The sequence below is a fragment of the Carcharodon carcharias genome, chromosome 10 (genome assembly GCF_017639515.1).
Source record: "Carcharodon carcharias isolate sCarCar2 chromosome 10, sCarCar2.pri, whole genome shotgun sequence".
NCBI lineage: Eukaryota > Metazoa > Chordata > Chondrichthyes > Lamniformes > Lamnidae > Carcharodon > Carcharodon carcharias.
In genome coordinates, this window is record NC_054476.1 from 39,086,157 (window position 1) to 39,374,514 (window position 288,358).

Genomic DNA, 288,358 nt, shown 5'->3' on the forward strand with positions numbered 1-288,358 from the left:
AGAGAGATTGATTTCCTGATCTGGGGAACCTAGACCACGGAGCAGTTATTTAGGACTGAGATGACAAATTTCTTCACTCAATTTGTTGTGACTGTTTGGAATTCTCTACCCCAGAGGATTATGGATGCCATTTCGTTGAATATATTTAAGGCTAAGATATACATATTTTTGTTCTCACAGGGAATTGAGGGATATGGGGAGTGGGCAGGAAAGGCAGAGCAGGCTTGAGGGGATGAATGGTCTACTGTTCCTATTTCTTATGAGCTTATGAAAATCTTGGCAATTTTTCAAGAATTTTCATTCCCGATCCATACCGGGAGCGAGATCATACACGTTGGAGGTTTGGGAGTGGAACTTAGTGGGTCAGAGATTGGCAATCTCTCCTCTCCAATTTCTGAGAAAGCTGCAGCTTTTTGCTGCTCTCGCTGGATTTGTGCTGTGATGAGGTTTGACTCCATGGAATCCCCATGTTTATCTCTGGCCTGGGGAGTTACAGGGCAGAATTTTCCATTCTGGAGACTAAGTCCGGTGGCGTGCGGGCAAGAAGGCGTGATTCCTGCTGGGTGGCAGGATGGGTGAATACGCACAATCTGCATTTCAGTTCATTAATTATGCACCTGCGAGGAGCTCGGTGAATCTCATCATGGGGTGAGCAGGAAGACACCTTCATCGGGGTCAAAGGTCCTGGCGCCATATTTAAATGGCAACTGGACACACATTCATTCTTTGCAGGCCAGGAGCTCCGCATTACTCACACGGAGTCCTTGCAGCTGCAGCTCATACTGGCGAAGCTGACAGATGTGAGCAAACACATCCCGGGACATATGAGGGCACCTCTGGCATTGCCTTTTGCTCATCCCTAGGTAAGAGCACTGCAAGTGATGCACCCATGGTTGGGCCAATGCTCGGCATTGTAGTGGTCCATGTTTGCCAGCTTCTTCTCGTGTGGAGGCCCCACTGCATCTTGCTGCACAGGTCCTTGCTTCTTATGGCCCTGTGCCAATCTGCAGTGGGCACTCCTTATCCTGGTCTGGATGAGAGCCATTACCAAGGCAGGGTTGCCTGCAGTGGATGCCTCAGTGGATGTGTGAACAAATTCAAGTGATGTATTAAGTGAGCATGTTCTTTACAGGTTTCCCTCCATCTCAAAGTCAACAGGCAAGTGCTAAGCCTGGCCTCTCTTAGACATGGCATCCCCACCCCCTCCAGGTAAAGGATATCCTGGAGAATTAGAGATGAGTAATCCTCCTGTTCGTACATGAATGCATATGGGGACGTTGTTCTTTTGACCAGGATAATGAGATCCATTTGCAAGCAACCTCAAGTGGACACTTTTCCTCTTGTCTCCACTATCCTCAAAACTCAATAGAGAGACCATTGCCTTGGCAACATAGAAAGACTAACCACATGATCCTTGTCAGTCATGACCATTCACTCAGGAGGATGGAGGTTTGGAGTTGCAAATTGGCTGCCCTCCACCAGCCGTGCCCCTTGGAGGCATTCTACCTCCCTCCCTTCCTGCATCCCTGCCTCTGACTACAGCCGATGGCAAATGACACAGAATGAAAGGCAGCTTCACACCTTGCTGGGGTTTCGATGCTATGGGAACAAACCTGCTGCGATGTGGAGCTTCACCATAGAGAGGGGAACACAACTGAGCATTGTTGAAATCCAGTTGCATCACAATTATTAGGGTGTCCCTTTAATTGGCGACATGTGCTGACCTTGAACTCCACCAACCTGAAAAGACCTTCCTCCCACCTCGAGGGATCTCACTGACTGACTAACTGCGTGGTCAAGATCAGATTGGAAAAATGTCGCGTGTCACTTTCCAAACTCACTCCACCACCTTCTACCCTCCCCCATCACCCGCCAACATCCCCCCCCCCATCATCATTCCTCTCCCCTCTGTCACCCTTGAACACCCCCTCCCCCAGGTCCCTGGACCCTATCACGATCCAGCTCCACATGCCATACCTCCCCTCAGAGCCAACACTTGTTATCACCCCCATGCCCAACCTGATCCCCCACTCCCATTACCTGAGCCACTGTCTTATTCCCCTCTATGAACTACCCAAACCTACCAGACTCTCACCCTGGACCTGCCACCCTACGCATCCCACTTCCTCCCCTGACTGTGACTGTTCCCTCCTATCACCTGTACCCTGTTTTCTGTCCAGGGCCCCACCATCAATGCCACCGATCCTGTCTTCTTTCCCCAGACACACTCACTCTTCCTTCCCAGGATGTTCTCCCCTCCACCCCTTCCCTTGATAGAGCTCCCCTTTACTGGGCACCCTCCCCACCCTTGCCCCATAAACCTGCCTCCTGCCTCCCCTGTCTAACCTTCACTCCTACCCCCCCTAACCCCCACTTCCAGCCTTCGCCTGCGTCCCTTGTCCAGCCTTGGCGCTGTTTTTGCCAATGGCACTCAATATGAGTGAAGTTATGCGCGGTCCCCAAGAAAGAGAAAGCAACATCCGTGGACCTCAAAGTCATTGATAAAGTGAAGCTTGACAGATGAAGGCCACTTATATACAGTCAGGAAACAGGCCGTTCTAATTATCCCCTGGTGGGGCACTTAATGTGGAGGGGGAACTAAATTCCGGCAAGTTTGCCTTTTAATGAGCATTCGTGAGATGCGAACAAATGCAAATGTGGTTCGCAACATAGATCAGTGGGAAACTCCATACGCTTTTAACCCACTCAAAGTCAGGAGAACACAGGAGCATGAGTAGGCCATTCAGCCCTTGGTGCTTGCTCCACCGCTCAATAAGATCAAGGCAGATCTGGTTGTGGTCTCAGCTCAACGTTCTTGTCTGCTCCCCATAACCCTTAACTCCCTTGCCTAACAAAAATCTTTCTAACTCAGCCTTGAATAAAATGAATGCCCCAGCCTCCATGACATTATGTCAAAGGGAATTTCACACTCCAACAATACTTTGGGAGAAAAAAATTCTCCTCATCTCTGTCTTAAAAGACAGTCCTCTTATTTTTGAACTATGCCCATAGTTTTAATCTTCCCCCGGAAGCAGAAAGAAATATCCTCCGGATATTCAACCTATCAAATCCCCTCAGGATCTTGTATGTTTCAATAAGATCACCTCGCATTCTTCTAAACTCCAAGGGATATAGGCCTAACCGGTTCTAAGTTCAAACTAATTTCCCCTGATGGGAAATGGATTTTTTCCATCACGCCAAATTTAGTGCCCCTGCTGGCCACAATTTCCACTGCTGGCAGGACCGGAAAATTCCACTCACAGGTTCTAGTTCTTGATCTCACACTTGCACACTGCTACTGTACTTGGTGTGAAGCTGCAACATTCAGAGTCTGTGCTGAGGAAGGAAGCTTTGCAATGATTGACAGACCAGCCATGAGGCTCTGCGCTGTTAGAGGCATTACAGGTTATGGTTCTCTTGCTGTATCTCTCTGTTTGTTCTCCATTGGGTTCACTCCCCAAACACTTTAAAGTGTTTCCAATCTATCTCCCGTTTGCAAGGTAGGAGTCAGTTAGTAACATTCCCTGAGCTTTGGTCTTCACAGCAGATAGGTCAATTTAAAGACAATTCATTGGTATGCTTGTCCCGGCTGACCCGGCTGAATTTAATCTCCGTTGATGGGTGTGAACTGCAGTGAGATTATAAAAGGATTTGATGCTGGATGTCAGTAACTCTGATGGGGAGTCTTGCTGTGTATTTAAGTAAGTAAACTGAGGAACTGCCTGTGGGACGTTACTGACATTTTGTACACATTTAAACATTCCAGGAGCAATTGGCAAATTGCTGTAAATGCGATTTAACAAAGAAAGGCTTAGCATGCTGGGAGTCTTCTCTAGAAAAGACAGCATGGAGGGTTGACCTGATAGAGGTCTTTATGGTCATGAAGGGGTTTGAAAGGGTAGACATAGAGAAGATGAAGCTTCTACTTGTAGAGGAGACCTAAAATAAGGGCAAAAATATAAGATATCACTAATTAATCCAATAGGGAATTCAGAAGAAACTTCTTTACACAGAGAGTGGTGAGAATCCCTGGTAAATTGTATAGGTGCATTTGTGGGGAAGCTAGATAACCACATTAAGAAGAAAGGAACAGAAGGACATGCTGATAGGTTTAGATGAAGTAGAGTGAGAGGAACTCATGTGGAATATAAACACCAGCATGGAGCAGTTGGACCGAGTGGCCTATTTCTGTGCTGTAGACTCTGTAAATTACTGGACTGAGCAGCAACTTCTAAAAGGATGTTGAAGTCTGAAATAACCAGACTCTTGGCAGAATAGACAAGTGGAAAAGGAGTAGTTTCTGAGATGACGGGCTCCCTCCCCCAGCTCTTGCTCAAGGTATTGAGTGCTACCTTGTGAATCTTAACAAGATGCAAAGACTTCCGTAGGGGAGAGCAAGGAGGTGGAAAGACAGATATTTTAATAAGGAACTGATGCCTTTTATCTGCATGGTGTGTTACTGCAAACATAGAGAGAGCTCAGACAAAAGACAAAGTTTCACCTGAATAAATGATATTGGGAGTTGGTCAGGCAATCCCTGATTGCGGTGAGTCTCTCAGTGAGTGTGAACAACATGACTAGGGTTTCTGTCCTGCCTGAAACACTGAAGATTTCTCTTCCCTGCAGGGTCACAAGCTGAGGGAGACACTGACCCCTGCTCTCAACTTGCTAACGGAGAGTGCCCGGGCACACCGAGAAACCAGGAAATTCCTCCGTATGCAGGTAAGATTCCCTTTGGACAGTAAATTCATGTTGGGGGTTGTGAGCATTGTGACCCTGCCATGCTCTGATCCTGCCATGACTCCACCACACTCTGATCCTGCTGTGCCCTGACCTTGCTGCACCCCGCCTTGACCCAGCCACAATCTAATCCCCTGTGCCCTGACCTCACTTGACTGTGACCTGCACTGTCATTTAGTGATGCTCCGAGACCAGAAGCCTCATAAAAAGACTCTATGTATGTCATTCAATGCAAAAGTTTCTACTGTGTTAGATGAATATGTGTGAATGTGTGTGCACGTGTGACATGTATGTGTGTGACCTGTGTTGTATGTGACCTTGCATGGAATGTGGTGCATGTGTATGTGTGGGCGTGTGTGTTATGCATTACATGTGTGTGTTTGCTGACTGATGCTGTTCCTTCTGGCTCGGTTGCTGACTGCAAGACCTGTGTGATTTTTGCTCTGGGCCTTTAACAGCTGGAATTGGCTTTGACACCCTCCAGGTTCTCCCTCCGCTTCGTGATGTACAAACACGACCTGAGGTGGGAAACTTACTCCGGAACAAACTTGTCCGACTGATGACTCATATCGACACAGATCTCAAGCACTGTGCTGCCGAGTTCCTCTTTGTCCTGTGTAAGGAAAGTGGTAAGAGTCACAGTGCTTCTGATTTTCCTCATGTACTTTCCTAGGCTGGTATACAAGAATAGAAGATTAAGCATGATCAAATTGAGGTGTTTAAGAAGATTAAAGTATTTGATCAGGCAGATAAAGGGAAACTATTCCCTCTGGTCGAGGGAGTCCAGACAAAGGGGACGTAACCTTAAAATTAGAGCCAGGCTCTTCAGAGGTGATGTTATGAAGCATTTCTTCACACAAAGGGTACTGGAAATCCGGAACTCTCGCCCCAAAAAGCTGTGAATAGCTGGGGGTCAATTAGAGCTTTCAAGTCTGAGATTGATAGATATTTCTTGGGTTATAGTATTATAGAATGGTTACAACACAGAGATTCAGCTCATTGTCTCTGTGCCAGCTCTCTATGAGAGCAAATCAGCTGGTCCCATTCCCCATACTGCTCCTATAGCCTTGCAATTCTTTTCCCTTTTGAAAGCCATGATTGGATTCTCAGACAGTGCATTCCAGATCCTAGCTGCTCGCTGTGTAACAATGTTTTTCCTCATGTCACCTTAGGTTTTTTGGCCATTCACCTTTGGTCGGTGTCCTCTGGATTGGTTTTTCCTTATCTACTCTGTCCAGACCCCTTAGAATTTTGAACACCTTTATCAAATTTCCTTTCAACTTTCTCTAAGGAGAACAGCACAGCTTCACCAACCTTTCCAATCGTAACTGAAGTCCCTTATCCCTGGATTCTTTCTTGTAAATTTTCCTGCCCACTCTCTAATGTCTTTTCATCCTTCCTGATGGGCAGTGCCCAGAATTGAACACAATACTCTAGTTAAGGCTGAACCAGTGATTTATTTCACCATAACTTACTTGCTTTTGTACTCTATGCCTTTATTTATTAACTGGTTTCTCAACCTGCTCTACCACCTTCAGTGATTTGTTCAATATACCCACAGGCTCCTCTGCTCTGGCATCCCCTTTAGATTGTTTTCTTTGTTTTATATTACTTCCTCTCATTTTTCTGAGCCAGAACTGCTCGCAACATCCTCTTTTATCCATTTCACTTAAGCTTAACTCAAATAGATGTTTGATATTTTTTCCTGTTTGAATTTGATTAAAAGGCTTCATGATGGTTTATTAATTAATTTGTTGTGCAAAGTGACTGTTGAACAGGTTGCCAGCCCGGAGGTCGATCTTCGACCTCTCTTGGGTCAGTGGCTGGATTGCATGTTTCCCTGGCTGACCTGTTTCCATGATAATGCTCAGGCTACTCCATCTGTCAGGCTAGCAGAGCTGGAGTGGGGAATGTCCACAGCCAGACAGCAGTGAGGTGTCTCCCAACTCACCTCATGTCTGAGTTCACTCTGCTTTATATTCTCATTTAGTGGCAAGGTTTGTTAAGTACACTGGCTATGGAAATGCAGCTGGGCTGCTTGCTGCCCGTGGACTGATGGGAGGCCGGACATCAGAGGGAATGTATTCCGAGGATGAAGACACTGACACCGAAGAATATAAAGAAGCCAAATCCAAGTGAGTCAATATTTATGCATTAACAATTTGCATTTATATAGCACCTGTAATGTAAAACATCCCAAGATGCTTCACAGGAGTGATTATCAGATAGAGTTTGACACCGAGTCACATATGAAGCTGTTAGAGACAGCTTGGTCAAAGAAGTAGTTTTAAGGAATGTCTTAAAGGAGGAGAGAGAGAAAACAATAGAGAGATATAGGGAGTGAATTCCAGAGCTTAGGGCCTAAGCAATTTGAGGCACAGCCAGTAATGATGAAGCGATTAAAATCAAGAATGCTTAAGAGCCAGAGGAATGCAGATGTCTCATAGGGTTATAAGAGCTGGAGAAGATTACAGAGATGGGGAGAGGCAGGATTATGATGGAATTTGAAAACAAGAATGAGAATTTTTAGTTTTCTTATGGTTTATTCTTCAGAACGTGAGTGGCATCAAACATACTGTGGGTGTGAAGGCTGGAAATAGCTCATTAAATTCATAAGCACAGGCCGAAAATACAACTGGATACTTAACTTAATTCCAAGACCCCCCTCCTACTCTATTTATCTGTCAATGCCCAGTGACCTGGGGTGTAAATTTCTATCAGAGGTTCAGATGTTTATTCCCACTAGGGTTGGGAATAAATGCCAGCCTTGCTGGAGAATGTTATTTGAGTTTCAGTGATTTAGTAAAGTGTGGAACTAAGACCTTAAATCTAAACAAGTAGAACAAAAGATATGATGGTGGACAAGCAACGAGAAACATTTAAAGAATTAATACACAATTTTCTAAAAATATAAATTCCTTTGAGGAACAAAAACCTCTCAGAAAAAGTTGTCTAACTTTGGCTAACAAGAGGAGTTAAAGGAAGAGGCTTATAATGTTGCTGCGAAGAATAATAAACCTGAGGATTGGAGGAATTTTAGAATTCAGCAAAGAATGACCAAGAGAAAAGAGAATATACGAGTAGACTAGCAAGAGACAGAAATGTTCATAGTCTGTTGTTATAGGTACGTAAATAGGAAAAAATTAATGAAAGCAAACTTGGCCCATTAGAGACAGACAGGTGAAATTATAATAGGGAATAATTAAGGAAATGGCAGAGGCATTAAACAAATAGTTTCTATCTATCTTCATGGTAGAAAACAGAAAAAGCACTAGAAAATAATGGGGAACTGAAAGTCTAGCGAGAATGAGGAACTTAAAGAAATCAGTATGAGAAATAATACTGGACTAAGTGGCACCTGATCCCCTGGTCTTGATGACCTGCATCCTAGGTTTAAAAAATATAGCTGCAGAGATATTGAAGGCAGTGGTTTGATCTTTCAGGAAGCCTTAAATTCTAGAACAGTTCCCTATGTTTGGAAGGTAGTAAACAACCCGCTATTTAAGAAAGGAGGAAAAGAGAAAATTGGAAACAATAGGCCAGTTAGCTAAAATCAGTAGAAGCCAAATGCTAGAATCTATTTTAGGGGTGTGATAATTGGGCAATTAGAAAATCATAATATGATTAAATAGAGTCAATATATATTTAGAAAAGGAAAAGCATGTTTGACAAATATGTTAGCTTTTTGAGGATGTAACTGATAGGATGGATAAGGGGAAACAAGTAGGTGTAGTCTAATTGGATTTTCAAAAAGCATTCAATAAGGTGCCGCACAAGATGTTATTACACAAAATGAGGACTCGTGGCATTAATGTTATACTTTAGCATGGTTTGCGGATTGGTTAATGAACGGAAAACAGAGTAGAAATAAATGGGTGATTTTCAGGGGTTGGCAGACTGTAACTAATGGGGTACCACAAGAATCTGTTCTTGGGCCCCAGCTATTTACAATCTGTATTAGTGACTTTGATGAGGGGACTGAGTGTAATGTATGCAAGTATACGAAGTTAGGTGGGTAAGTAAGCTGTGAGGAGGACAGAATGGGATATAGACATAAAAACAAAAAACTGCGGATGCTGGAAATCCAAAACAAAAACAGAATTACCTGGAAAAACTCAGCAGGCCTGGCAGCATCGGTGGAGAAGAAAAGAGTTGACGTTTCCAGTCCTCATGACCCTTCAACAGAACTGATTTTTCTTTACAAGGAGAGGGGTGAAATATAAGCTGGTTTAAGGTGGGATGAGGTGGGGGGGTGCTGGTTGGAGAAAAGTGGAGGGGGGTGGTGTTGTTGTAGGGACAAGCAAGCAGTGATAGGAGCAGATCATCAAAAGATGTCACAGACAAAAGAACACAGAGGTGTTGAAGTTGGTGATATTATCTAAACTAATGTGCTAATTAAGAATGGATGGTAGGGCATTCAAGGTATAGCTCTAGTGGGGGTGGGGGGGCATAAAAGATTTAAAAATAATGGAAATAGGTGGGAAAAGAAAAATCTATATAAATTATTGGAAAAAAACAAAAGGAAGGGGGAAGAAACAGAAAGGGGGTGGGGATGGAGGAGGGAGCTCAAGACCTAAAGTTGTTGAATTCAATATTCAGTCCGGAAGGCTATAAAGTGCCTAGTCGGAAGATGAGGTGCTGTTCCTCCAGTTTGCGTTGGGCTTCACTGGAACAATGCAGCAGGCCAAGGACAGACATGTGGGCAAGAGAGCAGGGTGGCGTGTTAAAATGGCAAGTGACAGGGAGATTTGGGTCATTCTTGCGGACAGACCGTATAGACATGTTGGGTGAATGGGCAGGAACATGTCAGATGGGGTTTAATATGGGGAAGTGTGAAGTTATCCACTTTAGTAGGAAAATATAAAAGCAATATTTTTTGAATGATGAGAGACTGAAATGTTGGTATTCAGAGGCACCTGGATATCCTTGCACATGATTCAGAGAAAGTTAACATGTAGGTACAGAGAACAATTAGGAAGACAAATAGTATGTTAGCTTTTATTACAAAGGGAGTGGAGTATAGGAATAAAGAAGTCTTATTGAAATTATATACAGCATTGGTAAGGCCACACTTGGAGTACAGTGTACAGTTTTGGTCTCCTTATCTAAGGAAGGAAATGTTTTGGGCCCATGACCAGTCAGTCTGATTGTGGCTCACCTGAAGTGAGCTACCGGGGCTGACAGCACCTCCAGTGTGTGATTTCCTCCCAAATCCTAGTGGGTTGTGGGGAGAAAGTCACTGAATTTTCCCCCTCATGAACTGTGTGTGTTTCAGCATCAACCCTGTGACGGGTCGAGTGGAGGAGAGAGCGGTGAATCCCATGGATGGAATGACAGACGAGCAGAAGGAATATGAAGCCATGAAACTGTTTAACATGTTCGACAAGCTCTCCAGGTAAGAGTGAAGAAGTACGGAACTTTAGAGCCACTTTGTCAGTCTGTCTGTGTTAATACTGCAGTCAATTTTACACAATTTAAATTAAACCCAGTCTTGGGATTAAAGTGCCCAATAACAGCAAAACCTACTGAAACCCAAAACAGAGAGAGACATGAGCAATAGAGTGGGTGGCAAATAGACTTTTTTTTAAGCTGTTCTGTACTTTTTAAAATCTGACCCACCCCTTCTCAGTATGATAAAAGTTCATTACTCCCTTAACAATAGAAATGAAAAGACATCAGATTCTTAACAGTTCCTAAATGAAGAAGTAGTGCCCAAAATTGGCCTGAGTGATATTAATGAGAAACGTGACACAAACTCTGAATAAAAGTTGCACAATCTGTTTGAATAGAATTCCAATCATCAACATGTTTCAAATAAACAGACTCTCTCTTCTTTAGAGAAGCCACAGAGGAATTTGATCCACGGAGTTAATATCATATAGTGAGACTTGAACTGATGATTTCTGGGTTGGTTTCATTCTGACCTTTGGCACTTACATTGAATGAAGCAATCAAAAGGTTCCTGTCTTCAAATCAGGTTTGTGGGGCTGCAACATGGAGGGGCTGTGATTCATTTCCAGCTGTCACTTTGCTGCTTTTAAGTTTCCTGATGTCAAATTATACCCTCCCCAGATTAGAATGTGAGAACATTAGAGAGCCTTGCTCCAGGTGGAGACTGTGCCCTGCCCGGGGTGGGAGGGGCCCCCGCGCCCAGGGTGAGAGGGGCCTCCCTACCCCTTCACCATGCTGGAGTGGGACCAAGGACATTGGCCTTTCCAGTGATCCTCACATCACACCAATTGCTGGTTTCCTGGGTTCTCCCCTCTCAAATGTTTTCCCTTTATGACCATCACTGTTTTATTAATGCTGTTTTGTTTGATGCACAGGGAGCAGATAATTCAGCCAATGGGAGTGACCCCGGATGGGAAACTAGCTCCTTTGGAAGAAATGATGCAGCACATAGTGGAAGTGCAAGAGACGTCAGATTCTGACTCTGATTCAGACTGAAACAGCCAAGTGCAAGGATGCCTGTGGAGGTGACTCAGTGCTCGATGAGTTTGTCACTGTTTATTTCCACACTGGTAGATACATGGAAGGTAGTTTAGTGTAGTCTGTTGTCCCAGTAAATGGTCTGGGGAGTCATGGACAGGCCTGAAGCCTAAGATATTTTGTTGGCAGAGTACTGAGGTGCCTCCAAATATCAATCCCCTTATAACAAACTGCTGAGGTGAGTCTTCCATTGGAGCAATAAAAATACACTATATATGGTGAATATTTATAATTGTTTTGTTAAAGGTGCAAGAACAAACATTGAGAAGTTATCTACATTGGGCAAAGAATAATTCCTGCTGGGCCCTCACCATTAGCATCAGAAACCTCTGCTGCCAGTGTAGTGAGCTATGGCAACACACACTAGAATTGTCTGTGACAGTGTGAGCCCTTCACTCTGGATCCGTTGTTAGCTCCTTCACTTGAATCCTGTGTGCGCCATTTGCTGTGAATCCAGTGCGGTCACTTTGCTGTCAATCCAGTGTGAGCCCCCTCACTGTCGATACAGTGCAATTCTCCAGCCGTCAATCCAGTGCGAGCCCCCAGCTGTTGATAGAGTGCGAACATGCTCACAGTTGATCCAGTGCGAGTCCCTTTGCTGCCAATCCAGTGCGAGCCCATTAGCTGCCGGTCCAGTGTGAGCTCTCTTGCTATTGATCCTGTGCGAACCCCCGCTATTGTTGATACAATGCAGGCCAATCCCAGGTCAATCCAATGTGAACTCACTCACTGTCAATCCAAAGTGAGCCCCTTAGCTGTCAATCTAGTGTGAACATGCTTGCAATCAATCCAGTTCAATCTCCCAGTTGTTGATCGAGTGCAAGTCCCCTAGCTCTCAATCCAGTCTGAGCACGCTCGCAGTCGATCCAGTGCAAGCCCACTAGCTGTTGATTTGGTGTGAACACCTTTGCTGACGATCCAGTGTGAATTCCCTCGCTGTTGATCCAGTGCGAGTCCTTTGCTGTCAATCCACTACAAGCCCAATGGCTGTCGATTCAGTGCAAACCCCTCACTGACAATCCAGTGTGAGCTCTCTTGCTGTTGATCAGGTGCGAGACACCAACCCCATCCCCCCTCCCCCCAACCACTGTTGATCCATTGCAAACCTCCCCCCGTTGATTCAGTGTAAGAGCCCCTGCTGTTGATCCAGTACAAGGCCACAAGGCCCTTGCGCTGTCGAGCCAGTGTGACCTCCCCCCTGCACTGTCAATCTGACGTGTACTGCTCGCTCCCAATCCGGTGCATATGCCCCTCAATCTAATTTGAGGCCCCTCACCATTGACCCACTGCAAGCTCCCTGCTGTCCATCCAGTCCGACCCCCTCACCATTGATGAATGAGCGCTGATCGCTAAGCTCTGAATGAGACAAGCCCATTGATTTCCTCTGCTTTATCCCTCCACTTCTCCCTGGACTATCCCCTTCCTCCCTCCCCCGTCAATGAGGAGAACAAACTTTCTCCAGTTCCAGGTCTCTTGAGCTGACATTACTCAGTTTATTGCATTTTTTAAATGAATCATTGCTCTTTATTGTGATGTTTGGGAAATGGGAGGATACTGAACTTGCTATGGCTGTCATCTGTGCTGTTGCAGAGCCTCTGGTGACACACGGACAGATGAAATCAACAGGCAGGGAGATCCCAACTGGTCCATCGAGTGGCCCCACAGTAGCTGAAACATAATGATTAAAAACTACCCCCCCGACCCCAGCACCAGCCCTCCCTCTTCCACCCCTGCCCATTGCCATTTAAAAACCTGGGTGAGGCAGAAGCAGTCAACGATTTAAAAAATTTAACACAAAAAAATATTCTGGAAAATTAATCTCCAGCCCCCTCAGGAGATGGAAATTCCGTTCAGGCAATCACAGGTACTGAGTGCTCATTATAAAAATACCTTCTGTCTGTCAGGAAGCAGTCCAACTCCATTATGAAGGCAGAGTCATTTGTGTCGTGAGCAAACTCAAATACATTAGTCCCTGTCCCTTTGCCTAAGTCATCCAGCACACTCTCTGGGGAAAGGATATTCAGTCTATTCTTAATCTTATACAGGTCAAACTCTCATCTCCTGGTCTTGCCCAATTTGTGAAACTGGAATAATCCATCAATGGGGATGCTATCCAGCCCTTTTCATTATTTAATCAACCTCCTTCAGGTCTATGTTGCTCTGGAATAAATAGCAAAACCCTTGCGCCTATCTGTCCGTCACCATCACGCTACCCCTGTACTAAGCATGTGACTCAGGTTGGATTAATAAACCTGTAACATTTCTCTGAGTAACTTCTCCAAGATCCACATAGATTTTTGTAAATGAAGACCTTTCCATTTTTGTATTTGATATTGGGATGCAGGGAGTTGGACATTAAGAGTCAACCACATTGCTGTGGGTCTGGAGTCACATATCAGACTCAGGGAGGGTAGGGACAGAAGGTTTTTCCCCCTAAAAGACATTAGTAAAGCAAATGGTTTTTTTAATGACAATCCAGCAAATTTATTTTTGAGTTCAGTTTCATAACTTTGTAAGAACATAAGAAATAGGAGCAGGAGTAGATCACATGGCCTGTCAAGCCTGCTCCGCCATTCAGTACAATCATGGCTGATCTTAGGCTTCAAATTCACTTTCCAATCCACTCCCCTAATTTTCTGAGAAACCAAAACCTGTCAATCTCAGAGCTAACTACACTTAATGCTAGAACATCCACATCCTCTGGGGTACAGAATTCCAAAGATTCACAGCCCTTTGTGTGAAGAATTTTCTCCTCATCTCAATCCTAAATGATCAGGTCCTTACCCTGAAACTGTGCCCCCTTGTTCTAGATTTACCAGCCAGTGGAAACAACCTCTCAGTTTCCACCCTGTCATACCTGTTCAGAATCTTGTATGTTTCAATGAGATCACCTCTTGTTCTTTTAAAATCAAGAATATAGATGCAGTTTACTCAGCGCCTTATCATAGGGCAACCCTCTCAGTCCAGGGACCAATTTAGTGAACCTTTACTGTACTGCCTCCAATGCAAGTCTATCCTTCCTCAAGTATGGAGACCAAAATTGCATTCAGTATTGCAGGTCTCACCAAAGATATGTACAATTATAACAAAACTTATTTATTGGTATACTCCAAACCCCTTACAATAAAGGCCAGTATCCCATTTGCCTTCTTGATTGCTTGCTAACTTTTTGCCTTCCATATACAAGTGCATCCAAGTTTCTCTGAACATCAACATTTACAATTTTTGTTCCTTTTTAAAAATATTTTGGTTTTCTATTCTTATGACCAAAGTGAATAACCTCACACCACATTATATTCCATCTGTCACCTTGTTGCTCATTCACATGTCTGTATCTCTTTGAAACCTCTTTATGTCCTCCTCACATCTTGCATTCCCATCTAGCTTTGTGTCGTGAGCAAACTCAAATACGTTAGTCCCTGTCCCTTTGCCTAAGTCATTAATATAGATTGTAAGTTGCAGAGGCCCCAGCATTGATCTTTATGGCACTCCACTGGTTGCAGCCTGCCAACTTGAAAATGCCCCACTTATGCCAACTCTCTGCTTCCTATTCATTAACCAAACCTCTATCCATGCTAATATATCACTCACAACTCCACAAGACCTCATCTTGTGTATTAACTTTTTATGTGGCACCTTGTCGCATGCTTTTGGAAATCCAAGTTTACCACATCTACTGATTTCCGTTTATCTACCCTACTGGTTTCATCCTCAAAAAACTCAAATGCATTTGTCAAACAGGAATTCTCTTTAGCTGATTTGTTCTAATCATGCTATGCTTTTCTAAGTCCATTGTTAAGGTTTCCTTAATAATAGATTCCAGCACTCCTCCAATTACTGATATCAAGCAAACTGGCCTGTCGTTCCCTGTTTTTTCTTGCCTTCCTTTCTTGAATAGCAGTGTTGCATTTACTAACTTCCAATCCACTAGGACCATTCCAAAATCTAGGGAATTTTGGAAAACCATAGCCAGCATCTCTATTGGTATGATGAGATTTGAACTCATGGCCTAAAAATTAATTCTGTAACCCCCCCAAGCTGTCACCATATAGATGATGGTGTTTATTGGGAGCACATGTGTTTTGATGTGAAATCCCAATTCTATCCTGATACAGTAGTGCTAGACGAAAGTTCACAGTGCTCCACAGGTTAAGTGGCCTATCCAGTCGCTGAGGGATGCTGAGATGAGGAACAGTGAGGGAAGACAATCTTTGATAGGCATGGAGTGCCTTTTAGCTGCAGGACTCACCCCTATTTCCATCATTGAGACAGAAGAAGCCACACAGCCCCACATGCAGCAGCACACTCCACACGCCCTCAGCCTCACAGGCAGCTGCTCACTCCACACACCCTCAACCTCACAGGCAACTGCTTATTCCACACACCCTCAGCCTCACAGGCAGCTGCTCACTCCACACACCCTCAGCCTCACAGGCAGCTGCTCACTTCACACGCCCTCAGCCTCACAGGCAGCTGCTTATTCCACACACCCTCAGCCTCACAGGCAGCTGCTCACTCCACACGCCCTCAACCTCACAGGCAGCTGCTCACTTCACACGCCCTCAGCCTCACAGGCAGCTGCTTATTCCACACACCCTCAGCCTCACAGGCAGCTGCTCACTCCACACGCCCTCAGCCTCACAGGCAGCTGCTCACTCCACACGCCCTCAACCTCACAGGCAGCTGCTTATTCCACACACCCTCAGCCTCTGAGATAGCTGCTCACTCCACATGCCCTCAGCCTCTGAGATAGCTGCTCACTCCACATGCCCTCAGCCTCATAGGCAGCTGCTCACTCCACAAACTCTCAGCCTCACAGGCAGCTGCTCACTCCACACACCCTCAGCCTCATAGGCAGCTGCTCACTCCACACACCCTCAGCCTCACAGGCAGCTGCTCACTCCACACACCCTCAGCCTCACAGGCAGCTGCTTATTCCACACACCCTCAGCCTCACAGGCAGCTGCTTATTCCACACACCCTCAGCCTCACAGGCAGCAGCGCACTCCACACACACAGCCTCACAGGCGCCTGCTTACTCCACACGCCCTCAGCCTCTGAGATAGCTGCTCACTCCACATGCCCTCAGCCTCACAGGCAGCTGCTCACTCCACACACCCTCAACCTCACAGCCAGCTGCTTATTCCACACACTCTCAGCCTCACAGGCAGCTGCTCACTCCACACACTCTCAGGCTCACAGGCAGCTGCTCACTCCACACACACAGCCTCACAGGCAGCTGCTCACTCCACACACTCTCAGCCTCACAGGCAGCTGCTCACTCCACACACTCAGCCTCACAGGCAGCTGCTCACTCCACACACTCAGCCTCACAGGCAGCTGCTCACTCCACACACTCTCAGCCTCACAGGCAGCTGCTTATTCCACACACTCTCAGCCTCACAGGCAGCTGCTCACTCCACACACTCAGCCTCACAGGCAGCTGCTCACAACAATCTTCAAAATTGAGTGAATAATGGCCAAAAGCTTGCTAATGACAGTGGGGACAGGAGGCTGGCAGGATGGACAGGCAGTGGGGCAGAAGCAGTTCAAGGTAGAAACATGGGAAATTAAAGTTTGGAAAGAAAATACACATTAAAATGTGAGGCTTTAAACAGAACAGTGTCCTTAGTGAGATGATACAGGTCAGTAAAAGGGCACCACAGGTAGGTAAAGCCAAGAAAAAGCAAATGGAATCTAAAAAGAGAGGATGTGGCAGTGAATCACAAAGCCCATCTCTGGTCCTGATGCAGACTACAAATTATTGAGGAAGTTGGAAATCTGAACTATAGACAGAAAATTCTGCAAATACTCTGCAATTAAGCAAAACCTCAGAGGACTGTCCTGTTGCACAGATGCTGCTTGACCTGCAGATTATTTCCAGCATTTTCTGTCTCTATACCTAGTCCTGGTGATTGGCTACTCTCATGAGTAATCTACTGGTTATTCTAAATGTAATAAATCAACAGGTTTAACATCAACTCACTTGCTAAGTGTTATTAACAGAAAATGGGACTGCTTCTGTGACAAGCGAAGGTTTATATCTGTTGGTTTCAAGATAGTTAGAATTGAATGTTTGTTATACCTGTGGATCATTACCATTTTTTACATATTTAGTGTCGTATTTCAAATCAACTGCCCAAAGGTTTAAAAAAAATTATTTTTATGTAAAGTTATTGCAGCATTAGATAATTTAACTTTAAAACTGATCCTCCCTGACCCCAACTGACCCTGAACATGAATCTAACCCTAACACTGACCCCAGCTGACCTATGAATCTGACATGTCTGACCATCTAATCCAGCTGACTCTGATCCCGAACCTGACCCTAATGTGGAGTCTCATCCAGTTTTGTTTGCTCTGATATGTTGTTTCCAGGAACACTTTTGATGAACTACAGAGGGCACATACATAACAGAAACATTTTTATCTGTCAGACTGTGAATTGTTCATGGGTTTGTTCCCCATTCAACGCAGAAAATAGAGGTTTGGATCAATTTTTAATATAATAAATAGAACAATGAAATGAGATCTGCCTCTGTTGTGTTCTTGCTTCTTATATGTACACGAGGTATTTATTTAAAGAATCTTAAGCACAAACATAGAAAATCTATGAAAGACTTGACTTTTATCATTTATGAAAGTGAAAAATGTACAAAACGATAATTGAGTGATTGGAGGTGGAAAGGAAACCCTGCACTTCCTGAGGAGGGTGGAGGCAGAAAGAGCCCTCAACTTCCCATGTTTTGGGAAGTGGGGATTCCTCCCCTTCCCCAAGTTGGTGAGAAATCCCCCACCTTCCTGGAGTTGGGGGAGAGACCCCCCCCAAACTTCCTGCAGTTGGGGGAGATACCACCCCCCCATCTTCCTGGAGTTGGGGGAGAGACCCCCCCCCCCCCCCCCCCCTTCCTGGAGTTGGGGGAGAGACCCCTAATTTTCCTTTGTTGGTGGGGGGGGTGGGGGGTGGGGTAAAGCAAAATATCTTCCCTTCCCGCATCTGAAAGGGGCAGGTCTCAGACTAGTCTGAGCGAGATGTAGATTGAGTGAGAAGTTAGAAATTTGGTTCAAGTGGGAATTCAGTGCAGAGGGGGCATAGAGATGCTCCTTTTGTTCAGCCTCCGGTGGTTAGTGGGTTTTGTTCCTTGTTTCCAAGTTGGGGGAGAGACATCTATATAAACTATTTACTAATTGGCTAATTAAATAAATATGGTTGGACAGAAATGGCAGGGTTAGTGGTGTGCCGTGACTGCAGCATGTGGGAATCTCTTGAATCCCAGACAACCACATCTGCAGAAAGTATCTGCAGCTTAAGCAACTTCGGCTCAAAGTTGCAGAGCTGGAATCTGAGGTGTATACATTATGGGGAATCAGGGATGGGGAGAGTTACCTGGACACTTTGTTCCAGAAGGCAACCACTCCCCTGAGATGGAACTTTAGAGTAGGTCAATGGTCAGGGACAGAAGGATGTGTCTGAGAGTCAGACACGTAAGTGGACCAGCATGTAGTGATGGAGGAGGTTCAATCCCTGACTTCGTCCAACAGGTGCTTGCTATCTGTGTGGATGAGAAGGACTGCAAGGCAGATGAATTGACTGACCATCATACCATGGTGAAGCATGCCATTCAAGTGGGGGGAGCGAAGAGGAATAGTGATAAGAAACAGTATAGTCGGGGATAGATACTGTTCTTTGCAGTCGAGAGTATAAGTCTAGATGTCTGTATTGCCTGCCTAGTGCCAGGATTTGGGATATCTGTTCAGGGCCAGAAAGCAATTTGCAGTGGAAGAGGGAGAATCCAGGTAAGTACCAACAGCAGAGGTAAAAGTAGGAAAAAGGTTCTGCATACAGAGTATGAGGTGCTAGGCACTAAATTAAAAAGTAGAACCTCAAAGGTAATAATCTCTAAATTATTACCTGAGCCATGTGCAAATTGGTTGAGGGTAAATAATATTAGAGATGTGAATGTGCGGCTCAAAGACTGGTGTGGGAGAAGTAGTTTCCAGTTCATGGAACACTGGAACCAGTTATGGGGAAAGTGGGGGCTGTACCTTTGGGACGGTCTACACCTGAACAATGCTGGGACCAGTTTTCTTGCAGGCTACATAACTAGAGAAGTAGAGAGGGTTTTAAACTAAATAGTGGGAGCAAGGGATCAAATTTTGGAAGATATGGAAAATCAAAGAGTAGAGACAAGGCAAGAGAGAAAGGTATTAATATGGGAAAGGATAAATAGACTGTGACAGGAAAGGATAGAGAGTACAAATCTAAGAGTAAATCAGCAGATAAAGCTAGAGGTTACAAAAATAATAAAAGGACAAAACTAAAGGCTCTGTATCTAAATGCGTAGCATCAAAACAAAACAGAAGAACAGATAGAGCAAAGAAAATAAGTATGATCTGAAGCCCTTAGAGATATGGCTGCAAGTGACATAGATTGGGACCTGAATATTGAAGGGTACATGACATTTAGGAAGGATAAGGAGCTAGGAACAAGTAAAACATTGGCTCTGTTAATTAATGGAAGGATGACCTAAGTTCAGGAAACAAGGATGTAGAAGTGGTTTGGGTAGAGATGAGAAATGATAAAGGCAAGAAGTCACATTTGGGAGTGGTATACAGACTCCCTGAATAGTAACTACACAGTAGGACAGAGTATAAAGGAAGAAATAATGGGAGCTTGTCAGAAAGGTACGTCATGGGGGATTTTAATCTAAATATAGACTGGGAAAATCAGACAGGCAAAGATAACCTAGATCAGGAATTCATAGACAAAAGAAACAGAAAATGCTGGAAAAACTCAGCAGGTCTAACAGCACCTGTGGAAAGAAAAACAGAGTTAACGTTTTGAGTCCTTATCATTCTTCTTCAGAGCTAAAGAGAAGTAAAGATGTGATGAAATTTATACTGTTTAAAGTGGGGTGGGGGGGGGGTGCTGTTGGAGCAGGTGAAGCTGAATAGAAGGTTAGTGACAGATGGGGGCAAAGAAGAGATTGCCAAAGATGTCATGAACAAAAGGACAAAGGGGTGTTAATGGTAATGCTACTAGCTAAAGGAGGTGCTGATAGTGGCATTAAGGTCAGAGCAGAATGTGGTAATAGCAAGACAAAGGTAAGCACTCTGGAAAGAACATGAACAAGTGACATATGGCCCTTATGGGGGTGGGGAGGGGGACGGTTGTAGGAAAAAAGATAGAAAATAGAATAAAAGGGGATAAAGTGATGAATGAAAATAAATAAAAATAAGTGGATAAAAATTTTTAAAATTGAAATGAATATTGGAAAAGGGAGATAAACTTCAGACAATGAACACTCTCCTCCATCCTCACCCCTTTTTCCGATATTCTTTTTTATTTTTTATCCTTATTTTTATTTATTTTCATTCATTGTTTTATCTTCACCTTTTATCCTATTTTCTATCTTCTTTCCCAGCACTGTCCCCTCCCCCCCCACCCCACCCCCATAAGGGCCATCTGTCACTTGTTCATATTATTCTTTTCACAGTGCTTACCTTTGTCCTGCTATTACCACGTTCTGCTCTATGACCTTAATGCCACCATCAGTACCTCCTTTAGCTAGTACCACTACCATTAGCACCCCTTTGTCCTTTTGTTCATGACACCTTTGACAATCTCTCCTTTGCCCCCATCTATCGCTGGCCTTCTATCCAGCTTCACCTGCTCCACACCCCCTTAAATAGTATAAATTTCATCACATTTTTACTTCTCTCTAGCTCTGAAGAAGAGTCATATGGACTCGAAACATTAACTCGTTTTCTCTCCACAGATGCTGTTAGACCTGTTCAGTTTTTCCAGCATTTTCTGATTGTTTCAGGTTTCCAGCATCTGCATTTCTTTGCTTTTATCTGAGGAATTCATAGGATGTTTTCAGGATAGTATCTTAGGACAGTGCAACCTGGCACCAAGCAGGCTATAGTAGACCTGATATTGTGCAATGACATAGCATTAATTAATGATCTCATAGTGCAGATGGCTCTGGGTAGCAGCTATCATAATATGACTGACTTTAATATTCAGTTTGAAGGAGAGAAAAATGGATCTAAGACTAATATTTTAAACTTAAATTAGGGCAATTATGTGGGCATGAAAACAGAGCTAGCAAAAGTGAACTGGCAATTTAGGTTAAGGGATAGGTCAATAGATGCATTGGCAGACATTTGAGGCAATATTCCAGAATACACAAAATAGATACATTCCAACAAGAAAGAAAAATTCCAAGGGGCGGACCCACCGCCCATGGCTAACTAAAAAAGTTAAAGATAGTATCAAACTTAAAGAAAAAGCATATAATTGCGCAAAGATGGGTGGCAGATCAGATGATTGGACAGAATATAAAAACAGCAAAGAATGACTAAAAGCTTAGTAAGGAGGGAAAAATTAGAGTACGAGAGAAAGCTAGCTAAAATATTTAAAAAGTAGTAAGAGTTTCTATAGCTATTTAAAAAAGGAGAGTTAACAAAGTCAGCATTGGTCCTATAGAAAGTGAGTCTGGGGAATTAATGGAAAATTAGAGATGACAGATGAATTGAATGGTATTTTGCATCAGTCTTCACTCTAGGGGATACAAGTCACAGCCCAGAAAGTAGCTGTAAATCAGGAAATGGAATGGAGGGAGGAACCCAAGAAAATTATAATCATCAGGGAAGTGGTACTGAACAAATTGTTGGAGCTGCAGACTGACAAGTCTCTGGATCCTGATGGACTTCATCCTAGGGTTTTAAAAGAAATGGCTAATGAGATAGTTGATGCGTTGGTTTTAATTTTCAAAAATTCCCTAGATTGAGATCCCTTTAGATTGGAAAATAGTGAATGCAACTCCTTTATTCAAAAAGGGAGACAGAAAGCAGGAAAATACGGGCCAATTAGCCTAACATCTGTCATTGGGAAAATGTTGGAATCTATTATGAATGACATTATAACAGGGCACTTGGAAAAATTCAGGGTAATCAGACTAAGTCAACATACTTTTGTGAAAGGGATATCATGTCTAACCAATTTATTGGAGTTCTTTGAAGAAGTAACATGAGTTGTGCTTAGATTTCCAGAAGGCATTTGATAAGGTGCCATATCAAAATTGCAGAAAATGAAAGCTCATGATACAGGGGGCAAGATATTGAATGGATAGGAGATTGGCAAGCTAACAGGAAACAGAGTAAACATAAATGGGTCATTTTCTGGTTGGCAATATGTAACAAGTGGTGTGCCACAGCAATTAATGCTGGGTCCTCAACTTTTTACAATTTCTATCAATGACTTGAATGAAAGGACGGAAGATTTGGTTGCTAAGTTTGCTGATAATACAAAAATAGGCTGGAAGGTAAGATGCGAAGAGCACATGAGGCTACAAAGGGATATAAATAGGTTGAGTGGGCAAAGATCTGGCAAATGGAGTATAATGTGGGAAAATGTGAAATTGTCCATTTTGGCAGGAAGAATAAAAAAGCTTATTATCTAAATGGTGAGAGATTGTAGAGCTCTGAGAATCAGAGGGATCTAGGTGTCCTAGTACACAAATCTCAAAAGGTTAATATGCAGAGACAGCAAGCAGTTAGGAAAGCTATAGAGTGTTATTTTTTATTGTGAAGGGAATTGAACACAAAAGTAGGGAGGTTATGCTTCAGTTATACAGGGCATTGGTGAGACCATATCTGGAATACTATGTACAGTAATGGTCTCCTTATTTAAGGAAGGATGTAAATGTGTTGGTAGCAGTTCAGAGAAGGTTTACTAGACTAATACCTGGAATGGGTGGATTGTCTTTTGAGGAAATGTTGGACAGGCTAGGCTTGTATCTGCTGGAGTTTAGAAGATAAGAGGTGACCTAATTGAAACATCTAAGATTCTGAGGGGATTTGACCGGGTGGATGTGAAAAGGATATTTCCTTTTGTGGGAGAATCTAGAACTAGGGGTCACTGTTTTAAAAATAAGGAATTGCCCATTTACGAAGATGAGGAGAATTTTTTTCTCCCGATGGGTCATGAGTCTTTGGAACTCTCTTCCTGAAAAAATGGTGGAAGCAGAGCCCTTGCATATTTTCAAGGCAGAGGTAGATAGATTCTTGATAAGCAGCGGGAGTGATGGGGGTGGTGAAAGGTTATTGGGGATAGGCAAGAATGTGGAGTTGTGGTTACAATCAGATCAGCCATGATGTTATTGAATGGTGGAGCAGGCTTGAGGGGCTGAGTGGCCTACTCCTGCTCCTAATGCGTATGTTTGTGTGTTGATCTTAACTTTTCACCATATCAACATCCTGGGGGTTACCATCGACCAGAACTGAACTGAACTAGACGTATAAATACTGTGGCTACAAGAGCAAGTCAGAGGCTAGGAATCCTGAGGTGAGTAACTCACCTCCTAACTCCCCAGAGCCTGTCCATCATATACAAGGCACAAGTCAGGAGTGTGATGGAACACAACCATTCACTACTCTCTGCTTTCTGTCTCCACTTGCCTGGATGAGTGCAGCCCCAACAACACTCAAGAAGCTTGACACCATCCAAGACAAAGCAGCCCACTTGATTGGCACTTCATCCACAAACATTCACTGCCTCCGCCGCCAACACACAGTGGCAGCAGTGTGTACCATCTACAAGATGCATTGCAGGAACTCACCAAGCCTCTTCAGATGGCACCTTCCACACTCAAAACCTCTACCATCTAGAAGGACAAGGGCAGCGGGCACAAGGGAACACCACCACCTGCAAGTTTTTTTACTGAGAAGCACTGATCAATAAAGTTGGTAAACAATAATGTAACAAACTACATTTCAGAGTTTTTGTGTCATCTGCAATGTTTGAAGTCATACCCTGTATACCCAAATCCAAGTGGTTCTATCAAATAGATATATATATATCAAAAAGAGCATTCATCCCAACATCGACTACTGGGAAAAAACACTATATATTTCTCTCCAGTCTGAAAGACAACCATTCACTACTTTCTGTCTTCTGTCTTGGCCAGTTCTTTATTCACATTGCCACTGCCCCTTTAATCCCATGAGCATTAACTTTGCTAACAAGACTATTATGTGATACTTTGTCAAATGCCTGTTGAATGTTCATATTCACAATACTGACTGGAATAGACTCATCCACCCTCTCAATCATGGATGCATTTAAGGGGAAGTTAGATAAACAGGTAAGGGAGAAAGGAATAGAAGGATATGCTAATAGGGTGAGATGAAGAGGGGTGGGAGAATGCTGTCACAAACCAGTTGGGCCAAATGGTCTGTTTCTGTACTGTACATAGAGTTCAATAATGGCATGTGTGAGGTCATTCGCTTTGTACCTGAGAAAGACAAATCAGAATAGTTCCTAAATAGCGAGAAGCTAGGAACCGTAGAGGAGCAGAGAGATTTAGGGATCCATGCACAGGAATCAGTAAAAACAAGTGGACGTTCATAAAAAGCGGTCAAAAAGGCTAAATTACAAAGGGATGGAAGCCCAGGTCAGACCTTATCTTGAATAACTATTCACATCTGGGGTAAACTACTTTCAGTTCTGGGCGCTCCACTTCTGGAAGGATATTAGCCTTGGAAGGGTATTAGCCTTGGAAGGGGTGCTGTGCAGATTCAGCAGAGTTAAATGTTGTCTTTGCAGAGACTAGGCTTGTGTTCCCTCGAGTTCAGTACATTGAGGGATAATCTCATTAAGGTGTTTAAAATGTTAAAAGCATTGAATAATGTTGTTACAGATAAACTATTTTCTTGGGGTCGGCGGGGGGGTGGGGGGGGCGGGGAGGTGGTGGTGGGTAGAAGGTAGGGGTTATGCCAGATTGGGGGGATTTACTTTAAAATTAGAGCTAGGCCATTCAGAGGTGATGTCAGGAATCATTTTTCACACAAGGCATAGTAGAAATCTGGGAAACTCCCTACCACAAAAAAATTGTTCAGGTCAGGCGTCAATTGCAAATTACAAGATTGAGACCAATAGACTTTTGTTGAGTAAGGTTATTGAAGGATATGGAGCAAAGGTAGGAACATTAAGTTACAGATCAACCATGAATTGGCAGAACAGGCTCGAGCGGCTGAAATGTTTCCTCCTTTTCCTATTTCCCTATGTGCAATCCTGTCCATGTCCTTGGGGATCCTTTGTAAACTCCAGGGAACCCTCAAACACTGCACACACCCAGACACTGCCTGTTAATACTGACATACTCCCAGAATCTGCTAACACATTGGCAGGGAACCCTATTAATACAGAACTACTTGTTAATGCTGACATACTCCCTGTAAATACTGACAGTCCCCCTGAAATCCTCGGATACTACTGACACACACCCATAGAGCCCCTGTTAATACTGACATTCCTTTGTGCACCAGTTAATACTGACACATTCCTATAAATACTGACACTCTCCCTGAAAGCCCCAGTAACTGCTGACACACTCCCAGGAAACCACTGTGAACACTGCACACACCCAGGGACTGCCTGTTAATACCGACACACACTCTGTAAATACTAACACTCTCCCCGGAATCCCTGGTAACTGCTGACACACTCTTGGGAAACCTCTGTAAACACTGCACATATCCAGGGACCGCCTGATAAAACTCGTACACACCCAGGCACTCCCTGTTAATACTGACACACTTCTGTGGATCCTCTGTACAGATACATGAAAATATGATATTAAACTAAGTTAGCATTGAGACTCTTCACAGAAAATGTTTATTATGAGAATGCAGGAACAATTTGTGGAAAGTCGTGTCTGGACAGACTAGAAACTTCCTGGAATCCCTCACAGAGCTGGGATGTAAAGTTTAAAACCTATTGATAAAGAGCTTGTCATCCCACTTTGGGAGGATGGGTCAGGTTCAAGCTATTCTGAGAACTACATCAGAAGTACGTCAGAAAATTAGTCCAATATCTCAAAATACATTCAAGTCATCATGACCTGATCAGATGGAATCTGATGGTTAATTTTACACATTTTGTTTTCATTTGCAATTTGATTTGAGGTTAAAATATGAGAGAAAGATCTGGGTCCCATGGAGTCACTTCATGCCTCACTGGTCTTGGCCTGAAACTTATAAACTGTTCAGCCAAGAATGAAGGGTTTCAGTCAAATCTCTGCTGCGTTTATGATGTGACAATTTCCAGATTTTTTTTGTGGAGACTTGCTGAATCTAGAAAGAAAATTGAGAAAAATAATTAAAATCTACCATTAAATATGAAGATTTTAGTATCTCACATGCCTACATGTCTCAGGTATCAATCTGCTTTGGAGGCAAGTCCATCATTAACCCGGAGCCTGAAATTTACCTGTCATTACAATTACCCTCTGAGTGACCTTGGCAATCTAACAACAGCTATAAAGATCTGGACCTGTCCCTTTGTTGGACCTTTCCACGTGTGCAGGCAAATATACTGAGCAAGAGAGTTAAAGTTACCCCCCCACCCCCCCAACCATATACACAAACTGAGCAAGAGTCTTTTTTTTGCAGATGATGCAAAATTTGGAAGTATTGCGAACAGTGAGGGGCATAGTGATAGACTTCAAGATAGTAGATTTCAAGAGGAAATAGAAGGCTGGTGGAATGGGCAGACAGGTGGTGGGTGAATTTAACGTAGAGGAGTGTGAAGTGACACATTTTGGAATGAAGATTGAGCAGAGGAAATATTAAATAAAGGGCAAAATTCTAAAGGTGGTGTGCAGGAGTGGAGAGACCTGGGGGTATATTGTAGACAAATTGTTGAAGATGGCAGGGCAGATTGAGAAACCGGTTAATAAGGCATATGGGATCCTGGGCTTCATCAATAGACGGATAGAGTACCAAAGCAAGGAAGTTATAGTGAACCTTTATAAAGCACTGCTGGGCCTCAACAGGAGTATTGTGACCAGTATTAACTGTATTTGCCCCATTAAAAGTATTTTCCCCTGTATCTGTACTTGCCCCATTATCACTACTCGTCCCATTAAAAGCTCTTGCACCATTATCTGTAATTGTCCCAGTATATGTACTTGCCCCATGATAAGTACTTGATCCATAGCTGTTGCCCTTGGCCAATAATTCAATAGAAAGTCTACTGATACCCAAGAGTTCCTGACATAAGAACAGGGGACTATTCAGCCCCTCGAGTCTGCTGCACCGTTCAAACTGATCATAGTTAATCTGTACCACAACTGCATTTACAACCCCTTACCTCCAAACCTTATTTGCCCCGGTGGGAGAGGGGCATCACCAACAGGGTTCATGACCCCTTATTCCAGTGAGAGCGAGCCAATATCATCTACAAAACCCAGATTGTAAATGTTTTCCAAAGAGTGGTGTGAAATCTAAAAATATTTTTTGTTTTTCCAAATTATGATTACTCACTCATAATAAAAGCTTCAAAATTCCAGGAATATTTTATTTCAAACATGTTGCGAGAGAATCTAGTTCACAGGACATCAGCTCACTTTGAACGCTCAATGTTATCCCTTTCCAACTGTGGAGACAAAACAAGACTATAAACAAAATCAATCAATGTCTGCATCCCGTGTTCTCTGTGCTCCATGTCCACCTGCACTTTCTGTCTGTCTGCACCCGATGTCCGTGTGTGCCCTTGTATTCGTCTGCACCTGATGTTTGTCTGCAGCCCGAGGTAGATGCCAGTGTTGTAGCTGTACTGGAACAACTTGGCTAGGAGCACAGCAAGCTCTGGAGCACAAGTCATCAGTACTATTGCCGGAATATTGTCAGGGTCCAGAGCTTTTGCACTATCCAGTGCCTTCAGCCATTTCTTGATAATAACTGGAGTGAATTAAATTGGTTGAAGACTGGCATCTATGATGCTGGGAACCTCCGGAGGAGGCCGAGATGGATCATCCACTTGGCACCTCTGGCTGAAAATTGTTGCAAATTCTTCAGCCTTATCTTTTGCACTGATGTGCTAGGCTTCCCCATCATTGAGGATGGGGATATTTTTGGAGCCTCCTCCTCCAGTGAGTTGTTTAATTGTCCACCACTGTTCACGACTGGATGTGGCAGGACTGCAGAGCTTAGATCTGATCTGTTGGTTGGGGGATTGCTTAGCTTTGTCTATCACTTGCTGCTAATGCTATTTGGCATGCAAGTACTGTGTTATAGCTTCACCAGGTTGACACTTCATTCTTAGGTATGCCTGATGCTGCTCCTGTCATGCCCTCCAGCACTCTTCATTGAACCAGGGTTGATCCCCTGGCTTGATGGTAGTGGTAGGGTGGAGGATATGCTGGGCCATGAGGTTACAGATTATGTTCGAGTACAATTCTGTTGCTGCTGATGCCCAGTCTTGAGTTGCTTGATCTGTTCGAAATCTAACCCATTTAGCACAGTGGTAGTGCCACGCAACATATCCTCAGTGTGAAGATGGGACTTCGTCTCTACAGTGACTGTGCGGTGGTCAATCCTACCAATATTGTCATGGACACATGCATCTGCAGCAGGCAGGTTGGTGAGGATGAGGTCAAGTATGTTTTTCCCTCTTGTTGATTCCCTCATCACCTGCCACAGACCCAGTCTAGCAGCTATGTCCTTTAGGTCTTGCTGCATTTGGACATGGACTGCTTCAGTATCTGAGGAGTTGCAAATGATGCTGAACATTGTGCAATCTTCAGCAAACATCCCCACTTCTGACCTTATGATGGAAGGTCAGTCATTGATGAAGCAGCTGAAGATGGTTGGGCCTAAGACACTACCCTGAGTAAATGGGTCAGATTCATTTTTGCGTCACCCTGAGGGGCCTCCTGCTCCCTCTGCCCCCTGGATGTGCCTCACTCTCCAGGATTGGACAATGGGTCTATGTCAGAGTTTATTATTGGACAATGGATATGTGCCACTGTTTGCGATTGGACAATGGATCTATCCTGCTGCTTATGATTGGACAATAAGTTTGTACCGCTTTTTGTGATTAGATAATAGGTCTGTATCACTTTGTGATTGGAAAATAAATCTGTACCACTGTTTATAATTGGACAATGGATACATACTGATGTCTGTGATTGGATAATGCGTAAGTACCACTGTTTGTGACTGGACAATGCGCTGGTACCTTTGCGTGCTCTCTGGCAAGCAGGTCGTTAATTTCCTCGTTCCATCCCAACATCTTGGAAAATTTCTTCACTCCCCTGATAATATCCCCCAGCTCCACAACATCATTGACCCTCAGTGGATTCCGAGTGACTGAGCCCACCAGATCCTGGTTGAAGAGGACTCGAGGCACAGATTTCCTCACCGTCTCTGACAAACTTGCAAACGGTTCCACCTGAAAGATTCTTACCAGTGTAAATGATCAACAAATCCAACCTGTTTCAATTATCACTCCCAGCTCCCTGCTAAACCCTCACTCAAAACCACTCACTCCTTACACCCTCAATCCTCATTCACACTTCTGATACATCACCCCTCCCCTCTGACCACCCCCATGCCTTAACCCACATCCCTGACCCTTCACCTCACACCGCTGACCCCTCCACACCTGATCCTGACCCTTCAGCCCTCATTAAAAGCACCCTCATCTTTCATCCCTACACCTCCAATCTCTTGCCCCTCCACCCATCCTCTTTCACCCCATGCCTTAAAAATAAACCTCCTGACACCTAGTCGTCCAATTTCAGCTTTAATAAAGAAAGGGCAATGGGGGATGACCAATGTGCTCCAAGAAGGCTGTTTTGCACTTTAAGTATGTCCAGGCTGTGAGCTCATTGTTGTTCAAGATTTCAGCTTTCCCTATGTCGACTGCATTTCCCAAACTTCAGGAAACCTGACAGCTTCAGGGGTTTTTCCCCTGCATCCATTGTCCCTGCCTGGAAACCCTTGCAAATGTCCCCCACTTCCTCATCAACCCCACCCACCCACAAGGCCTCCGATCTCCCAGCATTGAGGCCACTCTTCCCATCCACACCACCCCAGGACACGGGGCTTGATTGTGTCCCTCAGAATCAATCCCCATCACCTTCCTGAGATCACCCGGCCTATCGACTCTAACCCCCACAACTATTGACCTCTTCCCAATCAAACACTTTCCCCTTCCCCTCTACTGGGCATGTACCTTGTCCTTCGGCCTCCACCAACCGGTTCCCAAACCCAAGTGGAGACTGAGCCTGTCAATCAGGCTGAATTCCAGATGGGGAACCTCTCATGCAGCCTCTGGGGTTAAAATACCTGGTGGTTTCCGGTCAGTTAAAATCCAGTCCTGGTCATTGCTGTATGAAACAGATGAACATGCAGACAAACAGGCTCGTTCTTAGAGGTTGAGAACCATAGATCCCTGAGTCCAGCACCCAGGGCAGGTAAATGTGGAATAAAAACAGAAAATGCTGGAAAAACTCAGCCGGTAAATGTGGTTTGAATTCGAAAGGTGGGTAAACACTAATTATGACTGTGTGGGCTGAATGGCCTGTTTCTCTGTTGTAATTCCAATACGTTTCCGCAACTTGGCAACAGTGGGTCAAGGTTATATAAGGTTAGGGTGAAGGGGTTCAGGGACAGGAGGTATGGAGTAGGATCTGGGGTATAGGATGAAGGGGCAGGGAATAGAGTCAGAGGCCATGGGCAAATTACTGTAAATGCACAGTGACACAAGGTGCCTGCCCTGAGTCAGTCACGCAAGGGAAGAAATCCTCAACTGTGTTTGAGAACTAATTAACCAAGAGAGCCTTGACAGCCATATCTGCACTCACTTTCCAGCAAGGTCACTGGACAGGGACCTTCCTCCACCTCCTGGGATTTCAGCTGAGTCCAGCTCACTTACCACAGACCCCATCCTTCCGCAAATGTTAACAGACCCAGAGGCCCAAAGACATGCCCCCATCACCCTCGTCCTCAGTGACACCACTCCCCAACGGATTCCAGTTCAAACCCTTGCCCTCATTAACAAAATCCTTCAAGATCCCACCTGGAGTCTTGATCTGGATTTTGTGCTGAAGTCTCTGGCGTGGGACTTGAATTCATCTCCCAGAGCAGAGTGTGCTGTCCATTAAGCCATAGCTGATCAGTGAGAGCAGGACAGAGATTCTACATGAAAAAGGGTAATGTCACTTCACAGAAGAGGCAGGGGAAATTCTCAACTACCTTCCAACCCCAATCACAGCTAGTACTTGGTCAGTGTCAGGTCCAGTCATTGTCTGGTTAGCATTAGGTCAGTGCCCGGTCAGTGTTCAATCAGTGTTGGGTCTGTTTCATGCCAGCGTCTGGTCAGTGTCCGGTCACCATCTCGTCAGCATCAGGTCAGTTTCCGCTCAGTGTCCGGTCAATGTTGGGTCAATGTCAGATTTGCGTCTGGTCAAGATCCGGTCAATGTATGGTCAGCATCTGGTCAGTGTCAGCTCAGTGTATGGTGAACTTGCGGTTAGTGTCCAGTCCTTGTGACAGTGTTCAGTCATCTCGGGTCAGTGTCCAGTCAGTGTCTGGACAATGTCCGGTCATTGTGACTGAGCCTGTTCAGTGTCAATCCATGTCTGGTTAGTATCTCACCTCAAGTGATGTCCCCAGGATGATGAGCAGGTCTGCGGAAGGCAAGTCAATGATGTACCGGTGGAAGTTTGCTGGCAACTGTTCCCCAAAAAAGACAATGTCAGGTTTGATTACCCCAGAGCAGGAGGGGCAGTGAGGCACCTTCCTCTCCATGATATCTTCCTGCAACAAACCCCAGGGTAGAAAAAGGGTTAGGAACACATGGACATTCAGAACATCACAAAGTGCAGCCTCCTCGTCAGTCAGGTCAAACATCCCTCATCATCCTCCCATCTTGTTTCCCCTCCCCCTCTCCCATCATCCCCCTTACTCCATCACCCCCATACCTCTTATCCCTCACCCATCATGCGCCCCGCACTTATCCCCCTTACCCTACCACCCCAAAACCCCTCCCCCTCATACCTCAGCCATCACTCCGCAACCCCACATCTCCATATCCCATCATCCTTCATCTCCTATACCCAATCATCCCTCACCCTCTCCCCATCATACCCTTTAACCCCTCCTCTCACTTTCTTCCCCATTCCCCCATACCCCATTGTCCCTCACCTGATAATCCTCCATTTTCGACTCTCCCGTTTCCACCCCTCATTCTTTCCCAACCTTCCCCACGCCACCCAAAATCCCTCATTCGCCCCTTGCCCCTCTTCCTAACCTTCTTCCCTTCCTCTAATTCTTTCCCCAAAGCTCCACCCTCTCACTCAATTTGCCCCATCTCTGCTAATACCATCCATCTCCACTCACTCATCTTCCTACCTCTCCCTTCTCCTCCACCTCTTCCCTCATTCTCACCCTCCCTCTCGCTTTGCTCCTTTTGCACATTCTCTGGACCCCCAAGATCTCCTGTACTTTCAGGAAAATTGAAGTCAGTGGGAATCAGGGGAAAAACTCACCGTGGAGTCATACCTAACACAAAGAAAGATGGTTGTGGGTGTTGGAGGTCAATCATCTCAGTTCCAGGACATCACTGCAGGATTTCCTTAGGGTAATGTCCCAGGCCCAATCATCTTCAGCGATTCATCAATGAACATCTCCCCATTCCAAGGTCAGAAATTGGATGTTTGCTGATGATTGCATGGTGTTCAGTACAATTCGTGACTCCTCAGATGCTGAAGCAGTCCATGCCCACATGCAAGACTTGGACAACATTCAGGTTTGGGTTTATAGTGGCAAGTGCCAAGCAATGACCATCGCCAACAAGAGAGAATCTAACCTTTCCTGTTGACATTCAACAGCATTTTCACCACTGAATTCCCCCATTATCAAGATCCTAGGACCAAGAGGTTAACATCAACCAGAAACTGAAATGGACCAGACATATAAATATTGTGGCTACAAGAACTTGTCAGAGGTTTGAAATTCTGCTTCAAGTAATTCACCACCTGACTCCCCAAAGCATGTCCACTATCTACAAGGCACATGTCAGGAGTGTAATGGAATACTCTCTGCCTGGATAAGTGCAGCTCCAACAACACTCAGTAAGCTTGACACCAACCAGGAGAAAGCAGCCTGCTGGATTGGCACCCCATCCACCACCTTAAACATTCACTCCCTCCACCACCGATGCACAGTGATATCAGTGTGGACAATCTACAAGGTGCACTGCAGCAACTCACCAAGGCTCCTTCAACAGCACCTTTCAAATCCATGGCCTCTGTCACCTGGAAGGACAAGGACAGTAGGTGCATGGGAACACCACCACCTGCAAGTTCCTGTACCAGCTACACACCATCCTGTTTGAGACTATATCGCCGTGTTCCTTCACTGTCCCTGGTCAAAATCCTGGAACTCCTACACCACATGAACTGCAGGTTACTCACCGCCACCTTCTCAAATGTTATTAGGGATTGGTATTAAATGTTACTATTATTAAGTGGTATTAAATGTTGACCTTGCCAGCGACGCCCACAACCCATGAACAAACATTTATAAAAAAGGGAGAGAAAGCTCATGGAGAAAAGAGTGAAGTAATCTTAGCTCAACTGGTGAGGCTGACACCTGGAATGTATTCAGGAGGCTTGTAGGGGTAATTAGAGGGAGAATGATTCTCACACTGCCTGAGATGCTGGCCAGGAATTGAGAAACAGAGACTGAAATATCGATAAAGCTGATCCAGGGTTAAGTGTCTAGGGATGAGGGGCGGGGCTCCGCGGCCAATATGGGATGGGGTTCCGCGGCCGATACGGGATGGGGCTCCGTGGCCGATACGGGATGGGGCTCCGCGGCCGATACGGGATGGGGCTCCGCAGCCAGAGATTGGGCTCAGCAGCCGGGGGTGATTGGACTCAGTAGAATCATAGAAAGTTTATGGTACAGAAAGAGGCCACTTGGCCCATCATGTCAGCGCTGGCTGGGAAATGAGCAATGCAGCCTAATCTCACTTCCTAGCATTTGGTCTGTAGTCTTGCAGGTTATGGCACTTGAGGTGCATATCCAGACACCTTTTAAATGAGTTTTGGGTTTCTGCCTCCACTACCCTTCCAGGCAATGAGTTCTGGAGCCCCACGACCCTCTGGTTGAAAAATGTTTTCCTCATCTCCCCTCTAATCTTTCTACTGATCACTTTAAATCTGTGTCCCCTAGTCACTGACTCTATGCAGGGCCCTCACAATTTTGTACATCTCAATCAAATCTCCCCTCAGCTTCCTCAGTTCCAAGGAGAACAACGCCAGCCTATCCAATCTTTCCTCATAGCTGCAATTTTCCAGTCCTGGCAACATCCTTGTAAATCTCTTGCGCCCCCTCTCTAGTGCAAATTCATCCTTTCTGTAATGAGGTGACTAGATCTGCACATACTACTCAAGTTGTGGCCTAACTAATGTTCCAGTGTAACCTCCTTGTTCTTATATTCTATGACTTGGCTAATAAATTAAAGGATTCCATATGCCATCTTAACCACCTTATCAACTTGTCCTGTTACCTTCAAGGGTCTGTGGACATTCACTCCAAGGTCCCTCCCTTCCTCTACACCTCTCATCATCCTCCCATTGTGTATTCCTTTGCCTAGTTTGACCTCCCCAAATGTATCACCTCAGTTCCATTTGCCACTTTTCTGCCCACCTGACTGGTCCATTGATATCTTCCTGCAGTCTATAGCAATCCTCCTCACTGTCAACCGTGCGGCCAATTTTTGTGTCATCTGCAAACTTCTTGATCATTCCACCTACATTTATGTCCGAATCATTAATATATACCACAGAAAGGACTAAGCCCTGCAGAGCCCTACTGGAAACAGCCTTCCAGTCACAAAAATGCCCATAAACAATTACCGTTTGTTTTCTGCCTCTGAGCCAATTTTGTATCCAGCTTGCTACATTCCCCTGGATTCCATGGGCTTTTTATTTTTTTTAAAACCAGACTGCCATGTGGGACTTTGTCAAAAGCCTTGCTCCAATCCATATTGACCACATCAACTGCACTACCCTCATCAATCCTCCCTGCTACTTCCTCAAAAAAATCAAATTAGTCAGAATGACCTTCCCTTAATAAATCCAAGCTGACTGTCCTCGATTAATCCATGCCTTTTTAAGTGACAGTTTATCCTGTCCTCAGAATTGATTCCAATAATTTGCCCACTACTGAGGTCAGACTGGCTGACCTGTAATTATTCAGTCTATCCCTCACTCCCTTTTTAAACAAAGGTGTGACATTAACAAACCTCCAATCCTCTAGTACCACCTGTATCCAGTAAGGATTGGAAAATGATGGTCATATCCTCCGCAATTTCCTCCCTGGCTTCTTTTACCAACCTTGGGTAGATATCATCTGGCCCCGGTGACTTATCCACTTTCAATGATGCTAATCCCCTTAATACTCTCTCGCTCACTATGTTCATCACATCAATACTTCACACTTCTCCTCAACTTTTGTGAAGACATACGCAAATTATTCATTAGGAACCATACTCACATCTTCCATCTCCACACACAAGTTACCATTTTGGTCTTTTATGGGCCTTACTCTTTTCTTAGTTATCCTCTTATTCTTAATGTATTGTTAATACATCTTTAGGTTCTCCTTGATTTTGCTTGCCAATATTCTTTCATGCCCTCTCTTTGTTTTCTTAATTTCCTTTGAGTTCACTCATCCTCTTTTTATTGAGTTCTCGATGTCTGACATATGCTTTCCTTTTCTGCCTTATCTTATCTTGTAAGCTTCTTGACATCCAGGGGTCTCTAGATTTGGCCGTTCCACCCTTATCCTTCATGGAAACGTTTCCCTCGAATCTCCCATTTGAATGCCTCCCACGGATTTATCTTCAAGTAGCTATATTCAGTCCACTTTTGCTAAATCACTCTTCAGCTTAGTAAGATTCGCCTTGCACCAATTTAGAACGTTAACTCCTGCTCTATCTTTGTCCTTTTCCATAATTATGTTAAAAATAACTGAATTATGATCACTGCCACCAAAATGCTCTTCCTAATACTTCCTAATGCTCTGCCTAGTTTCATTTCCTAAAACTAAGTCCAGAACCACACACTCTCTTGTTGGTCTTGCTAAATACTGGTCAAAAAAGCTCTCCTGAATGCATCTTAAGAATCTTGTTCCCCCGTTCCTTTCACACTAAAACTATAACACTGGGGTAGTTAAAATCTCCTACTATTACTGCCCTATTGTTTTTGCAGTTCACAGAGATTTTCCTACAGATTCCCTCCATTATGTCCCTATGACTGTTTTGGGGTTCTATAGTACACTCCCAGTAATGTGACTGCCCCATTTTTGTTCCCAAACTCAATCCATAGGCCTCAGTATCCAAGGATTGGGCTCAGTGTCCGGGGTAGGGGGGTAGGTGTGGAGTGGAGTCCATGCCCAATGTCCAGGGATGGAGGTGGGGGGTGTCCGGGCCCAGTGTCTGAGGGGGGAGTCTGGACCGAGTATCTGGAGTGAGGGGGACACTGGGCCCTGTATCTGGGGGCTGTACATTACATCGGGCTCAGTAAAGTTCAGCTACTGCTGACTTACCCTCAGTTGTTCCCAGGAGAAGTTCTCCAGGCAGACAGTGCAGGTTGCTGTGGCAAATGTTCCATGAGCTTCCACTAGTTTCTCCGGTGGGATTCCAGCCACTGAAACACAGTTGGAGAGGGCGGTCAGTGACTGGATGATTAAAAGTCATAACATCCCCTCAATCCTTCTTGGGTTCCACATGTTTGGACTCTCCCGAGAACCCACTCAACAAACCACATAGTGAAATTGGACAGGAGACTATTAAACAATGAGGGGCATCACAACCAAATTCCTGTTCTCATTCCATAAACAAGCACAGAGCCTATGGATAGTGGTCAGCAAGGACTCTACAGACAGTGGTCAGCGGGGACTCGAGCAGTGGTCAGCACATTCAATAATAATTTTTGAAGGGGAATTGGATAAATACTCAAAGGGGAAAAAATTGCAGGACATTGGGGAAAGAGTGGGAGGAGTGAGATTAATTGGATAGGTCTTTCAAAGAGCCAGCAAAGGCACTGGGCTGAATGGTCTCTTTTTGTGCTGTATCATTCTATGATTCATTGATTTCCTATAGAACCAGCACAAGGATGAGACCTCCATCAAAATCACAAATATTTGCACACTCCCTCATTAGGGGCTCCTGGTTATTGCAAGAATGTAGGCACCAATTCATTCCAACATGGGCACCCCCATACTGCCCTGTGCCAGGAGGTGGTCATCCAACCCTTTCAGCCTGTTACACAGGAACAGGAGACGACTATTCAGCCCCTCGAATCAATTAAACATGATCAAGAGGAGGCCATTCAGCCCTTTGAGCCAAAGGAACAGGAGAAAGCCACTCAGTCCTCAGGGTTGACCTGTCATTCTATAAGATTTGCATCTCAACTACATTAATCCACCCTCGCTCCCTGATACACCTATGTATCAATCTCCACCTTGGAAGCTCTAATTGTGTCCAGCATCCACCACCATTTGAGCATTCCACAATTCCCCCAACACTTGAAAAACATCCTTCCTGATTTCACTCCTAAATTCCCGAGCTCTATTTCCTTATTTCACCAACAGTTAAAAGTTGCTTACTGCGTTCCAGGCCATCAATGTTCTGAGTGTACATTCGTAGCAGTAACTCTTTTTGGTGTAAAAATCTGACAAAGTAGTGAGTGAAGTTGGGTTTGCAGTTTCCAGGGTAGAGCTGCTTGGCCAGAGCAAAGAAAGGCTTTGGATTGTGGAAAAAGTAATTGATTTCAAAGATGGCTTCGGGGTATGGGATGTCATATTGCTGTAGATTATCATAGAGCCCACTGCCTGATGACCTGGATAGGAAACCACAGAAATTAATATTAAAAGTTAAACAATAAACTGGGATAATTTACACACAACTTGTCACTTTATCTACCTGGTTAGGATGTCAAATCAGAATCAACAATCTAAAACAACCATTTCCAAAGGTAAGGAGAAAGCCAGTCATTTGCTGCTGTTCTTTCTGACCCAAATCTTTGAAGGTGGCAGGACAAGTTGAGTAGGCTGTTAATAAAGCATATGGATCCCAAGTTTTATTAATACAGGCATTGAGTACAAAAGCAAGGAAATTATACTAAACCTTTTTAAACACTGGTTTGGCCTCAGCTGGAATATTTTCTGCAATTTTGGGCACCACACTTTCGGAAGGATGTCAAAAGCATGGACAGGGTGCAGAGGAGACATAGTAGAATAGAACCAGGGATGACAGGCTTCAGCTATGTGGAGAGACTGGAGAAGCTGGGACTGTTCTCCTTAGAACAGAGAATGTTAAGGGGAAATTTAACAGAAGTGTTCAAAATTAAAATGATTTCCATAGAGTAAATGTGGAGAAATTGTTTAACAGTGACAGGCAGGTCAGAATGCAGAGGACACAGATTTAAGGTGATTCACAAAAGAAGGGAGAAGAAAATTATTTTAAGCAGCGAGCTGTGGTGGTCTAGAATGTGCTGTCTGAAAGGGCAGTGGAAACAGATTCAACAATAACTTTTAAAAGGAAATTGGATAAAAATTTGAAGGGAAAAAAATGCAATGCTGTAGGGAAAGAGCACAGGGAGTGGGAGTAATCAGATAGCTCTTTCAAAGAGCTGGCAGACGATGGGCTGAATGGCTTTTTTTATGCATTGTACCATTCTATGATTCTCGATGATGTTTTGCAGGAGCTGGTGGAACCGGGTGACTGCAGATGATTCAACATAAACTCAGTGTAGAAAGATTTTCTAAACCTAATGTGATTACCATTCGTAACGCTGGATGTTACATTCCTATAATCTGTGAAAATAGACACAGAGTGAAAGGGTCACTCTGAATATTGGGTTAAGATCTCACAAAGGACTCAGTCTGTACTGAGACCAGATTCCAGTGCCTACTTGGTGGGACTGTCTGGAATGAGGATCAAACCCATCACCTATTGACTCAGAGTAGGAACAGCATCACTGAACAAAAGGCTTGCTCCAGAAACATTATGAGCAATGACCTCACTCCAGCCAGTACAGATTATCTGACTCTGACTGTTTAATAGGTGGATATCCATATATCGAATCAGGAAGCAGAAGACGTTCCATGAATCACAACTGTTTTATTGTTACCCTATAGTTCAGTACAAATAAGTTTCCAGTCTTCCCTTCTAGATTCTCTTCCTATCTAGGAGAAAACTCAACAACTGGGGAAAAACACAGCTCTTAAGTATAGGCTTCAATGAGCAACACCTGTTCTCAATTCAAATTGAAGCTTGGACTGGTTTACTCTTAAAGGGACCTGCATTTCTAACATTGTCACTGGCTTTAATAAGTCTTTCTGAGCTTCAGTCAAATTCAAATGATTCTATTTATAAACACTAATGGAGCTGTTCTTTTCTGTTTTATATTTCGCATCTACAACAGGGCAGGCCTGCCTGCTATTCAGCAATTAATGAGCAGTTTAATAATTAGATATTAATGGATTAACCAGCCCTGATAATAAAGGATGACATAAGGACATTGGTGTGAAAGGATCTTGGCTCAGAAAATCTGGAAGTAAAATCAGTATGGATGGAGATTAGGAACAGCAAGGATTAGAAAACGTCGCTGGGTGAAGTTTATAAGTCCCCTAACAGCAGTTATACCATTGGACAGAGAATTAAGTAAGAAATTATTGGACCGTGTGAAAAAGGCAATGCAATTGTTGTGGGGCACTTAACACTTCATGTAGACTGGATCAATCAAACTGACAAAGGTGATCTGGAAGATAAATTTGTTGAAAGCTTTTGTGACAGTTTCCAGGAGGAATATGTTGTGGAATCATCTACGGATATAGCTATTTTAGATCTAGTATTGTGCAATGAAGGAGGGCTAATTAGTAATGTCATAGAAAATATTCACTGAGAAATGGTGATCATAATATTATTGAATTCCACATTAAATTTGAAAATGACATACTCCAATCACAAACAAGAATCTTAAACTTTAACAAAGCCAATTATTGTAGGGGGGGGTGGAGAGAGAAGAGACCTGGCTAAGGTTAATTGGGTAAATAGATTAAAATATATGGTGGTAAATTAAGTATATGAAAAAAGTAATTAAAGTAAACATTAGTCCCTTAGAAGCAGAGACAGGAAAAATTATCATGGAGAATAAGGAAATGGCAGAGACATTGAACAAATATTTTGTGTCCATCTTCACTGAAAAAGACAAGTTACATATCAGAAATAGAGTGTAAACTAAAGGCTAACATTTAAAGAAACAATTCAAAATGTTCAACAAAAATACATTCCATTGAAAAACAAAAACTTAGTGAGAAAGATCTACCCTTGCCTTCCTAAGAATACTAAGGATAGTATCAGCTTAAAGGGGGAGGCTTATAATGTTGCAAAGAATAGTAATAAGTTTAAGGATTGGGAGCATTTTAAAAACCAGCAAAGGGTCCCCAAAAAATTGATAAAAAGGGAATAAATAAAATGAGAGCAAATTAACCAGGAATATGAGAGTTAGTAAGACTGTAAGAGTTTTAACAAGTATATAAAAAAAGAATTGCTAAAGTAAACATTGGTCTCTTAGAAGCAGAGATAAGAGAAATTATCATAGGGAATGAGGAAACAGTAGAAACATTGAACAAATATTTTGGGTGGAATTTTACGGCCCAGTCGTGGTGTGGAGTGCTGGGGTGGGACAGGGCGGGGCTGTAAAATGCACAAATCCAAAAGTCCATTGACTTGGCTTGGACCGGAAAATCCCACCAGTGGGAGGGGCTTTAAAATTCCCCCTATGTGTCTGTTTTCACAGAAGAAGTTACAAGTTACATATCAGAAATAGAGAGCAGCCTAGGGGCTAATAAGAGTGAGGAAATTAAAGTAATTAATAACAGCAGAGAACAAGTACTGAAGAAACTCAAGTGGCTAAAAGCTGACAAATCCCCAGAACCTGGCGACTTACATCCTAAGGTTCTAAATGATACGGCTGCAGAGGTGGTGGATGCACTAGCTATGATTTTCCAAAATTCCCTAAATTTTGCAACAGTCCCAGCAGATTGGAAGTTAGCAAATGCAACACCATTATTCAGGAAAGGAGGGAGAAAGAAAACAGGGAACTATAGGCTTGTTAGCCTTATACCAGTCATTGGGAAAGTGCTGGAATCTATTATTAAGGAAGTCTTAACAGCGTATTTAGAAAAGCATAGTATGGTTGGAACAAGTCAGCATGGTTTTAGGAAAGTGAAATCATGATTGACAATTTTATTAGAGTTTTTTGAGCATGTAACTAGTAGGGTACATAAAGGGTCATATACTTGGATTTCCAAAAGGCATTCGATAAGGTGCCACACTAAAGGTTAATACATAAGATTGGGGCTCCTAGAATTTGGGGGGGGGGGGGGGGGTGGGTGATATATCAGCATGGATCGAGGATTGGCTAATGAACAGGAAGCAGACTGCAGGCATAAATGGGGCATTTTCACTCATGGAATGCCACAAGTCTCAGTGCTGAGGCCTCAGTAATTCACAATCTATATTAATGAATTAGACAAAGAGAGAGAGAGTAATAGATCTAAGTTTGCTGATGATGCAAAACAGGTGGGAATGCAAGCTATGAGTAGGACACAAAGAACTTCAAAGAAATATAGACAGGTTAAGTGACCAAGCAACAAGGTGGCAAATGGAGTATAATGTGAAGATGTGTGAGGTTATTCACTTCAGTTGTAAGAATAGAAAAGCAGAATTTTTTTTTTAAAAAGGCGTGAAACTTGTAAATGCCGATGTTCAGAGAGACTTAGGTATACTCATACAAAGAACACAAAAAGTTAGCTTGCTGGTACAGCCATCAATTAGGAAAGCAACTGGCATGTTGGCCTTTATTGCAAGGAGATTGAAGTACATGGATAAAGAAGTCATGCTACGATTGTATAGGGCTTGAGTGAGCTGACATCTGGAATACTGTGCAGTTTTCATCTCCATATTTAAGGAAAGATATACTTGCATTGGAGGCAGTACAGTGAAGGTTCACTAAATTGGTCCCTGGGATGAGAGGGTTGTCCTACGATGAGAGGCTGAGTAAACTGGATCTATATTTTCTGCAGTTTAGAAGAATGAGAGGTGATTTCACTGAAACAAATAAGATTATTAAGGGATAAAAGCAAATAACTGCGGATGCTGGAAATCCAAAACAAAAATAAAAATACCTGGAAAAACTCAGCAGGTCTGACAGCATCTGCAGAGACGAACACAGTTAACGTTTTGAGTCCGTATGACTCTTCAACAGAACTAAGGAAAAATAGAAAAGAGGTGAAATATAAACTGGTTTGGGGGGGGGGGGGGGGGGGGGAGTGCGCAGGTATAGCTGGATAGAGGGTCAGTGATAGGTGGAGATTGCCAAAAGATGTCATAGACAAAAGGACAAAGAGATGTTGAAGGTGGTGATATTATCTAAGGAATGTGCTAATAGGTGACATTAAGGGTAGAAAGCAGGACGAGCAAGGTACAGATAGCCGTAATGGGGGTGGGGGGAAGGGATCGAAATAGGCTAAAAGGTAGAGATAAAACAATGGATCGAAATACATTTAAAAATAATGGAAATAGGTGGGGAAAAAATAGTCTTTATAAATTATTGGAAAAAAGGGGGATCGGAAAGGGGGTGGGGATGGAGGAGAGAGTTCATGATCTAAAATTGTTGAACTCAATATTCAGTCTGGAAGGCTGTAAAGTGCCTAGTCGGAAGATGAGATGCTGTTCCTCCAGTTTGCGTTGAGCGCTGGACCAAAATCATGATTATGAAGGGGCTTGACAGGGTAGGTACTGAGAGGCTGTTTCCCCTGGCTGGGGAATCTAGTACATGAGGGCACAGTCTCAGAATAAGGGGATGATCATTTAGGACGATGATGAGGAGAGATTTCGTCACCAAAAGAGTTGTGAATCTTTGGAATTTTCTATCCCAGAGAGTTGGGGATGCTTCATCCTATTTAAGGCTGAGATTGACAGATTTTAGGTCTCTCAGGGAATCAAGGGATTTGGGGAGTGGGCAGGAAAGTGGAATTGAAGCCCAAGATCAGCAAGTTCTAAATTGGGGAGGGTGGGAAGACAAATTTTACAAAGCTGAGAGGTGAAAATGGACTGGATACAGCTATTTGAAGGAAAAATTGTGTCAAATCAATGGGAGGCATTGAAAGGCGAGGTTCTACAGGCATAATGTAGACATGTCCCCACAAAGAAAAAGGGTGGTACTGGCAAATCCAGAGCCCCCAGGTTATCCAGAAGCATAGAGGCCAAGATAAAGCAGAAAAAGAAAGACTTAATACTGTAGAAAGCCTAGAGGAGTATACAAAGTACAAGAGTGAAGTAAATTTGGAAATTAGGAAGCCAAAAGGAGGTAAGAAAAAATATTGGCAGGTAAAATCAAAGAAAATCCTAAGATGTTTTAAAAGTACATTAAGAGCAAGAGAATACCTAAGGAAAAGGTAGGGCTTATCGGGGATATACATGGTAACTTATGCACTGATACTGAAGATGTGGGCAGGGTTCTCAATGAGTACTTTGTCTCTGTCTTCACTAAGGAGAGGGATGATGCAGCCATTTTAGTTAAAGAAGAAGTGTGAAATATTAGATACAATAAGCATAATGAAAGAGGAAGTACTGGAGGGACTGGCATCCTTGAAGGTGGATTGTATCCCAGGCTGTTGAAGGAAGCCAGGGAGGAAATGGCGGATGCTTCGAGGATCATTTTCCAATCCACGCTAGGTACAGGTGAGGTCCTAAAGGATTAGCGGTCTGAGAACATTGTACCGTTATTTAAAAAGGCTACAAGGGATAGGCCATAAAATTATAGACCAGTCAGTCTGACTTCGTTGATAGGCAAGTTATTAGAGACAATTCTAAGAGACAGGATAAACTGAAAAGATAAACAGGATAAATAGAAAGGCACGGATTGATCATAGAAACATAGAAAAATAGAAGCAGGGGTAGGTCATTCGGCCCTTCAAGCCTGCTCCGCCATTCAATATGATCATGGCTAACTCAATGCCTTACCCTGCTCTCTCCCCATATTTCCTGATGTCTTTAGAGTCTAGAAATCTATTTTCTTCTTAAATATATTGAATGAATTTGCCTCCACAGCTCTCTATGGTGGAGAATTCCACAGGTTCACCACCTTCTGAGTGAAGAAGTTTCTCCTCATCTGAGTCCTAAATGGCCTACCCCGTATCCTGAGACTATGACACATTGCTCTAGACCCCCCAACCAGAGGAAACATCACCCCTGCATCCAGTCTGTCCAGCCCTGTCAGAATTTTACATGTTTCAACGATATCCTCTCTCATTCTTCTAAACACCAGTGAATACAGGCCCAATCTCTCCTCATATGACAATCCTCAATCCTGCCATCCCAGGAATCAGTTTGGTGAACCTTCGCTGCACTCCCTCTATGGCAAGTATATCCTTTCTTAGGTAAGGAGACCAAAGCTGCATAAAATACTCCAGGTGTGGTCTCACCAATGCCCTGTATGGCTGCAGTAAGACATCCTTGTTCCTGTATTCAAGTCCTCTTGCAATGAGGGCCAATCTACCATTTGCCTTTTTAACTGCTTGCTGCACTGCATGCATGCTTTCAGTGACTGGTGTACAAGGATACAGGTGTACAGGTCCCTTTGTATATCAACCTTTCCCAGTCTATCACCATTTAAATAATACTCTGCCATTCTGTTTTTCCTACCAAAGTGGATAACTTCACACTTATCTACGTTATATTGATCAGGGATAGTCAGCATGACTTTGTTAGGGGAAAATCATGCCTTACTAACTTAATAGAATTTTTTGAGGAAGTAACAAGGAAGGATTAATGAGGGTAGTACAGTGGATGTTGTCTACATAGATTTCAGTAAGACATTTGACAAGGGCCAACATGGCATACTGGTCGGAAAAGTGAGATCTCATGGGGTACAGGGGAAGGTGGCAGGTTGGGTCCAAAATTGGCTCAGCGACAGGAAACAAAGGGTGATGGTCAATGGATGTTTTTGCAAATAGGAAATGGTTTCCAGTGGTGTTCCACAGGGCTCAGTGTTGGGGCCCTTGCTGTTTGTTGTATATCTTAATGATTTAGACTTAAATGTGGGAGGCACGATTGGGAAATTCGCAGAAGACACAAAAAAATTGGTCGTGCACTTGAGAGCAAAGAGGATAGCTATTGACTCCAGAATGATATCAATGACTTGGTTGAGTGACCAGAGAAATGGCAAATGGAATTCAATCCGGAAAAGTGTGAGATAATGCATCTGGGGAGAGCATACAGCAAGGGGATACTCAATAAATGGTAAGTTATTGAGATGGGTTGAGGAAGTGAGAGACCTTGAAGTGCTTGTCCACAGGTCCTTGAAGATGGCAGGACAGATGGACAAGGTGGTCAAGAAAGCATATGGAATGCTTTCTTTTGTTGGGTGAGGTATTGAATACAAAAACAGGGATGTAATGATGGAACTGTATAAATGCTGGTTAGGCCACAGTTGGAATTTTGTGTACAGTTTTGGTCACCACATTACAGGAAAGACATAATTGCTTTGGCGAGAGTGCAGAGGAGATTTACAAGAATGTTACCAGGGCATGAAAATTGCAGCTATGAGAAGAGATTGGATAGGTTAGGGTTGTTTTCCTTAGAACAGAGGAAGCTAAGGGGTGACCAAATTGAGGTGTACAAAATTATGAAGGGCCTAGATAGGGTAGACAGGAAATACTTGTTTCCCTGAGCTGAAGGGTCAATTACCAGGGGACATAGATTTAAGGTGATTGGTAGAGGGATTAGAGGGGACATGAGGAAAAACTTTTTCACCCACAGGGTGCTGGGTGTCTAGAATTCACTGCCTAAGTTGGCAGTTGAGGCTGAAATGCTCAACTCATTTAAAAAGGTACCTGGATCTGCATCTGAAGTGCTGTAACTTGCAAGGCTACTGACCAGGTGCTGGAAAGTAGGATTAAAATAAGCGGCCAGTTTCTTTTTTCTCTTTTGTGGCTGCCATAGACATAATGGACTTAATGGCCTCTTTCCTCACCATAACTTTTCTATGGTTCTATTAGCCATGATCCTATTGCATGGCGGAGCAGGCTTGATGAGTAGGATTGCCAATAGGTATTCCTGGAGGTTACATCACATGACTGTCCTCCATGCTCCAGCCATTAGCCAGCCAACACACCCATCCTTGAGAGGCACTGCCTTCCTACACCAATTGAAAAGCAAAACGACTCATTGCCCAATTGGATGATGCATGACTTGACTGTCAGCCAACCAGCCGTTTTTTCTTATTTTCAATATTTTAATATCTGATAAAGAGAAACGTGCAAAGAAAATGAGAATAAAAATCTTTAATATCCCGATGACTTTTCTCCAAGGTTGCACACAGCAGTGTCCTGGAGATTGATCTTCAATTCCTGGAGACTCCAGGCAACCCTATTGACATATGGTCTTCTCCTGCTATTTCATAGTTCTCGTGAACTAAAGACAGCTCCTTGCAGGCAACTGTTAATCAGATAATCAAACAGTGAAAATAGTCTAAGAATTGGAAACATTTCTTCCTATATTGCAAAATATTTAACTGGCAACCAGTCTTGGATCGTGTGAGAGACAGAGAGCGAGGGGGGAGAGCGAGCGGGCACGTATGTGAGGTGGGGAGCGAGCGGGTGCATGCGTGAGAGGGATAGAGATTGTGACAGGAAGACAGAAGGAAAGAATGTGTTTGAAAGGGAGAGAGGGTGTGAGGTGGGAAGAGGGTGAGAGAGAGTGTGTGAGGGACAGAGGGAGAGAGAAACAGTATGTGGGGAAGAGGGCTAGGTAGAGAGAGAGATTGTGACAGGTGTTACTCACAATCAGAGGTTGTGGTGGAAGAATTAATCCAGGCTGGTCTCTTGGTTAAAGCTGGTTTATTTCCAAGACAACTTCTCAGTATTACTAACTTCCTAGTAGCTGCCACACAAATTGTTTCAGCTGTACATTTTTATTCTATTTGGATGGGATAATTAATGCCCATCACCTGTTTAACTAACAACTGGTTTTAACAAGATGATTGCCATATTAAACAGATTCCCCTCTTTCCTTTTTAAATTAAAACTAAAAAAAACTTGGAACACTTTTTAAAAAACAAACAGAAGCAAATAATGTCACGTGTTTCCACGTCTATAATTCTCGAATTTCTTTTACCACATATTTATATACACAATTATAAAACAAAAACAATTCTTTTGTTGCATCATTATAGGACATGCCTCTTCCAACACATTTAATAATTTTTTTAGAGCAGGCACTTCCTTTTGTAAAACAATCTGATAGTTGGTGACTTGTGTCAACCCATTTTATCTTAGAGATCTCTTTTCTTTCTAACATCTCCTTTATGCTGGCTATATCTATTCGTAGTCTATTTTCCATGACAATTCGTGGAATGAATGTTGTCCCATAGAGACCAGTTATCAACGTAACATTCTATGGGCAAACTTTTCCCACATTGCCCCTTATATAATATTTCTGTCAACATGTTGGACAAGTAAACCCCCATATCTAATGCCTCTACTAAGGCTAACGTTTCAGCAGCTAAGGTGCTTTTCGCTACCCTTTTTATTTTCTTGGCCTCCCAAGCCAGTGGACAACATTTATCATTCTTTCCCACCAAGAATATGATGAACCCTGCTGTGCTAGGGTACCCATCTGGAAGATTGGCATGTGGAGCATCACTAAAAATGACCAACCTCATATCTTTTGGATCACCCAAGGCTGGAAACTTGAGTGTACATCTCTCAGAATTTAATTTTTTTAATGTTTTATTTGCTCTCAGAACTTGCTCAACGGTGGCATGTTTCATCATGGTACTCAGCTCCAACACATCATAACTAGCGTCAGGCCTAGTCTGAGTGCACAACCAGTTCAACTGCCTTAACATTTTCTAGTAAGATTGTTGATTCAATGTCACTCCTAACTTGCTCTGCTTAACGTCCAAACCTATGTATTTAAAGGCCCCAGAAGCCTGACTTACGACCTGGAATTCCTTCTTTTTCTTCTTGATTACCCAGTGTTCAAATTCTATAGATCCTCCCCACAGAGGATCGTCAATATGCATGTTAAAGTTCCCAGCTAGTTTCTCCTTATGGTACCAGTAGAACATCGCGGGGTCCGCCTTTAACTGAATGCAGCCTGTTTTCAACAGGACAGACCTCATGGAAAAATACCATATTCTTGATGCATCATTCAACCCATAAACACACTTGTTCAATTTCCACAGATTTCCTTCTACATTCCTGGCGTCTTTGGGTGGTTTCAAAAAAATTCCCTTTGAAACTTCTCCCCCTGTAAAAACGCAGACTTTACATCAATCGATTTGCACTCCCAGGAATAGGATGCCAAAATAGCTAAAAAAAAAATCTTCAAACTCACTTTCCTTGCAGTACGTGAGTCCACTCTGACATCCTGATCTCCTAGTCTCTCTTCAAAGCCTTGGGCTACTAATCTCGCTTTGGCCTTATACGTGCCATCTGGGAGTACCTTCTCTGTACAGATCCATCTGAGAGATAAAGCTGGCTGTCCTCTGTCAGGTATTTCAGAATGTACCGCAAATTCCTTCCAACTTTCTAACTCTTTCCATTTGGCTTCTTTTATCAGCTTACTTTCCAATTTATTAGTAGCTACTAGAATCTCTCTGTCAGAAGGACTTCTAACTTCTTTTGAGATTGCTAGCTTGCTCTCTAGTCCTCCTTGTTAAGCTACAGCCTCTATGACTTTCCTCTCCCTTTCTGGACTGCTACTATATGATTGTCCTCCCATGCGAACAGAACTCCGTTCGCAAATCCATGATCTTTTTCTAGGGTCACAACCACTTTCAGAACTCATACTGCGCTTTCTGGGTTTCCACATTTTACCTCGGTTTGCGAATCGATAGGTCTGGTCTCCTGTCCTTCATCCTGCACATTTAGCCAATGTTTGTATTCATTGGCCTTTCCTGCTCTCACGATGATGATGGCATCCCTGCACATCCCTTCTGGCATGTATGTTACCTTTGTTCCTACTTTGGGTAATTGCCCTTTTGGATGAATAGCTTTGTCCAGTACCTCAGTATTACTTTGTTCATTGTCAGTCAACCCTGTATCTGCTGTCGTCTGCTCCTCATAACTACCCAGTGTATGTGAAGTGCATGGTGCCTCCTCGCGTTCTCTGTCCTGTTCAGAACCTGTAAAGGTATCATCAGCACCAATTAACTGTGAAGAATGTACCCTAACAGTTTGATTACCGTGTTGCACAATTACTACTTTCCCATCACTCCCTATAACCTTGCCAGATCCTTTCCACTCTTTCTGGCCTTCCCTTTCATAATATACCATGTCTCCTTGTCTAAACTATACTACTGATGGTTTTATGTGGTGCCGTGGTGCCCGCCGAATTTTCTCTGAAACCTCAGCTTTAATGAAAGCTTTTCTGCCCGCAAGCAAGGCGTTCAGATGAGCAGAAAAAGTGGAGCTAATGTTATTCCCTTCCCGAGCGGGGGAGCTTCTGACAACACTAAAGGTAACTTTGTATTTCTTCCCTACACCAATTGATACGGACTGTACCCCCCAGCCATTTGCAGAGAGTTAATTCCGTGCACTGTCCCATGCTAGTGCCGTTTGCAGTTTACAATCTGGTTGATCAGCTAATATTTTATGTAACATGTCATCTATTACTGCATGGTTTCTTTCACAAAGACCATTACTAAACAGGCTCTCAGCTGCAGTGTGCCTAACAATGATGTTTAAATTTTCGCACATATCTCAAAATTTCTCATTGGCGAATTCCTCACCATTGTCAGCGAGGAACTTCGCTGGTGTTCCTAATCCTGTTCCTACCCATTTCTCCATGACCTTAGCGACAATCGTCCTTTTGTCTTTACTATAGATCACAGTGGATAGACTAAATCTGGTTGCTATATCTATGGAGTGTAGTAAAAAAAAACCCTATCCTTGTCCCAAACTTTCAAGTCCATTGACACTGCATCGTTAAACTCTCTCGCTAGTGGCAGCTCACAACAGGACGCAGTGGTGTCTTGCGATATTTAAGGCAAATTTCACACTGAGCAGTGATTTGTTCAATAAGATCATCTTTTCCTTTATCGACCACTCCCACATCTCAAAGCAGAGTCTTCGGTTTCTGTGGCGCTGGATGTGCAAACTGTCTATGTAATTTCCAAATGATCATCTTTTTGTCCACAAAACTCATTCTCAGCAGTTAACAAAACCTTCATGAATGTTATGATGAGAAATCTCTGGCTTTCTTAGTGGAAAGCAGTAATGGCCTGACTGAGTAAAATGGAGATCCACATTTTTCCCAAACACGACTGCTCTATCACTCTTTTGAAATGTGGCCCCCTATAGCCTGCTCTATACACTAAACTACTAGACCGGAAACCAGAGATTTATATCCCTACTTTAGGAACATAGGGACATAAGAGGCCATTCAGTCCCTTGAGCCTGTTCCACCATTCAATTAGATCATGTCTGATCTGTATCTTAACTCCATCTACCTGTCTTGGTTCTGTAATCCTCAATACCTTACCTAACAAAAATATATCACTCTTAGTTTTGGAATTTAGAATTGCTTCCAACCTCAAAAGCTTTTTGGGGACAGAGTTCCAGGTTTCCACCACCCTGTGTAAGATACAGAGTAACACTCCCTCTGCACTGTCCCATCAGAGGGGAAGGCAACGGATTTCTCTGGTTATTATCGTAGTGCGGTCCTTCACTCATACTAATCAGCATCATTAGCCTGTTACCGAGTAACATTACTGGTTGCTTATTAGCGCTCCTGGTTTTTACTTGTTGCTGCAATGTTCCCAATGATGCCTGGATAGAGGGGCAGGGATTACCTGAAATCAGGGATTCCGCTGGGTGTACTGATCCCTGCACCAGACATCACCACAATCCTGGAGCACTCCTTGTTCTGAATGAGCCTCGCGATGTCCTCCAGTGACTGCACTCTGTCATCACTTCCTTTCCCACTGAAGATATATCGGACAGAAGGTGTGGCTGATGGAAGATTCACACAACGGTTTCTGTAACGATAGATAAAGCATCCACAGAATGGGCTAGATACTCCCTTGAGCAGTTACAGATGTGAATTCCACTTATACCCAGACTTTCTGTGGGCTTTTGTTATGGCAACTTGCTGTCAGCCAGACAGCCAAACAGCACAGCACCATCTACAGTGCAAGTAACTGGGTGTCTCCACAACCAATCAGAATGCAGAATCGTTAAAGAGCAGCGCACAGTCTGAGCCAGGTTAGAATAGTCAATTCAATGTCATATCAACTTCACACCTTTCCACGTTGTTTGAATGCTGAGCCTCTCAGTGAGGTACAGGTGGCGTGAACCTTCTGGAGGAGCTGTGCAGCTGATGTAGCAACTTCCTGATTTCTGCATTTAACTGCGATTGTGTGGTCGCTGGAAATGCTGTTAGCATCACTGTTATTCCGATCACAATATCCGACCCTTCAGTATCAGACAGTGCAAATGCAACTCATGTATACATGCCTCATACCTTGAAGTCTTGCTATGTGCTTGTCTGCAGGTGCTGAGCCCGACCCGGATCCCAGTTTGGAAATTCCTGATGCAGCTGTGATTAAACTGTAACCATCGAGAAGCAAACAGACCTGGCTGGGTCCAGGCGAGACTGTGATACAATGCAAAACTCATGCTGTCAGCTGAAACAAAGACAGAATACGATTCAATTCTCATGTATCAGCCATGACTCAGCAGGTAGCACTCTCGCCTCTGAGTCAGAGATCATGAGTTCAACAACCGTTCCAGAGGCTTGAGCATAAAATTCAGAATGAAACTCCCAATGCAGCACTGAGGGAGGGGTACTGAAGGAGCGCTGCACTGTTGGAGGGGGAGTACCGAGGGAGCGCTGCACTGTTGGAGGGGGAGTACTGAGGGAGCGCTGCACTGTTGGAGGGGGAGTACTGAGGGAGCTCTGCACTATTGGAGGGGGAGTACTGAGGGAGCGCTGCACTGTTGGAGGGGGAGTCCTGAGGGAGCACTGCACTGTTGGAGAGTCAATACTGAGGCAGCACTGTACTGTCAGAAAGGCAATACTGAGGTAGCGCTGCAATGTGGGAGGGTCAGCAATAAGAGATTACTGCACTGTCACAGGTCAGTACTGAGGGAGCACTGCACTGTCAGAGGTGTCATCATTCATATGAGTTGATCTTGAAAGATGTAAAAGTGCAGTCGCAATTTGAATCTTCTACACTCGCTATTTCTGCCAGAGAAGTTGGGTTAAAGAAGTGTGAGCGCCGCTCAAATGAAGCAAAGAAGCAGGTGCGAAGTTGTTCTAAACCAATTCCATCCAATGCAATTTCTGATTTTGAAAATTTATGACAGGATCCCTCACCCGAAGAGACATTTACATCGAAAAGTTGCACTGATTATGCCACCTGGACCTCATGTGATTTTAACTCAAGGTTGCAGAAGATTCCACCCACTTTTGGATCTGCCAGGAAAACAATTGGGATTGTGCTCCATGAGGTGTATATTAAGGGGGTCACAGCAATTGATCAAAGAATCACAGGATTAGAATAAATTGTTCACAGGACTGATGGATCACAGAAGCACTGGAGCACAGGATCATGAAGCGCACAATCATTGAAAAACAGGATCAATGGGTCAATGTAAATGGGATTAATGGATCAATGGATTACACGATTGATGGATCATATGATGATGGATCACAGGGTTAATGAATCACAGATCAGTGAGTCACAAGGTCAAAGGATGACTGGATCACAGGATCAACTCTAGGATCACTGGATCACAGAATCAATGAATCACAGAATCAGTGTATCATTGTGTCAATAAATCACTGGATCAAAGGATTGGTAGGTCAATAATCTTTCAGGTTAAACCAATTAAAGGATTGGTAGGTCAATGGATCACATGCTCAGTGGACCATTGTATTAACAGATCACAGTATTAGTGGATTATATAGTGAATGGATCACAAGATTAATTGGATCATAGATCAATGGCTCCCAAGAGCATTTACTATTTTGTGTCCCAAATGAGACTTCAGGTTCATTATACTGCAGTCCGAGTGTCTGAATTGGTCAGGACTGATGACAAAAGCATCGTAACAACAAAAACTTATTTCACTTACATAGTTTCGTTAACACGAGCATTATCAAACAAAATCTGACACTAACCACATAAGGAGATATTAGGACAGGTGACCAAAAGATTGGTCAAAGGGGTAGGTTTTAAGGAGAGGTTGAGAGGGCTTTTGTCCCCTTTCCCGCTGCACTGATCCCTGGAAATAAATGCTCAAGGGTCCAAGAGAGAAGAAACTCATCCTCAGGTTCACAGTGGGTGAGAAGCAGAAATCGCTTCACATCAATGTTAGATGTGTAATATGATCTCAACCAGTCTCCCTAAACCTCTAAGATCATCACATCAGGAACTGAGCCACTGAGAAACTGCAGCCTGGAATTTCTGCTTTAGTGTAATCGAGTAGGGTTTTCACTCATTTGCATATCATGCCATCAGTTCACAAAGCCTGACTAACATGTTGCAGAATGACACCATCTTAAAAGTTTTTGGAGAGGAAAGCAAGGTTAAAGGTACAACAATTGATGCTAAGGATCTGGGGCTGAGGGTCAGTACTCTGACTACAGCGATTTGCAAAGGAGACATTGCACAAGACGCAAGTTTCAATTTCAGCCATCATAGGACCAGAAAGGGAAGCTAGGCAGTTGTATACATTCCTGCACCAAAACTCATGTGCCCATCTTTCCACCTTCATTGGCTCCCAGTCTGCCAAGGACTCAAATTCTGTTGAAGGGTCATGAGGACTCGAAAGGTCAACTGTGCTCTCCTCCGCCGATACTGCCAGACCTGCTGAGTTTTTCCAGGTATTTCTATTTCTGTTTTTGTCTCAAATTACAATTCTCATCTGGAATTTAAATTCCTCCATGACCTTCCCTCCAAACTCTCACTCCTCCACTGCTTTAACCCCTCTCAAATTTTCCAATCCTCTGACTTCAGCTTCTTGTGTATCCCCACATCTTTCCCCACCATTGCTGGCTGTGCCTTCAGCTATATATGACCCAACACTCTCGTATTCCCTCCCTGAACCGCTTGGCCTATCTCTCCTCCATTTAATAATTCCCTTAAAACCCACCTCTTTGACCAAACTACTTATCAGTCCTCATAAACTCTCTGTCTTGACTACCGTCCATTCCTATTTCCTATTTTTCTCTCACATACTTTAGAACGGTTTATTCAACATTGAACTCACGACATCAACGTATGCTGCTTTAGAATGTGTTTTGAATTTGGAACCAGCCAATACAATTGATCGCTCAGCGACCAGCGCTACTATGACACCCATTATGGAAATATAATAATAAGCATCGTTTTACAATAGAACTACCCATATATGTAGGATACAGAGCAGCTAATTTGTGCAAAGCAAGCTCCCACAAACATCAATGACGTAATAAAAATAAAAAACACTTGCATTTCAATAGCGCTTTTCATGACCTCAGGACATCTCAAAGTGCTTTACAGCCAATGAAGTACTTTTGAAGTGCAGTCTTGCAGTCTTCTTGTAATGTACGAAACATGGCTACCAATTTTGATACAGCAAGATTCCACAAACAACAAAGCGAAACCTGCCAGATAATCTATTTGTTTTTGTGATGTTGATTGTGGGTGTATACTGGCTGTAGCTATATACTTGATGTACAGATTTTTGTATATATACCCGGGTGTTTAAAACAGTGAGAGGGGAGCCGGGAGTTGCACAGTATAAAACAGTGAGAGGAAAGCGGGATTTTCAAAGTTTTAAACAGTGAGAGGAGAGCCGGGATTTTCAGTTTAAAACAGTGAGAGGAGAACGGGATTTTCACAGTTTAAAACAGTGGGGAGACAGCCGGGATTTTTACAGTTTAAAACAGTGAGAGGAGAGCCAGGAGTTTCACGGTTTAAAACAGTGAGAGGAGAGCCCGGATTTTTACAGTTTAAAAAAAGTGAGAGGAGAGCCGGGAGTTTCACGGTTTAAAACAGTGAGAGGAGAGCCCAGATTTTTACAGTTTAAAACAGTGAGAGGAGAGCCGGGAGTTTTGCAGTTTAAAACAGCGAGGGGAGAGCCGGGAGTTTTGCAGTTTAAAACAGCGAGGGGAGAGCCAGGAGCAACGGATAGCGGGCCTGCGCAAGAAGGGCAGTGGCGGCGGGAGATAAAAATCAGTGGCAGAGAGCCCCTTCAAACTGTGTCTACCTGTCAGAGCCAGAGTGTGACATCACAGGAAAGCAAGTTGATGATTGGTGGGTATCTCTACCGTGTCTTTATTGATTAGCCAAGTGGTTTAAATCAGGAGACGTTACTTACAGCTGAAGAGTACAGTTAAGAAATTCACTTTTAAAATATTTAACATCCAAATGAGTTAATTAAATAAAATAGAGATGGCTGGGCAGGCAATATGTTGAAGTTGTAGTATGTGGGAGCTGGTGGACATTGGTGCAATCCACAGTGACCACATCTGCAGCAAGTGTTGGCTGCTCGAGGAACTTCGGCTCAGAGTTGATAAGCTGGTGTCCGAGCTGCGGACACTGCGACACATCAGGGAGGGGGAAGAGTTACCTGGACACTGTGTTTCAGGGGACAGTCACATCCCTTAGATAATTTACATCAAATTTGGTCTATGGTAAGCGACAGGAGGGTGTGACTGCGAGTGAGGCAGGTATGGGGATCCAGAATTTAGCTTTGGAGGAGACTCAGCTGGTACCCTTGTCCAATAGGTACGAGGTTCTTGCTCCCGGTGTGGACGAGGGCACAGACTGCACAGAGGATGAGCAAACTGACCACAACGTTGTGGTACAGAACGCCATTCAAGTGGGGGAGAAAAGAGAAATGTAGTAGTAATAGGAGATTGCATAGTTAGGGGAATAGATACTGGTCTTTGCAGCAAAGACAGAGACTTTGAAGCTGTGTTGCCTACCTGATGCCAAAGTAAGGACATCTCTTCTGGTCTGGAGAGGAACTTGGAGTGGGAAGGGAAGGATCCAGTTGTCGTGGTTCACATAGGTACCAGCGACATAGATAGGATGAGGAAAGAGGTTCTGCTGAGGGACAACAAGCACCTTGGGGCTAACTTAAAAAGCAGAACCACAAAGGTAATAATCGCCAGATTGCTACTTGAGCCACATGCAAATTGACGTAGGGTAAATAAGATTAGAGAAGTAAATATGTGACTCAAAGATTGGTGTGGGAGAAGTGGGTTCCAATTCATGGGGCACTGACACCAGTACTGGCGAAGGAGAGAGCTGTTCCATTGTGACAGGCTTCATTTGAACCACGCTGGGATCAGTGTCCTGGCAAATCGTGGTAACTAGGGTTGTAAATAAGACTTTAAACTAATTATTTGGGGGGAGGGTTCAACTGAAGGGAAGTTTAAAAAATCAAAAAGAAACGAGAGAAGAGCTGCAGGGTAGTGAAGAGGCAAATGATAATCAAAGTGTGACAACAAGGGGCAGAAAATATAAGCAGAAGAGTGCATCAGAAATTAGAACCAGAATGAGTAATGACGGTAAAATGTTGAAGCTTAAGGTTCTTTATTTAAATGCACATAGCATTTGTAACAAGGTAGTTGATTTGACTGCACAAATGGAAATATACGGATATGACTTGATAGCTATTATAGAGACGTGGTTACAGAGTGACCAAGACTGGGAACTTAATATTCAAGGGTATTCGATGTTCTGGAAAAATAGGCAAAAAGGAAGAGGTGGGGTAGCTTTGCTAATAAAGGAAGGTATCAGTGCAGTGGTGAGTGCTGATTTAGGTGCCATAGAACGTGATGCGGCATTGGTTTGGGTAGAAATAAGGAATAGCAAGGGGAAGAAGTCATGGGTGGGAGTGGTTTATAGGCCCCCGAAGAGTTGCCTCACTGTAGGACAAAGTATAAGTTGGATTTTAATCGAGGTGTGTAATAAGGGCACTACAATTGTCATGGGTGATTTTAATCTGCATATTGACTGGACGAATCAAATTGACAAGGGTAACATGTAAAATGAATTTGTAGAGTGCATCAGGGAGTTTCTTAGAGCAATACATTATAGGACCTAACTGGGAACAGGCTAGTTTAGATCTAGTAATGTGTAATGAGGTAGGATTAATAAGAGATCTCGTAGTTAAGGATCCTCTGGGAGTAGCGATAATAACATGGTAGAATTTCAAATTCAGTTTAAAGGTGAGCAACTCGGGTCTCAAACCAGTGTCCTCAACTTAAATAAGGGCAATCACAATGGTATGAAGAAAGAGTGGTCTAAAGCGGGCTGGGAAAATAGACTATGGGGAAGGTTAGTGGTTGAGCAGTGGCAGACGTTTAAGCAGATATTTTATAATGCTCAGCAAAAATTTATCCCAGTCGAGAAGAAGGACTCAATGAGAAGGATGAACTACCCGTAGTTAACAAAGGCAGTCAAGGAGAGTATCCAGTCAAAACTAAAGCATGCAAAGTGGCGAAAACTAGTGGTAGGCCAGAGGATTGAGAATTTTTTTACGAGCCAGCAGCAGATCACTAAAAAACTAATAAAAAGGGAGAAAATTGATTCTGAAAGTAATTTGGCAAGAAATATAAAAACAAACAGCAAGTGCTTCTACGGGTATATAAAAAGAGAGTAGCTAAAGTGAGCATGGGACCCTTGGAGGATGCAACTGGAGAATTGATAATGGGGAACAGGGAAATGGCAAATAATTTAAACCAATATTTTGCATCAGTCTTCATGGTGGAGGAAACTATAAATATTCCAAAGATATCAGATAAGCAAGGAGCTAATGGGAGGAAAGATCCTGTGACAGTCTCTATCACGAGGGACAAAGTATTTGCCAAACTAATGGGACTAAAAGCAGACAAGTCACCAGGACCTGATGGCCTGCATCCAAGAGTTTTAAAAGGAAGTGGCTGCAGAGATAGTGGTCGAAATATTCCAGAACTCACTGGATTCTGGGACAGACCCAGAGGATTAGAAAACTGCTAATGTGATGCCCCTGTTCAAGAAGTGAGGGAGACAAAAAGCAAGAAACTATGGGCCAGCCAGCCTAACATCTGTAATTGGGAAAATGCTAGAGTCTATTATTAAGGAAGAAACAGCTGGACATTTAGAAAAGATTAATGCAATCAGAGTCAACATGGTTTATGAAAGGGAAATCATGTTTGACAAATTTGCTAGAGTTCTTTGAGGACATAACAAGCAGAGTTGATAAAGGGGAACTGGTAGATGTAGTGTATTTGGATTTCCAGAAGGCATTCAATAAGGTGCCACATAAAAGGTTGTTGCACAAGATAGGAGCTCACGGTACTAGGGGTAATGCATTAGCATGGATTAAAGATTGGTTAACATGCAGAAGACAGACAGTCGGATAAATGGGTCTTTTTCAGGTTAGAAAGATGTAACTAGTGGAGTGCCACAGGATCAATCCTAGGGCCGCAATTATTTACCATCTATATTAATGATTTCGAGGGGGGGTAGAGTGTAATGTATCCAAATTTGTTGATGATACAAAAATAGATGTTGTGATGAGGACATAAGGAATCTGCAAGGGAATATAGACAGGTTGAGTGAGTGGGTAAAAAACTTGGCAGATGAAGTTTAATGCAAGAAGTGTGAGGTCATGCACTTTGGTAGTAAAAATCAAAAGGCAGACTATTATTTAAATGGATAGAGACTCCAAAAAAGTGCAGCACAGAGCGATCTGATTGCTTTTGTGCACAAAACACCAAAAGTTAGCAAGCAGGTTCAGCATGTAATTAAAAAGGCAAACGGAATTTTGGCCTGTATTGCTAGGGTATTGGAGTTAAAAAATAGGGAAGTCTTGTTACAACTGTAAGTGTTGGTGAAGCCACACCTGGAGTACTGTGTACAGTTTTGGTCCCTGTACTTAAGAAAGGATCTACTGGCATTGGAGGCAGTTCAAAAGAGATTCACTAGGCTGATTCCTGGGATGAAGGGGTTGACTTAGCAAGAATGGCTAAACAGGTTAGACCTTCATCCATTAGTTTAGAAGAATGAGGGGTGATCTTATTGAAATGTACAAGATTCTGAGGGGGTTTGACAGGGTAGATGTTGAGAAGATGTTTTCACTATGGGGGGAATCTTGAACTAGGGGACATAGTTACAGAATAAGGGGGCACTCATTTAAAACTGAGATGCGAAGGGATTTCTCGCAGAAGGTAGTGAATGTCTGAAATTCTCTACCCGAGAGAGTTGTGGAGGCTAGATCATTGAAAGTATTTGAAGAGGAGGTAGATAGATTTTTGAAATATCAGGGAGTTGAGGGTTATGAGGAGCTGGCGCGAAAGAGGAGTTGAGGCCTGGGGCAGATCAGCCATGATTTTATTGAATGGTGGGGCAGGCTTGAAGGGCCAAATGGCCTACTCCTGCTCCTATTTCTTATGTTCTTAAGTTCTTATGTACAATCTGTTACTAATGGGATTCTGAGGGGATCAGTATTAGGGCCTCAACTATTTACAACCTCTATCAATGACTTGGATGGAGTATAATGTACCCAACTTTGCTGATAGTATAAAGCTAGATAGGATGGTAAGCTATGAGAAGTGTGTGAAGAGGCTGCAAAGGTATATGGGCAGGTTGGGTGAGTGGGCAGAAACATGGGAGGTAGAATACAAGTAAATGTAAAAAGAAAGAATATTGTTAAAAGATGCAAAACTACTAAATTAAATTAGTATTCAGAGGGGTATGGGTGGCCTTGTCCATATATCACAAAGATAACGTGCAGATACAGCAAGTAATTAGGAAGGCAAATGGAACGTTAACTTTTGTTATAATGGGATTGGATTGTAAGAGTAAACACATCTTATACAATTACACCTCCTTTGTGAGATCACACACTGGAGTACTGTGTGCAGGTCTCCTTACCTAAGGAAGGATATACTTAGATAAAAGCAAAATACTTTGGATACTGGAAATCTGAAACAAAAACAAAAATACCTGGAAAAACTCAGGTCTGACAGCATTTGCAAAGAAAAAATATTTGCATATTTCACCCCTTTCTTGGACTCACTCAAGTTCTGTCGAAGGGTCATGAGGACTCGAAATGTCAACTCTTTTCTTCTCCGCCGATGCTGCCAGACCAGCTGAGTTTTTCCAGGTAATTCTGTTTTTGTTTTGGATTTCCAGCATCCGCAGTTTTTTTTGTTTTTATATTTGCATAGAGGAATACAGTTGATGTTTCGAGTCTGTATGACTCTTCATCAGAACTAAGCAAATAGAGAAATGAGGTGAAATATAAGCTGGTAGAGTGGGGGCTGGGACAGGTGGAGCTGGATAGGGGGCCAGTGATTGGTAGAGGCAAAGAAGAGATATACTTACCTCAAAGGGAGGTTCACTAGATTAATTCTTGAGATGAAGGGAATGTCCTATAAGGAGAGATTGGATAGTCTAGGCTGATATTCCCTAAACTTTAGAAGAATGACAGCACATCTAATTGAAATACTGCATATAACATTTTTAAGACACTTGACAGGGTAGATGCTAAGAAGTTGTTTCTACTGGCTGGGGAATCTAGAACACAGGGTCAGAGTCTCAGGATAGGAGGTTGATTATATAGGACGGAGATGAGGAGACATTTCTTTTACTCAGAGGACTGTGAACCTTTGGAATTCACTATCCCAGAGAGCTTTGAATGCTTCATCATTGCGTATATTCAGGACGTAGGTCGATAGATTTTTGGATACTAAGGGATAAGGGAAATTGGAATTGAGGTGGAAATCAGCCATCTACCGAATGGCAGAGCAGGCTCCAGGGGCCGAATGGCCTACACCTGTTTTGGGTGGAGAGGGTTGTTGCCGGTATTTACCTCTTGCTACGTGCTACCTCTGGACTGCAGCTCGGCTCTGATGCAACTGTGTGAACCAGAGTTGTCCTCCCGTGCTGCCTTCCCTGATGAAATGGCTTCAGCTACCGTAACTTCCCAATGAGAAGCACCCCCCGGAACCAAACCCAACCACACTTCAATGTCACCAGGGTTGTCGACTTGTCAGCATTGCGTTGGAGGTTGCAGGAGTGGAAGATTAATCTCCAGGAGACTGCTGAGAGCAAAATGCAGAAAAAAATAAATCACAGGGACATTAACATAAATTATGCCTTTCTTTTCATTTTCTTGGGGGAATCTGTGCTTTTAGTTATAAAGCATCAGGCATGGGAATGTGTGCCTAACAGACCGGATGGGACGGTTTGAGGCAGGAAGTTTTGTGATGAAGCCTTGAGGAAAATGTCAGTGACTCTCAGGAAGGATGCTAAAGCAAGTTAGCTGCAATCAATGTTTTTTGAAGTTCAGTAACTGTTTTAAACAGTGACAAGGCCAGTCTGGATTTAAATTTTCACTTAAGTTTTAGTTACAGTAAAGTTATGGTACCTATTTCCAAGGGGTTGATCATTAGTTTATTTTGTTCCAGATGAGCATGAAGAAGGACTGCTGGGGCTCTGAGCACAGTTGAGGGAGGAGGCACACATAGGTAATGTTTCATTCCGTCAATAAATCTAGTATTAAGAAAAAAAAAACAAGGCCCAGTCTGACATACAGTCACTAAGGGAAAGGGCCTGGCTATCTGGTCTGGCATCACATTCACCCCCTCCGAGCGGAGAACGGGTGGTGACACTCCCAACCCCGAATCTGGGCCGGGAAAACTGGGCCCTTAATCCAGAAGGATTAGAGGGACGAGGGCAAGCCAGGGCCAGGAGAGTAAAAATAAGATCCCGAAGAGCTCGCACCCAATCAGCTGTTCCTGAAAGGACAGTCATTTCAAGGATGGGTCCGATTCCAAAAGGAGAGGGAAGTGCAGTGGTCTCTGTACCGGGTTGCTAGGGAGGGTATACCCAGTTAGGTCCCGGGAAGCTGGAGTGATCCTGGTGCTCGGGATTTTATATTCGGATATTTACAGTACCGGAAGTTACCTCCCTGCCCTGTGGAACTTCCGGGAGAAGCCGCGCGGACAGAGACCGGGAGTGAACCCGGAGCCGGCTGAGTCTGAGATTGAGCCGGAGTGACCGGGACTGAGGGCCAGGGATCGGACAGGCCGCAGCGTTCCTTTCACCCCAGGCTTCGGGCTACAGTAACCGGCACCATGCGGGACGTGAGCGGCTTCCTGCAGCAGCAGCAGAGCGGGGCCGGGGAGCTGGGCCCCGACTGGCAGCAAATGGAGGAGCTTTACAACAAGAAGTGAGAACCCGGAGCCGAGCGCGGCAGAGCCCACCCCCACCCCGCGTTCCCGCTGAGTCACCGCCCGGGCCCTCCGTCTAATCCAGGGCCTGTGTGTCTCTCTCTCAGGCCTCGCGGCCCTGACACCGGCTCAGGGACATCGAGAGGGTGATAGGCTGGGGGGGACCTGGGGGGATCTGGGGTGGCGGGGGGGGGGCGGGGTGGGGGTGCGGGTGGAGAGATCTGGGTGATGGAGTGGAGGGGGGGAGATCTGGGTGATGGAGGGGGGGGTGGAGGAGATCTGGGTGACGGGGGGGTGCTCCGAGGGTGGGAAGATCTGGGTGATGGGTGGGGGGCTCCGAAGGTGGGGAGATCTGGGTGATATGGGGGGGGGGGGCGAGGGTGGGGAGATCTGGGTGATATGGGGGGGGGTGGGGGGCGAGGGTGGGGAGATCTGGGTGATGGGGGGGCTCCGAGGATGGGAGATCTGGGTGATGGGGTTGGGGTCCAAAGGGATTTGGGTGATGAGGGTGGGTGGTGTGTGGGATATCTGGGGGTTGGACTGGGGGGGCTTTGGGTGATGTGATCCAGGGGATCTATGGGGTTGGGGGGGATTTGGGACACATCCACAGCAGTGAGGTGTTTAATTTAGTTAGTTTAGTTCCCTGGGGAAGGTGCTGGCTGCTCCTGATGTCTCCACTTCGTAATCCTGCTTTCTTTTTAACTACAGACTGTGGCACCAACTCACCGTCCGACTACAGAACTTTGTGCAAAACCCCTGCTTTGCTACAGGTGATGGCCTGATCAAGGTAGGTAATTTGGCCACATTATATCTTTCAATGCAAACAATTTAGTTTGCCTTTTCTACATTACATAATAAAACGTTTTCTTTTGCAGCTTTATGAGAATTTTATTAGTGAATTTGAACACAGGTAAGAAGTAAATTTTACTTATGCCTATAACTTAGAAAACGTACACTTGGAATTTAACAGCACCGAAGGAGGCAGTTCAGTCTTTGTATCAACTCTGTGCTAGGGCAATTCCATACTAATCACAGTCTGTGATGGTGCCTCTGTATATTCTCTTGCTTCAAGTACTTGTCCAGTTTTCCCATTGAGAAGCTTCACTTGTCTCTTCCTCATCCTCTTATGTGTCAAACCATTCTGTACCCCAGCAATCATTGTGAACCAATTTCTCAATCTCTTTTCACTGTCAAAACTTGTCACAATTTAAATGTTATTGAATTGCCTCTGACTTTCCCTGTTTCAGGGGAAGCAGTCCTAGTTTCTCCAGTCTGTCCTAACTTTAGTTTTCATCGCAGGTATCTTCCTAGTGAATCTATACGGTTTGCCCTCTGTGCTTTTAATCTGCTAGAGTCATAGAAACACTATGCGCAGAAAGAGACCATCGCCTCCATGCCTCGGTCTCATTCCCCTGCTCTATTCCCCTGCTCTATTCCCAAAGCCCTGCAAGTTTATTTCCCTCCTTTCGGAATCATTGATAGTTTCTATTTCCACTACTCTAGTAGGCAGTTGCCAGGTAAAAAGAAAATTCTTTCCCTCATTTCTCCCTGCCCACGTCTTTTGTTGAAAGCCTTAAATGAGTGCTGAATGCTATCTTGATGTCAAGGGCAGTCACTCTTAGCTCATCGAGTTCAATTCATCCTTCAATGTTTGAACCAAAACTGTAATGAGGTCAGGAGCTGAGTGGAACTGAAGATTGAGCAGGTTATTGCTGAGTAAGTGGCACTTGCTAGCACTGTCAATAACATCTTCCATCACTTTGATGGAATGGTAATTGGTCAGATTGGATTTGTCCTGCTTTTGTGGCAGGGCATACTTGGGCAATTGTCCACATTGTCAGCTAGATACCAGTGTTGTAACTACTGGAACAGCTTGGCTAGCGGCATGGCTAGTTCTGAAGCATAGGTCTTCAAAACTATTGCTGGAATGGTGTCAGTATCCAGTGCCTTCAGCCATTCTTGATATTGAATGGAGTGAATCGAATTGGCTGAAGAGTGGCATCTGTGGTGCTGGGACCTCAGGAGGAGGCTAAGATGGATCATTCATTCAGCATTTCTGGCTGATGATAGTTACAAATGCTTTTGTATGGATGTGCTGAGTTCTCCCTCATTAAGAATGAGAAATTTTGTGGAGCCAACTCCTCCGGCTCTTTAATTGTCCTCACCGTTCACAACTGGACTGCAGAGCTTTGATCAGACCTGTTGAGTGTGAGATCACTTAGCTTTGGAGGAACAGCTCCTCATTTACAGCATTCTAGACTTAACATTGAGTTCAATAACTTCAGACCGTGAACTCTCTCCTCCATCTCTACTCCTTTTTTAATCCAATGTTTAAAATTATTCTAATTTTAACTTTTATTGTTATTTATTTATTCAATTTTTAAAAATCCCTTTTCCCCAAGCCCAGGGCACGTTACTTGTTTCTATGTTGTGCTTTCACAGAGTGCTCAGCCTTGTTCTGCTGTTAACACATTCTGCTACTGTCAGCACTTTCTTTAGTCCTTACAATTAACATTAACACTCCTGTTATCTTGTGTCCATGATATCTTTGTCAATCTCTCCTATGTCTCACCTATCCCTGACATCCTATGTTGCTTCACCTGCGGCACCCCCCCCCCCCCGCCTCATTAAACAGTATAAAATCCATTACATTTCTACTTTTCTTTAGCTCTGAAGAAGAGTCATATGGACTCGAAACGTTAACTCTGTTTCTCCACAGATGCTGCCAGACCTGAGTTTTTCCAGCATTTTCTGTTTTTATTTTAGCTTTTTCTATCGCATGCTATTTCTGCTGTTTGACATGCACATAATCTGGTGTTGTAGCTTCAGATTGGTATCTATATTGAGGTATGCTTGATGCTGCTCCTGGCATACTCTCTTTCACTTCTCGTTGAATCAAGGTTGATACCCTGGCCTGATGGCAATGATAGAGGGAAGGATATTCCAGACCATGATGTTACAGATTGTGGTCAATACAATTTGGCTGCTGCTGATGGCCCACCTCATGGATGCCCAATTTTGAGCTACTTGATCAGTTCTGAAACTATCCCATTTAGCACAGTGATAGCGCCACAGTGCCTGATGGACAGTATGCTCAGTGTGAAGACGAGACTTTATCTTCACAAGGACTGTGCAATGGTCACTTCTACCAATACTGTAATGGAGAGATGCATCTGCAACAGACTGGTGACAACAAGGTTAAACAGGTTTTTCCCACTTACGGGTTCCCTCATAACCTGCTGCAGGCCCAGTCTGACAGATATGCCTTTCAGGACTGGGCTGGCTCAATCAATATTTGTGCTACCGAGCCATTCTTGCTGATAGGCATTGAAGTCCCCCACCCAGAGTACATTCTATGCCCTTGCCACCCTCAGTGCTTTTTCCAGGCAGGGTCCAATATGGAGGAGTACTGATTCCTCAGCTGGGGAGCAGGATGGTAGGTGGTAATCGGCAGAAGGTTTCCTAGCTCATGTTCGACTCGATGCCATGAAGGTTTAGGGGGTTTGGAGTCAATGTTGCAGACTTTGGGGCCAATTCGCTCCTGACTATAAAGCATTGTACCACCATCTCTGATGGGTCTGTTCTGACAGTTGGACAAGACATAACCAGGGTTGGTGGTAGAGGATTCTGGGGCAATGGCTGTCCAAGGTATGACTTGGTGAGCATGACTATGTCAGGCTGTTGTTTGACTCATCTGTGGTACAGCTCTCCAAATTTTGGCACATGTCTCTTGGTGTTAGTAAGGAGGATTTTACAGGGTTGACTGGGCAGGGTGTGCTGTTGTTTCTGGTGCCTAGGTCGATGCCGATTAGTCCATTCTGTTTTCCCCTTTGACCTTTCCTTTGAGATTTGGCACAACTGAGTGGCTTGCGACCACTTTGGAGGGCAGTTAAGAGTCAGCAACATTGCTTTGGGCCTGGAGTCACAAGCAAGCCAGACTGGGTGAGAGTGGCAGATTTCCTTCCCAAAATGACATTAGACAATCCAGTAGTTTCATGGTCATTATTTCTAAAACTAACTTTTTTTTCTAGATGTTTAATTAATTTAAATTCCACCTGCTGCCTTGGTAAGATTTGAACTCATGTCCCCTGAGCATTAGTCAGTTCCTCTAGATTACTGCATGTGTTGCCACTGTGCTTCTTCTTAATTTTGTTAACCAGCCTTTTTATATGTTGCTTTGTCAAATGCTTTGTTAAAATCCTTATAGTCATCATTGCTTTCCCTTCATGAACCTTCTGTTACTTCAGCAAAAAATTCGATTAGATTGGTCAAACACGATCTGTCTTTCTTTAATGAACTCAAACCTCTCCATTGCCTGTTAATGTTTTCTGATCTGAGTGCTGCATTTTCCTGCATTACATTCTCAAAAACTACTTCATTGGTTGTAAAGTTCTTTGTGACACCCTGAGCTTGTGAATGTGCTCAGACTCCTCAGAGGTATTTAACAGGAAATGGTGTTTCTACAGACAAAAAAACCTGACAAAATACAGAATGTCATGGCCTTGTGATTCCCAGTTGGAAAATCCATGATTTGTAGAGTGGGTGGAGGTGTGACTAGAAAAGGAAAAGCACATTTTGTTTAAATTTATGTTGCTACTTTAAATCAAAACTTCAGATTAAACCCTTTTACAATATATTGTTACAGGATTAACCCTCTGTCTCTTGTGGAGATTGTTCTACATGTTGTGCGACAAATGACAGGTGAGTCTGTAACTCCTGAGCATAGGAACAGGATGAGGCCATTCAGCTCCTCAAGCTTATTCTATAATTTAGCTAGATCATGGCCTATCTGACCACCAATTCTATCTTTCCCATATTGGCTCTATGTCCCTTGAAGCTCTTACCCAACACAAATCTATTGATCTCAACCTTGAAAGTTCCAGTTGACCCTCAGCATCAACAGATTTTTGGGAGAGTACAGTACTCACATTCCTATCTACCCCTGATAACCTTTGATTCTCTTGCCTAACAAGAATCTATCTACCACTGCCTTAAAAATATTCAATGACCCTGTTTTCACTGCCATCTGAGTCAGAGAGTTCCAAAGACTCACAACCCTCAGAGAAAAAAAATTCTCCTCATCTCTGTCCTAAACGGACGACCCCTAATTTTAAAACAGTGCCCCCTAGTTCTGGACTCCACCACATGATGAAACATCCTTTCTATGTCCACCTTGCCATTCAGGATTTTATATACTTCAATCAAGTCATCTCTCACTCTTCTAAACTCCAGTGGAAACAAGCCCAGCCTGTGTAACCTTTCCTCATAAGACAAGCCATTCATTCCAGCTCTCAATCTAGTAAACCTCCTCTGAACCACCTCCAATGCATTAACATCCTCCATAAGGAGACCAAAACTGCACACAGTATTTGAGATGTGGTCTCCTCAATTGTCTCTATAACCAAAGCGTAACATCCTTACTTTTATGTTCAATTTTTCTTGTAATAAAGGATAGCATTCCATTAACCGCCTTAATTACTTGCTGTACCTGCACGCTAACTTTTTGTGACTTATGCGCTCAAATACCTAGAATCCTCTGCACCTTGGAGTTCTGCAGCTGTTCTCTATTTAAGTAATACTCTGCTTTTTTAATTTTCCTGCCAAAGTGAACAACTTCACATTTTCCCACATTAAACTCCAGTGGAGGCTGGGTCATTGCATTTTTCATTACTGAGTTAGAGTTTTGATAGACAAGGAAGTCAAGGGTGATGAGGGGCGGACAGGGAAGTGGATTTGAGACCACAACCAGATCAGCCACGATCTTATCAAATGGCCTACTCCTGCTCATAAGTTCTCTGTTCCTAGGGAGCAGAGTTTGTAGTGGGGACCAAAGGTGATGGCTTCGGTCCTTCCAATGTTTATTTGGAGGAAATTTCTGCTCAACTAGTACTGGATATTTAAGAATTTCATGTTTCAAATGGTGAAATTAGCCAATCATGGATATGTTCAGTTGTTTGAAATCTTAGCTTTTATATTTATAATAAATCTGAGACTGGGCACCAAACGAATGACATAGGATGCTTGGATTAAAACCTTCAAACCAATTGCAGCTTGTGAGGTCCTTACTAATCACCTCTTTAACTATCACCACTGTTTGTTTCCACTCCTCTGGTTTAGTCGTCTTTGAATTTTCTAGAGCTGGAGCAGTTGGATATGTCCTAATTGATTTACACAGCGAAAAGAATGTCTGTAGATTAACAGGAGCAGGCGTTCAAGAGCCAAGGCTCAGACTGAGTTGGGGCTGACAGCAATTACTAGCTCAGGACTAGGAACACTGGGCCCAAACATATTATGGGATGTGAGGAGCGGGCACTCACTTTTTAGACAAGGAAATAACTTTAAATAGCTTGTTGCCCCCACTAAACTAGTGGAGGGGAATGAGTTAACCGTCTGCACCCTATTAAAGACAGTGAGGTCTTGAGGCCAGCCTTTGGGAGGGGATACTCTTTTGAGCAAACTAATTAGAACAAATTAGCAAAACAAGGACAAAAAAGGCAGGCCCTCAAAGGGATACTGCAAAAAGAAAGACAAAATCTTAAAGGAAACTTATAAAGTTCAAGTTAAAATGTGATTAAGGGGGTCAATAAAGCACCTCAATCCTCTGGTGCCTATCAGGCACGCAAGTATAAGACGTATATATTGGTCCTTATAAACTGTAATTAAGTTATTGATCAGTCTTCACGTATCCTTGATGATTGATATGCCTCATGTTTAATTGCAGATCCTAATGTGGCCCTAACATTTTTGGAAAAAACAAAAGAAAAGGTGAGTGCTTTGTGTTGTGTTACACTGGTTTTATTCATTTTAATTTCTTTATTCTATTTATTTTTCACATGCTTTCATTGATTTAGGTCAAATCCAGTGATGAGGCAGTAATTCTGTGCAAAACAGCTATTGGTGCTCTGAAATTAAATGTTGGAGATCTGCCAGTGACGAAGGTAAAGCATGATTTGCACTAAGAATCTTTGTTTTCATGTCTTTGTACAGAGAGCATTTCTGTATGCAGCGAGGTTAAATCACCATATTTCTGAAGTTGGAATTTCAACTTAATATATATGTAGACGGAACTGTGAAGCGGTACAATATGAGTAAGATACTAAATGTTGCGTTCAGCTGCGTAACCTAAGAACAAAAGAAATAGTAGCAGGAGTAGACCATGTGGCCCCTCGAGCTTGCTCCACCTTTTAATACAATCCTGGCTGATCATCAGCCTTAACTCCACTTTCTCACTGCTGTCAATACCCTGAAGGAGTTCGTGGGACATTTCATGGAACACTGTCATCAGTACTGGGGTAGGAAGGAACTGTTGGGCTCCACCTGAACTGGGCTGGGACCTGGCTCCTAGTGGAAAGGGTAAATAGGGTGGTCACAAAGACTTTAAACTAGTAAATTGAGGGGAGGGCTCAGTTGAAAACAGTATAAATAATAAATCAAAAACAAAAGGGAGGGGAAATGGAGCAATGGTCCAAAATTATGCTCTAGACGCTACAGGTAAAGGAAAAATTATAAGATGTAAAGTAATTAAAGCATGAAAGAGCAATTTTAACATAAAGTAAAACGTTAGAGCAAAATGACAAGCTTGGGTGTATGACCCAAATAAGTGTTCTTTATACAAACTCAGAGTATAAGCAACAAATTGAATGAATTGCAGGCATAAATTCAATTTGAACGGTATGGCATGGTAGCCGTTATAGCAACTCAGCGATGATCAGGACTAGGAACTAATGATACCAGATTATAAGATCTACAGGAAAGATAGGTAGAAGGGAAGCGTAGCCTTGGTGATTAAGGCTAAAATCACTTCAATGGTAAGAGAGGTTGCAATGACAGGCAAGTAGGCGTGGAGACTTTACGGGTAGAATTAAAAAAATAGAAAAACATTTAACCTTGTAATGGGATTGTGTATAGTCCTGATAGTAGCTTTGAAGTGGTAGATTGTATAAATTGAAGTTTGGACAAGCAGGTACCAAAGGCAGGGTGGTTTTAATGGGGGATTTTAAAGAAAATAGGATGAACATAGGAGTAGGCCTTTCGCCCCCCCCCCACCCCCGAGCTTGCTCTGCCATTCAATTAGAATGGCCCAATCTGTTACTTTCATATTGTTTGGGATAAGCAAACTAGCATATCAGAAACATGGTGATTTTTTTCATTAAAAAACGGAAAATGCTGTAAATACTCAGGTGAGGCAGCATCTATGCAGAGAGAGACAGCTAACATGTCAGATCTGTGACCTTTCATCAGAACTGGGAAAAGCCAGAAATGTAACAGGTTTTAAAAAAGTGAGAGTGGGGAGTGTAAGAAAAAACAAAAAAAGGTCTGTGATAGAGTGGAGGGCAGGACAAATTAAATACGAACACATGAACTAGGAGCAGAAGTAGGCCACTTGGGGCCTCAAGCCTGCTCCGCCATTCAACAAGATCATGGCTGATCAGATTGTACCCTTAACTGCGCATTCCTGCCAATCCCAAGAACATTTCATCCTCTTGCTTATCAAGAATCTATCTACGTCAGCCTTGAAAATATTCAAACACTCTGCACCACCTTTTAAGGAAGAATGTTCCAAAGACTCACTAAATCAGAGAAATAATTCCTCTTCATCCGTCTTAAATGGGGGACCCCCTTATTTTTCAACAGTGACTCCTTAGTTCTGGGTTTTCCCACAAACTGAAACATCCTTTCCACATCCACCCTTATAAGATCTTGAGGGGTCTTGAGTTTCAGTCAAGTCACCTCTTACTCTTCTAAACTCCAGCAGATACAAACCTAACCTTTCCTCATGAGACAACAGTCCCATTCTGGGTATTAGTCTAGTAATTTCTTCTGAAGTGCTTCCAATGCATTTACATTCTTAAATAAGGAAACCAATACTGTATACAGTACTCCAGAAGTGGTCTCACCAATGCCCTGTATAACTGAATAACCTTGTATTCAATTCCCCAGCAATAATATTCTATTAACTTGCTTAATTACCTGCTGCACCTGTATTCTCACCCTTTGACGTTCATACACTAGGACACTCAGATCCCCCTGCATCTTGGAGCTCTGCAATATCTCACCATTTTGATAATATGCCTTTTTTTATTCGTCTTGCCAAAATGGACAGTCTCTCGTTTTCCCACATTGTACTCCATTTGCCAGATCTTTGCCCACTCGCATAACCTAGCTATATCCATTTGTAGCCTCCTTATATCTTCTTCATAACTTACTTTCCTATTTTTGTATCATCAGATTTAGCAACTATATCTTTGATCCCTTCATCCAACTCGTTAATAGAAATTGTAAAAAGTTGAGGCCCTAGCACTGATCCCTGTGGCACACCACTCATTTCATCTTGCCAACCAGAAAATGACCAAATTATGCCTACTGTGCCCTGTTAGACAGCCAATCTTCTATCCATGCCAGTATGTTACCCCCTACACCATGAGCTTTTATTTTCCACAATAACCTTTGATGTGGCACCTTATCAAATGCCTTCTGGAAATCTAAACACAACACATCCACCAGTTCCCTTTATACACAGTACATGTTGCTTCTTCAAATAACTCCAATAAATGATTTCCTTCCCTGAAAACCATGTTGTCTCTGCCTGATTAGTTTGACTTTATATGAGTGCCCTGTTATATCACCTTTAATAATAGCTTCTAACATTTTCCCATATAAGCTAACTGGCCGGTAGCTTCCTGACTCTGTTCCTCCTCTTTCCTCATTTTTGGAATGTAGGAGTTCAACTCGCTATCTCCCAATTGAATGGAACCTTCTCTATATCTAGGAAACTTTAGAAAATTAAAACCAACGCATCAACTATCTCACTAGTTACCTATTTTAAGACCCTAGGACGAAATCCATCAGGATATGGGGACTTTTCAGCCCTCAGCTCCAACAATTTGCTCAGTACCACTACTCTGGTGATTGTAATTTCCTTGAGCTGCTCCCTCCCAGTTCCTAATTTACAGCTATTTCTGGGATGTTATTAGTATCCTCCATAGTGAGGACTGATGCAGAATGCCTATTCAATTCATCTGCCATCTCCTTATTTTCCGTTATTAATTCCCCACTTTCTATAGGACCAACACTCACTTTGTTAACTCTTTTGTTATTTAAATAGCTATAGAAACCCTTACTGTCTGTCTTTATATTTCTAGCTAGTTTTCTCTCGTACACTAATTTTTCACTCCTCATTAATCTCTTAGTCATTCTTTGCTGTTTTTTATATTCTGTCCAATCTTCTGGCCTGCCACCCATCCTTGCACAATTATATGTTTTTTTTTTAAGTTTGATACTACCTTTAATTTTTTTTTCAGTTAACCACAGATGGTGACAACTCCCCTTGGAATTTTCCTTTCTCATTGGAATGTATCTTATTCTGTGTATTCTGAAGTATTCCTTTAAATGTCTGCCACTGCATCTTTGTTGACCTGTCCCTTAACCAAATGTTCTAGTTCACTTTAGCTCTACTTTCATGCCCACATAATTGCCCTTATTTAAGTTTAAAATGCTAGCCTTATACCCACTCTTCTCCTCCTCAAGCTGAATGTAAAATTCAATCATATTATGATTGCTGCTACCTAGGGGCTATGAGGTAATTAATTAAGCCTATTGCATTGCACAGTATCTGGTCTAGTATAGCCTCTCTAGTTGTTTCCAGAACATACTTTTCTAAGGAACTATCCTGCAAACATTGTATGAATTCTTCATCTAGGTTGCCTTTGCCTATCTGATTCTTCCAGTCTTTATGTAGATTAAAATCCCCCATGATTATCGCCTTACCTTTCTGACAAGTTCCCATTGTTTGTTTCTTTACACTCTGTCCTACCTACCATATGGTTACTGTTAGAGGGCTTGTACACCACTCCCACAAGTGACTTCTTGCTTTTATCATTTCTCTTCTCCACCCAAACTGCTTCTACATCCTGGCTTCCTGAACTTAGACCATCCCTCCCTATTGTGCTAATACCATCACTAATTAACAGAGCCACCCCTCCACCTTTTCTTAACTTCTTGCCCTTCCTAAATATCATGTACCCTTCAATATTCAGGTCCCAATCTATGTCACCCTGTCGCCATGTCTTTATAATGGCTATCAGATCATACTTATATATTTCTATTTGAGCTATCAAATGATGAGAGGCCGAGTAAATTGGGCCTATACACTCTGGAGTGTAAAAGAATGAAAGGTGACCTCATTCAAACATAAAAGATTCTGAAGGGACTTGACAGGATAGGCACACAGGATGCTTCCCCTCGCTGGAGAATCTACAAAATGGGGTTAAAGTCTCAGGATAAGGGGCTGGCTGATCATTTAGGACTGAGATAAGGAGAAATTTATTAATTCAAAGGGCGGTGAATCTTTGGAATTATCTACGCCAGACAATTTGGATGCTCCATCTTTGAATATAGTTCAGGCTGAGGGAGACAGATTTTTGGTCTATGAAGGAATCAAGGGATATGGGGAGTGGGCTGAAAAATGGAGGTGAGGCTGGTGGTCAACTGTGATCATATTGAATGGCAGAGCAGGTTCAAGGGGTCACATGGCCTACTGCTACACCTATTTATTATGTTCTTAAATGACAGGAATTGGTGTTGTAAGGCCAAAGGGAGTGGTAATGGAATAAGTAAAATAAGTGTCTAAAGGAAGTGCGAATGGCAGAATGATGAACAGCTACTGAAAGCAAAAGCAAGACTAAAACCAAAACATGAGAAAGGAAACAAAACCGAAGTAGAGAGAGATTGCATTCTGAAATTGTTGAACTTGGTGTTAAGTCTGGAAAGCTGTAAGGTGCGAAAAACCAAACGATGAGGTGCAGTTCCTTGAGATTGCATTGGACCAAACACTATAGGAGGCAGAGGACAGTATGAGAGCAAGGTGGAGAACTAAAATGACAAATCATCAGAAATTCTAGTCCATACTTATAGACTGAACGGTTAGGTCGTGCAAAGCGGCCCTGAGCAGTGAATACAGTATGCTAAATTGAAAGTAGTGCACTTAAATTGCTTTTTCACCTGGAGGGATTGTTTGGGACCTTGTATGCTGAGGAGATAAAAGGTCAGGTGTTGCATCTCCTGCACTTGCATTGAAAGGTACTGTGAGAAAGGGAGGGGATGTTGGGGTGATTGCATAGTGGGCTAAGCTGTCACAGAGGGAATGGTCCCTTTGGCTCTTGTATTCGTCAAGTTTTTCTGCGCAGGTTTTCTGCAATAATATCTTAGAACCAATAGGGGGCAGGCAATATTAAATTTCATTGTGTATAATGAGCCAGATTTAGTGACAACCTAATGGTGTGTGAACATTTATTAAATAGCGATTACAATATGATCGAGTTCTGCATAGTGTTTGAATGGGAGAAACGTGGAACAGCCACTAAGGTTTGTTATGACCAATGCAATTGGTACAGCTGAGTTATTTAAACAACTGTCATAATCTATAATTTTAAGTGTTATGTTTGAGATGCGACTCAATTCAGGAATCAGACCATCAGTTCTCGAGGTTTTACATCAAACTACATGAAACATTTTATTAATTTACACAGGTCAAAATATATATACACATGGCTACAAATTACTACTATCATAACTTTTGACAAATTCCCAAACTAATCTCCATTAAGACAATAGCAACCCATAGACAACCAAACACCAAGCAAAGCATTTTCACCTTACGATTTCAAAATGAGGTTCTTGCACTTTGGATCCGATGGAGAGAGTTGGAGGCTTGCAGCTACCTCTGCTTTGCACACCCAAAAACTGCTGAAGTTGTACCTACCAGCCCCATTGAATGCTAATTCTCATTGTATCAACAACCTCTTTGAACTCTACCTTTTAACAATGAAACCCCTTTCGTAGCACCAATTTTATTAGTAATATAAACGTATTGCTTGGTAGCTGCTAGATAGGCATCAAATTTCCATCTCACTTCTTGAATGCTGTATATTCAAAAAATGCAAATGCATGCTGTCTCTCTTACATATCAAAACTAGTACCCTTCAAAGCACCCAGACTAGCTGGCTTTAATCCAATTAAGACACCCGCAGACTAAATCTCTATTTTAAAGGAAAAATATTTTCCAAAATATTCTATACATTAGCTTCATGACAGGATCTAGATTTAGGTAAGGCTTACTTCACTGCAATGGGGCAGACTCTATCCACCATAAACTGGGCCAATCTGTTAACATAGAAACTAGGAGCAGGAGTAGGCCATTTGGCCCCTCGAGCCTGCTCCACCATTCAATATGATCATGGCTGATCCTCTATCTCAACGCCATATTCCTGCTTTTTCTCCATACCCCTTGACGCCTCTAATATCCAAAAAAAATTATCAATTTCTTTCTTGAATATACTCAGTGAACCAGCCTCCAAAGCCTTCTGTGTAGAGACTTGCACAGGTTGACCACCCTCTGAGTGACAATCTTTTCCTCATCTCAGTACTAAATGGCCTGCCCTGTATCCTGAGACTGTGGCCCCTGGTTCTAGACTCCCTAACCAGGGGAAGCATCTTTCCAGCAACAAGTCTGCTAGCCCTTTTAGAATTTTATACATTTCAATCAAATCCTCTCTCATCCTTCTAAACTCTAGTGAATACAGGCCCAGTTGAACCAATCTCTCTTCATACGACAGTCCTGCCATCCCTGGTATCAGCCTAGTGAACCTTTGCTGCACTCCCACTATGGCAAGTATATCCTTCCTTAGGTAGGGAGACCAAAACTGCACGCAATATTCCAGATGTGGTCTCACCAAGGCACTGTATAACTGCGATAAGATGTCCCTACTTCTGAACTCAAATCCACTTGCAATGAGGGCTAACATACCATTTGCCTTCCTAATTGCTTGCTGCACCTGCCTATTTACTTTCATTGACTGGTGTACAAGGACACCCAGATCCCTTTGTACATCCACATTTCCCAATAAATCACCATGTAAATAATACTCTGCCTTTCTGTTTTTCACACTGAAGCGTATAATTTCACATTTATCCACGTTATACTGCATCTGCCATGTGTTTGCCCACACACACAACTTGTCTAATCCCCTGCAGCTTCTTTGCATCCTCCTCATAACCCTGCCCAGTTTTGTTCATCAGCAAATTTGGAAATATTGTATTTGGTTCCCTCATCCAAGTCATTTATATATCATGAATAGCTGGGTCCCAAGCACTGATCCCTGCGATACACCACTAGTCTGCCACCCTGAAAAAGACCCATTTATTCTCATTCTCTGTCTCCAGTCTGTTAACCAATTCTCAATCCATGCCAGTATATTACCCCCAATCCAGTGTGTTTTAATTTTGCCCACTGGCCTCTCATGTGGGACCTTATCAAAAGTCTTCTTGAAATCCAAATACCACATCCACTGGTTCTCCATTATCTACTCTACTATTTACATCCTCAAAAAACTCCAGTAGATTAGTTAAGCATGATTTCCCTTTCATAAACCCATGCTGACTTTGTCTAATCCTTTTAATGCTTTCCAAGTGTTCTGTTACCATGTCTTTTATAATAGACTGTAATATTTCCCCACTGCTGATGGTCTGTAATTCTCTGTTTTTTCTTTCCCTCCTTTTTTAAATAATAGGGTTACATTTGCTACCCTCCAATCTGTAGGAAATGCTCCAGAGTCTATAGAATTTTGGAAGATGACCACCAATACACCCAGTGTTTCCAGGGCCGCTTCCTTAAGTACGCTGGGATGTAGATTATCAGTTCCTGGGGATTTTTCAGCCTTTAACCCCATTAGTTTCTCTTGCACCATTTTTTTTTACTAATACTGATTTTCTTCAATTCTTCCCTCTCACTAGACCCTTGGTTCCCTAACATTTTTGGGAAATTATTTGTCCTTTTTTGTGATGACAGAACCAAAATATGTGTTCAATTCTTTTGCCATTTCTTTGTTCCCCGTTTCTGACAGTAAAGGACCTATGATTGTCTTCGCTAATCTTTTTCTCTTCACATATTTATAGAAGCTTTTACAGTCAGTTTTTATGTTCCTTGCAAGTTTAGTCTCTTACTCCATTTTCCCTTTCTTGACAATTTTTTGTCCACTTTTGCTGAATTCTAAATTGCTCCCAATCCTCAGGCTTGTTGCTTTTTCTGGCAATTTTATATGTCTCCACTTTAGATCTAATACTATCCCTAATTTCTTTTGCAAGCTATGATTGAGCTTCCTTTCCTGTTTTATTTTTTGCACCAGACAGGAATGAGTAATTGTTGTTATTCATGCATACATTCCTTAAATATTAGCCATTGCCTATCCACTGTCAACTCTTTTAGTAAGGTTCCCCAATCCGTCAGTGCCAACTCGCGCCTCATTGTTCCCTTTATTTAGATTCAGGACCCTAGTTTCGGATTCAACTTCCTAATGAACAATTCTGCCATTTTATGGTTCCTCTTCCCCAAGAGAACCTGCGCAAGATTGTTAATTAACCCTTTCTCATTGCACAATACCCAGCCTAGGATAGACTGCTGTCTGGTTGGTTCCTCAACTAAAAAGCCATCGCGTGTATGCTCCAGGAAATCCTCCTCCACAGTTATTGCTAGTTTGGTTTGTCCAATCTATATGTAGGTTAAAATCACCCATGATTATAGTTGTGCCCTAATTGCACATGTCTCTAATTTCCTGCTTAATGCCTTCCCTTGCACCTCCATTACTGTTTGGGGGCCTATAGATTACCCCCACCAATGTTTTCTGCCCCTTGGTGTTTCTTTTCTTTACCCAAACAGATTCCACATCATGATTTTCCGAGCCAGTATCCTTCCTCACTGTTGCATTGATTTCCTCCTTTACTAACAACACTACCCCACCTCCTTTCCCTATTTGTCTGTTCTTGCTAAATATTGAATACCCCTGGATGTTCAGTTCCCATCCTTGGTCACCCATAATTGTCTCCATTATTGCAACTATATCATAACTGTTTGAGACGACAAAAAATCAGTGAGAGGGGTTTGGAAAATAAAGCAATATGCTACAAGAACAGTTTATATCCCTGTGGGGCAGGAGCTCTACTTGCCAGGAAAGATATCCATGGAGAACTAAAGAGGTAAGAGGCAACATAAAACTAAAAGAAAACGCATACAAAAATGCCAAAAACAGTGCAGACCCTTGTGAAAAATATAAAGAACAGCAATGAGTGCCAAAACAGGTCATAAGAGCTACAAAATTCCTCAACTAAGAAGGGTGACAGTGGGGAAATCAGGTAATTAAAATTGGAAATTGCTTGAAGCAATAATTAAGGATAGGGTGACAATACTGTTTAAAGAGCCAGCATTGGTTTGTAAAGGGTAGGTCCTGGCTGACATATCTGAATGTTTTGACTGAAGTGTTGTATTGGGGAATGTCTATAGATCTTATTTATAAGAACTTCCAAAAGGCATTTGATAAAGTCCCTTGTAAGAGATTGTTAGCTAAAGTTGATTGCACAATATTTTCCTGGTCAGGAAATTGGCTGAATAGCCAAAGCAAAGGAAACAGAGTAGGGATACTGGGCAGGATGACTAACAAAATGAGACTGGTATCTGCACCATATTTATTAACGGCTTGGATGATGGGATAGAGAGCCACATAACCAGATTTGATGACAGAAGGATGGGTGGTATTGTAAGCAATGTAGATGGAAACATAAAGTTACAAAGGGATATTGATAAATTAAGTGAATTAACAAAACTGAAATTGTAATGTAGGCAAGTGTGAAGCCATCCACTATGGACATAAAAAGGAACATGATGCTTCTTAATTGAGGGAAAAGACAGGAACAGTAGGGGCTCAAAGAAACTTGGGGTTCCAGTTAAATAGATCATTACAATGTCATGAACAAGTACGGAAAATAATTGAGAAGACAAATGGAATGCTGCCCTTTGTATCCACTTCACAAGAGTACAAGGAGGGAAAGATCCTGCTTCAGCAACACAAAACCCTGATTAGACCACACCTGGAGAACTGTGAGCAGTTCTGGGTACTACACCTTAGGAAGGATATGTTTGCCTTGAATGGGGTGCAGTGTAGATTTATTAGAATGATGCCAGGACATCAAAGATTAAATTACACAAATTAGGGTTCTGTTTCTTGGAATTTAGAAGGCTAGGGGGGGATTCAAGATATTAAGGGGAACAACAGGGATTGATAGAAAAACTATTTTCACTGGTTAGGGTGTAAGACCAGGAGGCAGAATCTTCAAGGGGGAGGTGTTGGCATAGTGGTATTGTTGCTGTACTAATAAGCTGGAGACCCAGGATAATGCTCTGGGGACCCGGGTTTGAATCCCACCACAGCAAATGGTGGAATTTGAATTCAGTAAAAATCTGGAAATCAGGGCCTTGTCAACCCTGCATCCTCCTTACAAACATCTGGTGCCAAAATTGGGAGAGCTTTCTCATAGGCTCGTCAAGCAGCAGCCTGACAGTCATCCTCACAGAATCCTATCTTGTACATAAGGATCCAGCAGAGGTGGGCCAGTGGGACAGGACTCCGATCCCCATGAAGTCTCGTCATCAGGTCAAACATGGGCTGATTACCATGTACCACCTTCCCTCAGCCGATGAATCAGTGCTCCTCCACGCTGAGGGTGGCACAGAATGTACTCCATGTCAACCACCAAGTGCCTCGGTAGCACCAGTACTGACCAAGCTGGCTGAGTACTAAGGACATTGCTGCGAGTCTGGGTCTGCAGCAGGTGGTGAGGAAACGTACTTGAGCTCATCCTCACCAACCTGCCTGCTGCATGTGCATCTGTCCATGATAGTACCTGTAGGAGTGACCACCGAACAGTCGTTGTGGAGACGAACTCCCGCCTTCACATTGAGTATACCCTCCATTGTGTTGTGTGGCACTACCACTGTGCTAAATGGCATAGATTTCGAAAAGATCTAGCAATTCAAGGCTGGGCACCCATGAGGCACTGTGGGCCAATGCAGCAGCAGAATTGTGACTCGAACAGAATTTGTAACCTCATGGCCTGGGATTTCACCCACTTTGTCATTACCATCAAGCCAGGGGATCAACCCAGGGCATGCCAGGAGCAACACTAGGCATACCTAAAAATGAGGTATCAACTTGGTGGAGCTATAACAAGGACTACTTGCGTGCCAAACAGCATAAGCAGCAAGTGACAGACAGAGCGAAGCCATTCCAGAAGCAATGGGTTAGATTTAAGCTCTGCAGTCCTGCCACATTCAGTCGTGAATGATGGTGGACAATTAAACAACTCACTGGAGGAGGAAGCTCCACAAATATCCCCATCTTCAATGATGAGGGAGCGCAGCACAATAGTGCACAAGTAAGGCTACATTTGCTACAATCTTCAGCCAGAAGAGCCGAGTGGATGATCCATCTCCACCTCCTCTGGAGGTCCTCAGCATCACAGACGTCAGTCTTCACCCAATTCGATTTACTCCACGTGATATCAAGAAATGGCTGAAGACACTGTATAGTGCAATGGTTATGGGCCTTGACAATATTCCGAGAATAGCACTCAAGACTTTTACTCCAGAACTTGCCGTGCCCCTAGCCAAGCTGTTCCATACAACTGCAACATTGACATCTACCCAGCTATGTGGAAAATTGCCCAGGTATGTCCTGTGCACACAAAGGACAAATCCAACCAGGCTAATTAGTCTTCTCAATCATCAGTAAAGTGATGGAAGGGGTCATCAACAGTGGTTTCAAGCAACATTTGCTTCACAATAACCTGCTCACTGATGCCCAGCTTGGGTTTCGCCGAGCCACTCAGCTCCTGACCTCACTATAGCCTTGGTTCAAACATGGACAAAAGACCTGAACTCGCGAGGTGAGGTGAGAGTGACTGCCCTTGACAGCAAGGCAGCATTTGATCAAGGCAGCATCAAGGAGCCCTAGCAGAACTGGAGCCAATGGGAATCAGGGGGAAAACTCCACTGCTTGGAGTCATACCTAGCACAAAGGAAGATGGTTGTGGTTGTTGGAGGTCAGTCATCTCAGCTCCAGGACATCACTGCAGGAGTTCCTCAGGGTAATGTCCTTGGCCCACCCACCTTCAGCGGCTTCATCAATGACCTTCCTTCCATCATAAGGTTAGAACTGGGGATGTTCACACAATGTTCACCATTTGTGACTCCTCAGATACTGAAGCAGTTCATGTTCAAATGCAGCAAGACCTGGACAATATCCAGGCTTGGGCTGACAAGTGGCAAGTAATATTTGTGCCACACAAGTGCCAGGCAATGACCATCTCCAACAAGAGAGAATCTAATCATTGCCCCTTGATATTCAATGGCATCACCATCACTGAATCCCATACTATCAACACCCTGGGGATTACCATTAACCAGAAACTGAACTGGACTAGCCATATAAATACTCATCACCTGACTCCCCACTTGCCTGGTTGAGTGCAGCTCCCAAACACTTAAGAAGCTTCACACAGTCCAGGACAAAGCAGCCCGCTTGATTGGCACCATATCCACAAACATTCACGTCCTCCTCCACTGACGCAAAGTAGCAGCAGCGTGTATCATCGACAAGATGCAGTGCAGGAATTCACCAAGGCTTCTTAGACAGCACCTTCCAAACCCACAACCATTACCATCTAGAAGGGCAAGGGCAGCAGATAGATGGGAACACCATCACCTGGAAGTTTCCCTCCGAGTCACTCACCATCCTGACTTGGAAATATACCAGTGTTCCTTAACTGTCGCTGGGTGAAAATCCTGGAGCTCCCTTCCTAACAGCACTGTGGGTGTACCTACACCACATGGACTGCAGCAGTTCAAGAAGGCACCTCACCACCACCTTCTCATGGGTAACTAGGGGTGGGCAATTAATACTGGCCTTGCCAGCGAAGCCCACATCGCATGAATGAATAAAAAGAAATTTAGAGCCAGATCTTTCAGAAGTGAACCTGGGGGCAAAAGACTTCAGATAAAGGGTGGTATAAGGTGGAACTTTCTTCAGCAAAAAACAGTTGTTGCTAGATCAGTTAATTTTATATCTCAGATTGATAGATTTTTGTTATCAAAAGGAATTAATGGCCAGGGGGCAAAAGCATGTATATGGAGATAAGTCACAGATCAGCCATGATCTTTTGGAACAGTGTTGGCCAGACACGCACTTCTGGGAATTGAGGAATATCATGGGGGATCACCTCAGAGATACTAGTTATTGGTTGCACAGCATCCAGATCCTGGGCTTAGTGCCACATTCTGGAGAATATTATGAAACTAGAGCAGTGAAAATTTGTGCTCTTATTAATGACTTTATTGACCTGATGCATAAAGGCACCTGAGTTATAGATTAGAGGGGAGAGAGGAAGCTGTGTAGGATACCCATAGGTCAATGATCAGAAAGGACACCAGAGCAAATGGGGAATTTTACATAAGTCATCAAAGGTAATGTACATCAGTTCATCTCTATGCATATGAAGTATGTGTTAATATCTGGAATACAAAACAAAGCTACTGGTAGAGAAGTGTTTGATGTAAAATTTATCACTGAAAGTAAGTCTGAGAGAAATAATTCAGGAATTTCAGCAAAATGCAGACTGGGAGATGGGACTGGAGGGAAAGTTGGAAATGATTAATAGGATATTCTGGGAATGGTAGTGCAGTTGTTACCGGACTAGCAACTCTTGAGTTGGTGTTCGATGTCTTCCTGCCTCTGTCAGAAGTTGCAGGACTCGAACTCTGCTCCAGCCATTTCCTAGGAAGGGGAGGGGGAGACCTCAGACAATCTTTGGGCAGTGGAGACATAAGCTCCAACTCTGAATATGAGCAGGCAACCTGCTGAGTATGAGGTAAGTGTGTTTTATTTAGTGTTATTTTGTAGCATCTGCCAAAATTGGAGTACTGAGCTCTACGTCTTCCTGTTGTCAAAACTTAAATCTTAAATGAACAAAGCTGGCCAAATTTATTTCTTTATCATATCCCTATTCCTGTATGGTTTTAGTTCCAGGAAGGGTGTAATCGTGTTGAGAAGAATAACTTGATCTTTTGTCAATTTTCTTCCAGAAAACAATTGAGGAAGTAGATGAGATGCTGATGAACCTTCCTGGAGTGACATCCGTTCACGGACGCTTTTATGATCTGTCCAGCAAGTATTACCAGATAGTTGGAAATCACGCTTCTTACTATAAAGATGCCCTGCGTTTTTTGGGCTGCATTGATATCAAAGATTTGCCAGGTAACTAATAACATTAAAAATGCTTCTCAGCCAAGTCGTGCTTGGCCCTTTCCAGTATTTCTTACACAGATGTTTGTGCAACAAACAGCTTCAGCTACGTCTCTTCATTTCTTATTGCCCAATACAGTGACAGCCATCCAATTCCTTCTTGCTGTCACCTTTTTTTTTTGTAACTTGGAGTCCTGTGAATTCCATCTCTGCCTGTGTAATGGCACACTGAGAACTGGTTACATTTGTTCAGGTTCCCATTTAACATTCACAGAAAAATATATTTAAGTATCATATCTTTCTCTAGGGGGTCAGCTGGGACTCAGTAGGTAGCAATCCTGTCTCCAACCAGACTGTGATGAGTTCAAGTTCCACTTCAGAGTCAAGAGTGCATAATCCAGCCTGACACTCCAGGACAGTGCCGAGGGAGCACTGCGTCACCAGAAAGTCTATCCTTTGGACAAGGCATTGAACTAAGGTCTCAGTAATGATTGACCTTTATTTTAAATATTTAGAATGAGGAGAGGCCATTTGCTCATTGTGCCTGTACTGGGAAAAGCTTGGTAATTAGTATCACCCCCTACCCCCTCTGCTTTTCCAACTCCCTTTTGAAAATTGCTATTGAATCTACTTCCACTGCCCTTTCTGGCAGTGCATTCCAGATCACAACTTGCTGTATAAAAGATGTCCTCAATCTCATTTTTTATTCTTCTGTCAATCCCTTTTAATCGTGTCCTCTGGTTATTGACTCTACCACCACTAGAAACTGTTCCTCCATTTTTTCCTGTCAAAATCCTTCATGATTTTGTGTACACTGTTGCGAGTAGAAGAAACCCAGCTTCTCCATATTCAAAGCATAGATTTTAAATCTTTTCAGATTTTCAAGTATTCACAGTAGCCATCTCTGTTTCACTGTAAGGTACACTGGAGAAGCATTGGCCCTTTTTCCCTAATTGGTCATCATGAGCTTTTATTCTTATATCCTTGTCCCTAGTCTTGAGGGAAATTGAGTGAAATATTTAATTTCAATTTTAATATTTTATTTTCAAGAATTTCTTCCTGAATTGTTTCACTCCTCACATTGGCCTATTCCAAAGACCTGGGTCTTAGCCTGAGAAATAGTTTGAGGTTTTAGCTTCAGCTTTGCAGGTTTTATTCTGTGAAAGTGTTCTTACAGTTTTATGCCTTTGGGTTTAGAGGTTGTTTCAGCACCAAATACTTCACAGGGATGCAACACCTTCACCTTGTTGATTTGCCACATGATGTCATGTTGACTGGCTCAGGTTTTGATTTTGTATTTCTGATTCAGTTGCTGAGCATCAGGAGAGAGCTTTCACTCTTGGGTTGGCTGGGCTTTTAGGCGAAGGTGTTTACAACTTTGGAGAACTTGTGAGTATCTTTGTGATACTGAGTGTTTACTTGCTTGATTACTTTGTGAAATTGTACCTAATGCTGGGATCTTGCTGTCCCTTTCAGTTAATGCATCCTGTGCTGGAGTCTCTCCGGACCACAGATAAACAGTGGCTGATCGACACTTTGCACGCCTTCAACAGTGGCAATGTGGAGAAGTTTCAAGCTCTCAAGGCATCTTGGGGGCAGCAGGTAAATAGTCTGCTGGGAGGAGAGGAGAGCCAGGATTGGGTGGGGGGATAGTGTGGGACAGGGTGTAGGGATGGGTATGGGGTAGATGTGAGTGCAGGGAGAGACCGAGAAAGGGAGGCACATGGCGGAGCAGAGTGAGTGCGCGTAGGACAAGAGGGGAGAAAGCAAGTGAGGCAAGTTTTGGAGGGCAGAGAGAGAGTGGAACAAGGTTGGGGGCTGAGGGCAAGAGAGTGGGACAAGGTATTTGCGAATGGAAAATGGTTTCCAGTGGTGTTCCACAGGGCTCAGTGTTGGGGCCCCTGCTGTTTGTTGTACATATAAATGATTTAAACTTAAATATGAGAGGCATCATTGGGAAATTTGCAGATGACACAAAAATTGGCTGTGTAATTGATAGGGAAGAGGATAGCTGTTGACTCCAGAATGATATCAATGGTTTGGTTGAGTGGGTGGAGAAGTGGCAAATGGAATTCAATCTGGGAAAAGTCTGAGATAATGCATTTGGGATGGGCAAACAAAGCAAGGGAATACTCAATCAATGGGAAGTTATTGAGAAGGCTTGAAGTTGGACACCTTGGAGTACATGTCCACAGGTCCTTGAAGGTGGCAGGCCAGGTGGATAAGATGGTCAAGAAAGCATATGGAATGCTTTTTTTTTTATTGGGCGAGGTATTGAATACAAAAACAGGGATGTAATAATGGAACTGTATAAATGCTGGTTAGACCACAGCTGGAATTTTTTGTGCAGTTCTGGTTGTCACATTACATGAAGGATATAATTTGCTCTGGGGAGAGTGCAGACAAAATTTACAAGAATGTTGCCAGGGCTTGAAAATTGAAGCTATGAGGAGAAATTGGATAGTCTAGGGTTGTTTTCCTTAGAACAGAGGAGGCTAAGGGATGACCTAATTGAGGTGTACAAAATTATGAGGGGCCTAAATAAGGTAGACAGGAAAGACTTGGTTCTCCTAGCTGAGACGTCAGTTACTGGGGGCATAGATTTAAGGTGATTGGTAGAAGGATTAGAGGAGACATGAGAAAAAAAATTTCACCCAGGGGGTAGTGGACATCTGGAATTCACTGTCTAAGCTGGCAGTTGAGGCTGAAATGCTCAATTCATTTAAAAGGTACCTGGGTCTCCATCTGAAGTGCTGTAACCTGCAAGGCTGCGGACTAAGTGCTGGAAAGTGGGATTAATGAGCGACTAGTTTTCTTTTTCTCTTTTGGGGTGTGTAGGCATGATGGGCTGAATGGCCTCTGTCTGCACTGTAACTTTTCTATGGTTCTAAGTTTGGGAACTGAAGGCAAGAGAGTGGGACAAGTGGTTGACTTGGTTGGGGTGGGGTCAGTGATGTAGATGTCTAATTTTGTTTTGTCATGTAATTTCAGCCTGACCTGAGAGCCAATGAACTGCGGCTGATGCAGAAAATCCAACTCCTTTGCCTGATGGAGGTTTGTTGAATTTCCTGTCTCATGTTCTGAGCAATTTCTCATCATCCAACTCTCTCTCAAGAATTACAGTCGGCTCTACTGTCTTCTGCTAACTTCCTGCCTCATTGACTCTTCACTAGATTTTAACTAAACTCTTAAGTCTAGTCTGCCTCAAACTTCCAGCTGAAATGGGGTTCTTGCTGAGGTCTGTATGTATAAGCTGCATATTCACCCTGCTGCTTAGACCAATGCTTGCAGTTGGTGAAGTGTATCTCACAGCCTTAACTCTTTGTGAAGGAGTTTCTCCTGCTCCCTGCTCTCTCTATTTTGCATTTAATCTCATACATAAATTGCCCTTGAGTCCAACTTTGTTCCTTCTTTTATAAACAATTTTTAATCCAGTTTGCTATCTTCCCCTTAATGCCCTACCCCTTGATCTGCCATATTAATGCCCCATGTGGTACCTTGTCAAAAGCTTTCCTAAAGTCTGTGTACACCGCATCCACTGCACTTCTCCATTGATCATGTCTGATTCCTCCTGGAATTGGTCTCTTTTGGAATGCGGGTTGGCTGTTTCTAAACAATATTTTAGTCGCTGGGCTGGATCCTTTGAATTTCGGACCACTTCTTATTCATCTCATGAATTGCCAGTGTTTTTTTTCCCTTGCTTTAGATGACTTTCACCCGTCCAGCCAATCACCGGCAGCTGACGTTTAAGGAGATTTCTCAGATTGCAAAGGTTCCTGTTAGTGAGGTGAGCTCCTTTCATGTGACTACATTTGCGCTAACAGTTGCAACATTTAAAATATAGTATCTTGTAGAAAATCGCTGCCAAAATATAGGAAGTTCTGTTTGCAGATGCTTTGTGCGATGACTTCAATTATGTATTTTCCCCTCCCAAGTTCCAGCCCATTGAGACCCTTGAGATTCTCTTCCACCATCTCCCTTCACTTTCCCCAGCACAAGCATCACCCCACCTGCTCACTCCCCGTTTTTGTGATTTCTGATGTGTACAAGTGGCTCAGTGATCGGAATGCAGAGTAGCTTGAGCTTCCTTGTGTCCTGTGGAATAGTTACAGTTGCTGTTGTTGATCTGACAGGTGGAGCTTCTAGTGATGAAAGCACTTTCTGTAGGTCTGGTGAAGGGCAGCATCGATGAGGTGGATGAGCGCGTTCACATGACATGGGTTCAACCCCGAGTGTTGGATCTGCAGCAGGTAAACACTGAGCCTTAAGTTGGGGAATTTCTGTGGTTGTTGGAGAATGTTTCAGTAATTAGTAGGTGTGTGATCACTGAGTGATGGCATTTTCCAATCACTGATTCCTTGAAACAAGTAACTTGATTTCAGGTGAAAGGTTTTGCCATTACTAATCTTCTGACCTGAACTGCTTACTAATTGTACTATTTATTGTCTTTGCACTGTTAGTGCCATGATTGGCTATTAATACAAGCTCAGTGCATTAACCACTGCCTCTTGTTGTTGCAGATTAAAGGGATGAAAGAGAGGTTGGACTGCTGGTGCGAGGATGTGAAGAATGTGGCATTACTTGTGGAACATCAGGCACAGGATATCCTAACCTAACTGCTGTGCACTCTGGAGTAACTCGACTGGCTCTTTTTAAAATTAGTGATAGAAATTTCAGTGGCTCATTTTCAGAAATGAGCTGTATTTTAATGTCTTGGGACAGGGGGAGTGGCTTCACTTTCTGTACTTTCATATCACAAACAGTACTAGCTTCAAGTACACATGGTTTATATCGCTATCAAAGGAACGAAACTCTACGCTTCAAAGTGGTGTGGCCCTTGACTTTGCCCTTTTGCTCATTTAGCAGTTTGTCTCCCTGCACGTCAGGAACTTCTCATTAATTATAGCTAATTAAACTCGTCCAGATTCCTGTCTATACAAGACTGTCTGCCCACCGACTGCAAGCAGTCCCAGGAGTTGGTCTCACTGATTACTTCTCTTTTTAAATTGCAGTGTGCAAAGTGAGATCACAGAAATTGCAGAGGTTACACTTAAAGCTGATTGACAAACTGATCCTTGTAGTTAGCGAATACCTGAAGAAGTTTGATGACTGTTTTGATTCATGCAATCACGTCTGTGGGGAAGGTGGTTCCTCTTGCCTTCGCAGTCTCTCTCTGTGGTTGTGACTATCTTGATCTTTCCGGTATCCCCGTCACTCCGCACTGTAGCTGTCTGTATGCTTACACATAATGCCTTGTAACAGTTATGTTACTGAACCAGTAACCCAGAGACCTGATCTAATAATTGAGAGATCATGAGTTCAAATTCCATCAGGGAATTTGAATTCAGGTTTGAGAAATGTGATCTCTGTAAAAGTGACCATGATGTTGTCAGGTTGTCAAATCCCAACTGTTTCATTAACGTCCTTTAGGAAGCCTGCCATCTTTACCAGGCATAAGTCTAATACGTGACCCCAATCCCATGTCAACTCCTTGGCCTGTACAAGGGTCCTTTTAAGACAAGTGACAAATTCAGCTGTGTCAAACCTGCTGCTGCAATGGTTCAAGAAGGCCCACCACCACCACCACCACCACCACCACAAAGCAATTAGAGATGGTAAATAAATGCTGGCCTTACCAGCGGCATCCACATCCTGAGGATGAATAAAAATAACTGTCACTAGTGTTGTGATCTGCAGGAAGCGGAGTGTTTATCTGGGACTTGTATGCTGCCTAATCAAGTAGAGGCGCTGCAAATGGGTAAATTTCTCTGCAGTTCCACGTAATGGCTGTACTCCTGCCTGTCCCTTTTTTTAAAGCATTTTTTAGTTAGGATTAATGAAGTTATTTCTGAAATCACAGGACATGAGACATGACCATTTTACAAGAATATTTAAGATGGAATAAAAGTGTTTAAAAATGTCCACTTGTGTTTATTATTGGAAGAAACTACTCTTATTAATGTGTGGAATTCTCGATTTAAGCCACCTCTATTTGGGCAGATAGTTCTTTGCACTACTCATGATACGGGGCTGTGTTAGTTTGGAACACCAGATGTCCCCAGTACTCTGAGCTTGGTGATGTTTTCTTCTGGTTTGTAATATTCTCCCACAGTTTCAATATTCTGCTCCAATCCCACAAGTCTCGGTCAGACTTTTCCGCTGGTTCAAACCAGAAACATGTAGTGAAAATTCCAAAGATCACTGATTAACCATTGGATTAATAACATAAATCACACTCATTCTGCCTGTGAAAGTCAAGGTCTGATTTTCCAGATGATGTAGATGTGAGGCACAAACAGACACCAATACTTTTATAATAATCACCTAATTATTAATGGGAATTCCTAGCACTTTCCCAACAAGGTTCTCTGTTTTTGGAGATGCATTTTATCTCCTGGATTCTAATATAGTTTAGGAGGAGATAAATGATATGTGCTATTGTACAAGCAACCTCGATCCTGACTTGTGATTTCACAACCTTCCCTTGTTAAGAACTGCTGACACTTCTGCCTGTTCCTGACGGCTACAAGTACCAAGTGGATTGTAGAATTAACAGTTAGAAACCCTTGGTGATCCTTTCCTCCCCTTCACCTGCTCCCTGGGTGTTTGTCTCTTTTAATCAGTGCTTTTTGCTCATTCCTCATGTTTGACTCTGTCCCTGTTTTTCCAGACTTTTTTTCAACTTTTTCTCAGTTGCCCCCTCTGTTGCTGTGTATTTTACATGCTCTTTTCTGTGCTTTAGACTTGCTCGGTCTCTGTCTTCCTCTCTCTATCCTGTGTGCATGGCTGTCCCTGTGCACCGCATGTGCTCTGAGACCCTCCTTTCTCTTCCCCTGCCCTTGCTGTTCCTGTGTTTTGCAGTGTCAGCCCCACTCTCTCTCTTTTCCCCTTTTTCTCTCAACCTCTGCATGTTTTCCTCTCATATATCTCCCTCTCACTTTCAGCAGTGATCACTAAATGTTGTTCACAAGCAGTCCCAGCTGACTTAATGTTTTACTCCTTTATCCAGGTATTGAGTGTAAATGCTTGTGTTGTGTTCAGATAACAGCCCACAAAGTAAGGATTGAACACTGGCTCTTCCTGATCTGACTTGGCCACCTGTTTACAAACCCCAGCACCTGCTGCATTTAATCATTCAGACAGGAGACTGGAAAATGGAACAAATTCTTGAGTATATGGAGTCAAGAGCTGCTGCAGCATTGACATCATTTCTATTTATTGCTCAATGTATTATGTTTTATCTGCCTTGACCGCCCTCTGATCTTGTTTCTCTGTTTAGTTATTTTAAAGTCAGCATGCGACCTTTATGAAAAGCACAGTGACTTGTTCGATGTAGAAATCTCTTATGCAACTCCAGGATAAAGAATTCAGATTTAACTAAATATCCACTGCATATTGTATAGAGGGATTTTTTGGAAAACACTGAATAAGGTGCCCTAAAAGAAGGAGCAGGCTATCAGCCTGTAAATCCTTCCAATACACATGATGGCAGAGGGTAAGATCGGAAGAGTTACCTGGTCAGACATACTGCAGAAAACAACAGCATTACTTTGCCAAGTATAATCTTGAACCAATCCAATGGAACAACATGGTTGCCAACCCCTATCTGGGCATGGCACTTGGAGGATAGGAAGGGACTTGTTGACATAGTTTAAACTCTTGCCATTAAAGAGGGTATGGAAACATGAATAGGGATTTGATTAAATGGCAGAACACAGTTTAGTTGGCTGGAGAGATGTTGACAGTGGTGTTCCTAAGGGTTCTGTTTTAGAACTATTATTCTCAATATAGAAATGAACTGGACTTGGGTAAAGAGGGCATAATATCAGAATGTTCTGGTGGGAACTATGGTGAACTGTGAAAAGGGTTAAACTCAGTAGGACGTGACATGTTCATAGATTGGGCAGAGAAAGTTTAGATGAAATTGTAGATAAATGTCCAAGGATACATTTGGATGAAAGAATGAGGAAATTTACACCAAATGGTGAAACTTTAAAAGGAATAGAGGAGCACCGACACAGGTACAATAACCTTCAAAATGAGAGGACAAATTGATAAAGTTCTTTTTAAAAGAAAAAGCAGATGGTTTCTAGGTTTTATAAATAGCAGGCTAGATGGGGAATGTTAAACCAGTACAGGCCAGTAGTTAGGCTGCAGATATATTGTGCCATGTTTCAGCTGTCTTATCTAAGGAAGGATGCCAAAACCTTGGAGAGGGCGCAGGAGAGATTCACTGATGATCCCAGAATGAGAAGAGTCTGGAAACACATTATTTTCATGAGAGAAGATCTGTTGGAGGGGATTACAATTATGAAAATTATTAAAGTAAATTGGGGAGGAAAAAATACCTTTCCCTGGTCAGTTAATCAGAAACTCAAACAAGTTTATTGGCAAAATATCGAGATTAGGAGAATATTTTTCACTCGGGATTGCTGGGACATAGAATTTCTGACCAGTAACTGGGAAATAATAGCTGCTATAAGGAAAGGAGTTTGAAGTAGAACAAAATGAAAATTGAGAGGAAGGGTGTACAGAAAAGGCTGGCTCTGCTCAGAATAGCTATGTCACCTGGTCCAGTTGGCTTGCATCCCAGGTTGCTAAAGGAAGTGAGGGTGGAGATAGTAATATCCCAATCTTCCAATCTTTCCTAGTTGCAGGCAAGGTGCCAGAGGATTGGAAAATGGCAAATGTAACATCCTTTTTCAAGAGCAGCTGTGAGGACATGTAAGTAACTACAGGCTGGTTGGTTTAATATCAGTGGTGGGTAAGGTTTTAGAAACAATAATCAATGTAAAAAATCAGCGCACATTTGGATAGGTTTGAACTGATTAAGGAGAGACCTTATATATTTGTGAAAGGCAGATTATGCTTGACTAATTGAATATTTTGAATTAACAGAAGGTTGATGGGAAGGCAATGGATGTTGCCTGAATGGATGAAAAGTGATCAACAAGGTACAAAATAAAAAGCTGTTTAACAGAATTGAGGTCCATGGAATAGGAGGGTCAGCCTCCACTTGGATAAAGGAAAATTGGCTTAAGTAGAAAAAGCATTGAGTCAGGGTAAATGGTTTTTTAGATTGGAGGATAGTAGACACCTTGCCATTTTGACACTCCACCCTGCTCTCTTGCCCACATGTCTGTCCTTGGCTTGCTGCATTGTTCCAGTGAAGCTCAACGCAAACTGGAGGAACAGCACCTCATCTTCCAACTAGGCACTTTACAGCCTTCCAGACTGAATATTGAATTCAACAACTTTAGATCTTGAACTCCCTCCTCCATCCCCACCCCTTTCTGTTTCTTCCCCCTCCCTTTTGTTTTTTCCAATAATTTATATAGATTTTTCTTTTCCCACCTATTTCCATTATTTTTAAATCTATACCTTTTATGCCCTGTTAGTCTTATTTCACCCCACCCCCACTAGAGCTGTACCTTGCGTGTCCTGCCATCCATTCTTAATTAGCACATTCTTTTAGATAATATCACCACCTTCAACAACTCTTTGTTCTTTTGTCTGTGACATCTTTTGATTATCTGCTCCTATCACTGCTTGCTTGTCCCTACAACCCCCCCACCCCCCACTTCTCTCCCCCCACCCCCCCCACCTTAAACCAGCTTATATTTCACCCCTCTCCTATTTTTACTCAGTTCTGTTGAAGGGTCATGAGGACTCGAAACATCAACTTTGTTCTTCTCCACCGATGCTGCCAGACCGGCTGAGTTTTTCCAGGTAATTCTGTTTTTGTTTTGGATAGTAGACAATGGTGTTTCCCACCAAATTTCAAAAATTGCTGATGGGATTCCAAACTTGGAGTTGTGACAGACAGAGAGGATGATATCAATCGACTACAAGACATAGGCTACCAGAAAGGGCAGATATTGGCAAATGGAATTTAATGCAGAGATGTGTGAGTGATGCATTTTGACAGGATGGATAGGGAGAGGCACTAAAGACTTAATGGCAAAGTTCTAGAGTGTGCAGGGCTAAGGTGACTTCGGGATTCATACGCATAGATCTTTGAAGATGATAGGACACATGGAGAGAGTGATTAGCAAAGCATATGTGATCTTGAGCTTCATCAATAAAGGTTGGGAGTACAAAAGCAGGGAAGTTATGCTCAATCTTTAGAAGATCTGGTTGGTCACAATTAGAATATTGCATCTGGTTCTAGTCACCACTCTTTAGGAATGATGTGAGGGTCCTTGAGGGGGTGCAGAGGAGATTTACCAGAATATAGCTAATACCCCTCACTCATGGGACCAATGTTAGACTGGGGAAGTTGGGTTGTTCTCCTTGGAGCAAAGGAGATTGAGGGAGATTTTACAGAGGTATACAAGATTATTACATGCTTAGACAAGGTATACAAAGAAAAGCTGTTACCATTAGTTGACTGTACTAAGGGGTATAGATTTAAGGTTTTGGGCAAGAGATGTGAGGAAGAACTTTTTTTTATGCAGCGAGCGGTAATGACCAGGCACCCGCTACCCAGAAGAATGAAAGTGGAGATGATCAGTGATTTCAAAAGGAAATTAGATGGGCAGTTGAAAGAAATAAACTTGCTAACTATGCATATTGATTGGGGGAATGGGACTAACTGGATTGTTCTACAGAGAGGTGGCATGGACTCAATGGGCTGAATAGCCTCCTTCTGTAGTGTTCTGACTGACATATAAAGGTATGTGGAAAGGGTAGGGAAAAGGACATAATGTGGCAATGGGATGGGCCAAATGGCTGCCTTCTGTGCTATAAAATTTCAAATAAGGATTAAAGAATGGAAGAAGAGCCAGAAGCAAGGAAAAGGAGGGATGATTGAACATCATTCTGGTGTCTACAGTTAAAGAAAGGAAAATTGCCCTTACCTAGGGTAAGCTGTGTTACCCAGCTGTGTTATCAAACCTGTTTAAATACTCTGTAAAATTAGTTCAGAAATTCACTTAATGACTGCAATAATTCGAACAGTGGAATCTACCGACTAGGTTAAAACATTTTAATCAGTAAATTCAGCATAGCAACATTATAATGATGTTATGATGCCCATTATTTGGTAATGACTTGTGTTCAGAGCAAATATCTCTCTCAGGTCTTTGTAGGTTCTGGTCTGTGCTTGTACTCTTCCAGATGACACAGCATCCAACTGGAAGGTATCATTAATGAGGCTGTCAGGACAATGAAGCCTATGGTCTGCTCCTGTAATAGAAAATAACAGCTGGAATGAGGGTCACTCCCAACTAGAAAAAATAAACTAACAGCTGGAATGGGGTCACCCTGGGTGTTGGGTTGGAAAGAGGCAGGTTACACAGACCATTCGCAATTGGAAACAAGTTAATAGTTTAACTTTGAACCAGTGTCAACACTAGTTGACTGAGTGCATTAACTTTGCCCATACTGATCTAATCTCATTAAATTAATCCAAAAATGAACACAACTAGTTTTTAAAACTGCTCTCAGAAAGAATAGAAGTCAGGTTTAAACGGCCTACGTAGTATCTTTCCCACTTGTCCGTTTGCATTTCCAGTCTCTCACCCAGCCTAATTTTCTTCCTTTCCCCCAACGGCTCTCACCCTGCCCCCATTAACACCAAGATTCTTCATTGAAGAATATTTTCTGCCTCGAGTCAGGCGGCCAAACCCACAAAGGCGGAGGGGATGTCGGCCTTTCATTCAAGCCCTGGGACTTCAAGTCACCCTTACTTACTGCCCTCTGCCTCACTGCCCTTCCTACAGTACAGTACTGACCCTCCGATAGTGTAGCACTCCCATAGAACTGCACTGAGAGCACCAGCATAGATTTTTGTGTTTGGAAATTTGGAGACATCTGGATATGTTAGATATCACAACCTGCTGGCTCAGAGGAGAGAGAGTGGCACTTATTGAGCCACGGCTAGCATCAATATGAAGTTACCCATTAACCAGGGAGGTTCTGTACAGAATATGAACAGAGTAGTTTCCCATTAACTATTGGTAGAGTCTTAACTCGGCATTTCCTAAGCTAATACTTTACTCGTATCAATTTACCCAATAAACACCTTTTGGTGAAGTTCCAGAAAGCCTCTGTGAGGCTCTCCCTGATTTAGCAAATCCGGGCAGTTAGAGTCAGAGTGTCGGCTCAATTTACAATCCGATATCTGTCACACAATCTGCTCGGTTTCTACTCTAAGACTTCTCCTGTGATCTTCAATGTACTTTGAACCAACAAGTTATAAAACAAATCAATAACCTGTTCCCGAACTGTCCTGACGTTGTTTACACAAACTCTGGAATCGAAATCCACACTCAGTGAGCCACATTCACTGACCTTCACTCACTAATCCCTCACTCTGACCCGTAGCTCACTGACCGCCTCATTCACTGACCCCTCACGACCCTCACCCACTGACCTTCATTCACTGACCCCTCATCACTGTCCCTCACTGATCCCTCGCTGACCTTCACTGACGCCCTCACTCTGACCCTCAATTACTAACCTTCACTTACTGACCCCTCATTTACTGGCGCGTCAGTCACTGACTCCTTATTCACTGACCCCCCTCACTCTCTAACCCCTTACTCTGACCATTCACTCACTAGCCCCTCACTCACTGATCCTCACTATCTGAACCCCTCATTCTCTAACCCCTCACTCTGACCACTAACTCACTTTCCCCCCACTCTGACCCTTACTCACTGTCCCCTCACTCACTGACCCCTTACCCACTGACCCCTCACTTACTCACCCCTCGGTCTCTAACCCCCAACTCTGACCATTCAGTCACTGTCCCTTCACTCACTGACCCCATTCGCTCCATTCTCAGGGTGGGTGGTCATTCCCAGTGAGGATGGGTCATTCTCAATGAGGGTGGTCATTCCCAGTGAGAGTGGTTCATTCCCAGGAAGGATGGTCATTCCGAGTAAGGGTAGTCATCTCTATCCCCCACCATCTCTATCCCACTCTCTCCCCTGTTCTCGCTCACTGTCTGTATCCCTTGCTCCCCCTTTGCGCCCCCCCAGCCCCAACTTTCTGTTTCCCCCACACTGTGTGGGCTCCGGATCCCGGGTGTTTGCAGTCACTAACCGCCAATGTCAGTTTCTCCTTCGCGGGTTTGGATACGATCCTCGCCCTGGGAATGAGCTGCTGCCGACTTTCGGCGATCAAAAAGCGGAGCCCCCGGAACAAGGGACGACTCAGTTCCCGCATCTCCCTATAACGGCGAAGCGCTGCGGATCCAGCTGCAACCGAATGCCTTTGAGAAGCGGAGCCAGTTCACACCGAGTCTCTGGTTGCAGGCAACCAGTAGCAGCAGATAAAGCAACAGGACAACTGGGAGTGACCACCCACTGAGAATAAACATGACTGCATTTAGTCGCCTCACTGGAAATATACCCCCTTCCTGGGATAAAAACTGTCTCACTGGGAATAAACTCTATCCACTGAAAATAACCCCCTAGCTGAAAATAACACAATCGTTGGTTAAAAAAGCACTCACGAAGAATGGACAACCTGGGAATTAAACAACTCATTGGGAATATAAACTTCACTGGGAATGACTACGCACATTGGGAATAAACTCCATTCACGGGATGACTGTCGCTCACTGGGAATATCCCCTCCCTTACTGGGAATGACCATCCTGACTGGGAATGACCCCACCCTCATTGGGAATGACAGCCATCACTAGGAATGACCATCCCTCATTGCGAATGACCACCCTCACTAGGAATGACCGCCATCACTGGGAATAAACTCCATTCACTGGGAATGAACCGTCCCTTATTTTGAATGACTACTCACACTGCGAATGAACCACTCTAACTAGGAATGACCCCATCCACACTGGGAAAGACCTCTCCCTCACTGGGAATAAGCACCCTCACTGGGAATAAACACCCTCACTGTGAATGACCCCATCCTCACTGGGAATGACAGCCATCATTAAGAATGACCACCCTAACTGGGAGTAATCACCCTCACTGAGAATATGCCATGCACATTGGGGATGATCCCCTTCTCAATAAGAATGACCAGCCTCACTGGGAATGACCTCACCCTCATTGGGAATGACAGCTCCCTCACTGGGAATGCCATTTTCAGTGAGAATTATCTGTCCCTCACTAGGAATGACCATCATCACAGGGAATAAACTCCATTCACTGGGAATGACCATTCCCAGTGGGAATGATACCTCCCTCACTGGGAATGACCCCTCTTTCACTGTAAATGACCACCCACACTGAGAATAACCGACTTTAATTGGGAATGACCGCCCTGACTGGGAATGACCCCACCCACACTGAGAATGACCCCTCTCTCACTGTGAGTGACAGCCATCTACTGGGAATGACCAACCTCAGTGGGAATGACCACACTCACTGGGAATGACCATGCTCACTGGGAATGAGCCCTCCATGACTAGAAATGATCCATCCCTCACTGGGTTTGACTGCCCTCACTGGGAATGACCACTCTTATTGGGAATGACCACTTTCACTAGGAATGACTTTCCCTCACTGGGAATGACCCTCCCTCACTGGGAATGACCACCATCTCTGGGAATGACTACCCTCACTCAGAATGACCATCCTTACTGGGAATGAACCACTCTCACTGGGAATGACCACCCTCATTGAGAATAAACCACCCTAACTGGGAATAACCCTTTGCTCATTGGGAATGATTACTCTTACTAAAAATAAACTCCATTCACTGAGAATGACCCCTCCATCACTGGAAATTGCCCCTCCTTCACTGGGAATGACCCTTTCCTCACTGTGATTGATCCCACCCTCACTGGGAATGATCTACCCCTCACTGGGAATGACCAGCCTCACTGGGAATAAACTCCATTCACTGTGAATAACCCTTCCTTCACTGGAAATGACCACCTCACTGGGAATGATCCGTCCCTTCCTGGGAATAACCACCCTCACTGGGAATGAACACCCTCACTGGGAATGACAACCCTAACTGGGAATAACCATCCTCACTGGGAATTACCAGATTCACTGGAAATTATCCCTCTCTCATTGGGAGTGACCACTCTCACTGAGAATAAACCATCCTCATTGGGAATGACCACCCTCATTGGGCATGCTCACTCTCCCTGGGAAGAGACCCAGCCAAGAAAGTGGCAACGCAGGTGGATAAGGTAGTCAGGAAGGCATATGGCATGCTTGCGTTCATTGACAGGGGCATTGAGTATAAAAGCTGGGAAGTCGTGCTGCAGCTATATAGAACCTTGGTTAGGCCACACTTGAAATATTGTGTGCAATTCTGGTCGCCACATTACCAGAAGTATATGGAGGCATTGAAGAGGGTGCAGAGGAGGTTTACCAGGATGCTGCCTGGTCTGGAGGTTCTTAGCTGTGAGGAGAGGTTGGAGAAACTTGGTTTGTTCTCACTAGATCGACGGAGATTGAGGGGCGACTTGATAGAAGTTTACAAAATTATGAGTGGCATGGACAGAGTAGATAGTCAGAAGCTTTTTCCCAGGATGGAAGAGTCAATTACTAGGGGACATAGATTTAAGGTGAGAGGAGAAAACTATAGAGGAGATGTGCGGGGCAAGTTTTTTACACAGAGTGTGTCTGGAATTCGCTGCCAGAGGAGGTGGTGGAAGCAGGTACGATAGTGGTGTTTAAGAGGCAGCTTGACAAATACATGAATAGGATGGGAATAGAGGGATATGGACCCCGGAAGTGCAAAATGTTTTAGTTGACGGGCAACATAATTGGTGCAGGCTTGGAGGGCCGAAGGGCCTGTTCCTGTGCTGTAATTTTCTTTGTTCTTTGTTCTAACTGGAATAAACCTCTTGCTGAGATTAAAACCCCTCACTGGGAATATATATTCGCATATTGGGAAGAAACCGTCAACACTGGGAACAAACACACCCTCATTGGGTGTTCCCATAGTCCAACTGTGCTTTTCAGCCAATGAAGTACTTTAAAACAGTTACTGTTGTAATGTGGGAAATGTGGCAGTATATTTGTGCACAGCAAGATCCCAGAGAGGGCAACGAGATAAATTATTCATGTTTTACCATCATGTGACTTATCATGTGATTTAGCATTCCATCAATAATGTCCTTCTGACAGTGCGGTGATCTGCCAGTACAGCCATTCCAAAAGTGCAGCAGTCTCTCTGACAGTGCAGCAATCCTTCAGTAGTGCCTCTTCGACAGAGCAGCTTTCTCTCAATACTGCCCCACCCACAGTGCAGCACTCCCTCAGTATTGCACCTCCAAAAGTGAAATACTCCCTGTCTACAGCTTTCCTGAGGGTGCAGCACTCTCAGCACTGCCTCTCAGACAGTGCAGGGCTCCTTGTGGTGCTCCTGCTTACAGTGCAGCACCCACTTATTACTACCCCTGCAACAGGGCAGCACTCTCAGTACAGCATCTCTGACACTGCAGCACTCCTACAGTATTGCCTCTCTGAAAGTGCAGAAACACTTCAAAAATGCCCCTCTGGCAGTCCAGCACTCCATCAGGACTGCACCTCTGACTGCAATGCTCTCCCAGTACCTGCCCTCGGACAGTGCTGCACTCCCTCAGTATTGTCCCTGACAGTCCAATGCACCTTCAGTACTGACACTCTGACAGTGCAGTGCTCCCTCAGGACTGATCTGTTGACAGTGCAGCACCTGCTTGGTACTGACCCTCTGACAGTGTAACATTCCCACTGCATTGGGACTGCCAGTATCAACTTCGTGCTGAATACTTTGGTGGGGCTTTGAACCCATGATTTCTGATCCGGAAGTGAAGCTGATAGTCTCCCTTCAGTGAAGCAAGTACAGTTAAAAGCTACAAGCAAAAACCTTTATTCAAAATGTAGATGTTTTAATTTCACTGTACAATGCTACAAATCCGCAATCCCAGAATAAAATGCCCCAATTAAAATGGTTCACATTCAAATATTTCCACAGCTATAAAGTACCAATTAACCCCAAAAATTTGCTGTCCCCATTTATTCATGCATTGGTTGTTCCCTCCTCTGGGCCACCCAAGTGTGGACTCAGGCTAGAGGGCAGACCACTGCTGAACTTCACTCACCTCATGCATACATTCTTGCAAGGGGTGACTGAGAATAGTGAAGATCCCTTTGTCGCTGGTGTCATGCTGCAGCAGAATGTTTTAGTGTAAGAAACACCCTAATCCCTGGTTTAAACAAGCTAAAATAATATCTTTACCTAATTTAAATTGCAACATTGAACTTTGAGCTAAAATATAAACTGTATAATTCTGAAGTGTTGTGCATGTCTTGAACCCACTCTTGGTGACTGATGCCCATGCCGGTTCCGGAACCGAGTGCTCAGAGGTCGATTGTGCGATCAGTTGGGAGTAAATCAACTCCAAGCTCCTTCGCAAGAGAATTCTAAAAAATAGAATGTTAGTAATGGGGAAAGAAAGGGATTAAAGCAGCAGAACCACAATACTGGAGGTAAAAGCAAAATACTGCAGATGCTGGAAATCTAAAATAAAAACAGAAAATATTGGAACTCTGAAGAGTCATATGGACTCAAAATGTTAACTCTGTTTCTCTCTCTATAGATGCTGTCAGACCTGCTGAGTTTTTCCAGCATTTTCTCTTTTTATTCCACAATACTGGACTTTGTCTGAAGGATGAAATTGTGTCAAACATCAATTGATCAAAAATTCAACAGGTTAGTTATTGATTTGGTGCAGTTAAGGTCTGCTTGACCCTGTCACATGAAGGCCCTGTCACATGAAGGCCCTGTCACATGTGGGTCCTGTCACTTATGGGTTCTGTCACATGCGGGTCTGTCACACGCAGGATCTGTCACATATGGGCTCTGTCACATGCAGACCCTGTCACATGTTGGCCCCGTCACAATTGAGTCCTGTCACGTGCAGGTCTTGTCATTGATGATCCCCATCACACACCGGCCCCATCATACACAACCTCTATTATACACGGGACATGTCACACATGGGCCCAGCCACATAGGGACCCCATCACACACTATCTCCATCACACATGGGCTCTAACACACACCTGCCATTGTCACAGGTGGAGCCTGTCACACACAGGCCCAGTCACACGTGGGTCCCGTCCCACGCGGGTGTTGTCACATGGAGGCTCTGTCACAAATGTGCCCTGTCACACACCTTTCCAATCACATATGAGCCTTGTCACATATGTGCCCTGTAACACATGGGCCCTTTCACATGCAGGCCATAACACATGCTGGGCCTATCACACGTGGGCCCTGTCACATGTTGAACTCAGTCTATTACACCTGTAGTCCTTGTGCAGCCGACTCTTCAGCATTAGTTCATTTCTAATCTCTTGATGGCATGGCATTCTGGAACTTGAAGCTCTCTCTTATTTTTAATGATTTACATTTATTGCTAACAACTCTGCAATCTCTTTACTTTCGAGCTTCTCTTTGTTGTCCTACAGTCCTAAAAGCCAATGTCCCTCCCCCGCCACCATCCAGCCCACCCCAGCTCCCAGCTAAATTACCCCCCATCTTTCTAAGCTTTGGCACTTCAGCTTTTTACTGACTTGAGTGACAGAGCAGTTGAATTGTGGCTGGACTCTCACCATGTGATTGACAACATTGACATGATAGGGAATGGCACCGTAACGCTCACATTCTGCGATATGAAGGGCCTCTGGGTCTCCAGGGGTCAGCACAGGAAGGCCAGGTTCACTCTGTGAGGGTTTAAGCACATTGTACTGGTGAGCTTAATGTAAACTGAGACATAATCACCCAAAGCCCATACTCACATACCACACAGCAGGTTAAGACAGAGGACAGGATCAGTCAGTGAACACGATCAAGAGATACCAGCTGGTATCTGTCTGCCAATTACTAACACAACTCAGACAGCCAAACTTTGACAAGAATGTTACACCAGTGGATTTTGCTTCATCTAACAACATGATTGTGTTGTTTTAATATAACATTCCTTTGATATTTCCTAGTTTATTGTAAATCCATTAGTGACTAGTATGGAGTTATACCCAGATTCGTTCACCAGTTAATTGCAGTAGAAATTAAAAATCTGCAATCCACCATCAGGGACAGGGTGACTGAGATTTGAACATTCACATGCTGATCAGAATCAGCATGGACTTACATTGCCTGGCTTTTTCTGGTTAATCTTGTTGAGGTCACTAACATGGTGGATGGGATAATGGGCTGAATCATCCCAGATTTGCAATAAGTGCTGTGTTGGGTGGGTAAGATGCTTCCCCCACCACCACCTCCCCACCACCACCAGCTACAATGGTAGCTTCTCACCCTCCCAAGCCCACCACACTAATGATGCATTCCCGGGAAACGATTCGTCCGCCATGCCATCACCTTGCCGTTTCATCACACTGGGTCCTACATTTAAAGTGCAGCTGTGCACACATCTCTCAGTGCTTCCAGCCCAGGACTGCTGCAAATAAGACATGGCCCCAAGAGGCAAGAAGTCTGCAGCCCCCAAGTTTAGTGACACATCCCTCGAGCGCATTTTGGATGCTCTGGAGGATCGCCATGATGTCCTCTACCCCGCTCTGACCGCAAGAGGGGCAGCAACATTACCACTCCGGCTTGGTAGGCGAGGCAGTGGCAACCAGTGCCAATGGTGCACAGGAGAGGTTGGCCAACCAATGCAGACAGAGGATGAATGATCTTATCTGTGCCACCAGGGTAAGGCACGCATCTCATCACACACTCAAGCTCATCACACATTCACTGGCATTTTAATCACAGCCAGCTCAAGGGGCATCAGCACTCACTCTTTTGCACACACCCTCACACCTCCATCTGGCCTCATCCGTTCTTGAGACTACCTTCTCAGCCCTCACCATCTTGAGGCCACTTGCGCAGATCATCTTGTGCCCCCACACACACACCCTAGGATACACCACTTTCCCAGTACAGCCCTCACCCTGTAGCCTCTTCCCTTGCCTGAGGCCAATTCTCCCCCTTCCCCAAGCAAGCCCTAGCCCTGCAGCTGTACAAAGCCACCTCCACCTTATGGCTTTTCTGATAGGTAGAGATTCGCCCACGCGGCCACCTAAAAATGATGTGGTGCTGTCTGTAAAGCCTGGAGCTGATGACTGTAAGTGCTGCCCGAAGCAAGGTCACAAACAAACTTCGAAGTCTTGAGTGAAGTGCAGCTTGCTAGGTGCATGTGGCTTATGTGTAGTTGTGAAACGTGTCAACGTGCTATCACACCGACATGGGCGGATGATCCAGCGTGGGGGATGAGTCTAGTGTGCTAACCTTATAATGATATGCAAAGGTATTACAATGAGGTTCCTGACGTCTGATGGCAGGAAAGGCGGCCTGCCATCAATGGGCTGAGCGGGCAATTGCAAACTGGTTTCATGCCACCGAACATGCCCAAAACCAGCAGGCATGGAATAATCCGCCCAATGTCTCTGATGTTGTCTTCTGGAACTTTCAGAAGACATGTGGCAGGGTTTCACATGAGTGGTTCATAAAATGATAGAATGATGCAGTACAGAAGGAGGCCATTTGGCCCATTGTGGCTGTGCCAGCTCTATCCAATTAGCCCCCCCTCTCTTCTTACTTTTGAATTTATTTCCACTGCCCTTTCAGGCCGTGCATTCCAGATCACAATTCACCGTGTAAAAAAAATTTCATCATGCTGCCTCAGGTTCTTTTGCCAATCACTTTAAATCTGTGTCCTCTGGTTACTGACCCTCCTGCCACTGGAAAAGGAATAGGCCTGTATTCACTAGAGTTTAGAAGAATGAGAGGGAATCTCATTGAAGAGTATAAAATTCTGGCAGGGGTGGACAGACTGGTTGAAATGAGAATGTTTCCTCAGGCTGGAGGATCTAGAACAAGGCTTCACAGTCTGAGGGCACAGGGTAGTCCATTCAGGACTGAGATGAGGAGAAACCTCTTCACTCAGAGGGTGGGGAACATGTGGCGTTCTCTACCACAGAAGGCTATGGAGACCAAGTCACTGAATATACTTAATAAGGAAATAAATAGATTTCTAGACTCTAAAGGCATCAAGGGTAATGGGAAGAAAGCGGGAGTATGGTGTTGAGATAGAAGATCAGCCATGATCATATTGAATGGCAGAGCAGGCTTGAAGGGCCGAATAAGCTACTCCTGCTCCTACTTTCTATGTTTCTAACAAGAGGTTAGTCAATTTAACCTCGGTGGTAAGAAAGCTTTTAGAAATGATAATCCAGGACAAAACTAAAAGTCACTTGGACAAATTTGTATTAAATTTTAATATCAATATTGATATCTTTAATATTAAATATTAAAGAAAACCAGCAAGGATTTGTTAAAAGCCTATCTTGTTAATTTGCCTGAGATTTTTTAATGAGGTAACAGCAATCGTCGATGAGGATATTGCAGTTATATATGGATTTCCATAAGGCTTTTGCTAAATTGCCACATAACAGGCTTGTCAACAAAGTTGAAGCTCATGGAATAAAAGGAATAGTGGCAGCATGGATATAAAGTTGGCTGAGTGGCAGAAAACAGAGTAGTGGTGAATGTTTGTTTTCCAGACTGGAGGAAAATATACAGTGAGGGTTCCCCAGGGATCAATACTAGAAGCACTGCTTTCATTGATTTATACTTGGGTATGCAGGGCACAATTTCAAAATCTTCAGATGACACAAAACTTGGAAGCATTGTGAACTGTGAGGAGGATAGTGCTAGACTTTAAGTGGACATAGACAGACTGGTGGAACTGGCAGACACATGGCAGATGAAATTTAATGCAGAGAATTGTGAAGTGATACATTTTGGTAGGTGGAACGAGGAAAGGCAATAATAGAATTCTAAAGCAGGTAGAGGGACAGAGAGATCTGGTGATATATTTGCACAAATCATTGAAGGTGGCAGGGCAGGTTGAGCAGGCGGTTAAAAAGGCTTATGGGATCCTAGGCTTTATAAGTAGAGGCATAGTGTACAAAAGCAAGGCAGTTATAATGAACCTTTTTAAAACATTGGTTCGGTCTCAACTAGAGTATTTGTCCAATTCTGGGCACCACACTTTAGGAAGGATGTGAAGGCATGATAAAGGGTACAGAAAAGATTCACGAGAATGGTTTCAGGAATGAGGGACCTCAGTTATGTAGATAGATTGGAGAAGCCAGGGCTGTCCACCTTAGAGAAGAGGATGTTCAGAGGAGATTCGAAAGAGGTATTCAAAATTATGAGGGGTTTAGACAGAGTATATAGAGAAAAATTGTTCCTGTTGGCAGAAGTATCCAGAACTAGATGATGCTGATTTAATGTAGTTGTAATAGAACCAATGACAATATTAGGAAAAAACATTTTTACACAACAAGTGGCTAGGATCTGGAATTCTTTGCCTGAGAGTGTGGTGGAAGCAGATACAATCATGGCTTTCAAAAGGGTATTGGGTATTATCTGTAGAGAAAAAAACTGCAGGGCAATGGGGAAAGGGTGGAGAGTGGGACTAACTGAGTTGCAGAGAGTCAACATTGGCATGATGGGCTGAACGATTCTATAACAACGGAGCATAAAGTTAAAATCTGAGCCAGTCTGTTCAGAAGCAATGTCAAAAAGCACTGATATTCTGTTATTCCCACTGATAGTTAATCAGTAATACCTGTTGTTGGGTCTCCTGGACATGAAAATAAATCCAGAACTTTATTCTTATTGCTTCTTTTCAAAAAATGGATTTCCTGTTGAACCAACAAGACGACTGCTACAAGTCACATGACCACAGAGTTAGTCCTTTGTCTGGGAGCTACCTCCAGGAGTTATAAAAACAAATAGTGGTAATCTCACACCTCATTTTACAGGCCCCTTGTAATCACGAAAACCAGGAGACATGCACATTGAAACTCATTATGCTTGCACAGATGCTAACTGATTCATATGCCCCTCATCATATTTCTGACATTACAGCAGCGATTGCACTTCAAAAGTATTCACTGATTGTAAAGGACTTTGAGGACATCCTGAGGCCATGAAAAGCACTATATGAAAGCAAGTCTTTTAATGGCCATCAAACCCCAATGCCTGTGTGAATAAGGTGTGTCCTTTGTGATTCAGGGCTCCTACGAATGCAATGGAAGGGTTTCCTCTGGTCTATAATATCAGCCCCTCATGTGAGGACCTGGATTAAACAGTGATGGGAATTACCTGAGCCTTGGCTTCGGACTCGGGTGAGCAGGAGCTCTACCTGTGGATTTCTCAGTAATCCAAGAGTTAGTTTTCCTTGTACGTCAGACACTAAGTTGATGAAAAGAAAATCTTCTCTGATTTGCTGTCTGTTCTTGCTGCTTCTATCATTTCTGAGTGAGTGGGCAAATGCATGGCAGATGCAGCATAATGTGGATAAATGTGAGGTTATCAATTTTGGTAGCAAAAACAGAAAGGCAGATTATTATCTGAATGGCTATAAATTGAGAGAGGGGAATGTGCAACGAGACCTGGGTGTACTTGTACACCAGTCGCTGAAGGTAAGCATGCAGGTGCAGCAGGCGGTAAAGAAGGCAAATGGTATGTTGGCCTTCATAGCTAGAGGATTCAAGTACAGGAACAGGGATATCTTGCTACAATTGTACAGGGCCTTGGTGAGACCACACCTGGAATATTGTGTGCAGCTTTGGTCTCCTTATCTGAGGAATGATGTACTTGCTATAGAGGGAGTGCAGCGAAGGTTTACCCAACTGATTCCTGGGATGGCGGGTCTGACATATGAGGAGAGATTGCGTCGATTAGGATTATATTCACTGGAGTTCAGAAGAATTAGGGGGGAATCTCATAGAAACCTATAAAATTCTAACAGGACTAGACAGGGTAGATGCAGGAATGATGTTTCCGATGGTGGGGGAGTCCAGAACCAGGGGTCACAGTCTGAGGATATGGGGTAGACCATTTAGGACTGAGATGAGGAGAAACTTCTTCACCTAGAGAGTGGTGAGCCTGTGGAATTTGTTACCACAGAAAGTAGTTGAGACCAAAACATTGTATGTTTTCAAGAAGGAATTAGCTATTGCTTTTGGGGAGAAAGGGATCAAAGGGTATGGGGAGAAAGCGGGAGTGGGCTATTGAGTTGGATGATCAGCCATGATCATAATGAATGGCGGAGCAGGCTCGAAGGGCTGAATGGCCTACTCCTGCTCCTAGTTTCTATGTTTCTATATCACATCTGGGACTGTCCAGATCCATTTCAAAAGGGAACCAAAAGGACATAATTTGCATCTGATAAGCTCACCTTGCTAGGTGTAACTCATCTTGTAGCTCTGCCTAGATAATGGCTTCTTGACACCAGACTCTTCACTTTTTCAACAACTAACAAGTTTTCTTTTTATTTGTTCATGGGATGTGGGCATTGCTGGCTAAGCCAGCATTTATTTTATGGCCCATCCATAACTGCCCTTGTTCAGAGGGCATCTTAAGAGTCAACGACATTGCTGTCAGTCTGGAGTCACATGTAGGCCAGACCATGTAAGAATGACAGATATCTTTCCTGAAAGGACATTAGTGAACCAGATGGGTTTTTAGAAATAAAGAAAATAGGAGCAGGAGTAGCTCATTTGGCCGTTGAGCCTGCTCTACCATTCAATATGATCATGGCTGATCCTCTATCTCAACACCATACTCCCGCTCTCTCCCCATTCCTCTTGACGCCTTTAGAGTCCAGAAATCTATCCATTTCCCTCTTAAGTATATTCAGCAACTTGGCCTCCACAGCCCCCTGTGGTAGAGAATTCCACAGGTTCCCAACTCTCTGAGTGAAGAGGTTTCTTCTCATCTCAGTCCTAATGGCCTACCCTTTATCCTGAGATTGCGACCTCTAGACACCAGAGCCAGAGTAAATATCCTCCCTGCATCCAGTCTGTCCATCCCTGTCAGAATTTTACACGATTTAATGAGATTCCCTCTCATTGTAGTCAGCCCAATCTCTCCTCATACGATAATCCTACCATCCCAGGAATCAGTATGGTGAACCTTCGCTGCACTCCCTCTATGGTAAGTATATCTTTTCTTAGGTAAGGAGACCAAAAATGCACACAATACTGCAGGTGTGTCTCACAATGACCATGACCGTGCTGCAGTAAGACATCCTTGCTGCTGTACTCAAGTCCTCTTGCAATGAAGGCCAACACACCATTTGCCTTCTTAACTGCTTGTTGCACCTTCATGCTTGCTTTCAGTGATTGATGTACAAGGGCACCCAGGTCCCTTTGTACATCAACATTTCCCAATCTATTACCATTTAAATAATACCCTGCCATTCTGGTTTTCCTACTGAAGTGGATAACTTCTCATTTATCCACATTATATAGTATCTGCCATGTATTTTCCCACTCACTCAAACTGTCTAAACCACCTTGAAGACTCTTAACATCCTCCTCACTGCTCATGTTCCCACGAAGTTTCGTGCCATCAGAAAAAAGAATAGCTGGGGCCCAAGCACTGATTCCTGCGGTACCCCACTAGTCACCGCCTGCCACTCCAAAAAAGACCCATTTATTCCTACTCTCTATTTCCTGTCTGCTAACCAATTCTCAATCCATGCCAAAATATTACCATCAATCCCATGACTATAATTTTACACATTAACCTCTTATGTGGGTCTTTATCAAAAGCTTTCTGAAAATCCAAATACACCACATCCACTGGTTCTCCCTTATCTATTCTGCTAGTTACATCCTCAAAAAACTCCAGTAGATTTCTCAAATATAATTTCCCTTTCATATATCCATGTTGACATTATCTAATCCCATTGATATTTTCTAAGTGTCCTGCTATCACATCCTTTATAATAGTCTCTAGCATTTTCCCTCCTACTGATGTTAGGCTAACTGGTCTATAATTCATTGTTATGTCCCTCCCTCCTTTTTTTTAAATAGTGGGGTTACATTTGCCACCCTCCAATCTGCCAGAAATGTTCCAAAATCTACACAATTTTGGAAGATGACAACCAATGCATCCACTATTTCCATGGCTACCTCCTTTAGTATCCTGGGATGTAGATTATCAGGCAGTGGGGATTTATCACTTTTAGTCTCATTAATTTCTCCAGCACTATTGTTTTAGTAATACTAATTTCCTTCATTTCCTCCTTCTCACTAGACCCTTGGTACCCTAACATTTCTGGCAAGTTATTTGTGTCTTCCTCCATGAAGACAGAACTGAAGTAGTCGTTTAATTGCTCTGCCATTTCCTTGTCCTCTATTATAAATTCTCCTATTTTGGTCTGTAAGGGACCTACATTTGTCTTCACTAATCTTTTTCTTTTTACATATTTATAGAAGCTTTTAGTCTGCTTTTATGTTCCTTGCAAATTTAATCTCATACTCGATTTTTCCCCCTTAATCAATCTCAATTCTAAACTGCTCCAAATTCTCAGGCTTGCTACTTTTTCTAGCAACTTTATATGACTCCTCTTTAGATCTAATACTATCCTTAATTTCTTCTGTTAGCCATGGTTGGGCCGCTTTTCCTCTTGTGTTTTTGCACCAGAAAGGAATGTAAAGCAGTTGCAATGCATACACTTGTTCTTAAATATTAGCCACTGTCTATCCACCGTCAAGACTTTTAATGAAGTTCCCAATCTATCTTAGCCAACTAATGCCTCATGCTTTTGTAGTTTCCTTTGTTTAGATTTAGGACCCTAGTTTCAGATCCGACTACTTTATTTTTCATCCTAATGAAGAATTCTACCATGTTATGGTTACTGTTCCTTAAAGGACCCCACATAACAAGATTATTAATTAACCCCTTCTCATTGCAGAATATCAAATCTAGGATAGCCTGTTCCTGAGTCGGTTCCACAACATACTGGTCTAAAAAATCATATCTTACAAACTCTGGGAATTCATCCGCCACAGTATTATTGCTAATTTGGTTTGCCCAGTCTATATGTAGATTAAAGTCACCAATGATTACTGTTGCACCCTTGTTTCAGGCATCTCTAATTTCCTGTTTAATGCCATCGCTTAACTTATCACTACTGCTTGGAGGCCTATAGACAACTCCCACTAATGTTTTCTGCCTCTAGTTACTTCTTAGCTCCACCCAGACTGAATCTACATCTAGATTTTCTGAACCAAAAATCTCTCTCACTATCGTATTGATTTCATCCTTAACTAACAAGGCCATGCCACCTCCTTTTCCTTTTTGCCTGTAGGTTCTAAATATCGAGTACTCTTGGATATTCAGTTCCCAGCCTTGGTCACCCTGCAGCCATGTCTCTGTAATTGCAATCACATTTATATCTATTTGTGCTGTTAATTTGCCTACCTTATTGTGAATGCTCTGGGCATTCAGTTACAGTGCTTTTAGACTTGTCTCTTTAACATTCTTACATTTTTTTTGTACTATGGCCCTATTTGCTGCTAGCCCTTGTTTCCTCTGCCTTCCACTTTTGCTTTCTACTTTTCTGTCTTTCATTCCTATCTTTGTTTCCCTGTCTTGTGTCTGTCCGCTCAGGTTCCCATCCCCCTGGTAATCTAGTTTAAACCCTCCCCCACAATACTAGCAAATACCCCTGCGAGGATTTTGGTTCCAATCCTGCTGGGGTACAACCCGTCCAGCTTGTGCAGCTCCCATCTTCCCCAGAATTGGTCCCAGTGCCTCAGGAATCTAAACCTCTCCCTCCTACACCTTTTCTCCAGCCACGCATTCATCTCGTCTATTCTCCCATTCTTGATCTCGCTAGCACATGGAACTGGGAGTAATCCTGAGATTACTACCTTTGAGGTCCTGCTTTTTAATTTATTTCCTCTACATTCTGATTTCAGGACCTCATCCTTCTTTTTACCTATGTCATTGGTATCAATATAGAGCACGACCTCTGGCTGTTCATCCTCCCCCTCAGAAACGGATTTATGGTCATCATTAGATTTTTAATTCCGGATTTTTATTGAATTCAAATTCGAACCCAGGTACCCTGGGTCTCTGGATTACCAGCCAAATGAAATACCACTTTGCCACCGCCTCCTCCAGGGACATTAACAGTACTGAAATCAAAGCCAGTTCCAACCACTGGATAAACATCCCTTTTGAAGTCATTGTGGAGAAAGAGGGTCACATGACTTGAAGGGCCATTTTGAAATCTCTATATGCCTTTGAGAACTGAGAAATCCTCAGTCAGCTGTTTTAACATCAACTGGAAAGGACTCCAGCTGCCTGGCTGAGCAAGCAGTTGGTTACCAACTCTCAACTCAATGGAACCTGCTTGATTTTAAAAGCCTCTGATCAATGCCTGCCAAGTGTTCTAAGCATAGAAATCCCATCGTGTTGCAACATTGTTCGTTTCACGATTTTTGTATTGTTATCTCAAATCAGAAACTCATCAAATATGAACACCGCCATGAAGGAATTACCCTCTGGCCTTTGACTTCTCAGACTCTGGAAATCATGTGAACTAATATTCATTTCTGTGGTTCTTATACTGTAAAACTCCTTTTTTCTATCCCTCCCTGTACTGTGTGTGTGTGTGTGTGTGTGTGTGTGTGTGTCTGTTTGTGTGTGTGTGTGCTGTGGAATGGAAAGTTATGGATACTTGTTCCTCGGTTTTTTTGGATATGAAATAAACTAAACCTGAAACAAACTCTGAGTTAATCATAATGCGAGTTTGCTGTGGATTATTAGTAAAATGGATCGTGCAAACCAAAGGATTGGGAAACCATGCCACCACATACTTCACAATAATTCAAAACACTTTCTGCTTAGGGACAGGTGGTGCGAAGAAGTCAGTGCAGTTTGCCTATCTCTCTCCTGTCTGTAACACCGTCAATAGTTAATCAGTTATACTCACCTGTTCGAGTGTTCTGTGTATGTTAAGCAAGTCCGACAACCTCGCCTCAAAACCTGGAGCAAAGCAACCTGGATTTATGGCAAGGAAACACTGCCCCTGGAGGATAAGGAAAGTATAAGAGTTTGAGAATTAGTGACTGCAGCTGTTACTGAACTCTACAAATATCTATTCCTATTTTCAATGCAATTGCACAATAGGGCTTTGCATAAATATTTCAAAAGGCCCAGTGCACAGGGCAGGAGCAAAGAGCTCCAGAAGCATGCAGACACAAACACACAGACACGTGCGCACACTGGCACGCGCACACACAGACAAACACACACACAGATTTCCTGGAACTTGTTGCCCTCAAGGGTGGTGAAAGCAGAGATGAAGAATGATTTCAAAGGGAAATTGGCTGAGCACTTGAGTGAAATAAACTTACAAGGCTAAGGGTATTGAGTAGGGGAAGGGGACTGACCAGACCGCACTACAGAGAGTCAACTTGGGCTTGCTGGGCCGAATGACCTCCTTCTGTGCTGCAATGACTCTATGACACACACACACACACACACACACACACACACACTCATAGGCAGGCACACAGACTCACACACAGGCACAACATTCACAGGCAGACACAAACGCAGACACCCACACTCTCACACACTCACAGATACATGTACAGTTACAAAGAGCAGTCTGGTCTCTTGCTGTGCTCTAATAGTTAAATGTGTTCAAACTGTGCTCTTGTGTTCTGTCTGAAGTCACAACCCTGTCCTGGCCGGAACCTTTTGGTACCTTGCAAGATTGGACATAAGAGGCAGAATGTGCTCAGACTATTTCACTTTGCTGGTGTCAGCTTATAATGAAAGATTCCTTCACATTCCTACAGTTGGATCCCTGACACTGGTAACTCTGAGATATGACCATCATTTTCCAATCCTCTGTGGCTACTGGCATGGTGCCGGGGAACTGCCAATGTTGTCCAACTGTTTAAAAGCAGAGGAACGGATAGCCCAAGCAATTACGGGCCAGTCAGCCTAATCTGGTGGTGGGCAAACTATTGTAAAAAATTGAGAGGGACAGTTTAAATCGTCATTTAGAGAGGCACAGATTAATAAAGGACAGTCAGCATGGATGTGTTACATACGAATGTATGAACAAAGAGCAGGAGTAGGGCATTCGGCCTCTCGAGCCTGCTCTGCCATTTAATAAGATCATGGCTGATCTGATAGTAACCTCAAATCTGCAACCCAATACCACCAATAACCTATCACACCCTTGCTTACCAAGAATCTATCCACCTCTGCCTTAAAAATATTCTGCTCCAACGCCTTTTCAGGAAGAGACTTCCAAAGACTCACCACCCTCTGAGAGAAAAAAATTCGCCTGATCTCTGTTTTAAATGGGCGACCCTTATTTTTTAACAGTGACCCCTAGTTCTATATTCTCCCACAAGAGGAAACATCCTTTGCACATCCACCCTGTCAAGACCCCTCAGGATCTTATATGTTTCAATCAAGTCACCTCTTGCTCTTCTAAACTCCAGCGGATACAAGCATAGTCTGTCCAACCTTTCTTCATAATTCAACCCACCATTTCAGGTATTGGTCTGGTAAACCTTCACTGAACTGCTTCCAACGCATTTACATCCTTCCTTAAAAAGGTGACCAATACTGTACAGAGAACTCCAGGTATGATCTCACTAGTGCTCTGTATAATTGAAGCATAACCTTCCTGTTTCTGTATTCAATTCCCCTCGCAATAAATGATAACATTCTATTAGCTTTCCTAATTACTTGTTGTTAAGGGAAGGTCATGTCTAAATAACCTGACCACGGTTTTTCAGGTAAAAAGGAGGGTTGATGAGGGTAGCACGTTTGATTTAGCCAACAAGGATTTTAGTAAGGTTTTTGACAAGGTTCTTTGATGGACTGTTCAGTAATTAAATGCTCATGGATGAAGGGAGAGTGGGAAGTTGGATCCAAAATTGGCTCAGTGACAGAAAGCAAAGGTTAATGGTCTGTGAGTGTTTTTGTAACCAGAAGAGGATTGGTTAAGCACAGAATGGGCATAAATGGAGCAATTTCAAGTTGGAATAGTGGAGTGTTCAAGGATCAGTGCTGGGAATTTAGCTATTTACAATCCATATTAATGACAGAGATGAAGAGACAAAGAGTAATGCATCTATGTTTGCTGATGATACAAAGCTATGTTGAAAGATAAACTGTGGGGAGGACAGAGAGGCTGCAAGGAGATATAGGCAGGTTAACTGTGCAACAAGATAGAAGATGGAGTATAACGTGGGGAAGTGTGAAGTTATTCACTTTGTTCATAAAGATAGAAAATCAAAATAGTGTTTATGTTCAAAGAGACTTGGTGTGCTTGCATAAGGAACACAGAAAGTTAGTGTGCAAGTACAGCAAACAATTAGGGAGGCAAATGACATGTTGGCCTTTATTGCGAGGGGATTGAAGTACAGGAATAAAGAAATTCTGCTGCAATGGTACCTGGCTGTGAGACCACATCTGGAGTACCGTGTGCAGTTTTGAACTCCATGTTAAGGAAGCATTTGCTTGGATAGCGAAGGTTCACTTAATTGATCCTCGGGATGAAGGGGCTGTCCTGTGATGAGAGGCTGATTAACTTGGGCTTATATTCTCTGGAGTTTATAAGAATGAGAGGTGATCTCATTGAAATGTACAAGATTCTGAAGGGGCTTGACGGGGTGGATGCTGAGAGGTTGTTTCCACTAGTCGGGGAATCTAAAACACCGGGCACAGTCTCAGGGTAAGGGGCCGATCATTTAGGACTGAGATGAGGAGAAATTACTTCATTCAAAGGGCTGTGAATCTTTGGAATTCTCTACCTCAGAGGGTTGTGGATGCTCCATCGTTGAACACATTTAAGGCTGGGACAGAGAGATTTTTGATCTCTCAGGAAATCAAGGGATATGGGGAGTAAGCAGGAAAGTGGAGTTGAAACCTAAGATCAGTGATGATAATATTGAATGCGGAGCAGGCTCAATGGGCTATGTGGTCTACATCTGCTCTATTTCTTGTATTCTTGGAAAAATGTTTGCAATGGGATTCCACAGGGCTTGGTACTGGGCCCATTGTTTTTCATGGTATATACCAATGATTTAGACTTAGGTGTAGGAGGCATGATTAAGAGGTTTGTGATAATACAAAAATTGGCTGTGGGGTTGACAGTGAAGGAGAAAACTGTTTATTGCGGGGCAATATAAGGGTACTGGTCTGGTGGGCAGAAAAGTGGCAAATAGAATTCAATCCAGAGAAGTATGAGGTAATGCAATTGAAGATGGCAAACAGGAATGCATGATAAATGGTAAAGTACTGAGAAGTATAGAGGAACAGAGGAACCTTGGACAGGCGGATCAGGTGTTAAGAAGGCATTAGGGATTCTTTCCTTCATTAGCTGAGGCTTAGCATATTAGAGCAGTGAGGTTATTCTGGAACTGTATAAAACACTCATTAGATTGGAGCTAGACAACTGGGAACAGTTCTGGTCAATGCATCACTGCATTAGAGGATGTGTTCTCAACAGGGGAGATTTACGAGGATATTGCCAGGAACACAGAATTTTAACTGTAAGAAAAAATTGGATTGGCTGGCATTGGTTTCTTTGGAACAGAGCAGGATGAGGGGAGATTTAATTGAGGTGCATAAAATTATGAAGGTCTAGAAAGAGTGGGTAGGAAGGGCCTATTTAGCAGAGGGATTAATAACCAGGGGGCAAAGATTTAAACTAACTGGTCAAATGATTAAAGGGAAGTTGAAGAGTATCATTTTCACCCAGAAGGTGGTGGGGGTCTGGAACTCACTGCCTGAAAGGGTGATACAGGCAAAAACATGAAATACATGTAAAAAAAAACACTGGGATATGCACTTGAGAGGCTGTAACCTATAGGGTGAACAGAAATGTTAAAATGTAAATCATTCTGTAAAGTCATCCAGCCGCTGTGACAAATTAAAACCCAAATATTTGATGCAGGTGTAAATGACCAATAACAGATTTTCACAGAACAATTCCCACAGGGCAGGGAACCAGGGAAGGGGCCTAGTCCCAGAGGGAATCAGAGAGTCCATTCTCACTGGGCACCAGCTCAGAGTTGGAGACCAGCTCCGAAAGCTGGAATTGAGGTTAAAGATCCTAAAACTCTCCTTGGCAGATGTTAAACTGAGTGACTAGAATTCCTGTGGTTAACTCTGTCTACTGATCCTTTCTCATGTTTCTTTGTCTAAACTCTCAAAGACAGAGAGAGAGAGAGAGAGAGAGAGATCAGAAAGTAGGCATTCCCTGCTAATCCTGCTAGCCAGAGATGGAGAGGAGGCGTGAGATTGAGGGAGAGGGGAAGAGCAAGGGAGAGGGGGAGAGAGTGACAGAATGGTAGAGAACAAGGCCGGGATGAGAAAAAGGGAGGGGAAGAGAGCGAGAGGGGTAAGCGAGGGAAAGGGGAGAGAATGAGGGAGGAGAGAGAAAATGAGGGGGGAGGGAAAGCAAGTAAGGGGGAGAGAGAACGAAGGAGTGGGAGACTGAAGCGGGGGGAAGTGAGGGAAGAAGACAAGGAAGAGGGAGAGAGTGAGGCAGTGGGAGAGAAGGTGAGGAAGAGAGAGAGAGAGAGAAAGAGGAGTAGAGAGCAACAGAGAGTGAGGGAGATAGTGAGGGAGAGGGACAGAGAGTGAGAGAGGGGGAAAGAATGACAGAGGAGGAGTGACGGAGAGGGAGAGAGGGAAAGAATGAGGGAGAGTGAGGGTGAAGGAATTAGAAATTAATAACACTCAAAGTAAAAGTGGAAAACTAACTCACATGCGGCTTCCTTCAAACTTCTAAGTGATGTCAGGAGCCTGTTGAGGAAGAAGGAGGGACAGACGAGAATGAGAGGAAGAGAGTGAGGGAAGGGGTAGCGTAACAATGTTGATGACCTTTTCAAGTGATAAATTGGTTCTCCACCATGATGAACAGCACTTGGAGGAAGTAATAAGGGCACAGAATCCATTCTGGGTTGGAATGACTTGGTAATAACACCAATGACCCAAGTCCTGAATGTTCCAGACTGAGATTGTGGCAGATGGTGAGAGAACAAACGCAGGAAGACGACCTCCTTGTCACAAATTTGTTCATCTATGACAGCTTTAACAGAAGTGACCACTGCACAGTGTCTGTGAAGTCAAAACCTCATCTCCATCTTGATTGAGCTGGAGTAGGAGATGGAACAATGAATCCAGTTTGGAACAGGATGAGGGTATATTTGAAGTGAAGTCACTAAATGCAGCAACAGTGAGTCCTCACCAGATTGGCCACCTTGTCTGTGTCCTTCCAACGACGGATGTTTTTACTGTAATGAGCTCCTGCGAGTATGCCGCAAAGTACCTCCACCATCAGACTCAGTCCGTACCCCTTGTAACCACCTGAAAATACAACACAACGTTCAGCTCAAACATCAGTCAGCTAGTCACAGCGCTTAGCTAAACAACTGTCTTCCCTTCCCTCTCTCCTTCCCTTCCTCCTATTCTCCACCCATGCCTTTCTACCTTCACCTCTCCCTTCCCCCCTCCTGCTTTTAGCTCCTTGTCTCCAATCCCATGGATTCTCTTCCTTCCTCATCTCTTTTTCTCTTTTCTTCAGCTCCAACTGTCCCATTCCTTCCATCCACTCCCTCTCCTCCTTTTTTAAGTGGGACACTCCTTCAATGAGGTTACCAGCAGAAGCACACCCAACCTGTCATTGTTCACACCCAAACCCGTGTGAGTGTGGGTTGACTTAACTGACCAAATGAGGGGACAAGCCCAATCTCCAAAGGTCATTCCAACAGACTTCAGTATCATGAAATATGGAAAGACATATCAACAAGACATCCTACTTTATCCTGCTGCAAAGTATTTGTTTTCAATCAGTTGTAAATATTAGTTTGTGCACTGAATTGCTTCCCACATTCAAAACCATAAGTACAGTCCTCTCGTGATTGATTATAGCTTGACAAAGTTGTGGTCCCAGAATCCTAGCGTCGCCCATCTCTGGGTGTGTTCTGTTCCACAAGCAAATTGGACCCTCTGATGTGATAAATTGGTCCTCCACCATGATGAACAGCACCTGGAGGAACGATTAAGGGCACGGAGTCCACCCTGGGTGGGAATGGTTCAATAATAACATCAATGACCCAAGTCCTAAATGTTCCAGACTGAGATTGTGGCAGGTGGTGAGAACGAAAACAAGGAAGTAATTTGCTTGTCACAAACCTTGTCCATCTATGACAACTTTAGTAGAAGTGACCACTACACAGTGTTTGTGAAATCAAAACCTCATCTCTATCCTGAGAACATCCTCCATCCAAAAGGATTGATCCAACAGCTCAAAACTGGACATCCATGAGGCACTGTGGGGCATCAGCAACAGCAGAATTGTATTCCACAACAATCTGTAACCTCATAGCCCAGCATCTCTCTAACCCCCCATCACCAGTAAGCCCGGAAACCAATCCTAGTTCAATGGTGAATATTGAAGAAGCAGTAGTATGGCATAACTGAGAATGGGGTGTGAACTGTAACTAAACAGCAAAAGCAGCAGGCTAGAGACAGAGCAAAGCAATCCCAAAACCAACTGCTCAGAGCTAAACCCTGCAGCTCTATGACATCCAGTTGAGAATGATAATGGGCAACCACAAATCTAACTGGAGAAGGAACATCTCTATTCTCAACCACATTGGAACCCAGCAAGTGAGTTTAAGAGAAAGGATTACGAGACATGATTGAAAGTGTCTTCAGGTAAAGGTGTTGAGTGGATGGTCCTTCTCAGCATCCTTCCAAGATCTCATCATTACAGATGCCAATCTTCAGTCAATGCAGTTCACTCCATCTGATATTAGGAATGGTGCACCAGCCACAGTTAATGCTCTAGACCCTGACAACATTCCATCTGTACTGCTGATGACCTCTACTCAAGAGAAATTCACTCCCTGACATTGAATTTTTTAGTTCAGCTACAATATCTACCCAAGTATGTTCTATCAACGGACAACTGGGTAACTCAAACTAGGTCAATTTCCAGCTAATCAGTGTTGTAAGTGAATGGGGTGCCCCATAGGGAGAGTACCGTAACTAAGTGGTATATCTCGGGCCAAGATGCAAGGTGCAAACTGTGTCCAGTTCTGGTTAGACTCACCTTGAACACGATAGAACCATAGAAAAGTTACAGCACAGTAGGAGGCCATTTGGCGTATCTTGTCCATGCCAGCCCAAGGATACCCAGGTGCCCTTTCTAATCCCACCTTCCTGCACCTGGCCCATAGCCCTGCAGCTTACAGCACTTTAGGTGCAGATCCAGGTATTTTTTTTAAAAGAGTTTAAAGTTTCTGCCTCTACCACCAACTTGGGCAGCAAATTCCAAACACCCACTATCCTCTGCGTAAAAAAATTCTTCCTCATGTCCCCCCTACACCTTCTGCCACTTATCTTGAATCTATGTCCCCTGGTTCTAGAATTCTCCATCAAGGGAAACAATTTTATCCTGTCCACTCTATCTATTCTCCTCATAATTTTGTACACCTCAATCAAGTCACCTCTCAGCCTTCTTTGTTCTAAGGAGAAAAACCCCAACCTATCCAATCTCTCCTTGTAGCTACACTTTTCTAACCCTGGCAACATTCTTGTAAACCTCCTCTGCACCCTCCCCAGAGCTATTATGTCCTTCCTGTAATGTGGTGATCAGAACTGCACACAAAACTCCAGTTGTGGCTTCACCGGTGTTTTATACAATTCCAACATTATATCCTTACTTTTATATTCAATACCTCTGCCAATGAAGGAGAGCATTCCATATGCCTTCTTTACAACCTTGTCTACTTGAACTGTTGCCTTCAGGGACCTGTGTACTTGTATGCCAAGATCTCTCACTTCATCTACCCGTCTTAGTATATTCCCATTTATTTTGTAATCCCTGTAACTGTTTGACCTCCCTAAATGTATGACCTCACATTTCTTTATGTTAAAATCCATCTGCCACTTTACCGCCCACTCCACCAACCCATCCATATCATTTTGGAGATTATGGCTATCCTCTACACTATCCCCAACTTGGCCAATCTTTGTGTCATCTGCAAATTTCCCAATCGTGCCCCCCACATTCATGTCCAAATCGTTAATATATAATACAAACAGCAAGGGTCCCAACACCAAGTCCTGTGGAATACCACATGAGACAACTTTCCATTTGCAAGGACATCCATTGACCATTACCCTTTGTTTCCTGTTACAAAGCCAACCTTTTATCCAGTTTGCCACATTACCCTGAATCCCATGGGCTTTTACTTTCCTGACCAACCTGCCATGTGGGACCTTGTCAAATGCCTTGCTAAAATCCATATACACAACATCCACTGCACTACCTTCATCAACCCTTCTTATCACTTCCTCAAAGAATTCAATCAAATTTGTGAGGCAAGACCTTCCTTTAACAAATCCATGCTGACCATCCCTGACTAGTCCATGCCTTTTCACAAGACAGTTAATCCTACCTCTCAGGATTGATTCTACTAATTTGCTCACCACCGATGTAAGACTAACTGGCCTATAATTGCTTGGCATTTGCTATGTCCAGTTCTGGTCAGACTCACCTTGAACACTATATCCAGTCATGGTCAGACTCACCTTGAGCATTATGTCCAGTCATGGTCAGACTCAGCTTTAGCACTATGTCCAGTTCTGGTCACTAAACAGAGGGAAAATGTGCAAACACAGGAGGTAGAGCTTAGAGGAGGCATGAGTCTGGTCGCAAGGTCAGGGTTTGAACTATGGGGAAATGCTAGAGGCAGAATTGGTTTTTTGGAGCAGCAGCAAACCAGGTGACAGCAAATCAACAGAATGTTTTACACCTGCCTGAATCTTTTTCCCATTGTTTTTGATTTTTTGCATTAACCCCCTTGCACCCCAGCCAAGACTAATATCAAACTTTGGGATTTTTAGATAGGGAAAGAAGTGCCTGAGAGTTGATCCTATAGTGAGTAGTCACTCTCAGAGAGTGACTGAGACATGGAATGGATTAAGAATAGATCAAAGAGGAGCAAAGCTGATGTTATTGAAAAGACCATTGGGTGGTACAATGGCTGGGTTGGTAGTGGGTAGGATCTCTCTGGGTGCATGGATTCAGGTGGGTTGTGCAGCCTCCCTCATCAATATTGAACTTGTGCAAAAGACGTTTTGATTTAGATATCACTTACTTGTAGCCTCACTTCCTCCCAGAGGTACTAGCCCTCCACCCTTTAGAATCTGTTCTGGATCAGTGGTCTCTTTGCCACTGGAATCACACCCCCATCCTACTGGAACCTTCTCTTCACGTCTTTGCTGTACTTCTATCTAAAGAAACAGAGATGACATGGCTCAACAAGCAAGTTCCTGCAGATCAAAGGTATGCAACAACAACAATAATTTGCATTCACATAACAAATGGCACTTTAGAGTAGCGCAATCAAACAACATTTTGCATCAAGCCACATAAAAGGATATTAAGGCAGATAACCAAAAGCTTAGCTACAGAGGAAAGTTTTGAGGAACATTTTGAAGGAGGAAAGAAAGGTTTACGCAGCTAAAAGCATGGCCACCAATTGCGGAGTGATTAAAACTGGGGATGTGAAAGACGCCAGAGTTTGAGGACTTGAGAGATCTCAGAATGTTGCGGAGCTGAAGGAGATTACAGAGATAGGGAAGGGTAAGGTCATGGAGGGATTTGAAAACAAAGATGAGAATTTTAAAATTTAGGCTTTCCCAGACCAGGAGTTAATGTATGTCAGCACACACTAGGGTTGATGAGTGAACAGGGGTTTGTGTGAGTTAGGATACAGGCAGCCAAGTTTAGAATAGTCTGATGTTTCTAGAAGGTGAAAGGACAGCCAAATGTGCGCTAAAATAGTTGAGGCTGAAGGCAACAAAGATATGGATGAGGGTTTCAGCAACGATGAGCCTGAATGAATAGTTTAATCTATAAACCTAAAAGTAAAGAATGAAACTCTGCTGTACCTTTCCCAGAGCTACTGCAGATGTGGCCATGTCCAACACAAAGCTATCACCATCCAGGGCTGGAGCAGCAACACTGATAGGATTGGTCCCCAGAGTGGGCTGGAAAACAAGTAAATAACAGGAAAAAGGTACAATTTTAAAATGAGCGTAGGAACAGCAGGACCTGAGATGATTGTACACAAATCTTTGAAGGTGGCAGAACAAGTTTAAAAAAGTGAACAGGATCCTAGGCTTTATTAATGCAGACATAGAGTACAAAAGCAGGGAAGTTATGGTAAATCTTTATAAATCACTTGTTAGGCCTCAGCTGCAATATTGTGTTTAGTCTGAGCACCATATTTTCGGAAGAATGTTAAGGCCTTGGACTTCTATTATGCAGAGGGACTGGAGAAGCTGGGATTGTTCACCAGAGAGCAGAGGAGGTTACAGGAATATTTTATTGGAGTATGCAAAACAATAAAAAATTTTGATAAAGTAAATAAAGAGAAAACATTTTCACTCGCAGGAGGGTTGGTAACCAGGGGACCAAGATTTAAGGTAATTAATAAAAGAAATAGAGAGGAGATGAAGACAATTTTTTTTACGCAACTAGTAGTTATGATTTGAAATGCTCTGTGTGAAAAGGTGGTGGAAGCAGATTCAATAATAAATTTCAAGAGAATTGAATAAATATGGTGCTTGAAAAAGAAAAATATGCAAGGCCAGGGGGAAAGAGTTGTGGGAGTTATTGGAATAGAGCTAGTACATGCCAGATGGGCTGAATGGCTGTTTTTCAAGCTGTCAGATTCTATGAAGTGACCAGTACATGGCCAGTGCTGAACTGACCAGGATGCAGGCAAACACACAGCATCTGCAAAGTCTCCAGATGTCTAGGGTTGTGTGTCATCCTCTCCTGACTCCCATACTGGCTGCCCTCCAACTCTTTCCTAAGGGCATTTTTCAAGGATGATTGAGTGACAAGAAAATAACCCTGCCAGTAGGATGCCACCCATCCTATAGGACCTTCTGCTGCTGGAATCACTGGATATTCCTTGGCATGTGAGGCCTTGGCTGGTTTATGGGTTCACTAGCCTGGGTATAACTAATTCTAGTTATTACAATTGAGATTAACCAAATCCACAGGGTAAGTATCTTACCTGAGGTATTTTTGGTTTCCATGAATCAGTGCTCATTGGGCTGAATGTTTTTGAGACATGAACCAGCCGTCCCAGAGCTTGCAAAGGCCAAATTTTCAAAGCTTATTGTGAAGCTGAATTTGCTAAATCTGGTGATTCATAAGTTTGCACCAGATATAATAAATATGGAAGTAGCGAACTGTTGTGAAAACCCCACTGGTTCACTGATGTCTTTCAGGGAGATATCATGCCACACCTACCCATACAGGCCACTTGACTCCAGCCCCAGGCTACAACGTTGGCCCTCAATGCCCTCTGAAGAGTCCAAGTCCTGGCCAATAAAAGCAGCCTAACCAGTGACTGACCTCCACATCCAGACAAATAAAGGACTGCTGCCGCTTTCACACACTGAGGAAGCAAGCTGGCTACACAACTATGTAAAGCCTCCCATTAATCAATTCTCTGTAACTAAAGCTTCCTATTATAACCAATTCTCTGTAAGCAGATACTCTACCTCCTTTGCTCTTGTTGGCACTACAAATGGAGAGGTGTTTGTGCAAGTCATTCCCTGTTGAAAGTAAATACAAAAATTGTAATGAACTGTGAATCCAAAAGTGAAATTTCCAAATCATATTGTCGTGTACAAGTTACTCTACTTACAATGTAACCGCATTTTAGAGCTTGCATGGAATAAAATCCTGCAATACCATAGTGATTAGATCCTGTAATGACAACGAGACATAATAAAGCACCACACACTGTAAGGGATGTTCACAAACCCTCCCTACCATCTCAACAAAGAAAGTTATCAGGCAGTAAGTGATAAAGACCATGGAATAAACTCAGAGACCAGTACCAAGGGATTTAGATCATTGAGCCTCTATATTTGAAGTGTAGTCATTGCTGTAATGTAGAGAATGCAATAACAAATTTGCATACAAGATTCCAGTTATGAATAACTCGATATCTGATTTAGTGGCGTTGGTTAAGGGATAGATTTTTGTCACTGGACAGTGGGAAGAACTATCCTTCTCCCTGGTGTAGGATCTTTTATGCCATGTAAGAGGATAGTTGGGGCTTCAGTTTAAATTCTCATCCAAAAGGTGGCACCTCTGACAGTGCTGCACTCCCTCAGTACTGAACATTTAACAATGCAGCATTTCTCTGTACTGACCTCTGACAATGCAGTGGTCTTTCAGTACTGCCCACCCTACAGTGCAGTGCTCCCTCAGTAATGAATATGCAACAACACAGCAACCCCTCAGTACTCCCTCAGCACTGCCTCTCCAACAGTGCAGCACTTCTCAGTACTCCTCTTCCAATGATGCAACCCTCCCTTAGTTCTGACCCTCTGACAGTGCAGTATTCCCTCAGTACTGGCCCTCCAATAGTGCAGCACACCCTGAGTGCTGACCGTTTGACAGAGCAGCTCTTCCTCAGTACTTCTTCTCCAACAGTACTGTACTCCCTCAGTATTAGCCCTCCAAGAGTGCAGCACTCCCTCAGTACTACACCTCTAATAATGCAACACTCCCTTAGTACTGTCCCTCTGACAGTGCCACACTTCCTCAGTACTGAACATCCACTGTGCAGCTTTCCTCAGCACTGACCTTCCAATAAAGGAGTATTCTCTTAGTACTGCCCCTTCAACAGTGCTATGTTCCCTTAGTACTGCTCCATTGATAGTGCAATGTTCCCTCAGTACTGGCCCTCCGATAGGGCCGCACTCCCTCAGTACTGAACATCCAATGGTGCAGCATTCTCTCAATACTGCCCCCACCCCGACAAATCAGAGTTCCCTCAGCACTTTTCTCCTTAACAAAGCAACACTCCCTCAATACTGACCCTCCGACAATACAACACTCCTTCGGTACTGACCAGCCAACAGTACAGCATTCCCTCAATAATGACCTTCCAATTGTACAATGCTCTCTCAGTACTGGCTCACTGACATTGCAGTGTTTCCTCAGTACTGCACTGGGAGTGTCACTTCCAATAGTGTGCTTATATCTGTGAAGAGAAGCTGGAACCCACAATTAATTCCCAAGGGCAAGAGTGCTAGTCACAGAGCCACAGCTAACATTCTAAATACACAATGAATCTCTCCTCACCTGGCCTTTGGCTCTTTTGCCAATTGGCTTAAATCTGTGTCCTCTGGTTAGTGACCCTCTGCCAATGGAAAGTTTCTTCTTATTGACTCTTAAAAAAAAACCATCATGATTTTGGACACCTCTTTGAACCTTCCTTAACTTTTTATGCTCTAACTAGGACAATCCCAGCTTCTCTTGTTTCTCTACATAACTGAAGTTCCTCATCCCTGTTATCATTCTAGTAAATCTCCTCTGCTCCCTCTCCAAGGTCTTGGCATCCTTCCTAAAGTGTGATGCCCAGAATTGAACTCCAGCTGGGACCTAACCAGTAATTTATAAAGGTTTAACATAATTTCCTTGCTTTTGTACTCTTATCTCTGTTTATAAGCAAAGCGTCCTCCTTTTTAACCAATCTTCAATCAATCTTTCTAATCTCATCCACTATGATCAGCTGTCCGATTTCCTATCTATTTCCATTTCTCACTCCTGTGGGGATTTTTAATGTTGTCAGGACGATGTAAATGAAACTGTTGTCAGTGTGGTAAATGTTTCACACCGATTACTTTTGAAAAATGTAATTCAAACCTTGGTACAATTTCAAGGGATCATCTAGGACTCAACCACTGGAAGAGATGGGGCGGAACGTTCCAGTAGAGCCAGCGACGGGTTTTGTGGTGGGCAGGAGTGGAAAATTCGGAGTGAAGCCAAAAGTTGGATTACCACCAGCAGAAAAATGAGCCAGAATTTTGCCCTTGCCACTTTCATGGTGGGATGATGGCAGGTCTGCTTTCCTGCTCATCCATGTCGGGAACACCACTTGCATGCATTAGCATGTCGTGAACGCTCATTAAAAATGCAACTCGCCAGAATCACATTCCCCTTCCCAATTTCATGCCATGCCAGTGGGAAATTAGACTAGTATGCAGCTGTCCATCTTCACTTCACTTTTGACTTCGAGGTGGGTGCAACATTCAAAGTCTATGTACAACAGTGCTGCTCTGGCTCCTCAGCGATGCCAGTGTTAGCTAGACTGGCGGGGGTGTATGGTGGGGCTGCTCACGGTGGCTGCCTCGGGGACTGAGCTGGGCTGCTCACCTTGGCTTCCTCAATGGTTTACGTGCTGGCAGGACAGCATTGTGTGCTGTGAGTCTCAGGCAGAGACTAGCATGGTGACCAGTGTTTGGTGAGGGAGGGGCAGGGGGAGGGGGAGGGGGGGAATGGGGCTGCGGGATGGAGGGAGGTAATGGAAGATGACAGAGACATGAGGGTGAAGGGAGTTTGGGAGGGTTGGCGATAACAGAGACATGAGGGTGATGGGGGTTTGGTAGGGTTGGAGAGGGGGATGCTGGGAAAGACATATGGGTGAAGGAGGTTTGGTAGGGTTGGTTGGGGGGACGATGACAGGCAGAAGGAAGATTGGGGGTGGGGAAGCTGAAGCCCGACATGGAACAGTGGAACACAGACACAGAAGTGGGTGAATGGGGTTTGATTTGCATGAAGGGGAGGGGATCCATGCAGACATGATAGAACAAAATGGGGGGTGGGGGGGGGGGGGCGCGGGGATGTGGGGGTTGGGGGGGGGGTGGTGGTTGCGGAGGTTAGTGTCACATAAGAGACAAGGGTTGCGCAGTGACTCATGAATAGGGTGGCAGGGGAAGACTTGCATAAGACAGATGGGTTGCACAGAGACTCACAAAGCAGTGGGAGGAAGGGGAAACAGTCTTGTGTCATTCATTAAGGAACAAGAGAGCTGAGTGAAAGACAGTCATAATCCCTGGATTGAGGCCAAGAGGTCGAGATGAGAGATTAAAGGAAATCCAGGGCTCTGTTGACCTCGTAGTCAGGGAGAGAGATTAAAGACAGTTTTGGGACTCTGTGGGCTATACTACAGGGCTATGCGTGGCACACACATCGATTTCCTGCTCCAGGGAGGGACAAAGCCTGTGTGCTCAACAGGGATCAGGCACAGATTGATGTGCAGGGCATGGTCATAGTCTCATAGTTGGTGGTGATGGGGGTGTCTGGCTCAGTACTGGGCTGCAGATAAGATAGTCATGGTGTGGGGAGGCATCTGCAGCCTATAAATGGTGAAATGTAATAAAGGAGGGGTACTTGAAACTCTCCTGGGGGGGGGGTGGTGGGTGAGGTGGTTGGCCTCTGTATGTGACTGTCCATATGGCCTCAAGATGGGGAGGGGTGAGATCCACATGGGCGTGGAGACATCAACAGTCATGGGTTCAGGGGGGAGGGCAGGAATAACAATGACAACAGGTTTCAGAATTACAGGCTGGAGAATCACCCGAGGGGTTTCTACCTGCACATCTTGAGGATCCAGGAAGATCGGGACACCCGAGTTCTGACAGGGGGAGGGTCGAAACTGGTCCTAAGGTAGAAATGCAGTGTCACCATCTTGAGATCCTGAAGTTCTGACAGTTTAAAATCCAAACTGGAAAAGAATCTGCAAGGGAGGAGGCTGAGGCAGTGTGGGAGGAGCCCATGGCTGGGCCCAGGGGCCCTAACAGGGGGCACCGTCAAACTGTTTAGAGTAACAATATGGAAATGGTTCTGACCTGATAGAACTTAGGAAGAGTTTACTGAGAAGGTGTAATTGGAGCCACTGACATTTGGAGTGCTTTAACGTGAGACTGCAGGAGTCATTGGGTTCACAATCAAGTTGATCAATTGGAGCATTAATAGAGAGGAATGAGACTGGAAGATGCAGCCAACCATGAAGGAAGCACAGTTGCTGCATATCTGCAAGATGATCAATGAAAGTCTCTAACATGCTTTCTGCAATTGGCATGGCTAATGGGCCAAAGGTCATCCAGTCGTGGCAAAAGTGCAGATTAGGCATAATCACTATACCAGATCAGACATAGTAGGAATGCATTAGTTAAAGCTGAACATATCCTGGATGTGCTCAAGCCTCTTTCAACCTCTTGGGAATTAAGATGTCAAGTAGCTGGGGTGGCATCTTGGTCACCTAGATCTGTAAGGTAATACCTCAGCTAGAACGCTGGACTAGGGAAAGACAAGTAATGCAGACGCAGCTCTACGACATGACAGTCATTTTCTAGTAGCGATTGGGAGCTCTACAATAGTTGCCCATTACTCTTTGATCTGCTGGATCCTATCTGTCCACAAGGAGAGGGAGAATTGGATAATGGAGCTTGTGCTCAATGCTGTCTTCTTGATGGCAGTGATCCGATTGGGGAGGGGAAGAAGGGCCCGGCACCGCCGAGCACTCAATTTTTTTGCCAGCAGCTCGTTCCAGGAATCCTCAGGGTACCTATATGGCATCTCACAGTTCTCAACACATAAATGTAGCAATGAGCTGATAGACGCCCTCGACAGTAAGGCTCACCATTATGTAGAGTTCACACTGTACAGCTGGTGTGCAACCATCGGAAGCACATCATGCATATTTGTGCCAGGTACCCTGGGAGTTCCCATGACTCATATATCCTGAAGTACTCCCAGGTGCCTCAGATATTTGAGGGGCTGCGGTGCTTTACAGGGCTGGCTGCTTGGTGATAAGGGATACCCGCTGAAATGATGGCTCATGACACCTGTGTGTCATCCTCAAAATGCCTCGGAGGAAAGATTCAATGTGTCGCATGGTTCAACAAGATACATCATAGAGCAGACTGGCATCCTGAATATGTGCTTCTGATGCTTGGACCACTGAGGTGGGGTTCTGCTGTACTCTCTAGAGAGGGTGTCCTGCATCACTGTGGTTGTCGCGCCCTGCACAAACTGCCGCTTCAATGCAGAGATCACTTGCCAGAGGGAGACATGGAGGAGGAGGCTGAGAACTGGAAGGGCAGTGACCTGAAGAGGGCAATGAAGGAGATCTTCCACCTGAGGCTGTGATCGAAGCCACAAGATGCGGAAGCTGTGCCCATGACACATTCATAGCCACAAGGTTCCAAGAGGAGCAAGTGCAGGCCAGGGTACCCAAGCACATTTCTCCCATTCCTTAGTGATCTAAAAGGCCTTTACAACCACTGACATTGAGAGCAATGTCAGCACTGAGCCGTGGACCCCCAGTCCTCATGTTTACCTGACTTTAATCTTTGGAAAGGTCAGCAGCCAAAGCTGTGGAAAGTGAAAGGCAGCAGACCAGTGCAAAACCTGCATCAAGTGAACTTGGTATAGTCGTGGCCTCCTGAATGAGATACTTCTTGCTGCCATAGGGATGTGCACATGGCTGGAGAGACCATCATGGATGCAGGTCTTGTACTTTGGCACAAACAATGAAGACAGCTATTTGATGATGTGACATCAAGAGTGATAATTGTACAATCCAATTGATCATGCATAACTCCATGGTGTCTTTTAATGAATATCACTTCCTATTGCAATTTGCGGTCACTTTCAATAAAGAGGTTGACACATTAGATAAGGGACGAGTAACTAACATGAGTCAGCTAGACATCACATGAGTGTGAGGCTCACAAAGGGAGGCAATCACGGAGTGGGAGCTTGGGTCATCCTCAAAATAAGAGGCCACATAGATGCATATACACAATGCATTCAAATGATGAGACCATTGTCATGAACAGCAAATATATTTATGAATGTGCATGATATATACAGTGAGTGAACACCCATGACCCAAAAGTGATATCAAAATTTCTTAGTCTTTCTAACCCTAAAGCTATGTCTTGGTGGATCCCCGAAACCTGCAGCAGAGGTGGAGGCAGCCTGCTCACTGTTATGCCCTTTGTTTTTGATTACTTTGGCGGGTGTCTTCTGGAGGGCTGAGGCCTGGAGGGCCTTGGCCTGCTTTGGGTCTCCGGCTGTGAGGCTGATGCACCCTCCTTGGCCTGTGCAGCTGGAGGGGTTGGGGTTACAGGCAGAGGGGATTGGGATTGGCTGAACACTTGCAGAGTCACCTGATTGTATGGCCCTGGGATGTCCAGCTGCTGTTTCTCCCCACTGTGGGCGTCCGAGGCTGACTCCTTGAGGAGAAGGGGCACCTGGAGGGAGGTCGAGATGCCCAGTCCTGTACCTGGGGTAATCCAGGCAAAGAAGTTAATCCGAGTGCTCAATCATTCTGGCCATTGTCATCACCAAGGAAATTTACGTAATTATTGGCCCTGGCAAACAAACCATCAGTCACCTGCCTCATGCATTTGTGGGCTGTCAACTGGGAGATCCTGGATATGTCACCAGTAGGACTCTGGAAGGGTCTGGAGGAGAAGCTGTTGAGTGGAGCAGTCATTTTGACCTCCACTGCTAAGGCCTGATCTCCCAATCCAGCAGGGTTTTCCGCTAGGAGGTTGCAGATTTCGGTCATCACCTGACATGACAAGCACAGTCTGTGGAGGCACCGTTCTCCTGAGAAGTGAAGTAAGCTGAGCCTCTGTCTGTAAACCCTGTGATATTGATAATACTTCCTGCAATCTCAGGCCCTCTCTTGTGCATCTATCTCTCATGTACCTCTCTCCTGTGCACCTCTCTCTTGTGCTGAGGGTACTGCAGCATGTCATCGCTGCCATGGATGGTGATGGTTTCCTCTTCTGGTGTTCTGTCAAACACATCCAAGGTACCTCCTATCCTGATCACTTTGAAAACCACTAATGTAGAAAATACCTCCATCCACACAAGCACTCTCTGCCAAATATTTTCCGGTGGGAACTGAGAGAGCAGCAGCAATAAGTGAACATTTATTCAGATGGGACAATGAGAAATTTCAATATCCACTTGAACTGCTGTTCAATTTCGTCTCCATTCTCCTGGCCAGTTTCTGAAAGCTTGGGGCAGCCACCACAAATGTGCAATGAGGAAAGATCGCTGTCTAAGACCTTTCTGCCATAGTGCACTGAGGGACTGGGAATTGTATAGATCCCTCGGGCTGTACGACTCACAATGAATGTATACATTGAATACTAAATGGAATATAATTGTATTGAAGCACCTCTGAGTGCAATATGATATATGTCGATAACTACTGTACCATTGCACTGTCTGATTGTCCGTAATGACCATATTGAAATGACTGTAATATTCATTGATTGTATTGAAGCACCTCATAATCCATGTGTAAAAGTTGAATATGATTGCACTTTTTGTGATGGCCATTTAGAAATGTTTTGTAATGTTCTTTCAGATATTTCATGAATAAAGTACATTTTCCCAAAAAATAACTAAATAAGCTTAATGTTTCAACTCAAGAAGTGTCTGCAGATCAACTCTATCATTAACAGCACAACTCGGCCATCCTTCAACATCACCATTAAAATAATATTCTGCCATTCTGTTTTTCCTACTGAAATGGATAACTTCACACTTATCCACGTTATAATGCATCTGCTATGTATTTGCCAACTCACTCAACCTGTCTAAATCACCTTGAAAGCCTCTTAACACCATCCTTATTGCTCACATTCCCACCAAGTTTTGTGTATTCAGCAAACTTGGAAATATTATATTTGGTTCCCTCATCCAAACCATTGATATAGATTGTGAATAGCTGGGGCCTAAGCACTGATTCCTGCGGTACCCCACTAGTCAATGCCTGCCATTCCGAAAAAGACCCATTTATTCCTACTCTCTGTTTGCTGTCTGCTAACCAATTCTCAATCCATATTAATATATTACCCCCAATCCCATGTGCTTTAATTTTACACACTAACCTCTTGTGTGGGACTTTATCAAAAGCTTTCTGATATTTCAAATACACCACATCCACTGGTTCTCCCTATCTATTCTGCTAGTTACATCCTCAAAGAACTCCAATAGGTTTGTCAAACATGATTTCCCTTTCATAAATCCATGCTGACTTTGTCTAATCCCATTGATATTTTCTAAGTGTCCTGTTGTCACACCCTTTATAATAGACTCTAGCATTTTCCCTACTACTGAGTTTAGGCTAACTGGACTGTAATTTTTTCTCCCTCCTTTTTTAAATAGTGGGATTATATTTGCAACCCTCTAATCTGCTGGGACTGTTCCAGAATCTACAGAATTTTGGAAAATGAAAAACAACGCATCCACTTTTTCGTGGCCACCTCCTTTAGCACCCTAAGATGTAGATTATCAGTGCCTGGGGATTTATTGGCTTTCAGTTCCATTAATTTCTCCAGCACTATTGTTTTAGTAATACTAATTTCCTTCAATTCCTCCTTGTCACTGGACCCTTGGTTCCCTAGTGTTTCTGTGAAGTTATTTGTGTCTTCCTCCGTGAAGACAGAACTAAAGTGGTTGTTTAATTGCTCTGCCATTTCATTGTTTTCTATTATAAATTCTCCCGTTTCAGACTGTAAGGGACCTACATTTGTCTTCAGTAATCTTTTTCTTTTCACATACTTATAGAAGATTTTGCAGTCTGCTTTTAAGGTCCTTGCAAGCTTACTCTCATACTCTATTTTTCCCCTCTTAATCAATCTCTTGGTCCTCCTTTGCTGAATTCTAAACTGCTCCCAACCCTCAGGCTTGCCACCTTTTTCTAGCAGCCTTATATGACTCCTCTTTGGACCTAATATTACCCTTAATTTCTTTTGTTAGCCATGGTTGGGACACTTTTCCTCTTGTGTTTTTGCATCAGAAAGGAATGTATAACTCTTGCAATGTATACATTCGTCCCTTAAATATTAGCCACTGTCTTTTAATGAAGCTCCCCAATCTAGCTTAGCCAACTCATACCTTCATAGTTTCCAATAGACAACTCCCACTAATGTTTTCTGCCTCAAGTTGTTTCTTAGCTCCACCCAGATTGATTCTACATCTGTATTTTCAGATTCAATATCCTCTCTCATTATTACATTGATTTCATCCTTAACTAACAACACCATGCCACCTCCTTTTCCTTTTTACCTGTAGGTTCTAAATATCGAGTACTCTTGGTCACCCTGCAGCCATATCTCTGTAATTGCAATCATATCATACCCATTTACATCAATTTGCACTGTTAATTTGTCTACCTTGTTGCAAGTGCCTTTAGACTTGTCTTTTTAACATGTTTACATATTTCTTTTGCCCTATTTGCTGCTATTCCTTGTTTCTTCTGTCTTCCACTTCTGCTTTCTACTTTTCTGTCTTTCATTCCTAGTTTTGTTTCCCTCTCTTGTGTCTGTCCGCTCAGGTTCCCTAGTGTCAATCTAATTTAAAGCCTCCCCACAGTAGTAACAAATACTTCTGCGAGGATATTGGTCCCTTCCTGCTGGGGTGCAACCAGTCCAACTTTTACAGATCCCATCTTCCCCAGAAATGCCTCAGGAATCTAAATCTCTCCCTCCTACACCATCTCTCCAGCCACACATTCAGCTGGTCTATTCTCCTATTCCTGATCTCACTAACATATGGCACTGGGAGTAATCCTGAGATTACTATCTTTAAGGCCTTACTGTTTCATTTATTTCCTAGCTCTCTATATTTTGCTTTCAGGACCTCATCCCTCTTTTACCTATGCCATTGGTACTGATACGGACCACAACCTCTGGCTGTTCACCCTGCCCCTTCAGAATGTTCTGCAGCCGCTCAGTGACATCCTTGACCCTGGCACCAGGGTGGCAACATATCAACCTGGTGTCATGTCTGCGGCCGCAGAAACGTCTATCTGCTCCCCTTATGAAAGAAACAGCTATCACTATTGCTCTCCCAATCTCCCATGCAGCTGAGCTACTTGTGGTGCCATGGACTTGGCTCTTGCTGCATTCCCTGGAGAAATCAACTCCTCTAGCAGTTTCCAAAATGGAAAATCTGTTGGAGATGGAGTTGGAGCCAAGGGACTCCTGTGCTACCTGCCTAGCGCATTTACTCTGTCTGGCAGTCACCCATTCCCTTTCTGTCTGTGCACTCTTTACCTGCAGTATGACCACCTCACTGTACATGCTATCCTTGAAGATCTTATCCTTGCAGGTGCTCCACAATGACTCCAGGTGCAGCTCCAGCTCTGAAACATGGATTTCGAGTAACTGCATACTGGACACTGGAAATATCCCTGAGTTCCCACATTGCAGAGGGGGAGCATTCCACTTGGCCGAGCTGCCCTGACATGACGTACCCTTAAATTACTCCCCTTACTTTTACTTCATCTAGTTTAGAGAATATTAAGGACAAAACAAATACTTACCAGGTCCTACATACCAAGGCAGCTGCTCTTCTTACTGAGGAAAGGTAGAAAATGAAAGGATCACCTCCTTCCCTCTTCAGTGAACTCCCTCTCTCACCAAACTCCAATTGAAGCACTTTAATGTAGCCCAAAGCAGCACTCCAGTGCAGGCAGAAGCAGCACTGTAGATGGCTTGCTTTTGTGCTGTCTGAATCTAGCTTCTGAAAACCTGTTTAAGCCAGTTAACTAATTTACTAGCCGCAGCTGCAAGCAGAGCCTGTATTTTTTTTATTCATTCACGGGATGTGGGCTTTGCTGGCTGGGCCAGCAATTATTGCCCATCCCTAGTTGCCCTTGAGAAGGTGGTGGTGAGCTGCCTTCTTGAACCGCTGCAGTCCATGTGGTGTAGGTACACCCACAGCGCTGTTAGGAAGGCAGTTCCAGTGACAGTGAAGGAACGGCGATATATTTCCAAGCCAGGATGGTGAGTGACTTGGAGGGGAGCTTCCAAGTGGTGGTGTTACCATCTATATGCTGCCCTGTCCTTCTAGATGGTAGTGGTCATGGGTTTGGAAGGTGCTTTCTAAGGTGATGGTTCAGTGAGGATGACTATGTAGGCTGTTGCTTGACTAGTTTGTAAGGCAGCTCCCCCAATTTTGGCACTAGCCTCCAGATGTTAGCAAGGAGGACTTTGCAGAGTCGACAGGGCTGAGTTTGCTGTTGTTGTTTCCAGTGCCTAGGTTGATGCTGGGTGATCCACCTGGTTTCATTCCTTTTTTGAGACTTTGTAATGGTTTGATACAACTGAGTGATTTGCTAAGCCATTTCAGAGGGCATTTATGAGTGAGCCACATTGCTGTGGGTCTGGAGTCACATCTAGGTTAGACTAGGTAAGGACGGCAGGTTTCCTTCCCTAAAAGACATTAGTGAACCAGATGGGTTTTTACAACAATCGACAATGGTTTCATGGTCATCATTAAACTTTTAAATCCAGATTTTTATTGAATTCAAATTCCACCATCTGCCGTGGCTGGATTTGTACCCGGGTCCCCCAGAACATTACCCTGGGTCCCTGGATTACTGGTCCAGTGACAATACCACTATGTCATCACCTCCCCAGTTTTAAAGCTGGAATAACCCAAAGAGCAACTAAATTAAAGAAAGATTAGACTTTAGATAGAAATTAACATTTAAAAGTCCCTCACTCACCAGTCTCCAACTGAAGCACTCTAACGCTGCCTAAAGCAGCAGTCCAGTGCAGATAAAAGCAGCTCTGTTACTCTAGGGCTATGAGTGGGGATGGTTTGGGAGGCCCGCGTTTCTCCATTATTCCAAGACTGTGGGTTGGGGGTGTTTGGGGTGGGGACCATTTTTCTCTGTTACTCTAGGGCTGTGGGTGGGCAGTGTTTGGGGGACCATGTTGCTCCATTTCTCCCGGGCTGAATGGGGGAGGCCCAATGCGCCAGGTGAGTCTTTCACTGTCTACCACTTTGACTGTTTGTGTCATGAATGTTTCATGAATTCTGGAACATTCCTTTTCCTTTTTTAATCCACATTACTACCAACTCACCTTAAGAGCACTGAAATGTTATTTGTGTGACCTTGGACTAACTGCTCATCATCTGATGATAACTGGCTCAACACCCGATGATAATTGGCTCAGTCCCTTCAGCTCAAAGAGTAAAGAGGGATTAACAGGTCACATAACTAACTCTTACTGATCCTGGGATTCTAACTCACCGTAAGCTGCCACCAATCCGATTCCCACCTCTTTGGCTTTCTTAATAGCCAGATCCATGCAGAAATTGCCGACCACAGGCCCTATCAGGTTATTGCCATTTACCAATGCTGTAGCCACTGTTGACTTTTCAATAACAGGTTCTCCATCCTTGGCACAGATTCCAGTCTTCAAGTCATTCAAATACATATCTGCAAAAAGACAGACTGACTGTGAAAATCATATACCTGACCCTTACCCTGACCATAACTCCTGATTCAGACACCCAATCCTATCCTAACCCCAATACAATGCACACAAACCAACTGTGAGAATCATATCATTGATCCTAACCCTGACTTTAAACCCTGAACCCAACAGGCTTCCAATAATGTGCTTGTGTGAACAGATGAAGGTTTCTACAAACTGTCTGTGTTGAGGTGTTTCTCAGTAGGGCCACAACCCATTGCTGACTCCCCAGTTGGTGCCTCAAGCTGGGAGAAGTCAGTTTGCCCTGCTTTTTATAAATTGTTGAAGGGGAGAAAGAGGGCAGATCTGGAGAGCAATTCAAAGCAGATTCAAACCTTTCAACTGCTGTAGCCAGAAAAGAACTGGCTGAGAAACAGGAGTAACTCCCCAACATCCAGATCCCCAGTCTGATCTAACAGGTCACCCATTGTTCAGTATCTGCCAATCAGCTGCATGTGGTTAGTTCAAGAGGCATTAATTACTGTAGCAGGAAGCTAAGCTGGCTAGTGACTCATCAGAAGCTCTGTGTAAGCAGACAACTTTTTCAAACTGCACAGAGTGAGGGGATGCACTAAGGCGTAGTGTATAGTTGGGGATTTCGTTCATGTGGGAAATCGGTGCACAGGGGAAAGAAGTACTTCTTTTTCTTCCCTTTTCAGCCTCTAGTAGCTGTAGAAGACACAAGTTGCTTCTCAGGAATGGCGGGCAGCCTAGAGAACATGGTGAGAGTTTGAAGAGACAGGGGGGTGAATTTGTTGGTTCAGAGCATTCCAAAGAAAATCAAAGTAGGACATAACAGCAAAGAAGGTAAATTATTAATTGGTTGGTGAGAATTTTCTCTTATCAAAACTAGGGAATTTTAATCAGAGTAAATATAACATTAATTAAAATAATAAGAATAAGAACCTTCTGAAACTTGGGTTATTTATTAGTAAGGTTTTACTAGTAGTGGTAAATTTTACCGGCAATAGTAAAATTTATTAGTAGTACTGGGGGTTATTAATTATAAATTAACTAAGGAAAATAAATTAATTAACTCATAATAAAGATGGCAGGGCAACTAAACTATCTGGGAGCTTGTGGACACCAGTGTGATTCACAGCAAACACACCTGCAGTAAGAGAATGCTGTTCAAGGAGCTTTGGCGCCGAGCCAATGAGCAGTAGGCCGAGCTACAGACACTGTAATGCATCAGGAAAGGAGAAAGTTACCTGGACACTCTATTCGAGAAGGCAGTCACACCGGTAAGGATGGAGTCTTCTGATTTGGTCAATGGTCAGGGGTAGGAGGATGTTACTGTCAATGAAGCAGGTATGGGGATCAAGAAAGTAGAAGTGGGAGAGCCTCAGCCCTTGCAGTTATTCAACAGGTTTAAGGTTCTTGCAGCTTGTATGGATGAGAGTGCAGGACTGCAAGGTGGCTTAGCGAACAGACCATTGCATCATGATATAGGAAGCCGTTCAAATGGGGAGAATAAATAAGAATACTGTGGTATCAGTGGACAGTATAGCCAGGCAGATAGACACAGTCCTCTGTAGTTGAGAGCTAGAGTCCAGAAGGCTGTGTTGCCCGTCTGGTGCCAGAGTTTGGGACATCTGCTCTGGGCTGGAGAGGAATTTGCAGTGGGAAGGCGAGGATCTAGTTGTCGTGCTCCACGTGAGTACCAATGACATAGATAGGACTAGGAAAGGGTTCTGTTTAGAGATTATGAGCAGCTAGGGGCTAAATTAAAAAAAAAAACAAAACTCTGGATTATTACCTCAGCCACAAGCAAATTGCAGTAGGATAAATAAGATTAGAGAGATGAATGAGCGGCTCAAAGACTGGTGCCGGAGAAATGAGTTTCCATTCATGGCTCACTGACACCAGCACTGGGGTAAGTGAGAGCCATACCATTGGGATGGTCTTCAACTGAATCACGCTAGGACAAGTGTTCTGGCGAGTTATATAACTAGGGTGGTAGAAAGGATTTTAAACAGTGGGGGGAAGGAATCATGTTAGAGGAGATGTGGCAAAGGGTAACAGCAAGGTAATAGAGCAGGGTAGTTACGATTTGGGCAATGATAACCAGAATATGATAGAAAGGGATAGAGCATACAAATTTAGAAGTGAACCAGCAGATAAGACCAGAGATTGCAAAAACAGTAAAGTAGTAAAAGGCTCTGTATCTGAATGTGCATAGCATTCATAACAAAATGGATGAATTGTTGGCAATGACAGAAGTAAATATGTAAGACCTGATAGGCATTATGGCGACATAGTTGCAAGGGGACCAAGCCTGGGACCTCAATATTGAAGGTATTTAACATTTTGGAAAGACAGGAAGTTAGGAAAAGGTGTGGGGTAGCTCTGTTAATTAAGGATGACATTAGTAAAAGAAGTGAGAGATAACCTTAGCTTGAAAGAGCAAGATGTAGAATCAGTTTGGGTAGGGATAAAAAATAATATGTTACTTATAGGGGTAGTTTAAACGTTTCCTAACAGTAGTAATACTGTAGGATAAAGTATGCAGGAAGAAATGAATGGCGTGTGTAAGAAAAGTTCCGCAATAATCATAGGTGATATTAATCTACATGTAGATTAGACAAATCAGATTGGCAAAGGTAGCCTGGAAATTGAATTCATAGAGTATATTTGGGACAATTTCTTAGAGCAGTACATTTTAGTGCCAAATAGGGAGCAGGCTATTCTCAACCTGGTAATGTGCAAAGAGACAAGATTAATCATTGACCTCACAGTAGAGGAGCCTTTCGGTGACAGCAATCATAACATGATAGAACCTCATGTTCAGTTTGAAGGTGTGAAGTGTGGGTCTAAGACTAATGTTTTAAACTAAATAAAGGTATGAAGGCAGAGTTAGCTAAAGTGAACTGGGAAACTAAGTTTAAAGGTAAGACAGTAAAGATACAGTCACAGGCTTTTAAGGAGATTTTAATAACTCTCAGCAAAGATTTATCCAGTGAGAAAGAAAGACTCTTTAAGAAGGATGCATCATCCATGGCTAAACAAGGAAGCTAAGGATAGTATCAAATTGAAAGAAACTCTACAATTCTGCAAAGATTAGTGGCTGGTCAGAAGACTGCATAGAGTTTAAGAACTGTTGGCCAGGGGCTGCAGCCGAACTGCTGACACAGGCAAAAGCAACTTTTGACCTGAAGTAACCTGATTCCAACCACTGACCTGAGCTGGCTGGAACCAGTTTGAAGTAGCTGAGTTTCTTGGAAAACAAAGGAAATGTGATAAGACACAAGTCCTTATTTAGGAAAGGAGTAACGAGGTAATGCTACCTAAGTTCTTGGGACAGAGCCAATGAGAAGATGCCACAGACTAGGCAAGCAAGCCTAAACCAACGGGAAAGAGACAGCACAGCTTGAAGAGATAAGATTCAGTATAAGAATAGAGAATTTCGGGCATGGAGGCAGCAAGAACTCCAGAGACCAACCATTGCAGAAGTGGAAGAACCTACGTCAGCAACATAGAGATGCAAGAGAGAGAGAACAGCTCTCCTTTTTGGGTATTAGCTTTATATTCTGTGACCACTCAGGGAGTGTCAGAGAAACCTAGTGGGTGTGCGTTTAGATCCTAGTTTTGGGTATAAAATTGCATGTCTATATTTAACCAGACATATAAGCTATATGTAGATGATCTAACAACGTGAATAAAGTGAATTTAGAGTTAAGAGAGAATTGACTCTTCTCCTCTTTGTATTAAGCCAACAACCATTACCAGTGACCTCTGGCAACAGAATCAGCAAAGGAAGATTTTAAAAATAATAAAGAGGGAGAAATTAGAGTATGAGAAAGAGCTAGCTGCAAATATACAAACAGACAGTAGGAGTTTCTACAAGTATTTAAAAAGGAAGAGAGTAAATTAAGTGAGTGTTAGTCCTCTAGGGAGAGTCTGGGAAATTGATAGTGGAAAACAAGGAAATGTCGGAGAGTGGAACAGGCTGTTTCATGTCTGTCTTCACTGTAGAAGACTTAGAAAGCTTCCCAAAGATACCTGAAAATCAAGAGACGTTAGGCAGGGAGGAACATAAAACAATCACTATCACCAGGGAAAAGGTACGGGGAAAACTATTAGACCTAAAGGCTGACAAGTCCCCAGGACCAGATGGCCTGCATCCTAGGATTTTAAAATAAGTAGCTGTATATACAGCAAAGGCATCTTCCAAAATTCCTTAGAAAATCTTAATGCAATCAGACAGAGTCAACATGGTTTTGTGAAAAAGAAATCGTGTTAACTAATTTATTTGAGGTCTTTGAAAAAGAAACAAGCAAGGTGGATAATGGGGAACCTATGGATGTGTTGTACTTGGATTTCCAAAATGTTTTTGATAAGGTGCTCATCAAAGGTTAGTGCACAAAATAAGAGCTCAAGGTATAGGGGATAATATATTATCACAGATAAAGGACTGAGTAGCTAACAGGAAGCAGAGATTAAGGATAAAAGGGTCTTTTTCGGGTTGGCAAGCTGTAAATAGTGGAGTGCCACAGGGATCAATGCTGAGGCCTCAACTATTTTCAATTCACGTCAATGATTGGATGAAGGGACCGAATATATTATTGCTAAGTTTGCCGATGACATCAAGGTAGGTGGGAAAGTAAGTTGTCAAGGGGAGGTAAAAAGGAATATGCATAAGTTTAGTGAGTGGGCAAAAATTTGGCAGATGGAGTAGAATGTGGGAAAATGAGAACTTGTTCGCTTTAGCAGGAAGGATAGGAAAGTGGTATACTATTTAAATAGAGATGGCAGAACTCAATAACAGAATGACAATAAGTTAGCATACAGGTGAAGCAAGTGATTAGAAAGACAAATGGAATGTTGGTGTTTATTGCAAGAGGAATGGAATATAAAAGTAGGGAAGTTTTACTGCAGCTGTACAGGGTCTTTATGAGACCACATCAGGAGTACTGTGTACAATTTTTGTCTCCTTATTTGAAAAAAGGATATAATTGCACTAGAAGCAATTCAGAGAAGGTTCATTCGACTCATTCCTTGGATGAAGGACTTATAAAGAAAGGTTGAACAGGTTAGGCCTATAACGATTGGAGATTAGGTGATCATTTTGAAACATATAAGATCTTGAGGGGACTTGATTGGGTGGATACCGGGAAGATGTTTCCTCCTGTGGGAGGAACTAGAACTAGGAGACACAGTTTAAAAAAAATAAGGGGTCTCCCATTTCAAATAGAGGGAAGAATTTTGAGGTCAGCAGGCAAGTGCAGTCGGCGGTACCGGGAGCGGCTGGGAATCGGCCTGCCGCCTGTGATTGGCTCCCAACTATGATTTTATGTTGGCGGGCCAATTAAGACCCGCCTAGCATGAAACACGGTCGGGAAGGGCTGAGCACGGGCGGGGTCCTGTCAGCCGCTGGGTCCACTGGCGACCCAGCAGCCAGTTTAAAAACTCGGAAGGACAGCTGTTCCGTGTTGTCTTGATGGAGCCGAATACTGCTGGAGATACCAGGTGGGAGGGCAGGTCGGGTGGGCACTCATCCCCCCACCTTTCAGATGAGTGCCTCGCGGTCCTGCTGGAGGAGGTGGCTGCCAGGAGGGACACACTTGTCTCCAGAGATAGGAGGAGGAGGCCAGCGAACCTCACAAAATGGGCATGGGAGGAGGTGGCAGCGCTGGTGAGCAGCCATGACGTGGTGTGGCGCACAAGGGTACAGTGCCGGAAGTGGTTCAATGACCTGCTAAACTCAGGAAGGGTGAGTACCTTGTTGACATGGGTCAGTGTGCAGAAGTATTAAGAGCTGGCCATCCCTCCACGCACCTCAGGGGTGTTAGAGTCTGACTGCCAACTATCAATGACACCAGAGCTGGGCAAGGGGGTGAGCCCTGGCTGCTTGGACTGAGTGCCTTGCGGCTCAAGGGCCACGCTTTGGATGTGCCATGCGAGGTGTTCCTCAGCTGGAGTTGGCCAGGCTGCAATGGCACTGCAGGTAGAGAGTGGACTAATCAAATGCTCCTCTGTCCTTTCAGGAGAAGACAAGCCATAACCAAGCAGAGAGGTCACATACAGGCAGAGACCTACCCAACCTGCTGCTGCTCAGCAGATCCCAGCAGGATGCCGTAGAGCTCGGGAGCGGGCATGCTCCCTGTGCAACTGTGTGTGGAGGGCCTGGGGGTGCCAGGTGAAGGTAAGAGCGCAATGCACAGAGGTGAAAGTTTCGGATTTTGCAACCGTTCTAGTCTAGTCTCTTCATTGATGGGAACCTCAAACCTGGAGTCCCCATTGATCATTGAAAGACAATGGCAGCATGATGCAGATATCCATTGTCTCACCCAGGTGCCTGGCATGCCCAGCAACAGTGTGATGACTCTTAAACTAATGTCATGTCCTTGTTGTCCCTTTTAGTTTTGGCAGCATGCACTCACTGTCCGGATGTCCCCGACGCTGGAGGACCACCGGATTTCACTTGCGCCGGTGTCACACCCGCTCTCTGAAGCAGGCACCAGCGCAGATACCAGCACCATGATGGGCATTAGATTGATGACTAGAATGTCAGTGCATATTGGTGCCTCTGGAGTCGTCCATTAGGCGGAAGATGCTGGATGTCCAGCGGCACCAAAACGTAGCACTCGCAAACATAAGTTTAAGGCACCATGAGCATGAGAGGGACAGTTCATGGGTGATTTTCTGTTCATTTATGTTTGGTTTATACATCTGCTGGTGTGGACATGAACACCAGTAATTGTAATATCATAATGATTTCAATGTGATGATAACATTAAATTTGCTTTGGTTCTGATGGCCTATGTATTTTTTCTTTCTGGTGCAGGGTACGCCAGTATGTAATGCTAGACATGAGAGGCTGGATACTTTATTGCACAAGCATTGAGTGGACTTTGGGTGCAAATGAAAGGGCCGTTTCAGACATCCAGGATGGAGGTGGAAGATCTGGCATGAGGTTGAAGCTGATCTTTGGTAACCCACCTGAAGGAGCGTTGGATCAAGGCATCCCTGCCTCCCTGGAGGTAACCGAGGTCTGGCTCCATGCCCTCAGCGTTCTCCTCACCATGCTCCTCTTCTGACTCACCACTGGACTCATCATCTGTGGCCTGTGCAATTGCGTCAAAATCCTCTTCCTCCAGTGGGTTCCCCCCTTGCCAGTGCCAGATTGTGAAGAGCTCAGCATGCAACCACTATCAGTGACATGCACTCTGGGGGTATTGTAGTGCACCCCTGAATGGTCCAGGCATTGGAAGTGCATCTTGAGAAGACCTATGGTCCTCACTAACACCGCCTTTGTGGAGGCATGAGTCGTATTGTAATGCTTCTCCTCCTCTGTTCTTGGGTGGCGGAGAGATGTCATGAGCCACCTTTTCAATGAATAGCCCTTGTCACCTAGCAGCCATCCATCCAGTCAGGCTGGAGCACTGAAGAGCCTCGGCACCTGAGACTGTCTCAGGATGTAAGCGTCATGGGAGCTGCCAGGGTACAGAATCTGCAGAATCTGGGGTCACACGCTATCTGCGCGTTAATGGAGTAGAATCCCTTCCTGTTGACGAAGGCACCCGGCTGACTCGCTGGCATCTTGATGGCCACACGTATGCAGTCGATGGCACCCTGGACGCTGGGACACCCAACAATTGCTGAAAAGCCTCTGGCTTGCTCAGCCTGGCTGGCCTTGTCCTTACGGTAAAGAATAAAGGTCAGTTACCACCTGAACAGAGCTTCTGTCACCAGTTTGACGCAACTGTGGACAGCTGATTAGAAGGCTCCACAAAGATCCCCCAATGACTCCTGAAAAGAGCCAGACGCATAGAAGTTGAGGGTTGCTATCACCTTCAGAGCCATTGGCATGGGGCGTCCACCAACACAGTCGAAGTAATCTCAGGCCCAATCATCAGGCAAATGAAGGTCACTGTCTCCCTTGAGAGGTGGAGCCTCCTTCGGCATTGCACCTCTAACATATTGAGGTAACTGCATCACCGCCCGTAAACCCTGGCAGCAGGATAGTGGCGTCCTCTGCGGCTCCTTCTGCCTTGGACCTCCTGCTGGCCCTGCACCCTTTGTGCCTGTGCCTCTCCTCCCACAGGTCCCTCCCCTGGAAGCTGCATTGGGACACCTGGCCTCCTCTACCTTCTGCCCCTCTCTTCCTTCTCAGAAGAAGTGCCACATTGGAGACCACAATCCCCATTACCAGGGTAACAGAAGGCTGTCTGATACCTGGAAGGGTCCACACAATCTGAATCCTCTGAGGGCCTTGGAGACACCATGGAGATCTGAAATGAAGCCTGGAAATGTTAACAATGAAGCCCCGAACAGAGATGAGTCTGCCAAGTACCAGTAGGTCACCAGCAGCAAAATATGTACCAAACTCCCCACTACTGACACTGGCTATGCTGCTCATCCCTTTTATCCCATCAAGGATGAGTTTTCTTAAATTGTTGGCTGGCCCCCCTGCCCAGTTTGCCCATGTGACAAGCCCGAAATCACACGGGCAAGGAAAAATCAGTGTCAATTGACTTTTTAATGGCCTTAAGTGGCTTCTTAATTAATGGTGGGGGCAACTCCAGCACCCGCTCATGCCTGCTGACCGAGATATCACGCGAGTACACGATGATGCTGGGGTGCTTACCTGAAGTCATTGCGTGCTATTTTATGCCCATCTGGCCAGGTGTGCACCTGACTGTGGGATGTAAAATTCTGCCCAGAGCTTACGAGAATATTTTTTTCTTAGAGGTTGTTAATCTTTGGAAATCCTATTGTACAGAAAACAGTGAAGACTGAGACACTGAATTTATTCAAGGCTGAATTAAATAGATTTTTAATAGACAGGGGAGTCAAAGTTTGTGGCTGGGGCAGTGGGCATTGGCAGACTGGAAAGAGCAGCCATGATCATATTAAATGATGGAGCAGGCTTGAAGGGTTGAATGGCCTGAATCTGTTCCTAAGTCCTATATTCTGATGTTTCTATCCCTCATCCTCCAGATTTCACATCCTCCAGATCCCCAATGCCCAGATCCCTCATCCTCCAGATCCACTGTCCTTCATAACCATCGATCCCCATATCACTCATTCCCCCAGGCCCCCATCTTCATTCTCCAGATCCTTCATCGCCAGGACCCTCATTCCCCCAAATCCCTAACAACCCCCTCCCCAGATCTCCCATCCCCTAGATGTCCCATTCCTGATCACACATCCCTGGGATTCACTGTTCACTTCCTTTTACAGTGTTCAGTAAAGCTGAAGCTGCTTCTCAACAGTGTTTCATAAACCCTGGCATTTCTTTGGCAAAGAGGTATTAAATGTTCCATCTATTGATGTGATGAAGAGCTGGCCTCAACCCTACTGTTCCATCACTGCAGATCCACCCACCAAGCCTGTTGAGTCCGTGGCTGTAATGTCCTCGATAATCTCCCTCCACCAACACATCAGCCAGTGCTAGAGCATGGCCGCTCTTGGCTCCCGCTGCTTTCATACAGCATTCAATGAACTGGTGCATTTCCGAGCGAGCCACCAAGTACCTGAAACACATATCACATATTCAACTTTTGAAGTGAAAACATCAATCACATAGTGCCCACATCAACACTGAACCTGCTCACAATAATCAGGGCAGTAAATGAAGAGGGAGATAAAGTCTGAAGGATTAATGGGACAAAGGGACAGAGACTGAGGTACAGAGGGACTGAGAGAGAAACTGAGAGGATTGAAGGACAGAGAGACAGGAGCTGAGGGGCAAAAAGGCTGAGGGACTGAGACTAGGGACTGAGACTGAGGAGAGACTGAAATTAAGAGACAGAGACTGAGGGATGGAGAGTGAGGGACAAGGAGACAGAATGAAGGACAAAGATACTGAATGAGACTGAGGGACTGAGAGTGAAGGACAGAGACTGAGGGAGAGGGACTGAGGGACACAGATTGAGGAGCTGAGGGATAGAGACTGAGGGACAGGGACTAAGGAGAGGGGATAGAGAGATAAAGGGACTGAGACTGTGGCACTGATTGATAGGAGACAAAGGGACTGAGATTGAAGGGACTGAGATGCAGGGACTGAGAGAAAAAATGAAGGACAGAAACTGAGGGATAAGGTGACAGAGACTGAGGGACAAATAGACAGGGGGAGTGAGGGGCAGACTGAAGGACAGAAATTGAAGGACAAGGAGGCAAGGACTGAGAGACAAAGGGATAGAGGAACAGAGGGACTGATAACTGAGACTGAAGGACGAAGTGACAGAGGGACAGATAACTGAGACAGGGGGACAGAGGGACTGAGGGACAAGGGGACAGGTACCTGAGACAGGGAGACAGAGGGACAGATAACTGAGACAGGGGTACAGAGGGACTGAGGGACTGATAATTGATTGAGGCCAAAGGGACTGAGGGACTGATAACTGAGACTGAGGGACAGAGGGACTGATAACTGAGACTGTGGGACAAAGGGACTGAAGGACAAGGGACAGAGGGGTTGATCACTGACTCTGAGGGACAGTTGGACTGAGGGATAAAGGTGTTAAGGGACAGATAAATGAGACTGAGGGACAGAGGGACTGAAGGACAAAGGGACAGAGTGACTGATAACTGAGACTGAGAGACAGAGGGACTGAAGGACAAAGGGACAGAGGGATTGATAACTGAGACTGAGGGACAGAGGGACTGAGGGACTGATAACTGATTGAGGCCAAAGGGACTGAGGGACTGATAACTGAGACTGAGGGACAGAGGGACTGATAACTGAGACTGTGGGACAAAGGGACTGAAGGACAAGGGACAGAGGAGTTGATCACTGACTCTGAGGGACAGTTGGACTGAGGGATAAAGGTGTTAAGGGACAGATAAATGAGACTGAGGGACAGAGGGACTGAAGGACAAAGGGACAGAGTGACTGATAACTGAGACTGAGAGACAGAGGGACTGAAGGACAAAGGGACAGAGGGATTGATAACTGAGACTGAGGGACAGAGGGACTGAAAACTGAGACTGAGGAACTGAGGGACTGAGGGACAAAGGGACAGAGGGACAGAGGGAATGATAACTGAGACTGAGGGACAGAATGACTGAGGGACAGATGACAGATTGAGAGACGAAGGGACTGAGGGATTGATAACTGAGACTGAGGGACAGAGGACTGAGGGATAAAGGGACTGATAACTGAGACTGAGGAACTGAGGGACAGAGGGAATGATAACTGAGACTGAGGGACAAGGGGACTGAGGGACAGATAGCTGAGATTGAGAGACGAAGGGTCTGAGGGACTGATAACTGAGACTGAGGGACTGAGGGACAAAGGGACAGAGGGACTGAGGGACTGATAACTGAGACTGAGAGACAAAGGGACTGAGGGACAAAGGGACTGAGGGACAAAGGGACTGAGGGATTGATAACTGAGACTGAGGGACAGAATGACTGAGGGACAGATAACTGAGACTGTGGGACAAAGGGACTGAGGGATAAAGGGACCAAGGGACTGATAACTGAGACTGAGGAACTGAGGGACTGAGGGACTGAGGGACAAATGGACTGATAACTGAGACTGAGGGACATAGGACTGAGGGACAAATGGACTGAGGGACTGATAACTGAGACTGAGGGACAAAGGGACAGAGGGACAAAGGGACAGAGGGAATGATAACTGAGACTGAGGGACAGAGGGAATGAGGGACTGAGGGACATAGGCACTGATAAGAGACTGAGGGACAAAGGGACAGAGTGATTGATAACTGAGACTGAGGGAGAAATGGAGTGAGGGACTGATAACTGAGACTGAGGGACAGAGGGACTGAGGGACTGATAACTGAGACTGAGGGACAGAGGTAATGAAGCACAAAGGGACTGAAGGACTGCTAATTGAGACTGAGGGACAGAGGGACTGATAACTGAGACTGAGGGACAGAGGGACTGAGGGACAAAGGAACTGAGGGACTGATACCTGAGACTGAGGGACAAAGGGACTGAGGGACAAAGGGACTGAGGGACTGATAACTGAGACTGAGGGACAGAGGGACAAAGGGACAGAGGGACTGATACCTGAGCCTGAGGGACAGAATGACTGAGGGACAGAGGGACAAAGGGACAGAGGGACTGATACCTGAGCCTGAGGGACAGAATGACTGAGGGACAGATAACTGAGATTGAAGGACAAAGGGACTGAGGGACTGATAACTGAGACTGAGGGACAGAGGGACTGAGGGACAAAGGGACAGAGTGATTGATAACTGAGACTGAGGGACAGAGGGACTGAGGGATAAAGGGACTGAGGGACTGATAACTGAGACTGAGGGACAGAGGGACTGAGGGACAAAGGGACAGAGGGACTGATAACTGAGACTGAGTGACAGAGGGACAAAGGGACAGAGGGACAGAGGGACAGATTACTGAGCCTGAGGGACAGAATGACTGAGGGACAGATGACTGAGATTGAGAGACGAAGTGACTGAGGGAGTGATAATTGAGACTGAGGGACAAAGGGACTGAAGGATAAAGGGACAGAGGGACTGATAACTGACTCTGAGGGACAGTTGGACTGAGGGATAAAGGAGCTAAAGGACAGATAAATGAAACTGAGGGGCAGAGGGAACTGAGGGATAGATAACTGAGATTGAAGGACAAAGGGACTGAGGGACAGAGGGACTGAGGGACTGATAACTGAGATTGAAGGACAAAGGGACTGAGGGACTGAGGGACAGAGGGACTGAGGGACTGATAACTGAGATTGAAGGACAAAGGGACTGAGGGACTGAGGGACAGAGGCACTGATAACTGAGACTGAGGGACAGAGGGACTGAGGGACTGATAACTGAGACCGAGGGACAGAGGGACTGAGGGACAAAGGGACAGAGGGACTGAGGGACTGAGGGACTGATAACTGAGACTGAGGGACAGAGCGACTGAGGGACAAAGGGACAGAGGGACTGAGGAACTGATAACTGAGACTGAGGGACAGAGCGACTGAGGGACAAAGGGACAGAGGGACTGAGGAACTGATAACTGAGACTAAGGGACAGAGGGACTGACAGACTGAGGGACTGAGGGAGAGAGGAACTGATAACTGAGATTGACGGACAGTGGGACTGAGGGACAAAGGGACTGAGGGACTGATAACTGAGACTGAGGGACAGAGGGACTGAGGGACAAAGGAACTGAGGGACTGATAACTGAGACTGAGGGACAGAGGGACTGAGGGACAAAGGAACTGAGGGACTGATAACTGAGACTGAGGGACAGAGGGACTGAGGGACAAAGGAACTGAGGGACTGATAACTGAGACTGAGGGACAAAGGGACTGAGGGACAAAGGGACTGAGGGATTGATAACTGAGACTGAGGGACAGAGGGACTGAGGGACAAAGGAACTGAGGGACTGATAACTGAGACTGAGGGAGAAAGGGACTGAGGGACAAAGGGACAGAGGGACTGTTAACGGAGACTGAGGGAGAAAGGGACTGAGGGACTGATAACTGCGACTGAGGGACAAAGGGACTGAGGGACAAAGGGACAGAGGGAATGATAACTGAGACTGAGGGACAGAGGGACTGAGGGACAAAGGGACAGAGGGAATGATGACTGAGACCGAGGGACTGAGGGAAAACGGGCCAGAGGGACTGATAACTGAGACTGAGGGACAGAGGGACTGATAACTGAGACTGATGGACAGAGGGACAGAGGGACTGAGGGACAAAGGGACTGAGGGACAGATAACTGAGACTGAGTGACAGAGGGACAGATGGACAGAGTGACTGAGGGACGGATGGACTGATAACTGAGACTGAAGGGCAGCAGGTACTGAGGGACAGAGGGACTGAGTGACAGAGGGACTGATAATTGAGACTGAGGGACAGACGGACTGAGGGACTGAGGGACAGAGGGACTGATAATTGAGACTGAGGGACAGACGGACTGAGGGACCAAGCGACTGATAACTGAGACTGAGGGACAGGGGGACAGATGGACAAAGGGACTGAGGGACAGAGGGACTGATAATTGAGACTGAGGGACAGACGGACTGAGGGACAGAGGGACTGATATCTGAGACTGAGGGACAGAGGGAAAAAGGGACTGAGGGACAGATAACTGAGACTGAGTGACTGGGGACAGATGGACAAAGGGACTGAGGGACAGAGGGACTGATAACTGAGACTGAGGGACAGACGGACTGAGGGACCAAGTGACTGATAACTGAGGCTGAGGGACAGATGTACTGAGGGAGAAAGGAATAGACGGACAAATAACTGAGACTGAGGGACAGAGGGACAAAGGGACTGCGGGACAGATAATTGAGACTGAGGGACAGGGGGACAGATGGACAGAGGGACTGAGGGACAGAGGGACTGATAACTGAGACTGAAGGGCAGAAGGGACTGAGGGACAGAGGGACTGATAACTGAGACTGAGGGACAGAGGGAAAAAGGGACAGAGGGGCTGATGACTGAGACCGAGGGACTGAGGGAAAAAGGGACAGAGGGACTGATAACTGAGACTGAGGGAGAAAGGGACTGAGGGACAGAGGGACTGAGGGAAAAAGGGACTGATAACTGAGACTGAGGGGCAGAAGGGACTGAGGGACAAAGGGACAGATGGACAGAGGGACTGATAATTGAGACTGAGGGACAGACGGACTGAGGGACCAAGCGACTGATAACTGAGGCTGAGGGACAGATGTACTGAGGGAGAAAGGAATAGACGGACAAATAACTGAGACTGAGGGACAGAGGGACAAAGGGACTGCGGGACAGATAACTGAGACTGAGGGACAGAGGGACAAAGGGACCGAGGGACAGATAATTGAGACTGAGGGACAGAGGGACAGACGGACTGATAACTGAGACTGAGGGACAGAAGGCACTGACGGACAGAGGGACTGATAACTGAGATTGAGGGACAGACCTACTGAGGGACAAAGGGACTCATAACTGAGGCTGAGGGAGAGAGGGACTGAGGGGCAAAGGGACTGATAACTGAGGCTGAGGGACAGAGGAACTGATAACTGAGACTGAGGGAGAAAGGGATAGACGGACTGATAACTGAGACTAAGGGACAAAGGGACAGAGGGACCGATGGACTGAGGGACAAAGGGACTGAGGGACTGATAACTGAGACTGAGGGACAAAGGGATTGAGGGACAAAGGGACTGAGGGACAAAGGGACAGAGGGGCTGATGACTGAGACCGAGGGACTGAGGGAAAAAGGGACAGAGGGACTGATAACTGAGACTGAGGGAGAAAGGGACTGAGGGACAAAGGGACAGAGGGACTGTTAACTGAGACTGAGGGAGAAAGGGACTGAGGGACAAAGGGACTGAGGGAAAAAGGGACAGAGGGGCTGATGACTGAGACCGAGGGACTGAGGGAAAAAGGGACAGAGGGACTGATAACTGAGACTGAGGGAGAAAGGGACTGAGGGACAGAGGGACTGAGGGAAAAAGGGACTGATAACTGAGACTGAGGGGCAGAAGGGACTGAGGGACAAAGGGACAGATGGACAGAGGGACTGAGGGACGCATGGACTGATAACTGAGACTGAGGGCAGCAGGTACTGAGGGACAGAGGGACTGAGTGACAGAGGGACTGATAATTGAGACTGAGGGACAGACGGACTGAGGGACCAAGCGACTGATAACTGAGGCTGAGGGACAGATGTACTGAGGGAGAAAGGAATAGACGGACAAATAACTGAGACTGAGGGACAGAGGGACAAAGGGACTGCGGGACAGATAACTGAGACTGAGGGACAGAGGGACAAAGGGACCGAGGGACAGATAATTGAGACTGAGGGACAGAGGGACAGACGGACTGATAACTGAGACTGAGGGACAGAAGGCACTGACGGACAGAGGGACTGATAACTGAGATTGAGGGACAGACCTACTGAGGGACAAAGGGACTCATAACTGAGGCTGAGGGAGAGAGGGACTGAGGGGCAAAGGGACTGATAACTGAGGCTGAGGGACAGAGGAACTGAGGGAGAAAGAGATAGAGGGACTGATAACTAAGACTGAGGGACAGAGGGACTGATAACTGAGACTGAGGGAGAAAGGGATAGACGGACTGATAACTGAGACTAAGGGACAAAGGGACAGAGGGACCGATGGACTGAGGGACAAAGGGACTGAGGGACTGATAACTGAGACTGAGGGACAAAGGGATTGAGGGACAAAGGGACTGAGGGACAAAGGGACAGAGGATCTGATGACTGAGACCGAGGGACTGAGGGAAAAAGGGACAGAGGGACTGATAACTGAGACTGAGGGAGAAAGGGACTGAGGGACAAAGGGACAGAGGGACTGTTAACTGAGACTGAGGGAGAAAGGGACTGAGGGACAAAGGGACTGATAACTGAGACTGAGGGACAGAATGACTGAGGGACAGATAACTGAGACTGAGGGACAGAGGGACTGATAACTGAGACTGAGGGACAGAGTGACTGAAGGACAAAGGGACTGATAACTGAGACTGAGGTACAGAATGACTGAGGGACAGATAACTGAGACAGAGGGACAGAGGGACAGATTACTGAGCCTGAGGGACAGAATGACTGAGGGACAGATGACTGAGATTGAAGGACAAAGGGACTGAGGGACAGAGAGCTGAGATTGAGAGACGAAGGGACTGAGGGACTGATAACTGAGACTGAGGGACAAAGGGACAGAGGGACTGATAACTGAGACTGAGGGACAGAGGGACTGAAGGACAAAGGAACAGAGGGGTTGATAACTGAGACTGAGGGACAGAGGGACTGACAGACTGAGGGACAGAGGGACTGACAGACTGAGGGACTGAGGGAGAGTGGAACTGATAACTGAGATTGACGGACAGTGGGACTGAGGGACAAAGGGACAGAGGGACTGATAACTGAGACTGAGGGAGAAAGGGACTGAGGGACAAAGGGACTGATAACTGAGACTGAGGGACAAACGGATTGAGGGACAAAGGGACTGATAACTGAGACTGAGGGACAAACGGATTGAGGGACAAAGGGACTGATAACTGAGACTGAGGGACAAACGGATTGAGGGACAAAGGGACTGATAACTGAGATTGATGGACAAAGGGACTGAGGGACAGAGGGACGGATAACTGAGACTGAGGGAGAAAGGGACTGAGGGACAAAGGGACTGATAACTGAGACTGATGGACAAACGGACTGAGGGATAGATAACTGAGACTGAGGGACAAACGGATTGAGGGACAAAGGGACTGATAACTGAGACTGAGGGACAAACGGATTGAGGGACAAAGGGACTGATAACTGAGACTGAGGGACAAACGGATTGAGGGATAGATAACTGAGACTGAGAGACAAAGGGACTGATAACTGAGACTGATGGACAAACGGACTGAGGGATAGATAACTGAGACTGAGAGACAAATGGACTGAGGGACAAAGGGACTGATAACTGAGACTGAGGGGCAGAGGGACTGAGGGACAAAGGGACAGAGGGATAGATAACTGAGACTGAAGGATAAAGGGACTGAGAGACAGAGAGCTGAGATTGAGAGACAAAGGGACTGAGGAACAAAGGGAGAGAGGGACTGATAACTGAGACTGAGGGACAGAGGGACTGATAACTGAGACTGATGGACAGAGGGACTGATAACTGAGACTGAGGGACAGAGGGACTGATAACTGAGACTGAGGGAGAAAGGGACTGGGGGACAAAGGGACAGAGGGACTGATAACTGAGACTGAGGGATAAAGGGACTGAAGGACAAAGGGACAGAGGGATTGATAACTGACTCTGAGGGACAGTTGGACTGAGGGATAAAGGTGTTAAGGGACAGATAAATGAGACTGAGGGACAGAGGGACTGAAGGACAAAGGGACAGAATGACTGATAACTGAGACTGAGGGACCGAGGGACTGAGGGATAAAGGGACTGAGGGACTGATAACTGAGACTGAGTGACAAAGGGACTGATAACTAAGACTGAGGGACAGAGGGACAAAGGGACAGAGGGGCTGATAACTGAGACTGAGGGACAGAATGACTGAGGGACAGATGACTGAGATTGAGAGACAAAGGGACTGAGGGATTGATAACTGAGATTGAAGGACAAAGGGACTGAGCGACAAAGGGACAGAGGGACTGATAACTGAGACCGAGGGACAGAGGGACTGACAGACAGAGGGACTGAGGGACAGAGGGACTGATAACTGAGACTGAGAGACAAAGGGACTGAGGGACAAAGGGACTGATAACTGAGACTGAGGGGCAGAAGGGACTGAGGGACAAAGGGACAGAGGGACTGATAATTGAGACTGAGGGAAAGAGAGACTGAGTGAGAAAGGGACAGAGGGACTGGTAACTGAGACCGAGGGACTGAGGGACAAAGGGACAGAAGGACTGATAACTGAGACTGAGGGACAGAGTGACTGAGGGACAAAGGGACAGAGCGAATGATAACTGAGACCGAGGGACTGAGGGAAAAAGGGACAGAGGGACTGATAACTGAGACTGAGGGAGAAAGGGACTGAGGGACAAAGGGACAGAGGGACCGATAACTGAGACTCTGGGAGAGGGTCTGATAACAGAGACTGAGGGACAGAGGGACTGAGGGACAAAGGGACTGAGGGACTGATAACTGAGACTGAGGGACAAAAGGACTGAGGGATAAAGGGACTGATAACTGAGACTGAGGGACAGAGGGACTGAGGGACAAAGGGACTGAGGGATTGATAACTGAGACTGAGGGACAGAGGGACTGAGGGACAAAGGGACTGAGGGATTGATAACTGAGACTGAGGGACAAAAGGACTGAGGGATAAAGGGACTGATAACTGAGACTGAGGGACAGAGGGACTGAGGGACAAAGGGACTGAGGGGCAAAGGGACTGATAACTGAGACTGAGGGACAGACGGACTGAGGGAAAAAGGGACTGATAACTGAGATTGATGGACAAAGGGACTGAGGGATAGATAACTGAGATTGAGGGACAAAGGGACTGAAGGACAGAGGGACGGATAACTGAGACTGAGGGACAGAGGGACTGAGGGACAAAGGGACTGAGGGACAAAGGGACTGATAACTGAGACTGAGGGACAGACGGACTGAGGGACAAAGGGACTGATAACTGAGATTGATGGACAAAGGGACTGAGGGATAGATAACTGAGATTGAGGGGCAGAAGGGACTGAGGGACAAAGGGACAGTGGGACTGATAACTGAGACTCAGGGAGAAAGGGACTGAGGGACTGATAATTGAGACTGAGGGACAAAGGGCCAGAGGGACTGAGGCAGTGATAATTGAGACTGAGGGACAAAGGGACTGAGGGACTGAGGGACTGATAACTGAGACTGAGGAACAGAGGGACTGAGGGACAAAGGGATAGAGGGACTGATGACTGAGACCGAGGGACTGAGGGAAAAAGGGACAGAGGGACTGATAACTGAGACTGAGGGACAAAGGGACTGAGGGACAAAGGGACAGAGGGACTGAGGGACTGATAACTGAGACTGGGTTACAGGGGGACAGATGGACAAAGGGACTGAGGGACAAAGGGACTGAGGGACAGAGGGACTGATAACTGAGACTGAGGGACTGAGGGACAAAGGGATAGAGGGACTGATGACTGAGACCGAGGGACTGAGGGACAAAGGGACAGAGGGACTGATAACTGAGACTGAGGGGCAGAGGGACTGAGGGACTGATAACTGAGACCGAGGGACAAGCGAACAGAGGGACTGATAACTGAGACTGAGGGACAGAGGGACTGAGGGACAAAGGGACAGAGGGACTGATAACTGAGACGGAGGGGCAGAGGGACTGAGGGACTGATAACTGAGACCGAGGGACAAGCGAACAGAGGGACCGATAACTGAGACTGAGGGACAGGGGGACTGAGGGACAAAGGGACTGAGGGACAGATAACTGAGACTGAGTGACAGGGGGACAGATGGACAGATGGACTGAGGGACAAAGGGACTCATAACTGAGGCTGAGGGACAGAGGTACTGAGGGAGAAAGGGACTAATAACTGAGGCTGAGGGACAGAGGTACTGAGGGAGAAAGGGATAGATGGACAGATAATTGAGACTGAGGGACAGAGGGACTGATAACTGAGACTGAAGGGCAGAAGGGACTGAGGGACTGAGGGACTGATAACTGAGACTGAGGGACTGAGGGACAAAGGGACAGAGGGACTGATAACTGAGAGTGAGGGACAAAAGGACAGAGGGACTGAGGGACTGATAACTGAGAGTGAGGGACAAAGGGACAGAGGGACTGAGGGAGTGATAATTGAGACTGAGGGACAAAGGGACAGAGGGACTGAGGGACTGATAACTGAGAGTGAGGGACAAAGGGACAGAGGGACTGAGGGACTGATAACTGAGACTGAGGGACAGACGGACTGAGGGACCAAGCGACTGATAACTGAGGCTGAGGGACAGAGGTACTGAGGGAGAAAGGGATAGACGGACAGATAACTGAGACTGAGGGACAGAGGGACAAAGGGACCGAGGGACAGATAATTGAGACTGAGGGACAGGGGGACAGATGGACAGAGGGACTGAGGGACAGAGGGACTGATAACTGAGACTGAAGGGCAGAAGGGACTGAGGGACAGAGGGACTGATAACTGAGACTGAAGGACAGAGGGACTGATAACTGAGACTGAGGGACTGAGGGACAAAGGGACAGAGGGACTGATAACTGAGAGTGAGGGACAAAGGGACAGAGGGACTGAGGGACTGACAACTGAGACTGAGGAACAGAGGGACTGAGGGACAAAGGGATAGAGGGACTGATGACTGAGACCGAGGGACTGAGGGACAAAGGGACAGAGGGGCTGATGACTGAGACCGAGGGACTGAGGGAAAAAGGGACAGAGGGACTGATAACTGAGACTGAGGGAGAAAGGGACAGAGGGACTGATAACTGAGGCTGAGGGGCAGAGGGACTGAGGGACAAAGGGACTGAGGGACAAAGGGACTGATAACTGAGACTGAGGGGCAGAGGGACTGAGGGACAAAGGGACTGAGGGACAAAGGGACTGAGGGACTGATAACTGAGATTGAGGGGTAGAAGGGACTGAGGGACAAAGGGACAGAGGGACTGATAACTGAGACTGAGGGACAGAGGGACAAATGGACCGATAACTGAGACTGTGGGAGAGGGACTGAGGGACAGAGAGACAGAGGGACTGAGGGACAAAGGGACTGAGGGACAGAGGGACTGATAACTGAGACTGAGGGACAGAGGGACTGAGGGACCAAGCGACTGATAACTGAGGCTGAGGGACAGAGGTACTGAGGGAGAAAGGGATAGACGGACAGATAACTGAGACTGAGGGACAGAGGGACAAAGGGACTGAGGGACAGATAATTGAGACTGAGGGACAGGGGGACAGATGGACAGAGGGACTGAGGGACAGAGGGACTGATAACTGAGACTGAGGGACTGAGGGACAAAGGGACAGAGGGACTGATAACTGAGACCGAGGGACTGGGGGAAAAAGGGGCAGAGGGACTGATAACTGAGACTGAGGGGCAGAGGGACTGAGGGACAAAGGGACTGAGGGATTGATAACTGAGACTGAGGGGCAGAGGGACTGAGGGACAAAGGGACTGATAACTGAGACTGAGGGGCAGAGGGACAGAGGGACCGATAACTGAGACTGAGGGAGAAACGGACTGAGGGACTGATAACTGAGACTGAGGGACAGAGGGACTGAGGGACTGAGGGAGTGATAACTGAGACTGAGGGACAAAGGGACTGAGGGACTGAGGGACAGAGGGAGAAAGGGATAGAGGGACTGATAACTGGGACTGAGGCACTGAGGGACAGAGGGAATGAGGGAGAAAGGGATAGAGGGACTGATAACTGAGACTGAGAGACTGAGGGACAAAGGGACAGAGGGACTGAGGGACTGATAACTGAGAGTGAGGGACAAAGGGACTGAGGGAAAGAGGGACAGAGGGACTGAGGGAGAAAGGGATAGAGGGACTGATAACTGGGACTGAGGGACTGAGGGACAAAGGGACAGAGGGACTGAGGGACTGATAACTGAGACTGAGTGACAGGGGGACAGATGGACAAAGGGACTGAGGGACAGAGGGACTGATAACTGAGACTGAGGGACAGACGGACTGAGGGACCAAGCGACTGATAACTGAGGCTGAGGGACAGAGGTACTGAGGGAGAAAGGGATAGACGGACAGATAACTGAGACTGAGGGACAGAGGGACAAAGGGACCGAGGGACAGATAATTGAGACTGAGGGACAGGGGGACAGATGGACAGAGGGACTGAGGGACAGAGGGACTGATAACTGAGACTGAAGGGCAGAAGGCACTGAGGGACAGAGGGACTGATAACTGAGACTGAGGGACAGGTGGACTGAGGGACAAAGGGACTCATAACTGAGGCTGAGGGACAGAGGAACTGAGGGAGAAAGGGATAGAGGGACTGATAACTGAGACTGAAGGACTGATAACTGAGACTGAGAGACTGAGGGACAAAGGGACAGAGGGACTGAGGGACTGATAACTGAGACTGAGGGACAAAGGGACTGAGGGACAGAGGGACAGAGGGACAGAGGGACTGAGGGAGAAAGGGATAGAGGGACTGATAACTGTGACTGAGGCACTGAGGGACAGAGGGACTGAGGGAGAAAGGGATAGAGGGACTGATAACTGGGACTGAGAGACAAAAGGACAGTGGGACTGAGGGACTGAGGGACTGATAACTGAGAGTGAGGGACTGAGGGACAGAGGGAGAAAGGGATAGAGGGACTGAGGGACTGATGACTGAGACTGAGGGACAGAGGGACTGAGGGACAGAGGGACTGATGACTGAGACTGAGGGACAGAGGGACTGAGGGACAGAGGGACTGAGGGACAAAGGGATAGAGGGACTGATGACTGAGACCGAGGGACTGAGGGAAAAAGGGACAGAGGGACTGATAACTGAGACTGAGGGACAAAGGGACTGAGGGACAAAGGGACAGAGGGACTGAGGGACTGATGACTGAAACTGGGTTACAGGGGGACAGATGGACAAAGGGACTGAGGGACAAAGGGACTGAGGGACAGAGGGACTGATAACTGAGACTGAGGGACTGAGGGACAAAGGGATAGAGGGACTGATGACTGAGACCGAGGGACTGAGGGACAAAGGGACAGAGGGACTGATAACTGAGACTGAGGGGCAGAGGGACTGAGGGACTGATAACTGAGACCGAGGGACAAGCGAACAGAGGGACCGATAACTGAGACTGAGGGACAGAGGGACTGAGGGACAAAGGGACTGAGGGACAGAGGGACTGATAACTGAGACTGAGGGACTGAGGGACAAAGGGATAGAGGGACTGATGACTGAGACCGAGGGACTGAGGGACAAAGGGACAGAGGGACTGATAACTGAGACGGAGGGGCAGAGGGACTGAGGGACTGATAACTGAGACCGAGGGACAAGCGAACAGAGGGACCGATAACTGAGACTGAGGGACAGGGGGACTGAGGGACAAAGGGACTGAGGGACAGATAACTGAGACTGAGTGACAGGGGGACAGATGGACAGATGGACTGAGGGACAAAGGGACTCATAACTGAGGCTGAGGGACAGAGGTACTGAGGGAGAAAGGGACTAATAACTGAGGCTGAGGGACAGAGGTACTGAGGGAGAAAGGGATAGACGGACAGATAATTGAGACTGAGGGACAGAGGGACTGATAACTGAGACTGAAGGGCAGAAGGGACTGAGGGACTGATAACTGAGACTGAGGGACTGAGGGACAAAGGGACAGAGGGACTGATAACTGAGAGTGAGGGACAAAAGGACAGAGGGACTGAGGGACTGATGACTGAGAGTGAGGGACAAAGGGACAGAGGGACTGAGGGAGTGATAATTGAGACTGAGGGACAAAGGGACAGAGGGACTGAGGGACTGATAACTGAGAGTGAGGGACAAAGGGACAGAGGGACTGATAACTGAGAGTGAGGGACAAAGGGACAGAGGGACTGAGGGACTGATAACTGAGACTGAGGGACAGACGGACTGAGGGACCAAGCGACTGATAACTGAGGCTGAGGGACAGAGGTACTGAGGGAGAAAGGGATAGACGGACAGATAACTGAGACTGAGGGACAGAGGGACAAAGGGACCGAGGGACAGATAATTGAGACTGAGGGACAGGGGGACAGATGGACAGAGGGACTGAGGGACAGAGGGACTGATAACTGAGACTGAAGGGCAGAAGGGACTGAGGGACAGAGGGACTGATAACTGAGACTGAAGGACAGAGGGACTGATAACTGAGACTGAGGGACTGAGGGACAAAGGGACAGAGGGACTGATAACTGAGAGTGAGGGACAAAATGACAGAGGGACTGAGGGACTGATAACTGAGAGTGAGGGACAAAGGGACAGAGGGACTGAGGGACTGACAACTGAGACTGAGGAACAGAGGGACTGAGGGACAAAGGGATAGAGGGACTGATGACTGAGACCGAGGGACTGAGGGACAAAGGGACAGAGGGGCTGATGACTGAGACCGAGGGACTGAGGGAAAAAGGGACAGAGGGACTGATAACTGAGACTGAGGGAGAAAGGGACAGAGGGACTGATAACTGAGGCTGAGGGGCAGAGGGACTGAGGGACAAAGGGACTGAGGGACAAAGGGACTGATAACTGAGACTGAGGGGCAGAGGGACTGAGGGACAAAGGGACTGAGGGACAAAGGGACTGAGGGACTGATAACTGAGATTGAGGGGTAGAAGGGACTGAGGGACAAAGGGACAGAGGGACTGATAACTGAGACTGAGGGACAGAGGGACAAATGGACCGATAACTGAGACTGTGGGAGAGGGACTGAGGGACAGAGAGACAGAGGGACTGAGGGACAAAGGGACTGAGGGACAGAGGGACTGATAACTGAGACTGAGGGACAGAGGGACTGAGGGACCAAGCGACTGATAACTGAGGCTGAGGGACAGAGGTACTGAGGGAGAAAGGGATAGACGGACAGATAACTGAGACTGAGGGACAGAGGGACAAAGGGACTGAGGGACAGATAATTGAGACTGAGGGACAGGGGGACAGATGGACAGAGGGACTGAGGGACAGAGGGACTGATAACTGAGACTGAGGGACTGAGGGACAAAGGGACAGAGGGACTGATAACTGAGACCGAGGGACTGGGGGAAAAAGGGGCAGAGGGACTGATAACTGAGACTGAGGGGCAGAGGGACTGAGGGACAAAGGGACTGAGGGATTGATAACTGAGACTGAGGGGCAGAGGGACTGAGGGACAAAGGGACTGATAACTGAGACTGAGGGGCAGAGGGACAGAGGGACCGATAACTGAGACTGACGGAGAAATGGACTGAGGGACTGATAACTGAGACTGAGGGACAGAGGGACTGAGGGACTGAGGGAGTGATAACTGAGACTGAGGGACAAAGGGACTGAGGGACTGAGGGACAGAGGGAGAAAGGGATAGAGGGACTGATAACTGGGACTGAGGCACTGAGGGACAGAGGGAATGAGGGAGAAAGGGATAGAGGGACTGATAACTGAGACTGAGAGACTGAGGGACAAAGGGACAGAGGGACTGAGGGACTGATAACTGAGAGTGAGGGACAAAGGGACTGAGGGAAAGAGGGACAGAGGGACTGAGGGAGAAAGGGATAGAGGGACTGATAACTGGGACTGAGGGACTGAGGGACAAAGGGACAGAGGGACTGAGGGACTGATAACTGAGACTGAGTGACAGGGGGACAGATGGACAAAGGGACTGAGGGACAGAGGGACTGATAACTGAGGCTGAGGGACAGAGGGACTGATAACTGAGACTGAGGGACAGAGGTACTGAGGGAGAAAGGGATAGACGGACAGATAACTGAGACTGAGGGACAGAGGGACAAAGGGACCGAGGGACAGATAATTGAGACTGAGGGACAGGGGGACAGATGGACAGAGGGACTGAGGGACAGAGGGACTGATGACTGAGGCTGAGGGACAGAGAGACTGAGGGACTGAGGGACAGAGGGACTGATGACTGAGACTGAGGGACAGAGGGACTGAGGGAGAAAGGGATAGAGGGACTGAGGGACTGAGGGAGTGAGGGACAGAGGGACTGATGACTGAGACTGAGGGACAGAGGGACTGAGGGACTGAGGGACTGATGACTGAGACTGAGGGACAGATAATTGAGACTGAGGGACAGGGGGACAGATGGACAGAGGGACTGAGGGACAGAGGGACTGATGACTGAGACTGAGGGACAGAGGGACTGAGGGAGTGAGGGACAGAGGGACTGATGACTGAGACTGAGGGACAGAGGGACTGAGGGACTGAGGGACTGATGACTGAGACTGAGGGACAGATAATTGAGACTGAGGGACAGGGGGACAGATGGACAGAGGGACTGAGGGACAGAGGGACTGATGACTGAGACTGAGGGACAGAGGGACTGAGGGACTGAGGGACAGAGGGACTGATGACTGAGACTGAGGGACAGAGGGACTGAGGGAGAAAGGGATAGAGGGACTGAGGGACTGAGGGAGTGAGGGACAGAGGGACTGATGACTGAGACTGAGGGACAGAGGGACTGATGACTGAGACTGAGGGACAGAGGGACTGAGGGAGAAAGGGATAGAGGGACTGAGGGACTGAGGGACTGAGGGACAGAGGGACTGATGACTGAGACTGAGGGACAGAGGGACTGAGGGAGAAAGGGATAGAGGGACTGAGGGACTGATAACTGAGACTGAGGGACAGAGGGACTGAGGGACAGAGGGACTGATGACTGAGACTGAGGGACAGAGGGACTGAGGGAGAAAGGGATAGAGGGACAGATAACTGAGACTGAGGGACAGAGGGACAAAGGGACCGAGGGACAGATAATTGAGACTGAGGGACAGGGGGACAGATGGACAGAGGGACTGAGGGACAGAGGGACTGATGACTGAGGCTGAGGGACAGAGAGACTGAGGGACTGAGGGACAGAGGGACTGATGACTGAGACTGAGGGACAGAGGGACTGAGGGAGAAAGGGATAGAGGGACTGAGGGACTGAGGGAGTGAGGGACAGAGGGACTGATGACTGAGACTGAGGGACAGAGGGACTGAGGGACTGAGGGACTGATGACTGAGACTGAGGGACAGATAATTGAGACTGAGGGACAGGGGGACAGATGGACAGAGGGACTGAGGGACAGAGGGACTGATGACTGAGACTGAGGGACAGAGGGACTGAGGGAGTGAGGGACAGAGGGACTGATGACTGAGACTGAGGGACAGAGGGACTGAGGGACTGAGGGACTGATGACTGAGACTGAGGGACAGATAATTGAGACTGAGGGACAGGGGGACAGATGGACAGAGGGACTGAGGGACAGAGGGACTGATGACTGAGACTGAGGGACAGAGGGACTGAGGGACTGAGGGACAGAGGGACTGATGACTGAGACTGAGGGACAGAGGGACTGAGGGAGAAAGGGATAGAGGGACTGAGGGACTGAGGGAGTGAGGGACAGAGGGACTGATGACTGAGACTGAGGGACAGAGGGACTGATGACTGAGACTGAGGGACAGAGGGACTGAGGGAGAAAGGGATAGAGGGACTGAGGGACTGAGGGACTGAGGGACAGAGGGACTGATGACTGAGACTGAGGGACAGAGGGACTGAGGGAGAAAGGGATAGAGGGACTGAGGGACTGATAACTGAGACTGAGGGACAGAGGGACTGAGGGACAGAGGGACTGATGACTGAGACTGAGGGACAGAGGGACTGAGGGAGAAAGGGATAGAGGGACAGAGGGACTGATGACTGAGACTGAGGGTCGGAGATTTTGGGGTTTTAGTGTCTCCCTCTACCTGGCCATACCCCGCTGGGACCCTTCAGCTCTCGGTGACCGTCCTGCTCCCCACCCCCCGGGTCCCGAGATCGGGGTGATAGGGGTTCGGGGTTTTGGGGGTTCCGAAGCCGGTTGCCATGGGGATCCGCGGCCCGTGTGTTCACAGCGGGAACTCCGCCCTCAAGGACCAGGTTCGAACAGAATGTATACAATATATAGAATATATACAACATATACAATATGTACATAAAGGGTACAAAATAAAAATATATAAGATATGTAATCTACAAATATACATACACAATATGTACAATATACACAAGATATGATATATGTCTATTGACAATCCATTGTGCCTAAGATGATTCGAAGTCAGATGGTTGTTTGCAGATGGCAACATTTACAAAGTGGAGAATATAAACTATATATGGTATACACAGTATACATTATGTACATTGTATATCAAATAAATAATGTGCACAATATATACTATATATACAGTACATACAATTTACAACACATACATATAAACAATATACACTATACATAATATATCACACACAGTATATGCTGTATATAAAATATATAATACACACCATACTCACTATCTACACAATATATATAATATATACAGTATATAAAATACGCCCATTATTAAGGAAGTAGTAACAGGACATTTAGACAATCATAATACAATTAAGCAGAGTCAACACAGTTGTATGAAAGGGAAATCATGTTTGACTAACATTTAGAGTTCTTTGAGGATGTTACAAGCAGGGTGGATGAAGATGAACAAGGATATGTAGTTTACTTGGATTAAAGGATTTCAATAAAGCAACGCTTAAAAGGTTACTACACAAGAGCTCATGATGTTGGTGTTAACATATTAGCATGGATAAAGGATCAGCTAACTAACAGAAAACAGAGAGTCAGATAAATGGACCATTTTAAACTGCAACCAGGGGAAAAATTTTCCCCCGTTAGGGGGGGAAGTGCAAGAGCGGGCATGGGAGGAGCATTTCCGATTGGTGCCTCCGATCGGGGGTGCGCCGCCATTTTATGTGGGCGGGCTAATTAAGGCCCACTCAGCGTGACATCTGCCAGGAAGCGCTATGCGCTCTCTATGCAGGCGGGGTGGGGGGGGGGGGTGTTGGTGGAGGGGGACTCTCTCAGCCAGGAGTGCGCTCTTTCGTGCATGCGCGTGAAAGAGCACACTGATCTCCCTGAAGCTAAGTGCTGCCTCAGGGAGATCGGCTCCAAATTTAAAAATGTTAAAGAAACGATATCAAAATTTCCCTGACATGTCCCCTCATGTGACACTGTCACATGAGTTGGGACATGTCCATTACTTTTACTGAAACGTTTATTAGATATTTTAAAACCCTCATGGAACCTTATCTCGCCCATGGATGAGGTTTCATGCTTTTTCTTAAGCCCGCCAGGGCTCCCAGCCTGCCCACCAACCTGAAGGTTGGACGGGCAGGTCCATTAATGACGTTAAGTACTTTTTAAATGTCCTCAATAGGCCGCTGACAAATCGGCGGGCGCACAGTTGATTCAGCTGCGCCACCGCCGACCTGAAAATGGAAATGATGCAGGGTGACGTCGGGAGTTCCACCCAATGTCATCCTGCGTCATTTTACACGTCGGCGAGCGGGCCTCGCCCCCGCTCGCCGACCGGAAGATCTTCCCCCAGGATCAGTGCTGGGGCCTCAAATATTTACAATCCATATTAATGATCTGGGTGAAGGGACTTTCAGTAATATATTTGAGTTTTCTGATGATACAAATGAGATGGGAAAGCAAGTTGTCAGAAGGACACAAACAGTCTGCATAGGAATATTTGTACAGGTTAAGACAGTGGTTAAAAATTAGGCAGTTAGAGTACAATGTAGGAAAATATGGGCCAGGATTTTATGGCCCCTCCCTGTGGGATATTACAGTCCCGCCGAACTGAATGGAGATTTAAATGGCTCATCGCATCTGTCAGGGATACATATGCCACGATGGGGCTGTAAAATCCTGGCCAAGACATTGCTCACTTTGGCGGGAAGAATAGCAAAACAGAATACTATCTAAATGGAGAGAGACTACAGAATACTACAGGGGGGTCTGGGTGTCCTCATACATGAATCACAAAAAGCTAGCATGCAGGTTCAGCAATGAATTAGGAAGATAAATGGAATATTGGCCTTCACTACAAGGGGAATGGAGTATTTAAGTAGGGAAGTCTTGTTACAACTGTACAGGGCATAAAGTACTGTGTACAATTTTGGTCTCTTTATTTAAGAAGGTATATACTTGCATTCAAGACTATTCAGAGGTTCACTACATTGATTCCTGGGATGAAGAGGTTGTCTTATGAGGAAAAGTAGAGCAAATTGGGCCTTTATTCATTGGAGTTCAGCATGAGAGGTGACTTTATTGAAACATAAGATTCTGAGGTGGCTTGACAGGGTAGATTCTTAGATAATATTTGCCCTTGCGGGAATCTGGAATTGGGGAACATAGTTTCAGAATAAGTGACCTCCCATATAAGACAGAAAAGAGGAAGAATTTCTTCTCTCAGAGGGTCATTAATCTTTGGAATTCTCTACCCTATGTAGCAGTGGAGGTTGGGTTATTTGAAATATTTACGGCTGAGATATACAGGTGTTTGATCGATGAGGGAGTCAGGGTTATGCAGGGCAGGCAGGAAAGTAGAGTTGAGGCCACAATCAGATTAGCCATGATCTTTTTGAATGGTAGAGTAGTGTGAGGGGCACACTGTCCGACTCCTAATTTTTGTGTTCTTATGTCCAATGCATTCCTAGTTTGCCCCTTCCCATGTTCTGCCCTCTGTAAACATGAAATCATCTAAAACTCTTGCTTTCTGCACTCTTACTTGTACTAAGTCCAGCTCATCCATCACTTCTGTGTTTGCTCTTCAACATTGACTCCCAGTTAGGCAATGCCTCAATTTTAAAATTCTCAAATCTCTGTATGGCCTCCAGTTCTACAATCCTCCAATATTTCTGTGCACATCTAATTCTGGCCTCTTGAGCATTCCTGATTTTAATTTCTCTACTATTGGTGAACGTGCCTTCAGTTGTCAAGGTCCTAAACTGTGGAATTCCTTCGCTAAACCTCTCTGCCTACCCCTGACTCTCCTTTAACATATTCACAAAAACCTGTTGCTTTGATCAAACTTTTGACCACCTTCTTTCTCCTCATGTAGTTCAGTGATAAACTTTGTTTGATAATGCTCCTAAGTGAAGCACTTAGGAACGTTTTACTATACTAAAAGTGCTGTATGAATACAGGTTGTCATTGTTGAGAGTTGAGCTATGAGTGGTAAGTGGATTAGGGTATTGAGATATAGAGTGTGTGGGTATTGGGGTGAGAGGACATTGGGGTGGGGAATATTATGGTGAGGTTACTGGGTGAAGAGGTTGGGGTTTTGGGGTATGGGGTGAGAGAGTTGCGGTATTGGAGTTGGGATGAGGGCATTAGGGTATCAGGGTTTATGGTAAGTGGGTTGTGGTATTGAGGCAGCTTCTCCGTGGGATGTAGAGGAAATACTTGCAGAAATAAATGGCTGAAGGAGGAATGATTGTAAACAAATATGTTCATTACCACTTCCTGCTCACAAAGAAAGTTGGAATGTGAAGGTTTGTAACGTCAATGAACAATCACCAGAGAGCAGGAGATCCCTGAGAATTGATTAATTCATACTAACACACTTAAAAAAAGACAATGGGTATGAAGTAGCAGAGGCACTATTACATATTACAATATTAGATACATCCTAGGATTCTGAGGAAAGTAAAGATGAAAATTGCAGAGGAATTGGACGCAATCTTCCAATATTTCTTGGAGATAGGCATGGTGCCAGAAGATTGGAGAATTGCCTTTGTTTAAAAAAGTGAAAGAAAGATAAATGCAGCAAAAATACAGGTCTAAAAATAAAAACAAAAACAAAAAACTGCGGATGCTGGAAATCCAAAACAAAAACAGAATTACCTGGAACAAAAACAGAATTACCTGGAAAAATACAGGTCAGTCAGTTTAACATTAGTGGTGGCGAAGCTTTTAGAAATGATAATCCATGGGGAAATTAACCGCCAATTGGATAAGTATGGACTAATAAAGGAAAGTCAATGTGGATATGTTAAGGGAAAATCATGTTGGACTAGTTTGATGGATTTTTTGACAAGTTAACAGTGTGTTGATGAGGGTAGTGCAATGCATTTGATGTGTATATAGACTTTAAATCATTTTACATTTTAGGCTTGTTAGAAAAATTGAAACAAAAATTGAAATAAAAGGGGCTGTAACAGTATGGATGCAAAATTGGCTAAAGGGTAAAAAACAGAGAGCTGTAGTGAACGATCTGTTTTCAGATTGGAGGAAGGCATAGGCTGGTGTTCTCCAGGGGGAGAGTCTTTGGCTCGGTGAGCGGGGACGGGGCCTGTTCACCGAGGCATAAAATGAAACGGGGTGACGTCGGGTGTATGTCCCGATGTTACTGTACGCCATTTAGATTTGCAGTTCGGCGGGCGTGCAGCTGAGTCGGCTGCTCGCCCGCCTAGCTGTCAAAGGCCTATTAAGGCCATTTAACTAACAATTAAAATAGTTAACAGAGCTGCCCGTCCAACCTTAAGGTTGGTGGGCAGGCGAAGAGCCCAGGTGGCATTCACATTTTTCTTGGAACCTCATCCATGGGAGGGATGAGGTTTCATGAATGATTTTAAATTTTCTCAAAAATTTTTATTGAAATGAATGCATGTATCCCAGCTCATGTGACAGTTTCACAGGAGGGGACATGTCATAAAAATTTTTCAACACTTTATTGAACTGTTAACACTTAAAACTAATCTCCCTGAGGCACCTCTGTACCTCAGGGAAATTTCTCCCCCAATGGTGCAAAATTCTACCCCAGGAGTTGGTGAGAGGACCACTGCTAATTTCGATAAGTATTAATGACTTTGACTTGGAGGTACATGGCACAATTTCAAAATTTGTAAATGACACAAAACTCAAAAGTATTGTGAATTGTGAGGAAGAGAGTGATAGGGCCGGATTTTCACAGATTTGGAAAGATTTCTTGGACGGTTAAAAATGGAGGGCAGGACCCAGATGTGGAAATCACAGTATCTTTACAGTGCAGAAGGAAGCCATTTGGCTCATCAATTCTGCACTGACTCTCTGAAGGAGCATTCCAAATAGCACTCCCCTGCCTTAACCCCGTAACCTTGTACATTCTCTCTTTTCAGGTAGCAATCCAATTCCCTTTTGAATACCTCAGTCGAACCTACCTCCACCACCCTTTCAGGAAGTTTGTTCCAGATTCCAACCACCCTCTGGGTTAAAAAATATTTTCCTCACATCACATTTACTCCTTTTGCCAATTATCTTGAATATATGCCGTCTAATTGTTGATGTTCTCTCAAGTGGGAACAGTTTCTCACTATTTACTTTGTCCATACCCCTCAGGATCTTAAAACCTCTCTCAAGTCTCCTCTCAGCCTTCTTTTCTCTAAGGAAAACTGTCCCAGCCTCTCCAATCTATCCTCATAGCTATAGTTCTTCATTCCGGGAATCATCCTTGTGAATCTCCTCTGTACTCTCTCCAATGCCTTCATATCCTTCCTCAGGTATAGCACCTAGAACTGGATGCAGTACTCCAGATGAGGCCTAACTAGTGTCTTATACAAATTCAACATGACCTCCTTACTCTTGCACTCAATGCCTCTATTAATAAAACCTAAGATACTACATGCTTTATTAACTGCTCTCTCAAATGCCTTGCCATCTTCAATGACCTATGTATGTATACACTGAGGTCCCTCCGTTCCTGCACCTCCTTTAGAGGCTCTCCCTTTATTTTAGACTGTCTCACCATATATTTCCTGCCAAAACTAATCACCTCACACTTCTCTGCATTGAACTTCAGCTGCCACTTGTCTGCCCAATTCACCACGTATACAAAAGTGAATTGGGGAGAGGTAGCATTTGGAGGGAAAGAAAGGGAGGAATTTCTGAAAAGTGTTCAGGAGAAGTTCCTTGACCAGTATGTTCTCAGTTCAACTAGCAAGGAGGCATTGTTGGACATGGTGCTGGGAAATGAGGTGGGGCAAGTGGACCATGTGTCTGTGGGAGAACACTTGAGTAAGAGTGATCAATTAGCATAACTTCAGTCATAGGAAAGTTTGTTGAATGCTTAATCAAAGATTTAATAGAAATCTTCTAGAAACTGAAAATATGATAAAGGGTAATCAGCCTGAATTCTAAAGGGAAGATCATTCTTCACCAACTTTACTGAATTCTTTGAAGAACAGAAAGGGTTAATAAGGGTAATGTGGTGGATGTAATATATATTGGTTTCCAAAATGACTTTAATGAGGTGACTTTAGTGAGTAGATTCATGATTAAGATCAGAACATATGGAGTCTGGTAACAGGTAGCAGAATGGAGATCAAGCTGGCTACAAAACAGAAAACTTAAAGTAAGGGTTAAGCGTGGTTACTCAGATTGATAAATGTTGGGAAGTGGCATTCCAAAAGTTTGGTACTGGAACCACTGCTTTTCACCATTTACATAAACGATTTGAACTTAGGAATCAGAAGTACAATTTCAAAATTTGTGGATTACACCAAATTTGTAGATGTGTTTAATACAGAAGAGGACTGCAATAAAATACAGAAAGACATTAATAACCTTGTAGAATGGATATGTGTTTAGCAAATTAATTTCAAAAGACATAAGTGTAAGGCAGTAGTTTTTGGTAGGAGGAATATGGGGACCAAATTCTCCTTGGAAAATAAGAGGAACAGAAGGATCTGGGGTACAGATCATGAAAAGTAGTGGTGCATGTTAACAAGGCTATTGAAAAGTAGACCAAGCATTGGGTTTCATTTCTATTAGGATAGAATAAAAATTCTGAGAAGGTATGTTAAAGTTGTATTAAGCCTTGCTTGGACCATACTTGGAGTAATGTGCAAATTTCTGGTCTCCATATTAGAAAAAAGGATAAAGAGGCACAGGAGAAGATGTGAAAAGATTCACAACAATGATACCAGAACTGAAAGATTATACCTATCAGGAAAGGTTGAACAGGTTGGAGCATTTTTTTCCAGGGAAAAGAAGATTGAAAGGTGACGTGGTAGAGGCCTTTAGAATTATGAAAGGGCTCAATAGGGTATGGAAGATTTTTCCACTTGTTGGCAATGTCAAAACTAGGATCCATAATATAAGATAGTCACTACTAAATCCAAAAGGAAATTTAGGAAGAACCTGTTTGCACAGGGAGTGGTGATAGGAACTAACACAAGTTGTAGTTGATGTGAATAGCATAGATTTATTTAAGAGGAAAATAGATTAACACGTGAGGGAGAAAGGAAAAGAGAATATATTAATAGGGTGAGATGAAGCAGAGCATAAACAACTGCAGGGACCTGTTGTGTCAAATGGCCTGTTTCTGTGCTGTCGTTATAACCCAATTATACCCAGATCAGCTTCATATGATTGTGTTTTCCTTGGGAGCATTGCCAGTTGTCAGGCAGTTTTGGGTCATAGACCTGAACAGAATGTGGTGGCAATGGGGATAAGGAGGAAGTCTGTGGAGGACAGCCATGATGCTGACTGAGGCACCAGGGAGCAGGAGGTTGTCCAAAGAACAGCACAATAGAAATGTGGTAGGAATAGAGGCTTAGGGAACAGATAGCATCCTCTGCAGCCATGATTGAGAGTCCTGAAGGGTTTGGTGCGGAGGGTTTGGCTATTCACAAGTAGAGCTGACTAGTTAAAGATGAGAAAAAGGAGAGGCACGATTAGATTGCAAAAAGGGATATGAATAGGAAATTTCAAAGGAAATAAATGCTTGAAGGGAAATAATTGTTGGGCTATGGGGAAAGAGCAGATGAGTGGAACTAATTGAATGGCTCTTTCAAAAAGCTGGCACAAGCACAAGAGACTGAATGTTCTCCTTTATGCTGTATTATTCTATGATTCTATGATGATATAGTAGCCATTACTGAGACTTGGATACAAGATAGGCATGAATGGGAGCTTAATATTCCACAGTAATCTAGTTGAATATGTTGCCAAGGTCACCAACAAGGTAAATAGGGGAGTTCCTATTGCTGTTGTTTATAAAGACTTCCAGGTGGCAGGCACGCAGCAGATTATTAGCAAAGATTAAAGTGCATGAAATTGGAGGGAGGCTTTTGGCTTGAGTTGGTAATTCATTGGCTGATAGGAAATGGAGTGTGGGATAAAGAATAGGTACTCTGATTATCAAGATGCAAAAGCGGTGTTTCTCAGGGTCTATTCTCAGGGCTTTAGCTTTACATCACTTATATTAATGTCATAGATAAAGTAATAGAGATTCATATATCCAAGTCTGCAGAGACACTGGGAGCAAGAAGTGGCAAATGGATATTGATGGATCAAGTAAGTGGGTAGAGCCATGGAAGATGGAATTAAATGTGGGGAAATATGAAGTCATTTACTTTGGATCCAAGAAAGATAGATCAGAGTATTTTCAAAATAGTGATGAACTAGAAAAAGTGAAGGAATAGGGAGATCAAGTACACAAATCATTAAATGCTATTCAATGGATACCAAGACCTTTCATGGAATGTTAGCCTTTATCTCAAGGGCTGGAATACAAATGTCAGGGAGTTATACCTTGGTTATATGAAGCTGGTCAGATTCCATCTGGAGTATTATGTTCTGTTCTGGGCACGGCACCTCTGGAAGAATATATTGGCTTTTAAGGGAGTATAGTACAGATTTACCAGAGCTATACTGAGGCTTAAAGGGTTAAGAGACTAGTTACACAGACTTTTAACAGGATTTGATGTGAAATGTCAGAAGAACCTATTTCCTTTGTTGGGAGCAGACAAGGTGGCATCATAAAATTAGAACTTATCTGATCAGGGGTGATGTAAGGAAGAAATTCTTCACACAGAGGATAGTGGAAATCTGGAATGCTATCCCCCCAAAAGTTGCTGAGGCTTGGAGTCAATTGAAAATTTCAAAATTGAGATCGTTAGATCTTTGTTACCCAAGATTCTGGGATATGGAGCAAAAGCAGTGCGTTATTTTATTGAAAGGTGGAACTGACTTGAGCCTGACTGAGTCAACCTGGCTCCTATGTTTCTAATGCATTAAGTATGTAATAAAAGCAATAAAACCACAAAGGCTTTCTGCAATTAGTTTCATTCCATGCTCTTGTTGTTGCTTGTCCAACTCGTTCAGTGTGCTCCATTAGTTAAACCGGTCCCTGCTCCATTTCTCCAAATGCCTGATCCAAACCAATTTTAATAATCTTTACGATCCCACAAGGTCTAATATCACCCTCCTCCTCACTTCCCAGACACTTTAATATCCAACCCTGTCTAATCCCACTCTCTTCTCATTCCTTGTACCCTTTAATGCCCCATCTAGCCTAACCACTCTCTCCCTCACTCCCCGTCCACTTTAATGAACCACCCAGGGCTAGAGTTCAGTACATGGGTGATGGTCTTACTTGGATAGCCACAATTTGAGATGTTCCACTTGCAGAGCTAATGGCCACATTCTCCCTGGCCCATCCTCTAGTGGCTGAGGGCTGTCTAGATTTTCCATGAAAGGTTCAAACCTGCAACTTCTGAAGAAGAGTTATGCAGGCTCGAAACGTTAACTGTTTTTTTGTTCTCCACAGATGCTGTTAGACATGCTGAGTTTTTGCAGCATTATCTGTTTTTGCTACAGCTTCACCACTTGGGTCAGTGGTTGCACTTGGTAATTTTTGCAGTTAACCAGGGAATGCACTATTGAGAGGTGGGGTTCTCATCAGTTTGTAGGGTGCAGGGTGTGTTCCAGTAGGGTCTACAGGATTTCAGAAGAATGCATGCATTTTTTTGAGGTCCTGTGTCAATGGGAGTGCTTTGTTAGCTGTCAGCTGGTGGTGTTCTTTGAGGAGGATGTTTTCCCTGCTCCTTAAAATCTACCTCATTGACAATCTTTTGGCCATCTGACCTAATATTTCTTTATTTGGCTCAGTGTCATACTTTATTTTGTAATGCTCTTATGAAGCACAATGGAATGTTTTATTACATGAAATGTTCGATATAAAAATAAGTTGTTGTTATGTTCTGCCCAATGTTTATTCCTCAGCCTACATCACTAAAAATAGCTGCTTCAGCCAATATTCAAACGCTAATATAGGAGCTTGCTGTGCGAAGATTAGTTGCCACATTTCCTACATTACATTGGTTGCAAAACACTTTGGGAGGTTCTGAACTTGTGAAAGCCTCTATGGAAGGTTATATCTTTTCTTTCTCAGGTAATTTGAGATCAGTGCCAAAAAATGTGCTTTGATGTTTACGCCCACATTTCAAAAACAAATTTACAAACACCTCATTCTATTCATTTAAGAACACGCAAAAATACCTTTTTCAGACAAAAGCTGTGCTAGGACAGCTTGGCTAAAAGTGGGGCTAGCTCTGGAGTACAGATCTTCAATGCTACAGCTGGAATGTTATCAACCCTCCACAGCCTGTACTGTAACACTCAGGCACTTAATGCCAGGTGAAGTGAACAGGGTTGGGTGGAATTTGTGACTGTGGAACCTTGGGAGAAAGCCCATTGGGATCATTCAATCTACACTTGTAAACATCACAGCTTTGCCCCTTGCACACCAAACTTCAATTTGGCTGTGAATGGATTCCTCCTCCTCTCAGTTGCCTGCCTGTGCACCATTTTTCTCAACTGGATGTGATGCAGCTAAAGAGATTTGGCTGTGGGATTGCTTAGCTCTATCTACAGATTACTGATACAGATGTGTTATAAGTAAATTACTGCATTTTATTCAGTGGCATCAGCAGGGATTAGGCCAGCAGCAGGAATAAATCCTGACACAGAATTTCACATAGTCCAGCTATTAGAGAGGAGTCACAGCCTGAAAACAAATTCATGCTTTACAGATCAATCAAAAATTCAAAGTTCCAAATTTAGTTGTAACTTTGGATGCGTCTGAAATTCAAAATTATTTTAAGTTCTTTGCTGTTACTTTAGCAAAGTCTTCAGGATATGACACAATGATCATAAAACCTTATAGCACAGAAGGTAGCCATTTGGCCCATTGTTTCCTTGCTGACTCTTTGAAAGTCCCAACTCATTGCTCTTTCCCTATAACCCTGAGAGCCTGCCTGAAGATCTGGAGCCAATGGCTGTTGTGGAGCAGCTCAAGCTTATAAAAAATGTTAAACAGAAAATGTTGGAAATACTCAGCAGGTCAGACAACCATTTGCAGAGAGAGACACAGGTGTTTCTGGTCTTTATGAAAGGACATCGACCTGAAATGTCAACCTTGTTTGTTTCTCTCTCCACAGATGCTACCCGACATGTTGAGTATTTCCAGCTTTCTACGCTTTAGTTCAGTTTTGCAACTTGCTCACTGTGCCTTGCCTTGAAAACTTAGCTGCAACACCTTACTGCCGAGAGTTGATGATTCTCCACAGTGTCATGTGTAGGAGCTATTTGAGCAAAAACTCCAATTTACCTGCAGACATCTTCGTTAAAAACTTCATTTCAAAAGATAAAGCTTACCGCATGTTGATCTCTCAATTTAACGCCTGGCAATTGGAAACAGGTTTAATTAATGAAGTTGCAGTCTCTGAGCAAGTCACTAATTATTGCTGATAACATGTGACTTGTTGCTAAGGAGACAGCTCAGCTGCTCCTTCTGGGTAAAACCCATAGGTTTGTTTGATTCTTAAGTGGCAAGAATTGTCTTGAAACTTGCCTGGCAGCCTCTACCAGTTTAGAAATAAAATAAATCACAGGATGTTTTGATTCAAAATTTAGTTTGTATATTACAGCATTTCAGTCAAATCTGAAGTTACATGAAGAGCACCACAGGCCATTGCACAGGTGAGAGAAGGAAAACAGAACAGGGTAGTTAGTTTAGAAGGATTCACTGAAAATTTTATTGAAGCAACAAGAGAGCGAGAGTGTGAGGAGAAAGAGGTAAGAAGAGACTGAGGGAGAAAGCAAGTGATCAAGAGAATGAGAGCAGAGAAGTGAGAGAATGGAAGAGAGAAAGAGAGTGAGGAGAGAGAGGGAGAGAGAGAGAACAAGAAAACAGGAAGCAATAGAACAAGACAGAGTGAAAGAGCACAAGAAGAAAGAGCAAGAGATAGAGTGGTTAGAGAGACAGAACAATGATATCTAAAAATAAAGGAACAGGAAGGATGAATAAAAACAAATTAAATTACTAGTGTGATATACGGTTGCCATACGACGTATGATCCCTGTCGTTTAAGGGTCTGGCATATAAAGGGTTAATGTGGGACTGGATACAGTATTGCCCACAGTGTGATGTAAAGGGACACATGACCCGAGTCTAGAGGACAATCTTGTACTGGACAGAGATGTGTATAGAGGCAAGCATGGTGACTGCTTCTGGCTTAAACTTATACTGTATATATGTATATAGTTATAACTAGTTAATAAATATTGTTAAACTGTACAAGACTCAGAGCCTCTTCATGAGACCTACCAAACTACACACAATATTTTACAACATGGTGGCAGCTATCAGAACAACCCAGAAGCTCACAGAAGTTGGAAAAGAAATTTAGGACTTGAAGGAATAAAGGAGCAGCATTCTGACGTACCAAAAAGCACCAGAAGTGAAGACACAGAAGGAGATCGCAAGAGAAAAGCTGCAAAGCAGGTATGGAAGCAGAAAGCAGAAATAAAACTCCACACTGCAACAGAATACTCCATTGAACCCTGTGGAAGTCCGGCTTCAATACTCAAAGAGTGCAGTGTCAGAAGGCCTAGCAGGGTGAGCTAAAAAAACTTCAGTTCTTGGCTGGAATGAGTTTAAACAAACGACTTGGTGAGGGGAGCTTGCTCCAGTTGAAAAAAAATATGTAATTAAAAAATAACTGGCAGTTAAAAAACTCAGCAAAAGCTGGAAATTAAAGTTTTCACAATGAGAAAGTACTTAGATACTGCAGGGAAGACTCAAAAAAAGGTCGATCCAGGGATTCGCTGCTGAAAATTTATAGTACAGCAATGGCAACCGCCATTGCTACCTGCCAAAACTGTCAAGCACGGGAAACCTCATTGAGAAGAAGCAAAGTGGCAGCACCATCTTGGATTTCATAACAGCATTTAAAGGTATATATACTTTTAATTTTAAATGACTATGGATCAAAAATCTACCTCATCCAAGGCCCGGAGCAGTCACAAAATTGGGGACGTTGGAAAAAGAGATTCCTTAGATACATGACTGCTTCAGGTCTAGACAAGAGGGCAGAAGCTGAACAGTTAAACACATTGCTTTATTCGGTAGGTCCAATGGCCAATGATATAATAGCTAGACAAGGAATCAATGAATTCTTAGCAATATTTGACAACTTTTAAAAATCATTTGACACGTATTTTAATTTGAGTAGTAACAAGATCCTTGAAAGAGCAAAGTTTAACAAATGTGTCCAACAGCCAGAAGAACCTGTTGACTCCTTCTTTAATGAGCTATACAGAATGACTGAAGGCTGTGACTATGGTCACTTGAAATCAGAGCTAATCAGGGTCAGAATTGTTGTGGAGTGGCGGACGATGCACTCTCAGACATGCTTCAGGCTAAGGAACATTTGACCCTTGAAAAGGCCATTCAGATTGTCAAGCAATCTAAAATCTGTTTACAGCACAGATCCTCTTAAGAGGCGAAAGCAAGTCCCACTGCCCAGTTAGTAAAATAGCAGAGGAGCAGGGACACTCCAGGCCAAGGGAAGCAATGCCCATATTGACCATTAGAATGGGGGGGACCATGCCAGTGCTGTGGAGCCAAGCGACCCCATAGATGTGATCAATGTCCGGCAGTCTCAGCACAGTGTTTTAATTGCAACCACTTAGGACACTTTAGAAAGCTATGCAAAGTGAACACAGCCAGATGCACGGATGATCTCAAGATGATTCACGAGGTCAAGGTACCACACCAAGAGGGAACACAACCATACTACTTAGGTGAGGCCAAAGATCAGGGAGTTTCATTTTGGAACACAGGTAACTTGGTTAATGGTCAGCTCACAAACATTAAATTGGACACGAAGCCAGTGTTATGGTCCTCTCAGACAAGGAACCATGGCTGGTGACTCAATGGATGATGCCATCCACAACACAGCTGTACGGAGCAGGTGGCATCAAACTCCCAGTGAAAGGTAATTTGCAGGCAACACTCAGGTACAAAGACAAAAGAATACGAGAGATCTTGTTTGTCGTCTACAACCAAGAATGTTCCCTTTTAAACTGAAAAGCCTTTGTCAACCTCAACTTCCTACAGAAAATTGACAATGTTAACAAGCAAGGGCATGGTTCCAAATTTAAAAAGGAGTTCCTGAAACTTTTTACTCGCTTGGGGTGACTAAGGACCACATACAGAATTGTACTGAGGGAGGATGCTAAGCCTGTGTGGCTGTTCAAGCCATGAAAAATACCCCATCCACTCATGAAGCAAGTTGAGCAACAGCTGGACGAAATTACCAAAATGGGTGTCATCTCCCCTGTCATTCAGCCAACCGAATGGTGCTCCAGGATGGTCCCAATCCCAAAACTGAACGGATCCATCCATGTCTGTGTCGACTTGGCACATCTCAATAAAGCTGTGGCAAGAGAAGTCCATCCGATGTCCTCGGTGGACGACAGTCTGACCAAACTCTCTAAAAGCATAATGTTTTCAAAGCTCGACTCTAACACTCATGGGTCTGCTGCTCCCTCTGCGGTGACAGAGGACGAGGAGGGGCTCACAGGCAAAGGGAATTCAGAGGGGATGGACAACCTCTGAGATTCCTGAGTGGTTGATTCAGGGATGTCCAGCTGCCGCTCCTCCTCCCTTTGGGTGACCGAGGGCCCCGGCCTGACTCATTGAGGGGAAGGAACAGCTGAAGGGATGTCAAGGTGCCCCGTTTCCATCAGCAGGAGCTCACCCATGGCTTCCACAATGAAGTGCAGGTCTGTGTGCGTCTCCATGTTCTGCTGCACCAGGGTCTCCATGACATCTGCCATCCTCCTCATGAGGCATCCATTGGAGAGAAATTAAAGAAGACGACCAAACACCAGAATGACCACATCCAACACAACGTCTTCTTCATCAAGGTTTACCCACTACAACAGAGTCTTCTACTCCTCCAACTATTGTAAAGACAAGATTTGGAAGAATTTTAAAGCATCCAGACCAACTGAACCTGTAAACACAGAGACTTGAGGGAGGTAGAAGGCGTATATGAAGTAATGTAAATATGTTGGGTTAAGAGGAATGCATTGTAAATTCTTTTGATAAAGACTTATGGGAGATGCAGTATAAGGGTCTGGCATAGAAAGGGTTACGTGGTACTGAGTATAGTACCACCCACAGTGTGCTGTAAAGGAACACATGACCTGAGTCTAGAGTGAAATCTTGTACTGGTCACAAAGGTGTGTAGAGGCAAGCACGGACATAGCTCCTAGGCTAGACTTTATACTGTATATATGTATGTAGTTACAAGTAGTTAATAAACACCCAATGTTAAACTGCACAAGACTCAAAACCTCTTCATGATACCTCCTGAACCACACATATTTTGCCCTTGGCAGGGGCGCTCGGTGGGAGTGAGCGGGTGCGTCCGGGAAGCTGACTGCCGCCTGCAATTGGCACTGGACAGCAATTTAATGCTGGCAGGTCAATTAAGGCCTGCCCAGCTATGCGCTACCTGTGCAGGGGGGAAGAGCGAGCGGGACGAGCACAAACTTCACACATGCGCGCGTGCAAGCACTTCATAATGTCCCTGAGGCACAGTGCTGTCTCAGGGAGATGAAGAGATATGAAAAAAGTTTTAAAAATAAAATTGTAATGAAACATGTTCCCTCATGTGACTCTTTCATACAAGCAGGGACATGTTATTAATGAAAAATTAAAGCGTTCATTTTACTTTTATTTGCTTTTGGAAACCTCATCCCGCCTGTGGATGTGGTTTCCAAAAAAATGCAAAGGCCGCTTGGCCTTTTCGCCTGCCAGCCAACCGTTAGGTTGGACGGGCAGCGAAAACTTTGATTTAATTGAGTGCTTAACGGCCTTAACAGGCCTTTCAATTGTTGACGGGTGTGCTGCCGGCTCCGGTGCATGCCTGCTGACTGAACTATTGCGTGACTACACGTTGACATTGGCACAATCGGCCGACATTAACTCGCGTCATTTCACGCTCGAGCAGTTCGGGTACACGCCCACCTGCCGAGCGAAAATTTCTGCTCAACATCTTACACCAATCCCTGTCCTGTATGATGTGCAGTCCCTGTAAGATGCACAATCCCTCTGTGATGCACGGTCCCTGTATGCTGCGTAGTCCCTCTGGGTTGCATGGTTCCTGTCTTGTATGTTATGCAATTCTTGTGTGATGCATGGATCCTTATAGGATGCATTGTCCTGTATGATGCATGGCCCTTGTCCTGTACTATTTATGATATCTGTACATTTTATGACCCCAAAACTATACGTGGTCCCTGTCCTGCACAAGGCATGGCTCTTGTAAAATGCTCAGTCCCTGTATAATGTGTGGTCCTTGTCTTGTACAATGAATTTATGGTGCACTTCCTGTATGGTGCATGGTTAACATACAATGCATGGTCCCTGCATGTGCAAGGTTCCTGGTATGATGCACAGTCCCTGTATGTCTGTGAGAGAACCACGTGCACAGAAAGTGTTTCTGTTGCATGTGTTGCAGGTCAGCTTGTTGCAGCTGGAAGACCATTGCTGACATTTGTGGTGTTCTATTCCAGAAAACCAGGTGGTGAAGAATCAAACTGGAGCCTAGTCTTTGTACATTTTATAAACTTTTATTTACAGGGACACACATTACAAACAGGCACCTCCTCACCCAAAAATCACAATTTCAGTCTTTTCCTATACAGGATTACATGTGAATCTCCAGTTAATGCCCACCTTTTTATTTATTCGTTCATGGGATGTGGGCATCGCTGGCCAGGTAAGCATTTATTGCCCAAGCCTAGTTGCCCTTGAGAAGATGGTGGTGAGCCATCTTCTTGAACCCCTGCAGTCCATGTGGTGTAGGGACACCTACAGTGCTATTAGGAAAGGAGTTCCAGGATTTTGACCCAGCAGCAGTGAAGCAATCTTGATATAGTTCCAAGTCACGATGGTGTGTGGCTTGAAGGGGAATTTGCAGGTGGTGGTGTTCCCATACATCTGCTGCCCTTGTCTTCCTAGGTGTTGGAGGTCGTGGGTTTGGAAGGTGCTGTCGAAGGACCCTTTGTGAATTGCTGCAGTGCATCTTGTATATCACAGAATCACAGAATTGTTACGGCGCAGAAGGAGGCCCATCGTGTCTGCACCAGCTCTCCAAATGAGCATCAAGACTTAGTACCATTCTCCTGCTTTTTCTCTGTATCCTTTCTATTCAATATAATATTCAATTCAATGCAATATTCAAATAATCATTTATTGCCCTCTTGAAGGCCCCAGTTGAAACTGCTTCCACCAAACTTCCAGGCAGTGCATTCCAGACTCAAACCACTCGCTGTATGAAAAAGTTTCTTCTCACATCACATTTGCTTCTTTTGCAAATCACTTTAAATTTGTGCCCTCTCGTCCTTGAACCATTGACGAGCAGGAACAGTTTCTCCCTATCATGATTTTGAACACGTCTATCAAATCTCCTCTGAGCCTTCTCCTCTCCAAGGAGAACAGTCCCAACCTCCCCAATCTATCTTCACAACTCAAGTTTCTCATCCCTGAAACCATTCTTGTAAATCTCTTCTGCACTCTCTCCAATTCAATCACATCCTTCCTGTAGTGGCACCCAGAACTGTACACAATACTCCAACTGAGGTCTAACTAGTGTCTTATATAAGCTCAGCATAACCTCCCTGCTCTTGTACTCTATGCCCCTATTAATAAAGCCCAGGATACTGTATGCTTTATTAACTGCTTTCTCCACCTGTCCTACCACCTTCAGCAATCTATGCACATATACACTCAGGTCTCTCTGCTCCTGCATACCCTTAAGAATTGTACCCCTTAGTTTATATTCACAGAATCACTGAATCACAGTGGAGAAGAGGCCCTTCGGCCCATCGAGTCTGCACTGACACGTGAGAAACACCTGACCTACCTACCTAATCCCATTTACCAGTACTTGGCCCATAGCCTTGAATGTTATGACGTGCCAAGTGCTCATCCAATTATTTTTAAAGGATGTGAGGCAACCCACCTCCACCACCCTCCCAGGCAGTGCACTCCAGACTGTCACCACCCTCTGGGTAAAAAAGGTTTTCCTTACAACCCCCTTAAACCTCCTGCCCCTCACCTTGAACTTATGCCCCCTTGTGACTGACCCTTCAACTAAGGGGAACAGCTGCTCCCTATCCACCCTGTCCATGCCCCTCATATCTTGTACACCTCGATCAGGTCGCCCCTCAGTCTTCTCTGCTCCCACAAAAACAACCCAAGTCTACCCAACCTCTCTTCATAACTTAAATGTTTCATTCCAGGCAACATCCAGGTAAATCTCCTCTGCACCCCCTCCAGTGCAATCACATCCTTCCTATAATGTGGTGACCAGAACTGCACACAGTACTCCAGCTGTGGCCTCACCAAAGCTCTATACAACTCCAACATGACTTCCCTACATTTGTAATCTATGCCTCGATTGATAAAGGCAAGTGTCCCATATGCCTTTTTCACCACCCCACTAACATGCCCCTCCGCCTCCACAGATCTATGGAAACACACGCCAAGGTCCCTTTGTTCCTCAGAACTTCCTCGTACCAAGCTGTTCATTGAATACTTCCTTGTCAAATTACTCCCTCCAAAATGTATCACCTCACATTTTTCAGAGTTAAATTCCATCTGCCACTTATCTGCTCATTTGACCATCTTGTCTATATCTTCCTGTAGACCAAGACACTCAACCTCACTGTTAACCACCCAACCAATCTTTGTGTCATCCGCAAACTTACTAATCCTACCCCCCACATAGTCATCTATGTCGTTTATATAAATGACAAATAATAGAGAATCGAGCACAGATCCCTGTGGTACACCACTGGACATTGGCTTCCAGTCACTAAAGCATCCTTCTGTCATCACCCTCTGCCTCTTACAACTAAGCCAATTTTGAATCCACCTTATCAAATTACCCTGTATCTCATGTGCCTTTGCCTTCTTTATAAGTCTCCCATGTGGGACCTTGTCAAAGGCTTTGCTGAAATCCATATAAACTACATCAACTACACTATCCTCATCTACACCCTTGGTCACCTCCTCAAAAAATTCAGTTAAATTTGTTAGGCATCACCTCTCTCTGAAAAAGCCATGCTGACTATCCCTTGCCTCTCCAAGTGGAGATAGATACTCTCCTTCAGAAATTTCTCCAATAGTTTCCCTACCACTGACGTGAAACTCACTGGCCTGTAGTTCCCTGGCTTATCGCTACAACCCTTCTTAAATAGCGGAACCACATTAGCTGTTCTCCAGTCCTCTGGCACCTCCCCCGTGGCCAGACAGGAATTAAAAATTTGGGTCAGAGCCCCTGTGATCTCCTCCCTTACCTCCCTCAGCAGTCTGGGACCTGGAGATTTGTCCACTTTTAAGCCTTCCAACACCTCCAATACCTTGTTACTCCCTATATCAATTTGCTTAAGAACCTCGCAGTCTCCCTCCCCAAATTTGATACCTTCATCCTCATTCTCTTGGGTGAAGTAATTCATTCAACACTCTAGCGATGTCCTCTGGCTCCACCCATGGATTGCCCCCTTGGTCCCTTATGGACCCTACTCTTTCCCTGGTTATCCTCTTCCCATTAATATACTTATGGAATATCTTGGGACTTTCCCTACTTTTACCAGCCAGAGCTTTCTCCTATCCCATCTTTGCTCTCCTAATTGCTTTCTTAAGCTCCACCCTGCACTGTCTGTACTCCATTAATGCCTCCGCTGATTTGCTTCCTTTGTACCTGCTAAATGCCTCTCCTTTCCTTTTCATCATAGCCTGAACATCTCTGGCCATCCATGGTTCTCTGGGCTTGTTACTCCTTCCTATCACCCTAGAGGGAACATGTTGAGCCTGTACCCTCCCCATTTCCTTTTTGAATACCCCCACTGTTCCTCTGAAGATTTCCCCACAAGTAGCTGTTCCCAGTCTACCTTGGCCAGGTCCTGCCTTATTTTACTAAAATCCACTCTCCCCCAATCCAAAACATTTTTTTGCAACTTGTCTATCTCTTTGTCCATAACAAACTTAAACTGTACCATGTTGTGGTCACTATCACTAAAATGCTCGCCCACCACCACCTCAGCCACCTGTCCAGCTTCATTCCCCAGAATTAGGTTCATCACTGCACCGTCCCTTGTTGGTCCCTCTACATACTGACCTAAAAAGTTCTGTACACATTTCAAGAAATCCACTCCAACCAAGACCTTAACACTATGACAATCCCAATTAATGTTGGGATAGTTGAAATCACCTAATATACTTACCCTATTGTTATTGTTTTTACACACCTCCACAAATTGTGCACATATTTGCTCCTCAATTTCCCGCTGACTATCTGGGGATCTATAATAAACACCTAATAATGTGGTTGCGCCTTTTTTATTCCTAAGCTCTACCCACAAAGATTCATTCGATGCCCCCTCCAAGATATCATCTCTCCTTACTGCAGTAATGGACTCCTTAACTAATAATGCAACGCCTCCTCCTCTTTTAGCCCCACCCCTGTCTCGCCTGAAGATTCTATATCCCAGAATGTTGAGCTGCCAATCCTGCCCTTCCCTCAACCACGTCTCAGTGATGGCTACTATATCACAATTCCACATGTCAATCCTCACCCTTAACTCATCTGTTTTATCCCTAATACACCTGGCATTAAAGTAAAGGCCATCCAGTCTTTCCTTACTCTCTTGAAGCTTATTGCAGCTGTACTCCCTCTGACTTGGTTGTTTTACTGTATTATGATGTGTCCCTATTCTGCTAACATTCTGTATCCCCTCCCCCTGCTGAATTAGTTTAAACTCCTCCCAACAGCACTAGCAAACACGCCCGCAAGGATGTTAGTCCCACTCTGGTTCAGATGTAGACCGTCGCGTTTGTACAGGTCCCACCTTCCCCAGAACGGTCCCAGTGATCCAGGAATCTAAAACCCTCCCTATATGTTCTTCCTACCAAAATCACCTCACGCTTTTCTGTGTTAAACTTCAATTGCCACCTATCTGCCCACTCCACCAACTTGTCTGTCCTTTTGAAGCTCTATACTGTCTTCCACAGTTTACAATGCTTCCAAGTTCTGTTATCATACGCAAACTTTGAAATTGTCCCCTGCACACCAAGATCTAGATCATTAATGTATATCAGGAAAAGCAAGGGTCCCAATATCGACCCCTGCGTACACACGATTGCCACTGTGCATCAATGGTGGAGGGAGTAAATGTTTAAGGTGGTGAATCGGCCAATCGATTAGGCTGCTTTGTCTTGAATGGTGTTGATCTTCTTGAGTGCTGTTGGAGCTGCACTCATCCAGGCAAGTGGAGAGTATTCCATCACACTCCTGACTTGTGCCTTGTAGATAGTGGACAGGCTTTGGGGAGATGAGGAGTGTGCCCACATCCACCATTACTGTCAACAAGGGTGGCCACAGCAGAGACCAAGTGGTAGTATTGTGAAGACTTGGTTGGAACAGCAGAAACACTTTATCATCAGCGATGATCTGCTGATTACAAGCTGCTCTTGTAACCACAATATTTATATGGTTGGTCCAGTTCAGTCTCTGATCAATGGCAACCCCCAGGATTTTGATTGTGGGGGATTCAGCATTGGTAATGCTGTTGAATGTCAAGGGGAAATTACTAGATTCTCCCTTGTTGGAAATGGTCATTACCTGGCACTTACATGGAATGAATGTTATTTGTAATTAACTGAATGCAATTAAACACACACCATTCATTAACAATTAACATCTGGGGTTTTTAAAATGTTCACTCAAGGAGTTGGGTAGTCAGAGACAGAGAAAGGGAAGGAAGTGGGAAAATATCCATCATATTATAAAGGGGACAATGCACAGCTCCCCTGAGATTGTGGAATTGACAACCAAGTACTGACCAGGAGAGTAACTTGAAACGGCCTAGATAAGATCATCCCCACAGCAGTATAAAGCAGGTGGTTTGAAGAAGGAGAAATGGAGAATTGGATGCATAATAGGAGACTCATTACTCAGGGCTTGAACAGAGGTGCAACCAGTCCCATCCACTACCGCCCTCCTCTGCCTAGCTAAACTTGTTTACACGTTGAACAACTTCTCCTTTATCCCACTCACTACAACCAAGCGAAAGATGTTGCTATGGGAACCTGCAGAAGTCCTAGCTATGTCTGTTTTTTTGTGGGATATGTGGAACATTCTTTGATCTAGTCTTCAGGACCCCTCCCTCACCTCTTTCTCCAGTACGTTGATGACTCTAATGGTGCCGCTTCCTGCTCTCACCCTGAACTTTGCATCGGTTCCTGCCCCTCCCTCAACTTCTCATAAGTCCATCTCCATTGTAGGAGTTGCAAGGCACTATTTATTGTGCTGACTATAGATTCTTCTATTCTGAATATGAAGAGTAAAAGAGGGAATTGAGAGGGAGGGGGGGTGGGGGGGGGTTAACTAAGAGAGGAAGGATGAGAGGAACATTAAATTAAACCCCAAAACATTTTATAAACAAGTAAAATGTGATCAATTAGCTAGGAAAAAAGTTGGACCTATTTTAGGTGGAGGACATGGCTGAAAAATGGACTGACTGCTTTACAACTGTCTTCACAAAGGAAACAAACAATGTGAAGGTTAGAATAAAAGAGGAGAGGGAAGTTATGGACAGGATGATAATAGACAAATGATACCAAAAAGATAAGCAATAATGAACATAAGAAATAGGAGGAGCAGGCGATATGGCCCCTTGAAACTTCTCCGCATTTCAATAACATTACGGCTGACCTTTTACCTCAGCTCCACTTTCTTGCCAGATTCCCACATCCCTTGATTACCTGAGAGATTAAAAATCTGTCCATCTCACCCTTAAATATACTTAATGACGGATCATCCATAATCTTACTCAGAGTGGGAGGGAGCAGAAAGTGGACAGCAGGCAGTGGAAGGAAGCTGCGAGGAGAGGAGGAGGAAGCAGAAAGCCGAAAGCAGCTGGTAGCAGATGCACAATAATTACATCAGTGGTGGGAAAAAATACACATACACTGGTGGATGGAATGGGAGTTGAGCTCCTGTTCAGAGGCGGGAATTGCAATGATTTAGGCAACTGGAATTCATTGAAGATGTAATGAGCAGAGTGGATAAAGGGGAACTGGTGATGTAATGTATTTGGATTTCCAACAGCATTTAATAAACATAGAAACATAGAAAATAGGAGCAGGAGTAGGTCATTCGGCCCTTTGGGCCTGCTCTGCCATTCATTATGATCATGGTTGATCATCCAGCTCAATAGCCTGCTCCCGCTTTCTCCCCATACCCTTTGATCCCTTTTGCCTCAAGAGCTATATCTAACTCGTTCTTGAAAACATACAGTGTTTTGGCCTCAACTACTTACTGTGGTAGCGAATTCCACAGGCTCACCACTCCCTGGGTGAAGAAATTTCTCCTCATTCAGTTAAAGAGCTTATAAAAGGTCACTGCATGAGATAAGAGCTCATGGTTTTGTGGCTAATATATTAATATGGATAGAAGATTGACTAACTAACAGGAAACAAGTAGTTGGGATAAATAGGTCATTTTCAGGTTGACAAACTATAATTACTGGGCTGCCACAGGGATCAGTGCTGAGGCCTCAACTATTTACAATTTGTATTAATGGCTTGGATGAAGGGACAGAGTGTATTTGGAGCCAAGTTTGCTGATGATTCAAGTATAGGTAGGAAAGCAAGTTGTGAGGAGGACACAAAGGGCTGAATTTTCAGGCCTTGCTGGGATCAGGAACAGAGACAGATGGGCCACAGAAATACCAGGACTGGCTGGCATTCCAATGTCCTGACAGTTCCCCATGCTGGCCACATTCACCAGGGTGGGAGGGAGGGTGGTATTGTAAGTTTTAAGTTTCAGGAGTCACAGATGACCCAAAATAGGTGGTTGAGAACTCGTAATTGGCTTTAAGGTAGTTTATTAAGTTTATTTTTTTTGGAGGATGTGACCAAAGTATAATAATTTTCATAATATTTTTCTGGTTTATTGTGAAGTAGGTTTTTGGGTGTGCTTATAGTTGGGTCTGTCTGTGTGATTTAATTACATTTGGAGTCAAGTAGACTGCAAGCTTTAAATCATCAAAAGAAGATAGGTGCAGGAATGTGCTTGACATGCTAATGAGTAAATGTGGATGCTGGCTTAGCATGTAAGGTGTGAAGGGAATTTGCATTTTTAGATGAATGAGGGGATGTTGGATTTCAAAGGGATGTCAGTCTGTTTATAACTAGCCAGATAAGCAAGGCTAAAGAGTGTGTTTATTTTCCCCAAAGGTTCCTGACAATATTGGCAACTTTAAAGTTTTTATATTATGAGGAAGATATGGTTTCAAAGACTAATGGAACAGTAGAATATATTAAAAAGAGAGAAACATATATAAAGGAGATTGAAAAGCTATGTGGAAAAGGCCATGTAAGATCTAACAGAAGTGTGTGAAACAGCCTTCAAGAAGCCCCAGCCATTTGTGCATAAGTCTGCAATGTAAAGTAACTGAAGTTGAAGAAAACCCATTTGGAATCCCACTGTCAAGTGGATACTGTGTTAATTTGCTGGGTTTGTTTTAAATCTAAAATCTAGCTTGGACTGTTGCCTTAAAGGGGTTGTGTAACTGGAAGTCAGGTCAGTTAGGAATTTTAGGATTTATTATAATAGTAAGTAATTGTGGTCATATGTATGCACTTGGAATCTTTTATTTTGTTAATAAATATTTTAATTTAATTTTTTAAAAAATCTCTAAAGGTCTTGGTAGTCTCAGTGTATACATCTTCTCATAATAAATACAAATTGCAAAACTGTTGTGATAATGCAACCAAGTTTCCCTTGGGGATTTGGTCTGCCTGGCACACATCATCTGCCACATCATACCAGAGGATTAATGCATTTTATTCCATCTTAAATGTTAAAACAGTGCTTGCATTTCTGATAATGAATCAGCTCAATCATGCCAGTCCAACTTTATTGCAGGAGTGCTGCTAATTTTAAATTATTAGCACATAAGTCCATACAATTATAAGTCCATACAATTAAAGCAACATATTATGAATGGACTTAAAAGATTCTCCAGCTGTCCGTTCATTTGTTTTCACCTTTTGCGGATAATTCTTTTAAAGTATTCTTCCTAACCTTCAATCGTCCCAACCTAAATCCCTTACTTTTATTTTACTCCCTCTGACCAATTTAAAAAAAAAATTTCACAGGATGTGTTGTTACTGGCTAGGCCAGCATTTGTTGCCCATCCTTAATTACCCTTAAGAAGGTGGTGATGAGCCACCATATTGATTGTCTTAAATCAGTTTCTTTATATGGGATGTGTTGATTTCTTGATGATTTAAAAATGTTGTCTCATTCCAGTGGCCATATTAACCATTCCATGTCATGCTGACTGATTGTATATGTCTGAGACTCATTCTTCAGTGCACTTCACCATGCATTTTGGCATGTTAGTTGCTTCATATGTAACAAACAACACTCATATCAGAATCCAAATATCATGCTACACATGCTCCATGATACAAGCTTCTTGATTTTCAGATAATCTTCTCAAAATATCTATCTGAAGATCTTTGCTTATCTCTCCCTGCATTGTCCCAATGTCTCAGGTAGTGGCCAGATTATCAAATGCAATTTTCTTAAAAAGCTCATAGACAAGGACACAGGCATCTCCAAGATGAAGCTATTAACATCCTAGTCTCATCTACACTTTCTTTTCACTAGAATGTGCATCAATACCAGATTGATATATTCTATTGAATTACATCCAATGCAAGTTATTCCAATTCCCATTTGATGGTGTAGTTTTCCTGTATATATCTTTTATTCTAAATGGGGCATCCTGTTATTTACTATCCTATCTCATTCAGGAGCCCTGGAGAAACTTTACTGAACAATACAGGATTCCCATTATGTATTTAAAACAGAAATCAAACATTCCCATTTGACTCCAGGCATTAACATAGTTTGCTTGTTTGTTCTTTATCTTAGATGACATTTTATTTACTTAAAAGCAACCCACTATATTGTGTCTGACATTGTAAAACTATCCCAAATTCAAATCGCAGTGTTGTTGGGCTGACAGGGTTTTTTAGTGTTCAATTTATTTTTCTCCAAAAGAAACTTTATTTTTAGGAATCACTTAAATTGTTTTTTCCATAGCTTTCTTTTTTTAAAATTAAATTTGTTTATTCCCTTAAATTTCAGGCAATTTTCACTTTGAGTGCTAGAAATAGCAACTCATATCAATTTATTTTATCAATTCCAACTTCAGAAACAGTTATGCCTAGGCTTGGTGTTTTTAGGCGGTGCTTTTACATTAGGGACAGAAGTGCTAGCAATCAGTCTAGAGATAACTTCCACCATCTTTCATTCTCAAGCACTTTGTCTTGGAAGATAGCAAATGGCCTGAATGGTTAAGGCCAACTCTTTGAAAGGCAAAGCCTTCAATCTATATTTGTCATCATGCTGTGCATTAATTCTCAAAGCTGCTGGATTTCTTGCTGCAACATCAGTATTCATGTGGAACTAGAAAACATTGTCACCAAAATCGCATCAATAGGTGTGGAGAGGCAGTCGGGAGATTGAAAATAGCATGAGAGGAGAGGCAGTCTTACCTTCTGGGGCAAGAGGAGTCGGACCTGCGTGGGAGCACCCTTCCTGATCTGCTTGGTAGATTTGAAAGAAGTGTGAGAGTGACATCACAGGAAAGTCATGAGTTGATTTGTTCTCGAGCAGTTGCCGTTAGGGACTGTGTTTCAACCCCAGTAGTTTTGAAAAACATGAATTTCTAAACTAGCACAGGGAAAGTAAGAATTTATAGGCACAGGAGGGGGTGCTGATTTGTGAGTAAGGGCGAAGAATTTCTACTTTCTACTAATTTCCAGTTTATAGTTAATAGTACAAGAGTAAGATTAAAGTAAGTTAACGTAAGTAAAAGTAAATAAAGTGATTTAAAAGTTTAAGGTTAAGGCATGGCAGGACAGTTCAGCCAATTGAAAGCTCATCCTGTGGCGCGTGGGGAGTTGTGGATGTTTCTCGTGACACAGATGAGCCCATGTGCAGGAAGTGTCACTGGCTGCACAAGATTGAGCTCTGCATTTCAAAGCTTGCGCAGCGGCTGGAGTCACCGAGGTGCATCCGTGAGGCAGAGAACTATGTGGATAGCACGTTCAGAGAGGTGGTCATACCGTAAGTTAGGGACAAGCAGGAGGTAGGGAATGGGTGACCGCCAGGCAGTCCAAGAGAAACAGGCAGTTAGTGCAGGAGTCCCCAGAGGTCCCACTCACTAACCAGTTTTCCATTCCGGATATCGGTGAGGCGATGGATCCTTGGAGGAGTGCAGCAAAAGCCAAGCCCTTGGCACCCCAGTGGCCCAGCTGTACAGGAGGGAAGCAGAAGAGGGAAGGGCAGTAATGATAGATGACTCTTTAGTTGGGGAACAGATAGGTGTTTCTGCAGCCGTCAACGTGACTCCAGGATGGTTTGTTCCTTCTCTGGTGCTAGGGACAAGGAGGTAACAGAACGGCTGCAGGACGTTCTTGTGGGGGAGGGCAAATAACCAGAGGTCATGGTCCACATTGGTACTAACAACATAGGTAGGAAGAGGGATGTGATCCTGCAATCAAAATTTAGGGAGCTAGGTAGAAAATTAGCAAGCAGGACCTCAAATGTAGTAATCTCTGGATTACTCCCAGTGCCACATGCAAGTGAGTACAGAAATAGGAAGATAAGACAGATGAATGTGTGGCTGGAAAGGTGGTGCAGGAGGGAGGGTTTTAGACTCCTTGCACACTGGGGCTGGCTCTGGGGGAGATGGCACCTGTACAAGTCAGACGGGCTGCATCTGAACAGAGCTGGGACTGAATTCCTTGCGGTGCGTTTTGCTGGTGCTGTTGAGGTTGGTTTAAACTAACTCATTCGGGGTGTGGGAACCAGGAGAGAATATTAGAAAGTAAAACCAGGGTGCACGGAATGCTGGGAGAGGCAGATAGCACTAAAATAGAGAATAGCAAGGTAATAGATGGAGTTGGAGTAAGGGAGCAAGTAATGAAGCCTAAATCACGGTTATACTGCATATATGTGAGTGCATGGAGCATAGTTAATAAAATTGGGGAGTTACAGGCACAGATTACCCTTTGGGATTATGATGTTGTGGCAATAATGGAGACCTGGCTTAAGGAAGGACAGATCTGCGTGTTAAATATTCCTGGTTATAAGGTGTTCAGAAAAGATGGGAAAGGGAAAAAAGAAGGAAGGGTGACATTTTTGGTTAAGGAGAGTATTGCACTATTGGAGAAAGAGGATGTGTCAGAGGATTCAAGGACAGAATCCATTTGGGAGAACTAAGAATAAGAAGGGTGCAATTACATTGCTCGGTGTAATATATAGACCACCAGCTAGTGGGAAGGATATAGAGGAACAACGCAGCAAAATTACAGAGAAGTGTACACGTCATGGAGTAGTTATAAAGGGAGACTTTAATTACTTTTATATGGACTGGGATAGTGGCAGTGTAAGAGGCAGTGAGGGGCAAGCATTCCTAGATTGTGTTCAGGAGAATTTCCTACAGCAGCATGTGTCCAGTCCAACAAGAATGGAGGCATTGCTAGACCTGGTTCTTGGGAATGAGGTGGGCTAAGTAGATCAAGTGAGAGTGAGGGAATATTTAGGGGACAGTGATCATTGTATCATAAGGTTTAGGATGATGATAGAAAATGACTTTGGTCAATCCAGAGTAAGAATGGCGGAGAGCGGATTTCAATGGGGCAAGATTGGAGCTGAGCCGAAAAGACTGGAGCCAAAGGTTGGCGAGTAAAATGGCAGCTGAATAATGGGCTATCTTCAAAGAGGAGATGGTTCGGGCACAGTCAAGATATCTTCCTTCAAAAGGGAAGGGTAGGACAAACAAACCCAGAGCTCCCTGGATAACAAAGGAGGTAGAAATTAAGTTAAAGAAGAAAAAGTGTGCTTATGACAGATGTCAGGTAGCAAATACAACTGAGAACCAAACTGAATACAGGAGGTTCAGTGGGGATGTGAGGAAGCAAATATGAGAAGCATGGAGGGATAATGAAAAAAGACTGGCAGCTAACGTAAAAGGAAATCCCAAAGTATTCTATAAGCACATCAATAGTAAAAGGGTGGTAAAAGGAGTAGGGCCGATTAGGGACCAAGAAGGGGATTTACACATAGAGGCAAAAGGCATGGCTGAGATGTTGAATTAATACTTCGCATCTGTCTTTACCTACGAGGCAGATGCTGCCCAGGCCATGGTGACAGAGGAGGAAATTCAGTCACTAGAAGGGTTTAAAATTGATAAGGAGGAGGTAGTGGATAAGTTGTCCATACTTAAAGTTGATAAGGCACTGGGGCCAGATGAGATGCGTCCAAGAACATTGAAGGAAGTGAGAGTGGAAATTGCAGAGGCACTGGGAATAATCTTTCAATGTTCCTTAGATTCAGGGGAGGTGCCAGAGGACCAGAGAAATGCAAACATTAAGCCCTTGTTCAAAAAAGGTTGTAGAGATCTGCCCTGCAGTTACAGACCAGTAATTTTAACTTCGGTGGTAGGGTAACTTTTAGAAACAATTATCTGGGATAGAATTAATAGTCACATGGAAAAATGTGGATTGATTTGGAAGAGTGAGCATGGATTTGTTAAAGGAAAATCGTTCTAACTAACTTTTTGGAGTTTTTTGAAGAGGTAACATGGATGGTTGATGAGGGCAAGCCGGTGTATATGTGGTGTATATGGACTTCCATTAGGCATTTGATACAATGCCATACAACAGACTTGTGAGGAAAGTTATAGGTCATGGAATAAAAGGGACAGTAGCAACATGGATAAAAAAATTGACTGAGGGATAGGAAACAGAGTAATGGTTAATGGGTATTTTTCAGCTGGAAGAAGTTTGCAGTGGAGTTCCCCAGGGGTTGGTATTGGGATCCCTGCTTTTCCTGACATATATAAATGATCTAGAACTTGGTATGCAGGGGACCATTTCAATGTTTGTGGATGACACAAAACTTGGGAAAATTGTAAACTGTGTGGAGGACAGTGTAGAACTTCGAAAGGACATTGACGCATTGGTGAAGTGGGCAGATAGGTGGCAGATGAAGTTCAATGTGGAGAAGTGTGAGGTGATACACTTTGGTACAAAGAACATGGAGAGACAGTAGAAAATAAAGGATACTATTCTAAAGGGTGTGCAGGAGCAGAGAGACCTGGGTGTATATGTACATAAATCATTAAAGGTGGCAGGACAGGTAGAAAGTGCTGTTTCTAAGCTTCATTAATAGGGGAATAGAGTGTAAGAGCAGGGAGGTTATGATGAACTTACAGAGGACACTGGTTAGACCTCAGCTGGAGTATTGTGTACAGTTCTGGATGCCACATTATAGGAAGGATGTGAATGCATTAGAGAGAGTGCAGAAGAGGTTTGTGAGAATGGTTCCAGGGATGAGACACTTCAGTTATAAGGAAAGATTGGAGAAGTTGGGACTGTTCTCCTTGGAGAGGAGAAGGCTAAGAGGAGATTTGATAGAAGTTTTCAAAATCATGAGGGGTCAGGGCAGAGTAGATAGGGAGAAACTGTTCCTGCTCGTAAGTGGATCAAGAACCAGAGGGCACAGTTTTAAACTGTTTTGCAAAAGAAGCAAATGCAAGGTGAGAGAAAACTTTTTCAGACAGCGAGTAGTTATGGTTTGGAATGCACTGCCTAGAAGTGTTGGGGAGGCACATTCAGTTGAGGCATTCAAGAAGGGATTGGATGATTATTTAAATAAAAACTGTGTGTAAGGTTGCGGGGAAAAGGCAGGAGATTGGCACTAAGTCAAAGTGCTCAGAGAGCTGGTGCAGACATGATGGACTGAATGGCCTCCTTCTACCCCATAACAATTCTGTGATTTTGTGAATTAAAAAAAAACAAACAATCCATTGTGACTTTGGTTATGAGGACAATGGGTGAATTTGTCCAAACACATCTGTAAATTTAGAAACTTTAAATTTAATAATGTCCAATATATAAAGATACATTTAGCATTACAAAAGTTGTGTGATTAATTTTAAAAAAGCTTTCAGTTGAAAGGGTTAACTTTTCTTCTTGTTTTTCTGAGGGTTGGAACAAAACATTCTCAGATGCATGCAATTGTGTCACTATATATTTTTTTTCAAAACTTTCCTGATCAAAAAAAGAACCAGATGTCATTTTAAACAGTGTTTTTTCCCCCAAATTCTTGTTATATGCAACTTTGCACACTTAAACGGTAGAAAAGGGGACAGAATCTTTCCCATATCACTTTTATTTATCCTTTAAACCAATTTTCAAATTTTGATGTTTGCTGCTTAATCCCATATGAAAAAGGTCTTTAAGACAAGTACTTAATAAATTAGCTTAAAATCACTTATGAGTTCTCGCTTGCCTATTTTGGGTAATCAGTGACTCTCAGGGAATATGGACTTTTTAAATTCGTTCATGGGGTGTGCGCATCGCTCACTAGGACAGCATTCATTTCCCATCCCTAGTTGCCCTTGAGAAGGTGGTGGTGAGCTGCCTTCTTGAAGCACTGCAGTCCACGTGGTGTAAGTTCACCCACAGTGCTATGAGCGAGGGAGTTCCAGGATTTTGACCCAGTGACAGTGAAGGAACGGCGATATATTTCCAAGTCAGGATGTTGAGTGACTTGGAGGGAAATTGCAGGTAGTGGTGTTCCCTTCTGTTTGCTGCCCTTGTCCTTTTACATGGTAGTGGTTGTGGGTTTGGAAGGTGTTGCCTAAGGAAACTTGGTAAGTTCCTGCTGTGCATCTTGTAGATGGTGTAACTGTTGCCACTGTATGGAGGGAGCAAATGTTTGTGGATAGATTGCCAATCAAGTGGGCTGCTTTGTCCTGGATGGTGTCAAGCATCTTGAGTATTGTGGAGCTGCACTCATCCAGGCAAGTAGAGGGTATTCCATCACACTCCTGACTTGTGCCTTGTAGATGGTAGACAGGCTTTGGGAAGTCAGGAGGTGATTTACTCGCTGCAGGATTCCTAGCCTCTGACCTGTACTTGTAGTTATGGTATTTATATGGCTAGTCCAGTTCAGTTTCTGGTAAATGGTAACGCCTAGGATGTTGAAAGTGGGAGATTCAGCGATGGTAATGCCATTGAATGTCAAGGGGAGGTGGTTAGGTTCTCTCTTGTTGGAGATGATCATTGCCTGGCACTTGTGTGGCACAAATATTACCTGCCACTTGTCAGCCCAAACCTGGAAATTGTCCAGCTTTTGCTGCATATGGACATGGCCTGCTTCAGTATCTGAGGAGTTGCAAATAGTGCTGAACATTGTGCAATCATCAGTGAACATCCCCACTTTTGACCTTATGATGAAAGGAAGGTCACTGATGAAACAGCTGAAGATATTTGGACACTACCCTGAGGAAGTCCTGCAGTGATGTCCTGGAACTGAGATGATTGACTTCCGACAACCACAACCCTCTTCCTTTGTGCTAGGTATGACTCTGAACAGTGGAGAGCTTTCCCCCTGATTCCCATTGACCCCGGTTTTGCTAGGGGTTTTTGATGCCACACTTGGTAAAATTCTGCCTTAGTGTCAAGGGCAGTCACTCTCACCTCACTTCGGGAGTTCAGCTCTTTTGTCCATATTTGAACAAAGGTTGTAATGAGGTCAGGAGCCAAGTGATCTTGGCGGAACCCAAACTGAGAGTCAGTGAGCAGGTTATTGCTGAGTGAGTGCTGCTGGATAGCACTGTTGATGACCCCTTCCATCACTTTACTGATGATGAAGAATAGTCTGATGGGGCGGTAATTAGCTGGGTTGGATTTGTTCTGCTCTTTGTGTACAGGACGTATCTGGGCAATTTTCACATTGCCGGGAAGATGCCAGTGTTGCAAGAGCACGTCTCCTGATGTTGGTCTAGTCTCTTTTCCTGTGACTACTGAGTTCCTGTATCTGTAACCAGCTTTTTATGTCCTCCATCTTCTATGGGGTCTGCAAAAAGCTGCCTCTGCCTCTGGTACCTCCTCCTAGTGCTGTGGTCTACACCCAATCTCACCATATCTAAGTATGTGCAAGAACCCACTGAAGTGAGTGTACATTCACTGGTGGTCAATGAGCTTGTAAACTGTAATTGGATAATGGCATTTCTTCTGGTTGTCTGGGGACATGGTGGGAGAGGGTGTGTTTTGGTGGACATCTGCATCTGTAGAAGGCACAAGAAGAGATCGTGAGGGCTTTGGAGAGCAGAAGCACCACAGTGCTGAGGTTTCCCAAAGCAACTCAGTGTTCGGTGTGTTGTTGGATGGGGTGGAGTGCATGTATTAGACCCTGTAATCACCATCTCCATCATGAGTGCCCATTTCACCAGGACCAACTTCCTCATGGTCTAAGATCCTGACTATTTAAATTGATCTCTCCCCCATTGTTGTAAGGATCTGAAGGTAGGGTACTCAGCATCAGTTTGAACCTTCTGGGAATTAGATGCCGATTTCTCTTGAAATGACAAAAGGGACTAATATAAGGCTCTGCTGTGTTCTGTGGTCAATGGTAGTTGTTCTCATTCATTAGAAGCTGCATATTTCAGTGCTGGCAAGTCCTCAGCAGCACTATGGCTCTGAGCCATTCTGAGGTATTAGTTAAGTACCCTGGGCACACAACCACCCCATCGTCAAGAGCAGCATGTGCCCTGAGGTTTCTCAGCTGGTGTGTCTGCTAGAGGGTGAACACCCACTGGCCTTTCCTGAGGGGGTTGGGTTCCACTCACCTTAGCAGAGCAAGTAGAGTAATTGAATCACATACACTGAATCCAAATTCATTTTACAATGCTTCTAATGCTGACAGTGGCTGTGATTTCTACCCGGACCTGTTTTATCTGGGGATGTGGCTTCTTCCTATCACCCCTGGGAAGAGCACCTTCCCCTCTACCTTACAGCCTCCAGCATGACCTCTGGATTGCTATCAGAAAAGTGCAGACTGCCCTCCTCAGGGTTCCAGGGCTTTGGCTGCCCTGAGAAATCATGGGAAACAACAATCCAGGCCAAAGCTCACAGAGAATCTACTCTCCCCTCTTCCAGCTATGAAACAGCAGCCACAGTAATGCTGCCTTGAATGGTTGCCATGGTGAGTTTAAATTGGAACTGCACTTCAGTTGTCCAGCCTCTGTTCCCACTCCCCAATGTGAAAATCCAGCCTAAAAAGGCTGCAAGGAATATGTCACGAAAACATGCTTTATGTCAATAATGATTTTTAATCCATTGGCTGAAAATCTGAATTGAACTTTTTAAAAGCAGATACTAAAGCTGACTTGAGCTCGCAGCCAAAGATGGCTACCCAATTTGCATCACTGTACCTTCCACATTCCAATTCATTAATGTGGAAACTCAGGTCTACAAAGGCTGAAGGACAGTGACCAGGGGAATATGAGTGAACCACATATGCTGTCCCCATTAGCAAGGCATCAAAGCAGTCACCTGAGGTATTCAGCTGGTGGAGATGAACCATTAAACCTCATTGTTCGGACAATGGGACTCTACCTGAGAAGGGTTTCCCAGGCATGAGCTCATCAAGTTGCAATGGGAAGGCCGTAAGCCCAATCACTTGAACAACGGGACCCTAGCTGAGAGGGGGGAATTCCCAGACATCAACTGATGAAATGACAAGGGGAAATACACTAGAAATGACCATGTTTGAATCACGGGTGATGGCCGTGACAGGCCCACCCTTTGTGTGTTTGGGCTTCTGCTTTCTCTGATGTAAGAGGACAAGCGGCTGAGACTTGATGAGAGAAGACCTGAGTGGTGACCCTCTTTCTTCCCTCTGTCTCCAACCTATCTTGCAAGTTTTTGAATCCTCTTTTCTGACCGTGACCATCCATGGATGACCCTGCTGCAGACTGAGACTCCTTGAAGGAAATCAACATCAAACTACTGTCTCCAGAAGGACAGCCAAATCAGCAGGCTACACCCTTAAATCGCAACAACGAGGGAACTAGCAGGATCAACAAAATCCATCCTGAAGCCAAGCAAGTCATCAAACTATGGACCATATACCTCTTCCATTTCTTTGGATTCTAATTTGATTAATCTATGTGCGTGTGAATTTTGTGTGAGTGTGTGCAAAAGTCGGAGCGTATTTTATTATTTTACTTAGACCAGGTTAAGTACAATAAGGCTAACATCTTTCTTTGTTAAAGAAAACCTTGCTGATTGGTTCTTTTACAATCACAGTACATGAGCACTCACTGAATTGTCAAGTATATCCTTTTCACAAAAACCCTGTTACAGTCAAATGAGGAGTGGGAAAAAGAGGGGAACCATTTGATTCCTCCTCAACTGATCATAACAGATATAGACTGGTTAAGTGAATGGGCAAAAATTTGTATAATATTGTTTATAATATTATAAATGTATAATATTGGAAAATGTGAGCTTATCCACTTTAGTAGGGAGAATAGAAAAGCAAAATATTGTTTAACTGGAGAGAGGCTATAAAATGCCATGGTATAGGGGGATCTGGGTGTCCTTGTACCTGAATCACAAAATGTTAGCACAAAGGTAAAGCAAGTAACGAAGAATGGAAATGGAATGTTGGCCTTTATTGCAAGCAGGATGGAGTATAAAAGTAGGGAATGTAAACAGAAAACGCTGAAAAGACTCAGCAGATGTGGCTGCATTTGAGTACAGAAGGATAGAGTTAATGCTTCAGGTCTCAATTCTCTTTCTCTCCATATATGCAGTCAGACCCACTGATTACTTCCTGCATTTTCTGTTTATATGTCAATTTCTAGTCTCACAGTGTTTTGTTTATGCAATTGCTGCTGACTAGATTGGCCATCACTTATGCCTTAAATCCCATTTGTCTTCAATTTCTGGTCAATAAATTCAAGTAAGGCAACTGCAGGTCAGCATCAATTGTTGAATGACTATATTCTCATTACAGTCATCAGTTACGATGTCTGGGCCCCACAGGTTGAAAGCTTAGTTTTAATTCAAACCTTTGATAATGAGGCTTTTATTTTTCCATTCTCATTTTCTTATTGTTGCCCTTTTTTCTGTCTGATCCCCATTTCTGTTCCTATGCAGATATTGTTGCATTGTCTAAGCAGTAGAGGGAACTCTTATCTGATGAAGACTTTGCTAAACACTCCATCTGGAGTTGTAATACAATCACATGGCTACGAGCCAATCACTTTGCACGCACACTTTAAATGATTTTGTTTAAATTAAAACAAACAGGGAAAGCCTGAAAACCAGAAAAGGCTTGCTTGAAAACCTGTGTAAAGTTGCTGTTTTATAGAAGGACAAAATGGTGAGGAGTGTAGTGATTTTTTTATTGGTAACAAAGTGAGGTAACAAAATGATAGAGTTCAGGACTGCACAAAGTTAGAAAAGGCGAGTTAGAAACAATGTAAATGGTCACATGATAGTGGTTTACAACTGCACATTGCAATGTGAGGATTTTGTTTTCACAATCACGAGAATGCAGGGTGGCCCACGCTCTTAAAAAAATATTTGAACCTTACACCACTATAAGTTATCGCCCATTGGTGGCTGGGTGCTCTGCTTCCTCTTGGGCTTGGCCATCTTGTCTCCTTGTATTGTGGCTGCATTAAAAATTTGATGTTTGCACCTCAACACTGTTTGTATTGTGATTCAGTGTATGCGACAATGCGAAACTAAACACAGCCTACTGGCAGAGTTGGAACATTTTCACACGTCTCTCCAAAGTAAATTGGTGAGTTTATTTGGCACTTTTACTTGGATATTGACCAGCATATAATCCACAATATTACAGTATTGTAACAGTGGAAACTATGGCAGCCATGCACTGGCATTGAAGCAGTGGTGATTAGGAAAGATTGAGACATTGACATCAGAACCTAATTTACACTTTGACACTTGATCTCGATTTCATTCCTTCCTCGATGATGGTTTCATATGGGAGAAGGGAACTAAGGATAGCCCTCTCCGTGGATTCAGAGACGTAGAAGACGAAGGGACATCACCAAGACTCACTGCCCAATGAAAAGTTAACTTGTTAGAACTGATTCTAGGGCTGATATTGAATTACTGCCACATGATATCACACAGTTAAAGCATCTACTTCTCTCATATCAATATGGCAGGCCATCTGCCTACATTATGGTTTCCAAGCACTGATGCCCACCTTTTAGACCTGGCTGATTTCAGATTGCAATCAGATGAGAGGCATGAGGATTTGTGTAAACATTTGTTGGTTTTCTTTGAGGATAATCTCTTGCAGAAAGGTGGGCTCAGTCATAATGATCAAACTCTTGACGTCATCCTTACTGGAAAACATAGTGGTTCTAATTTACCTACAACTCATTCACCCTAGCCTATCACGTCTAGTGAAGCAAAGATATGACACTGAGTTCAGGTCACGCACCCTGCCAAACATCAATCCAGAAATTTCTCAAGCCTTGGATTTACTGTTAGATAAGAATCACACATTTGCTCGTGTTGCCGCTTCCTCCTTCCAGGAGCACCAGACCATTTCACCTTCGTCTAACAAGACCAGACTCCATAACTCTGTACCCTCACATACACATCAGGTGTCTTGCCCATTATGTAAGCAAGCGTCCGACCTGATAAGCATTTTCTCAGTAAATGCAATTCTTTACCAAATCAAGCCTGCAATTATATGGCTAAAGCTCGTAAGATAGCTGGTATCTTGGACAAACGTGATACTGAGAGCAGATGCTCATTCAGATGACGGGGATGAAGAACCTCCTGAATCATCATTGGAATCATCTGCACATATTTTGAGCACCATGCTGGTGAACATTGACAATGGAGCCACCAAGTTGGATCTGCGAATGTTCCTTCAGATTTTGCAAGGCACAATGCATCTGGCTATGAAGACCCCATGTGCCAAATCTGTTCCTTCATACACCAGAGCTCAGATTCAACTGTTCACTGAATATCTGTTGAAGACATTATCTCAGGCTCCATAAAACCCCCTTTCACCAGCAGGCCAGCATGGCTAGCTATCCAGTCTGAATGTCCCTTCCTTCATCACAAGTATGCCCACCTGCCCTTCAAAGAAGCTTACCAACATTTGTGGTGTCAAATGCCACCTCTAGGCTGCTCCCATTGCTTGAGATGGTTTGCTCATCATCCGGTGTGATGAACCCCTTCGGCCCTTCAGCAAATGCATTATCATTCCATGCGATGTTCTGGAAGGCCTTAACACTGCTCTCCAGCTATGTCTTAGTCATCTGTCATGTCATCAGTGAAATTGGTCACCCACCGATATCTCTATTTGCTTGACATGGAGGTTTCCATTAAATGGGTTATAGCTAACTGCCAGACAGGTGTTGCGCTCCGGATGATCCCACACGCTGTCATCCCCTAACCCTTGAGTGACTCTCTGGAGGTGATTTGTGTCTCATTTGCTGCTGATGTTATCAAGTGTGAGTGACAACTCATTTTGGTTGTACGAGAGTTGTCACTTTTTTACATGTCACTTGCATCGTTGGCGACGAAGGACACGACACCTTAAGGGATTCCCTCCTCCAGTTGTGCTTCGTCCACTGGATGGTCCCCTAGCTTTCATATGGACGGATCCTGTCCCTGGGTTTTCTGCCCTGTTAGGAGACAAGCTGTTTCAGGAGAACCACACTGCTATTTAGCTCGGGAGAGTGAAGAAGTCCAACAAGTAGAAGACAGTACAGGAATTGGAGGATGAGCTCTTACACCACAGATCACATGGAGACCCTGTCACATCTTTAGCCCTGTCCATCGCCAGTGCATGACTCATCTTTGTTCGCTGGGCCTTTTTGCTAGAGATTTGTAGACACAGAGAGACCAGTTCACCAATTTGCAGATTTCCCTGTCTGACAAAAAGGTTATTGAGACTTGACATCAACTCCATCAGGTCAATCATCGCACAGTCAGAAGTCCGAGGCTCCCCTTGCAGTGTAGCCAACACTCACTTCAGTTGATGTTGGTAATCTGGTCTACCTTCCCACCAATCACAACAAGCCACAGGCCTGCCAACGCTACTTGGTCACCTCCATCAATGACAGCTTGTGGAATGTTCGCAACTTTATCGATTGCCAGCTCGATAGCACAACTTACCAAGTCAAGAGATCAGAATGCTACAAGGTCCTTTCCTTTTGCACTGGCTCCGTGATCTGCTCCACTTCCGGCTATCATGGTGGATGCTTCTAGCCTGTCTAGCCTGTTCTTGTAAACGCTGACATATCGGCTGAGCTACCTAAGTGGTCCACAGCTCCAGTGGTGTCGGAAGTGTCAGCCTTTGGGTCTGCCATGCGTACTCCTGCAGAGGATCCCAGAGTTCTGTCTCAACCAGTGCCTTAGCTGACCCCCAATGTGGAGACACTGATATCTGACCATGGCCTTTGTCTCCTACTCCAGTATAGCAGCCCCCAGCCCAGGATCCTGATTCTGATTCTGATTCAGGCTTGTAACAATCCTGGCCAGCTGTCTACATGCACCATTAGCCCTGTTCCCCTGGTGCCTGTTTGAAGATGCTCCACTCTTCAGAGATGTTCCCCATCTAGCAAGTTTCATACTTCTGGATTGATGCTGGTCTTCGGGTGCTGGATAAACCCCAGTGGCTACAGGGTAGTTCACCCCTGCATTTCTGTGTCCAATTTGCACACCATTTGTTGCAATTTCTATTCATGTGTTTGGACTGTCTGTCTCAAAGACGTTTTTGTTCCTTACGCTTATGATGTTGCCTTTTGGCCACATACGTTCACTTATGAGTGCATTTTGATGCTAGGACATTGTTTACGTGTATTTATCTAAGTTGATTTTTTTGGGCATTTTACCACAAGATGTGATGTATAGGTGAGAGAGAAAGAGAGGGAGAGAGAGAGAGAGAGAGAGAAAGAGGTCATGCTCTCTGGTAGCTGGGAGCAGGGCCCAGGAGAAGGGAGTGCAGATGGTGCCAAACACTGGGACCCGGGGTATAGGGAGGGCTCAGGCTCAGTGCTTTAAACAGAGTTCTCAAGTTGTCCACACTGAACAGCAAGAGATGCAGACCTGAGAAACAGGCTTAAAAAAACACACGGATCAGGCTGAGAATTCTGAATTTTTTAAAGCTGGCCTGTCAATGTCAGGTCCATTTCACTGAGTTACTTCTCTGCTGTTTGCGACCTTTAGTCAGCATCGTGATTCTGAATTTTTTTAATAGTCCGTCAGAAAATACTGAAGATACCCGAAGGTCAGCAGTTGCAGCACAGCAACTGAGGGTGTTCTTGCTTGAAAATGGGAAGTGAAATCCCTGTAATTTTAGAACCAATTGGACGCTGTGAGTATGTTTGTGGGAATGGTAAGGGAGCATTGGAGGGGGGTTGGCGGAGGTTAGAGGGGGGTTTGGGGAGGTTAGAGGGGGTTTTGTGGGAGAGGTTGGGGCGGTTGGAAAACATGTTGGAGGGGATTGGGGAGGTTGGGGGGTTAGAGGGGGTTTTGTGGGGAGGTTGCAGGGGAGGTTGGAGGGGCAGTTGGAAGGGAGGTTGGGGGAATTTGTGGGAGGTTGAGAAGGAGGTTAGAGGAGTGTTGGGGGGAGGTTAGAGGGGTTTTGGGAGGCTGGGGGAAGTTTAGAAGGTGGGGTGGGGGGAGGTTGGAGGGAGGGATTAGGGGGAGGTTGACGGGGGTTTGGGGGGAGGTTAGCTACAGAGTTGAATTGTTTTGTAAATATAGATATTTTTTGTAGCCACTTTCCTCGCATAATTTGATTGCTCCGTGATTAATTGTATTTAGCAAATCAGCATTGGACAAATTTCATCCTTGCCACACTCACTCTGAAAATTGAATGCAGGTGTAATGAAAGAAAGACAAAACCTGCATTCATACCTCTTTCATGATGTCCTAAATCACTTTACAGCCGATTAAGTACTTAGGAGTTGCAGTCACAGGTATAACGTAAGCAGTGTTATCAAATCACAGAGCAGGCTAGAGGGACCGAATGGCCTACTCCTGCTCCTAATATGTATGTTCATGTATTCTGGATGAATGAAATGAACTAGGCTAGATGGTCTTTTGTCATTCATAATTATCTTGTGAACAGAGGATGGAATCATGGCTGAAGTTCCATTGATTTTGTGGCCAATGAAGGTTTACTGTGAGTGGGCTTTGAGGGGTGACGTTGCCAGCACAGGAGTGCATATTGGAGTCATAAGAACATAATAAATAGGAGCAGGAGTAGGCCATTCGGCCCCTCAACTCTGCCCCATCATTCAATAAGATCATGGTCGATTTGTCCCAGGCTTCAACTGTGAATAGTGAATCAGTAACCTCTTTTATACAGTACATGCTTCTCAAGAGTCTTTTCCATTGACATCACTCATCCTTTTGTCTACTTACCTATTATGACATTCTACCTTGTTGCTTCTTATGAGTTTTTTGAGGCATTGAATATTGTGATCAAGGTGTGTTGCATAATAGCGATTGAAAATATATTGTAGTGAGAAGCAACAATCAGCAGTCTTTAGGCTTTGTCGAGAAAACACAGAAACAACTGTGTGGCCTCTGGCCTCTTAAAAGTTATGCCGCATAGATACCTTAGGGCTTCTCACTGACAGTGAAGACCTATGTTGTTCAATCATTCCACTTTGTTGCTCAGGAGTAATTTGATCTTCCTACTCTGTGAGATTACTGATAAAATAGAACCCAATTGCACTACTTGTAATAAATAATTATATTGAATAATATCATGCACCCAAGTAGAAGAAAATCTTCTTTTACTTCTACAAAATGGAAAAGATCTTGTGCCATTTATCTGGGTTGCAAATATTCAGTCTTTCTCCTATATATGAATTTACTGCCACCATGTCCATATGGTTCAATGTGCAGAACATGTTAATGAAGGCTGAGGCAGTCACTGAAATCAGTGTCATCATCTACACAGTGTAATACATAACTAATGGGATATTTTCCTGTCAAATTAATAATATTGCACAATGCTGTTACACTAAAATTTATACTCTCTGGTTTGTTTGATAGTCACTGTGGAATCACCTATAAGGTGCACACAAACTAACCCTGCATTATATTGTTGCCACATATAGATCAGATGATATTTATAACCATATGCCAGCAATAGATGTTATCATTTAACTAGGACCTTTCCATGATTGTTTGGTGAATCTTGAAAGGGAAAAAAATTTCAAGCATGATTGAGAGGGAAATGGGAGGAATAAGGAGCCCAGAAACAGGAGAAGCACCTGAGCCCATGATTTTTCTCGCTGGCCCTGGTTGGGAGCCTAGGTTCCGTTGTGGGCATGGCCATCTTGTCTTCTTGTATCTTAATCCTGAACTTTATTTTTTTAATTTCTTAAAGAAAATCATGCTTTGCTTTCTCATAATTCTAAGTTGCGCATGATCAAGAATGAACTTTAAGCTGACTGTTAATAAAAAAGGACAGTTGATCATTTATGACATAATACTTAGTTATTTGGTGTTACTGTTGTTTGCATTAAAAGTTTGACGTTTTCACTTCAACACTGTTTGCATTGTGATTCAGTGTATGTGGCAATCTGAAAGTAAGTACAGTCCACTGGCATTTGGCAGAGCAAGAGATGCAAGTCACAATCTTCAGTATCAACAAGCTAGAGAAATGTCAGCCAAAATTTCCATAACAGTTCCTCCTCAACAATGAATTAATGTGTAAAAGACGCTTTGATTTTTATATGAAAAATACTGTGCAAATCAGCAAATGATACAGCACAGGAGGTCATTTGGCCCATCATGTATGTGCCAGCTCTTTGAAAGAACAATCAAATTAGTCCTACTCCCCTGCTCTTTCCCCATAGCCCTGCAAATTTCTCATTTTCAAGTGCTTATCCAATTCCCATTTTGAAAATTATTAAATCTGTTTCCTCTATCCTTTCAGGTGCTGCATTCTAGATCATAAAACATGCTGTGTGAAACAAATTCTTATTTTTTTTGCCAATTACCTATGGTTACCAACCCTTTTGCCAATGGAAACAGTTTCTCCTTATTTTCTCTAACAGAAACATCCATGATTTTGAAGATCCCAATCAAGTCTGGTAGTGACAGGACTAATGGTGTTCCGTGGGATTAGTGCACATGCCTTAACTTTTCCCCATTTCACTCAATGATTTAGGTAAAGGGATAGAGAACAAGTTAGGCAGCTAATTTGGGCATAATAAATCCCTACAAACAGCAATACATTAAGACCAAATAATCAGTTTCCTGTGATGTTAATTGAGGGATGTAATGCCAGAGATAACTCTCCTGCTCTTATAGAGTTGCAGAGTAATTATGGCACAGATTGGAGACCATTTGGTCCATCCAGTCTATGCTGACTCTCTGTAGAACAATCCAGTCAGTCCCATTCCCCACTCTTTCCCCCATTGCCCTGCAAGTTAATTTCCCTAAAATGGCCATCCTTTTGAAATCATTCAGGTCTCCACTCCACCACCCTTGTAGGCAGCAAGCTCCAGGTCATTATCACTCACTATGTGAATAAGTTCTTCCCCAGAACCCAGTATCTCTTACCCAAAACCTTAAATCTGTGTCCCCTACTCCTTCTACAATCAACTAATGGGAAAAACTTTTCTTTGTCTACCACGTCTAAACCTGTCAAACCTCTTATCAATTCTGCCCCAATTTCCTTTGCTGTAAGGAGAACAGCCCCAGCTTCTCCAATGTAACTTGATAGCTAAGTTCCTGCATCTGTGGAATGACTCTGATAAACCTCCTCTTTATCTTCTCAAGGACTCTCACATCCTCCTAAAATTATGGACACAACACTAGCTCTGGCCTGACCAGAGCATATGAAGGTTCAGCATAACTTCTCTGCTTTTGTACTCAATACCTGAATTTATGAAGCCCAAGAACCCACATGCTTTGTGTTGCAAAAATGTTTAATTTCACAATTCAAATGTTTTGGGATTGATTTTTTTTTAAAAGCAAGACAAATGGGAAAAAAACCTGGATTTGAGAAATTGATAAACACCCCTAAAATGATTACCATTAAAATGATGGTCCATGTTTATTTAAAGGGATTAGAGTTAGAGATATGAAACAATAAACTACAGGTGATCCTCTCAACTTCAGAATGGAGCCAGCAAATCTGGTAAGGTTAAAATTCATCAGATCAAGGAAAGGTTGGAAAGTAAATGGTAAACAAGGTCTCCATATACTTTTCAGATCAAGGGAGAGGTTTTGGAAGTTAAAGTTCATTAGTTTGTATCTCTATTTGGGACATCCCTGGATGCCACACTGCCATGGAGATTGGTTTCAGGGGAGGGTTCCTTTTGTGTTATATTCATTGAGGTTTCGCACAGACACAGACAGTTTTATGTCTGGAGCTGAAATAGCTTGGAAACAGGTAGAGAGAGATAGAAATCTGCCAGGAGCTGTAGATCACTAAGCAAGAAGGCAGTGAAGTACATGCTTGAGCTGGGCTTCAATCGTGAAGTGCTTAAGGAGAGTTAGAGTGTCGCCTGGCTGACTGTTAGTGGAAGGACTCCAAGAAATCTCATACCTTGGAGAATAGCAGGAACACCAAGGAGAATCAAAATGAATTCCTAACAGCTGTGCCATACCTTGGTTTAGTCCCAGAAGTGAAGGAACCCTCAAAAATCCTGTAAAGTATAGGGGATCCCTTGGGCAGAAGTAGAATGGGGAGTGACCTGTTGAGATTTTCAGGCTTAAGGAACAAATGTTTATGAAATAGTGTTAAGTTAGTAGTACTTGCTTTGCTAATTCTTGTACTGTGAAAGATTTTGGTTTAAAAACGTGAAACCTTGTGGCATAGTTCTTTCAGGTAACAACTAGGAGTTTGAATTTCTTTTTAAAAGTCAATGGTCTACCTCCCGATAATATTTACTCATTACTCACTTTATATGTCCTGCCAGCTTCAAAGATCTATATAACTGTTCCTGTATTCAGAACTGAGTCTACATTCCCTCCCACATCCCTTCTGCCAAAATGTATTACTCTACTCTGTATAAACTTCCATCAGCCACTTTTCTGCCCATTCTGCTAGCCTATATCCTGTTGGAGTTGAATGGTATCATCCTCATTGTTTCCCATACCTCCAAGTTTGATATCACTGACAAATGTTGAAATTTTACTGCATTCCAATATCCAAGTTATTTATAAAGATTAAAAAAAAGTAGTCCTTGTATTGACCCTTGAACACCACTGTCTACCGTCCTCCAGTCTGAAAAATAACCATTTACTATGACACTTTTCTGTCCTTAAGCCATTTATTTTCAATCAAAACTGACACTGGCCCTTTGATTCCATGAGCCTCAATTCTGTTAGCCAGCTTTTCATGCAGTATGTTGTCAAATGCTTTCTTAAAATCCCAATAGACAACATTCCTTGCATTCCCCTCAACTTTCTGTGCTACTTCTCAAAAATATTTAATTGGATTAGTCAAGCATGTTCTTTCTACCTTTTACAAATTTGTACTAATGCTCCTTACTTAATTCTCCAAGTGCCTGTTAATATTTTCCAAGTTTTTGAAACATTACCCATCACTGACACTAAACTGACCAGTCTGTAGTTACTAGAAATGTCCTTACTTCATTTCTTCAAAAGAACTTCTCCCAAATCTAGGGAAGACAGGAAGATTATTGGCACTCTTCTGCTATCTTTACTCTCACTTTGCTGAGCAACCTGGAATGCAAGCCAGCATATTATCACCCTTTTTGCCCCTATGATCCACCACCTTCTTGTTACTGGCATAACATTTACATACTAGGAGATTTTTGGGTTACCTTTTCTGTTAACTGTCATTCTGTTCTCATTCTCTCTTTGCTAGTTTTACTTATATTCCCATATCTCCTCAACTTAGAGTTTGACTTTGTTTTCACGAAGAATTCACCTGGATATGCATCATACAGCCTCTTTTATTTAATCATATTCTCCATCCAACTCAAAGGAACCCTAGCTCTGGCTCCTTTACCTTTCACCTTGTTGGAATGTTTGGAATGAAACATCTCTTCAAGGATCATCTATTATTCTGTTAGTCTCCTGCTAGTCCTCAGTTCCATTTCACCCTGAGATCCCTTATCAGCACATTGAGGTAAGCCCCCTTTTCCAATTTAAATGTCTACTTTAGATTCTTGTTTGTTTTTATTTATTACTAATCTAAGCCTTTTTAAAATGGTGATCACTCTTACCTGAATGTTCCCCCACAAACACTTGGTCACCTTTATTCCCCAGCACCCGATCCAGCAATGCCTCTTTCCTCACTGGAACCTACTGGCTAAGGAAGCTTTCCTGAACATATTTCAGAAATTCCTTCCCCAATCAATATTACAGTAATTGAACTCCCCTCATATCACTAGTTCTTATACATTTGATTTCCCTGCACATTTGCTCCTCTTATTTGGAGGCCTATAGAATACCATCTGTAATGTGATCATACCCTTTTGCTTCTCAACTCTAACCAAATGGATTCTGTCCTTGCCCCCTTAAGGGCATCACTCTTTTCAACACCACAATATCTTCCCTAATTAGTACTGCCATCCTACCTCCCTTATTCCCTAAGGACTTTGAATCCATAATTATTAAGCACAATATTCACCATTTTAAGCCACATTCCATTATAGCCACAGCATCATTTTCCCATGTGGCTATATGTCTTGTAGGTCACCAATTTTAATCACCACACTATTTACATACATGCATTGTAAGTGTCTATGTATTCTTCAATCTTCTTTTGTCTGCTTCTACCCAATATGGCACCAGTTTCTTCTCTAGGGCTGTCCAAAACATTGTGCTACTTATTCCTCCAAGTTCTATGGGATTCTGTCATCTCCCTGCCAATTTAGTATAAATCTTGCCCAAACACAAGGGTGAATTTGTTAGGCCCAGTATTGTTGAGGTGCAGCTTATTTGCATAGATGCCTGCTGCCCAGAACCGATCACAATGTACCAAGCATTTTAAATCCTTCCTCCTGCACTATACCTCAAGCCACACATTGATTCTCCCCAACTTATTTCGATTCTCATTAACATATGGTACTCAGATTACTACCTGGTGGTCCTACCTTTCAAATTTCACCCTAGCTGAAAATTTGACTACAGGATCTTAATACCTGCACTGTATTGTTGGCACTGACATGTACAACAACTTCTAGCTCACTCCCCCCTGTAGAATATTCTGCACCCTCCGCCATATCCTTTGCTCTGGCAACGGCAAGACTAGAAATTTCAGTCTCTTCCCCACCACCCCCCCCCAAACCAATGCACACACAGGTCACTTGTAATCTAGTCCCTTACCCTTTGTTGCCATGGTCTGGTCTGCACACCTTTAAGCAGTCATCAATCTCACTGGTCTCCAACACCCCAAAAGCTCCTGCACTTCCTGCATCTTTGATGGCCATCCACTATCCTGAACTCTGCCTAAGGAGATGCAACCTCCTGGAACACAGAAGCCAGGAAACACATCCTCCCTATGCTCCACAGTGACGTCTTTGAAATTGTGGGATGAGATTTTTGTATACTCAAGAGCACAAATGGGACCTCGATTTAACATTTAGTGGCAGTACTCAGTGTTGCACTCCCACAATGCTGCATTGGGAGCGTCAGTTTAGATTTTTGTGCTAAGTTCCCACTGGGACTTGGATCCACAACCTTCGACTCGGGTGAGCACAATGACCTGCTGAGCCTAGAATAAAGCCAGTGCTAAAAGGATTAAATCGAGGACAGATTGCATAGATGTGGGTTGCATTTCTTCACACATGAGGATTAAGAATCAATAATGATTTTTCTATCTATTGAGACTATTTCCTCTGGTTGGTCACTATGTGCTGGGGTTCTACCTGTCGCCGGTGTTGCAAAGGATGGGTCTGGCCACGCTGCCACGGAATGCTCCAAGTAGTTGGACCGTGCCATACCACTTGTCCCTCATGGAAAAATTTATGCAGAAAAACACCTTTGACTGCAAGTCCCTCAGGCAGTGGTCGGCACGTAACGTCTTAGAGGCCCTGTGGGGAAAGAAGAGGGTGGATCCTGCGGGATGGTTCCCCGAGCAGACTGTCAGTCATTTGGCAAAATGCCTCATTGCCAAGCACCTTGGCTGGTGGTGAGAAAGGCCGTCCCCGTCAGATCCTTTCAACACACCAGGAGTCTCACCCGCTCTGCACGTTGCCCTCGAGGTGGCTGTGGTGGGGAGGAGACCGTTGTTCACCTCCTTGTGGATTGTGCCTTTGCAAAGGAGGTCTGGAGAGAGATGCAATGGTTTTTGTCGAGGTTCATCCAAGCAGTTCTGTGACACAGGATTCTGTGCTCTACGGGCTGTTCCCAGGGACACACACAGAGACAAACATCAGCTGCAGCTGGAGGATCATCAACTCGGTGAAAGACGCTCTTTGGTCTGCCTGAAACTTGTTGGTCTTCCAGCGCAAAGAGTTGTCCCCGATCGAGTGTTGCAAAGTCCATTCCAAAGTCCAGGACTATGTGCTGAGGGATGCACTAAAGCTTGGGGCAGCTGCCGCAAAGGCGCTATGGGGAATGGTCACTGTCTAAGACCTTTCAGCCATAGTGCACCGAGGGGCTGGGAACTGTTGAGAGCCCCTTGGGCTGTACAACTCAAAATGAATGTATGCATTGAATACTAATTGTATTGAAGCACCTCAGTGCAACATGAAGTATGTTGATAACTCCAATACCAATGTCTGATTGTCCGTAATGACCATATTGAATTGATTGTAATATTCATTGATTGTATTGTTGCATCTCATTATCCATGTGTAAAAGTTGAATCTGATCGCATAGTTTGTGAAGGTGCTTTTGAAATGTTTTGTAACGTTCTTCCAGATATTTTATGAATAAAGTGTATTTTTTTTAAAAAAAATCCAGAATAAAGGGGGTGAACAATGGTCTTATCCCCACCATAGCCACCTTGAGGGCAATGTGTAGAAGGGATGGAAGGATCTGATGGGGACCAAGTGTTGCAGACTGGCACATTCCAAGGTCCATGACTACGTGCTGAGGGAACGCACTAAAGCTTGGGGCAGCTGCCGCAAAGGGGAAAGGTTGCTGTCTAAGACCTTTACAAAGGCACTGCATCTCTCTCCAGACCTTCTTTGCAAAGGACTGATCCTTTGTCCCATGCACCGTTAGGGCTGATGGCCTGAAGGTGCTGGGGATATGGTTTGGAGGGACCGGAGCACACGCTAGAAACTGGAAGGAGCGAGTGTCTATGCTGCAAAGAAAACTGGGCATATGGGAGCGACGCTCCCTCTCCATTGCAGGTAAGAACTTGTTCACCAGGTGTAAGGCACTCTCGCTGTACATGGCACAGGTCTGGCCCATTCCACAGTCCTGCGCAATGATGATCACCCAAGCCATCTTTCACTTTAGCTGGAGGTCGAAAACGGATCGTGTCCGCAGGGACGCAATGTATAAGCCTCTAGATAAGGGGGGGAAAAACCATGCCCAACATTGCCCTCATCCTGATGGCCACCTTTTTGTGCAGCTGCATCAAGCTGTGCTTAGACCCTTGGTATATAAACACCAAGTGTCACTGCGTGCCGAGGTTCTACCTGTCCCTGGTGTTGAAGGATGGGTCTGGCCACGCTGCCGCAGAATGCGCCAAGTAGTTGGACTATGCTGTACCACCTGTCCCTCGTGGAAAAATTTATGCAGAGCAACACCTTTGACCACAAGTCCATCAGGCAATGGCCAGCACGTAACTTCTTAAAGTCCCTGCAGGAAAAGGAGAGGGTGGATCCTGTTGGCTGGTTCACTGAGCAGATTGTCAAAGTCATTTGGCAGAATGCCTCATCGCCAGAACTTTCCAACAAGCACCAAGATGTAGCTTGGCTGGTGGTGAGTGAGTCAATGACCTGTCTGCCATAGTGCACTGAGGCGCTGGGAATTGTGTAGACGCCTTGGGCTGTATGACTCATAATGAACGTATACATTGAATACTAATTGTATTGAAGCACCTCAGAGTGCAACATACTGTATGTCGATAACTCTAATACCAATGCAGTGTCTGTAATGACCATATTGAAATGATTGTAATATTTATTGATAGTATTGAAGCACCTCATGACCCACGTGTGCAAGTTGGATCTGATTGTACTTTAGAAATGTTTTTTAATGTTCTTCCAGATATTTTGAATAAAGTACATTTTTCAAAAAATCCAGAATAAAGGAGCATAATCTTAAATTAGAGCTAGGCCATCCAGAGGTTATGTTAACAAAGGGTAGTGGGGAATTTGGAACTTGTCCCCTCAAAGCAGTTATGCTTGGGGGCCAATTGAAAACTTCAAAATTCCTATGCTAGGCAAGTACCAAGTGTAACAGAACAAAGACAGGCAAAATGGAGTTTTAATAGAGAACATTCATGATTAATTGAACTGGCTCAGTGGGCTGAATGACCTCTCTTAAAAATGCTGCATCTTGTAGATGCAAGGTTTCAGTGGGAATTTTTAAAAAAAGCACAAGTTTTATTGCACTATTTGTTGTATTTTATTGGAATACCTTAGAAGTATATTCTAATTTCTGTAAAGAATACAAGTTTTAGCCTCAATTATTTTTGAATGACATTATTCAAACATCACAAGGACAAAAAGGTCAATGATTGATTATGCATTACTTCGGGTGAGTCACTGTTCATCTTCTTAAGTGGAGCTCAGTCCTCAACGAGGGTGAATGCGGATCACCCCAGCAACCAACAGCCCAAACAGGATCACAAACACAAGGATAGATAGAAATGTTGCAGCTATATTCAGGGTTTTAGATGTTGAGCTGTAATGTTCAGCCCCATAATTATCTCCCACAACTTTACGATCTCTAGACTGCAAATGAATGAGAGAAAGAAAGAAAGGTGAAAATTTCCCAATGTTCTTTGGCCCCCAAGATTCAGCAACATCACCCACCATAGATACCAGTTCCAAAACACTTCAAATCACCACATCCTCCTCCCTCCACCCCCACCCACTAGCACACAGTATGCAGCACTTAAAAAAAAATGCAGTGCAGAAACTCATGAAGTCTTCTTCAACATGACTTTTCAAAACCATTTATCCTACCACCTTGGACAAGATCAGCAGATGCATAAGAACACTACCACCATCCGCAACTTCCCTCCAAGTCACACATCATCCTGACTTGGAATTATATCCCCTCCTTTCACTGTAATTGGGTCAAAATCCTGGAACTCCCTCCTCAGTAGCACTATGGGTGTATTGACACCAGTTGGACTGTAGCAGTTCACCACCATCTTCAAAGCAATAAGGAAGAAGTATTGGTCTTGCCAGCAACACTCATTACAAGGACAAGTTTAAAAAATTGATAGTGCATTGGTGCAACACTGGTTGCAGCCTGGTGAAGCTCAGTAATAGGGTGAATAACTGCTCTGAAGGTTCTGATCTTGTAGAGTGGTGATAGGGCTGCAGGTACTCTGTTACAGGGACCCATGACTGATTAGGAAGAACAGAAACAGGAGCTCAAGCCAGCCATACAGTCCCTTGATTCTGCTCCACCATTAAGGTCATGGCTGAACCTCTATGTCAACCCCACATTCCTCAATTCATTTAGTGCAGTGATTTGCAAACTATAGTCAGAGATGGCATGCCCACAAATTAACATGAAATTCAACCCAAGGGTAGGAGCAGAGTGCACCGGCCATATGTATAGAGTGGGTTGGCCATCTCACCCAGGAGGGAGCAGACAAGGATATACAGACTTTGCAGCAAGAAGCTGATATATATAAGCAGGCATCCATTTTTTCCCTAATTATTATTAAAACACTTCACATGCAAACCACCCTCCTTTCAAAAATCAAGTAATATATAGCATTTAGATGGCTAAAATGAGATTACCAACTCACTTGGAATTTATAGATTTCTTAATCAAATAATTGAGAACTTGTTACCTGAAAAATCTACCAACCTCAGTTATAGTCAATGGAGAATACACAACCTTCTAGGGTAGAAAATTCCAAACATTCTCAACCCTCTGAAGGAATTTCTCATCAGTCCTAAATGGCCAACCCTTTAATGTGGGACCATGATACCTAGTTTTAGACTTGAGTTGCAGAAACCAACCTCAGCATCTACTGTGTCAAGCCCTTAATTGCATATGTTTCAATGCAAGTCCTGAATTTTTATTTGAAGCACTGGAAAACAAAACTATTTCCATTTTACAAACACTGCCCAGGGCTTCCAGGTGAGCTGGTCAAGCTTCACACCACTCTCACCATATGGTATTGTCTCAAGAGTAACAGCCCCTTGTTCCAGGTACTTTCCCACTGTAGTTAGTTCTGTGGACCTGCTTCTTTCAAATCTGAGCAGATTGCAGCAGGCAAAAGGTCATTATTCTGACTAAGGGGAAGGGCTAGAAAGCTCTTGAAGGGTCAGGACAACACATCAAGCCTTGAAACTTTCCTAGGGAATATTTGATACAGGTGCTTAAAAAAGTGCTTGGTGCTAAATAAGAGATAGCTTCTCCAAACAAGGGGAATTTCAGATAATGAGAAGGGGAATTTCAGATAATGAGAAGCAATGTCTTTTTTTGCTTGAGGAAGGAGCCAGACAGTTCAAGTATCATACAATGATACAGCACAGAAGGTAGCCATTCAGCCCATGATAGCTGTGTTGACTCAATGGTTATCTAATTCCCTGATCTTTTCCAACAGTCTCAAAAATACTTTTTAGAGAACTGGTTAGACCCCAGTTGGGATACTGTGTCCAATTCTGTACACCTTTGCTGAAGTGTGGTGCCAAGGGTAGAGGGGATTTACTAGAATGGGACCAGAGATGAGCGTCTTCAGTTGTGTGGGGAGACTGGAGAAGCTGAGATTGTGCTTGGGCGGAAGATTGAAGGGAGAGTTAATAGGTGGTGTTCAAAATTCTGAATGGGTTGGCTAGAATGAATAAGGAGAGATAAATTAAAAAAGGTAACAGGCAAAAGTACCAGAAGGGAGACAAAAATCTTAAAACGCAACTTACAACCTAGAATGCACTGCAAAAACATTCAATAGTAACTTTCAAAACGGAGTTAACCTTAAAGGAAAAATTTGTTAGGGCTATGTGGAAAGGGGGTGGGGGCACGTGGTGGTGGTAGGGAGCAGTACTAATTGGATAGCTTTTACAGAGAGCCAGCACAGGCACGATAGACCGAACGGTCTCTCTTTCTGCGTTCATTATGTTATTATTCTTTGAGCTGTTTACATAAAAGATGTTAGTCAAGGGCAATGATCATTGATCCCAGTAAACACAGGTACGAGCGAAATCGGGGTCCAAGGCTAAAGACTATTCCCGCCCCACCCTCAATCTGCAGCTCTGCCTTAAACATACACCCAGTAAGCGTTTATACAGAATTCTTAGACTGCAGTCTCTCTCTGGCACAGAAAAGATAACTATAGCGATTTGATGTTTAGACCCCGATAGTTTTAAAAAAAGTTAAAAACTCACCTTCACTGAAAAAATCAAAGCCAAGAACCCAAGGCAACAGAAATTACAGTAAACGAAGTTGAAAAGAGACCAGAGTACGTGGTCTTTGACAGGCAGAGTACTGACTCCCACCGTGGTGCTGGGCACATTGACGACGTGGTGTGGTCCCTGGAAAACGTGGAGCCCGCTATCTGCGCTAGGCTGGTTCATTTTGTTCTCCATAGCAGATTATAGCTAACAGCCGCTAGCAAGAGGTGAAATAAGCAATGCGGACACCCTGCTTATTTATAAGGAGCCGCACAGGGGCGGGGACAAGAACTATGTAATCACAACAGCAATGAAACTGCTCATCCGAACCCGAGGTGTTATAAACGAGTATCGACCCTTCAGTCTTATATATCAAAAGGAAGTCATTCTGGGCGGGCCCAAATAATTTCCTTAAAATCATTAACTCTACAAAATTTCGCTCCAATGTCTGAAAACCAAATATTTTCTCACAGTCGTAGGAAGCGCAGTATCCACAGCTGTCCAGCACAAAGATTAAACAGGCAAATTAGTACAGGCCTATAGGAAAATCACACAATTAATTACCACTATCCCTAGACCTATTGCTACCACACAAACCCTCTGACCGCCAAACCCAACTTCTTTGTTCAGGGACAATCACACAGTTTCCAGTCCAATGAAATGAACTCCACCCCTGCAGGGAATCTTCCCTTCATCAGCAGGACTCCAGTGCCCACAATCCATTTCCCTGTAAACAGAGCCTGTGGCTGATTCCACAGGAATAGCACTTTGATACTGCTCTGCCATTCCATGGCTGATCTGTGACCTAACTCCATAAAGTCACCTTTGCCCCATATCCCTTTGGCTAACAGGATGATTAACCATAAGGGACCTATGGGATTGCTCTGCAGAGATTCAGCATGGTGTCAATGGACCCAATGAACGTCTTCTGTGCACTAATGAGCCTATGATGGCATAGGAGTAATGCTACAGAACAAGTAATAATACACTGGGGCATGGGCAGAATTTTGCCATTGGCGAGCAGGGGGCGGGGCCCGCTCGCTGATGCATAAAATGACACAGGATGACGTTGGGCAGAACCCCTGACGTCATGCCGGTCCATTTAAATTTTCAGGAAGGTGGGCCTGCAGCAAATTCAGCTGCAGCCCGCCGACCTGTCAATGGCCAATTGAGGCCATTGACAGGATCATTTGTACAAGTAAAGGACCTGCCCATCTAACCTCAAGGTTGACAGGCAGGCCAGGAGCCCCAGCGGCAAATAGAAAAAACATGAAACCTCATCCAGCGGCGGGTTTTAAAAATTTAAATAAAGTTATTAGGTAAATTATGAACATATCCCATCTCATGTGACATTGTCACATGAGGGGGACATGTTAGGGTTTTTTTTCTATTTTTAATATTTTTCAATGTGGAAGCGATCTCCATGAGGCTGCACTTAGCCTCAGGGAGATGTGTGCTCTTTTGTGCGCATGCACGAAAGAGCGTACTCTCACTTTTGAGGAATCCCCCACCCCCCCCCGCCCGCACAGGAAGCGCATAGTGCTTCCCGCTGGGCATCATGCTGGGTGGACCATAATTGGCTCGCCCACATAAAATGTTGGCGAGGACCACTTCTCTGGCGGGTATCTCCCTGCCCTCTGGAGATTGGGTCGGGCCCACCTGCCCAACAGGCAAAAAATTCTGCCCCATGAGTTCAAATCCCACTATTGCAACTGGTGGAATTTAAGTACATGGAATTAATAAATCTGGAGTTGAAAGCTAGTCTCAGTTATGGTGACTATGAAACTACTGGACTGTTATAAAAACCAAACTGGTTTACCAATGTCCTTCAGGTTAGGAAATCTGTCACCTTTACCCAGTCTGGCCTACATGTGATTTTAGACCCATGTGGTTGACTCTTAACTGCCCTCTGAAATGGCCACTAATTTGTATCAAACTGCTACAGAAAACTCAAAAAAAGAACACTACCGGACAAAGTACGCAGCATGAACCAAGGCACCAGAAATTACCTCAGCACACCCTGTCCAGTGAACAATACCCAGTCCTCCTCACTAACACGGGGGGGGGGGGCTGTCCACTCTTGATCATTGAGTCTGCACCGACATGTGAGAAACACGTGAGAAGTCAATGGGAATCAGGGAGAAAACTCATCATTGGCTGGAATCATACCTAGCATAAAAGAAAGATGGTTGTGTCTGTCAGAGGGCAATCATTTCAGCCTCAGGACATCACTGCCGGAGTTCCTATGGAACACAACCATCGTCAACCAATCTATCAATGACCTTACCTCCCTCATAAGATCAGAAGTGGGGATGTTTACTGATAATTACACAGTGTTCAGTACCATTCATGATTCCTCAGGTATTGAAGCAGTCCATGTACACTTGCAAAACCTGTAAAATATTCAGGCTTGGGCTAATAAGTGACAAGTAGCATTCATTTCATACAAGTGCCAGGCAATGACCATCTCCCCTTGACATTCAGCAGCATTATCACTGAATCCCCCACCATCAGCATCCTGGGGATTACCATCGACCAGAAACTTAATTGACCAGCCACATAAGACCATAAGACATAGGAGCCGAAATTATGCCAATCGGCCCATCGAGTCTGCTCCGCCATTCAATCATGGCTGATAAGTTTCTCAACACCATTCTCCCGCTTTCTTACCATAACCTTTGATCCCCATACCAATCAAGAACCTATCTATCTCGGTCTTAAATACACTCAATGACCTGGCCTCCACAGCCTTCAGTGGCAATGAATTCCATAGATTCACCACTCTCTGGCAAAAGAAGTTTCTCCTCATCTCTGTTCTAAAATGTCTTCCCTTTATTCTGAGGCTGTGCCCTCAGGTCCTAGTCTCTCCTACTAATGGAAACATCTTCCCCACGTCCACTCTATCCAGGCCTTTCAGTATTCTGTAAGTTTCAATCAGATCCCCTCTCATCCTTCTAAACTCCATCGAGTATAGACCCAGAGTCCTCAGAAGTTCCTCATATGTTAAGCCTTTCATTCCTGGGATCATTCTCGTGAACCTCCTCTGGAACCTCTCCAGGGCCAGCACATCCTTCCTGAGATACGGGCCCAAAATTGCTCATAATATTCTAAATGTGGTCTGACCAGAGCCTTATAAAGCTTCAGCAGCACTTGCTTTTATATTCTAGTCCTCTCAAAATAAATGCCAACATTGCATTTGCCTTCCTAACTACCGACTCAACCTGCAAGTTAACCTTAAGAGAATCCTGGACTAGGACTCCCAAGTCCCTTTGCACTCCAGATTTCTGAATTCTCTCCCCATTTAGAAAATAGTCTATGCCTCTATTCTTCCTACCAAAGTGTATGACCTCACACTGCCCCATGTTGTATTCCATCTGCCACTTCTTTGCCCATTCTCCTAACCTCTCTAAATCCTTCTGCAGCCTCCCTGCCTCCTCAATACTACCTGTCCCTCCACCTATCTTTGTATCATCTGCAAACTTAGCCAGAATGCCCTCAGTTCCTTCATCTAGATCATTAATGTATAAAGTGAAAAGTTGTGGTCCCAACACTGACCCTTGCGGAACTCCACTAGTCACCGGCTGCTATCCTGAGAAGGACCCCCTGATCCCCACTCTCTGCCTCCTGTCAGACAGCCAGTCTTCTATCCATGCTAGTACCTTGCCTCTAACACCATGGGCTGTTATCTTACTAAGCAGCCTTCTGTGCGGCACCTTGTCAAAGGCCTTCTGGAAATCCAAGTCGATAACATCCATTGGCTCTCCTTTGTTTAACCTGCTTGTTACCTCCTCAAAGAATTCTAACAGATTTGTCAGGCATGACCTCCCCTTGATGAAACCATGCTGACTATGCCCTATTTTACCATGCACTTCCAAGTTTTCTGAAATCTCATCCTTAATAATGGACTCCAAAATCTTACCAACGACAAAGGTCAGGCTAATCGGCCTGTAATTTCCCATCTTTTGCCTCACTCCCTTCTTAAACAGGGGAGTTACATTAGCAATTTTCCAGTCCTCTGGGATCCTCCCTGACTCCAGTGATTCCTGAAAGATCACCACTAACTCCTGCACTATCTCTTCAGCTATCTCCTTCAGAACTCTGCGATGTAATCCATTTGGTCCAGGCAATTTATTCACCTTCAGATCATTCAGTTTTCCTAGCACCTTCTCCTTGGTAATGGCCACATACTCACCTCTGCCCCCCCACTCTCTTGAACATTGGGGATGTTACTCATGTCTTCCACCGTGAAGACTGACGCAAAGTACCTATTCCGTTCCTCCGCCATTTCTTTGTTTCCCACTACTACTTCTCCAGTGTCATTTTCCAGTGGCCCAATGTCCACTTTTGCCTCTCTCTTACCCTTTCTATATCTAAAAAAACTCTTGCAATCTTCTTTTATATTACTAGCTAGTTTACCCTCATATTTAATCTTCTCCCTCCTTATTTCTTTTTTAGTTGTGCTCTATTGGTTTTTGTAGGCTTCCCAATCCCCTGGCTTCCCACTGCTCTTCGCCGTATTGTATGCTTTCTCTTTAGCTTTTATGCTGTCCCTGACTTCCCTTGTTAGCCATGGTTGCCTCGTCCTCCCTTTAGTATGCTTCTTCTTCCTAGGGATGAATTTTTGCTGTGTCTCCCAAATTACTCCCAGAAACTCCTGCCATTGCTGTTCCACTGTCTTTCCTGCTAGGCTCATCTCCCAGTCAATTCTGGCCAGCTCCTCCCTCATGCCTCTGTAGTTGCCTTTATTCAACTGTAATACCATTACATCTGATTCCAGCTTTTTCCTCTCAAATTGCAGGGTAAATTCTATCATATTATGGTCACTTCCTCCTAAGGGTTCCTTCATCTTAAGCTCCCTTATCAAATCTGCCTCATTACACATCACTAAATCTAGAATTGCCTGTTCCCTGGTGGGCTTCACCACAAGCTGCTCCAAAAAGCCATCTCATAGACATTCCACAAATTCCTTTTCTTGGGATCCACTACCAACCTGATTTTCCCAGTCTACCTGCATATTGAAATCCCCCATGATCACTGTAACCTTGCCTTTCTTACATGCCTTTTCTATCTCTTGGTGTTTCTTGTGCCCCACATCCTGACTACTGTTCGGAGGCCTGTACATAACTCCCATTATGGTTTTTTTACCGATGCGGTTCCTCAACCCTACCCACACAGATTCTACATCATCTGGCCCTACGTCATTTCTTGCTATCGATTTAATTTAATTTCTTACTAACAAAGCAACCCCACCCCCTCTGCCAACCTGCCTATCTTTTCAATAGGATGTATATCCTTGAATATTTAGCTCCCAGTCCTGATCGCCTTGCAGCCATGTCTCCGTGATGCCCACCACATCATACCTGCCAATTTCAATCTGCGCCACAAGCTCATTTACCTTATTTCGTATACTGCATGCATTCAGATACAACACCTTCAGTCCTGTATTTCCCGTCCCCCTTTCTCATTGTTGTCCTTTTATCTGATGTGCTTGAAGTTAGATTCCTAGCCCTTTCCAAACACTCTGTGTTCTGGAGACTTTAATAGCCTCTCATGGGCTCTCCTTTCTTTTCAGTTTTTTCATAATTTTCCATGAAGTTGAATCCACCCCCCCCACCAACCCCGCTGCGCCCCCCCCCCACCCCCCACCACATGCTAACCTGCTGCTTTGTTTCCCATTAGTCATTCTTATTGGAGTTTTACCCTTCTCTTCCCCCCCACTTTCTAGTTTAAAGTCCTGTTGACCACCCTAATTACCCTTTTCGCTAGAACATTGGTCCCAGATCGGTTCAGGTGGAGACCGTCCTAACGGTACAGATCCCTCCTGTTCCAATACTGATGCCAGTGCCCCATGAAATGGAATCCCTCTTTCCTGCGCCACTCCTTTAGCCACTTGTTTACTTCCCTTATTCTTATGTCCCTATGCCAATTTGCACGTGGCTCGGGTATTAAACTAGAGATTATAACCCTTGAGGACCCGTTCTTTAATTTAGTTCCTATTTCCTGATAATCCCCAAACAGGTCATCTTTCCTAGTCTTACCTATGTTATTTGTCCAAACATGGACCACAACAACTGGATCCTCCCCCTCCCTCTCCAATATCCTTCAAGCCGGTTAGAGATGTCCCTTACGCTGGCACCGAGCAGGCAACATACCATGCAGGACTCTTGATCCTGCTTACAAAGGACGCTATCAATTCCCCTAATTATAGAATCCCCTACAACTACCACTTGTCTTTTTGCTCCCCCCTCTTGAATGGCCTCCTGTGCCATGGTGCTGTGATCTGCTGGCTCATCCTCCCTACAGCCCTGTTCCTCATCCACACAGGGAGCAAGTACCTCGTACCTGTTGGACAAGGTCAAGAGCTGAGGCTCCACTGTTCCTGAACACAGGATTCCTCTACCTGCCTCATTTGCAGTCACACCCTGCTGATCCTGACCAATGACCGAATTTAAGTTACTTAATCTACTGGGTATGACTGCCTCCTGAAACAAAATTCTCCCCCTCCCGGATGTGCTGCAGCATCCAGAGCTCAGACTCCAGCTCATCAATTCTGAGCCGGAGTTCCTCCAGCAACCAACACTTGCTGCAGATGTCATCACTGTGGCTCGCAATGGGATCTGCCAGCTCCCACATCATACAGCTACAGGACATCACCTGCCCAGCCATCTCTACTTAGATAATTAATTTATTAATTATAATAAATATATGAAGTCAAAGACCTGTTAATTTGCAAGGATTATTGGAAGTGTTGGCTGCAGACAACAGGCATGTTGAGCAGACAAATGAAAGTAGATGGCTCATTATAATGTCCCTTTTTCTCTGCATGAGAAGAGGGCCCATAATGCCCAGCAGAGCGCAGTGACTGGAGGAGGAGCACCAAACCTTGCTATTTTAACTCCTTTGGAGGAGAAAGTTTTGGATCTGTCAAGCAATCAATCCTATAGAACCACTGGCCCTGGAGAAGCTGGTGGATGGGACGGGGGTGGTGGCATTCCAAGGCCCTAAAGCTCTCTCCTGGAAAGATTGTGCTGAAGTGGGGCGGGGTAGGGGGGTGGTGGAGGTGTGGTGGGAAGCAGGCAGGAAGGCAACATTGATGCTTGTGACTTTGGTGGCTCGCAGAATTTAGGGAGGAATGTGTGTCTGTGTTGAAGGGGCTGAGGTTTAAATTTTTCAGATGTGTATATGTGTGTGTGTGTGTGTTTGTGTGTGTGTGTGTTTAGGAAGTGTGTACCTGTGAACTCATCTCAAATGATGATGGTGCCCTTCGTAATCCGTGCTTTATTCCACCACAGGTGAAACATTGGCAGCTGTAGCCGCCAGTCCTGAGGGACCAATGTTGACCACCGAGAAGGAGGAGGAGGAGGAAGCCTCAGAAGGTGCATCATCACATCCTTGTGCAGCGCCTAGTAACAGCGCAGATAGACACACCCTGGTGGGTATGCATGATTCAGCCAAAAGAGATCCTCACACTGGTGCAAGCACATCACAGTTGCCAGACTAGCTGTTGTAAACTGAGATAGTGCAGACCTCTGGGACCCAGAGGAGTGCTGGAGGCAAGCTGAATGGTAAACCCTAGGCAGATGACGAGCCTCTGGAACCTTCTGTCAGGGCTGTCATGCCTGGAATAAGGCATGTCATATTCATAACTTTAAACATGGGTTGTACATATATGGAAACTTCTGGAGCTGCTGTTATGATCCCAGCTGAGGTTATCCCTGAAAAAGCTTGATCCCAGACCGGAACCAAGCTTGGTAGATCCTAATTTTAATTTGTTTGTTTAGATACATGGAGAGTAGCTACTGAACAGAGTCACAGGAGTCAACTGATGAACTTTTAACAGAAGAATAAAACATTTATTCAACAAGAATAAATGAACTATATTACAATGCTCTTTCACCCACAAATATACCTTTACAGATATATACAGATTTGTAAGGATAACACAGCCACAAAAGCTCTCTTATGCTGTAATGTTCACAGTAAGTACACAATCCATGTAAACAAATAGGCACCCTGTGGTCAGACACACCCCACCCTGAAACCAAGTGACAGATGCTGCCTCAATCAGATACTATGGATCTCTCCTCAACTCCCCCAAGATGCTTGTCATACTGTGAGCCAACCAGCCTTACAGAACTCCGTCTTTCACACAAGGGTTTCTAAATTCCACTCTCCAAGAACTCACTTTGGAATCTTCTCCCAAACCAATGCTTTCTTTCAGATGCCTTCCACAAGGGTTCACCTCCAGGTGAACTCTCCTTCTGAGGTTCCTCTCCCCTGCATCTCCACATGCATTCAAGCTGTCTTCCACACTGTCTCTCATTGACTCAGCTTTAACAGTACACCACTGCAGCACATGCCCATAGCAAAGAGTTACAGACCTTCAGCCATCTCTTTGGACCTTCTTGCCTCTTGCAAGTTGTTCTCGCTTTAAATCTGCTTTCTGCAGTTTTTATCTCTTTAAATCCAAAGCTTGGAAGCTTTCTCTCTGCCTCTCACTCTTAACTTCACTTAACAGGACCTTTTCCAGGTTCCTGTCCTTCCTTTTGACTAGAATGTCTTCTTGGGACTTTCTCCTGTTCCACTCTCCTGGGTTTTGGGGGTATTTTCTTTAGCTTGGGACTGGCTATCTGTTCCTTTTGTTCCAGTCTCACTGGGCCCCTACTTTCAAAACCAACTGAACTCGTATAGCTTCCAAAATCAAACTGCTGTTTCTCTTCTTCTGTGGGTTTGTCTGTGGAAGGGACCTGCCCCCCTAGGCCCCTGCTGATAGGCAACAGCACTGTTTTTTTCCTACTCTTCTTTACTTAGCTTACAGTCATAAAACTCATTAGAAATGCAAGCAACTTTTAAAGTGAAACTAAAACTCAATTTGACCTTTCTTAACACACAAATAAAGAAATACAAACCAAACTTAAACTTTAAAGCTAAAACTCATTCATAGCACCTAAAAATACCAATATAAATTATTTAAACCATCTCTGTTTCCTTTCCCTTTGGAGGAAAGAAAGCTTCACAACAATGAAGCTCTTTTTACAATGGCCTTACATCGACCTCACACAAGCTTAACATCATAAACCTCTAACAATAGCTTATTACTTGCTATATAAATATATTTTCCACATCGTTTCACAATTAGACATGTTATTATACAATTACAAAAACATACATAAACAAAGTCAATACATTGAACAAGATTAGCAGAATTTGCATATCATAGTATTATCATAAATCAATTCTTATCTTTACTTTCCCACTTATTCCCAGTCTTTAACACAGCACAGAATGTTTTATTTATGTCTACAGTAATCGTCCTTTTCTTCGCTGTAGGCGTAATTCCACCCTCAAGCTCATTTTCCAAACTCAAGTGTGGTAAATTCTCATTTCTACTCTGATCAAAATCTCTTTTTGCCATTTGAAGGATGTTATTGAGTTGCTTCTTACATTGATACCAAAAGGGTTTTGCGTTCCTGCTCGGTTTGATCTTTAAGCTTTTTATGTTTATTGTTTCTCTAGATCCCATTTTCGGCAGGTCTTTTCGACTTTGCTTTGAGCAGTGTCAATCGTCTTCTCCCTGTGGAATTTTATAGCATTGTTTTTGTCCCTACTCTTGTTTACCTAACTTAGCTTATAGTAAAAAACTTTCATTGGAAATGCAAGCACCTTTAAAGGTGAAGCTAAAACTCAAATTGACCTTTCTTAACACACCAATACAGAAATATAAATCAAACTTAAATTTTAAAGCTAAAATTCATTCCTAACTCCTAGAAATACCAATATAACTTACTCAGACTATCTCTATTTCCTTACATTGCCTTTATTTATTTAAAAATAGACCCTGATGAAATGTTAAGATAGCTGCCAAGGAAATGCAGTGACCGTTGCAACATCAACAGAGACTAAGAAGCTTCCATAAAGTTCTGAGTTGAATCATAATGGGTGGGGAATCTCCTACTTGAATGGACATGCCTAAACAACATTCCTTTGTCGAATTTATGTCCTCTATTGTTCAAAGCTTACTCCAAAACACAGGGTCAAAGGGCTCCTAGACTCTTTGTCTCCAGGTTTGCAATGTATCAAAGGAAAGCAGACAAGACCAATTATCCACAAGGTAAGTGTGAAAGATATGCCATCCGTTGACAAAGTGGCTGAAACTGGTTTTCTGGTACTGAAAGACCATGATCTACCTTCCATTGTAAATCAATGGCCATTTATCATTTCACGGAAACCGGTTCTCTGGTATTGACTTCCTTTATCCCAAAACCTAGAAGAGACCTGGGGCAGTCTGCAGAATAACACCAACAAGATAACAACTGCAGAGAAAGGCTGTGCCACCATTGCCTTTTAAGAACCAAGAGGCTTTTAAATAGCCTCCCAATCTGATTCCAAAGCTCCAAGTTTATCTGTAAAGAAATTGTCCTTCCTGATCAATAGCCATTAGTGCCTGTCTACATGACCTGCTGAACAGTCTTCTCTTTGAAGGAACCCTGCAGTTAATCCAGCTATTGAACTTACCTGAAATACAAGTCAAGAGTGGGAGAAAGCTTCCTTCTTCACTGGACTCTCAAAGACACACGAACTGTTAACTAATCTTTTGGTCTAATACTTGTAGAAGTGCATTATCTTCTTCAATTGTATATTTCTTGAGTGTGTGGCATATGACTGATGGTGTAGTGTTAGATCTTCCGGGATGAGTGTGTGAATAAATAATCCTCTTAGCGTAAACCAGCCTGCTGCTGGTACTTTTTAAAATGACCACACACTAAAGAGGGTTTAGAAACATCCATCTACCTTTTCAAAAATAAACCACACTGATTACAGACAGAAGGAAAGGGAATTGGGGCTTTTCAGTTTATTTTTCCTTCCTTGTCTGAAACAGAAATTGGGTGCTGCACCCAGAATTTGAATAAATTGGACTAAAAAAGGCCAAATCCAAAATTAGAAGAATAAATTGGAAGCTAAAATAGAAAGTTCAATAGCTGAAGTTGTTTATTTAGAACACATAACTGTAGCAGCAGATTTTGTGTGTTGACACTAGAAAGTAATATGGCTAGTGTCAATGCAAAATTGTTCAGAGACCAGGGGGACTTAATTTGGCAAAAAAATAGCCTCTCTAAATATAGAACTGTGAAAAGCCATAGATAAGCAGGTAGAACTTAATATGCAAAATAAAGCATAGAGACCCAAGGGTCTAAAGATGCTGGTCACGCATTTAGGCCACACTCCAGAGTTGGAACAGTAGAAGAAACAGAAGCTAAAACAGACCATGTTACCCTAGCCAAAATTTGCTTGGAAGAACAACAGTCAGAGGTACAATTTAATGTAATGGAAAAAGAGATGTCCAAGAAAAAAGGGAACTATCCAGCTGCAGATGGAATTGAAAGCACAGAAAGATATAGACCTGAGGCAGGTTGAGGAAACTAATGGTAATTTAAATTCCCTTCGCCCAGAAAAATGTTTTGAATTCTGAAGTGTTTGTGATTTGTATCTAAATTTGAAGAACAGATTGTGGAATCTTTCTTTACAACCTTTGAGAAACTGGCACCTCAATTACAGTGGCCAACAGAGTTTTAGACCTTCTTGATTCAAGGTCAGCTGTAGGGAAAAGCCCACAGGGTTTATTCCATGCCACCTCCTTAAAGGAATGCCAGTGACCATCAGACAAAGAGGGCTATTCTCAGTGCCTATGAACTCATGCCAGAGGCATACCACCAACAATTCTGGAATTACCATAAAAAGGCCACAAAAAACTCTGAGGTGCAGAGGGATCTGGGTGTCCTAGTGCATGAATCACAAAAGGCTAGTATGCAAGTGCAGCAAGTAATTAGGAAAGCTAATAGAATGTTATCAATTATTGCGAGGGGAATGAATACAAAAATAGGGAGGTTATGCTTCAGTAGTACAGAGCACTAATGAGACCACATTTGGAGTACTGTGTACAGCACTGGTCACCTTATTTAATGAAGGACGTAAATGCATTGGAAGCAGCTCAGAGATGGTTTACCAGACGAACATCTGGAATGGGTGGGTTGTCTTATGAGGAAAGGTTTGACAGTCTAGGCTTGTATCCACTGGCGCTTAGAAGAGTAAGAGGGATTGAAAAATATAAGATCCTGAGGGGTCTTGACAGGGTGGATGTGGAGAGGATGTTTCCTCTTGTGGAAGAATCTAGAACTAGGGGGTCATTGTTTAAAAATAAGGGGTCACCCATTTAAAACAGAGATGAGGCAAATATTTTTCACTCGGGGGTTGAGAGTCTTTGGAACTCTCTTCCTGAAAAGGTGATGGAAACAGAGTCTTTGAATATTTTTAAGGCACAGGTGGATATATCCTTGGTAAGCAAGGGGGTGATAGGTTATCGGTGGTCGGTGGGATGCAGATTGCATGTTACTATTAGATCAGTCATGATTTTATTAAATGGTGGAGCAGGCTCGAGGGGCTGAATGGCCTACTCCCTGCTCCTTGTTCGTATGTTCGTATGTAGATATTTTCGAGTTTGGGAGAATTAAACAGGTAGCTTTTGACCAGTGGGTCTGAGCCCTAAAAATTGATTGCAGTTACAAAGGCTTAGGAGAAATAGTACTGCTGGAGGAGTTTAAAAACTGACTCCCATACAGTCTCAAATCTCATATAGAGGAACGTGGGGTTTCCAGATTCAGACGTGCAGCTGTTATGGCTGATGATTACGATTTAATCCATAAACTTCTACATCAAAGAAAATTTGGGTCTGGGAGCTCTTACCAGCAAGGGAGAGGTAAAAAAAAGAGGTAGAGGGAACAGAAATACACCCCAGAGGGAAGGAAGATAAGGAAGACGGGGCAGATAGATCCTCAATTTTTAAAAGAAAGAACCTGGAAAGCAAACCAGCAGAACCACGGCCTGCTTGCTTCTAATGTGGCAAGCAAGGCCACATTAGAAAGAACCGCGGGTTCACTGAGAAACCAAGGGGGGAAGCTGTGGTCAGAACCTTGTCCATAACCTTGTAAGTACCCAGTCCAAACTCAGATGGAATGGGGGTAGGACAAAATTCCTACCAAGACTTCTTGAAAAAGAGACCATGACTGCTTTCTGCTTAAAATTCTTCCAGAAAACAAATAACCATTTTTTGAGATACAGGGTGTTTTCAAACACTATTATTGGCAGAGATTGCTGCTTTGCCACATGAAAGCAGAATAAACACCAGAGTATGATTAAAGTGTGAGTAAACTGGCACATGTTTAAAGGTTCTTGTTGTGAAAATTCACCTACGTAATAAGTCACCAGGGTGATTCTGAGCTTACTGCTGGGGGGAATAGACCCATTGTTGAGGAATTACTTGGTGAGGGGCCAGGCACTGTGTCCAGAAGGTCTGGGGAAATGGGAGAGATCCAAAAAAAATACTGTTCAGCTGCAGGAAGTTGAAGATGACTCTAACATCTTACAGGGGGCAATGGAGCCCACAAGGATTAGGGAAATGGAAGAAAAGTAAGAATTTTCCAGAGGCCAGGAGTGTCTTTTGAGGCAGATAGGGTCAGGATAGAAGCAGGAAGGTTAAAGGTGCCAAAACCAAGCAAATAGTGTTCAAAGAGGCCAAGGAAGGGCCTATGGAATTTAAAAAAGAATGAAGGAGCTGAACCAGAGGTCTGATTAGCAGACACTCAAAGCCACTGTTACCTTCAAAGCGACAGGCATAGGCGGCGACTAACACAATCAGAAGCTATCTCCCCAGCCAATATGCCACATAGTGATGTGGCTGTGTCCCTGAAGAGACCCATCTTCTAAGGCACTCGTGCTCTGACATCTGCAGGTATGTCACCCTTGGCCTGTATACTTTGTTGGCAGGACAGTGTTGTGTTCTGCCTCTGAGTGCCTGCTGCTGTTGCCTCCCTTGTGCAGACCAGGAAACTATCGTTGATTATTCTAAAAACCCATCTGGTTCACTAATGTCCTGTAGGGAGGGAAATCTTCCACCCTTACCTGGTTTGGCTACATATGATTCCAAACCCACAGTAGTGTGGTTATCTCTTTACTGCCTTGTGAATTGGCCTAGCAAGCCACTCAGTTCAAGGGCAATTAGGGATGTGCAACAAATGCTGGCCTTGTCAGTGGCACTCACACCCCATAAAAGGATTTAAAATAAACCCTGCTCAGCAGAAGTCCCTACTTCCTAGGTGCAGTGTACACCGGTTCCTGGCCAGCAGCCCTCCTCTGTCTCCTCCGGAATGCAATATGTTCATTGGGGACAGGGAGCTCTGTTTTTAGCACCCGTGTTATTGGTGATCCAGTGTCATCACGCCAAAATTTTCGTCAGAGCTGAGAGGGGGTTGGGGTGGGAGACAGCCCACCAGATTTGGCAACGTAAAATCTAAGGCATTGTCCCAGTGTGGGTGAGTCTCTCCATCCCAGTATGTGAGCCTCCCTGTCCCAGATTGAGTCTGACTGTCACAGTGTAAGTGTGGGCCTCACCTTTCCAGTGTAGGTGAGACTCACCATCCCATTGTGAAAAAGTCTCACTTTTCCAGTTTGAGTGAGCTTCCCTGTCCAAGCATGAGGAAATCTCATTGCCCCAGTGACAGTGAGTCTCATTGTGTCAGTGTGAGAGAGTCACTGTCTCAGTGTGAGTTTTATTGCCCTGCTCTGAGAGTGTCTCACTGTTCCACTGTCACATTGTCTTAGTCTGAGTGAGCCTCACTGTCCCAGTGTGACTGAGCCGCTATCCCAGTGTGAGTGAGCCCTAGTCTGATTGAACTGAGTCTCACTCAGTGTACAGGTGTCTCACTGTATCCCTGTGAGCGTGTCTCACTGTCCCAGTGTGAGTGAGCCTTATTTTCTCAGTGTGAGTGGCCACTTAAGTTCCGCCCAGCATGAAACCCATCTTCAGAATAGTCGGGAAGGACCAGGAAGGGTGGGGTTGGGGGGGGGGGGTGGGGGGGCGGTGGGGGGTGTGTGTGTGTGTGGTGGGGGCTGCCAGTTGGGCACCGGGTTGAATGGTGACCCAGCGGGCATCTTAAACCCGGCAAAGGCAGCTCTCTGAAGGCTGCCTGGGGAGAATCTTTAGAGCCAGTCCGGAGACTGGAACAATGGCCTCACCAGTGGCTGAAAATGTTAAGCGGATGGGCAAGTTGGATGGGCACTCGGCCCCCCCCATTTCTCAGCCAAGTGCCTCGTGGTCCTCATGGAGGAGGTCGGTGTCAGGCGGGACACTCTTGTACTCAGGAATGGCAGGAAGAGGCACCCTACCTGACCAAAAAAGCCTGGGAGGACGTGGCAGCTGCGGCCAGCGACCACGAGGTTGTGCGGCGCACATGGGTGCAGTGCTGCACAAGATTCAATGACCTGCTGTGCTTGGCAAGGGTGAGTACTGAGGTGGCATGGATCAGTGTGGGGAAACATTAAGGGCTGGCTTTCCTCTGGTGGAGCTCATGGGTGTTAGAGTCTGAGTGCCAACTGTTAATGATGCCAAAGCTGGCCAAGAGGGTGATCCCGGGCTGCTTGGCCTGAGTACCTTGCACCTGAAGGCTCATGACTTGGCTGTGCTCTCCAAGGTTCCTCAGCTGGGGTTGGCCAGGCTGCAGTGGCACTGCAGGTAGAGAGTGGACTAATCAATGCTCCTCTGTCCTTTCAGGAGAAGAGGAACCATAACACCATCGAGGGGTCACAGACAGGCTGAGGTCCCCCGAACCTCATAATCATGACGAGGTGTGAAATGGATGCTTTGGAGCTGGAGAGCCGCCACCCACCTCTGTCAGCTGGTCATGGAGAGGCAGGGGTCTCTGATGAAGGTAAGAGTGCAGTGCACAGAGGTGAGAGTATCAGATTGTGCAAACATTCTTGTGTAGTCTCATCATTAATGGGAACCTCAAACCTGGAGTCACCATTGACCATTGAAAGATGATGGCACCATGATACAGATCTCCATTGTCTCACCAGGGCGCCTGGTGTGCACAGTGCCATTGTGATGACTTAAACTAAGACACACTGTTCTTCTCCCTTAGATTCTCCAGCAGGACCCTGAAGAGCCACCCTTGATGCCAGAGGACCACGGGCCTTTAGATGCACCTGTGTCACATTACCTCTCTGCAACAGGCACCAGCACAGATACCAGCACCTCGCTGAGCGTTAGGTTGTTGGCTAGAACGTCAGTGCACAGGGGTGAGGGCACTTCACACTCGCTTGAGGAGCAGGTGGAGGCAGAGAATGTTCAGGGCACCAGCAGTTGGAGGGCTGCTGGAGACCAGGACCATGCTGAACCAAAGGCAGATGATGAATGGTCCATTAGATGGCAAATGCTGGATGCCCAGCTGGATGTGCGGGATAATCTGGTGGAGATCCATGAGGGTATGCATGCCATGGCCTATGGAGGAGTCTATGCAAAGCATGAACAGTGTGTTGACCCTTATCGCCAAGCGCACTGCCTCCTCCATTGAGAGAGTGGTGACACTCATGGAGAAGCATCCCCAGGGACAGAATCAAGGGCTCCTGGCATTGTACTCTGACCTGCAAGCCCTCACACAGGTAATGACCTCAGGTGATCAGTGTCAATGTAGGAGATGGATGAGGCACCCAGTATCCCAGCTAGGCGCCTGTCAATCAATGGTGAGCAGGGAGGTCCAGAGCAACCTCACATTGGCGCATGACTTGCTTGTCATCTCTGAGGGCTCCTCTCTGGGTGCTCTGGATGACGGCAGCAGCTCCTCCTCCTCTCTGTCAGTGATCGTGGCATCTGATGAGGCTGCGATGACTGGGGAGATGCCAGCCATGGCATTGGCCTGTCCTTCCCAGGTCACCAGCACAGGCTGCACTGGCCAGAGGATAACCGCCAAGGTCATCAAGGCCAACAGGATAGCACAGTCAGCTGACAACCTCCAATCCCGCTGCCAGCGAGGGGGGTTGGTAGTGAGGCAACAAGACGCAGCACTCGCAAACGTAAGTTTAAGGCACCATGAGCATAAGAGGGACTGTTCACGGGTGATCTTCTGTTCTGCCATGTTTTGTTAATATGTTTACTGGTGTGGCCATTAACACCATATACAGTTTTGTTCGTTTGATGTGAGTGTCAACATGATAAAAATTTTACTTTTGCCTTAATGTTTTGTCGGTGCAGGGCATGCCAATATCTAATGCTGGGTGTGACTGGCTCTAAACCTTATTGTACAGGCACTGAATGGACTTTGGGTTCAAAGCAAAGGGTTATTTCAAACATCCTGGCATGAGGTACAAGCAGATCTTTGGCAATCTAACTGAAGGAGCGTTGGTCAAGGCATCCTTGGTGTCCCTGCCTCCCTGAAGGACCCAGAGGTCTGCCTCCACACCCTCAGCATTCTCCTTACTGTGCTCCCCCTCTGACTCCCCATTGGATTCATCCTCTGTAGCCTGTGGAGCTAGCTCAAGATCATCTTCCTCCAGTGGGTCCCCCACTTGCCAGAGCCAGATTGTGGAGAGCGCAGCATGCAACCACTATCAGCGACATTCGCTCTGGTGGGTATTGAGTTCTCCCCCTGAACGGTCTAGGCATTGGAAGTGCACCTTCAGAAGACCTATGGTCCTCTCTATCACCGCCCTTGTGGAGGCATGACTCCTGTTACACTGCTGCTCTGCCTCAGTTCTTGGGTGGCGGAGAGGCGTCATGAGCCACCTTTTCAATGGATAGCCCTTGTCACCCAGCAGCCATTATCCAGTCAAGCTGGAGCCTCGGCACCTGTTAGTGTCTGAGGATATAAGCATCATGAGAGCTGCCAGAGTACCTTGCACAGATTTGCAGAATCTGTGTCTCGTGGCCACAAACTATCTGGACGTTCATCGATTGGAAGCTCTTCCTGTTGACAAAGGCACCCAGCTGACCCCATGATGGCCACATGTGTGCAGTCGGTTGCACTCTGGATGCGGGGGAACCCAGAAATCGCTGCAAACTCTCTGGCTCACTCAGCCTGACTGGTCTCGTCCATTCGGAAATGAATATGATGTCATTACCCAGCTGAACACAGCATCAGTCACCAGCTTGATGCAACTGTGGACAGCTGATTGGTGCACTCCGCAAAGATCTCTCACTGACCCCTGGAAAGAGCCAGAGGCATATAATTTGAGGGCCACTGTGACCTTCACAACTTCTGGCATGGGGTGTCCACCCACACATTTGGAGGTGACCTCAGGCCCAACTATCTGACAAATGGAGGTCACAATCTCCCTTGAGAGGTGGAGACTCCTTCAACATTGCACCTCGGACATTTTGAAATAACTACATCACTGCCTGTAAACCCTGGCAGCAAGATATTGGCGTCTTCTGTGGCCCTTGGCCCTTATGCCTTGGACTACCTGCGGGTCCTGAGCTTCTTGTGCCTGTGCCTCTCCTCCTACCAGTCACTCACTGGAAAGCTGCATAGGGATATCTGGCCTCCTCTCCCATCTGCCCTTTTCTCCTCAGAGGTGGTGCCACCAGCGGAGAGCACAATCCTCATTACCAGGGTACAGAAGGCTACCTGGTGCCTGGAAGGGTCCACATGGTCAAAATTCTCCAGGTGCCTTGGAGGCACCAGTGAGTCCTGAAATGAAGCCTAGAAATGCTAAGACTGAAGCTCACAACAGAGCTGAAGCTGAAACAAAAGCAGAATTACCTGGAAAAACTCAGCAGGTCTGGCAGCATTGGCGGAGAAGAAAAGAGTTGACGTTTCGAGTCCTCATGACCCTTCGACAGAACTGAACAGTCATGAGGACACGAAAAGTCAACTCTTTTCTTCTCCGCCGATGCTGCCAGACCTGCTGAGTTTTTCCAGGTAATTCTGTTTTTGTTTTGGATTTCCAGCATCCGCAGTTTTTTGTTTTTATCGCTTTATTAGAGCTGAAGCTGTTAAGTTCAAATAAGCAACCAACGGCAAACTACCTCCTAAACTCCTCACTACTCACAATGGCAATGCTGCTGACCCTTTTTATCCCGCTCTTGGATGAGGTTAAAAGGGGGCTGCAAACCTGCCTGTTTTGCCCGTTTTGCCCGTGTGACAAGTGAAAATCTCACAGGCAACGTAAAATTGTGAACAATTACCTTTTTAATGGCCTTAGGTGGCCTTTTAATTGTTGGCGGACGCAGCTATGACACGCGTGCGGGCCTGCCCGCCGACCTGAAGATTGCTCGCGCGCAGGATGACGTCGGGGCGCTCACCTGATGTCATCGCACAATATATCACGTCTGTTCGGGTTGGGTGCGCGTCCGCTTATGAGGCATAAAATTCTGCGCAGTGAGTCTTATTGTCTCAGTGTGAGTGAGTCTCACTCTCCCAGTGTGGGTGAGTCTTATTGTCTCAGTGTGAGTGAGTCTTATTGTCTCAGTGTGAGTGAGTCTCACTCTCCCAGTGTGGGTGAGTCTTATTGTCTCAGTGTGAGTGAGTCTTATTGTCTCAGTGTGAGTGAGTCTCACTCTCCCAGTGTGAGTGAGTCTTATTGTCTCAGTGTGAGTGAATCTCACTCTCCCAGTGTGGGTGAGTCTTATTGTCTCGGTGTGAGTGATTCTCACCCTCCCAGTGTGGGTGAGTCTTATTGTCTCGGTGTGAGTGAGTCTCACTCTCCCAGTGTGGGTGAGTCTTATTGTCTCGGTGTGAGTGAGTCTCACTCTCCCAGTGTGGGTGAGTCTTATTGTCTCGGTGTGAGTGAGTCTCACTCTCCCAGTGTGGGTGAGTCTTATTGTCTCGGTGTGAGTGAGTCTCACTCTCCCAGTGTGAGTGAGTCTTATTGTCTCAGTGTGAGTGAGTCTCAGTCTCCCAGTGTGGGTGAGTCTTATTGTCTCAGTGTGAGTGAGTCTCACTCTCCCAGTGTGAGTCTTATTGTCTCAGTATGAGTGAGTCTCACTCTCCCAGTGTGGGTGAGTTTTATTGTCTCAGTGTGAGTGAGTCTCACTCTCCAGGTGTGAGTGAGTACTATTGTCTCAGTGTGAGTGAGTCTTATTGGCTCAGTGTGAGTGAAACTCACTCTCCTAGTGTGGATGAGTCTTATTGTCTCAGTGTGAGTGAGTCTCACTCTCCCAGTGTGGGTGAGTCTTATTGTCTCAGTGAGAGTGAGTCTCACTCACACTGGGAGAGTGAGTCTTATTGTCTCGGTGTGAGTGAGTCTCACTCTCCCAGTGTGGGCGAGTCTTATTGTCTCAGTGTGAGTGAGTCTCACTCTCCCAGTGTGGGTGAGTCTTATTGTCTCAGTGTGAGTGAGTCTCACTCTCCCAGTGTGAGTCTTATTGTCTCAGTGTGAGTGAGTCTCACTCTCCCAGTGTGGGTGAGTCTTATTGTCTCAGTGTGAGTGAGTCTCACACTCCCAGTGTGGGTGAGTCTTATTGTCTCGGTGTGAGTGTGTCTCACTCTCCCACTGTGGGTGAGTCTTATTGTCTCAGTGTGAGTGGGTCTCACTCTCCCATTCTGAGTCTTATTATCTCAGTGTGAGTGAGTCTCACTCTCCCAGTGTGAGTGAGTCTTATTGTCTTAGTGTGAGTGAGTTTCACTCTCCCAGTGTGGGTGAGTCTTATTGTCTTGGTGTGAGTGAGTCTCACTCTCCCAGGCTGGGTGAGTCTTATTGTCTCAGTGTGAGTGAGTCTCACTCTCCCAGTGTGGGTGAGTCTTATTATCTCGGTGTGAGTGAGTCTCACTCTCCCAGTGTGAGTGAGTCTTATTGTCTCAGTGTGAATCTCAATGTCCCAGCGTGAATCTCACTGTCACAGCGTGAACGACCTCTCGATCCCAGTGGGAGCCCACACTGTTATTGAGCTGTCCTCCTACCCCTGTGAAATATCCATGATTAGTTTTTAATTATGGGGGTGTCTGTGGTGGCCTGGGCAATCCGTGGTGAGCTACCGAGTCCGGGGTTAGCCTGACAGAAGGATATAAATGCAACCGCCCTTAATTCTTTTGAGTGTCATTCAAAAGGCAGTCCTTGGAACAGGGTGAATTTAGATCTGACTGCTGTAGTTGTCTAATCCATGACTTCAGTCTGGAGGCAAATGTGGTCACCATCTCTTCCCCTGACAGCTAGTGGAAGCCATCTTCATCCTATCTTGGATTCTGGGGTAATTGAACAGAAAGGAAGGCAAACAATGGAAACTCCAGGAAGGAAATGTCTCTCTGATCCTCCTTGTTGATGAGGGTAGAGCCTGTGCTTGGAGCAGGGCGATGTTCTACTTGCACCAGGCCCCTCACAGACTGAACACAAGATTCTATGCTGGGTGGATATGCAGTATTTCCAGCTCCCAGCAGATGGCAATCCTCTCCCATGAACCAGGCTGAATAATTACCACAATGTTAATAGGATGAAAGGTGACTCCCTAAACTTTCATTTACATTCCTCTTTCAGTTGCTCCGCATTCACATATTTTCATTTCAGATTCCTAGCAGTCATACTTCATTTTTATTATTTAACTATTTTTGATATAATAGGGTTTAATTTCCTGCATTTGTGCACAGAGAAAATTAAATCCCAAAGTGAAAAAAACTGCCTAAATAATGTTGGTGAATGAGTCTTACTGTTCCAATATGAGACTAACTGTCCCAGTGCAAGTCTGAGCCTCACGGTCCCTGCGTGAGTCGCTGTATTCCACTTTGAGTCTCACGGTCCCAGTGTGAGTCTCACTCTCCCAATGTGAGCAAATCTCCCTCCCCCCAGTACACAAGTCTCTTTATTCAGCCCCCTTGGTTGGTTGCAACAAAGACTTTTCAAAATTTAATTTCCCTGTAAAATGCCTTTTTCAATCCAAATGTTTTTGCTTTTTAATAAGGAGCCAATCAAACCAGGTTTTCTCGAGTCTAAGAACGAGTAAGTTTATCAGTTACTAAACCTGAAAAAAAATCAAAAAAAGTCACAATGACACACACACAAAAACAGATCTCAGAAGTAAGAAAAGTTGGAGTCCAAGTAAAAGTTAAAAGAATATACAATTAAGTACTTTGCTTGTCCCTGAGGCATAGATTGTTGAACATCGCGGCTGTTTGAAGTTGACTGGTTTCCATGACATTGATACCCCTGAGGTGTAAAATTCTATGCAACATGTTAGGGCAGGTCTGCAGTGCTATCCATATAGGAACTTTCCAGAAAAGTGGTCAACTTACAATCTCAGACATCAGTGGTAGCCATCTTTGGTCAGTGTCATTTTCTTATATTTTTAAAAACACAGCTCCTCTTTAAACAGTTCATTATGTTTTTGTTTAGCTAGTTAAGCTGTAGGCAGATCTCACTTTGTCACAATTTCCTGTCATTGGACAGAATTTTCAGTTTGACGTGCGGGGGGGCGGGACTGTGTGTAAAATGATGTCGGGCGAGCGTCCCCATGCCACCATGCGCCATCGCGATATTTCGTTGGGCGGACGCACGATGAAGTCCGATGCGTGCCCACCATTAATTAATGGGCCAGTTAAGGCCCTTTAGTTGTCAATCGACAGCAATTTTTAGGCGCCCGAGTGATATTCGGGTTGGCGCATGGGGGCAACGGGCAGGCGGGTAAGAGACTGTTCTAAGTATCTCATCCACACCTCTGACTATATCACTCTGTGACTGAGCAATGTCGCAACAATAACAAATTAAACAATCATCAGTGCTATGGATGTTGGGAGGACATTGTGGATCTCACTGTTCGCCTCAAATACCTGGCCGTTCCACCCCAGCCTCATTGACACCAGTTGACTTGGGCACATGCCGCCTCTCCAGCTCAAGGGCCTCCTGCTCAAGTGTGCTTAACATGAGGATGTGAGACTAGCTGCCTCCAGTCATCGCATGCTCCGAGGCATTTATGAGCATTCTTCTCCTGAGAAAAAGAGAACAACATTCATTACGGCAAATTGCACATGGACTCTGCACGCGCACGCTGCACCCCAACCACAGTGGTCCATATCAGGCCTCCAGTGCCTCCTCTCCAAGATACTGCTGATCATTCGCACAAAGATAGTACGCCTGCTCCCAACACCTCAACGGCCACCTTGGACACATTCTGCATAAATCATTTTAGGAAACACACGGTCTTTGCTCCTATAGTAAGGATGTGCAACTACTTGCAGTGTCGAGGGCAGCAGATGGTTTTTTGCCACGACACCTTGAGGCTCCCCTTCCACCATCTCATCACTGTGAATAGGACATGTGCTGGAGTTCTGAGTATGTGCCTAACTGCACCTCCTGCAGGTTTCCCCCAGACTAGTCACGTGTGACTAAGAGCAACATATGGTGCAGGGGAGAACACATCTCCTCATGAACCACTCAGGCTGATCTAAGCATGGGCGCTATCTGCTTGCCCACCCAGTGAAGGAAAAATACCCTACATGATTCAATGCAGTCATGACAATAAGACTTGGCGGGGGCAGCCTCAAAGGCTAAGGTTACCTGCTGGGTTAAATGCCCAATGCCAACATGGTACTCACCCTGCCAGAGCGCAACAAATCGTTGAAGCGCTTATGGCACTGGATCTAGGTGCACTGCACCACATTGCGGGAGCTCACCACCTTCGCCACCTCCTCCCAGGCACGTTTGGTCATGTGGGGGGGGCCTCCTCCTTCCATCCTGGGGGACCAGCACCTCCTGCCATGCTGCCACCTCCTCGAGGAGGGCAACAAGGCATTCATCTGAAAAGTGAGGGGCACATTGGCCCCCCCGCTGGCCTACCCTGCAGCCTGCCCTGCTCCTGTGGCAGACCCTGCAGCCTGGCCTGCTCCTCTCCACTTCCCTCCAGCCTAGCCTACTCAGCCGACCCCCTGTGGTGCATCCTCGAACTGGACATTGTCACCAGCCTACAGGAGGCTGGCAGGCCTTTTAAACAGACTGCCAGGTCACCCTTGGACCCAGTGGTCTGTGCACGCCTGCCACTGCCCGCATACTCCTGCTATCCATGGGAGTCGGCAAATACACTGTGCGGGCCTTAATTGGCCCATCCACGTAAAATGGCAGCGCAGACCCGATCACGGGCACCGACCGGGTCTGCGCTCACCCGCGCCTGCACCTGCTCCCCCCCCCCACCTCCACCCCCCCCGCCACAATGGAAAATTCTGCCCATTGTGACAACCCAATCTGATGTACACATAAATTTCCATGTCTTTACATTGCAGCCTTTCCCAAAATTTCATTTTATATTCCTTATTCTATTTATGTGACAGTTTTACAAATTTGTACATTTACATGACTATTCCAAAACTGCGAAGCAGTAAATAATATCAAAGAAAGTAATTTAGCCTTGTCCGCTCTATTGATTATTGATTGTGTAAATTGCAGATAAAATCATCCTGTAACTATTACAATAACACAGTATTACATCAAGTGAGCCATTTTTTTCATTATAACATGCATTTCTTTTAGTGCATATCCTTTGAAAAGTGTAGAACCATGAAAATGTACATTCAGTGCCATAATATCCCTCTTTTCCATGTAAGATAAATCTGTAATTATAAATGCAGAATTTTTATTCATACTGATGCATAATATTCATTTTTGAAAGTTAATTGTTTGCGGGGTTGAGGAGTGCACACAGCAGAAGCCTAAGCCAGCTAATACTCTTGCACCAGCTCTGAGTAAAGTCCATCTTTAACTCTGGTGTAAAATGCCTAGAGTTGTGAATGGTCTCAACTCAGAAGCACAGCATTTTGACTTCCAAAACCATGCACAATTTTAACAGTTCATATTTGGCTGAAAAATTTCTTGCAACATTCTGCCAAGGTCTGCATTTCCAGGAAATGAGCTGAAATGAGTTTATCGCTAATGAATTTAAAGGCCTTTCTATTTTGCAAGATCACATAATTTCCAAGAAACCAGCTTGAAGCTCAGGCAACAGAAACTTCACAGAACAGCTTTGTTTACATCAGTCCCTAATTATTTAGATCCTTTTGTGGGATTTGAGGGTTGCTGGAAAGGCCAGCATTTGTTGCTTATCTTAATTTTTTTCAAAGAAATGTAGCATATTACAGATGCTCTGAGGAGTCTTGATCCAGTAATTTGTGGGCCAGTAGTACGGTTGTTCACTGGTGTGAGTTTCTGTCACTGGAATGGAACAGTCCATTTAGCCCATCAAGCCTGTAAACTGAAACAGAAGAAGAGCATTCAGCCCCTTGAACCTGTTACATGGGAACAAGAGGGGGTCATTCCTTTGGTCATTGATCCTTTGGGTATAATTGTTAACCGTTCCCTTTCTTCAGATTCTGTTCCCATGTTCCTCCTTCTGAAATCTGTTGTCTTCAACCTCCCTCAAGGTTGGTCAATAGAATTAATTGACAGATCAGCCACAGTCTAATGGAAGAACAGGCCGGAAGGACTGAGTGGCCTCCTGCTGTTCCTGTGTAACAAGCCCTAGGGGCTGAATGACCCCCTCTTGTTCCCACTTAACAGGCTCAAGGGGCTGAATGCTCTTCTTCTGTTTCAGTTTACGCGCTTGATGGGCTGAATGGACTGTTCCAATTTCTGTGTGAAAGGTTCAAAGGTTGAAGTTTTTAAAATTTTTTCATGGGATGTGAGCGTTGCTGGCTAAGCCAGCATTTGTTGCCCATCCCTAATTGCCCTTTGGAATGTGGTGATGAGCCACCTTCTTGAACCATTGCAGCCCATCTGATGCAGGTACACCAACAATGCTATTTGAGAGGGAGTTCCACAATTTTGATGCAGCAACAATGAAGGAATGGAATCATAGTTCCAAGTCAGGAGTGCTTTCCAGAATCTAGGGAATTTTGGAAAACTAAAACACCTGCATCTATTATCTCAGTAGCCACTTATTTTAAGGCCCTAGGATGAAGTCCATCAGGAGCTGGGGATTGTCAGTTCAAAATATTAGTCATAGACCAACTCTTCTCTCTCTCAAACTAAATGTGAAATTGAATCATATTATGATCACTGCTATTCAGGAGCTCCTTTGATGTGGGATTATTAATTAATTCTGCCATAGTACACATTACCAGGTTAGGAATAGCCTGCTCTGGTTGGCTCTAAAATGTGCTGCTCTAAGATATGGTCCCAAAAACACTCAATAAACTCATCTTTCAAGCTACCTTTGCCAATCTGATTTGTCTAACCAATATGTAGATTAAAATCACCCATGATTATCACCATCCTTTTCTCACGAGCTCCTATTATTTTTCCTGTGTGTCCTATCCTACAGTGTAATTACTGCTATGGGACGTATAAACTATTCCCACATCTGACTTCTTACCATTGCTATTCCTCATCTCCACCCAAACTGATTCCATAGCTTGATCTTTAGGACTAAGGCCATCTCTCACTGTTGCACTAATGTCATCCTTAATTAACAACACCACCTTTTCCTCACTCCCTGCCCTTCCAAAATGTCATGTACCCTTGAATATTCAGGTCCCAGCCTTTGTCACCTTGCAACAATCTCTCTGTGATGGCTATCAGATCAAACATATTTATTTCTATTTGAGCTAGCAATTCATCCATGTTGTTAGTAATGCTATGTTCATTCAGGTACAGTTCTTTAGTTCTGCCTTTTTACTATTTTTGCGACCTCTGGCCTTATCTGCTGGCCCACTTTTAAGTGTGTACACTCTGTCCCCTCCTGCCTTGCCCTGACGATCATTACCCTTATTGCTACTTTGCTGTCTTGCCTTGTCCTCTCCCTTTAATTTATCACATCTTGCCTCACTTGGTCTCTTGGCCCCCACTATTTAGTTAAAGCCCTCTCTACCATCCTAGTTATGCGACTTGCCAGAACATTTGCGTAATAACACTGTCACTGGACTGGTAATCCAGTGACCATGACAATGGTGGAGTTTTAATTAAATAAATTATCTGGAATTAAAAGTCTAGTGGTGACCGTGAAACCATGTCGATTGCTGTAAAAACCCATCTGGTTCACTAATGTCCTTTAGGGAGGGAAATCTGCCGTCCTTACCTGGCCCGGCCTACATGTGACTCCAGACCCACAGCAATGTAGTTGACATCTGAAATGGCCTAGCAAGCCACTCAGTTGTATCAAACTGTTAAAAATAAGGAGTAAGGAATGAAACCGGACGGACCACCTGTCATCGACCTGAGCACTGGAAATGACAATGGCAAACCCAATCCTGTTGACCTGCAAAGTCCTCCTTACTGATATCTGGAGGCTTGTGCCAAAATTGGGAGAACTGTCTCACAGACTGGTCAAGCAACAACCTGACATAATCATACTCACGGGATCATGCTTTACAGATCATTTCCCAGACACCACCATCACCTGGCGGTGAGTCCTGTCCCACCAGCACACCCACAGACCCAGCAGAAGTGGCAGCACAGTGGTATGTAGTTGCCCTGAGAGTCCTCAACATCAACTCCGGACACCATGACGCCCCATGGCATCAAATCAAACATGATTACCACATACCGTCACCCCCCTCAGCTAATGAATCAGCACTCCTCCATGTTGAACACCACTTGAAGGAAGCACTGAGCATGACAAAGGCACCGAATGTACTCTGGGTGGGGGACTTCAATGTTCATCACCGAGAGTTGCTCGGTAGCACCACTACTGACTGAATTGGCTGAGTCCTAAAGGACATAGCTGCTAGATTGGGTCTGTGGCAGGTGGTGAGGGAACCAACAAGAGGGAAAGCATACTTGACCTCATCCTCACCAACCTGCCTGCCGCAGACACATCTGTCCATGACTGTATTGGTAGGGGTGATCACCGCACATTTCTTGTGGAGATGATGTCCCGTCTTCACATTGAGGATACCCTCCGTTATGTAGTGTGGAACTACCACCTTGTTAATTGGGATAGATTTCAAACAGATCTAGCAACTCAAGACTGGGCAACCATGAGGTGCTGTGGGCCATCAGCAGCAGCAGAATTGCACTCAACCACAATCTGTAACCTCATGGCCTGGGATATCCCCCACTCTACTATTATTATTGAACCAGGGGGTCAACTCTGATTCAATGAAGAGTACAGGCGGGCATGCCAGGAGCAACACTAAGCATACCTAAAAATGAGGCTTTAACTTGGTGAAGCTACAATACAGGCCTATTTTGTGTGCCAAACAGCATAAGCAGCAAGAATAGACAGAGCTTAGTGATTCCACAACAAACAAATCAGATCTAAGCTCGGCAGTCCTGCCACATCCAGTCATGAATGGTGGTAGACAATTAAACAACTCACTGGAGGAAGCTCCACAAATATCCCAATCCTCTATGATGGGGGTATTATGACACAGCCGATGGTAATTCTGAGCTGTTCAAATCCCAGAGGGAAACTTGAAACAACCCATTTTGCAATTTGTATGTTTCGAGAAGCAGATTTTGAATTCAGTTGCAATAAGTCCACGAGTCTCAAGAGATTTTAATAAAACTAAATTAAACATTTATTAATACAAGGAAGATTGCAAGCACATACATATGTCTACAGAATTACTACTATAACAACTACAAAAATCCCCTAATTAATCAGATTCCTAGTTACACCTCTGTTAATGCAATAGTAAAACACATAGATATAAACAGACCCCTGGCAAAGAACACTCTGGACAGTCGCATTCAAGATGAGCTTCTTTCAGCTCTGGGTCCTTACAGACAGACTTGAGGCTTACAAACTGGAGGCTTTAGATCTTAGAGTCATAGAGTCACAGAGTTATTCAGCACAGAAACAGGCCCTTTAGCCCATTGTGTCCGTGCCGGCCATCAAGCACTAATTTATTCTAATCCCATTTTCCAGCACTTGGCCAGTAGCCCTGTACGCTATGGCATTTCAAGTGCTCATCTAAATACTTCTTAAATGTTGTGAGGGTTCCTGCCTCTACCACCCCCTCAGGCAGTGTGTTCCAAGTTCCAACCATCCTCTGGGTGAAAATATTTTTCCTCAAATCTCTTCTAAACCTCCTGTCCCTTACCTTAAATTTATGCCTTCTGGTTATTGGCTCCTCTGTTAAGGGGAAATGTTTCTTTCTATCTGCCCTATCTATGCCCCTCATAATTTTGTATATCTCTATCAGGTCCCCCCTCAGCCTTCTCTGCTCTAAGGAAAACAACCCTAGCCTATCTAATCTCTCTTCACAGCTGAAATGCTCCAGCCCAGGCAACATCCTGGCGAATCTCTTCTGCACCCTCTCCAGTGCAATCACATCCTTCCTATAATGTGGCAATCAAAACTGCACACTGTACTTCAACTGAGGCCTAACTAGCATTTTATACAGCTCCAACATAACCTCCCTGCTCTTATATTCTATGCCTCTACTAATAAAGGCATGTATCTCATATGCCTTCTTAACCACCTTACCTACCAGTGCTGTTGCCTTCAGGGATCTATGGACATGTACACCAAGGTCTCTCTGATCCTCTGTACTTCCTAGAGTCCTACCATTCATTGTGTATTCCCTTGTCATGTCAGTCCTCCCAAAATGCATCACCTCACACTTCTCAGGATTAAATTCCATTTGCTACTGTTTTGCCGATCTTAGAATCCCATTCCATTTTACAAACAGCCTTCTCTTCCTTTATACATATTTTCCTCTTTGAATGCAAGTTTTCATTGTGTCACTATTACTTTTGAATTTTACCTCTTCTAATAATAAGCCCCTTTCATAATACCCACTTTATTAGTAATCCTTTGGAAAAATAAACAAAAACACTGTTTCTGAGCTTCACCTAGTTAGGTATAATGTTTCACTAGGTGTAATGTTTCATTCCCTCTCTTTGAATCCAAGCTAGTTTGTTTAAAGAAACAATATAAATTTCCCCCCATGTATACTTAATTCACATTTCAAACCTACTTCTCTTCTCTACATCAAATCCTCCAGACCAGCTGGTTTTAATCCAATTAAGAAAAATACACACATACACACCATCTCCAACAAGAGGGAATCCAACCATTGCCCTTTGATGTTCAATGGCATTACCATCACTGAATCCCCCACTATTGACATCCTCGGGGTTACCATTGACCAGAAACTGAACTGGGCTAGCCATATATCTACCGTGGCTACACGAGCAGGTCAGAGACTAGGAATTGTGCAATGAGTAACACACCTCCTGGCTCCCCAAAACCTGTCCACTATTTACAAGGCACAAGTGTGATGGAATACTCCCCACTTGCTTGGATGAGTGCAGCTCCCAAAACACTCAAGAAGCTTGGCACCATCCAAGAAAAAGCAGCCCACTTGATTGGCACCACATCCACAAACATTCACTCCCTCCACCACTGACGCACAGTAGCAGCAGTGTGTACCATCTACAAGATGCATTGCAGGAATTCAGCAAGGCTCCTTTGATAGTACCTTCCAAACCCACAACCACTACCATCTAGAAGGACAAGGGCAGCAGATAGATGGGAACACCACCACTTGGAACTTCCCCTCCAAGTCACTCACCACCCTGACTTGGAAATATATTGCCGTTCCTGCACTGTCGTTGGGTCAAAATCCTGGAACTCCCTTCCTAACAGGGCTGTGGGTGTACCTACACCACATGGATTGCAGCAGTTCAAGAAGGCAGCACACCATCATCTTCTCAAGGGCAAATAGGGATAGGCAATAAATGTTGGCCTAGCCCACAGTGACGCCCACATCCCATGACAAATAAAAAGAACTTGAACCAGCACATCTCAGATGAAGACCCTCCCAAAAGTACAGCTCCCAGTTTCCCCAGTACTGGTGCCAGTGCCCCATGAATGAAAACCCACTTATCCCACAGTAATCTTTGAGCCACACATTCAACTCACTAATTTTATTTTCCCTATGCCAATCTGGTCGTGGCTCAGGTAATAATCCAGAGATTATTACCTTTGAGGCTCTGTTTTTTAATTTAACCCCTTGCTGCTCATTCTCCATAAGCAGAACTTATTTCCCAGTGCTATCTATCTATGTCATTGGCACCTATGTGGACCTTAACAACTGGATCTCCTGCTTCCACTGCAAGTTCCCCTCCAGCCCAGAGCAGTTGACCCAAACCCTGGCACTGGCAGGCAAAACAGCCTTCTGGACTCTTGCTCTCGGCTACAGAGAACTGTATGTATCTCCTTGACATTTTGCCCCCTACAACCACTATATTCCAATTTACTCCCCTTGCTTGAATGGCTTCCTGTACTATGGGGCTGTGGTCAATTTGCTCATCCATGCTATAGCGCCTGCTTTCGACCATACAAGCTGCAAGAACCTTGAACATGTTGGACAAGTGCAAAGGCTGACCCTCCTCCGCTTCTACCTTCTTGAACCCCTACCTGGCTCACTTGCAGTTACATCTTCCGGACCCTGACCATGGACCAAATCAGAAGACTCTAGCTCAAGGGGTGTAACTGCCTTCTGGAGTAGTGTCCAGGTAACTTTCCCCCTCCCTGATACATCAAAGCGTCTGTGCATTCGGCTCATTAATTTTGAGCTGAAGTTCTTTGAGCTGCAGACACTTACTACAGAGGTGTTTTGCCTTTAGTCACATGGGCATCTATGAGTACCCACATACTGCAGCTGCAACACATCACCTGCCATGCCAAATTTATATTTTTTAATTAACTAATTATTTAATATTTTACTAATTAAATTTTAATTAATGTCTCTATCCTGCCTTTGCTTATATTCTTATTATTTCATTTGGTGTTCTGTTTACCCCAATTAAAATTTCCTAGTTTAGAGAAAATAAATAGAAAATGTATTTTCTATAAATAGAAAACCAGTCAATCACCTACCTCCATCCATGTGATGTCACACCTCGACTTCTGTTTCTGAACCCGGGCTTTGACTGGCTCCTGTTTAACGTCTCTCTCCAGAAGTCTCGCTGTTTAACCTCTCTCTCCTGAAGTCTCACTGTTTAATCTCTCTTTTCCAAAGTCTCACTGTTTTAACCTCTCACTCCCAAAATCCTGCTGTTTTAACCACTCGGCCCCAAAGTCTCACTGTTTTTATCTCATCTATGATAACTCTCAGAAAGTTGATACTGGGGGATTCAGTAATGGTAATGCTTTTCAAAGTCAAGGGGGGATGGTTAGGTTCTCTCTTGTTGGAGATGGTCATTGTCTAGTGCTTGTGTGGTGTGAATGTTATTTGCCACTTATCGCCCCAAGCCTGAATGTTATCCAGGTCTTGCTGCATATGGACACAGACTGCTTCAGTATTTGAGGAGTCATGAATGGTGCTGATCATTGTGCAATTATCAGCAAACATCCCCACTTCTGATCTTATGGTGGAGGGAAGGTCATTGCTGAAGCAGTTGAAGATGGTTGGGCCGAGGGCACAACCCTGAGGAATACCTGCAGCAATATCCTGGGTCTAAGATGATTGATCTCCAACAGCCACAACCATCTTCCTTTGTGTTAGGTATGACTCCAACCAGTGGTGATATTCTCCACCATTCCCAGTGACTTTTTTTTAGAAAAGCATACTTTATTCATAAAATATCTGAAAGAACATTACAAAACATTTCAAAATGGCCATCAGAAAAAGTGCAATCATATTCAAGTTTTCCACTAGATCATGAGGCGCTTCAATACAATCAATGAACATTACAGACATTTCAACATGGTCATTACAAACAGTCAGACAGTGTAATAGCATTCAAGTTATCCACATAGATCATGCTGCATTCTGAGATGCTTCAATACAATTGTGACACATGTAGCATTTACTGCATTCATTCAATGTGAGTCATACAGCCCTAGGGGTCTATACAATTTCCAGCCCCTCAGTGCACTATGGCTGAAAGGTCTTAGACAGTGACCTTTCCCCATTGCACCTTTGCTTTAGTGCGTTCCTCAGCACGTCATCCTGGACCTTGGATTGTTCCAGTCTGCAACACTTGGCCGGGGACAACTCTTTGGACTGGAAGCCCAACAAGTTTCAGGCAGACCAAAGAGTATCTTCCACCGAATTGATGGTCCTCCAATTGCGGTTGATGTTTGTCTTGTTGTGTGTCCCTGGGAACAGCCCATAGAGCACAGAGTCCTGTGTCACAGAACTGCTTGGGATGAACGTCGACAAAAACCACTGCATCTCTCGTCAGACCTTCTTTGCAAAGGCACATTCCAAAAAGGAATTAAACAACGGACCCCTCCCCAACACAGCCACCTCGAGGGCAGTGTGCAAAGGGGGGTGAGGTTCCTGGCGTGTAGGCAGAATCTGCCTTTCTCATCACCAGCCAAGCTATGTCTTGGCGCTTGTTGCAAAATTCTGACGATGAGGCATTCTGCCAAATGACTTTGACAGTCTGCTCAGGGAACCATCCAACAGGATCCAGCATCTCCTTTTCCTGCAGGGCCTCTAGGATGTTACATGCTGACCACTGCCTGATGGACATGTGGTCAAAAGTGTTTCTCTGCGAATCTTTCCACAAGGGACAGGTGGTACGGCACGGTCCAATTACTTGGAGCGTTCCGCGGCATCGTGGCCAGACCCATCCTTCGCAACACTGGGGACAGGTAGAACCTCAGCATGTAGTGACACTTGGTGTTTGCATACCGAGGATCCAAGCACAGCTTGATGCAGCCGCACACAAAGGTGGCCATCAGTATGAGGGCGATATTGGACACGCTTTTTCCCTCTTTATCTAGATGCTTGTACATATTGTCCCTGCGAACACAATCCATTTTCGACTCCCAGATAAAGTGAAAGATGGCTCAGGTGATCACCACAGCACAGGAGTGAGAAATGGGCCAGACCTGGACCTGGTACAGCAATGGAGAGGGAGTATCACTCCCACATGCCTAGTTTTCTTTTTACCATAACCACCCACTCCTTCCAGTTTCTAATGCATGCCCTGTTCTCACCAAACCATATCCCAAGCACCTTCAGGCCTTATGAACTGGGATAAAGGATTGGTCAGCCCAATTCCCAAAGAACATGGCCTTGCTCTTGTCATGATTTACCTTGGCTCCTGAGGCAGATGCTGAACAGTCTGCACACCGGCAGTGGATCCGAGCAGAAGACAGTGACATTGTCCATGTACAGGGAGGCTTTGACCTGAGTGCTTCCACTGCCTGGGATCGTCACTCCTCTTATGCCTGGATCCTTCCTGATGGACTCAACAAAGTGTTCTATGCAACACACAAACAGGACAGGTGAGAGAGGGCAGCCCAGTTTGACTCCAGGCTTATTTGGAAAGCTTTCTGATTCCCACCCATTGATTGAAACTGCACTACTGATGTTAGTGTAGAGCAGTTGGATCCATTTGCAGATTCCCTCCCAAACTCCATTTTGGAGGAGAAGGTCAACAATGTAGGTGTGTGATACTCTGTCAGAAGCCTTCTCCTGATCCACGCTGATGAGGCAGGTGTCCACACCCCTGTCCTGCACAAAGACAATCGTATCTCTGAGTAGCACAAGGCTGTCAGAGATCTTCCTGTCGGGTATAGCGCAGGTCTGGTCAGGGTGGATCACCAATTCAAGAGCAGACTTGACCTGATTGGCGATGACCTTGGACAGAATCTTATAGACCACATTCAACAGTGAAATCGGTCGCCAATTTCTAATTTCCTCCCTTTCCCCCTTCCGCTTGTAGATGAGGGTGATGATGCCTTTCCTTATGGATTCTGACATGCTGCCGTCCAGAAGCATACTCTCGTACACTTCTAGCAGGTTTGGGCCAATCCAGTCCCACTGAGCCGAATACATCTCAGCTGGTAAGCCATCGCTTTCAGGAATCTTTCTCTTCTTGATGGACTCAAGGGCCTTAGTCAGTTCATCAGGAGTTAGCAGTTTGTCCAGACTCTCCTGTGTACTGTCGTCTAAGATCTCTCCCAGTGACTTAAAACTTGCTAGGGCTCATTGATGCCACATTCAGTCAAATGCTGTCTTGATAAAAAGGACAGACTTTGTCACCTCCTCTCTTTTCATTTCTTTTGTCTATGTTTGGAATAAGGTTGTGTTGAACTCAGGATCTGATTGGTCCTGGCCGAACCCAAATTGAGGGTGATTGAGCAAGTTATTTCTGTGTTAGTGTAGCTTGATAGCACTGTTGACAACACCTTCCATTGTTTGCTAATGATCGAGACTAGACTGATGGGTGAGTAATTGGCTGGATCAGATTTGACCTTTTTGTGGACAGGACATACCTTTTCCACATGGTCGGGTAGATGCCAGTGTTGCTGTACTGGAACAGCTTGGCTAGGGGGCTGCCTGGTTCTGAAGCACAAGTCTTCAGTACTAAAGCCGATGTGCTGTCAAGGTCCATAGCCTTTTCAGTATGCAGTGGCTTCAGCCATTTCTTGACATCACATGGAGTGAATCAAATTGGCAGGAATCTGGCATCTGTAATGCCTTGGGCCTCAGAATGAGGCCAAGATGGATCATTCATTCAGCACTTCTGGCTGAAGATTGTTGAAAATGCTTCAGCCTTGTCTTTTGTACATATGTGCTGGGCTCCCTGAAGTTAAGGTTGGGGATATTTGTGGAGCCCTTTCCTTTGGTTAGTTGTTTAATTGACCACCAACATTTATGTGGCAGGACTGCCGAGCTTTGATCTGACCCCTCAACTGTGGGATTGCTTCGCTCTGTCAATTGCCTGCTGCTTCTGCTGCTTAGCATACAAGGAGTCTTGTACTGTAGCTTCACCAGTTTGGCACCTTATTTTTTTGGTATGCCTGATGCCATTCCTGGCATGTTTTCCTGTACTCTTCGTTGAACCAAAGCTTGATGTTAATGGTAGAGTGCGGTATATGCTGGACCGTGAGATTACAGGTTGTGGTTGAATACAATTCTGCTGCTTTTGATGGCCCATAGCAACTCATGGATGCCCATTTTTGAGCTGGTAGATTTGTTCTGAATCTATCATATTTAGCACAGTGACAGTGCCATATAACACAATGGATCTTATCCTTAATGTGAAGATGGGACTTTGTTTCCACAAAGATTGTGTGGTGGTCACTCCTTCCGATACTGTCATGGACCGATGCATTTGCATCAGGTAGATTGGTGACGGTGAGGTCAAGTAGGTTTGTTCCCTCACCACCTACACAGGCTCTTTCTGGCAATTATGTCCTTCAGGACTCAGCTGGCTCGATTACTAGTGGTGCTACTGAGCCAATCTTGATGATGGGCATTGAAGTCACCCCACCCAGAGTTCCCAGAGTACATTCTGTGCCCTTGCTGCTTTCATTGCTTCTTCCAAGTGATGTTCAACATGGAGGAGCACTGATGGCCTCTTCCTCTTCCTTTGGCATTAAAGTGACAATAATTCATCTTCACTTGTACATTCAAATTGACCAACTGAACAATCCATTGAAAAAGTTTAGTTTTCTCTGGTGTCTCAATATTTGATGTGATGCACAGTGAAAATTCTTCAGTCTGGCACCAGAAGGTTCAGCATAGCCAGAAATAATTGCATTTACAATGCCTTTGAAGGTATACTAACCAGTAACCTTGTTCAGGCTTGTCCAAAGTTTTCACTGTTAACATGACTGTTGCAATGAATTCCTTCCATAAATCCCTCTGGCTCTCTACCTCTCTTTCCTCCTTTCTGACTCTCCTTAAAATTTACCCCTTTATCCAAGCTTTTGGTCTTTAGCCCAAATAACTCCTTATTTGGCTCATTGTCAGTTTGGTAATGCTCTGGCGCCTTGGGATGTTTTATACTGTTAAAGGTGCAATATAAATACAAGAATTGCCTTTATCATGGAACAGAAAGCATAGGTGTTGGGAACAGTTTGCAGCACAGTCAGGAAACAGAAAGTTATGACACAGTTGCTGACAGGTATTTACTGCAGTATTTCATTCAGTGGGCGAACCATGTTACACAAACACTAACACAAAGGTTTCCATGGCAGAGGGAGGGGGAAGAGAGAGTCAAGAAAGAAGCTGTCAGAAAGAGTGACGGGTCTCAATGAAATGAGACTGTTCACCACCCAGCCACCTGGAACCCGGTTTCATTAGGCTGTAAATCTGTAAATACAAACTGAACAAGTGTAATTCCATCTACTCCTACTCTACTCACACAAACTCACAAGTCGCATACACACTCTCATGCTCACATTATCACAAACACATTAACTCAGAACATACACACACTCACACCCACACATATACACACTCTCACGAGTACTCACACTCACAATCAAAAACATACATTCACACACATACACAGCCATCCAAACTATCACTCACACACTCATACTCTCTCATGCACACACACAGTTACACTCAGACACTCACTCGCACATTCATTCACACACACACTCTCACGTACTTCCATACGCTCACATACCCTTTCTCACTCACACTCACATTCACACATACTGACATACACATTCTCTCATATTCACACACCGCACACACACACGTGCTCAGGCACTCACTCACACACACTCACTCTCTCACATACTTCTACACAATCACACTCACATACCCTCAATCAGTCACACTCACATTCACACTTGCACACTGACACACCCACTCATTCTCACACACACACACAAACACACACACTGACACACACACACACACACACTTACACACACACTGACACACAGGGTGGAATTTTCCCATCCCGTCCACAGTGGGTCTTGTGGTGTGCAGGAACAGAGAATCCAGCAACAGGCAAAAAGTCGCAAACCTGCCATTGTAAAAAACAGCTTGCAATTCTCCCGATGGTGAGTTTATAGTCGGTTGGTTATCCCGCTGACTCGTGGCGTGAACGCCATTTGCATTCATTAACAAATCATGAATGCCCATTATAACAGCTGCTCGCCGGAATCTTGTCAGGCCTTCCAATCTTGCCAGTGAGAAATTACATTGGCCTCAAAACCGTTTGAAAAGTGGTGGTGTGCATAAGTCTGACCTCAATTTGCTGCAACTTTGAGGTGAATGGAACATACATAGCCTACCAGCCATAGCCCTGCGCCAGTCTCGTTGTGATGAATGCCACTGTGCTGGGGCTGTAGGGTTGATCTGCTCTTTGCCTGCATTGTCCCTAGGAATGCCAATGTACTGTGGTACTCATGCAAACCTCCACTTTCAGAAACTAGCATTTCAAATAGGGGTGGGCTGTGAGGTGAGGGTGGGATTGATGAAAACAATGGGGTAACGGGGAAGAAAAGCTGTGGAATGGCAGTGAGGAGGATGGTGAACACAAGGGAGGCCTTTCTGGGATCGGCCTCTAACCTCTTGTTGCCACTGAGTGAGCAGGAGTCTGCTGAGAAAGGAGGAAGACTTCCTTGCAATGAAAGCCAATGGCTTCATTAGCACTGTTAAAGTCAATGACTTCACATCACAGTCACTGCATCTCAAGAGTTACACCTAGGAAGGTAGAATTTGGGAATTCAGGCAATGCTGAAGGAGGCACAGCTGTAGCACATATGGCATTCCATCAATGAAGGCTTGTCACGTGATGACCAGATTTGATATTCTTAACGGGCCATGAACAACTGGTTGGTCGTTAATATGCCACATCAGAGATTGGAGCACAGAGCTAAGTTGGGTCACTCATTTCGCTTAAACTTTAGCATCCCACACAGGGCTCAAGTTGTTACATCTACGATGCCATCTTGGTCACCTCGATGTGTGTGCTAGTGTTTCAGGGACAAGGCAGCAACAGCCATGATGCAACTAGGTCAGGGAAAACTATGGATCTTTACAGTTTCCAAACTTGTCATCTTCTGAGCTTCACTTTCTTGCCCCTTGAATCATTAATGTCTTCGATGTTTCCTTTCAGAGAGAGGGCAAAAGCAGATATGGATCCAGGGCTCAATGCTGCCTTTGTCAGGGTCCTAATGCAATAGAGGAGGTGAAGGAGGGAGAGGAAGGCTCCAGCAGCAGGGACATGGTCAAGTGGAGCCACAACATGAACAGAAGGGTCAGGAGTAGAGACCCAGACAACAGGAGCAACTCGTCAGAACTAGGGTTTATCATCCAAGAGTATCCTATTTACAAATGAGTGAGCAACAATGCCAATGCATCTGCACTTGTCCCAAACCCTGGTGCATCACATTATGCCACATTCTTCATGAGGACTTGATGTCACATGGAGTTGGAGGGTATCCCCTGCCAGTGGCTTTGAAGGTGAGCACCGCACTCAATTTCTTGGTTTCTGGTTCTTTCCAGGGATCAACAGATGACCTGTGCAGCATCTCTCAGTCTGCAACACATCGAGGCTCAAAGAAGGCCACAGGTGCCCTTTACAGGAAGGCCCTTAATTGTTTCAGGTTTGCTCTGGATGAAGATAGCCAGGCTGCGGGATTCACTGGCTTTGCTGTCATCTCAGGCTTCCCGAGAGTGCAGGGGCAATAGACTGCACCCCTGTGGCTATACAGGCTTAATGGCAGCAGCTCCTAATGTTTATAAACTGCAAGAGCTATCATTCCATCAAAGTACACTTGTGTGAGATCACCGGAAGCACATACTGCACATTTGTGCATCGTACCCTGGGAGTTGCCTTGTCTCCTACATCCTAAGTCACTCCCAGGTGCCTGAGATTTTCGAGGAGCCATTATTTCTGCAAGGACGTCTGCTTGGGGGTAAGGGCTACCCACTGAAACGCAGGTTGATGACACCGGTGCGTTGCCCTCAGAGTCGTTCTGAGGAGAGTACAATGCTGCTTACAGGTCCACTTGCCCCATTATAGAGCAGACCATAGGGCTTCTGAAGATGCGTTTCAGATGCTTGGACCACTCAGGTGGTTCACTCCAATACACTCTTGACAGGGTTTCCCACATCATTGCAGTGTGTTGCGCCCTTCACAATCTGGCTATGCAAAGAGGTGAACCCCTGCCAGAGGATAAACTGGAGGAGGATGACAGCTCATGAGAGGATGAAGATCCGGAGGCCCAGGAACCTCAGGTGGCTGCTGAGGGTCAATGTGAGCGCGATCACACCATGGTGGAAGGAAGACGTGGGAGACGTGCCCGTGATATGTTAATCGCTGACAGGTTCCAGAAACAGTAAAGTTAAGTGAGGGAGTATGGCCACATCTCTCCTAGCACTCAATGCCATTTTCTTTCAACTCGGGGTGTCCACCTACTTGCAGCGAGAACGGGTCCTGCATTCACTTGCGTGTCCTGGCCTCATGAATCACCAGGCCATGATCTTTGCTTTGTTCCATGGGACCCTGTGAGTCAGCTCACTCTGCGAACTGTGAGTCTGCTTAGGAACAAGAGCAATGCAAGAGAAGACTTGAAGCCTTGGCTGCCCTTTAGTGATGCAACACTTCTGAGCTGAGTTGTGGACATGCCTAGGGATCTCCTCCTCCTGTACATGTCTTTCCTTCTGCCACTACCACTGAGGAGGCACAAGTGCCGCTAGAATATCAACACTGATGAGCTGCCCTCACTCAATGGTGTTCCTTGAGGAAGAAGGGTGAGAAACACCTACATTACACACTTCAAATAAAGATTTAAACACATCTCCCTGACATCACACAAGGGTGCAATGACTAGCTCAACTGAGGTTTACATCGCAGGAATGTGAATCTCCAAGTGGGACATTATCACTAAGTGGGAGGAAGGCTAAACCTCAAAATTAGAGTATTCCAAAGTACAAAATTACAGTGCCTTCAGTCGACAAGAACATTCACTTAACCATCAAACGTATTAACAAAAGTGCAATGTATTTACATGTCTAGCACACCTTTGACCCAAAAATGACATCAATTTTTCTCAACTTTCCTAACTCTACTGATAGGCCTGAGTGTAACCCCGACATCCACAGCAGAGGCAGATGCAGCCTGCTGACCACTACATCTTGATGTCTGTGATGACCTTGGTGACGTCCTCTGGTGGCACGAGGCCTGGAGGGGTCCTGGCCTGATAAAGGTCATCTGCTCAGGGACAGAAATGCCCTCGGTGCCCTGAGAAGCTGGAGTGGATAGGGTCACATACCACCTTGTAGTGTCCAGAGAGGAGGCCCCCGGGGTGCCTGACTGACGCTCATCTTTCCTGTGGGTACTCAAGGGCCCTGCCCTGACACTTGCAGGAGATGGTGCACCTGAAGGGAGGTCAAGGTGCCTCGTCCCCATGTCGCCTACATCTTAATGGTGCCCACCAGAATGTGTGGCCATGGAGTACAGGGCTGAGCGCAAATCTGGCAAGACCTGCTGGACCAAGATCTTCATGGTGGTTGCCAGCTTTCCCATGGTGACCTCAAGGCACTTGCATGTTGGAACCACGACATCAGACAGAATGCAGATGGACTCTTCCGTCGGCACTCTAATCTGCTGAATGACTGCTGAATCTTTGCCTGACCTTCCGCCACCTGTCATTGCATCTCCAGCATTGATTTAGTGGCCACTTCCAGAGGCTCATCATCTGACTCAGGCTGAGCTGGTGGCAGGTCTCCAGCAGCCCTCCAAGTGCCGGAAACCTGGGATGTCCCTGTATCCGACTGCTGCGGGTATGTGTCAGTGAGGTGCTCCCCAGAAAGTGAGCCCGAGCCTAATCTACAGCTGTGCCTGGCCGATGTGTGTGTCTCTGAGCTGGTGGAGGGTGCGTGTGAGTGTCAGCCTACAATTTTCAAAGTGCTTGTGGGATAACGGGGAACCTGCTTGTCTCCAATCACCACCCCGTTAAACTCTTAGGGGCATTTTAACAGGCGAGGGAGGTCACAGCTGAAATTTTCAAAAGGGATTTCAGCGAAACTGACCAGCCTTATGCATGTTAGTGTACAGGTCAATGTGGGGAGACCTGAGAGTTTGTTTGTATTGGATGAAAAGTCTGTGATGGGGGATCTTGTGCAAGGTTGAGTGCGTTGCCTTCATTTGAGTAAAAGCTGCTGGCCCTCTGAGGAGTTGCCTGTTCTCAGCAACATGGCATCAGTAGGCCCCATCATGGCTGCCTTGCCGCTTGTACTCTGTAGGCAGCTCTCGCCCCCTAGATAAAGTCAGTGCCCGTATTTGGGCACTGAGCTCACCCACTGGACAATTAGGCCATTTACATTTAAAAACAGCATCACTAGAGTGACTTAGTTGAGGTGCGGGTTCCCAACTCTGCTTTGAAAATCCTGCCCTGGGAGTCAACATGTCTCCCACCTTAAATAGGATGAGAGATACCTTATGACTTGCACTAAAGTTCTCTCCAGCAGAATGTTTTCAGGAAATGCAGCTGGCCCACAAGGGGGATGATAGTGAAAATGAATGTGAAAGCGGGAACTCCACCCAAAGAACTCCACTTTACATTCATTCTCCACAGCTGAGGTAGTCCTCAGCATGCTGCCTTCTGTTCTGCGGCTGAATCTGCCTTGCACAGATGCTGGTGGAGGAGTCTTTGGAAGTTCCCTAAAGGGTTTCAAAACCTGGAGGCTTAGAGCAGGGATCTGAGCAGCCTGCCTCCCTCTCTGCATAAGCCAAGTGGTTGCATGATGTGGGAGTGGCAGGAGATGGAAGTCTAGGGCTTTATACTTTCACAAAGGTTTGTACATTGGTCTAGGATAAAATGTTATGTTGTCAAGTTTCCTTTGTTTGGTTAAAGCACATAATGTTTTTTAGTTTACACCATTTTTTCATCTTGCCCATTCTTGGGTGCTGGGTAGTAAATTACCTTTTAACTTGTTTGATAATGAATGGGGAAACATGAATTGAAGAGGACCAATGGAGGATGTTCAAGGGGATGTTTCAAAAAGCTCCAGTAGATTAGGTAAGCATGATTTCCCTTTCATAAACCCATGCTGACTTTGTCTAATCCCTTTAAGGCTTTCCAAGTGCTCTATTACCATATCTTTTATAATAGACTCTAGCATTTTCCCCACTACTGATGTTAGGTTAACTGGTCTATAATTCTATGGGCAGGATTTTGCCCTTGAAGGGCGGGTGGGCCCGACCAACTCGGTGGTGGGCGGGCAGACAATCGCTGCTGCTGAAATGGGCCCCGCTGCCATTTAACGTGGGCAGGTCAATTAAGCGCTGCCCGACGGGAAGCGCTATGCGCCCCCTGTGCAGGCGGGGGAGGATTCCCCAACTGCGAGAGTATGCTCTTTCACGCATGCACGCGAAAGAGCGCACATCTCCCTGAGGCTAAGTGCTGCCTTAGGGAGATTGCTGAAAGTCTGTGAAACGTTAAAAATTAAAAAATCATTAACATGTCCCCCTCATGTGCAAATGTCACACGAGATGGGACATGTTAATGACGTACACACTTTATTGAACTTTTTCAATTCCGATATCAAACCTCATGATGCCACTGGATGAGGTTTCATAAAAAAATCACTTACCCGCCTGCCCATTGGGCCCGTGCGCCGAGCTGAAGTTCACGCGGCCCCCTCAAAATCCTCGTTGATTGGTGACTTAATGGCCTTAACATGGCCTTTAATTAATGGTGGGCGCGCGTCGCCTGCACGTCAGCCAGAAGATTCAGCCCTATGTTTTCTCTCTCCCTCCTTTTTTAAATAGTGGGGTTACATTTGCCACCCTCCAATCTGTAGGAACTAGTCCAGGGTCTATAGAATTTTGAAAGATGAGCATCAATGCATCCAATATTTCCAGGGCCACTTCCTTTAGTACTTTGGGGTGTAGATTATCAGGCCCTGGGGATTTTTCAGCCTTTAACCCCATTAATTTCTCCAGCACCATTTTTTAACTAATACTGATTTTCTTCAATTCCTCCCTCTCACTAGACCCTTGGCTCCCTAACATTTCTGGTAAATTATTTGTGCTCTTTTGTGAAGACAGAACCAAAATATGTGTTCAATTCTTCTGCCATTTCTTTGTTCCCCATTATAATTTCTGCTATTTCTGACTGTAAGGGACCTATGTTTGTCTTAATTAATGTTTCTCTCTTCACATATGTATAGAAGCTTTTACAGTCAGTTTTTATGTTCCTTGCAAGTTTACTCTCATACTCCATTTTCCCCTTCTTGATCAATCTTTTTGTCTACTTTTGCTGAATTCTAAACTGCTCCCAATCCTCAGGCTTGCTGCTTTCTCTGGCAATTTTAAATGCCTCCTCTTTGGATCTAATACGATCCCTGATTTCTTTTGTAAGCCATGGTTGAGCCACCTTTCCTGTTTTATTTTTGCGTCAGACAGGAATGAATAATTGGTGTAATTCATGCATATGTTCCTTAAGTATTAGCCATTGCTGGTCCACCATCAACCCTTTTAGTAAGGTTCCCGAATTCATCATTTTAACTCACGCCTCATACCCTCGTAGTTCCCTTTATTTAGGTTCAGGACCCAGGTTTCGGATTCAACTTCCTCATGCTCCATCCTAATAAACAATTGTGTCATTTAATGGTTGCTCTTCCCCAAGTGACCCCACACAACAAGATTGTCAATTAATCCTTTCTCATTGCACAATAACCAGTATAGGAAAGCCTGCTCTCTAGTTAACTCCTCTATGTATTGGTCTAAAAAACCATCATGTACACGCTCCAGGAAATCCTCCTCCACAGTATTATTGCTAGTTTGGTTTGTCCAATCTATATGTAGATTAAAGTCACCCAATGGGCAGAATTTTACAAGTTGGCAAGCAGGGGCGGGGCTCGCTCGTCGATGCGTAAAATGAGCTCCCAACGTCACCGCGCCCAATTTAAGTTTCCAGGAAGGCGGGAGCACAGCCACATCAGCTGTTTGCCCGCCGACCTGTCAATGGCCAATTGAGGCCAGTGACAGGGTCAGTTAAGTAATTAAAGGACCTGCCCATCCAACCTTACTGTTGGTGGGCAGGCCAGGAACCCTGGCGGGAACGAGAAAAAGCATGAAACCTCATCCATGGCAGGATGAAGTTTCATGTAGGCTTTAAATAATTTTAATAAAGATTGTGTAAAAATTAAGGACATGTCCCAACTCATGTGACATTGTCACATGAGAGGACATGTAAGGGAAATTTTATTTTTCTATTTTTGTCTTTTTTACATTTACACATGATCTCCCTGAGGAAGCACTTAGCCTCAGGGAGATGAGTGCGTTCTTTCGTGTGCATGCGCGAAGGAGCGCACTCCCGATTTTGGGATTCCCTCCCCTGCCCGCACAGGAAGCGCGTAGTGCTTCTCTGCGGACCTCATGCTATGCGGGCTTTAATTGACCTGCTCACGTAAAATGGCGCCGTGCCTCTGATCGGGAGTGCTGATCGGAAGCGCGCCCGCACGTGCCCACCCATCAACGTTCCTCACCTCCATCGGGGGGAAAATTACAGTTGCACCCTTTTTGCATGCGTCTCTAATTTCCTGCTTAATGCTTTCCCTTACACCTCCATGACTGTTTGGGGGCCTATAGACAACTCCCACCAAAGTTTTCTGCCCCTTGGTGTTTCTTATCTGCACCCAAACAGATCGCACATCATGATTTTCCGAGCCCATATCCTCCCTCACTCTTGCATTGATTTCCTCCTTTACTAACAATGCTACCCCACCTCCTTTCCCTATTTGTCTGTCCTTCCTAAATATTGACTACCCCTGGATGTTCAACTCCCATCCTTGGTCACCCTACAGCAATGTCTCCATAATTGCAAATATATCATAACCGTTTATATCTATTTGTGCTGTTAATTCATCTACCTTATTGCGAATGCCCTGTGTATTAAGACACAATGCCTTTAGACTTGTCTTTTTAACCTTGTTAGTCATCTTAGCTTTATTTTGCACTATGAACTCATATGTTTTTCACCTTTGTTTTTTCTGCTTTCCGCTTTTGTTTCTTACTTCTCTGACTTTTGTTTCCATACTTTTTTCCCTCTCCTCTGTCTTCCTGCTCAGGTTCCCAACCCCCTGCCATTCTAGTTTAAACCCTCCCCGACTGCGCGAGCAAACACACTCCCCACCAACCAGCGGACATCGGTCCTTGTCCTACCTATCCTGTTTATTCTGGTCCCACCTTCTCCAGAACCGGTCCCAATGTCCCAGGAATATGAATCACTCCCCTCTACACCATTTCTTCAGCCATATATTCATCTGATATATCCTGTTATTTCTACTCTCACTAGCATGTGGAGTTGGCAGTAATCCTGAGATTACTACCGTTGAGGTCCTTCTTTAAAATTTACATCCTAAATCCCTATATTTAGCTTGTAGGGCCTCATACCAATATGTACCATTACAACTAGATGTTATCGGCCCCTTTCAAGATGCCCTACAGCCTCTCTGCATTGACTCTCAGCTCCCACTCTTTTTAAATCTTAGTAAGGGCCGCTACTCCTCTCACACTGCCTCCCGGTCCTGCTCTGGGGAGCCATCAGCTGCTTTATCTGCTCCTCCGCTCTTGTGGTGTTTTATCTGCTCTGTCGCTCTCATGCTGTTTTATCTGCTCTGCTGCTCTCGTGCTGTTTTATCTGCTCTGCCACTCTCGCACTGTTTTAAATACTCTGCCGCTCTTGTGCTGTTTTATCTGCTCTGCCGCTCTCGCACTGTTTTAAATACTCTGCCGCTCTTGTGCTGTTTTATCTGCTCTGCCGCTCTCATGCTGTTTTATCTGCTCTGCCGCTCTCAAACTGCTTTATCTGCTCCACTGTTCTCACGCTGCTTTATCTGCTCTGCTGCTCTCGCGCTGTTTTATCTGCTCTGCCGCTCTCGCACTGTTTTAAGTACTCTGTCGCTCTCATGCTGTTTTATCTGCTCTGCTGCTCTCGTGCTGTTTTATCTGCTCTGCTGCTCTCGCACTCTTTTATCTGCTCTGCCACTCTCGCACTGTTTTATTTGCTCTGCTGCTCTCGTGCTGTTTTATCTGCTCTGCTGCTCTTGCACTGTTTTAATTGCTCTGCCGCACTCAAGCTGTTTTATCTACTCTGCCGTTCTCATGCTGTTTTATCTGCTCTGCTGCTCTCACGCTGTTTTATCTGCTCTGCCACTCTCGCGCTGCTTTATCTGCTCTGCTGTTCTCTCTTTGTTTCATCTGCTGAGCTGCTCTCATGCTGTTTTGTCTGCTCCTTCCTCTCATGCTGTTTCATCTGCTCCCTCCTTTCATGCTGTTTCATCAGCTCCCTCCTCCTGCGCTCTTTCATCTGCTCACTCATCTCATGCTGTTTTATCTGCCCACTCTTCTCACGCTATTTTGTCTGCTCCTATCTGCTCTGCCGCTCTTGCACAGTTTTAAATGCTCTGCCCTCTCGTGCTGTTTTATCTGCTCTGCCGCTCCCATGTTGTTTTATCTGATCCACCGCTCTCGCGCTGTTTTGTCTGTTGTACGACTCTGACACTATTTTAATTGCTTTGCCGCTCTCACATTGTTTTATCTACTCTTCCGCTCTCGCACTATTTTATCTGTTGTGCCTATCTCATGCTGTTTTATCTGCTCTGCTGCATTCTTGTTGTTTCATCTGCTCCTTCCTCTCGTGCTGTTTTATCTGCTTTCTTCTCTCGTGCTGTTTCATCTGCTCGGTCCTTTCGCACTGTTCCATCTGCTCCCTTCTCTCGCGCTGTTTTATCTGCTCCCACCTCTCACCTTGTTTTATCTGCTTCCTCCTTTCGCAGTGTTCCATCTGCTTCCTGCTCTCGTGCTGTTTTATCTGCTCACTCCTCTTGCACTGTTTTATCTGCTCCTTCTACTTGTGCTGTTTTATCTGCTCCCACCTCTCACGCTGTTTTATCTGCTCCCTCCTATCATGCTGTTTTACCTGCTCCCACATCTCAGACAGTTTTATCTGCTCCTTCCTTTCACGCTGTGTTATCTGCTCTCACCCCTCACGCTGTTTTATCTGCTCCCACCTCTCATGCTGTTTTATCTTCTGCCTCCTGTCATGCTGTTTTATCTGCTCCCAACTCTCACGCTGTTTTATCTGCACCCACCTTTCATGCTACTTTATCTGCTGCCTCCTATCGTGCTGTTTTATGTGCTCCCACCTCTCACGCTATTTTATCTGCTCCCACCTCTCACACTGTTTTAACTGCTCCTTCCTCTCGCACTGTTTTATCTGTTGTGCCACTCTGGTGATGTTTTATCTGCTCCTTCGTCTTGCACTGTTTTACTTGCTCCCACCCCTCACACTGTTTTAATTGCTCTTCCACTCTCGTGCTGTTTTATCTGTTGTGCCACCCTCACACTGTTTTATCTGCTCCGCTGCTCTTGTGCTGTTTTATCTGCTCCACTGCTCTCGTGCAGTTTTATCTGCTCTGCTTCTTTTTTGTTGTTTCATCTGCTTCTTCCTCTCATGCTGTTTTATCTGCATATTCCTCTCGCGCTGTTTCATCTGCTTCCTACTTTCATGCTGTTCCATCTGCTCCCTCCTCTCAGGCTGTTTTATCTGCTCGCTCCTCTCGTGCTGTTTTATCTGCTCCTTCTTCTTGCGCTGTTTTATCTGTTCCCTCCTCTCACACAGTTTTATCTGCTCCCACCTCTCACCTTGTTTTATCTGCTCCTTGCTCTTGTGCTGTTTTATCTGCTCCCTACTCTCGTGCTGTTTTATCTGCTCTGCTGCTTTCACACTGTTTTATCTGCTCTGCTGCTCTCATGCTGCTTTATCTGCCCCGCTGCTCTCGCGCTGTTTTAAATACTCTGCCGCACTCGTGCTATTTTGTCTGCTCTGCCGCTCTCACACTGTTTTAAATGCTCTGCCGCTCTCGTGCTGTTTTATCTGCTCTGCCGCTCTCACACTGTTTTATCTGCTCTGCCGCTCTCATGCTGTTTTATCTGCTCTGCCGCTCTCACGCTGTTTTATCTGCTCGGCTGCTCTCTCTTTGTTTCATCTGCTGAGCTGCTCTCGTGCTGTTTTGTCTGCTCCTTCCTCTCATGCTGTTTCATCTGCTCCCAGCTTTCACGCTTTTTCATCAGCTTCCTCCTCCTGTGCTCTTTTATCTGCTCACTCATATCCCGCTGTTTTATCTGCTCACTCTTCTCACGCTATTTTTTCTGCTCCTATCTGTCATGCTGTTTTATCTGCTCTGCCGCTCTCATGTCGCTTTATCTGATCCACCGCTCTCGCGCTGTTTTATCTGTTGTATGACTCTGACACTATTTTAACTGCTTTGCCACTCTCACATTGTTTTATCTGCTCTTCCACTCTCGCGCTATTTTATCTGTTGTGCCAATCTCATGCTGTTTTATCTGCTCTGCTGCGTTCTTGTTGTTTCATCTTCACCTTCCTCATGCTGTTTTCTCTACTTGCTCCTCTCATGCTGTTTTATCTGCTCCTTCTTCTCACGCTGTTTTACCTGCTCCCACCTATCACAAAGTTTTATCTGCTCCCACCTCTCACCTTGTTTTAACTGCTCCCTCCTTTTGCGATGTTCCGTCTGCTCACTGCTCTCGTGCTGTTTTATCTGCTCGCTTCTCTTGCACTGCTTTATCTGCTCCTTCTACTTGTGCTGTTTTATCAGCTCCCACCTCTCACGCTGTTTTATCTGCTCCTTCCTCTTGCATTGTTTTATCTGCTCCCATCCCTCACACTGTTTTAAATGCTCTGCCACTCTCGTGCTGTTTTATCTGTTGTGCCACCCTCATGCTGTTTTATCTGCTCCTTCCTCTCACACAGATTTATCTGCCACCTCCTCTCACGCTGTTTTATCTGCACCCACCTCTCACACTATTTTATCTGCTGCCTCCTATCGCGCTGTTTTATGTGCTCCCACCTCTCACGCTGTTTTATCTGTTCCCACCTCTCACTCTGTTTTAACTGCTCCTTCCTCTCACACTGTTTTATCTGTTGTGCCGCTCTGGTGCTGTTTTAACTGCTCCTTCCTCTTGCACTGTTTTACTCGCTCCCACCCCTCACACTGTTTTAAATGCTCTGCCACTCTTGTGCTGTTTTATCTGTTGTGCCACCCCTCACACTGTTTTATCTGCTCCGCTGCTCTTGTGCAGTTTTATCTGCTCCACTGCTCTAGTGCAGTTTTATCTGCTCTGCTTCTTTTTTGTTGTTTCATCTGCTTCTTCCTCTCGCGCTGTTCCATCTGCTCCCTCCTCTCAGGCTGTTTTATCTGCTCGCTCCTCTCGTGCTGTTTTATCTGCTCCTTCTTCTCACGCTGTTTTATCTGTTCCCACCTCTCACACAGTTTTATCTGCTCCCACCTCTCATCTGCTCCATCCTTTTGTGATGTTCCATCTGCTCCCTCCTCTCATGCTGTTTTATCTGCTCAGCTGCTCTTGCGCTGTTTTATCTGCTCTGCCATCCTCATGCTCTTTTATCTGCTCCGCTGCTCTTGTGCTGTTTTATCTGCTCTGCTGCTTTCGTGCTGTTTTATCTGCTCTGCTTCTTTTTTATTGTTTTATCTGCTTCTTCCTCTTATGCTGTTTTATCTGCTTACTCCTCTCACGCTGTTTCGTCTGCTCCCTCCTTTCGTGCTGTTCCAACTGCTCCCTCCTCTTGTGCTGTTTTATTTGCTGCCACCTTTCACGCTGTTTTATCTGCTCCCTCCTATCGCGCTGTTTTATCTGCTCCTATCACTCATTCTGTTTTATCTGCGCCTTCCTCTCATGCTGTTTTATTTGCACCCACTTCTCACGCTGTTTTATCTGCTCCCTCCTATCACGCTGTTTTATCTGCTCCTTCTTCTCAAGCTGTTTTATCTGCTCCCTCCTATTGTGCTGTTTTATCTGCTCCCACCTCTCACACTGTGTTATCTTCTCCTTCTTCTTACAATGTTTTATCTGCTCCTTCCTCTCATGCTGTTTTATCTGTTGTGCCACTCTTGTCCTGTTTTATCTGCTCCTTCCTCTTGTGCTGTTTAATCTGTTGTGCCGCTCTGGTGCAGTTTTAACTGTTGTGCCGCTCTTGCGCAGTTTTAACTGCTCCCCACTCTCTTGCTGTTCTACCTGGTCTGCTGCTCTCCTGCTGTTTTATTTGCTCTGCCACTGTTGTGCTGTTTTATCTGCTCTGCCACGCTTGAGCTGTTTTACCAGTTGTGCCGCTCTCGCACTTTTTTGTCTGTTGTGCCGCTCTTGCGCTGTATTGTCTGTCGTGCTGCTCTCGCATGGTTTTATCTGCTCTGCCGCTCTCACACTGTTTTATCTGCTCTGCTGCCCTCAGGCTGCTTTGTCTAATCAGTGTGGCTGCTCTCACACTGTTTTATCTGCTCCGCTAGTCTCAAACTGTTTTAACCGCTCCTTCCTCTCTCGCATTGTCTACCTAGTCTGTTGCTCTCACGCTCTTTTATCAGCTCTGCTGCTGTCGCACTATTTTATCTGTTATGCCACTCTCACAATGATTTATCTGCTCTGCTGCGCATGCTCTGTTTTATCTGCTCCCACCTCTCACATTGTTTTATCTGCTCTGCCGCTCTCACGCTGTATTATCTGCCCTGCTGCTCTCACGCTGTTTTAACTGCTCCCTCCTCTTTCACTGTTCGGCCTGGTCTGCAGCTCTCACGCTGTTTTATCTGCTCCGCTGCTCTCCTGCTGTTTTATCTGCTCTGCCGCTCTCATGCTGTTTTATCTGCTCCACCACTCTCGCACTGTTTTATCTGCTGAGCTGCTCTTTCATCGTTTAATCTGCTCTGCTGCTGTCATGCTGTTTCATCTGCTCCTTCCTCTCACGCTGATTTATCCGCTCCTTCCTCACACGCTGATTTATCTGCTTCCTCCTCTCGCACTGTTTCATCTGCTCACTCCTCCTGTGCTGTTTTGTCTGCTCCCACCTCTCACACTGTTTTATCAGCTCTGCCGCTCTCGTGCTGTTTTATCTGTTCCTTCCTCTCGTGCTGTTTTATCCGTTGTGCTGCTCTTGTTCTGTTTTATGTGCTCCTTCCTCTTGTGCTGTTTTATCTGCTCCCACCTCTCATATTGTTTTAAATGCTCTGCTGCTCTCGCGCTGTTTTACCTGTTGTGCCGCTCTTGCGCCGTTTTACCTGTTGTTTCGCTCTTGCGTTGTTTTACCTGTTGTGCCGCTCTCGCGCTGTTTTACCTGTTGTTTCGCTCTTGCGTTGTTTTACCTGTTGTGCCGCTCTCGCGCTGTTTTACCTGTTGTGCCGCTCTCGGGCTGTTTTACCTGTTGTTCCGCTCTTGTGCTGTTTTATCTGCTCCCACCTCTCACGCTGTTTCAAGTGCTGTTTTATCTGTTGTGCCACTCTCGTGCTGTTTTACCTGTTGTGCCGCTCCTGCACTGTTTTGTCTGTTGTGCCGCTCTCACACTGTTTTATCTGCTCCGCCGCTTTCATGCTGTTTTATCTACTCCTTCCTCTCACGTTGTTTTATCTGCTCCTTCCTCTTGCGCTGTTTCATCTGCTCCCTCCTTTCATGCTGTTTCATCTTCTCCCTGCTCTCTCGCTTCTTTATCAGCTCTGCCGCTCTCGCGCTCTTTTATCTGCTCCATCCTCTCACGCTGTTTTATTTGCTCCCTCCTCTTATGCTGACTAACTTGGTCCGCCACTCTCACGCTGTCTGCTCTGCTACTCTCGCGCTGTTTTATCTGTTCCATCATCTCATGCTGTTTTATCTGCTCCCACCTCTCACACTGTTTTTTCTGCTCTTTCTTCTTACACTGTTTTATCTGCTCTGCCGCTCTGGCGCTGTTCTATCTGCTCCATCCTCACGCGCTGTTTTATCTGTTGTGCCACTCTTGTCCTGTTTTATCTGCTCCTTCCTCTTGTCCTGTTTTATCTGCTCCTTCCTCTTGTGCTGTTTTATCTGCTTCCATCTCTCATGCTGGTTCAAGTGCTGTTTTATCTGTTGTGCCGCTCTCGCAGTGTTTTATCTGTTGTGCGCTCTCGCGTTGTTTTACCTGTTGTGCCGCTCTTGCACTGTTTTATCTGTTGTGCGCTCTCGTGTTGTTTTACCTGTTGTGTCGCTCTCACACTGTTTTATCTGTTGTGCTGCTCTCGCACTTTTTTGTCTTTTGTGCCACTCTCATGCTGTATTGTCTGTCGTGCAGCTCTCGCGGTGTTTTATCTGCTCTGCAACTCTCGCTCTGTTTCCTCTGCTCTGCAGCCCTTGCGCTGTTTTATCTACTCTGCCGCTCTCGCACTGTTTTATCTGCTCCTTCCTCTCACGTTGTTTTATCTGCTCCCCCCTCTCGCGCTGTTTCATCTGCTCCCATCCCTCACATTGTTTTAAATGCTCTGCCACTCTCGTGCTGTTTTATCTGTTGTGCCACCCTCATGCTGTTTTATCTGCTCCTTCCTCTCACACAGTTTTATCTGCTCCCACCTCTCACGCTGTTTTATCTGCTCCCACCTCTCACACTGTTTTATCTGCTCCTTCCTCTTGCACTGTTTTATCTGCTACCATCCCTCACACTGTTTTAAATGCTCTGCCACTCTCGTGCTACTTTATCTGTTGTGCCACCCTCATGCTGTTTTATCTGCTCCTTCCTCTCACACAGTTTTATCTGCCACCTCCTCTCACGCTGTTTTATCTGCACCCACCTCTCACACTATTTTATCTGCTGCCTCCTATCGCGCTGTTTTATGTGGTCCCACCTCTCACGCTGTTTTAGCTGCTCCCACCTCTCATACTGTATTAACTGCTCCTTCCTCTCGCACTGTTTTATCTGTTGTGCCGCTCTGGTGCTGTTTTATCTGCTCCTTCCGCTTGCACTGTTTTACTTGCTCCCACCCCTCACACTGTTTTAAATGCTCTGCCACTCTTGTGCTGTTTTATCTGTTGTGCCACCCCTCACACTGTTTTATCTGCTCCGCTGCTCTTGTGCTGTTTTATCTGCTCCACTGCTCTAGTGCAGTTTTATCTGCTCTGCTTCTTTTTTGTTGTTTCATCTGCTTCTTCCTCTCGCGCTGTTCCATCTGCTCCCTCCTCTCAGGCTGTTTTATCTGCTCGCTCCTCTCGTACTGTTTTATCTGCTCCTTCTTCTCACGCTGTTTTATCTGTTCCCACCTCTCACACAGTTTTATCTGCTCCCACCTCTCATCTGCTCCATCCTTTTGCGATGTTCCATCTGCTCCCTCCTCTCATGCTGTTTTATCTGCTCAGCTTCTCTCGCGCTGTTTTATCTGCTCTGCTGCTCTTGTGCTGTTTTATCTGCTCTGCTTCTTTTTTGTTGTTTCATCTGCTTCTTCCTCTTATGCTGTTTTATCTGCTCTGCCGCTCTCATGCTGTTTTATCTGCTCTGCCGTTCTCATGCTGTTTTATCTGCTCGGCTGCTCTCTCTTTGTTTCATCTGCTGAGCTGCTCTCGTGCTGTTTTGTCTGCTCCTTCCTCTCATGCTGTTTCATCTGCTCCCAGCTTTCACGCTTTTTCATCAGCTTCCTCCTCCTGTGCTCTTTTATCTGCTCACTCATATCCCGCTGTTTTATCTGCTCACTCTTCTCACGCTATTTTTTCTGCTCCTATCTGTCATGCTGTTTTATCTGCTCTGCCGCTCTCATGTCGCTTTATCTGATCCACCGCTCTCGCGCTGTTTTATCTGTTGTATGACTCTGACACTATTTTAACTGCTTTGCCACTCTCACATTGTTTTATCTGCTCTTCCACTCTCGCGCTATTTTATCTGTTGTGCCAATCTCATGCTGTTTTATCTGCTCTGCTGCGTTCTTGTTGTTTCATCTTCACCTTCCTCATGCTGTTTTCTCTGCTTGCTCCTCTCATGCTGTTTTATCTGCTCCTTCTTCTCACGCTGTTTTACCTGCTCCCACCTATCACAAAGTTTTATCTGCTCCCACCTCTCACCTTGTTTTAACTGCTCCCTCCTTTTGCGATGTTCCGTCTGCTCACTGCTCTCGTGCTGTTTTATCTGCTCGCTTCTCTTGCACTGCTTTATCTGCTCCTTCTACTTGTGCTGTTTTATCAGCTCCCACCTCTCACGCTGTTTTATCTGCTCCTTCCTCTTGCATTGTTTTATCTGCTCCCATCCCTCACACTGTTTTAAATGCTCTGCCACTCTCGTGCTGTTTTATCTGTTGTGCCACCCTCATGCTGTTTTATTTGCTCCTTCCTCTCACACAGATTTATCTGCACCCACCTCTCACACTATTTTATCTGCTGCCTCCTATCGCGCTGTTTTATGTGCTCCCACCTCTCACGCTGTTTTATCTGTTCCCACCTCTCACTCTGTTTTAACTGCTCCTTCCTCTCACACTGTTTTATCTGTTGTGCCGCTCTGGTGCTGTTTTATCTGCTCCTTCCTCTTGCACTGTTTTACTCGCTCCCACCCCTCACACTGTTTTATCTGCTCCGCTGCTCTTGTGCAGTTTTATCTGCTCCACTGCTCTCGTGCAGTTTTATCTGCTCTGCTTCTTTTTTGTTGCTTCATCTGCTTCTTCTTCTCGCGCTGTTCCATCTGCTCCCTCCTCTCAGGCTGTTTTATCTGCTCGCTCCTCTCGTGCTGTTTTATCTGCTCCTTCTTCTCACGCTGTTTTATCTGTTCCCACCTCTCACACAGTTTTATCTGCTCCCACCTCTCATCTGCTCCATCCTTTTGCGATGTTCCATCTGCTCCCTCCTCTCATGCTGTTTTATCTGCTCAGCTGCTCTTGCGCTGTTTTATCTGCTCTGCCATCCTCATGCTCTTTTATCTGCTCCGCTGCTCTTGTGCTGTTTTATCTGCTCTGCTGCTTTCGTGCTGTTTTATCTGCTCTGCTTCTTTTTTTATCTGCCACCTCCTCTCACGCTGTTTTATCTGCACCCACCTCTCACACTATTTTATCTGCTGCCTCCTATCGCGCTGTTTTATGTGCTCCCACCTCTCACGCTGTTTTATCTGTTCCCACCTCTCACTCTGTTTTAACTGCTCCTTCCTCTCACACTGTTTTATCTGTTGTGCCGCTCTGGTGCTGTTTTATCTGCTCCTTCCTCTTGCACTGTTTTACTCGCTCCCACCCCTCACACTGTTTTATCTGCTCCGCTGCTCTTGTGCAGTTTTATCTGCTCCACTGCTCTCGTGCAGTTTTATCTGCTCTGCTTCTTTTTTGTTGTTTCATCTGCTTCTTCCTCTCGCGCTGTTCCATCTGCTCCCTCCTCTCAGGCTGTTTTATCTGCTCGCTCCTCTCGTGCTGTTTTATCTGCTCCTTCTTCTCACGCTGTTTTATCTGTTCCCACCTCTCACACAGTTTTATCTGCTCCCACCTCTCATCTGCTCCATCCTTTTGCGATGTTCCATCTGCTCCCTCCTCTCATGCTGTTTTATCTGCTCAGCTGCTCTTGCGCTGTTTTATCTGCTCTGCCATCCTCATGCTCTTTTATCTGCTCCGCTGCTCTTGTGCTGTTTTATCTGCTCTGCTGCTTTCGTGCTGTTTTATCTGCTCTGCTGCCCTCAGGCTGCTTTGTCTAATCAGTGTGGCTGCTCTCACACTGTTTTATCTGCTCCTTCCTCTCACGTTGTTTTATCTGCTCCCCCCTCTCGCACTGTTTCATCTGCTCCCATCCCTCACATTGTTTTAAATGCTCTGCCACTCTCGTGCTGTTTTATCTGTTGTGCCACCCTCATGCTGTTTTATCTGCTCCTTCCTCTCACACAGTTTTATCTGCTCCCACCTCTCATCTGCTCCATCCTTTTGCGATGTTCCATCTGCTCCCTCCTCTCATGCTGTTTTATCTGCTCAGCTTCTCTCGCGCTGTTTTATCTGCTCTGCCATCCTCATGCTCTTTTATCTGCTCCGCTGCTCTTGTGCTGTTTTATCTGCTCTGCTGCTCTTGTGCTGTTTTATCTGCTCTGCTTCTTTTTTGTTGTTTCATCTGCTTCTTCCTCTTATGCTGTTTTATCTGCTTACTCCTCTCACGCTGTTTCATCTGCTCCCTCCTTTCATGCTGTTCCAACTGCTCCCTCCTCTTGTGCTGTTTTATTTGCTGCCACCTTTCACACTGTTTTATCTGCTCCCTCCTATCGCGCTGTTTTATCTGCTCCTTTCACTCATTCTGTTTTATCTGCGCCTTCCTCTCATGCTGTTTTATCTGAACCCACCTCTCACGCTGTTTTATCTGCTCCCTCCTATCACGCTGTTTTATCTGCTCCTTCTTCTCAAGCTGTTTTATCTGCTCCCTCCTATTGCGCTGTTTTATCTGCTCCCACCTCCCACACTGTGTTATCTTCTCCTTCTTCTTACAATGTTTTATCTGCTCCTTCCTCTCATGCTGTTTTATCTGTTGTGCCACTCTCGTCCTGTTTTATCTGCTCCTTCCTCTTGTGCTGTTTAATCTGTTGTGCCGCTCTGGTGCAGTTTTAACTGTTGTGCCGCTCTTGCGCAGTTTTAACTGCTCCCCACTCTCTTGCTGTTCTACCTGGTCTGCTGCTCTCCTGCTGTTTTATTTGCTCTGCCACTGTCGTGCTGTTTTATCTGCTCTGCCACGCTTGCGCTGTTTTACCAGTTGTGCTGCTCTCGCACTTTTTTGTCTGTTGTGCCGCTCTTGCATTGTTTTATCTGCTCTGCTGCTCTCACACTGTTTTAACTGCTCCCTACTCTTTCACTGTTGGGCCTGGTCTGCTGCTCTCGCACTGTTTTATCTGCTCCGCTGCCCTCCTGCTGTTTTATCTGCCCTGCTGCTCTCACGCTGTTTTAACTGCTCCCTCCACTTTCACTGTTCGGGCTGGTCTTCTGCTCTCGTGCTGTTTTATCTGCTCCGCTGCTCTCCTGCTGTTTTATCTGCTCTGCCGCTCTCGTGCTGTTTTATCTGCTCTGCCGCTCTCGTGCTGTTTTATCTGCTCCACCGCTCTCGCACTGTTTTATCTGCTGAGGTGATCTTTCATTGTTTAATCTGCTCCACTGCTGTCATGCTGTTTCATCTGCTCTTCCTCTCACGCTGATTTATCTGCTCCTTCCTCACACGCTGATTTATCTGCTTCCTCCTCTTGCACTGTTTCATCTGCTCACTCCTGCGCTGTTTTGTCTGCTCCCACCTCTCACACTGTTTTATCAGCTCTGCCGCTCTCGTGCTGTTTTATCTGTTCCTTCCTCTCGTGCTGTTTTATCCGTTGTGCTGCTCTTGTTCTGTTTTGTGTGCTCCTTCCTCTTTTGCTGTTTTATCTGCTCCCACCTCTCACATTGTTTTAAATGCTCTGCTGCTCTCACGCTGTTTTACCGGTTGTGCCGCTCTCGCACTGTTTTACCTGTTGTGCCACTCTCACGCTGTTTTACCTGTTGTTCCGCTCTTGTGCTGTTTTATCTGTTGTTCCGCTCTAGCACTGTTTTATCTGTTGTGCCACTCTCACGTTGTTTTATCTGCTCTGCTGCTCTCGCGCTGTTTTATCTTTTGCTCTGCTGCTCTTGCACTGTTTTATCTGCTCTGCCGCTTTCGTGCTGTTTTATCTGCTCTGCTCCTCTCGCGCTGATTTATCTGCTCTGCTGCTCTCTCATTGTTTCATCTGCTGCACTGCTTTTGTGCTGTTTTATCTGCTCCTTCCTCTCACATCGATTTATCTGCTTCTTTCTCTCATGCTGTTTTATCTGCTTCTCCTTTTGCGCTGTTTCATCTGCTCCCTCCACCTGCGCTGTTTTATCTGCTCACTCCTCTCACGCTATTTTGTCTGCTCCCACCTCTCACAATGTTTTATCTGCTCTGCCGCTCTTGTCCTGTTTTATCTGCTCCTTCCTCTTGAGCAGTTTCATCTGCTCCCACCTCTCACACTGTTTTAAATGCTCTGCTGCTCTCATGCTGTTTTATCTGTTGTGCCGCTCTTGCACTATTTTACCTGTTGTGCTGCTCTCGCGCTGTTTTATCTGTTGTGTCGCTCTCGTGCTGTTTTATCTGTTGTGCGCTCTTGCGCTATTTTATCTGTTGTGCCGCATTCGCATTGTTTTACCTGTTGTGCTGCTCTCGCGCTGTTTTACCTGTTGTGCCGCTCTCGCGCTGTTTTATCTGTTGTGCCACTCACACACTATTTTATCTGCTCTGCTGTTTTCTTTTTGTTTCATCTGCTTCTTCCTCTTATGCTATTTTATCTGCTCCCATATCTCACATTGTTTTAACAGCTTCTTCCTCTCGCACTGTTTTATCTGTTGTGCTGCTCTGGTGCTGTTTTATCTGCTCCTTCCTCTTGCACTGTTTTATCTGCTCCCACCCCTCACACTGTTTTAAATGCTCTGCCACTCTCGTGCTGTTTTATCTGTTGTGCCACTGTCATGCTGTTTTATCTGCTCTGCTGCTCTTGTGCTGTTTTATCTGCTCTGCTTCTTTTTTGTTGTTTCATCTGCTACTTCCTCTCATGCTGTTTTATCTGCTTACTCCTCTCACCTGTTTCTTCTGCTCCCTCCTTTCATGCTGTTCCAACTTCTCCTTCCTCTTGTGCTGTTTTATTTACTGCCACCTTTCACGCTATTTTATCTGCTCCCTCCTATTGCGCTGTTTTATCTGCTCCTATCACTCATTCTGTTTTATCTGCGCCTTCCTCTCATGCTATTTTATCTGCTCCCACCTCTCACATAGTTTTATCTGCTCCTTCTTCTCACGCTGTTTTATCTGCACCCACATCTCATGCTGTTTTATCTGCTCCCTCCTATCACGCTGTTTTATCTGCTCCTTCTTCTCACGCTGTTTTATCTGCTCCCACCTCTCACACTGTTTTATCTTCTCCTTCTTCTTACACTGTTTTATCTGCTCTGCTGCTCTCATGCTGTTCTATCTGTTGTGCCCCTCTCACGCTGTTTTATCTGTTGTGCCACTCTTGCGCTTTTTTCTTTTATGCCACTCTCGCGCTGTATTGTCTGTCGTGCAGCTCTTGCATTGTTTTATCTGCTCTGCCGCTCTTGCACTGTTTTATCTGCTCTGCTGCCCTTGCGCTGTTTTATCTGATCTGCCGCTCTCACGCTGTTTTATTTGCTCCGCCGCTCTCATGCTGTTTTATCTGCTCCTCCCTTTCACGTTGTTTTATCTGCTCCCTCCTCTCGCGCTGTTTCATCTGCTCCCTCCTTTCATGCTGTTTCATCTGCTCCCAGCTCTCTCGCTTCTTTATCAGTTCTGCCGCTCTCACACTGTTTTATCCATTCCACCTCTCTCGCGCTCTTTTATTTGCTCCGTCCTCTCATGCTGTTTTATTTGCTCCCTCCTCTTGCACTGACTAACTTGCTCCGCCACTCTCGCGGTGTTTTATCTGCTCTGCTACTCTTGCGCTGTTTTATGTGCTCCATCATCTCAGGCTGTTTTATCTGTTCCCTCCTCCTGCACTGTTTTATCTTCTCACTCTTCTCACAATGTTTTATCTGCTCCTGCCTCTCGCGTTGTTTTATCTGTTGTGCCACTCTCATTGTTTTATCTGCTCTGTGGCTCACGCGTGTTATTATCTGCCCTGACACTCTCATGCTGTTTTAAATGCTTCCTCCTCTTTCGCTGTTCTGCCTGGAATGCTGCTCTTGCGTTGTTTTATCTGCTCTGCCGCTCTCCTGCTGTTTTAACCGCTCTGCCGCTCTCGTGCTGTTTTATCTACTGAGCCGCTCTCTCGTTGTTTCATCTGCTCCATTGCTCTCATGCTGTTTTATTTGCTCCTTCCTCTCATGCTGTTTTATCTGCCTCCTCCTCCTGTGCTGTTTTATCTGATCACACCTCTCACGCTGTTTTATCTGCTCACTCTTCTCATGCTGTTTTGTCTGCTCCTATCTCTCACGCTGTTTTGTCTGCTCTGCTGCTCTCGCGCTGTTTTATCTGCTGAGCTGCTCTCTCGTTGTTTCATCTGCTCCGATCTCTCACGTTGTTTTATCTGCTCTGCTGCTCTCGTGCTGTTTTATCTCTTGCTCTGCTGCTCTTGCACTGTTTTATCTGCTCTGCCGCCCTCGCGCTGTTTTATCTGCTCTGCCCCTCTCGCGCTGATTTATCTGCTCTACTGCTCTCTCATTGTTTCATCTGCTGCACTGCTTTTGTGCTGTTTTATCTGCTCCTGCCTCTCACACTGATTTATCTGCTTCTTTCTCTCATGCTGTTTTATCTGCTTCTCCTCTCGCGCTGTTTCATTTGCTCCCTCCACCTGCACTGTTTTATCTGCTCATGCCTCTCTTGCTATTTTGTCTGCTCCCAACTCTCACACTGTATTATCTGCTTTGCCACTCTCACACTGTTTTATCTGCTCCTTCCTCTTGTGCTGTTTTATCAGTTGTGCCGCTCTTGTCCTGTTTTATCTGCTCCTTCGTCTCGCGCTGTTTTATCTGTGGTGCCGCTCTCATCCTGTTTTATCTGCTCCTTCCTCTTGTGCTGTTTTATCTGCTCCCACCTCTCACACTGTTTTAAATGCTCAGCCGCTCTCATGCTGTTTTATCTGTTGTGCCGCTCTCGCGCTGTTTTATCTGTTGTGCCGCTTTCACGATGTTTTACCTGTTGTGCTGCTCTCACATGTTTTACCTGTTGTGCCACTCTCGCGCTGTTTTATCTGTTGTGCCGCTCTCGTGCTGTTTTACCTGTTGTGCTGCTCTCGCACTGTTTTACCTGTTGTGCTGCTCTCGCGCTGTTTTATCTGTTGTGCCGCTCTCGCGCTGTTTTACCTGTTGTGCTGCTCTCGCACTGTTTTACCTGTTGTGCTGCTCTCACGCTGTTTTACCTGTTGTGCCGCTCTCGCACTGTTTTATCTGTTGTGCCGCTCTCGCGCTATTTTACCTGTTGTGCTGCTCTCGTACTGTTTTACCTGTTGTGCCACTCTCGCGCTGTTTTACCTATTGTGCCGCTCTCGTGCTGTTTTACCTGTTGTGTCGCTCTCGCGCTGTTTTATCTGCTCTGCTGCTTTCTTTTTGTTTCATCTGCTCCTTCCTCTCATGCTGTTTTATCTGCTTTCTCCTCTCATGCTGTTTCATCTGCTCCCTCCTTTCGTGCTGTTCCATCTGCTCCCTCCTCTCATGCTGCTTTATCTGCTTGCTCCTCTCACGCTGTTTGATCTGCTCCTTCTTCTCGCGCTGTTTTATCTGCTCCCACCTCTCACACAGTTTTATCTGCTCCCACCTCTCACCTTGTTTTATCTGCTGCCTCCTTTTGCGATGTTCCATCTACTCCCTGGTCTCCTGCTGTTTCATCCGCTCCCTTCTACCACGCTGTTTTATCTGCTCCTATCTCTCATGCTGTTTTATCTGCTCCCACCTCTCATCCTGTTTTATCTGCTCCTTCTTCTCACACTGTTTTATCTGCTCCTATCTCTCACATTGTTTTATCTTTTCCCACCTCTCACGCTGTTTTATCTGCTCCCACCTCTCACGCTGTTTTAACTGCTTACTCCTATCATGCTGTTTCATCTGCTTACTCCTCTCGTGCTGTTTCATCTGCTCCCTCCTATCATGCTGTTTTAACTGCTCCTACCACTCATGCTGTTTTATCTACTCCCCCCTCTCACACTGTTTTATCTGCTCCCACCTCTCACACTGTTTTAACTGCTCCTTCCTCACGCACTATTTTATCTGTTGTGCCGCTCTGGTGCTGTTTTATCTGCTCCCACCCCTCACACTGTTTTAAATGCTCTGTCATTCTCATGCTGTTTTATCTATTGTGCCACCCTCATGCTGTTTTATCTGCTCTGCTGCTCTTGTGCTGTTTTATCTGCTCTGCTTCTTTTTTGTTGTTTCATCTGCTTCTTCCTCTTGTGCTGTTTTATCTGCTTACTCCTCTCGCGCTGTTTCATCTGCTCCCTCCTATCGCTCTGTTTTATCTGCTCCTATTTCTCATGCTGTATTACCTGCTCCCACTTCTCATACTGCTTTATCTGCTCCTTCTTCTCACGCTGTTTTATCTGCTCCCACCTCTCACGCTGTTTTATGCGCTCCCTCCTATCGCACTGTTTTATCTGCTCCTTCTTCTCATATTGTTTTATCTGCTCTGCCACTCTCACGCTGTTTTATCTGCTCCTTTATCTTGTCCTGTTTTATCTGCTCCCACCTCTCAAGCTGTTTTAAATGCTCTGCTGCTCTCGTACTGTTTTATCTGTTGTGCAGCTCTCATGATGTTTTACCTGTTGTGCTGCTCTTGTGCTGTTTTATCTGTTGTGTGCTCTCACGCTGTTTTGCCTGTTTTGCCACTCTCGTGCTGTTTTAGCTGATGTGCCGCTCTCGCGCAGTTTTAGATGCTCCCCCCTCTCTCGCTGTTCTACCTGGTCTGCTGCTCTCCTGCAGTTTTATTTGCTCTGCCACTACAGTGTTGTTTTATCTGCCCTGCCGCTCTTGCACTGTTTTACCAGTTGTGCCGCTCTCGTGCTTTTTTGTCTGTTGTGCCACTCTCGAGCTGTATTGTTTGTTGTGCTGCTCTTGCGTTGTTTTATCTGCTCTGCCGCTCTTGCACTGTCTTATCTGCTCTGCTGCTCTCTCGTTATTTCATCTGCTCCGCTCCTCTCGTGCTGTTTTACCTGCTCCTTCCTCTCACGTTGTTTAATCTGCTCCTTCCTCTCATGCTGTTTTATCTGCTCCTTCCTCTTGTCCTGTTTTATCTGCTCCCACCTCTCACGCTGTTTTAAATGCTCTGCTGCTCTCGCACTGTTTTATCTGCTCTGCTGCTCTCGTGCTGTTTTATCTGTTGTGCGCTCTCGTGCTGTTTTACCTGTTGTGCCACTCTCGCGCAGTTTTAGCTGATGTGCCACTCTCACACAGTTTTAGCTGCACCCCCTTCTCTCGCTGTTCTACCTGGTCTGCTGCTCTCGTGCTGTTTTATCTGCTCTGCCACTATTGCGCTGTTTTACTAGTTGTGCCGCTCTTGCACTTTTTTGACTGTTGTGCCACTCTTGCTCTGTATTGTCTGTCGTGCTGCTCTCGCATGGTTTTATCTGCTCTGCCATTCTTGCACTGTTTTATCTGCTCTGCTGCTCTCTCGTTGTTTCATCTGCTCCACTCCTCTCGTGCTGTTTTACCTGCTCCTTCCTCTCACGTTGTTTAATCTGCACCTTCCTCTCATGGTGTTTTATCTGCTCCCTCCTCTTGCGCTGTTTCATCTGTTCCCTCCTTTCATGCTGTTTCATCTGCTCCCTGCTCCCGGGCTTCTTTATCTGCTCTGCTGCTCTCACACCGTTTTATCCACTCCACCGCTCTCACGCTATTTTATCTGCTCCTTCCTCTCCGCTGTTTTATCTACTCCCACCTCTCACACTGTTTTATCTGCTCCCACCTCTCACACTGTTTTAACTGCTGCTTCCTCTTGTGCTGTTTTAGCTGTTGTGCCACCCTCACACTGTTTTATCTGCTCCGTTGCTCTTGTGCTGTATTATCTGCTCCGCAGCTCTCATGCACTTTTATCTGCTCTGCTACTTTTTTGTTGTTTCATCTGCTTCTTCCTCTCATGCTGTTTTATCTGCTTACTCCTCTTGCGCTGTTTCATCTGCTGCCTCCTTTCATGCTGTTCCATCTGCTCCCTCCTCTTGTTTAGTTTTATCTGCTCCCACCTTACACGCTGTTTTATCTGGTCCTTCCTATTGCGCTGTTTTATTTGCTCCTCTCTCTCATACTGTATTATCTGCTCCCACCTCTCACACTATTTTATCTGCTCCTTCTTCTCACGTTGTTTTATCTGTTCCCACCTCTCATGCTGTTTTATCTGCTCCCTCCTATCGCGCTGTTTTATCCGCTCCTATCTCTCATGCTGTTTCATCTGCACCCACCTCTCACACTGTTTTATCTTCTCCTTCTTCTCATATTGTTTTATCAGCTCTGCCACTCTCATGCTGTTTTATCTGCTCCTTCCTCTTGTCCTGTTTTATCTGCTCCCACCTCTCACGCTGTTTTAAATGCTCTGCTGCTCTCGCACTGTTTTATCTGCTCTGCCACTCTCGCGCTGTTTTAGCTGATGTGCTGCTCTCACACAGTTTTAGCTGCACCCCCTTCTCTCACTGTTCTACCTGGTCTGCTGCTCTCGTGCTGTTTTATCTGCTCTGCCACTCTTGCGCTGTTTTACTAGTTGTGCCGCTCTTGCACTTTTTTGTCTGTTGTGCCACTCTTGCGCTGTATTGTCTGTCGTGCTGCTCTCGCATGGTTTTATCTGCTCTGCCATTCTGGCACTGTTTTATCTGCTCTGCTGCTCTCTCATTGTTTCATCTGCTCCACTCCTCTCGTGCTGTTTTACCTGCTCCTTCCTCTCACGTTGTTTAATCTGCACCTTCCTCTCATGGTGTTTTATCTGCTCCCTCCTCTTGCGCTGTTTCATCTGTTCCCTCCTTTCATGCTGTTTCATCTGCTCCCTGCTCCCGGGCTTCTTTATCTGCTCTGCTGCTCTCACACCGTTTTATCCACTCCACCGCTCTCACGCTATTTTATCTGCTCCTTCCTCTTGCGCTGCCTAACTTGCTCTGCCTCTCTCACGCTGTTTTATCGGTTGTGCCACTCTCGTGCTGTTTTATCTGCAGTGCCACTCTTGTGCTGTTTTACCTGTTGTGCCACTCTTGCACTGCTTTATCTGCTCTACTGCTCTCCCATTCTTTTATCTATTGTGCTGCTCTCACACTGTGTTATCTGCTCCACCTCTCTCATGCTGTTTTAGCTGCTCTGCTGCTCTTGTGCTTATTTCATTGCTCTGCTGCTCTCATGTTGTTTTATCTGCTCTGCTGTTCTTGTGCTGCTTTATCAGCTCTTTCCTCTCGCGTTATTTTAGCTGCTCCCTCCGCTCATGTTGTTTTATCTGCTCCAATCTCTCATACTGTTTTATCTGCTCCCACCTCTCATGCTGTTTTAACTGCTCTGTCGCTCTTGGACTGTTTTATCTGCTCGACCGCTCTCACACTGTTTTATCCACACCCCCACTCTCACGCTATTTTATCTGCTCCTTCCTCTCCGCTGTTTTATCTACTCCCACCTCTCAAACTGTTTTATCTGCTCCCACCTCTCACACTGTTTTAACTGCTGCTTCCTCTTGTGCTGTTTTAGCTGTTGTGCCACCCTCACACTGTTTTATCTGCTCCGTTGCTCTTGTGCTGTATTATCTGCTCCGCAGCTCTCATGCACTTTTATCTGCTCTGCTACTTTTTTGTTGTTTCATCTGCTTCTTCCTCTCATGCTGTTTTATCTGCTTACTCCTCTTGCGCTGTTTCATCTGCTCCCTCCTTTCATGCTGTTCCATCTGCTCCCTCCTCTTGTTTAGTTTTATCTGCCCCCACCTTACACGCTGTTTTATCTGGTCCTTCCTATTGCGCTGTTTTATTTGCTCCTCTCTCTCATACTGTATTATCTGCTCCCACCTCTCACACTATTTTATCTGCTCCTTCTTCTCACGTTGTTTTATCTGTTCCCACCTCTCATGCTGTTTTATCTGCTCCCTCCTATCGCGCTGTTTTATCCGCTCCTATCTCTCATGCTGTTTCATCTGCACCCACCCCTCACACTGTTTTATCTTCTCCTTCTTCTCATATTGTTTTATCAGCTCTGCCACTCTCATGCTGTTTTATCTGCTCCTTCCTCTTGTCCTGTTTTATCTGCTCCCACCTCTCATGCTGTTTTAAATGCTCTGCTGCTCTCGCACTGTTTTATCTGCTCTGCTGCTCTCGTGCTGTTTTATCTGTTGTGCGCTCTCGTGCTGTTTTACCTGTTGTGCCACTCTCGCGCAGTTTTAGCTGATGTGCCGCTCTCACACAGTTTTAGCTGCACCCCCTTCTCTCACTGTTCTATCTGCTCTGCCACTCTTGCGCTGTTTTACTAGTTGTGCCGCTCTTGCACTTTTTTGTCTGTTGTGCCACTCTTGCGCTGTATTGTCTGTCGTGCTGCTCTCGCATGGTTTTATCTGCTCTGCCATTCTTGCACTGTTTTATCTGCTCTGCTGCTCTCTCATTGTTTCATCTGCTCCACTCCTCTCGTGCTGTTTTACCTGCTCCTTCCTCTCACGTTGTTTAATCTGCACCTTCCTCTCATGGTGTTTTATCTGCTCCCTCCTCTTGCGCTGTTTCATCTGTTCCCTCCTTTCATGCTGTTTCATCTGCTCCCTGCTCCCGGGCTTCTTTATCTGCTCTGCTGCTCTCACACTGTTTTATCCACTCCACCGCTCTCACGCTATTTTATCTGCTCCGTCCTCTCCGCTGTTTTATCTGCTCCTGCCTCTTGCGCTGCCTAACTTGCTCTGCCTCTCTCACGCTGTTTTATCGGTTGTGCCACTCTCATGCTGTTTTATCTGCAGTGCCACTCTTGTGCTGTTTTACCTGTTGTGCCACTCTTGCACTGCTTTATCTGCTCTACTGCTCTCCCATTCTTTTATCTATTGTGCTGCTCTCACACTGTGTTATCTGCTCCACCTCCCTCATGCTGTTTTAGCTGCTCTGCTGCTCTTGTGCTTATTCGTTGCTCTGCTGCTCTCATGTTGTTTTATCTGCTCTGCTGTTCTTGTGCTGCTTTATCAGCTCTTTCCTCTCGCATTATTTTAGCTGCTCCCTCCGCTCGTGTTGTTTTATCTGCTCCAATCTCTCATACTGTTTTATCTGCTCCCACCTCTCATGCTTTTTTATCTGCTCTGTCGGTCTTGGACTGTTTTATCTGCTCTACCCCTCTCGCACTGTTTTATCCGCTCTGCCTCTCTCACGATATTTTATCTGCTCCTTCCTCTCATGCTGTTTTATTTGCTCCCTCCTCTTGCGCTGCCTAATTTGCTCCGCTGCTCTCGCACTGTTTTTTCTGTTGTCCTGCTATTGCGCTGTTTTATCTGATGTGCTGCTACCGCGCTGTTTTATCTGCCATCCCACTCTCGCGCTGTTTTAACTGCTCACTTCTCTTGCGTTGTATTATCTGCTCCCTCCTCTTGTGATATTTTATCTGCTTCTTCCTCTCACGCTGTTTTATCTGCTCCCTCCTCTTGCGCTGCCTAATTTGCTCCACCGCTCTTGTGCTGTTTTGTCTGTTGTTCCGCTCTCGCGCTGGTTTATCTGCTCCGCTGCTCTTGCGATGTTTTATCTGCTCACTCTTCTTGCGCTGTTTTATCTGCTCCCAGCTCACACATTGTTTTATTTGTTCCCCACTCTCTCGTTGTTCTAACTGATCTGCTGCCCTCGCGCTGTGTTATCTGCACTGCCGCTCTCGCGCTGTTTTATCTGTTGTGCCACTCTCATGCTGATTTATCTGCTCTGCTGTGCATGCGCTGTTTTATCTGTTCCCTCCTCTCACATTATTTTATCTGTTCTGTCGCTCCTGCGCTGCATTATCTGCCCTGCTGCTCTCGCGCTGATTTAACTGCTCCTTCCTCTCTCGCTGTTCTACCTGGTTTGCTGCTCTCGCGCTGTTTTATTTGCTCTGCTGCTCTCACACTGTTTTAACTGCTCCCTCCTACCTTACTGTTCTACCTGGTCTGCCGCTATTGCGCTGTTTTATCTGCTCTGCCACTCTCTCATTTCATCTGCTGCGCTGCTCTCTTGCTGTTTTATCTGCTCCTTCCTCTCATGATGTTTTATCTGCTCCATTCTCTCATGCTGTTTTATCTACTTCCTCCTCTCGTGCTGTTTCATCTGCTTCCTCTTTTTGCGCTGTTTCATCTGCTCCCTCCTCCTGCGCTGTTTTAATTGCTCACTCCTCTCACGCTTTTTTACCTGCTCTCTCTTCTTGCGCTGTTTTATCTGCTCTCTCTTCTCACGCTGTTTTATCTGCTGTGCCGCTCTCGCACTGTCTTAGCTGTTGTGCCACCCTCGCACTGTTTTAACTGCTCCCTCCTGCCTTGCTGTTCTACCTGGTCTGCCGCTCTCGCGCTATTTTATCTGCTCTGCTGCTCTCATGCTGTTTTACCTGTTGTGCCACTCTCACGCTGCTTTACTTGCTCTGCCGCTCTTGCGCTGTTTTACCTGTTGTGCTACTCTTGCACTGTTTTGTCTGTTGTGCTGCTCTCGCGCTGTTTCATCTGCTCTGCCACTCACGTGCTGTTTTATCTGCTCTGCTGCTCTCACACTGTTTTATCTGCTCTGCCGGTCTCGCACTGTTTTATCTGCTCTGATCCTCTCGTGCTGTTTTATCTGCTCTGCTGCTCTCTCATTGTTTCATCTGCTGTGCTGCTCTTGTGCTGTTTTATCTGCTCCTTCCTCTCATGCTGTTTTATCTGCTTCATCTTCTCATTCTGTTTTATCTGTTTCCTCCTCTCATGCTGTTTCATCTGCTCCCTCCTTTGGCACTGTTTCAGCTGCTCCCTCCTCCTGCACTATTTTATCTCCTCAACCCCTCACACTTTTTTATCTGCTCACTCTTCTTGCGGTGTTTTACTTGCTCCTATCTCTCATGCTGTTTTATCTGCTCTGCTACTCTCTCGCTGTTTTATCTGTTGTGCCTCTCTCACACTGTTTTATCTGCTCTGCCCCTCTAATGCTATTTGATCTGCTCTGCTACCCTCATGCTGTTTTATCTGCTCTGCCACTCTGGTGCTGTTTTATTTGCTCTGCTTCTTTCTTGTTGTTTCATCTGCTCCTTCCTCTCATGCTGTTTTATCTGCTTCCTCCTCTCGCGCTGTTTCATCTGCTCCCTCCTTTCACGCTGTTCCATCTGCTCCCTCCTCTCGCGCTGTTTTATCTACTTACTCCTCTCGCGCTGTTTTATCTGCACCTTCTTCTCACACTGTTTTATCTGCTCACACCTCTTGCGCTGTTTCATCTGCTGCCTCACTTCATGCTGTTCCATCTGCTCCCTTCTCTCGCGCTGTTTTGGCTGCTCCCACCTCTCATACAGTTTCACCTGTTCCTTCCTCTCATGCTGTTTTTTCCGCTCCCACCTCTCACACTGTTTTATCTGCTCCTTCTTCTCATGCTGTTTTATCTGCTCTGCCACTCTCACGCTGTTTTATCTGTTGTGCCACTCTTGTGCTGTTTTATCTGTTGTGCCTCTCTTGCGCTGTTTAAATGTTGTGCCGCTCTCACACTGTTTTTTATGCTTTGCCACTCTTGCACTGTTTTATCTGCTCTGCCGCTCTCGCCCTGTTATATTTGTTGTGCCGCTCTCGTGCTGTTTTATCTGTTGCCGTTTACGCGCTGTTTTATCTGCTCTGCCACGCTCGTGCTGTCTTATCTGCTCTGCTCCTCTCGTGCTGTCTTATCTGCTCTGCTCTTCTCGTGCTGTTTTATCTGCTCTGCTGCTCTCTCATTGTTTCAGCTGCTGCACCGCTCTCGTGCTGTTTTATCTGCTCCTTCCTCTCACGCTGTTTTATCTGCTCCATCCTCTCATGCTGTTTATTTGCTCCCTCCTCTCGTGCTGTTTCACCTGCTCCCTTCTCCTGTGCTGTTTTATCTGCTCACTCCTCTTATGCTTTTTTATCTGCTCAGTCTTCTCGTGCTGTTTTATCTGCTCCTGTCTCTCATGCTGTTTTATCTGCTCTGCCACTCTCATGCTGTTTTATCTGTTGTGCCTCTCTCATGCTGTTTTATCTGCTCTGCATCTCTCATGTTGTTCTATCTGCTCTGCCGCTCTTGCGTGGTTTTATCTGTTGTGCCTCTCTCATGTTGTTCTACCTGCTCTGCCACTCTCAGATTGTTTTATCTGCATGCCGCTCTCGTGCTATTGTAACTGTTGTGCCACTCTCACGCTGTTTTATCTGCTCTGCCACTCTCGTGCTGTTTTATCTGCTCTGCCTCTCTCATGTTGTTCTATCTGCTCCATCCTCTCATGCTGTTTATTTGCTCCCTCCTCTCATGCTGTTTCACCTGCTCCCTTCTCCTGCACTGTTTTATCTGCTCACTCCTCTTATGCTTCTTTATCTGCTCAGTCTTCTCATGCTGTTTTATCTGCTCTGCCGCTCTCACATTGTTTTATCTGCATGCCACTCTTGTGCTATTGTAACTGTTGTGCCACTCTCACGCTGTTTTATCTGCTCCCACCTCTCACACAGTTTTATCTGCTCACTGCTCTCATGCTGTTTTATCTGCTCCCACCTCTCACACTGTTTCATCTGCTGCCTCATTTCTCATTGTTCCAACTGCTCCCTCCTCTCGTGCTCTTTTATCCATTCACTCCTCTCATGCTGCTTTACTTGCTCCTTCTTCTCATGCTGTTTTATCTTCTCCCACCTCTCACCTGTTTTATCTTCTCCCTCCTATTGCGCTGTTTTATCTGCTCCCACCTCTCGCATAGTTTCATCTGCTCCTTTC

At 44.7% G+C, this 288,358-nt stretch overlaps 5 protein-coding genes across 15 annotated transcripts in view; 2 read left to right on the forward strand and 3 right to left on the reverse strand.

The window, feature by feature from the left end:
• Positions 1-17,758, forward strand: part of ric8a (RIC8 guanine nucleotide exchange factor A) — a 112,851-nt gene extending 95,093 nt beyond the window's left edge. For both annotated transcript variants that reach the window (XM_041197756.1, XM_041197757.1), the window contains 6 exons: positions 4,627-4,722; positions 5,225-5,369; positions 6,731-6,875; positions 10,016-10,135; positions 11,067-11,216; positions 17,608-17,758. In XM_041197756.1, coding sequence (XP_041053690.1) covers positions 4,627-4,722; positions 5,225-5,369; positions 6,731-6,875; positions 10,016-10,135; positions 11,067-11,187 — 627 coding nt within the window. In that variant the 3' untranslated portion in view covers positions 11,188-11,216; positions 17,608-17,758. The remainder of the gene's footprint in view (positions 1-4,626; positions 4,723-5,224; positions 5,370-6,730; positions 6,876-10,015; positions 10,136-11,066; positions 11,217-17,607) is intronic.
• Positions 17,759-25,893: 8,135 nt separating this feature from the next.
• On the reverse strand, positions 25,894-62,032 carry LOC121283037 (NAD-dependent protein deacetylase sirtuin-3-like). Of its 8 annotated transcripts, XM_041196997.1 has the most exons (11): positions 61,887-62,032; positions 60,973-61,201; positions 54,613-54,766; positions 51,638-51,800; positions 50,967-51,152; positions 37,705-37,937; positions 36,643-36,743; positions 31,681-31,842; positions 29,258-29,470; positions 27,562-27,673; positions 25,894-26,370 (listed from the first exon to the last, which is right to left on the reverse strand). In XM_041196997.1, exons 4-10 carry the CDS (start codon positions 51,790-51,792, stop codon positions 27,641-27,643), a joined length of 1,083 nt encoding a protein of 360 aa, XP_041052931.1. In that variant the 5' UTR covers positions 51,793-51,800; positions 54,613-54,766; positions 60,973-61,201; positions 61,887-62,032; the 3' UTR covers positions 25,894-26,370; positions 27,562-27,640. The 8 variants fall into 8 exon arrangements, with proteins under 8 accessions (XP_041052931.1, XP_041052930.1, XP_041052932.1 ...); XM_041196996.1 differs by lacking the exon at positions 54,613-54,766; XM_041196998.1 differs by lacking the exon at positions 54,613-54,766 and having other exon boundaries at positions 60,973-61,204; positions 61,887-62,027.
• A 34-nt stretch (positions 62,033-62,066) lies between these two features.
• psmd13 (proteasome 26S subunit, non-ATPase 13) lies at positions 62,067-89,382 on the forward strand. Its single transcript, XM_041197001.1, has 13 exons — positions 62,067-62,334; positions 63,044-63,122; positions 63,211-63,245; positions 66,981-67,036; positions 69,057-69,100; positions 69,187-69,273; positions 83,301-83,472; positions 84,770-84,849; positions 84,937-85,062; positions 86,452-86,514; positions 87,167-87,247; positions 87,594-87,710; positions 87,981-89,382. The coding sequence occupies exons 1-13, from the start codon at positions 62,240-62,242 to the stop codon at positions 88,074-88,076; spliced, it is 1,131 nt and encodes a 376-aa protein (XP_041052935.1). The 5' UTR covers positions 62,067-62,239; the 3' UTR covers positions 88,077-89,382.
• A 10,872-nt stretch (positions 89,383-100,254) lies between these two features.
• LOC121283495 (uncharacterized oxidoreductase YjmC-like) lies at positions 100,255-175,862 on the reverse strand. 3 transcript variants are annotated; one of them, XM_041198143.1, is made up of 11 exons: positions 175,765-175,862; positions 145,768-145,916; positions 136,212-136,400; positions 123,984-124,045; positions 123,838-123,891; positions 122,209-122,307; positions 121,413-121,548; positions 117,491-117,609; positions 112,196-112,291; positions 102,050-102,110; positions 100,255-100,805 (listed from the first exon to the last, which is right to left on the reverse strand). In XM_041198143.1, coding segments are annotated over exons 1-11 (972 nt in total). In that variant the 5' UTR covers positions 175,770-175,862; the 3' UTR covers positions 100,255-100,803. The 3 variants fall into 3 exon arrangements, with proteins under 3 accessions (XP_041054077.1, XP_041054076.1, XP_041054079.1); XM_041198142.1 differs by having other exon boundaries at positions 102,000-102,110; XM_041198145.1 differs by lacking the exon at positions 102,050-102,110.
• A 39,007-nt stretch (positions 175,863-214,869) lies between these two features.
• On the reverse strand, positions 214,870-218,246 carry LOC121283423 (dispanin subfamily A member 2b-like). The gene is made up of 2 exons (XM_041197985.1): positions 217,837-218,246; positions 214,870-215,217 (listed from the first exon to the last, which is right to left on the reverse strand). The coding sequence occupies exons 1-2, from the start codon at positions 218,035-218,037 to the stop codon at positions 215,059-215,061; spliced, it is 360 nt and encodes a 119-aa protein (XP_041053919.1). The 5' UTR covers positions 218,038-218,246; the 3' UTR covers positions 214,870-215,058.
• Between the last annotated feature and the right edge of the window lie 70,112 nt (positions 218,247-288,358).

What these genes read in the sequence shown, in the direction of transcription:
- LOC121283037 (XM_041196993.1), bottom strand. Translation starts at nt 61,735, where the DNA reads ATGCCAGACCAGATAGCCAGGCCCTTTCCCTTAGTGACTGTATGTCAG. An exon ending in CATTGATGGCCTGGAACGCA is followed by an intron (nt 36,744 to 37,704) that starts GTAAGCAACTTT and finishes ACTGTGTTTCAG; the next exon opens with TGGCTGGAATCCCACCGGAG. An exon ending in TTGCCAGAGAGCACGCAAAG is followed by an intron (nt 27,674 to 29,257) that starts GTACCAGCGCAT and finishes TTGTCTCCACAG; the next exon opens with TTGGAAAGGGATAACATTGA.
- psmd13 (XM_041197001.1), top strand. Translation starts at nt 62,240, where the DNA reads ATGCGGGACGTGAGCGGCTTCCTGCAGCAGCAGCAGAGCGGGGCCGGG. An exon ending in TGTTGTGCGACAAATGACAG is followed by an intron (nt 67,037 to 69,056) that starts GTGAGTCTGTAA and finishes GTTTAATTGCAG; the next exon opens with ATCCTAATGTGGCCCTAACA. An exon ending in GAGATCTGCCAGTGACGAAG is followed by an intron (nt 69,274 to 83,300) that starts GTAAAGCATGAT and finishes ATTTTCTTCCAG; the next exon opens with AAAACAATTGAGGAAGTAGA.
- LOC121283495 (XM_041198142.1), bottom strand. An exon ending in CGGATTGGTGGCAGCTTACG is followed by an intron (nt 124,046 to 136,211) that starts GTGAGTTAGAAT and finishes TTGTCATTACAG; the next exon opens with GATCTAATCACTATGGTATT. An exon ending in GGGAGGAAGTGAGGCTACAA is followed by an intron (nt 117,610 to 121,412) that starts GTAAGTGATATC and finishes TTGTATTTTCAG; the next exon opens with GTGGTTACAAGGGGTACGGA.
- LOC121283423 (XM_041197985.1), bottom strand. Translation starts at nt 218,037, where the DNA reads ATGGAGAACAAAATGAACCAGCCTAGCGCAGATAGCGGGCTCCACGTT. An exon ending in CTTTGATTTTTTCAGTGAAG is followed by an intron (nt 215,218 to 217,836) that starts GTGAGTTTTTAA and finishes ATTCATTTGCAG; the next exon opens with TCTAGAGATCGTAAAGTTGT.